This window comes from Lacerta agilis, chromosome 11, assembly GCF_009819535.1.
Source record: "Lacerta agilis isolate rLacAgi1 chromosome 11, rLacAgi1.pri, whole genome shotgun sequence".
Taxonomy (NCBI): domain Eukaryota; kingdom Metazoa; phylum Chordata; class Lepidosauria; order Squamata; family Lacertidae; genus Lacerta; species Lacerta agilis.
In genome coordinates, this window is record NC_046322.1 from 33,688,669 (window position 1) to 33,977,026 (window position 288,358).

Consider the following 288,358-nt stretch of genomic DNA (forward strand, 5'->3'; position numbering starts at 1 on the left):
GGCTCTAATTCAGCCATCTGCTATAGATTTGGCAGACAGAAGCAATCTGAAGTATCGGTCAGAGCTTTCTCACATGTTTGAAAGTTGAGGGAAGGGACTACCTTTCTGAATAGATTCTGAATCCTTCTCAGCAAGACAATGGTGCAGAGAAGTGGGGGAGAGGGAAATGCATGTAATTCCCATGAAGCCAGAGCAGCACTGTCTGCCCTTAGCGGTCCTGAAAGGCAATTAGCATTTCAACCAGCCAATTTGGTTACATGCAATGAAGTACTTGGGGTTTGTAATTTGCTTTCCTCAGCTTGGTGCTGTTGAGAACTAACCCTTGTGTAATCCTCTCAAAGTACTTTTTTCTTTCCAGCATGGTTATTGTTGCCGGTTTTAAATAACTCTAATCAACAAAGAGGGTTCCCTTGTCTTGAACTCTAGGGGTGCCATGGGGCTGGGAAAGCAAAATACTTAACTAATAAGTGAATGATTATAATGATTAAATAGTGGTTATTAAATGGTGGCTCAATAAAGCTTTTTAAAAAATCAGTACTCAGGGCAAGATAATAATGGGGATGTCTTGCAGTCACATTTTTTCAAGGCTGTTTTTCCTTTAGTCAGTATCTGGTCAGGATGCTATGCTCTTGAGACTTCAAATCAGAACTGGACAAATGTGGAAGTGTCCTTTGTACAGGAGATAAGAGAAGAGGCAAATGTCTACTTTCATCAAAAGGATGGAAACGTAGAATAGATTTCTGTGAGTGCATTCTATGAAAATCGGGAAGGTATATTTTTTGTGCAATGAAAGCATGATTGAAACAATGAATAAAAATGGATACACTACTGTAATGTTGAGTAACCCCAGAACTCTCAAATACAATTTGTATGGTATTTAAAATATAATTGTATGCTGCCAGACTAGGCTGAGTAATGGTGTGATGTTTGGTAAGCACATGAATATACAGGGTGGTTTTTATATGTTTGTTCCTTTGGAAGGAGCTCCCATGCTGAGTGATATTAATGCTTGTGAAAGTTAATCCTGTGCTGTGTTCTTTTGGTGCATAAATTCCTATGTTGTGCAGGATCACTGGACAAAGTGGGTTTTTGGGGTGGAGTGGTGTGGTACTGCAGTCTCCTTTTACCCATCCTAAGGTGAAGTCTTACAACCGCTGGAAAGTGTAGCAATCCCACGGGTATCCCCACCTCCCATTTTAGCAGCAGAGGAGAGCCAGAATGATCTGCCTTATTTATCTCACAAGGGATGCCACAGCAGTCTATGCAGGTACAGCCTCAGAGGAGCTGGAATGGCCAAGAAGCAGGGTATAAATATGCTGACTAAGTACATTGACAGTACAATGCTGCCTGTTCTTAAACTTTCCTTATAGAATCTAGAATGGCACATGCCTCTGCATGAGACAGAGTTATTGTATTCTGTTATAAGCAAATCTGTTGAAATTGTGACTGAACTGAAGTAGCCATCAAAAATTGTTTTCATTTCTGGACTTTCAATTCTGCTGTAATCCATAAAATAAGTTTTGATTTCAGGCACATTTTATCAACTACTAATTGGACAGTCGTGGATGCCTAATGGGAACGGTGTGTTATTTTTCTCATTCAAAAACACAGTAACCTCCACCTTCATTAAAAAGCTGCACCACAGACACAGTCAGTTGTCATCTAAGGTTAACATGAGTACATGATTTCAAGAAGCTCATCTCAGCTTTTATATATCTCCATCCAGCTGCTATTTGAGACTCCTGATTTTTACCTGAGCATTTGAAACCTGCATTTGGGGGGGGGGACATTTGGATTTTGTTTTTTGCTTCATTTCCCTTGCAGTTATAATGGAAGGAGTCATCCTTTGCACCTAGTTCAGTATTGTTCATTTTTGTTTTGTTCAAGTGAAAGAGCTGAAAGTGTTCTAGGAAAAAGACATAGGGTTTTCCATGGACAATCCTGCGGGTGAATGAGAAAGTCTGCAGCCTGTGTTGGTCTTGCAATTGCTCCTGTCAGCCATGTGGATGGATATTTTGTTTATTTATGTTTGGCCCTTCTATTCAACCCAAAGGTTCCTAGGGTGGCTAGGGGATCACTACAGTTACTTAAATCATGGAAGGGGAATGGATCTGGCTGGTGGCCTGGATCCTGACATCTCCCAACTCCAGTGGACTACTTTGACAGGTGGGTGGTGAACCCCCTGTCAATCACCTGGCATCACCATGATTTCATCTTGCATAGGGGAAAGGAAGCATTTTCCTATACACTTCTGACCAGCAGTGGCTGCAAACCCCTCTTCTGTTGCCAGGCTGTTTGACTTCATGTGCTCGTATTTTTTAAAAAAACTGTTTTAATGTACTGTATTTCAAATTGTTATGATCTGCCTTGGGACTTGGGAATGAAAGGCAGGCAATAAATCACCTCAGTATTATTATTATTATTATTATTATTATTATTATTATTTCAATCCAGTCTGCAAATGAAGTATTTCCCGTTACACTTTGCTGCAACAGCCACTGCTGCACTCCCCCCACTTCTTTCACAGTTTCAAATCTGGAGGGCCACAGGCTCTTCATTCTAAGGTGGTTGATTATCCTAAGGAAAAGTCTTCATTCTAAGGTGGTTGATTATCCTAAGGGGGAAAGCCTTTTTCTTGCTTTGTCCATTCCAAAAATTGGTGTGTGTGTGTGTGTGTGTGTGTGTGTGGAGATGCATTCTCTTCAAAAGGGGAATGGGGAGCATAGTTCTACTCTGTTGGGTCTCTGTGTGCAATGGGTTGGTTTTTATTTCCACTGTGTGAGACCCTACTTTGCATCATAGCCATTCACTTACATAAGCAAAAGTAAAAGGGTGCCATCAGAGTCAGTGCAGTGTCAAACCTTAGAGCAGAGGCTGGTGCCTTTAGTCCGTCATATGGTGTTTGACCCAATTCTGATCAACCCCTGCTAGCATGGCCAGTTAACTGGGATGTTGGGAGTTTTAGGCCAGTAACAGCTGGAGAGCCACTCTTTCTCCAGTCCTGCTCTAGATCATGATGGAATGTTGAGTGATAGACATGGGACTTGCACAATGTACATTATTTCTGAAGAGCATTGCACTAGCTCCAGTCCACAATTGCAGAAACAATTTTCATCATTCACCACAGTAATTTTCTGCTGGGGTGAGTTAATCATGATATTACTGGGTGCAACAGAGAGTTCTAAATCTTACGAATCTATCCTTCTTCCTCCACAAGCAACTCTTTCGCAGTTTGTCCTTTACAGAATGCTGAATGAGTCGATACGTTCTCTTTCATAAATGACATACACAAATTGTGAATTGTTTGGGAAATCATCTAAATCTATTATTTGGGTTGAATAGTGCAACCTAATTGTTAACAACAGTGACAGTATTGAACATTCTTTTTCCAGGGGATGGCTACTATTAAAATCAAATTGAAGTTCTGTGTATTTAATATGCAATTAATGACCAAATCAAAGCTTAATCTATTCTGAACCAGTGTTAACTCTCAGAACCTTTTAATCAGAGAGTTTCTCTTTGGAATATGTGACATTCTGGGTGTAGGGGGAAGGTAATAATGAAACACTATGCCTGTTTTCTGCCAAAAGAGACATTAAAAATTCCAAGAAATGTATTTCATGCTCAGACTGAAATAAGTCCCACTGAGGGACTCAGCTACAAAATTAGAAGCATTCTTTTACATCCTCCATGATAAAAGTTTTTGCAAGATAATTTATATCTTAATATCTGTTCTCAATTCATTTGAAGGTAAGCAGTGCATGTAAAAATGGAGAGAGTTATTATTTTCATTTCAAAGAACAGAATTGTGTATACGAACTAATTTATATATGCTTAACTATTTTATGATATTGGACGGCATTTGCAAGACATTTTGCTGTTTGTCCAAATGTTATTTTTTTAAAAATCCCTGGCTGAAATGATTTTGTGAGGCAATTGTTTGAAAGGTTGTTTTAATATACTTTTTTGTAAAAGCAATTTATTGTACAAATAGATGTAATAAGAATTCTTGCTAGGTGAATAATTGATGATATGATTATGAGACTTCTCTTGTTCCACGGGAGTAACTTTATAGTTTCAGAATGCCCCTTAGCAGAGGTAATAGAATTCAAGTAACTCTAAACGCTGTCACCTTGCTCCGTAAGGATCATATTTTCGGGATTATTTACTTGAGGCACACACCGTGGGAAGATGCTTGCTAAGTCTACTCTATGGCAAGGTAACTGCCATAGTTAAAAGGTCAACAGCCCCCTTACTTCATTATGGATCACACCTGTATTTGTAAAGCGAGAGGTTGGTTCAGAGTTTACAAAAAGTACGCAAAGATGTTCATGTTGAAGTTGTACGCTTGGTGAAACATTTGTGCTCTGGGGGCAGAACCAATATGGAAATCACTTGGCAAGTTATAAATAAGCTACATTTATTAACACTCATTAATACGATGTACTGAGGATTTTAGTTCCAGCAAAACTATCAGGAGTGTTTTGATTTTCCCTCCCCTCTTTTTAATCCTGTTATTTGCTTTCTAAATTGTTCTGATTCATCTCCTCAAAATAATGCATTCTAAAATTGTTGGGTACTAATGAGCATCGATTCTAAAGCACGGCGCCCTCTTGAGGAGTCATAGAAACAACTAGGTTGATGTGACCAGTTGGTCTAGCATTGCATCTCAGACCATGTTGCTTAACAGTGTTGCACAAATAGAGATTAGAAGTATACTCCCATATATTTATTTACTCCTCCCACCACTATTGTGAGTCCCCCCCTCCCGCCACTGGGATCACCAAGCAAGCACTCTCCATTATAGTTTTTTTTTGGTGAAATATGAAGGAGTGTCTCCACCTACATCGCTCAGCCCGGACACTGAGGTTCAGCTCCGAGGGCCTTCTGGCAATTTCCCCACTGTGAGAAGTGAAGTTGCAGGGAATCAGGCAGAGGGCCTTCTCAGTAGAGGCACCCACATTGTGAAACACCCTCCCATCACATGTCAAACTGATACAGTAACAACTATATGATTTTTAGAAGTCATCTGAAGGCAGCCCTGTTCAGAGACATTTTAAATGGTTGATGTTTTATTGTGTTTTTAATATTTTGCTGGGAGTCGCCCTGAGTGGCTGGGGCAAACCAGCCAGATGGGCAGCATATACATACATACATACATACATACATACATACATACATACCCTGCTGTCCCTTTTACATGTTAGGGGCATCACAGGGGGATACTACCTATCTAACACAGGGTAAGGTAAAAGGGACTCTGTTATGGACAGGCTGCCTAAATGCATGGGTGTTGGGGAAGTGTGGTGTGTGTGTTGTGGGGATCAGGTCAGTAGATGCAGCCCTTCTCTCCCCCTCATGCAGTTGTTTGAAGGACAGTGCCCAAGTAGGGCTTAGGTCTACCACTGATCAGTTTTATTTTCTTGCTTATTTAGAGCATTTCGAGACACCTTAGCTCCTTGCTATGTGTGCATTGGATTCCAGGTTTAGGCTGCATACTATGCTCACTTACTTGGAAGTAAACTTCAGTGAAATCAGTAGGACTTCTTTTTGTGTAGATATACATAGGACTGTGCTGTTGGTGGCTTAACTGTAACCTGTGTGTATATAGAAAAACTGCAACAATTGGTTTAGATTCTTGCTGTTGTGGATTTGTAGTGTTTTACACTGCGGAATTTCTAGTAAGCTAGTGGAACATGCAGTCAAGAGTACGGACTTCCCATTGTCATCCCAGAGAGGCTTTGGCTGTGTACACATTACCAGCTTAAAGTGGAGCTAGGTGGTTCTTTTTCTCACTTCAAATTGAAGGTGGTTTAAGGGGAAATGCATCAAACAGCAATATTTTATAATAAATAGCAAGAAAGATATGGATTGTGGCTAATTGCTGTCTATACACTGCTTCCCCAAACAGCAGTTAGGGGCACAGTAATGGGAGTGTGTAAACAGCCTTTGTTGCTGTGAGTGGACACCCACAGAGGGCAAGCTGTTTTCAAGGAACTAAGCCCATAAATTGACATTGGCTTTTCTTTTGCCTTTTTTGGTGTTGGGTAGAACCCTAACATTTCTCAGTCAGAACTGCAAGCTTTTGCAAAGCTCCTTTGTAATGCTCTATTTTTAAAAGAACTGCACCAGAAGTGCTCAAATGTCCAGCACACCTCAGGATATGTTTTAGTCAGGAAATCTCAGTGGTTGCTGTCAAGACCAGAGATGTCCGGGGAAGCACAAATATGAGTTCAGGAGGCCCGTCAGTTTTGCCTTGTCGAAGCATGATGTGAAAACACTTATAATATCCACATTTGTGTTTCTGTCCTTTCTTTTCAGGGATGCCCTCTGCCTGTTCAATAGTTACACTCCTTTTAGCAATTTCCACCAGTTTCATCTCTGGAGAAACAGAAGTAAAGTTCACCGGACAAACAGAATTTATTGTTAATGAAACATCTACCACAGTTATACGTCTAGTTATTGAACGAACAGGGGAACCAGTGAATGTCACAGCAATTGTAGCGGTAAGAAATGTTGCTAATCTGCTTTTTCGTTATATCAAAGTTATACACTGAGCATTAGCGACAATGAAAACCAACCAACCAGAAGAGTGTTTTTGGATGGAGCAGACACATCCATTTGTTCTTGGAAAACTGGGGAGAAAATCGGTTCTTTACTAGATTGAGGACCAGCACAAACACCACAGCTGGAGGCAGTATACCTCTGAATGCGAATTGTAGGTGGGGAGAATTCTGTTGCAGTCAGGTTCTGCTGGCAGGCTTCCCATAGGCATCTGGTTGGCTACAGACTAGATGGGCCATTGGCTTGATCCACCAGACTCTTCTTGCAATCTTATATAGGAAATGTACCATTCTTGAAGGAAATGTACTATTGCAGCAATAAAGTGGCTTGTTTTAATAATGGCACAGGGTATGCATTGGAGCAGAAGTATTTAATTGTTTCTGTTGTGTGCAAATTGCAGATTCATGGTGAAAATACAGGTGACTTTTTTGACACCTACGCAGCAGCATACATGTCTGAGGCAGAAACAAACCGAACTGTGTATATTTCTGTGTGCGACGATGACCTTCCGGAGGCTGATGAGACATTCATATTTTATTTGACATTACAGGTAGGCACTAATTTTTCTGACCAAGCTGAGGTACCTATGTAGCCTTAGTGGAAGAAGAACTGCTCTTTCCCATGTTGTTGGTCTAGGCCTGCCATCACCACCCTGAGGCCCTCCAGGTCTTTTGAACTACAACTCTTAGTGCCAGGCAGAATCCATTAAAATGTAAATAAATAATCTAAAACTTATACATAATGACTCCTGGAATTATTTTTGAACATTGTTGTGATTTTCATGAAATTTATTAGCAAGTAGAGCTGTTTAAAAGTTAGTTTTCAGATACTTGCCATCTGTGATCTTATCAACCATTACTAACTAGGCACAGTTCTCCTTCCCTTGTAGTCTGGTCCTCCTTTTAAAAGAAGAGTTCATTATTTTGTTAAGTGAAATGGTTATTTGATATTTCTGTGTTTGAACTTGTAATAATGTCTTTCATTTATTATTGATGATTGGCATTTTATGGGTGAGCCTCTGAACATTCACAATATTTCCAGCCACGTTCTCTAGGAGATGTTCCTGGGCTCTTCTAAGTAAATAATTTCAGTATTGACGCACATCTTGTATAGCAGCTTAAAAACGCAGAAATTAAAACATGAACTATAACTCTGAGAGCAAGATAGGGGCCTTCTGCTATAGTTGCATAGTTGCAATCAAAATATTGTATGCTGAGTCTGCTAAATTCATTGAGTTATATTGTTGTTTTTTTAAATAATATTTATTAAACAAATTTTTAAACATAAGAAATAAACATCACAACAACAACATAAAATAACAACTACAAAAATAACAACTACAAAAAACCTACAAAAATCTTTCTATCTTTAACATATTACATCTTCCTCACATCTTAAATGGACTTCCTCCTATCTCCTCCTTCTGTGTCCCTTGTAAATATTTTTCTGTAACTTCCAAAATCTATCCATATTCTAACATCAACTTATCATTTAACACCTCTTAACTCTTAACCTATATTATATCAATATCATAATAATTACCTCTTACTCTCTAAATTCATTGAGTTATATTGTGCTTGTGGTGGTGAAAACTCAAACTGGCTGAGATGGTGTGATGTCACGGACTGTTCACAAATGGCTTAGGGAAATTTTCAGTAGTGGAATGTACTTGTTGAGAAGCAAATACAAATTTGTCTTCCTGGGTGGGTTTAAAACTTCAGGCAGATCCTGGGGGAGCAGGTAGGAGCTATGTGGGGCAGGCTGAGGACCTAAGTGGGAAGAGGTCTTGGGAAGTATGAAATGGATAAACAAGAAACCCACAGGCAAGGTGACTGAAGAAAGCTGACAAAGTATTATGCTGCAAAATAAGAGCTTGAGAGAAAGACTAACTGTAAGAAACCATTAAGTAGGTGAATTTTTTTTCTACCATTCAACTCATTGCCAGAGGCGAGTTTAGGGCAGTGCTACCAGTTCCGCCACACTGGGTGCCGAGCCTAGGGGGCACTGCAGGGCATTGTAGTTATGACATAGTGAATTGAGCAGAATGGAAGGCAAGAGGCAGAGGCGCACCAAATTTTGGCCTTGCACAGGGCGCCTGTCCTTGCCCAGAAGCATTTCACTTTGCCAGTCTGCTGTTATAGGAGGCAACTCTATCACCCTGAGGCAGCGGTGGCGGGATCTGATTTTATTTCCTTGCTATAGTCTAACTTCCTGGCTAGTGTGTCTAATCCATTGTTTTAAAAGTTTAGTGAGCTTTATACTATAATAAATTTGTTAGTCTTCCATAATAATGTTCTACAATAATGTAGCCATTGCAAAATCTACCTTTCTGTGTGCTCCTCTCGTTTGAGGTAGATGACATTGCTAAGAGGATCATCTTGGTTAGTTTTAGAATCCTTCTTCCTTCTTGTCCCCCCCCACCCCCGCCTTTTCCCTGTTGTTGTTCAGATTTGCATTTTCAATGAAGACAGGTCACTGAGACAGCTTCCGCTATATTTCAAACATGGAAGCAATCCTCATTGTTTTCTCATTTGTCTTCTCTCCCCTGTCCGCTGTGCATTACAAATAGCAAGTCCCTGTGATTTATGAATACTGTACAGCGAACATGTTATACAAAGTTTTTTCATAGTGTCAAGTGTTCCTTTGTTTTATTCTGGTTCAAGATCATCACCAATAAGTGTGATGGACCTAAAAAGATCCCGAAACTCCAGATTCTCGGGTGAGGGTGGGAAACAGATGCTTCTCATGTAGCTCCTTATTGCTATGGTATCATTAATATTGTCAAGCTATGATTAATGATCTCCAAAGTTTGTGTCAAACACTTTGTTGTTTAACCAGACTGAGTCTATAGAATTTGTGTCCCATGAAAAGTTAGTGCTTTTGGAGCATTCAGTTGACTTGAATACCTTTCCTTGGAATGTGTCATTAAAGAGAAATTCCTTTACCCTGAAAATAAACACGTTATTGAATATAGGGCCTTACTGAAACCTCCTTCCACCATGTATAGATTGACTGTTCCGTTTACAGTGCACCGTTTTAATTTTTCATATTGTGTGCCTTGTTTGTTCTAGAATCCGCCTCCAGGAGTAAAGCTTGGGTTGCCCAGAGCTGTATCTGTAACAATTTTATCAAATGACAATGCCTTTGGAATCATTTCTTTTGATATGGTATGTTTTTCATCTTTTGTACCTTTGTTATTTGAAATTGAATGATGGGGATATTTATCAGACGAACAATATAGACGTCAGTGGGAAACTGGACATCTTCCTGGGCACCTGTGACATAGTGGTTAATGAGTGAGAGTTCAGCTCTCTCCACAGGCATAAATGCCATAGGTTCCTTTAGATAAACTACTTTCTTTCATTTGCGGTACCTTTACCTTAACCCCATTCTGCCTCATCATAATCAGTTCAAGAAATCTATCCAGTGAAAGGCTTTGAGATTGCTCAAGTGATTAGCACATTTGAAAGCCCTTGGTGTGAAGACTTTACTTTTGCTACTTAACTGAGCAGGTTTTCCAGTTGTGTCAAAGCAGCCTGTGTGTGGACTCTGGCTTGTTGGCCTCATTATGACCTCATAGATTGTGACATTAGAGATGAGCCAGTGGCAACCATGGAGTTTGACACTTGGGTAGGAGATCAGGGAGCCTAATGCATTTCTAAATAAGCTGAAGAAAGTGATCAAGTATTTACTTCAGAGGAAATGGTAATAGGACAAAAAAAGTTGTACAGTCCTTTCAGGGGCCATTCATCACTTAAGGTTCAGACAAATGAAGAATAGCATGTTGTACTGCTACTTGGAAGAAAGCACTAAGATTATTGTTAAAATGTTTTTGGTGAGCGTCGTAATCAGTGAAATAATTGTGGGTGAGTTGTTTTTTAAAAAAGTTATTTTATCAAGGCAAGTAAGATAGCAAAGACAGAATACAGAGGCAACAGAGAAGGGAGGCCGATAACTTGAAGACACAGTCTGCCATGCTGACACATCCTCAGCTAGTCTATAGGGATGATGATGATGATGATGATAAAATAATAATAATAATAATAATAATAATAATAATAATAATAATAATAATAATAAAAACAACCGACCTTACAGGGCAAATTTAGCTGCTGTGCTCATTGTTTGGAGGTGAAGAGCAATAAAGACTGAGTTAAAAATTGAGAGTGTGAGTTTGGCTGATTATCTGTATAATAATCTTTAAAAGACAAGATTTTGGAAATCTGCTTGCCATTATCTCTTGAAATCTGGATATCAAAATTACTGCTGCTTTGAGTAAAATTCTTTAGCAAGGCTTTCAGCTGTTGTTTTAATGTAACTAGATTAGATGAACATCTATTTTAATAAGTTCAAAAAGGAATATAAATATTGTAACACAAAAGCCTTTTACAGTAATTGGCTTGTAGTGGCCAAAATGTTTAAATTGAGGATACACATTTCCATATTCATTCAAAAGAAAATATTTATCTCTGTTGTCTTCCATGCCTTTGGTTGCTGGGAAATGAAATGCTATCAGTGGACCACTTCACAAATTGGATTAACTTGTCTCTGGGAGTTTGCATTTCTATGGTAACAGCCCTTCGTACATTCTGCTGTTGGGATATTTTATTGGTACCTGATTGTCTGTTTCTTCTCTGTCCCCTTTCTCCCTCCCTTCCCTTTTAGCCTGCCTTAATCACACTTAGTGAGCCCAAAGGTAGGAATGAATCTGTGCCTCTCACTCTAGTTCGGGAGAAAGGTACCTATGGAACTGTGACTGTGATTTATGTGGTAAGTATGTTGAAATAACTACCCTTAAAAATTTTTTAAATGAAACTGGAGAGTCTTGGAATTGTCAATAAATATAGCATCTCTGAAATGATTTTTCTAATTGTTTATAAGTTTGTAGTTAGATAATTGAGAGCTAAGTGTGATCTGGCCCCATGATCTACCTAGTGGTGGCTTGTGATAAGGACCTTAAGCCAGGAATGCATGACACCTAAAATCTGAGAGAGAGGAATTCTTCTCTGTGGAGGATGAAGAATTCCTGTTATATCTGGGAGCTGTGAGCTCAGAGCTCTGAATCAATTCATTGAATACCTAAATCTATTCACTCACCTTGGATCCCTGCTGGAGAAGACATGATGCAGTTTAAAGCCATCTGTGGTGTCACTTTACATAACCCTGAGCCAGAACACCACTCTTTAGAATTCCCTGCAGCTTTGCTTGAGAGACCAAGCTCTGACAGTCATCAAGCCATGCTTTGGAATTCAAGGGGTCAAATTGCACTGCAGACCTTTTAAGCTCAACATGTTAACTTCTGCCAGGGTATTCCCTGCCCTTGCAAAGCCTATCTCTTTACGCTGGTATCTGAAGCTTGTTACCCATTGGTCAACAGCTGCTTCAAGATCAATACTCTCCATGCTTTTCTTAGTGTCCCAAAGGTTCAACAACCTGGCTTGAACAGGGCAGTTATGTAAAATTTTAAATGAGCCCGATTTATTGCCACCTTCCTCCCCATGAGATAAATGGGAAGTATAATTACAGGCTTCTCAATCCTGAGAACAAGACTGGTCCTATAAAATAGGCATACTTTGGGAAGTATAAGATTTATTAAAGTTCAAACAAACAATACAAACAAACACATTCCTCTGTTTAGATTTAATTGCTAAATGCAGCTGGCATAGCTTGTGTGGTTTGGTGGGATGGGTGGGAGTTACCATTATTTAAATAATTGCCTTCCAAATTCTTATTGGTACTATGGGGAATGTTCTTTCATCTTGAATATCAAAAGATTATCCAACTCTACCAAGGAGGCTTGCTTGCTTTTTAGAACTTACTACAAATGGTTGGAGGCATCATCTGTGTTTGCTGAACAGGCACAATGTTTCTTCACAGGTAGAAGGTGGTCCAAATCCTGCTGAAGAAGACTTGAGCTCAGCAAGAGGAAATATCACCTTTCCTCCTGGAACAGCTGTATTGATTTTTAACTTACTTGTTCTTGATGACCAGGTGAGAGAGCATATCAACAATTTTTGAAGGTTTTGATCTGTGTATCATGAGGTTGAAATAAATAAGGCAAGACTGGCTGTCAGGAGTCCAGGTTCCCAGCTTGATAACACAGGTAAGCGTAGGTAATTAAAAAGGAGGATTTATTGCAAAAACAAACATATAGCTCCAGAGGGCTCTAACATAGCCAATGGCATTATCATTCAAGATGACCCTTCTGAAGACTCCTTCCGGTTCTTACAGAATATATTGAACTGTCGCCCCTTTTGTCTCTTGTTTTGCTTCCTATCTAGCAGCCCTCTCATTTGCCGACTCTTTGGACTTATTGGATTAGCTCCAGCCTCTTCTTGTTCTGACAGACTGTCCCTGTGTCTGTTCGTGTCTGTTTGAGCTTCCTGAGAGCTTTAGCTGTGTTCCAGCCTGCTCTCAGTTGTTCCCTTGGCAACTGGCATTCCATTGTGCAGAGAGGTCACCACTGTCTGCTGTGTTCTTTGCTCAGTCTGTGTCAAATCTAAACCTCTCTGTTCTGCAGCAGGCTGTAAAGTTCCACTAGGAGCTGGCTCATTCCTGACATTGGCTCACCCTAGACTGGTGAACTTGAGTGTCTCTTACTCAGAATTACTATCACTGACAACAGTAGAAATAATAAAGAGATTTATACCTCCTTTCTATGATGGCTTGCCATTAGCTGCTGGAAACTTTTTTTTTTAAATTGATCAGACAGCCTTTTTGGTCTACAGAGGTGATTTGATTTCTTGTTGTTGGGTGTTTCTTTTAGCTGATTGGTGTTTTTATCCACTTTTTAAGCTAGCCTTTTATGTCCTTTGAGAGCATCAGGAAAGATATAGATAGAAGTGATCAATTTGGCATTGTATACTTAGACTTTCAAAATGTTTTCGACAGAGTACCTTATCAAAGACTCCTGAGTAAGCTCAGTAGTCCTGGGACTCAGTAGTGCTGATTAAGGAATGGGAAACGGAGAGTTCAAATAAATGGACAGTTTTCCCAATGGAGAGATGTAGGAAGTGGAGTTTCCCAAGAATCTGTATTGGGACATTTGCTTCCTTACTTGCTCATGAATGATCTGGAGAAGTGTGAGCAGTGAGGTAGCAAAGTTTGCTGATGATACCAAATTGCTCAGGGTGGCATTGGTGACCTCACAGTTGCATAATTATATATACTTCTATCATGCTAGCTCTTCCTTGCCTTTTCTCTGAACTGAAAAGTCCCCAATGGTTTAACTTTTCCTCATGACATGAACAAAATGGATTGGGCTGAGAAGTGGTGAGAGTTAGATATTTCGTGGGCTAAACTGAATTGGGAGTGCAAGTCAATGTCTATTATGAAAGCATAAGCCGTACAAACAAGGAATGAAGTTGGCTGTGACTGCAAAGACAAGTTGAATGGCCACTCTTGAATGCAATCTCTGAGAGTGACCAATTAGCAGATGACTATGAAAGGAAATAGAAAGGTAAGGAGTTGGGCCTTGGAGCCTCCTTTGGAAGTTCAAGGCAACAGCTTTGCCTCAAAAGGATTTGCACGCTAACAAATTTGAGTATTTGCCATCAGACTGTCTCTCAGGAGCAATTAACTGCTTTTGAGTCTCAAAATCCAGGAATAGGTGCTTGAGTTTATCAAGCCAATAGGTACTTGAGTTTATCAAGCCAATTTGCTCTGTGACAAAAATGCCTAAGGAATTAATTCTTCTGTCAAGATTATAAGGACAGAAGGTTTTTCTGTGGATTGACATTTGTTCTGATTCAGCAGCAAACAGCATGTTTTCCCAAGGAAAGCAGTGGAGCAAATGAAAAACCATTTGGACCTGTGCCTTGTAAGTATGTGACAAAGCAGAAAACCTCTCAGACCTCTGCTTTCCAGGCACAAGACAAGTGACAATGTAGACAAGCCCCAACTGTAGGAAATTTATAATACTGTTTATGCTAGCGAGCATTTGTGGGTATAGGAATCAGTTCTGATTAACATAGTATGGAGTTGACAAATTGATAAAGTCTTTTGGTCCCTGCTTATAGGTATTTTTATGCTGTTTCATAACTGGAAGGAATTTTACCTGTCTATGTATGATTTTGGGCATGAGTTTTTGTTTTGTTGCCTTCCATATAGAGAAAACTTGGGTTGTTTTCCTGTATGCACATCATCAAAACTAGTTGGGAGTTAGAACCCTGCATGCCCTCATGGATGGGGGGCTTAAGGGTGAAGTCTCATGGTCCAGGTGGCTTCAGAGGCTGGCACAATCCCTGCACCCCAAGTTTGGTGGTGAAAGGCAACCAAAAGTTGGTTCAAACCATCTGCTGGCTTAAGCTGTTCTTCTTTCTCTAGCTTCCTCTTTTAGCAGATGGGCTGCTAGACCTGCATTTTTCATCCCTTTTAAAAAGCAAAGTCATGGTAAAGGTAAAGGTAAAGGGCCCCTGACAGTTAAGTCCAGTCGCGAACAACTCTGGGGTTGTGATGCTCATCTCGCTTTGCTGGCTGAGAGAGCCGATGTTTGTCCACAGACAGTTTTTCCGGGTCATATGGCCAGCATGACTAAGCCACTTCTGGTGAAACCAGAGCAGTGCACGGAAACACCATTTACCTTCCCACCGGAGCGGTACCCTATTTATCTACTTGCACTTTGACGTACTTTCGAACTGCTAGGTTGGCATGAGCTGGGACCGAGCAACGGGAGCTCACCCCGCCCCATCGCAGGGATTTGAACCACCGACCTTCCAATCAGCAAGCCCTAGGCTCAGTGGTTTAGACCACAGCACCACCACCCGCGTCCTTGAAATAGAAATCCTGCATGGAGGCTGCAGCTAATATTGTAGTTGCTTTTAAACCCAGTTCTCTGTTGGTTCTCATTCTCTCTACCACCCCATGTTCTCCCTACTACAGGCATTGAATAAAAAAAAAGCTTTAAATCAGTATAACCTGAAAATATGTGTAGAGACAGTTGATGAGCATCAGAACAGGATCAGAAGGTGGAATTCTGTGCAAATGAATACAAGGGGAAGAATCTTAAAAAGAAGCATTATATTTTCAAAATTAGATGGCAGGCTGAAACTGTAAAGTGTTCCTATTGTTTAAAAAAGATGAATAATCTGAGTGAGGTGTGTGTTTTCCTCTTAGCGCATCTATGCTTCAATGATCATTTACACCAATATTTTATAGGGTAAGGAAATGCAGGATTTTTATTTCAGTAACAAGAAATTTGTTGATTTGCACATATTTACCTTTGATTTGAGTTATTCTTAATCATTATAATTGTGTGTTTTTTTCAAGATACCAGAAGATGATGAAAGATTTGTTATCAATCTGAAAAGTGTAGAAGGAGGAGCTGAAATCAACACATCAAGAAATTCTGTTGAGATTATTATTAAGAAAAACGATAGCCCAGTGCGATTCACTCAAAGTGTTTATATGGTGCATGAAGAGGACGATATACTAACAATCCCAATAGCTCGGGGTAAAGATGATGATGGAAACATAATTGGACCGGATGAACATGAAGTCTCCATTCGCTATGCTGTTGTAACGGGGAATTCAACAGCACATGCACAGCTTAACTTAGACTTTCTAGATCTACAGCCAAACACAACTATCATTTTCCCACCTTCAGCGCGTGAATCTTACATAAAATTCAAAATCATTGATGATGCCATACCAGAAATTGCTGAGACATTTCATATCATGTTACTTAAGGACACTTTGCAAGGAGATGCTGTTTTAATAAGCCCATCTGTTGTCCAAGTTACCATCCAGCCCAATGATAAACCTTATGGAGTACTATCTATCAACAACGTCCTGTTTACTCGGCCAGTTGTTATTGACGAAGATCGAATGTTAAGGTACTGTTTCCTTTTATTACATTGGAAGTTCTAAGGTAGATTTAGGAGAAAACTAGCTAGAATTTATTTGAGAAAACAAATTTGGGCTGGGAAAATGCTCCTATTTCCTTGTTGGTAACTTTTATCAGGGCTGTTTAGCACTGAATTATGCTTTGCCTTGCTCTTAATGAATGCCTTAAATACTTTGAATTAGGACTAGTGCTTTGGTTAGAATTCACAGGGAACCTACATAAATCCACAGATTCCTGCTGCAGTTGTTCGCCCTCCAGTGTGTGGAGGGCTGTAGGGGTGGATGTAGAGACACATCAGAGTGGTTGGAGCTACCACACATGTCCTTGCTCCACGTGTCATTATGTGCTGGGCACGGTGCCTGAAGAGTGCTAACATCTGTCCATCTGCACCCTTGGTGTTCTGAATAAAGTAATGGATTGTCATGAACCCTGCAGTGCTGTCATGATTGAGCCTGGGTTGGTAGGCTTTGACTGAAGAGGAGGAGGAGGAAATGGGATGGATGAACTGTTGGGAACCTTGGTTGGAAGAGAGATCTCCCCTTTCCACCCTGACTTTAGAAGGGGGATGCCATCTATCCACTCTGACCTTCCTGCAGAGCACAGAAGAAGAGTTTGGATTTGATATCCCGCTTTTCACTACCCGAAGGAGTCTCAAAGCGGCTAACATTCTCCTTTCCCTTCCTCCCCCACAACAAACACTCTGTGGGGTGAGTGGGGCTGAGAGACTTCAGAGAAGTGTGACTAGCCCAAGGTCACCCAGCAGCTGCATGTGGAGGAGTGGAGACACGAACCCGGTTCCCCAGATAACGAGTCTACCGCTCTTAACCACTTTAGTGGAGGCTGGGGAGGACTTTGCTCAGCTGAGTGGGGAAAGTGAGCTGGAGGCAGTGTCAACTGAACAGGGGCTGGAACAGGAGGGTGCACTCTTGACACCTAGAACCAGGTGTCAGCTGTGCAGATGGGAGCAGATCCACCCACCCCAGTGGAGTGCACACTTGTAGTCTTGGCTTTCCCACAAGGCGAGAAAGTCTAACCAGTTAGTCTGATATGCTTTGTCTTTAAATGCTAGTGAATGAGGCTGGGAAAATTTCTGGGGCATCTTTGTCACTTCTGTCCAGTTTTGTACTTCTTTCCCTGATCCTGAGCCATGACTCCTGAAGATTGTGTCTGCTGCTGAGCCAGAACTGTTACCTGCCTGACTAAAAGTCTCTTCCTTAAATTACAAGTTGGTGCTTCTGTCTGCATGTGTTGGGTAGGAGAATTTGGATCAGAAGAATAAACACAGCCCAGGACAACAGCCCAGGACCAGTGCAATAGCACTGAGTGGGGAATTATGATGAAGAACAGACACAGACACCATTCAACTTATTTCTACCTTTAGTTAAATATTCTGAGTCAGTTTGCATACTTAACAATAGTTTACTCAGGGAGGGCATTTAACTCCTGCAGTGTTTAAATATTGGAGTAACTTGTAGGTTCATTTGAGTGCTTAGTTATAACTCTAGTGTTTCACTAGAGTTAAAGTTAGAAAATTGTTTGTTAATTTCTGTTTGCAACCTCTAGGTACGAAGGCATCACAGTTGTACGAAATGGTGGAACACATGGAAATGTTTCGGTTTCCTGGGTTATAACCCGCAACAGCAGTGATCCTTCACCTGTGACTGCAGACATCACTCCAGACTCGGGGGTATTGCATTTTGCTCAAGGGCAGCTGATAACAGCGCTGCCTCTGAACATTGTTAATGACAATTTCCCTGAAGAGGCACAGCCATATCTGCTTAGGATTCTGGCTCATACAATACAGGGGGGTGCAGAAGTGAGCGAACCAGCTGAGGTAGGTCTGCATTTATTCGCCTAAAGAAATGCAAGCGTTCCAGCAAGATGCCAATTTTATCCAATTAGTACAATTATTTAAACCAATTATTTGTATAATTGGCATATTCTTTATTTTACAACTAGGACTATGTCACAATGCTAGGTAGCTAATTGTATTTGACTACATGATGACACCAGGGCAAACAAAATAAATCCAGGAGGGTAAAGCCTTATTGTTCAATTACACAGGGGATCCCAAGCAATCAGTGTTTATGCAATGAATGTGGTGGCATTGCTCCACTGCATTGCTGGCTGGATTTTGTTAAGTTACAGTCTCAGTGAGATCAAACAAAATCAACTGAGAGAGATGAGGAGAGAAGGCAGTGTAAATAAATAGGCAAAACAATTTCCCAGGCACTGCTGAAAAATCCTCAGAGAGAAGTTTTTCAACACTACTGAAAACATTTTATTTATTTTTTTGCTTTACACTACTAGAAAAGTAGTTTTGGTCAGAGCTAGCTTCCTCCCACTCATAGAGATACTATGGAATAATATTCCTGCCTAAGTTAACATATTAGGATGCTATGCTAAATTGGACAAGGGTCTGATGCCCCTGTTACCTGAAAGGGTTCACTTCTATCCTGAAGAACTTCTGCAGTTGAACTTAAGTGGCTCAGCAGCCTTTTGTGGGATCCATTTGACTGTTCCTTTCAGGACCTTCTGGTGATGACGCAGTTTTTCTGATACAATTGCATGTTAGAAGGATTTCCACATTATGATCCCTTTGGTTAGCTAACAGACTGTTCAAGGGTAGAATGAGTGGAGTAGCAGAATGTTCTGCTTAAGACCCTCTATACTTGACCTTCCTGGTCATGTTAGCCAGTTGCTCCTTCTTAAGATGAGTTGCTACAATAAACAGCTTACCTCCAGCTGCTGACATGAGAGTGGGAAAATTCTGGGAGCACACCAAAGTTTGCCACACATCCTCTACACGGCAGTGCTTGTTCACTGTTAGCACGAGCACTGTTAGCTACCACAAGTGGTGGGGTCATGTAAAGCCAGTAGTTCTGTGGTTGCATTGCCTGTCTTGGGAGTGATAAAAATCTCATAATCCAATCATTACCTACAAACAGTGATCTGATAATTAATTTATTATGATTTCTAATGGTAATTTGCTCTTAACATGAATACTTTGTTGTCGTTCTTGTAGCTTTTGTTCTACATTCAAGACAGTGATGATGTTTATGGTGTAATAAAGTTCTACCCTGCAGAGGATCAGAGGATAGAAAGCAGCCCCGATGGACGTTTTTTGTCTCTTAGCTTTGCAAGGCAAAAGGGAACAGTGGGAGATGTGAGACTGTCTTATACAGTCCTGTATATTCCTGCTGGGCCTGTGGATCCTGAGCGAGCTAAAGAAGGTGTTCTAAACATTTCGGGAAGAAGCTCTCTCTACTTTCCAGAAGGAAGAACTGGAGAAATTGTAAAAGTACCAATAAGAAATGATGCGTTTCTTCAAAATGGGGCCCATTTCTTAGTACAGGTATATGATATGGTATAAAATTGTCAAAACTTTTATGTGACACATCAGTTTAATTTATTATTATAGCATCAATAACATGAAACATCCTCTCATGTTGCCTTGAACATCGTTATGCCTTATTAGGGAAGTCTAATGTTTTTCTTGGATAAACCTTATTTCTACATGCACAGTTTAGAATGAGGCTTGTGGAAAGAGGAAGTGACATGAGAACACAATTGAAATTAACGAACACATTGGTGAGAAAGAAAAGATTAATAATTAACTGGGCATTTTTCAGTGCCATAGCCAGTTCAATCACCTGGTATAGCCTGAAATATAACTTGGTAAAAAATATTTCTGTACATTCCAAATTCAGAGGAATACAGAATTCTTTAAGGAACTCAGCTGAGTCAAGAAAATATGTAAAGCATCAGTGGATAAAATGCCCTCATCCACCAAACTTTGTGTTACTCTTGCATTTCCCCTTGGGACTTTGTTCTGTTGGGCTCTTTTAAAAGTATCAGCAATTGTAATAGTAACAACTCAAACCAGTTCTGCCGTGTGCTTTTTGGGGAGTTTGGATGCCCGTCCAATCCCAATCCCAGCAAACCACACTGTTATAAAATTGATAATAAAAATAAAAGTTTGGATGCTTTGTTTTTGCTTCATTCTGTGAATGGAAGGAGCTCTTTCTGTGCTGTTACATGATCCTTCTATTTTATTAGACTCCATCTTGATTTTTTAAAAATAAGTTGTTGGTTTCCAAATATTTTTTAATAAATAAATAAATGTTCATGATGTGAAAAGTTAGGACCCATGATAATGACTCCAAAACAGAGAAGGCACAATATATTGTAGAAAATTTTGTATGAATATCATGGAAATGGATTTTGTTCATTTCCTTCTCCATCTCCTGCAACTGTTTCCCTTCTATATGTACATTCCTTGGGAGTTCAGTGTAGGTTCTTCAGCAGGTTCTAACATCTCCTGGGCATTAATTTACTGGATCCTGGAGTCTTCCTCTCCAAAATGGTTCAGTTTGGTGGAAGAACGCCTGTTCACAACCTGCTTCAGCAATTTACAGTTACTTATTCTGATGCAGAACTGCACATGTGATTGCATGTTTTCCTTATATGTTCAAATGTGACAGGCATAAAGATCTGTAGATGTAAATTAGTGTTTTCCCAGAATAACTGAGTAGTGGAAATAATCTCTTCCTATCATGGGAATTATGTATTATCATTTTTTTGCAGCAGGATTCTGCAAAATCCTGGTCGGATATTTGTAGCTTACATTAAAAATATGCAATAACTAGTTGTTCTGTCCTATAAATCATTGTACCATATGTGTGAAAGGCAGAGAATCTTAAAATCTTTATTCCTCTTATTGCAGCTTGAAAAAGTTGAACTAGTGAATATCACTCCTCTAGTTCCACCTGTAAGTCCTAGACTAGGTGAAATTCAAAACATCTCTTTAAGAATTACACCTGACATTGCAAATGGAGAAATTGGCTTTATCAGCAATCTTCCAGTAATTTTACATGAGCCAGAAGATGCTGTTTTTACAGTAGTAAGTAAATCTTTCTTTAAACATTGTTCTTGCATACTGCACATTTTCTTCAGAGAAAGTACAGGGTCTGCCTTCACTTAACACAAACCTCTGCAAGCTAGTGGAAAATAATTTATTTTGCAACACTTACTTATTCAAAATATTTCTCATGCCTTGTCATCATGGTTCTATAATGAAGAAAAAATAATCTTAGCAACTCTGAATCACAGTTAAATTGAAATGTCACCATTTGGACTTCCGGCGGCTGGCGCCATCGCGGATGGTCCTGGGTTGCTTCGGTGGCGAGGCACCCAGTTCATCCCGGGGGTTAGGAGCCCTGCAGCCGCATGCAGGGCTCTGGTTGGGGCGCGGGAAGAGCGTCCCGCGCCCTGGGCTCCCCGGCTATGCCCGCTGTGCTCCGAACCCTTCCCCCGCGCCCCCTGTAAGGGGGGAGTGGGGGTGAAGGGACCACGGAGTCGGGCTTCAGGGGACATGCCCCAACCGGGATGTTTACATGCGGCGGCAAAGTCCGTGAGGAGCGTCTCTGTTCTACCTGTCATTAAGAAGTTGCTAAGAAACCAGAAGCTGTGAGTAATTGACTGTCTCTTTGTACTTCGGGAAAAGCTCTGGGATCAAAAGAAAAGGCAGCCCGCCTCTCTCCCTTCGGGGGTTGGAAGGAATTAACTCTTTAAGTGACTGCTGCTACACTAATCATTTGAAAGTGCTTGGAATTTGTAAACTGACTCTGTAGAGATTCCCTCTCAGGGGTTAATTGAGGAAAAATATCTCCATTTGAAGTTTTGGTCTTTATACTCTGGCTTCGGAAGAAATGGCGGCGATTTGGAATTGCGCAGGAAAAAATTGAGACAAAGGAGGAAAAAGACAGGAAATGTAATTTGATACCCACCTCCCTTCCCCGAAGATGTTGGACTTTGCGCTTATGCTGGCACAGAAGGACTGGGAGGTAGAGGAAAAGCTCACTGTCTTTCAATTGGAGCTGGCTAATCGAAAATTAAGAGTCTTGTGTGGGATTATAAATGGAAATAATCTGTATTCCACAGAGGAGGCTTTCCAAAAAATCTACTCAATGGAAACAGACTTTTGCAAAGAGCTGGAAGATGTGCTGGAAGGATGGTCTGAGATGGCAGAGCAAATCCGATTGGAACAGGGACTGTTTTCAGGGGGTGGCAGAAACCCTGAAACGGAAAGTTTTTTAATATCTAGATTCCGAGGTGGCAGCTCGGGGTCGAGGGACAGAGAATTAAGATTTCTACAAGAAGAAGAATTTTGGTACAAAGCTACGGAGAAGCTCAGAATGCAGAGGATGAACATCTTGGAGCTCGATGCAGGGTTTGTTGTGGTTGTAACCTGGATCTGTGGACATTTAGAAGCATACAATAGGGGATTCGGTTCTGGTGAAAGACAGGAGAAGACAATGGACAAAAGGGGAGTGGGTTGAATTAATCATTGTATAACATAGATGGTCTGCCATGGTATCCGAAATCGGAGTGTGAAGTCTGTTAAATAAGTTTATTTTAAATAAGTAAGGAGATATTGAATTTAAGTTAAAAGCAGCATGCTAAATGATAGAAGAAATAAGTTTAGCTCTAAGAATATTTGGTTAAGTTTTAGGTTATAATGCAAAAGATAAGACAAAGGTGTTTTTTCTTTCTATATCAAGCTAAGTTAAACTTCTATAGAGAAAAGATGTTAAGGAGAAAGTGTATTGTATTAAAACCGAAGGTGTATAGGCGGGGGAAGTCAAGTGTCAAGATTCGGAACTAGAATTTTTTTTTTTTTTTTTCTATAGCAAGATATACAGATAAGAAGAAGAATCCTGACATTATGTGTGTGTGTATTTGTATTTGTATTTGTTTTGATATTTGTAGGTGTGGGGGTTGGGTTTATGTTGTTTTGTGAAAATGCCAATAAATTCTGTTAAAAAAAAAAAAAAAATGAAATGTCACCATTTGTTCCCTGCAACCTATGAAGATGCTACTGGGAGGTAAGGGTCATATAGTTGTAATAAATGTTGTATTTTCCTAACTCCAAGTAAAATCAAGTACGAGATAGCACTGTTCCCTCCAACTTCTCAAAAGGTTTTGTTCCCCCCCCCCTCCATGTGGAAGCTTCATTTTTTCTGCCTCAACCTCTGGGTACTTCAGAATTTTGCTCTGTGTGGGGTTTTAGGTTTACTTCCTTGTTATGAGGTGGCAAAGGGGCAGTGTTTTTGGTCACATTCACACCATACATTTGAAGTACTCTTATTCAACTTTTAAAAGTCATGGCTTTCTGCAAAAAGAATCCTGGGAACTGTACTTTGTTAAGGTTTTCCTAACAACTCTCAGCTCCCTTAACGAACTACACTGACCACTTACAGGTGGGTAGCCGTGTTGGTCTGCCATAGTCGTAACAAAATAGAAAATTCTTTCCAGTAGCACCTTAGAGACCAACTGAGTTTGTTCTTGGTATGAGCTTTCGTGTGCACATGTATCTGAAGAAGTGTGCATGCACACGAAAGCTCATACCAAGAACAAACTCAGTTGATCTCTAAGGTGCTACTGGAAAGAATTTTCTACACTGACCACTGTTTTCCTTCCATGTAAACATTTCTCCAGCACTCTGCAGCCTCCCCTGCTGCCCACCTTTCCTTATTTTTTATTTTTTTTAAATAAACCCATGAGAGGGGCTGGTTACCTTATGATGTCTTCATCCTGGCCTAAAATTGAAATGTGAGCTCCTAGGTAGGCTACAGAGTGAAGATTGCGGGCAAGATGATTTGCAGAAAGGAAGCAATGTTACTCGCAAACTTCTCTCAAAAGGAAGATGAGCATGACAAAAACTCTGCATCCCAACCATGAGAACCTCACTGATTATTTTTAGATATTTAGATTTTCTCCCCCCTGTTTTCATGTTTCATTAATTTGTGACACACCTTACCAGTATTTAAAAGATGCCATACAATTCTTTCATTGCATTTCATAGGTGCAGAATGCTGTAGAAGTTAAAAGTAAATCAATCTATGTGCTATTTCAGAAATGTGTTTTCAGATATTTGATATTGACTGTAGCTTGCCAGCTAGAGTTGCATGTACATTCAATTAGGTTTTTTTTATAAAAAAAACTTTACTGAACTTGGTATGCATTCTAGACCTCCATTCCATTGCATCGAGATGGGACTGATGGACAAGCTACTGTCTTCTGGAGCCTGATACCCTCTGGCCTCCATCCAAAAGCTGTAACTACTGATGATATAAGTCCTTTCTCTGGATCTGTTGTATTTTTATCTGGACAAAGTGACACAGCAATCAACCTTACTGTCAAAGCTGATGATATCCCAGAAATGAATGAGACTCTAATATTGTCATTAGACAGGTATTATTCTGCAATAATTTGTCACAACATGCCCTTTTTATATCCTGATTGTATTATTTTATGCACTGGCTAATGTTTGTACACTTACTTGTGGGGTGGGGTGTGTTGAGTAAGCCCCTTTAAGCACAGTAGGATTTATTTCTTAGTAAACATGCATAGATTATTCTGTAAATGTTCATAGACACCTTATGCATCCATGACATTTTATATGTTGAATCAGAGCCATAAATTGTTTTTATATATATATATATATACCGGTATATATATATATATATTCCTTTGCCTCATAGGTAATATGCAAATGGATGGCTCTATCATATTGGTTGTCCGCTGAAATTGTTTCTGCATTTCCTTTGGCAGATAACATTGCTCTGAAGGCACAATTATGCTAAATTTCCATTTCAGTTTCATGTAAAGTTATACTTCTGTCAAAATGTGCCTGTAATGATCTGGTTCTTATAATGCCATACCATTCAAAAGTAATAGGTTTGATTTTCATAGTAAGGTGTCTCAGTTGACTTAACACAAGAAAAGGAGTTGAATTTCATTTATGATATTTCAACTTCTTTGCTGCTGCCTTAACAGGCATTATGTAACTTAATTCCATACAGAGTAATGCTCATGTTTCCATACATAAGTTATACTCTTCCTTTTCCAGTTAGTTCTTATACTTGGTGAGCTTCTGCACTGGGTATAAATATTAAAGTGACAACAGAGCTGATTTTGTTTTTTTTAAAACCAAATTTATCAACCTTAATGCTATGTCTGATATTATTTATCTGGTTCTGTATCACATTTAATGTACACATTGCTATAAAATTATTGTACTTTATCACATCAATTGTTCAGAATTTGATGTTAGATCAGCAAATGTGTGGATCCTCAGGATAACAGGAAATTGGAGGAGGGGGCAGTTACAGGGAAGGATCCTCAGGTGCTACATTCTAGAGTGATTCACGCATGATAGGCTGATTCAAACTCCCCTCCTGGAGCCGGATTAGGTGGTTCCCACAGGCCAATCAGGTTGCTGCCTTCTAGAATCCTACCTGCCTATTGTTGAAGGATCCAAGCTTAAGACATAACACCAGGTTGCTGGGATGCCATCTATAATTCCAGCATGTCCGACTCATCCTGGAATTGGGGTGGTTGAGGGGCATGCCTTAGCCAGTGGTCAGAGATGGTGGGAGTTGTAATCCAACAAGATCTGGCAATCCAAGGTAGAAGAACTCTAGGTTACACAACATACATTATGTATATTGCTTATCAATAATATGAAAATGCTTGTTTTGTAATCTTGGCCTAAATCCAGCACAGGTTAGCTCACTATGGTGTCAGTGGGCTTAGGTATGCTTAACTGTTTGGGATTTAGGCCCTGGTGTCTATAGTACTGTAACCAGTTTTCTGTCCCTGAGCCTCTTTTCCTGTCATCTTTCCCCCTTCAGTCAGTTTGTGGTTCATAATGCCTTTGTGAAAATGACATTCCTTATTAGTGCTGTGCTGAAACCTTTCCTCCAGTTTTTATGCGTTGACTTGCTAGTTTGCTCTTGGCAACTTCATTTATACTCAGAGGTATACCTAGGCTCTCTTGTGCCCTTGGCAAGGAGCTGTGCCTCCCATTCCTTGTGCCCTTGGCGAGGATCCTCCACTGAGGTACCCAGAGGAGCCTGCACACCTCACCCAGCTGCCCAGAGCAGAGAAGGAGTGACCCAGGAAGTGTGAGGACGGGCAGGTGGGCTCATAGCCACTTGGAGCCAGACAGGGGAGGCATGATTTGAGTGCTTCTCTGGTTCTGTGCTCTTGGCGGGGGCCAACGTAGCCAACCCCTAGGTACGTCCCTGTTTATGCTACGCTATTAGAGTAGCATTTACCTTTGTTCTACCTGCTGAACCCTTTGGGAAGGGATTATGTCATCTTTGCATACAACACTTAGCACAGGTTTTCTAGGCAGAGAGGTTTTTCTGCAGAACTGTGAATTTCAGCGGCAGCTTATGGAGCAGACATTACCAAGGACAAATGCCATTCACACATGCTTGCACCACTAAGATATACACAGTGGACTATATACATGCAGAAAGCAATTTATAATTAATCAAAGTAACTGGGGTATTAAAAATGCTAGGTTAGGATCAGAGGCACTATTCCATTTCCAGCCATATCTTCTGACAAGTGGTTGGTACTGTTAAGCATTTGTTTTGAGCCGATAAAATGTTGGGCTTGGAAAATGCTTTCGCCTCTCACATCATTCTTACAGTTTGATTTACCGAAAATGCAGCCACAAATAACACTTCATGCTGTTTTAACTCCTGCCTAAATGAGGCCTTTCAAATATGTCCCCATTACAAAAAAATCTGAACAATGGCAACCCCTGCCTTTCTTTATCTGCTCAGACAATTATTTGGGCAGCGTAGTGGGATGGCAGGTCCTGGAGGGTTGTGCATCAATGAATAAAATGGGTTTCTTTTGTCTAATTAAAAGCACTGAGTAATTACAAACGGTGCTGAATAAAATTTACTCAGCTGCTGTGTAGCCTGTATGCCTGCACAGTGCTTGGCAGTTGGCGGCTGGCTCTGGGAGCAGTGCTGGCAGCAAAGGCCTTGAATGGTCCTTGACATCCCAATTGGTCATGGGGTCATCTCCCATGAGTGGGAATTGCTGAACCTCTTGCTAGCATTAGTCAAACAAGTGAGTGCCAAGCAAGTAGAATTCCCATAAAGTGAACATTAGCTGCTGGAAAGGTGCTGAGGGTTTTTTGTTTTTGTTTTAATCCCACCCTGCTTTTTATTTCCTCCTCTAAAGAACTCTCCTACAAAGAATCTGGCAAACAGTGGTTTTATTCCTACCCCCCACTCATTTCTCTCTGTATTGACAGGGTAGAGACAGAAAGGTTTGTCGTGTACTTTGGGTAAGTGCAGCAAGCTGTGTCTTTGTATTCAGTGAATCAGCACTTTGTTTTGGAAGTGGTTGGTCTGGACAAGACTGTGTCTCCTTTAATATTCCTTTCCTTCTGAAGCACCATGCCTATCGGACCTCCTTGGGCAATGCATGCTTCCTGTTGCTGTTTTATTTGGGAGCATGGGGTGGAGGACTGAAAACGTTCCTTTATGTAGGGCCTATGAATAATAATAAAAAGTTATGAATGCATGGCTTGGTGTTTGATGTTTGAAGATAATGCAGAACAGTAGATTGGTTGTTCTGATTTCACCACTGGGAAATCAGGCCTCCCAAATATGGTATAATGGAGCTGAATAATTAGAGTTAAGCAGAAATTGTTTTCATCCTCAAATAGATTGTGTGTTTTCACTGCAATGTTTAGGGAACATACATTACAACCCTATGCACATTGACTTGGAAGTAAATGCTGCCATGGTCAGGGAGAATTACTTTCATGTGAGCAGGTTTAGGACTGGGGTTTTATTGAAATAAATTGCACATATTAGTGCTGCAGCCACTTTAAATACATCATTGATCATTTAAAAACAGTTAATACAAATTATCTAGGAATATAATATCTGCATCTTTATGTGCTCCAGCAACTAATGAATAGCTTAAGCATTAGTTAACATTAGTTAACAACTTCAGTTCCTTCAGGAACACTGAATTTGGTTAAGAAGATTCAGATTTAGTGTGTGTATGCACACAAACCTTTGCATTGAAGCTATTTTAAAGGATTCTCACTGGCAGTGTGAGCTCTTGAAATCATCTCTGGTTGTTGGGTAAAATCTGCAGCACAGGAAATAATCAAGGGGCAAATGTATCTCAGATGAAGTTGGAAACAAAATATTTACTTTCAACAACTTTTCATAGCAAATGTTGCTACATGTTAGCAGGACACTAAAACCTGTTCTTTATAGCTTTCACACCCAGCAGTGCTTTTAAAAGCTTACCATCCAGTACTCTTGTATGCCACTGTGTTTTATTGTCTTTCTCTGTGTGAAGTGTGCATGTTTAATCTTTTTTTTCTTTGAAAAAAAAAGCTTCTAGGGAAATATAAATAAAATATAGTCTGTGCAGAAAGACTTTGTTCATTCTTTGTTTAAGTACAGCTTTTGAATACCACTTTTCGACATTCATTCATAAAGCGGTATTACAATACAAAATATGAATGCAAGAAATAATAATCAGTCAAAGCCAAACAATAAAAGAATAACAAATATATTCAATCCATTAGCAAATAAAATGTATGTTTGCTCCATAAAGGGAGCCAGTGATGGGGCCAAATGTACCTTCAGTGGGAGGGTATTTCAGAATAACACGGTTGTAGGTGGTGGAGGGGAAGCCCCAATATTTTACCAAAGGCATCTGCTGCATTTAATGCTAAACTAACTTCCTGGTTAAAAGCATCTTTGCAATTATTTCTTCAGGGTGAATGTGGAAAATCAGATCCTGAAATCTGGATATATTAGCCGTGAAGTGGTTATTCTGGAAAATGATGATCCTGGAGGAGTGTTTGAATTTTCTTTATCTTCAAGAGGGCCCTACAGGATAAAAGTAAGTGCTCAGAAACTAAACCCCTTCCATGGTGGAACCACACCAAAAAAAGAATACTGAGCCTTTTGGATTTTTGATTTGTTTTAAAGGAAGGAGAATCTGTTGAACTTCAGATTGTCCGGTGCAAGGGAGCCCTCATCAAGCAATTTCTACGTTATACTGTAGAACCAAGAGACAGCGAGTTCTATGGAAGTACTGGAATCCTGGAGTTTAAGCCTGGAGAAAGAGAAATTAAAATTACATTGCTAACAAAGATGGATGGGATTCCAGAGGTAAAGAGAGGCAGAAAGAATTCCTCATGCCTAACTTGGAATAATAAAGGATGCACTTCTGGCATTTAGTATCTAAAACATCCCCCTGAATTGATGGGTTTTTTGGTGGGTTATGCAGTCTTGAAAATGCTACCATTGCCGTAAAAATGAAATAATCATGGCCACTTTGTGTTGAGATGGAGGAAATGTTATGTTTCTCTTTTCTGATTCTTTCCTGTGTTTTCACATGTCTGTAAGTTTAAATGAGTAAGCTATATTCCATGCTCTCAAACACTAGTCATCTACAGAGGGCAGGTTTATCATTTTCCATTTGTGTCTAATAGGCAGTTGTGCTACTGTTAAAATATGAGTTACACTTTCCACATCCTGAGGTAACATTTGCTAAATTTTATTTTACGCTGGCTGATCGATAAATTTGGATTGGTCTCTTGATTGCTATGAGTGTTGCCAGACCATATTGTTCTGATTTGGTTTCCCTGTTCTAGTTGGATGAATTTTACTCAGTGGTTCTCAGTAGCCACGGTGAGCTGCCGAGTAAGCTGGGAAATGCCACAGTTGTCAACATAACAATCTTGAAGAATGATGATCCACATGGAATAATTCAGTTTGCTGAGGATGGATTAACAGTAACAATAAATGAAAGCAAAGGCAGAGACTTCTATGCTGGTAATTCCTTACTGCTCTGTTGTAGGCTAGCTCATATTAACTCTTGCCATTTTATCATGAATTGGTAACTTACTGTCTCTCAAGACTCCTTCACCTGATACCCCTCATAGTACAGATGCTGCTGCTACAGAGTTCCTTCCTATACTGTAAAATCTGGAGCCCAGGTAACACAGGAGGACTCCACTCTGTGGCTCTTCCCCATGGCAATATTTGTCTACCTGAGGTGTGAGGAAGGTGACACAGGTATGATGAACCATAGTGTGCTACTGTTCCTACATAGCTCAAGATTTCTCATCTGGGACCTTCATGGCATGAGAAGTGATGCTGCAGCAGATGCCATAGCACAGTTTTCTGCAGCAGCAGCAGCAGCAGCAGCAGCAGCAGCAGCAGCAGCAGTAGCAGCAGCAGCAACAACAACAACAACAACATAATGGTGGCTTGCTATTTATTGAGCTTGCAATTAGCAGCATTCATCCTTGGGATGAATATATGTAAATGAGTATATGCCACTTTCATAGTTACAGATACTTGTCTTTTAAAACTGTTTTTTCTTTGAGTTTTTCTACTCTGTCTTTGAATCTCTTAATATTGTACATTTACCAATTAATGCATTTGTGTTTCAAAGCGGTGTTCAGAATCTTGCGAAGTCAAGGAACTTTTGGCAATGTAACTGTGTCTTGGGCAACTTACCCAGCTTCTACAAAAGACATATTCCCGGAGCAAGGGATAGTATTCTTTGGAAATGAAGAATTTTCAAAAAATATCACCATATATTCGGTGCCTGATGAGGTAAACACTTTTATGCAAGTAACTTTTAAAAAATAAAAATAAAATTAGTTTTACAGTTTAATATTCAACATTTTCAACACATATAGAAAAAAGAATTATTCAAAGAATCCCACTCCCCATGACTTCCCCCAACTTTGGTCCATTCAACAATCACTGCTTCTGCTTCATTTATTTTCCTTATTTTGTAGTCTTTTATCTAATTGCTCTTATACTTTCACATTTTTGTAGCATATCTTCTTACATATTATATTTTACCTTAATTCATTTTCAAATTGCTCTTATATTTTACATGTTATCCTTGTTGTAAGCGTTACTCAGACCCATTTCTTCACAGTTTTTTTGCAAATACAACATAAATGGTTCCCAGTCCTTTTTAAAGTCTCTATTGTCATAGTTTCTGAGTGTTCCCGTGAGTTTGCCAGTTCTGCGTATTCCATCAGTTTAGTTTGCCATTCTCCTTTTGTTGGTATTTTGTCATCTTTCCATTTTTGGGCTAGGAGAATCCTGTCCGCCGTTGTGCCCTACATAAATAGCTTCTTCCACTCTTTTGGCAACTCCAGTCCTGTAATGCCTAGCAGGAAAGCTTTCTGGCTTCTTAACAAAATTTGCTTTAAACATCTTCTTCAATTCATTATATATCATTTCCCCATAATTTTTGATTACTTTACAACTCCACCACATATGATAAAATGTGCCATCTGATTCTTTACATTTCCAACATTTGTTAGAGCTTGTTCTATACATCTTAGCAAGTTTAACAGGGGTCATATGCCATAGGTATATCATTTTCATGCAATTCTCTTTCAGAGTTATACAGAGTCGGTAAATTTTAGATCCACATTCCATAATTTCCCCCAATCTTCCATTTGTATATTATGTCTTATGTGTTGTGCCCATTCAATCATTATGGATTTAACCTCTTAGTTTCCCATTCTAGCAACAGACTATACATCTTCCTTCAGTTTGAGAGCCTCAACTTTCTTTCTTTTTTGTAAATATATGAAATGATCATCCTCCAAGCTACTGGGAAATTATCATAGTAGGGAAATACCACTGAAAGTGGCAAACATCAGCAGTTTTAAGCTCCACTGATTTAAATGGGGAAAGTATTAAGTTCAAACATACCCATTGTGATGCTGACTATAGTATATCAAACCAGCTAATACATCTAGGATATATATGAGTAACTTACGGTAGATCTCATTATTCTAAATGCTCGTATGTTTGTTTTAATATTCCCATTATTCTACAGTTGTGTTCCATGATTTGCAAGAGTTAATGTTGGGTAACTTTGTTTTAATTATATAGCATTTAGAGGTAACATACATTAACTTTTTATATATTTTTTCAGATACCTGAAGAAATCGAGGTATTCATCATTAGTCTTTTCAATGCCACAGGGGGTGCTAGAATGGGAAATACAACCACTGCAACCTTGCAGATTACAAAAAACGACGACCCAATTTATTTTGCTGGTGAGAGATCTTCAGTGTAGCTTATATGGAGTGATGGATCTAAAACAAGATAAATAGGAGTGGCACAATCTGCTTGGCTTTCTCTTAATTTGTGATCTCCTATGTGCTCATTTTATTTTATTTCTTTATTCCATTTATAGCCTACCTTTTGGCAGCATGGTATGTCAGATCATGATTTGTAAAGGAGCTACCAATCCAGGATATCAAACCACAGTGTGTATTAGATGTGGTTTGAAATTATGTCTTAGTTTGAAAACCATTGACAAACGAAAATTAGGACCATTGCTCCCATCTCAAGAGGTTCTGAGCCATGGGAGGAGGAATGACCTTATGAAGCTGAGTACTGAACAGAGGGGAAATGAAAGCAATAATGGTGTTACTGTTGTACATTTCAGAATTCATACCACATTGTGGGGTCCTTAACTATGCTTAGCATAAACCATGGTTTGGTGTAATGTCTGAATTGTGCCACTGTAGTCTCAGTTGGTTAGAGCATGGTGCTGATAATGCCAAGGTTGCAGGTTTGATCCCTGAATGGGACAGCTGCATATTCCTGCATTTCAGGGGGGTTGGACTAGATGATAACAGTGGTAACAGGTAACAGTGGAGTGGAGACATTCAGTACTATGAAATGTGGAATTTGCTGCCAAGGAGTGTGGTGGAGTCTCCTTCTTTGGAGGTCTTTAAGTGGAGGCTTGACAGCCATCTGTCAGGAATGCTTTGATGGTGTTTCCTGCTTGGCAGGGGGTTGGACTGGATGGCCCTTGTGGTCTCTTCCAACTCTATGATTCTATGATTCTATGTGTATTTCATTATAAAGTAGATTTTTCTTCTCTTTACTGGAAACAATATTTGCAAAGGAAGGTTACAGTTCTGTTATATTGATTTCTCTTTCTTTTACACACTGTATATGTATTTCAGATCCTGTTGTTGTGAAGGCTCATGAAGGTGGCATTGCTAATTTTGTAGTCATAAGGAACGGCTCAGATGTTGATGCTGTTGTGGTTTCGTACACCACTGTTAATGGAGGAGCCACTGCTGAAGAGGGAGACTTTATGCCTAGTGAAAAGAGTGGTGTGCTTTTCTTTGATGTTGGAATACGAGAACAGAACATAACTGTGTTTATCAATGATGACGATACCCCTGAGTCAGATGAGACTTTTTATATCATTCTCTTCAACTCAACAGGTTCAAATGATTATTTGATCTCTATGTAAACTAAGCAACTGCTGCATTTCTGATACTGCTTTTCTCAATTCGTGAATTATATGTTGGGGGAGCTGATTAGGGTATTCCCATGCTAATTTGGTTTTCATTATTTGTGTTGGATATTAAAACAACCAATATATATGTAAATAATCCCCAGCCTTACATATATAGAACAAAAGAGAAAAAGGTAGGCATAAGTGGCTAAGGTATAAATTTACAGGGGGTTAAGTACAATCTTTGGTGTGCAAATGTGTCATTGTGCTGTGCAAATATATTTGATGTTTTTATTGTTGTGTATAAACTTCATGGCAGCCATAAAGTGGTGCTCTATAATAGTCGGTTCTCTCATCTTGTTATCTTAAACATACAAGCTCAGGCTGTGATCTAGAAGACTTCAGTCATACTGCGTTCACTTCCTTGGCTCTAAAGTAAAGATAAATAAATAAATAAATAAATAAATAAATAAATAAATAAATACAAGCCCCACTTACCACTTAGGCTCCCAGTGTCAGGTATGCTAATAGCCATCATCCTATTCAGACTTGGGTACAGTGGTGCCTCGCAAGACGGAAATAATTCGTTCTGTGAGTGTCTTTGTATAGCGAATTTTTCGTCTTGCGAAGCACCAAGGCAGAATAGCGGTTTTCGCAGGGAAAAAATAATAATTTTCATATTGCAAGGCAAGCCCATTGACTTTTTCATCTTGCGGGGCAGCCTTCCACTAGCGAATGCCTTTCGTCTAGTGAGTTTTTCGTCTAGCGAGGCATTCGTCTAGCGGGGCACCACTGTAGTTACTCACAAACAGAGCCCTTTACTCCAGTGTACATGATGGCATGCTGTTTTCAAAGGCTACCTTAGCTTTTTTCTTTTGGACCCTGCTTGGGCAACCTCTGTGTGAGCAGTGGAGGAACAAGACTATGTCTTCTTGCCATGGCTACCAGATGTAACTGCTTACCTTGGGATACCCTATAAAAGCAATGTATGGGCATAACATTTGCATAAAATGGGAGGGGAGCTGGCTTCAGCCTGAGGTCCCCATTCCCTTACTGGCAACCTTCCAAGGTCCATATGCCAGCTATGGGCAAAGTCAGAAGCAAAAGTTGGTGGGGCAAAAGATAGAGCAAGCTACATTCCTGTCTCACAAAAGTCAGAAGTTTCTGCACTCCCACCCCATCTGCACATCCTCCAGGCAGACAAGAGGCATTATCACAGTTCACATCCAGCCAGGCAAAATCATTTGAGGAGAGTACAGAGCTCGGCTGTTGATGGGCATGGTCTGGGGAGAGATGGTGTGGCCCAGGGAGAGTTATGAGGGCCAGATAGACCTGATTGGCTTGAAGTTCTCCATCCCAGGCATACAGCCTTCTACACACATATAATCCAACACATATCAACCAGAACTTCACATCCCACATACGCAAAAATCTATGAAGCAAACCTCTTACCGTAATTCAGACCTGCGTGAGTTGGATTTTATGCACACAGACCGTATGCAAATATAATTCCCACATATATGTCTGGCAGGACCAAGCTTGTGTGTGTGTGTTGGGGGAAAGGCATGCTGTCCCTTTTACAACATACAAAGGAAGAAGGTTGTCTGAATTAAATAGCAGATACTCAGAATCTTGGATCTGGAAAAAAACATTAGGCTAGGGTATGGAATTTTTTGTTCCAGATATTATGCTGTTTGCTTTTAGCCTTATTTTTAAACAAAAAAATTGTTGCTTAGGAGACACAGTGGTCTACGGATCTGGAATGGCAACAGTAATAATTGAAGCAAATGATGACCCAAATGGCATCTTTTCATTGGAGCGTACAGACAAAGCAGTAGAAGAAGGCAAGACCAATGATTTTTTGTAAGTAACACTCAACTAAATGCAGCTTGTCACTTCAGTAAATATCTTGGATCACACTTTCTTGGAATCAATTCAGTCTTACTCATCCTTGCGACTGTAAGGTTTTAAGCAATCAGAAGTGTTTCAAAAGATGCTTCTATGTCAAAAATTGCACAAGGGGGAAGTTTTTAATATTTGCATAGTTTTAGAAGGAGTTTAACATGTGACTCTTTGTATATATGGACCTTTCTTGGAAACAATTCCCTTCTACTTTTTTTTTTTTTTTGGGAGACAATATGATCTGTCAGGGCTGTACCCCTGGAAAAGAATTGGAGTCTCCCTTCTGGCATGTGTAAAGGAAAATCCAAGTGTGATAACATGCACACTTTGTAGAAGGGAATTTATAAGAAGCTATAAGGTAATTTATGAAAGTAAATATGCTGAACAGAGTAGATCTTTCCAAGATGGCCAGCTGAATTGGCAGATGAAGATAATAATGCTAGTTCTAAAAATGTTCAAATGGCAACTTTGAATTCTGAATGAACATGTAAATAAAAGTTAAGAATTATAAAGAAAAGTGGGAATCATGCTGCTGACCCTCCAGTTATTGTTGTAGTTGTTTTTTTTGGGGGGGGGGGAGTTAGCATGTTGACAAAAACTGTGTTAGGGCATCTAGCAAGTGTTTGGTGGAAATACTTGCTTTGAAAATTTACCTCAAACAATTCTTTTAGTTATATAAAGCGTCTGATGTTTGTTTTCTTTTCTGAATATTTGTGTTAATCCTGAAAGGATTTGGGGAAAGAAAATCAAAACCTGCTTGGCTTGAAAGGACTTTCTGCAGGCTATTATTGGTGCTCATTCATGAATGTACCCAGGGCCAGCAGGGTTTAAAAAGTTATTTTTGTTTGACTGATGACCCTTGTTATGCTGCCAATTAACTCGGCAGGAGGTGTACAATCCGTTGACACTCTTACAAGTGCATTGGGAGGCCATAGAGATAAGCTAGTGAACCTCTAGTAATGATTCTGGTCTAAATACCCAGGAAGAGGATTTTCCCTTTGGTGTTTATTTCTCCCCAAAAGTTGCTGCTGATTTCTCTCCTCCTCCCCCCCCCCCCAAAAAAGAGAGAAAGCTTTTTCTTTATTTAGAATATGACTAAAGCTTTTTGAATGGCCTGGCTGTGAGTTGAGAGCTTTTTCTTAAATTGGTGAATTATTATCTCAGAATTCTCAAAACAGCACTCTTTTTCCAGTCTTAAATTCTGTTCTCTGTAATTATGTTGTCACATGATTAACAGGCAGCTTGCCCCGCCCACCTGTCAAAATACCTCCTAGGGGGCTTGCAAAAGTGATAAGAAGGGGAGAAAAGGAGGAGTACAGGTAGCAGGTCCCATGCTCTGCCTTTGCTTACAAATCACACCCTTCTTTCCCCCTTGCTATATCAAGTGAATGGGAAGGAAGGAAGGTGCATTTTTCCAGCAAAGGCAATGGAGGGGACTTCTCCTGCATTCCACTAATGCTTACAAATTCCTGCCTTGGCCGAGCATGCCTGATTGATCCTAATAGGACACAAAGCCAAACTGGGCTCATCTGCTGACAAGTGGAAGCCTAAACCCTGTTTTGGCTTCAAGACCTGTTTGTGCATCCAAGGCAGAATTGAAACCCTGCACCCCTGACCATCAGTAGGTGTGGTTTGTGTAAAATGACATTGTGGGCTAAATTGGAGCTTCTGGCAGGCCAGGATTGGCCCCACCCCTACCACAGAGAGTCCATTTACTGCTTGTTTTGCACATTCAATGAAGGTGTTCTGTGGCTGCTTGCCAATTCCCTGTGCAACACTTAAGATTTTCTTTGAGAGTCCTATATTTTGATTATGGCTCCTGATAATGGTCAGAGTCCACTTAGCTAGTTCTGTGCACCCAGGAGTGCAATGGGTTGCAAATTTTATCATATGGCATGGTGTGTGTGTCTGTGCGCTGTGCTCAAGGAAACAAATTCAAAAATCCCTCACTGGAAGAGCCCAAATTGCCTCTTGAGCATGCATAAAGTAGGTATTTGGATCTCAGCCAGGATTTTTATGATAATGCTTTATCCAATTAAGTATGAACATGAGGCTCAATAGGAACTAAAAGGAGTGAAATGACACCCTCCTTGTTTGCATTTGCATTGAAGATGTCTTTTAGGACTGGGCTGCAAATGCAGATAAAAAAAAAACCTGGGTGTTCTTTGCTTCCTTCCTGAGAAGGTATTGTAGATGGATTATGTGGAGAAACATGAAATGCATTCATATTACATCTGTATTTTTGATGCTATGTGTCTGAGAAATGACTCTTGTTTGTGTCCATCTACTGCACAGGGTTCTGAGACACAGAGGCCACTTTGGCAATGTTTCCTTGGCATGGCAGCTGTTTGAAAACGATTCTGCTTTGGACCCAGGAGAAGAGTTTTATCAAGTCTGTGGGGTTGTCTGGTTCTTAGATGGCCAGCAATCACGGCCTATAACTCTCCATGCCATTCCAGACAAAATCCCTGAATTCAATGAATTTTACACACTAAAGCTGGTGAATGCTTCAGGTACATTGGGGGGGGGGGTCCCCTCGTCCAAATCTGAAGAAACAGCACAGAAGTGTTGGCTTACATAGTTACTATGGGGAAAGGCCATAGCTCAATGATAGAGCATCTGCTTCTCACGCAGAAGACCCTGACATTTACAGGTGGAGAGGACCCTGCCTGAAACCCTGGAGGTCCACTGAAAGTCATTGAAAGTACTGAGCTAGGTAGAAAACAAGACCAATTGTTTATTATTGTCAAAATGCTCCACATTCCAGGGAACACTACTAGAGAAAATGATAATCACATGATAAAACCAGCAGTGATTAGTGGGGGGTGGGGGTGGGCATGGCATCCTCCTGGTGGAAGCACTGAGCTTATCCAAGAAGCTTATGCCAGGAGGTTGCCACTGCTACACAGGCCCCTCATGAACTACTGCCAGCTTTATCGTTCGATTCTGCTGATTGTATAAACTGCCACTATTAGTTGCTACAATTCTTTCAGTTGTCATCTTTAAAAATAAAAAAAGAGAAAGAGAACCTGCCCAAGTGACGCTGACACAAAAAACTCACACATAAACCAATTTTGGGGGGAAAGGAAAATTAATAAGCAAATTTACCATCTGCCCTCTCCCCACCACTCTCCTCTCCAGCCTCTATTCCCTTTCAACCCTATGCCAGATACAACACTGTCTTACATTGAATGCAGCTAAGAGACTCTATGATCTGAAAAATAATAATGTAGGACTAACTGCACTTTTGGCTGGGAAAGGTGTAGTTTTGTAGCCAAATGAAGAGCCTTGGGTTCAAATCCCCAGTCATCTGTGAATTTCATTGGGTGATAAAATATGTGAGGGATGAAGATTATGGGTGCTGTTCTGAGCTCCTTCGTAGAAGGATAAGATTTAGAAAGAAATGTAGATAATTATTAAGTTAATAAAGAATTTTGTTGAACTTTTTATTTTAATATTTCAGGTGGTTTCCCAGGTCCTGGTGGTCAGTTAGCTGAAACCAACCTTTCTGTCACTGTGATGATCCCATTCAATGACGATCCCTTTGGAGTCTTTATCCTAGATCCAAAAAGCCAGGAGAGGGAGATAGCAGAAGATGTACTGTCTGAAGATGATATGTCCCACATTACCAACTTTACAGTTTTGAGGCAGCAGGGAACATTTGGAGATGTCCAGATTGGCTGGGAAATAGTATCCAGTACATTTAAAGAAGGCTTACCGCCGATGATTGATTGCTTGTTGCTGGGAAGGTTTTCAAATGTGGTGCAGTCACAGCCTCACATGCGACGTCATCACACTGGAACAGATGCTTTGTTTTTTAGTGGCGAAGAGGATGCGTATGGGGTCATCGAACCCGAGTTCCACGTCAGTAAGAACAGAACGCTTGCCAAATTCACATTTTCAGCATGGGTAATTCCTAGTGCCAATAGTGATGGATTTCTCCTGGCGAAGGACGATGGCAGTGGGACAATGTATTACGGAGTGAAAATCCACACAAATGAATCTCATGTTTCTGTAAGGCTTCATTACATGCCGCAGCCATCAAACGTGACATATGTGGCTAATATCACGGTCATGAAATACTTAGAGGAAAACATTTGGCTCCACCTTCTGATTACACTGGATGATGGCATAATTGAGTTTTTCATTGATGGAAGTCCTGTGCCTGGAGGCATCAAGAGCCTCAAAGGAGAAGCAATTGCTGATGGTAAGCAATATGTCATGTATCAACCTTTCTCCTTTATATCTGGAATTTGACAGGTCCAAACTCCATTCGGGGGGGGGGGGGACGGGACATATTCCAGTTACTGGAATCATTTTCAGTTGTTAATTTTTTTTCTTGTGTCAGAAATCTAGCAACATACTTGCAAATAATAATATTAAATCTCTCTTTTGTGTCTTTTGTAGTTATACAAGCCAGCGACAGGATATAGCATACAGTGATTGTTAACATTCTTAAAAATATAAATATATAAAATTAATGTCGACTTCAGTTTCCCAGGACCATTCAGCAACTATTCCTGCATGCCTGTCTCTATTCTCAATCTCAAACTGCATAGACATATCTAGTTTGCTAGAAGTAGGTTTGCTAATCTGCCTTGGAAGTGGCATGAACCTTTGTTTATATAATATTGCATTGTCCCTTTGCCACTGGTCTGATTCAGAAATAATGGGAAACCATGGCTTATCCACCTTCTCTTTTCTTCCTTCTCACATGCACAAGCAGACTGAAAGCTCCCCCTGCCCCTTTTGAACAAACAGTTCATCATCATGTCCGAATTCCATAACTTTGTCCTGTTATAACTGTGGTTAGACAAACCCAGCTAGAATCAAACCATTGTTTCCTGTAGCATCTGCAGGTTCCCCCCCCCCCCCCCAGTCATCAATATATTAACTCTTTTATATTGAAGCACAACAGCAAAGCAGCACTCTTTTGAGCTGCTTTGGACTGTGGTTTGAATGTAATGTATATACAATGAAAGCATAACATACATCAAAGGCAAACATCCTATTTTATGTGGTGAAATACAACATGAATGATTATCATTCAACAAATCTAGAGGAGCACAGTATGGAATTCATCCATCCCAATAAAGGGGCTTTTTAAAAGGTTGGCATTTGATCTGGTGCATGTATGGGAGAAGGAGGGCATTTTTAATCACCTTTCAGGTGTGAAAATCAATTTACATTTGTGTTTCTTTTTCTAGGTCCAGGAATAATGAGAGTTGGTGCCGGCATGAATGGTAGCAGCAGGTACACAGGGCTGATGCAAGATGTAAGACTTTATGAACGTAAACTCAGAAAGGAAGAAATTTATGAACTTCATGCCACTCCAGCAAGGGCTGACTTGCACCCCATCTCTGGATACCTAGAATACCGACAGGGAGAAACCAATAAAACATTCATTGTTTCAGCCAGAGATGACAAAGAAGAAGAAGGAGAGGAACTGTTTATTCTTAAGCTTATTTCTGTTCATGGGGGAGCACGGATTTCAAAAGAAAACTCAACTGGAACGTTGAGAATCCAGAAGAGCGATAATGCCAATGGTCTATTTGGTTTTACAGGAGCATGCATTCCAGAGGTAGGAAATGGTAGTTAGAATGCTAGACTAAGACATGGGAGATCCAGGTTCAAATCCTAATTCAACTGTGGAACTCATTGTATGACCTTGGAGCAGTCATTCCCTCTCAGCCTGAGCTACTTCAGAATGGGTGGGAAATGGGTAGAACCATGTTTGCCACATTGAGCTTGAAGGAATTGTAGTATTATAACAACAACAAAGATAAATGAAGCTTAAGAATGCCTCAGACCTGATGTGTAACAGTGTGAGCTATGTTTTACTCAGATACATTAAATTTAATGGCGATGACTAAATTGGGTCCATTAATTTCAGTGGGTTTATCCTGAGTAAAACATAGTCGCACAACACCCCTAAATTCAAATCTCACCTCAACCACCAACTCACTAGGTGGCCTTATTTTTCTCCCAGTCTCAGCCTGTTATCTGCAATACAGGAATAATGACATTGACCTACCTTAAGAGAGCTGTTGTAAGAATGATTGAAAAATTGTGAAAATTTTTGAAGACTCTGAAGATGTTATAAAATATTAAGGACTGTAATTATTATAATCATCTAGGGACAGCAATAAAGAGGAGAAGAAGTGATAAAGTATCTAACTAAAGAACTTGTAATGTACGGTAATACCCACTTGTAAATTACGCATAATGTATATTGGTCTTGTTGCCTGAAAATCCTTCATACCAGCAATACATCTTCTTGGGGAAAATGATGCTTCAGTTATTCAGATACTTGCAGGGATGAAATATGTAATCAGCTACTGCCATATGTTCCAGCAGTCACATGGAGCATCAGACAGAAAGACTTGAGTGGTTGTGTGTGTGTGTGTGTGTGTGTGTGTCAACCCAAATGCCCTCTCACTGTATGAAGCTGAGCTTTAATAAGCTGCAGAGGATTTTATAAGGAGCAGCAGTGACTGGAGGAACCAGTGTGATGTAATGCTACCCAATCACCATCTCTCAGCCTAACTTACCTCACGGGGTTATTGTGAGAATACAATGTGGGTGTGATCTCACATATTGCCTTGACATCCCTGGAGGAAAGGCAGGATATAAATCAAATAAATAACTACATTGTTAACTGGTAACAGGCTGCACAAGAAACTGAAGGTGTTGTGATTCTGCAAAGGATTTGGGAATATGACACAGACAATAGCATGATGAGGAATGAAGGCAGGAGTAGCAGAAGCTCTTCCACTAACTAATGACTCAAAATAGCTATTTAAGTTATATTTTGGGGCTCCTCCCCTTTATGTGAATGAACTTAGATTGTTCCAGAAATAAATTTTATTGTTTTGAATATCACAAGTGTAAAATGATGTTACGTTTTTATGCAAACCTCGAAACAAATAGCTTTCTGTTTTCTAAATATTTTACTTAATTGTAAGTCTTCTTATTTCCTTATAGGTGGCTGATGAAGGTTCTACTATATCTTGTGTAGTGGAGCGCACCAGGGGAGCTCTGGACTATGTTTTTGTACATTATAGTATCTCCCAGATCAATTCTGATGGCATTAATTACTCGGTTGCTGATTTTGCTAACACTAGTGGAATGATCACATTCCTCCCTTTGCAGAGATCAGAGGTAAATCCATTTTCTTGTTGAAGTTAATGATCTGTTGAGTCTTTGAACATTTACTTTTCCTGTATATATTATTCAGTCTTGTGTCTTGTATGTGAGGATTAGCCAACATGGTGCCCTTCAAAAGTTGTTGGACTCCCAACTTGCATCGCCTCCAGCAAGCATTGGTCAATGCCAAGGAATGAGGGGAGTTGCAGCCCAACAATATTGGGATGGGACTGCATTGGCTTTCTCTGCAGTACAGTATATGGAATAATCTGTTTGGAGGACTATAAATGTGTTTTTTAAGGAAAAGGCCAGTTATTATTAACCATTGCAGCAACATATTTGTATTTCTCAATGCAATCATTTTCATTTAATTTGTCTTCTCTGTATCCAGGTTTTGAATTTGTTTGTGCTTGATGATGATATTCCTGAGCTGAATGAATATTTCCAGGTGACTTTAGTGTCTGCTGTTGCAGGGGATGGAAAAATAGGCTCAACCCCAACTAGTGGAGCAAGCATAGATCCAGAGAAAGAAACTACCTATGTTACCATCAAAGCCAGTGACCACCCTTATGGTAATGGTGATAGATATTATTTTATTCATGTTTAGATTAAGCATAAGATCTCCACATTCCTTTATTGGTTTTCCCATTTGCTGGGTACAATTACTATCTAAGTTATTGTTTTTACTAGGTATTTAAAAACTCTCACCAAAATCCTTTTCTGTATTTGTACAGAGATGCATAAGAAATTCGAGCAGTGTATACCAGCACACTGCTTGTTCATGTCAACTCATAGTTTGTTTTCCACTTTGGTTTAATGCGGCAATGCATGCAAACAAGGCCAGAGACAACACTAACTAGAAACTATTTTCAGTGGGCACATTGGTTTAATTCAAAATCATGTGCAACCATTTAGAGGGGAAAGGAAGGGAAAGAATGACCAAATGCCGTGCTCTTGAAAATGTAGCCATGTCCAAATGCCAAATGTTTATGAATTAAACTTAGGTATTATAGACTGGCTTTAACTTAAAGCTGTTGTTATGCCTTTTTTACAACAAATGACAGACTAAGTGCTGTTGTTGTTGCTTATTGTATTTTAAAGATTGTTTACTGCATGTGTTTACTACAGCAATAAAATATTTAAAAATCCAAAACAGCATTATAGTTGAGCAACTTTTTTTTTTAAAGATTTTATTATTTTCCATAAAACAAAACAAAAACAACATTAAACATACATAAACACAATAAAAACAAAATACACAATCAACAATATAGAACACAACAATACCCTACAAAAAGAGAAAAAGAACTTATATAAACCTTACTAACTATTTATCTTTGTTTCTCTACTTTTTTTATCTTCTTAAAGGGGACTTCCCCTGGTCCCTCCTCTGTCTTCAAATACATATATACTTTTTAGGTAGCTTCATTTCTTTTCCCATTAACTCATACTCAATATCTTAATGTTCTTCCAATTTATCTAAACCAATATGTTGTAAACTTATATTCTATATCTTATCACATTCTTATACAAATAAATCTATCACATCAAAATTTCTCCTCAAACCATTATAACTAACCTTAAACTTCTAAAGCCGACTCTTTTATATATTTCTGCACAAATATTCAAACATTCAGTTTAACATGCTTAACTAAATAGTCCTTAAATTTCTTCCAATCTTGCGACACCTTCTCCTCCCTCTGGTCTCGGATCCTGGCGGTCAGGTCTGCCAATTCCATGTACTCCATCAACTTCATCTGCCATTCCTCAATTGTTGGTATGTCTTCACCCTTCCAAGTTCTTGCCAATAAAATTCTAGCCGCTGTCGTGGCATACATAAAAAAATACTCTATCCTGACTGGGTATCTCTTCGTTGGTCATGCTCAAAAGAAAGGCCTCTGGTTTCTTACAAAAGGTAATTTTCATTACCTTCTTAAGCTCATTATAAATCTTGTCCCAGAAGGCCTTTACCCCTGGACACGACCACCACATATGATAAAAGGTACCTTTCGACATTTTACATTTCCAACACACATCCGACATTTTAGAATTCCTTCTAGCTAACTTAACTGGTGTCAGATACCATCTGTATATCATTTTCATAACATTTTCTCTTAAACTATTACATAGTTGAGCAACTTTGTTTCACTGCAGATAGAATGATGAGAGTTGTATCTTGTCTCCACCAGGTTTGTTGCAGTTCTCAGTGGGGGAGCCTCCAGCAGACATTGGTGACATCATTCTTCCAGCTACCACAGCTCCCCACATTACTGTCAAGGAAGAAATTGGACATGTCAGGTTGCTGGTGGTTCGAGCACAAGGCCTGCTAGGAATGGTTCTTGTACAATACAAAACGGTTTCACTGACAGCATTCAGTCCTCAAGATTATCAGGTATGAGCAGCAGACTAAAAGAGGTGACAGATACGAATAAGCTCTCGCTGTTTCCTGTTGCTGTTGTGCATCCAATGTATAATCTTCAATCAGGAGCTTTAAAAAGTAATAATTGTATGTAACTTTTGATCAGGACATGAACACAAGGTAGTATTTACAGTCCAGCGTCCAAGCAGACATGACTGTCAATTTGGAGATTCCATGGAACCTCCACTCCTGTTACAGGGAGTCATTCATGCAACACTCAAACTTGTTCTGTGCCCTGGATACTATGAATGATGATATCCATGAGTTGGTTTGATTGACTGCATTGCACATGTGCCTGGGAATCTGAAGCAATTTCAGAAGCTTCTTATTGTCCATGCAATTTGCTTGCTGTTTTGAAGGAGGGAGGGAGGGAGGGAGGATGCCTAACCTTTATGTAGTGCAGCCAGCATATTGCGTGGCAATATCCTGTCCTCCCCGAGGAAAATAAATGACACGTGACACCAAATATAAGGTTAATGGGCAGAAAAAGGCCACAACTTTATTGGTTACAGATGTTGAGCGGTATTGGCTTAGGCATTGGATCTAACCGACCCAGATTGGTTGGTCTGGCAAGTGAGCAGGGCCGTGACTGCCCACAATTCCACTTCCTTGTGAGAGCGGAAGCGGTTTTGTGGAATCACAGTTCATTCACCATTACAGCTGAATTCTGAGAACTGGTTTCTGTCCCGGGAGGAGAGCCTGTTGGAGAAGGGAAGTGTGTGCCTCCTGGGTGAGGTAGTGGGGCGATGGTTTTTTGGGGGGATTTATTTATTTATTTATTTTTGGCTGCAAGGTTGATTGACGTTTCTGGCATATATATTGTATGAGCTTTTTTTTTGTTAACGTATATCTAGGATCCTTGAGTCATATTTCAATGTTTAGATTGTTTTTGTACCTTTATTGTTTTATTTATTATATCCTTATTGTATATATTTTTCTGTATTAGGAAATGCTGCTTTTATTTTTTAATGCTTTACTGTTGTGAGCTGCTTTGAGCTCAGCTTGGTTTCTAGAAAAGGGACATACAAATGTTCAATCAAATCAAAGTGTGATTTGGCAGGCAAGGGGTGGGGACTGTCAGAACCCACCAATTGTCCTGTGGATTCTAGTAAGCCTCCTAATAATCTCTCAAATGTGTTGGGGATGCAGGAGCAGCCAGTGGGGAGGGATGCTGTGGACCTGGCTTCCTGGTGTTATCGTGTACCAGAATGCAGGGGACAGACTAAGGTGGTGAGGTCAGGGATGGTTTAGGCATGTGCCCAACCCATTCAAACCTCTGTGCTGTCCTTCCCGCCTCACTGAGTTGGTATGTAGCGATGCTGCTGCCCGGAGGCCATGTCTACATCACTGCCTTCTCCTGCTTGGCATCTCTTGCCAACATGGCATATCTACCCTGATAAAAGCAAGCTTGTATAAATAATACAGTCTGTGTAAAGTTTATTTCTGATTATTTCTCTTTTATCAGTAAACTCATACTGATACAATGGCAAGTTTTAAGCAAAAGTATAAATAGCCTTTTTACTGCAGGGTATTACAGGCACCTTGGAATTTCTGCCAGGAGAAAGATACAAGTACATTATCGTTAACATTACAGATAATTCTATCCCTGAGCTGGAAAAGGCTTTTAAAGTGGAACTGCTGAATCCGGATGGAGCAGGTACAGGTTCATAGATCTGCTTTTCTCCACATGTACATGTTAGGTTTTTGGGTTTTTTTTTTGGAAAGTTTATTATACCCAGACCATTCGTTGAAACTTGATATTTCAAAGGTTTCCAAAGATTCACACCCCCCCAATGCATATCAACATTATTGCTGAACACAGAGGATTGTTCCATAGAAAGTTGGAATGGCTGACCACTCCAGGTAGCATGAGATCATTGCCACCTAATGGTCCACCTTAGTGCAATTCTTTTAAATGGTGGGAGATATGAAATTATATGAAGTCATAGGAGGAGGAACAGAACGTTATACTGAGTCCAAACATTGGGCCATCTAATTCAGTTTTGTTTACACTGACTGGCAGCAGCCCTCCAGGGTTTCAGGCATGGCATTTCTCCCAGTCCTTCCTGGAGATGCCAAGGTCTTCTGTATACAAACCAGGTGCTCTACCAGTGAGCTTCTACTCTAGTTGCCATGTTCATTTTAGCATCACCCAGAGCTGAAGCTACCGTTTATTAGTCACTGTTAAGCTCTGCTGTTGTGCTTGTATAAGAGCTTGGAGCACCATGAACTTCTTTTGCAGGAATGCTCATGTTGCTTCTCTTCAAGAACAGTTTCTTTTCTGTAGGTGCCACTTTGAATAAACTTAACATTCAATACCTAAAAGCATTAGGGGAGGGATTTCTTAAAGAAGCAGAAAAAGCAACGCGCTAAAAGCCAGCTAATTAATCTTTTATTTTGTGCATTTGTGTTATTGGCTTTTACAGCACCCATTATCATAGCTGTCAACTTTTCCCTTTTCTTGCGAGGAATCCTGTTCGGAATAAGGGAATTTCCCTTTAAAAAAGGGGGGAAGTTGACAGCTATGCCCATTATCCTACTAAGTTTGCAGCTGTCTCTTTTGTTTATGGGCTCTGTCATTTCAAACTTATATGCTCTTCCACTTCTAAAATATCAAGTATCTGTCACTTATGCCTCAGTACCCACAGTTGGGTGAAACAAATCAATAGTATGTGTCTCCTGTCTTCTTGGCTTTTATCAGTATCCTATAAGCTTGCAAAGCCTTTGAAAGTTTTTCAGGAATATCTTCTTCATTTGTTTTTTTTCTCCAGAGTTATGTTAAAGTGCTTTCTCTCTCCTGTGTTTTTATGTATATGTATATGTATGTGTATTTGTGTATTTCTGTGTGTGTCCTTGAAGTTGCTGAGCTCTTTAATGAAGCCAGTGGTAGTGGTGATGGGGACTTGGACTTCTTCCTTCCTGCTGTCCATCAACGTGGTAAGCTGCTTATTCTGAATTTTCGTCTGAAGTGACTACTGAAATGTTTTTGCCATAACTGGCATACCTTGCCATTGTGTTTTCCATGAGCTAGTTGGGGTTTATTTGGCTTCAGTGATTCAGCTCACTGACAATTTCTTTGTAAATAATAATTATTTTGTGTTATTCCTTTCTACCAAATATCACCTTATAAGTCTGTTCATGTTTTTCTTGGAATTGTCCCACTGTCGCCATCAGTTTACAGGTTGGGTTGCATTTGACCTTTTATAACTTCTTCTTAGACTTACTTTGAATAATTGTCACATTTCAAAGTAAAATATAATTTGAAACTAGTATTTTGATACAGTAGCTGAAAATCTGTGCTGATACACAGTACCTGATTTTGACTGATTTGTTTTTTTTTCAGGTATTCTAGTCTAAAACTAATCACACATATTCAGAAGTTCTTTGATCATGTTGTCTTGCTGTTTTAAAAATTCATGCTTTCCTAGTTATGTCAGGAGGCAGATGTAAAGCAACAGTAGGAGAAGGGAGCCTATTATTTCCTCGCAAGTTAACTTGGAGGAACATGTTCCCATGAAATCCATTTTCAGGGCAACATTGTCACTTCCTTTTAGGAATATAATTCCTTCAAGGATTTTTAAGATAAAACGCCAACTAAAATCCCTTCCTTATTTAACTCTAATTAAAACACTTAATCTGGAGTATTGTTTTCCCCTCCCTGCTGTCTTCTCTCCAGTGATCCTTTCCTCCATTTTCATGATAGCTTATCTTCTGTATTTTCCCAAACCTTTTTTTTAAAAAAACTCAAAAATACAAGTTTTTACCACTTCTGTGTGGGTTTTTTTTCTTAGATTGACAGTACCTTCCTTGATTGTGCTATTTTTGTTTTGTTTCATACTGTTAATTCATTTTTGCAGTATAATTCTTTAAAAGCACTCCCCCCCCAAGCTGTTAAAACCAAAATGCTGTTCAATAGTGCTATGGCCAACAGCTTTGTGAATGTATGATTGGATAAATGTAAAAAAAGCCCTCTTCAGGGACAAGGGAAGGCAAACGTGTGTAAATGGAAGGGGGTCCCTCATGTTGACATCATCTAAACATTGCTGGGTCTGCTTCCTCCACTCCTGACCTTCACATATTTAGCATGAAAAGGTCTGAAGGTGGCTTGTTTTCATTTAGACTGGCAATTATAAGCCTAAAAGAAAAAACCTATACATTTTTTTTAGTTGCAAGTCTGGATAAAGTCCTATAACCCAAGCAAGTATAAGCAGGTTTACAGCCTAAATCTCTGTTAAATCGTGTTTTTAATACAGACGTACCTTCCAAGTTGAACAGAATCCGTTCCAGAAGTCTGTTCAACTTCAAAAACATTCGACTTTCAAGGCACGGCTTCCAATTGGCTGCAGGAGCATCCTGCAGCCAATTGGAAGCTGCAGAACCTGCACTGGACATTCAGCTTCCAAAAATTATCCGAAAACCGGAACAATCGCTTCTGGTTTTCGATCGTTTATGAACCGAAATGTTCGAGTTTATGAACCGAAATGTTCGAAAACTGGAACAATCACTTCTGGTTTTCGATCATTTATGAACTGAAATGTCCACTGTAATGACATTGGGAAACGGGGGGAGGGAGAGCAGCTACTCTAAGTAAATTGGGTGTCATATTCAAATGCTACCTTTGATGCTGTTGGGAAGAACAAAGAAATATTTTATTAGAATTTATAAAGTACAGGATTCCCATTGACCATTCCACACATTGATTGAAATAATTGATTCATTCAAGAGTTTGCCATTTCAGATTTTCATCTGTGCTTTTTCAGATAGTGTGTAAATCATCCCCCCCCTTTGTATCAACAGCCAGCCTGGGAATAGCATCTCACATCATAGTCACTATTGAAGCCTCTGATGATGCTCATGGTGTATTTGAATTCAGTGCCGAATCGCTTTCTGTCAATGGATCTGAACCTGAGGATGGAGGTGGAACAGTCACGCTTGAGGTCAAGAAGTTTGAGTTTACAAGATACAGCATCCCATTTAACCATGCTATCTCTAGAGCAGGGCTGGGAGGCTTTGTGTAATTTTGCAAAAAAATAAAATTTATTTAGTTGGCAGGAACACCTGATTCTGGGGGTGGGATCTGAGTGGTAGGGACTGGCTGGGGCAAAACTGCACACCTGATTTCTGACTCACTCACAGCAAGCTCTCTGATTTGACTGATACTCTGGTTCACTCGGTTTGCAAGATCCATTGGCCTCCAGGTTATTATAGCATGCCCAAGAGCTCAGTCCTTACACTAGCATGGCAGGGACTTTGATTATCTAGAGAAAAGGATTGTATAATTTGAGATGCCCATCTGGATGCTGTGCCTATGATGGTTTTCAATTTCTCAGACCTTTGTAAGCATGACACTACTCTGTGGAGGTCTGCCATGTCTAATATGTCAACAGACCTTCTATGACAACACAGATAAAGAAGACAAAGGAAGAGTTTGGGGCTGTGTGATGAATCTATACTGGTGAATCAGGTTTTCTGTTCTTTAGGGTGGAAGTAATCCTAGATGGAAGAGGGACAGGATGTATTAATGTGATTCCATGAAAGAGCATACTCAGCAAAAAAGAAAAGAAAATAGGCTCCATTTTTAAAATCATGTTTCCTTTTACAGCTTAAGTATAATGCAGGAAGTATAGCTACAAAAAAGAGTCGCACTGATGCAGCTTCAGCATTAAGAAGGAAAATCTGCATGAATGACATACTCAAAGATCAGGAAACTTCCTATTTTGCATTGAGCTAAATATTTATACCATTGCATAGAAGTCAGGGGTCAAAACAAGGGGAGGAAGAGGCAATGTGTTAGATCCGCAAGGCTGATTTGGCCTGTAAATTCAATGTACGTGGTAAGATTGTGCATGTCTGAGGGTATATCTGAGCTGCATTAAGCACCATGTCCCTGTGCTTGTGGTGGCTGCTGTTTGCTCATTCTAAATGTGTTACCTTGGTCCATATGCAGAATCTGCAATTTTACACACCACTACTCATCAACATTGAGGAGGTTTCTGCTAAGTTTAAAAAGAGCAGGTTCTGGTTGCAGCAAACAACACAGACAGCCCTGACTCAGCTACCCTGCATAAGCAAGGCAGTTGTGTTCAGTGATTTGGAGTTTGTGACATGGTTGTCTCAAATTCCTTGTGCTGCCCCTAAGTGGCCAACATGGATCTAGTTTACTGTGCTGTAAAGTGGCATGGAGCATCTCAGAATAAACAACTCTGAGGTTCTTTGACCTTCACAATGCAACAATAACAATTTACCCTTTTGCTCTTCAGGTTGTCAGAAACCATGGCGCCTTGTCCCAGGTAACTTTGCATTGGTTCATAGTGCCCGATGATACTGATGATCTAGCAGCTACCACTGGCAACATAACTTTCAATATAGAGCAAAGAAAAGCACATTTAACAGTGAAGATCTTGCCTGATGAAATTCCAGAACTAGACAAGACATTTTCAGTTTGGATAATCAACACTTCCTGTGGACGTCTTGGAAACCACACCAATGCTACATTAACAATTCTTGCAAATGATGACCCCTATGGAGTTTTAATTTTCTCTGAGAAAAACAGGCCAATCAAAGTTGAGGAAGAAGCCAAGACCATCACTCTTACAATAGTGCGGTTAAAAGGTCTCCTGGGAGTAGTAATGGTTACATATAGAACCATGGGGGATGAGGAAGAATCTCCCTATCTGCCATCAAATGTTGCCAGGGCAAGACAGGAGCAAGACTATTTGCCCATTTCAGGATTTGTAATCTTTGCCGCCAATGAAAGTGAGGCTACCATAGAGCTCCCTATTCTGGATGACAGTGAACCAGAGAAGTCAGAATCTGTCTTTGTGGAGCTGCTTCGTGTAACTTTGGTGGAAGGAGACCAACATCGGTCAAGTAAGACTATATATTTCCAGACTTGCTAGATTTCCAGCAGTAGAATATAAATGAATGTTGAAATGTCACTAACCTAGATTATGCTTTCTTGTATGAAATTATACTAAGCAATAGTATTTGCTTGTGGGGCTGCTTTTTTCATCTGCCCCCCCCCCGCAAACAAAATTTGCAGAATCTGCTTCTGATTAATGCCAGAAGCTCCATTTACTATGAACATAGATAATGCCAACAGGAATAGCAAAAAAAAAAAAAAAGTAGCTGCAAGCCAGGTAAGTTTGTCCACCTAGTAAATGACAAATAATATACACAAGTATCAATTGTGGTGAAAAGTGAAAATACTAGTACAACAAAACAAAACAACAACACCACAAACTGGCTATAAATATAAAACCAAATTTACTAGAATAATAGATAGAATATAAATGGGCTAGTAACCATTCAAATCACAAACATACAGTACTAAGGTGCCAAGTGCAAATACTGAAAAAAAGGAATGGATAAAAATACAGCTATATCTAAACAAATTGGATAAATGAATCATGCAACAAGTAGCGTGAGTCCAAACACGGAATGATAACCCCGTGCCGCCACAACGGTGAGGGTAGCACATAGGAGAATGGAGAAAAGTTCAAAAGCCATTGCCGAGGCCGAACTAGTTGGAGTGTTCTTCAATGGGTCTCGAGTTGGAAACACCAAGCCGTGTACATGGATGAATCATGAGAAAGACGAATCAAAGCCACCACCCTGATGGGAATAACGTAGGTGGGCGGGAGAAGACCTGTTTCCGGATGTATTACAGGTTTCGCTACATGCTTGATCAGTCCAAAGAGCTGCATGGTGCAAATAACACTCCAATTACAATATGTGGTAAAGCAAAGAAATTAATTATAAAACAACTGTCTCATACTATATCTTACCCAATTGTACAAAACAGGTTACTCAACATAGAGAAGATATTCACAGACACAGCTGTTTTTAAGCTGTTTTAAAACTCGTTTTTAATCAATGTTTTTATGTTTGCTGTTAGCCGCCCTGAGCCCAGTTTTGATCGGGAAGGGCGGGGTATAAATAAAAAGTTATTATTATTTATTTTTATTATATTCAAACTCATATCAAGCAGTTAAATACAATGCAGGTGTGAAGAATCAGTCATCACATGGTTACATGGTTAAAGGTGCAGGATCACTTTTATGTTACCACTAAACAATAGTGCACATACTAATTAAACTCATACATAACATGTATATTATGTATAACTGCTTGATATGAGTTTGAACACTAGCTGCAATTGGAGTGTTATTTGTACCATGCAGCTCTTTGGACTGATGAAGCATGTAGCGATATTGGTGCAATATTGTGGTATATTGATTAAAAAGCCAGTTCTATGAGACATAATGGATAGAGAAGGTTTCTTTCTAGCATTGCCAAATGGCTGATTAGATTCCTTTGCATTCTGGGACCTTACATAACTTTTATCTTGTGGTCTTTATGTGTTCGCTTTTCATATAGTTTGCAGTCTGTAACCTAGGGACATGTATCTGTCTCCATGTCTAGAAGTATGGATGCTAATTAGCCAGCTTTATTTAGAAGATTATATACAGATTTGCACTTCAAAGTTCCCCAGGTTGTCTAATTACATTTCGTTTCATTCTTGATAAGCAGAGAAGCTTCAGATATGAAGCTCTGTGGGATAATTGAACTGTCATGTATATTTCATCATATGAATCCCAGAAATAATACCATAATTGAGAATGAAATCCAGTTTCTGTTGAGCTTTGGATATGGTAGTATACACAAGAGAGGATGGATCAGACCAAAGATCCATCTAAGCAAGTGTCATGTTTCTAAAACCAGATCCATCTTGGAAGCCCACAAACAGGGCATGAATGTCATGGCCTTCCCCAGTTGCATGTCCCCAGCGTAAGGTATTCAGGGTTACACTGTCTATGAACATGGAAGTTTTGTTTTATTATGGTTCATATTTGGCACTGCCCTGTGTTATGCATTGGACTAGATATGGAAAACCTATAGTCCTCTTGTTGTTGTTGGACTACAACTCCCATGCTGGCCATGCCTGATAGAAGTTGTAGTCCACAGTCTCCAGGGGACAATCCTTGCAATAGAGGCCTTGATTGGAGATGATAATAGCATGATATCAAGCTTCTTGTTTTGCCATAACCTTACGTAACGTACAGCTATGATTATACAAGCTAAATTAAACCTTTTCAAAACCTTTTCAAAACTATACTTGTTAAGGTAGTAATAAACAGGGATCTCAGATGGCTCAAATTATTTGGTATTTCAGTTTCAGATTCTCCTCGCCTTGGATCTAAAGGGGATACCATTGCTCACATAATTATCAATGCCAATGATGATGCTTTTGGAACGTTACAGCTGTCGGCATCAGCTGTACGAGTTGCTGAAAATTACATCGGACCAATCATCAATGTCACAAGAACTGGGGGGATTTTTGCGGATGTTTCAGTGAAATTTAAAGCAGTGCCAATAACAGCAATTGCAGGTGGGTGTGAGAGAAAAAAATCAGTGATAAGGCAATAGATGTACTTATCTATATAGTTTTCTAACAAACAGCAGGAATACGGATCACACTCAGCTTTTCGTTTAACTTCTCAGCAATGCGAAGAAATAGTAACTTTGAATCATGAGTCACGTACAGCTAGTAGACATTTGCTTCCAATATTGCTTAAGCATCTTTGTCATCTCTATGTAGGGGAAGATTACAGCATAGCCTCATCGGATGTTGTCCTTCTAGAAGGGGAGACCAGCAAAGCTGTGCCAATTTATATAATCAATGATATCAACCCTGAAGTTGAAGAGTCCTTCCTTGTGCAGCTGCTCAATGAAACAACAGGAGGAGCATTGCTTGGGAGCCTAACTCAGGCAATCATAACCATTGAGGCCTCCGATGATCCGTTTGGATCTTTTGGTAAGATGAAGCTCTTAAACCTATTCTTCTAACCTTTGAGTGGCAAATGTCACAGTGGCCATTTGCTGATTTAACAAGCAGTTTCTGTTGCAAGACACTCTTCAATGAAAAGTTAAATACTACACCAGTCTTAAAACCACAAGGTTCCTTTGAACCCCCATGAGGTGCTGCTATAGATTAGTGGGTTTCATTTTACATAGGACTCCCAGGGACTTTCAAATTCCAAGGCTTAAACTGATCCCCTGTGTATTCAGTGAAGTTGGGTGACATCAGAGAAGACCAGTCAGTGACATAAACTTTCTGCCACAAAGATATGGAAAGAAAGCAAAAAGGAAGTAGCAAGACCCACCAGTGCAGGGATTAGTTGATATTAAATGTGCCAATGACTGTTCTCAAATGAAGTCAAAATGATTGCCTTTTCATGGAAATTCATCCAGGTGTGATCCTATGTGGTAGCTTGCTACATCCACTACTTATTGGCATTCTATTTCATAAATATCTCTTACAATAAAATATATATTAAAAAGCAACCTTATCCTACAAGACATTTGAAGGAAGGAAGGAAGGAAGGAAGGAAGGAAGGAAGGAATAAAAACTCTCAACTTTGCTAGTCTTCCAGATCACAGAAATCACAGTTGAAGAGCCTGAGTCTGACACAGTGAGGATAGATCTTCCAGTCATTCGTAATGCTGGAGCACTGGGCAATGTGACTGTTCAATGGATAGCCAGCATTAATGGGCAACCTGCTGCCAGTGATTTGCTGGTCTTCTCGGGTAATATTCCATTTTCACCTGGAGAAACCATGAAGAACTTGACACTGGAGATCATGGCTGATGATGATCCAGAAATTGAAGAGGTGAGTACAGCAGCCATACAACACATGACCAGAACATTCATGATTTCTGTTGTCTTGTAAGTGGTGTGTTATGTCTCTTGATTGCCTGGGAAAACCCTGGACAGGAGGCAACTTAGGCAGCTGTGGGGAGGGGGGACCTTCAGTCTCAGCAACTGCTTCATGGGGGCAAGGCTTACCAGAGATGATTGGCTGTGTCCATTAGGTCTGGCACTCCTGTGCAAAATGTGTTTTTGCTAATAAAGAGTTAATTCCAACTTGCACAGTGTGATTTATTGCTGGCTCGCTCCTGACACTGAGGAAAACTCATGGTGGTAGTACCTAGCAATCTCCCTCTAGTGGCCTGCCAAAGGATGTGGCAAGAGCCAAAGCAAAATTTGGTATGGGAAGTTGCACTGAAAACAAACTTTAGATAAATCATACTGCTCTGTTCTCATACTGCTGTACGTGGTATTTCTAATGATTTTGAATGATATCTGTTTCTAGTACCAGTAGGAATATGGAGTAAACATGGTTTCTTAATTTTGCTACACTAAACAATAAAAGGATTGGTAATTTGGTAACTGCTGTAGCATGTGTTACTCATCATGAACATTGAAAGCTGAATTGAGTTGCTTTCTTTTGTTTATACTGCATTTCTAATAAGCCGCAAATAGCCTAAAATTAGGATACTTTTGAAAAAAAAGTTTTCCAGTACTTGTTTATCATCTGGCTCAAACTGGACATTTCCCCCCACCATCAAGTTATTTCAGTGACAATCTAACATGCCTTGTAGGTTATCAGAGTGGAATTAACTCAGGCTTCCAATGGAGGTACTATTGGACCAGATGGAGTGGCAAATGTGATAATTCCAGCCAATGATAAGCCATACGGAACAGTTGCCTTTCACCAAAACTTGTACCGAATTCAAGAGCCACTGGAGAGGAGTTCAGTTGCAAACATAACAGTGAAGAGAAGGTCTGTTTAATACCTTGGTCTTTTAAATGTACTGACTGTGAATTACTCTATGTTCTCCTGCTACTGTATTGTTAGGTTTGCTTGTAAAAAAAACCTGTTTACTACTACTACTACTACTACTACAAGTGGCATACTATATTTTTTCCCGTGGTTACGCAGGGGTATGCATACCCCTAAACATTTTATGAATCTACGTTTGGCCTCATTGAAGGGCATTATTCCAATAGGAGTAGGAAAATGAGAGTACTCCTAAACATTTTTAAAGGGGAAAAAGCACTGCTTATAAGACAAGTGAGCACATGGGGAAAAGTGGATTTAAGACTGAGACCAGTCTTATGATCTTACATCTGTTTAAACTGAAATGTGTGAGATGCAGTTGATAAGAATTGGGAAGACTAAGGGAAGCTCTTGAAGGAGGTCACAGAAGAAAGACTTGCAGCCCAAGCAGGCATCAGGAACAGGTTTGCTTGTTCCAATATTTGTTTACTCACCAGGAGAAGTCAACATAAATGACTTAGGATTTAGACGTGAAAATGATACACTCTATAAGCTTGTTCTTCACACTTTCATTCTCTCATCCCATTGCCACTTCTTGCTTTCCCACTTTTCTGTGTTGAAGTTGCATTTTTAAATAAATGAGAGTCGTGATAGTTTTAAAAGTTGTATTTAAATGATGAATATTTTTGCAAAAAAAATTCTTATTTATAAATATTGTAACTAGAGAAACTGTCACAATTAACACAACCTCCTTATCACAATTTGTAGTGGTGGAAGATTTGGTCGGTTGCAGATTTTCTACAGCACTTCTGAAATTGATGTTGTAGCTCTGGCAGTAGCCCAAGGCCTGGATGTGCTGTCCTACTATGAAGCTGCTGTGCAAGGAATTCCAGATACAATTGAGATGACCAAAGTCAATGTTTCAACTAATGACTCATTGTACACTTGTGCAACTTTATGCCTGAAAGAGCCAGCATGTTCAGCCTTCACCTCTTCCAATGCCTTTGGAATTCCTTCATGCATTTGGGTGGCAGCTTGGGATGGCCCAGTAACCAACAAGTCAGGATTCTGGACATACAAGAAAAACCTTACCACCGTATCCTCTCTTTTTAGTACACAAGCAATTGCAGGTAGTGACTATGAGTCTGTTACAAGGCAGTGGGTGATTATGGCCGAAGGAGTGGAGTTTGCAAATCTCACAGTTACCATACTTCCTGATGATTTTCCAGAAGTGGATGAGAAGTTTGTCATTTCTCTGTTAAGGGTTGAGCTACTGAACATCTCTGCCAGCATTGAAGATCATCCAACCATAGGACAACCAAACACCTCTACAGTGGTCATACTAATGAACGGAGATGCCTTTGGTGTGTTTGTGATCTACAGCATCAGCCCCAATACAACAGAGGATGGTCTTTATGTAGAAGTTCATGAATGGCCTCAGAACACCGTGCAGCTAATGATACACAGAACGGAAGGTAGTCTGGGACAGGTGATACTGGAGTGGAGCATAGCTGGTGGCACAGCTACCCCAAATGTGGATTTCATAGGTGAAGGGGAAGTCCTGATTTTTGCAGAAGGTAAGAAGTTTGGGATGCGCTACATAATAATAGCACAATACATAAGAACACAAGAAGAGCCAGCAGTATCAGGCCAATGACACATCTAGTCCAGCTTCCTGTTCTCACAGCCAGATAGATGCCTGTGAGAAACCAGAAAGCAGGATTTGAGCAAAAGAACACTCTACTCTCCTGCGGTTTCCAGCAACTGGTATTCAGAAGCACTGCTGCCTCCAGCTGTGGAGCCAGAGCATAGCCATTGTGGTTCTAACAATCAATAGCTCCGTCTGTTGTACAATCACTGTCCTTCATGGCTAGCTTCAGATCAACACTGAGTGAAGGCAGGCCAGGGCCTACCATTAGGTAGAATGAGGCAACTGCCGCAGACAACAAATACTGTAGAGCATGGAGTGGCAAGGAGGTGCCAAAGGACAGAGTTGTGTGTGCCATGTGGCCTGCCCTGCACCCCACAAAGTAGCCTGCTGCTTTCTTGGGTACAGCAGAGGACACCCATCACAATTATATGGAATATAGTAGGCATCTTTGTCTTTTGCTTAAGCCAGCCAAAAGTCTTGGGCCAGCCCTGGCCGAAGCCTGTGTGCTACACAGAGCAGGGAGCAGACACATTCTTTCTTCTTAAACCATAGTTTAAATACAATGAGTGTATAAAACATTGTGCAAACTCATCAAATAAAGAGGTGTCATCTGAGGTGTGTAATCTCAAAATGAATCCATATCTCTCACACCCCCACCCCAAACAGGCAATAATATTTCCGTTTCCTCATGGAATATATTCATGGGTGAACTGGTCTTGTGAACAAGGCAATTCAGCCTTGCAAAATTTGAGCTGGCTCATATGTCACGGTTGATCATTCTCCACAAGGTAGTAAATTTTTGATCAGAAAATAGTTTTGTTTGATTGTATATATTAGCAGATATGGCCAATATGAAGATATTTATTTGGTTGAAATATATATACCTCGTCTTTTACTGAAGATCCTGAGGAAGCTTGCAGTGTGTTTAAAATGCAATAAAATAGATTAGTCTGGATGACTGAAGCTCTCACTGGGTTGGGACTCTGTGACAAGGAGAGTAAAAGGAAACAACTCAGATCACTAATCAGCAAAGGTAAAATAAATAAATATGTTAAATAGTACCATGAACTGAATTTGCTCTGCTGTTCAGTTTTTGTTTTAAGCACTGGGATGATCACTGCTGAAACAGTGGTAGCACTGCTTGCGTAAAAGCCTTTCATTTCTTTTGTCAGGTGAAACAAAAAAGACAATCACATTGACAATTCTAGATGACTCTGAACCCGAGGATGACGAAAGCATTATCATCAGTTTGATTCACACTGATGGTGGCAGTCGTATTCAACCCAGCTCAGACACGGTCACTGTGGTTATTCTGGCCAATGACAATGTGGCAGGAATTATTAGCTTTCAGACATCTTCAAGATCTGTTATCGGTCATGAAGGTGGGTTCCTCTCCATTTTCACTACTCTTACTCTGTGTGCTATCAATCCATTTGCTTATGCTTTCTCTCAGTAATGGCTTGCTTTGATTTACCACGTAGGCTGAAAATAGGAAAGGAAAATTCTGAGAGGGTCTTTAGCCACATATATCATTTATTTCTATAGTGCATCAGAAATCAAACAAGCAATAAACTTTTTAAAAAATCCCTAATGAGGAAAGAGGAGAAACAATTTCATTGTCCACTATTTTGTAGAGATTCAAGGTCAAACTAGACATGATGCAAAACATATCTCTGCATTTAATTTGCACACTTTGCTAAATGCAAATAGCAGCCTTGCCAGGCCACGTGTGTTAATTATTGGGATTACAACAGGTGGGAAGGGGAAGTTTTACCCTTTCCTCATCTGCTCTGGTCCTGATGAAAACCACTTTTCTGGAAAAAATAATAATCTATATTTGGAAGAAATCCATCATGGGTGCCAATGGGATGAATTCTTTGTAGAAAGCATTTTCCTCAGAACTTGCAACTGGAGAGAAAATGGCTAAATCCACCTTCCTTACCTGCTGCAGTCCTGATAATCATCAATCCCACTAGGGACTTCTATTTGCAATAAAATTAAATGCAGGGATTCATTTGACATCTACTTTGGTCCCAGTTCATGTGCAAGCCTCTGTTTAAAAACCCCATTCAATTTCTTTATCTCTTTCACAACAAATTCTGGAAATATTATATATATATAAATAAGCTAGGCCACTTAAGTGTTAGTAAGGACAGATTCATGGCTCTTCAATGGCACGTGAGCCAATCTACTACAATCCAAGTGTTTCCTAGCAAGAATAGAGCTTGTGCAGTTTCCTTACTTCCAGCAATATTCAGCCATTTACCTGGGCCATGTGAGACTTTCCCACTTTCCTGAACACTTTTGCTTCTAGGTGACTCCCATTGATGTTAAGAAGGCATTCTCCCATGGTGTTGCTATGCTATGCCTATGACTGGAATCTCTTTCCTTTGCTGAAGGCACTGAGTAGCCAGGTCTTTATATTTGATTTGCTGTAAGAGGATTTTGTTTGCAGCTGTCTGTGACCCTTAGGTATATTAATTGTTTAATTTCATTATGGATAATCAGTACAGTTAATGCACTCTTGGCTGTTTTCTAACAATAATGACAGCAGTAGCTATAGACTATTATACTTAAAAGGAGTATTTCTAATCCATAAGGAAGAGCATTCTTAATTAGTGGCAAGGTAACAGCATCCTATGTTAGCTGTTTGTACAGTCTCTTGAATTCACAGTGCTACCCTAGACCACTTTAGCCAATGGATTAAGTCAATGGGATTTGTTTCCAATTTACTATGCTTTTGGCTTCATGCCAACTCCTTGGAGCAAATCTACAGCCAGTGCCTCTGATCATCATCAGTGGTATACAAACAGAGGTGGTGGCGTACCAATCCTATACATGCATACATTGTACTCAAACTTACTTCCAAGCAGACATGTATAGAATTCCTTGTCAAGCATATGAATGAAAAATAGCAATATTATGTTGCCACTGGTGGAAATTAGTCATGTGTATTAAATGGTGAACAAACTAATGTGAGATTGACATTCCTAAGTGCACACCCTCTCCCCCTGCAATGGTTGGAATTGACCAAATATTGTTTTGTTAGTATTTAAAATGTGGATGGGGGGACCTGCATGCCTCTTTCATGTTTTTGATGCATTTTCTGGTACAGTGCTGCCTTCTCTTGGAAAGAGCGACAGTAGCTGTTAAGCAAAAATCTGCATGCATTAGATGCACTTTTACTAAAGGTTCTGCAGGCCCTGTTATATCAACTGCCTAATCTATGTATATATCTCTTGTATGTGAAAGGTCATCGTTACCGTTTTTGGGAAGTTTTCACATAGGTCACCATTGTTGATTCTGTGCTGCTGTATGCTTGAGCTTTCTTACTTTTCTTTCCCGCATTAATGGCTCTCATGAACATGTCAAAGCAGCTGTAATCTGACATGCTAAGAAGAGCCATCAATGAGCACAAGGAATTAACACAAACTGTATGGTGACCTTCATGGAGTCTGTTTGCCACCAACTACGTTTTCTTCACACACACACAGACACACACACACACACACACACACACACACACAATGTACTGTGGAGCTGAATAACTTTTTGTTACAGAATTTAGAGACCGTAGTGAACATTTAGCTTCCAGGTTCTAAAGTTTTAAGAGTACTTTAGCTTTATCCAGACACGTTCATTTAAAAAGAATAATCAGCAGATATTCAAAAAGTTCTGAAATGGCTAAACATTTCCTTTGGTGTCAAGCTTTCATTTATATTAATTAGTGCTGGGGGTCATCAACATGTTTCCATATTAGGAAAATCCAGCCCATTTAAGGTGCTCCCTCCCTGAAACAGGCAGAACCTAACCTTATTACTCATCCAATCTGCCATCTTGGTTGCACTTACAGTTTCCTCAGTTCTTTACACCTATCTCAGAGACCCACCTTTCTACTGCTTCCAGCACTAACCTGTTGTGATGAGCATCAACCCATGTTGATGAAGGAATGAAGGTCACCATTCTGTCATCAAGTGATGACTTTATCCTCAGATTGTGTATCCTAAAGGAATTCAGCTGAAGCAGGGGGAGCTATTCTCGAGAAATGGTTTTGAGGACTGCAGGCCATGATTTCGGAATTATGTAGATGACAGTTTTTTAAATAATAATAATAATAATAATCCCTTCCTTCACACTATCTTTCAAAAACACACTCCCTTTATCCATTAGAATGAGGGAATTCTTAACATGTGCCCTTGTAATTCTACATTGCACAATACTGTTTCCAGTGGTATCAATCTTAGGTGTAATAAAAGCAGATAAAATGTCATCTCCTCAAATGATTGCACTACACACCAAACTTGGCCATGTGCCCCAAGATTTCCACTCATTCAGTGGGGACTTCCCTATCTCCCATTTTATTCTGTTATGCCATGTATGATCAAGTTGAGATTCCTGCATTACAGGGGGGTTGCACTAGATAACTCTTGGGATCCCTTCCAACTCTGCAATTCTATGATTCTCTCCTCCCCTTGTTCTAGGGGTTTCCCCAACCCTCTGAAGCAGATTTGGGGGTGGTTAGGATATGTGGGGTGGGGGGGGTGAACAGTGGAAAGCCCCATTGCACATGTGGAAATCTTTGCATGGACAGGATGCATTAATTGGATAGTGCTAGTTACCATGGTCCAATACTGCCATCATTAAAGGACTGGAAGTAGCCTGTAGAGGCTTTGATTTTTATTATATCTCATGTATATGAAAATCCATGGACATGCTCATTGTCATGCAAACACCATCAGACACATTGAGGACTGTTCCTGACATCACATGTTTTAATTTCAGTCTTAAAAACACCTGTGACTGGACAGTGCCCAACGTTGTTCATATTTGTAATGTCAGAAGGGCCGAATGTAAACATGAAATCTGATCTCAACCACCATCTGATGTGGTCTTCTTTTAAACAATTAGCCAGCTACACTCTGTATCATAATGTGTTTTATTACGAATAATATAAAATAGTGCTGTAAAATGGTGTGTTGAACTATATTGAATCTTATTTGTGCATTTTGCTATTGTAGGCTTTTTTTACACACATATTCAATAATATAAAAACAGTTCATAACAATTACACTTGCACAATAGGATGCTCTATGTTTCTAACGTGTAAAATAAATGTTCTCTACTATATTTACATCTTCCTTCCTTTGACCCATGCAATACTGTATGTACTGGCAAACTGAAACTTTGCTCACCTGAAAAAATGCAGTAGTAATACATAGGCAGCATAATTGTGACAGGACCATAGGTTTTCTGCAAGTCAAAACCATTATTTATTTATTTAAATTAAAAGGTAAATTTTGCATGTTAACTTTTTGTGCATGCCACTGTGTATACAGTTCTTGGTTTATTTATTCACATCAGTTATACCTCTTTGCTTATTTCAACATAGATGCTAATTCTTTACAATATCAGAAGGGGGTGGGGAACAATTTTACTATCTGGGCAACATTAACCCATGTTGTCCTATTAGCAAAACTGTACTCCATCAAAACCATTGTCATGTCCATGCAGAAAACTTGTGTTCCTGGCATATACTTCAAGTCTTATATATATTACATGTACATTAGATGTGTATGCATTACACCTATACTTATATTCACATACTGAAGTATGAATGAGCAATATCTGTGCACGTGATATGTCAAACACAGGTAACGATTAACTTTTTGTGAACTCTTCCCTCTGAATTCAAAGAAAATTGTAACACTGATGTTATCATGTAAGTTTTAACTGAAATAAATGGAATTTACAGGTAATTACAAGCATTTTTCTGCATGCATTGTGTAACATTCCACTACAGTGCAATGTTACATTATATGTATCTTTCTTGTAAAAACTACTTTAAGTAATCACATGAGACAGCTAGTACATACAGCATTTATTTTTTCTTTTAGTTGACAGGAGTTTATTTTTCTCCCTCTTGCTGTTTTTTTTTTTTTTTTTGCATGTTCTGGTGGTAATTTGCTTTCAGTTGTGTTTATACTTAAATTCTTTGCATGAATTTATATATTTCCCCGCTGCTTTCTAAAGACAGATTTTCATGATTTAGCATTCCGACAAATCTGGGTCTTTTTTCACTAAACTAATTCATTAATAGGGTGTCTAAAGCAAGGCTTTCTATATATATATACCTGAGATTTTGGTTTTTTTTTTTTTTTTAAGGATGCTACTGTGATTATTTCCTTTACAGTTTGCATGCTTCAGGGTCTTTTAAGAGCAATTCCAGCAGTGGAAACAACTCACCAAAAACTTCTCATGCACATTTGCCATTATAATGACTTGGAGCTGCTTAAGAGCACTTGGGTATACTTGAAAAACTTCTGTTTGCTGCACTGTACAGGAGAAGTTCCCGGTGGGTTATACACAAAATTTGCATCTCTTTCCTTGTGGTTACTATTGTGTTCTGCTTTCTTTAATTCCTAGGAGAGTTGCTGTCGTTTCATGTCCTAAGGACTGCCCCAGGAGCAGGGAATGTCACTGTTGATTGGGAAATTGTTGGGCCCCACTTGGAACATAATTTTGAAAATGTTTCTGGCATGCTCCTTTTTTTGGAGGTAACTACAAAATGACTACATAAAGAGGAAGGGTGAATGGCTGCAATTAGGCACAGCAGATTGCTTTCCTTATCAAATTGCTTACTTTACTGTCTTAGAAATCCAGTGCAAAGCTCTTTATCAGGGTAGGGATCGAGTGGTTTGGATGCCAACCTGTTTCATCCCATCCAGCAGAATATCATGGAACTTCTATTGCCACATTGGCCTTGTTCTGAGAATAAATTGTAAGAAAGGAATTTCTGCCTTTGTCCAGAGTCAAGTTCTATTTCCATTGAATGCTGTTCACCAGGGTTGGAGAGCCTATGGTTGCATGTGGATGGGAGCCCAGAGAAAGCAGAAGGGGGGAGGGGGGCAGGTAACTGAAATGGATGGAGTAAAGAAAGGAGGAGAGGGAGAAAGCCTTCTGTAAGCAGTCAGTTTAGAGCCCTTGTAACAGTGATCTCTCCCTCTCCAAGCAGGAAGTCTGCTGGCAGAAAGAGAGAAAGATAAAATGGAGTTGCTCCACCCTGCTGTTAACTCTGGCTGCTTCCAGCAGCAGTATGTGTGCCTGACATATTATCCCCAAGGGTTTGTGGCGCTTGAAAGTAAAAAAAAAAAAAAGTTCCCACTTGTGCTGTGCAAGATGCTACAGTACCAGTCCTGCCTTGTGGTAAAACAGCTACAGGAGATATGGGGCTGTTGTCATCTGTAATGGAACTGAAGATGTCTTAACTGTTTATAGTACTCAGTTGTCCATTGCATAGTGGTTCACTGTTTTCTCCCTTAAATAACAGGGATCACTGAATGCAACATTTTATGTTCACTTGTTGGATGACCATATTCCTGAAGAAAAAGAAGAATATCAAGTGATTCTGTACAACGTTAGAACTCAAGGTAACATCAGGTCACAATGGAGAAACAGCAAATTAGGGCTCATCTGCACATGAGTGCTTATTACTTGAGCACTCAGCATTTTGTGGTTTACATGTATTAACAGATTCAGCAGAATGTATTAAGCACTGTGTCTGAAGTGATGTGATGTGCTAGTGATGTTTTGTCTGTTAGTGCTTGATTTGTGATGTCACAAAGGCAAGTGATCACATCATAGTACAGTGATCAGGTGAGGGATATGTCTTTGTGGATGTTGATGGCAGTTGCCCGGGAACTGCAGAGCAGCAGGGAAGGACACTGGCCTCTGCCCTAAGGACCACTAGGAGGCTGCAAACTCTGCCTCCCAGGTGGAACAGCCTGCTTTGACCTTCCCTGCCAGCCCTAGAAGGAACACTTATAAGAACTTTGACTTTAAGAGATAGTGCTTGACTTAAATTATAGAGTTTGCAGCATCTTCAAGAAACAACTAAACTGATATTTGGGCTATTTAAACAACAACAAAATATCGTGGGCAACTGTTCTGATTAACATGGTCTATTGATTTTGTTTTCCAGGGGTTGCTGCTTCTGGAGCGGCTATGTTGGATAGCCAAGGCTATGAAGCAGTTTTGACAGTAGAGGCGAGTGATGAACCACATGGAGTTCTGAGTTTTGCTTCTTCATCTAGAGTTGTTTTGGTACAAGAGGGAAATAAAACCATTCAGCTTTTCGTTAACAGAGAATTTGGATCTCTAGGTTGGTATGTGGAGTGGGTTGGGTTCTAAATTAATTTTATGTATTTAATAATGTTTGCATGTCTGTGTGTGTACCCACACATACACACACACACACCTTTTTACTAGCTCAGATGGGGAACCTCCAGCCCATGGGAAGAGCGGGTGGGGTGAAGAGATTGTGTGAGGGCGTGACTGACTATTTTTGCTCTGGCTATATTGCTGTCTGCTTTAGCCCCATCCATAGTTGGCAGATTATCTCTAAGGGCACCACCACCAATGAATTGCGATGGAATATTGTATCAGGGTGGAGATGGAATTGGAATATCTGGAAAGAAAATGTGTCTGAAATACTGAACAGGAGCAGATTTTAGTTGTTGAGTGTAAATTACTGTTTTTTTCATAAATTTGTCACATACGTAAGTCATTTTACCTACCTCTCTCTTCCACAAGAATATATGGAATTGACAAGAGTTATTTATGTCTCTTCATGTTTCATCTCCCTTGATTAGAATTATAGCTGAACTCTTTTCTTTCACTAGGTGTTATCAATCTCACCTATGCCACAGTTCCAGGATTTCTTGGCATAAGGAATCAAACCGACGTGATTTTGGCTGAACCAGGAGTTGATTACATACCTGTATCGGGGTCACTGCTTTTAGGAGAAGGTGAAACATTGGCTACCATAAATGTTACTATTCTAGAGGTAAATAGTAATTCCGTTCAACACCAGAAAAAAAAATGATTCTGATGGATGCAGGATTTAGGCCATAATATTTTAAATATAACAGAGTCATATTTATGCTATGTATATTTTATTGCTGTATGGAGGTAATTGTAGATGCAACCACCCACCCATGGTTGATAAGTCATGAGGAACAGTTACAAACAGAGATATGAGATGCATACAAGTGAGATCAACTGGTTTATTTGGCTGCAGTCACAACCAGTGTGATGTGATAATGGATCACTACACATTTTTCATTTTCAATCTCTTGGCTACACTATGCAGCAAATCTTCATTGACAGAACCAGCTCTTGTCACTGTTACATCATTTTAAATTACATCATATATTATTTTACATATGTTATGTGAAGACCCACCTGAGGGCAGGTAATTAATTATCTTTTGGGAGAGAAAACTCGAACCACCTTGTGTAATAAGTGTTCTAAGGCAGGGGTGGGAGCATAAGGAATGAATGTCTGATACCTTGCTCCTCTCAGTTTTGGCTCTTGCCCCACCTACCACTGGCATTTGACCCCCTGAAGGTTCCCTACCCCTGTTTTAGCATGTTAAAGAGGGCCTTCTTTGATTATTCTTGAAATGCATGTTAAAATACAATAGCATGAGTGTTTATTGTATTTCTGTTTTTCAGGATGATGTACCAGAGTTACAAGAATTCTTTCTGGTTAATCTTACATCTGTGGAACTTATCATGCGTCCTTTGACATCTTTCCCTCCCAGACTTGGTATACATTTCACATCTTTTCATTAGTGCCACATATATCCAGTAATATAAGCAGTGTGTGACTTGGATATATTTTCTTGCACTAACTTTTATAAATATGAAAGCTTTCAAAATACTTTTCGGTGTGCATCAAACAGCACCTTACATTAAATGCATTGCATTCAAACTGTATTTGCATTTAAATACATTTAAATACAGGTAGCCTTGGTAGGAAGGGATGCGGGTGGCGCTGTGGGTTAAACCACAGAGCCTAGGGCTTGCTGATCAGAAGGTCAGCAGTTCAAATCCCCGCGACGGGGTGAGCTCCCGTTGCTCAGTCCCTGCTCCTGCCCACCTAGCAGTTCAAAAGCACGTCAAAGTGCGAGTAGATAAATAGGTACCACTCTGGTGGGAAGGTAAACGGTGTTTCCGTGCGCTGCTCTGGTTTGCCAGAAGCGGCTTAGTCATGCTGGCCACATGACCCGGAAGCTGTACGCCAGCTCCCTCGGCCATTAACACGAGATGAGCACCGTAACCCCAGAGTCGGACACGACTGGACCTAATGGTCAGGGGTCCCTTTACCTTTTTAAATGCCTTGGTAGGGTTCTTGGTAGAGAAGTGCAGCAGTGGCTCGTCGGTTGGGGTGCAATACCTACGTTAGGTTCTTGGCAGGCAGGTCACTGTTGCTTACTGAAATGGCATGCGGCAAAGGCTGGGCTGTCAGTATAGTGCAAATGCACCAGCAGGAGCCCCGGAGCGTGTGTCCACTGCACCAACCTCCCTACCACTTTACCCTTCCCCCTTCCACCTGACCAGCCTCTTCTGGGAAAGTGTTAGCAATGTACTCAATTCCCCATCTATGTTGTGATAGTGAGGCCAAACTGTTTTGTGAAAAAATGCAAACTGCCCATTCTCCATAATTTCCTCTCACCAAAGCGCCTTCTTTGGAGCTCTTAAGTGTATATGCCACAAGGCCCGAGAACTACAGACCTATGCCACACACTCTTTCATTTGAGTTGTGTTATCCCTTTGTGGTTGGGTGTTGGGTTGCATGATACCATATGCTCTGACATGATATGGAGTGACTGTCATTGAGTTTTCTGCACCAGATCCAGGACTAGGAGTGTTCTGTTGGCATATAAGTAGGGTGGGGTTTTCAAAGATGTAGCTGATACGCGGTGGCATATCTACCGTTCCATTGGTGCAGTTGGGCTTCCTTTAAATCCTCAATCCCTCTGTATAGCATTGCATCCTTAGTCCCTTTCAGCAAGTTACTGACTTGGGCATGGACTGAGTCTGTACTTTCAGTACTCCTAATGCTTCTGGCTGTTTCCAGTATACCTCTAATATTTTATGTTTGACTTCCTTTATTTGCATGTCTATAGACTTGACTGGGTTAATTCATTACAAACTTAAAGGTAAATAGAAAAATATATTGTAGTTCACTTGAGATGTGTATTCTAGAGGTAGCATAGAAAATATTTAGACTTGTGGTATAATTAGATGTCTCTGTCCTATTGCCTTCATTCAGTAAGGACAATGCATCTGCATTCAGAATTAATCAACCCCCATACTTTGTAGATAGATGTTGTTTATTGACTTTGGTTACTCATAAATATACAAATATAGTAATAAATATCCACTGTTCTCGAAACATTTGTGCATCATCCAGAAATCTGAACAGTGCTTAAAATATTATGTGATACTAAAACCTATTTTATCTGTAGATGTAGATGGTTTAGCAGCACAGGTTATTATTGATGCAAATGATGGAGCAAGAGGAGTAGTTGGCTGGCAAAACACAAAGTAAGTCTCATCTTCAGCTTATGTTTGTTTTCAGTTGTTTGAGCACTGAACTGTTTCCTCTGGTGTTACACAGTTGATAGTTTTGAGCAGTCAAGGTCCAGATGAATTCTAGATAAAAGCTATGATCCAGTGGATCAGATACTCCAGAGTATCCTGATTAATCTAAGAGTTTTCCCTTGGAATTTGCTTCCCTCAACTCCTCAAATGCTACTTATAGTCTCCTAAGTTCAAATAGCAGGTTAGGCCCTTTGGAGTTCCTATAGCTATATGTGGGAGCCACTGTGTTATACCTGGGAGATCTTGGTTGAAATCCTCACTCAGGCACTAAATTTTCTGACTGATGTTGAGGTGTGGGTGTGGGAACTATGCATGCTAAATGGAATAGATAGATAGATAGATAGATAGATAGATAGACAGACAGACACACACAGACACACACACGTGTGTGTGTGTGTGTCTGTCTGTCTATCTGTCTGTCTGTCTATCTATCTATCTATCTATCTATCTATCTATCTATCTACCTATCTGGGGATTGGACCTGGGACATTCTGCTTGCAAAGTGAACACTGTACCCCTGAGCTATTGCCCTTTCCCAAGTACAGTGGTACCTCAGGTTACATACGCTTCAGGTTACATTTGCTTCAGGTTACATACTCCGCTAACCCAGAAATAACGCTTCAGATTAAGAACTTTGCTTCAGGATAAGAACAGAAATTGTGCTCTGGCGGTGCAGCGGCAGTGGGAGGCCCCATTAGCTAAAGTGGTGCTTTAGGTTAAGAACAGTTTCAGGTTAAGAATGGACTTCCAGAACGAATTAAGTTCTTAACCTGAGGTACCACTGTATATTAGTGTCCATAACTAAAGTATTTTTGCAACAAGCTCCTCAGCTAATCCCCATTTTACCAGCATATCAGTTGTTGTCTATAAAGTTAGGGTTGCCATATTCCCAAAAGTGAAAATCCTGACAGAGTTGCTGAGCTGCCTGATTCCTAGATGTGTCTGGGGAAACCCGGACGTATGGCAGACCTAATAAAGTATCTGAATATTGCCAATGAAATCATAAACTTGTTGTCAGTACATATAATTGGGAAGGGCTGTACTTCTTTTCCCCCAACAGTTTTGAAATAAGTGAACTAAATGGAAGTTTGACATTAGTGGCATTCCGGGACCGAGGATCTTATGGTAAAGTGTCCTTGTTCTTGTATGCTCAGAATCTGGAAGCACATCAAGGGCTGGATTTTAATTTTTCCTCACAGGTAAGAACTAACCTTAATAAAAAAAAAGTACCAGCCAGCTAATTTGTACCAGCCAGCTAATTTGTTTGAGCAGTGAAATATAATCAGACAACATGCCTAGTTAGAATTCTTAAATTTTAGGGCTGGAAGGAGAAGAAAGGAGAACCGAGACTGCTTTCTAGAAGGGAAAGGAAGCACAAACATATTGACAGGTTAATAATAATAATAATAATAATAATAATAAAAAATCACATATGGAACCTTTTCATATGGTGAGCATATATAGTATGAACATGCATGGACATAAGAGAGGAGGGGGATCGAGCCCACTAACAACCTCTGGGCATTCACCCAAAGGTCAGAACAGACCTATTCATGTATGCTCAATCCACCATATAATCAGGAACCATGAGAAAGGCAGGTTTCACAGCTGCATGGAGAGAGCTTGTAAGTGTATATATTATATATAGACATGTAGGTTCAGTTCTGACCTTCATATAAGTACTTGGAAGTGAGGATGAGAGCCAGATAGGATCACATTCCTGAACTCCACATGTGCCTTGAATACTCATTCGCCATCTGAAAAGGATTTATAATACCTTCAATACTTACCACCACTGGTTTGGAAAAGTCACCTAAGATTTGCATCTTTCTTCCTGTCTTTATTTGTTGAATTTTTATGAAGCATTGAATTTTGAAATGTTCTAAAATACCGTGTCATTGTGTTTTGTTGCTAGACACTTTATTTTGCTGATGGAGAAAGGTATAAATATGTTGATGTTATGATTTTTGATGATGAGATTCCTGAAGGGGATGAGAGATTCCAGCTTATTTTGACAAACCCATCCCTTGGATTAGAGTTAGGCGAAAACACAACAGGTAACATTAACTAATCTTAAAACTAGTTCTGTATGTTGTGGTTACAGAATTACCGGTACATTGTGCAAACCATAGTTAGCCCCAGTGGATAATTATGTGTTTTTCCTCAAGTCTGTTAAATTCCAACAAGAGAATTAGCCAGCTACCAACACTGTTTAATATTTGTGGGACAAGAAAATCAGCAGCAAACAATCTGTGGTATTGTTTTGCAATTAGTTGAAGAAATAGTAACATAGGAGCCTACACTTAAAAAACCATTTGTAATAAAATCACATGTTAAATGTTGAACAAAGGAAAACACATACTTAATAGTTGATTCTAAGATCCAGCATTATTTTGGGGTTTTATAGCAACACATTTGCATTTTTGCTCCTGTATATATGGATAAGATTATCCTAGATGAATTTTAATAATTGCATTCATTTTCTGTTCAAAGCCACTGTTACCATCCTTGCCAATGATGATGGCCATGGAGTTTTGTCCTTCAACAACAGTGAACATTTCTTTCTAAGGGAACCATCAGCACTATATTTAATGGAAAGTGTTGCAGTACTAACCATTATCAGGGAACCTCCTCAGGGAATCTTTGGAACTGTGACTGTCCAGTATCTTGTGAGAGAGATAAATTCTTCTGAAGCATCTATAGATTTGACTCCATCACAAGGCTATATTGTTCTAGAAGAGGGAGTCAGATTCAAGGTAATAAGCAGGTAGTTATTACAAAATGGAAGAAATGTTACTTGGTTTCATATAGGGATGAGGAAGAAATTCCTATTTTAATGAGAACCTATACTTATTGTTTTCTGAACCAATATGCAAAACAAAACTTTGCTTTCCTTCAAAATTGACACATCTCCAAATTTTACAATGCAATTTTCTAACCCAAAGATGTGTTACAATAAACCGTATATTAGGGGAAAGTACAGAGTAAAATGCTTAGATTAGCAAAAAGTAATTCAAAAACAGGTTTTTCTATTTTTATATGAAAATAAGATTTCATTGTCTGAAATGTTACAGTCCAGAATTCCGCCATTTTAGTATGTGTAATGTGTAGTACAGTTCCAATATAATATAGTGAAGTTGGCATCTAGCTACTTTCTGTTTTGAAAATTCATTTTCATTGTCTATGCAATAATTTCACTCTATACATTTGTTTTCTCTTACAGACTTTGCATATAACTGCCATACTAGATACTGAACCAGAAATGGATGAACATTTTGTTGTTACCCTGTGCAGTCCAACAGGTGGAGCCAGACTGGGCACAAGAGTAGAAACCTTTATCACAGTGTTGCAGAATCAAGCCCCATTGGGACTTTTCAGTATCTTCCCAGTTTCAAATAGGTATACCAGCAATGCCTTCACAGTAAATGCCACTTTTTGTTTGTGAATAGGATATTGTCCTTCATTTTATGTTGGTTCAGTTATTCATTTTTAAAAATTTATGTTAAAATACTGATAAATGTAGATGCTTATAAACCCGTAAGTCAAATATATCTGAGATATATCATTAAATACACAACTATAAACACTGATATCATTACATATATTTTCATTTTCATAACTCAATTAACTCTTATCAGCTCTTAACAAAACCAACTGTGTTTTGTTTATTACCTCCTAATCCATAAATTTCACTCACTTTAGACAATTGTGCTAGCTACCATACCTTGATAATCTATTCTTTAATAGTAGATGTCTTTGGATTCTACCAGTGTTTTGCATCTAACTTTTCTTGTAGATGTCCATGAATCTGTTTACTAAAGAACAATTCTGTTTTCATAAAAATACCTTAGAAGACCCAAAGTAAGATGATGGGAGTTATGACACTTCATAGTTCGTCATTTTATTAATTGCATTTACAGGGTGGGATCCAGAATATCCCTTGCATGAACAGACATGCTCCTTCCATTTGAGGAAAATAATGAAATCCAGAGGAAGCTCCCACAGGAGGAAGGGGGAAAGGGAATTTTTTTAATTTTTATTTTTGCTGATTCCCAGCCTGTACCACCTCACACAGCTTTCCTTGTGGCATAGGGGACAACAAGGGAAAGATGAATCAGGAAAAAATGGTCCCCTCCTTCTCAATCACAAACATTATATGAGCGGAGCTGCTCATGGGACCTTCAAATCTGAGTCACAATTCCCACCCCACCCAGGACAGTTTGCACAGCAGGGTATATCTACTGCATATGTAATAATGTGTGTTAATTATCTTATTTGGGGTGAAATAAATAATATAAAACCTTATAGTGATTTTCTTTGATGTTAGTGCAAATGAATTTTGTCATCCCTATTGTAAGTACAGTGGAACCTCGGTTGTCAAATTTAATCCGTTCCAGAAGACCGTTTGACTTCCGAAACGTTTAACAACCGAGGCGCAAAGGACTGTCAGCAATGAGAAAATGGAAAAACACGCAGTGGAAGCTGTTCAACTTCCAAGGTGCATTTGAAAATGGAAGCAATTACTTCTGGGTTTTCGGTGTTTGGGTTCTGAAACGTTTGGCTTCTGAGACGCTCGAAATCCGAGGTTCCACTGTATTATTTTGCAGTCAGATTCCATAACTGGTGGACCTAGTGGGTCTTTTCACACTTAATGTACCCAATCCCATGGTTTGGAGGATTGAATATGGAGGATGGAACAGGCCTCAGATCCTAGTTTTGTAAAGGCGTTCCACACCCTAGTCTTATGAAGGACATTAATTTCTTTACTTTAGTAATGGTCTCCATAACTTTTAGGACAAATTCTCTCATAATTGAAGAAGCCAACACTACAGTCTACTTGAAAATATCCCGGAGCAATGGGATGAACACATCAGTGAGTGTGGAATGGGAAACACAGTCTGATACTGCATTTGGGATAAGTAAGTCAATTCATGAGGAGGTTTTTTTTAAAATTAAATATTACAAATTGGCCTAATAAAACAAGGAGAACTAAGTTGTACCCAGGAAATGACTTGACCAATGTCACTGGCTGTAAATCTATCACTGTTTTCTCTGCTGCACACTTTTTCTTCTTTTGCATTTGAGATGAGGCAATCACTTCTATAATATGGGTTTCTCTTTCTTTCCCCCCTGCCAATCCACACGGTAACTGGTGCATGTTTTCTTCTTGTTGCAGAAGGTGGATTAAGCGTGTTGTCCATTTTACAAAGTTTTGCAGAAGAACCAATATCCAGCTGGTGCTTCTTTGCAGCAGGGGACTCTCTATATGGCATATTGTTGCGGATGTACCCAGCTGTAAATTCTTCAATATTCCAGTGGCGGGGAGTTTTCGTTCCTGTTGAGGTATATATACACTGTTAGAAAACAAAGTGTTCCCATGTGAAAATAAAATGGAAAGAACATCACTCAGGAATAATCCAGATTAATGTTAGCACTGTTTCAGGACATACAACAGTAACAGGGAGCCAGTGTCCAACAACATCTGGTGGGCCTCAGGCTTCTTGAACCTGGATCTCTGCAGGCTTCACATGTTGCCAGTTGGGGCAGGGCAGGCAGGGCAGAGCTGCTCACCTGCTTTCTCAACATCAAGCTAAGGCACAAGGCACGGAGAGCTCAGCGTGGTGCCAGCACAGTGGCAGGAATGTTGGATTGGCTCCGCCAGTGCGCCTGCACTGTGCTTAGCTCTCCGCACCTTGTACCCCACCCTCTCAGCAACTGGCAGTGATGCTCAGTGTTGGAAAAGTAGGTGAGCAACTCTGCCCTGCCTGCCCTGTCCCACCAACCATTACTGCATGCTGCACCCAGGCCCTGCTTGTGGGTTTCCCATAGGCATCTGGATGATTATCTAGATGGACCTTTGACCTGATCCAACACTCTCTTCTTACATACAGAGAATCTCCTTTGGAACCTGCCTTCATCTCACTTTAATATAACATTAAATAAATGTTTTTGTTTTAAAACAATTGTTCGTGCATGGTACTAAAAGTGCTTAAGTCATCGACTCCATGATTCCCCCCCCTTAGGATTTTAGTATTGTGAATCCTCATCAATGCATGGCATTTCAAATCAATGGTGCTTCCTACCTAATAATTACTCATGGTGGAACAAAACAAGATAGACCTTCTAACAACACTGTGTACTCCTTCACCCCTGGATTCCAGATGCTACAGGTAACATTTTTAGCTCATCCAAAAGTCTTTTAAACGCAATATACTTACATAGATTTGGTGGAGTGCATTCACTTTCAGCATGCTTTCCTGTGATAGTTGTCATAGAGCTGGAAGTGGGTCCAAACTGGGCTGGAGTAAGGGGCATTCACCCCTTGTTTCCCCAATTTAAATCAAGCTCTAAGCAGCTGTCAGGAAAACCCCCTCCCCGCGGCGTGCGGCGTCACGGGAGCATTTAGAGTACAGGGATCCATGTCCGCTGTTTACGAGCTCCGCCTCCCCTTCTTCCAGTGGGAGCTCGCATTCCTTGCATTCCTCAGGTGGGGAAGGAGAGGTGGAGACAGGAAGGCGATGCAGGGGCTCAGAAGGGGTCAGAGAGCCTCAACACCACAGGGAAGGCGGGGATAGGGGTCAGGTTCCCACGCTCCGTGGTAGGTTACAGGAAGGAAGGGGGGAAACAAGGAGGGGGTTTAGAATCCTGAGGCTTTTGTGCTGGAAGAGAAACCGAAAGACTTCATTCCTGGACACTGTTGAGTACTGAGATGGACGCTTGAGACTTTGCTTCACTGTACATAGCTTTCACAATAAAGAACTTAGTTTTTAGAAGTTCTTTGCCTTGGCATGTTACTCATGAGCAACCACTGAGCGTCCTTACAGCAGCAATTAGGCATAATGGAGGAAATGACAGCTACCTGTTTTGTATCTGCTTCCCATCCCCTCTTCAGTCACAGACCTGGGTCTTTAAAATTTCATTGGGCCCCTGCACACCCGTCTCTTGCCTTCTGTTCTTCTCCATTCGCTACATTATAATACAATATTAAATAAATTAATGTGTGTCTATGCCCTGAATTTGATAAATCTTTTTCCCCTTTGCAGATCCAGACCATCTTTGTGCCAGATAGCAGTGATATAAAGTTTTTCAGTTTGGACCAAAACCACTACTTGGTTATTGCAAGTTGTATGCCTGAATCCAATTCTCTCCAGGTTGAAAGATCTTCCTTATTCTTCCTGTATAATGTGTGCTTGTTCTTTAGACTGTTGAGATTAACATATTCAGAACTTTTGCAGCATTCTGAATTGTTTAAACCAGGGGTCCCCAAACTAAGGCCCAGGGGCCGGATGTGGCCCAATCGCCTTCTAAATGCGGCCCACAGACGGTCTGGGAATCAGCGTGTTTTTACATGAGTAGAATGTGTCCTTTTATTTGAAATGCATCTCTGGGTTATTTGTGGGGCATAGGAATTTGTTCGTACTTTTTTTTCAAAATATAGTCTGGCGCCCGACAAGGTCCGAGGGACAGTGGACCGGCCCATGGCCGAAAAGGTTTGCTGACCCCTGGTTTAAACATCTGAGTAGAAATAATGTACCAAATTAAATTTGATGTAATTGAAGTAAGAACATGGGGGTAATTTCTGTCGTTGTTCAATAGTTTGTAAATTGACTGCAGATGCTTATATATTTTCATAAACAAGATTTCTAAAGCATACCAATAAATATAGCTAGAATAAATATAGCTAGAATAAGCTATATTATTTTGGAGTTGTCAGAGGTGCTTCTTTGCTTACTGACTAAGCTGCTTGTTCTGGTATAGACAAATAATAAGTTACAAATTTGGGTTGTCTTGGACTTACATGTACCATATTTTAGCTTTCTGTTTGTAAGTACTGCATTTGTTTCTGATACTTTCATGAATGCCTCAGTTGATCAGTCAACCTCAAGCTCATTTTGAGAGTGTGACTTACAGGAGGCATATCCCGATTCTTCATATCCTAAATAAACACCATGCCAGTATTTCATATGTTTATTACATTTATATCTCATTGTGGCATACATACTTCACCTCATCCCCATTTTATCCTCACAACAATGATCCTGTGAGGAATGTTAAGTTGAGAGTGAGTGAGTAACTGGACCAAGTTCACCCAGTGAACTTGATGGCTAAGTGAAGATTATGAACCCTGATCTCCCAGGTCCTAGTCCAACACTCTAACCACTACACCACACTGGCTCTTAATGACTTGATGCTGGGCTTAATGACATTTTAACATGACTTCTGATTTCTCTGTGTATAGTCTTAGCTGTAACAAGAGGTGTTTTCTTCTCCCCTCATTTTCCACAGATTTTCCTCTGGGATAATGGCATCTTTAGATTCCATCATCAGCTCTCTGTGAATGGAGTTCTAAGCATGGATCTTTTCTCAAGGGGAGGCACTACATATCTAGTTGTAGCTCCATCAGACACCTCGCATGCTCCTCTTTTATACCAGTGGTCAGATAACAAATTTAGAAAGCTTCATGAACTGCCAATCAATGGCGTAACAAGAGTCAAAGCCTTCATTTCTGGATCTGACATCTACCTAATTTTTGCAAAAGGTATTCATACAAACAAGAGCTGTTTGACAGAAATACATTAAGATTCAGCTGTTACTATGGAAATGGAAACATGAAATGGGAACGGAAATTACTTCTTTATGACTCTTATCAAGAAAATGTTTCTATGGCCTCTTTATTATATAAAAATCTTGTCCTTGCCAATGTAAGGTACACTTATGACATTGAATAATAAAAAATGGTAATAGTAATATTATTTTTTCGTCTATCTTGCCCTTCCTTCAAAAGGAGCTCAGGATGGCTAGCAATGCTCAAATGTGCAGCATATACTTTTTCAAGAAGCACATCAGAAGCCAGTAATTTATAATTATTTTGATTTCTACGTTTTATTTGATTTTTAATTTTAAAAAAATCTTTCTTGAATACTTTCACTTAGGAATAAATTAATAAATAAAATCCCAGATGTTGGTCCTATCTGTGGTTCTAGTTATATCATACTTTTGCTTTTCCTGAGATACATAAAATAAATATTTTCAGGTACTACAGTGCTAGTCACTATGCAAATAATTACTTGATAATCTGGCTAAAATATTTGCATGCAAGCTTATGCTCTTCCTCTTCTTATTCTCCACAGGGCCCAGCAATACATGTGAAGTTTTTGTGTGGGAGACAGGACAACCTTCATTCAGGCATTTTCAGTCCCTTTTTATAAAAGCTGTAAATGAAATCCATACTTTTGTCCCACCCTCCGGTGTAGGTATGTGTTTTTTTTGGAGGTCCTCTTACAGCTGGCTTCCACAAAATGCTTTCCCAACACCAGAGGCATAGCGAGCCGCTTTGCCGCCCGGGACAGCAAACTTGAAGGCACCCCTCCCCGGGGGGCAGTGCACCGCTCCCTAGTGTGCGCACCCTGACGTTACAACGCATGCGTTGTGACGTCACAACGCATGCGCAGCCTCCTGGGTGGACTGTGCATGTGTGGACATGCGCAGTCCACCCAAAATGGCAGGTGCAATCGGCCGGCGCCCCTTCCGACCGGCGATGCACTGCACCACGCTGCATTTTAAGGCTGCATTGGGCGAACAAGATGGCGGGCGCAATCGGCCAGCACCCCTTCCATGCGGTGCGGCAACCTTTAAGGCTGCAGCGTGAGAACAGCAGCACAGACGCTATGCTGCTGTTCGCACGTTGCAGCCTTTTAAAAGTTGCCACGCCGACGGTGTCAATCGCGGGGGTGGGGTCCTCCCCCAGAGTGTCAACCCCCCAGGGTGGTACCCAGGGTAGACCCCCCCGCCCCCTTGCTCCGCCCCTGCCCAACACTTTGTATCATCTCCTTGTTGGAAAAAGCATGTACCATATTTTCCAGAGTATAAGACAACTGGGCGTATAAGACGACCCCCAACTTTTCCAGTTAAAATATAGAGTTTGAGATATACTCGACTGCAGATTCTCCACCCAGCATATAAGACGACCCCCGACTTTTGAGAAGATTTTCCTGGATTAAAAAGTAGTCTTATACACCAGAATATACAGTACATGGCAACATCATGTATAAATTGCACAGATATTCCTTTTTGCTGTGCATGCATGCTGAGAGATGTTGCAGTTGGCCATGGTTTCTCAGTGTACAAATGCAGGACAATGATTGGGATACAGTTATTCTGGTGTCAAAAGGTGTTTGAAGGTCTGAACCTAGAAGGATACTTAATGGGCATGATACTTAATGGGAATGTTTTTGTTGTTTTGTTGCTGATATTACCGTATTTTCTCTGCATGGCATACTAGCTCTTTGTAGTATCATGGAGTTGCATGAACATGAAAATAGAACTAATATACTGAAGGATAATGATGCCAGGTTTAGAAGAACCAAATAATTTAATGCAGGAAACAATATTCCTATGAAATCAAAATAAAATAATATTAGACAGAAAAATAAAGAGTTGATGAGACAGAAGTAATGTTAATTGCTAAAGCAATCTTATTAAGGCACAGCAAGCATTTCATTATAGTTGAAAACCATTCTTTTCTAAACTTTATTTTTCATATTCTAAAAAATAAGTTGAAAACTTTACTTGAAGTAAAAATATAAAGAGGAATTAAATGTTAAGCAAATGCTTAGATGTAACAAGCATTGAAAGCAAACTAACCAACTAGCTCTTCTTTTCTTTCAACATAAACATTTTAAATTTGTCCCTCTAAAGTTCTTCCCTTTTTCTGTTTCTTGATGCAGGCCATTTGCTCTTTGCTAGCAAGGATAAATCAGCTCTGTATTCTTGGAACTCAGAAAAAAACCAGTTCTCTCTATTGCTGGAAGCCCCTTCTGCCAATCATTTCACCACTGTCAGTGTAGTGTCTCTTAATTCCAACAAAAGTCTAATTGTCTTGTCTGCAGAATCCTACTCCTATGTTTATGAGCTGACTTCAGTCTCCAACCAATCAGATTTTATACCGAGGTAGGTTCCTGATTTTATCCATTGACTTACAAGAAGACGGAGTGAGTTTTTCTTGTCTAGTTTTAGTTGTAATGTCTAAAACAACTTTCATATCCACAATCTTCCTTCTCTTCCCTTTGCTTTAACTTTATGGGACCCTTATATGATCCTATAATCTACACATCAGTTCTGCCCTTTGGAATATCTAGTGAATATGCTATAGTCAGAAAGCTATGTACAAATCAGTCATTGAGAATACTATCTGTGGAGCTATGTAGAAACCCAGGATAGAGTAGGCAGGGGAAGGGGAGTAAACAGACATGCTGTAGTAGGAGCCAAAATAGTCAGGATAGAAGCCTGATCTGCATTATACATTTAAAACAGTCTAATACCATTTTATACAGAAATGGTTTCTCCCAATGAATCCTGGGGATTGCCATTTAATAAGGGGTTCTGAGAGCTGTTTGGGAGACCTCTGTCGCCTTCACCCTGGTGGTAAAAGTCTCTACTAATCTGATGTATTGCTCAATCCAGTCAAAAACACTTCCTCCGTCTTCTTCAGTTCAAAGGAGTTTAAAGTTAAGGTGTGTTCTACTCATAACCATCCCTACTACATGCTGGCTCAAAAGAGGAAGAAAATACAATATAAATTCTTTGCTTAAAGTATGTATGAGTAATATGTTTCTTGTAATGCTACATACAATACAACAAATGGTAACTGAAAACTTAGGAGTCAAATTTATACCTTTTAATTATTATAGTCTATATAGTTGTCTTGGATAACTAGTCTTTAATTATAATTATGCTGTCTATATGTGTTTTTATGCTAGTTCAGGTGAACTGATATTTGAACCTGGAGATCAAGAAGCTGTGATAGCAATCAATATCTTTGATGACACAATCCCAGAGGAAGAAGAATTTTTTAGAGTATGGCTGAAAAATCCAAAAGGTGGTGCAGAAATTGGTCCTAATGGTTATGTTACCATAATTATACCACCAAATGATGATGCCCATGGAGTTGTTGCTTTTGCCCAGGTTATTGAGCTATATTAGAATATATTTGCAATAGACCAATATCAGAGCATGTGAATACTTAGATATATTATTCTGATGCATGATTATTTACACCTTCTTTATATGAATGAAAATAATTATGTTAGGTGTAAGGCTACATAAAATCATGTCTAAATAGTTCCTCCTTGCAAAATAGCCCACCATGTTATTCACTGGAACTTGGAGCTTTTTATCATGTAATTCACTTAGCTTATAATGGAACAAATTATAATAATACATGAAATTAAACTTACTGCATTTGCACCTCTTAGTTTAGGGTATATATATGGATTCCACCTCCCTTTATTTTGTCTACAGAACAAACCTGAGAGGTTAGTTGGTCTGAGAGAAAATAGCTTGCCCAATGTCATCCACTGAGCTTCACAACTAAGAGGAGCTCAGACCCAGGTCTCTAGTCCAAGTCCACCATTCTAGTTGCTGCTCTATGCTAGTTTCCTGAAAACATATGAGAACTTGGACTATTTTAAAACATGAAGTTAATGTCTATGTAAAACTCCTTATATATTGATTTGGAAATTAAACATGAAGAATCAAGTTTTTCTCCCCATGCTACTTAGCTGTAACCTTTTTTATGCATTCCTGTTGAAGTTGCTCATATGCTTTTCTACTTCATTTGTATGTTTTTTAGAATTCTTTATTTAAACAAGTAGAAGAAATGGAAAAGGACACTTTGATCACCTTGAATGTTGAACGCCTAATAAGTACCTATGGGCGTGTTACAGTACAGTGGGAGGCCCATGGGAGCATTAATGATATATTTCCAACTTCAGGGGTGGTACGTATTTTGTCAAGCTGAACATTAGTTGCAGAAAATGTGTAAATCTCTAATTACTAGTATACAAGCAATCTAATTAATCACTATGTTGCATATGTAAGCACTAAAAATCATGTTTGCTGACAGGTTAACAGGATAAAAGTTTTCTTATGTTGACTTGTGATGTCATGGATAATGACTTGGTCATGTGAAATTACAAAAGCAGTTTGGTTTCCATTGTGAGCAAATGCAGCCATTGTGAGCTCATGAGGGGCATGAGACCATGTGGGATATGAACAAATCAGCCTCAATCATGAACTACTTCTTGCATGAGCAAAAGTACAATCTGCAACATGCCTAATTTAAGCCTATTCATTTCAATGGATCTACTCTGAGTAGATCTTAGTTGAATTCAATCTACTGTTTCTGAATCAATGTTTTATCCTAGGTTGCTTTAAGAACATTCTGTTAAATATTTCCTCCTTAAAATCTTTAGATTACATTTTCGGAAGGTCAAGCCTTGTCCACGATCACCTTAACAGTCCTTGCAGATGTCATTCCTGAAGTTGCAGAGACCGTGATTATAACTCTTACTCGTGTAAGCACTATGGGAGTTCTGGATCCCAAAAGAGGAGCCACCATCGATCCAAACAGAGCAAAAGCTGTACTTTCCATTTTGCCTAATGACACTCCTTACGGCACAGTAGGATGGCATACAGACTCTCTCTTTGTTAAAGTAGCAGAACCTGAAGGTGAGTCAATTATGTGATCCTCCTGTGAAAAGCACATTCTCCCATGGTGGTAATTTGTTTTAACCAGCTTTAATATCACCATTTAAATTGCTGTAACCAGTCCTGGGACCTGGTGGTGATGGGCAGATTTCTTTATGAGGGCACTTCAGCTTTACAGAGCAGTCCTGATTGGGGGCAGGGAAGAAAAAAGAAGGACATCCACCTATTGGCTTGTGCCAGCTGTTGTTTCCCTTGTCCTCACGACATCAACCCTGAGGAGCCTGAGGGTCCAAAGCTGCCAGCAGCCTGCCCCTTCCTTGTCTTAGAAAGTTTGGGGACTTTCATCTGTGGGGAAAATGCTGGCCACAGCTTTCAGCCCACCTTGGTGCAGCCCAGGCTTCCACAGCGGTGGAGCCCACTATCCACTGGTGCTGTTGCTCACTGGCAGACAGGAGAAGTTAAGATAGTCCTCTTAGTATTTTTTTCTACCTAACGAGTTTAAAAAAGACACCTTTGAGATGCAGTGATATAGCAGTGAGATCCATATATTTTGACGAGAGAATGTTACAGTATATCTCTGCATCCTCCACGCATGCATTTTGTACTTGCGCCTGAGTACAAAACACCTTATGAGGCTTGCCTCGCAAAATATTTCCGCCTTCTGCTGTAGCACAGGGCTTGGACTCGCATGTTTTAGCCATCTAAATTTGCTTTCAGTCATGTCCAGATTGGGCAGATTTTCTTGGCCCTGTTGATGCAATTTTCTGAATGTAATGTATTGAGTGAGTCATTGCTGTTCAGTTAGCCCTGCTGGATGCTTTTCAAGTTCTGACATAATGAAAGGTAGCAAAGCAAGGCAGATCTGTCCCAACATCCATTGCTGATTCATTGCATCGCAGTGTGTTTCTTCTATTATTTCAACTGTTATTTTGTTTTAAGTAAATACATTGTTTTATTCATTTTAATGCCACTCTTCAGCTGAAAAAAAAAAACACTCCAGAACAGCCTGGGATAAGGCAGTCCCTGTCTTAGGCTTACGGTCTGAAGCGTATGACACAAACAGAAAAGGGGCTGGAGCGTGGTGGAATCAAACACTGGCACCACTTCTTAGTCACATGGTTCTTGTAAGGACCAACCAGAATAAAACTGAGTTGAGTCAAATGTACCGATAAAAAGGTAAAGGTAAAGGACCCCTGACAGTTAAGTCCAGTCGTGAACGACTCTGGGGTTCTGGCACTCAACTCGCTTTACTGGCTGAGGGAGCCGACTTTTGTCCGCAGACAGTTTTTCCGGGTCATGTGGCTAGCATGACTAAGCCACTTCTGGCGAAACCAGAGCAGTGTACGGAAATGCTTTTTACCTTCCCGCCAAAGCAGTACCTATTTATCTACTTGCACTTTGATGTGTTTTCGAACTGCTAGGTTGGCAGGAGCTGGGACTGAGCAACAGGAGCTCACCCCGTTGCGGGGATTTGAACTGCCCACCTTCCTATCAGCAAGCCCTAGGCTCAGTGGTTTAGACCACAGCACTACCTGCATCCCTTCAGTGACAGGATATGGCAAAGACATGGGGAGTAATGAAAAAGTGCCAACAAGTAAAAGCAAAAAAAATGTCTCCCCTGCCTTTGCTTAAAATTATGTAGCACATACTCTTCTACTCTGCCAGGGGTAGCCAGCTCTCAAGAGACTGCGATCTAGTGTCAGGTGGCAGTGTCAGGTCAAAGTTGTCGAGCTTTATTAGGGAGGAGGAAGGGTCGTTTTTGGGGGGAGCAGGGCAAAAATGTTGAGTTTCTTTGGGGGTAGCCAGTGATCTACCAGTGATCTACCACAGACGTTCAGTGATCTACCGGTAGATCACGATCTACGTGTTGGATGTGCCTGTGCTAAATAATTTTCTAGCTCTCTTTGAACTCTTCAGGGGCCAATATAGCTTTGAAGTATTGTAAAGTGCTACTAGCCCCAGATTTCGATCATTTGCCCCCACCCCTAAGAAATGCTTCCACTGCAGCTAAATCTCACTGAACTAGAAGAAAATAAATTTATTCTGTTTCAGAAATAATATCCAATGTGACAAGAGATCCAATGTGGAGTAATGGTTAGAGTGCTGGAATAGGGCTTGGGGGACCATGGTTTTAATCACCACTCTGTCATGAAGCCCACTGAGTGACATTGGGCCAGCTAATGTCTCTCATCATAACCTATTTCACAGGTGTGTTGTGTGTATGCTGCCTTTAGCTCTTTGTAGAAAAGGTGGAATATAAATGTAACAATAAATACCTGTAAATAAATATTTTAAAACTTTATTACAAGTTTTTTTCTCCAATCTTTTCAGAGAAACCCACCATTGTTACTTTACATGTTCTCAGAGAACAAGGATTTGCTGGCGATATCAGTGTGCAGTTGATCCCCCAGCCCATTTTTTCACTCCCGCTTGCCAATCAAGCCATTGAAAATAAGGATTATAGGTTGGAAAACAAGACCATTATTATGCCAGAGAACATGACAATGGCTTCAGTAAATGTAGTCATTTTGCCAGTGAGTATTTTAATATATCTTTTTTCTTCACTCATACAGCTCTCCATGGCTGATGTGACTAAGCAGCCAAACTCTACCCAAATCCCTGGGCCTAGTAAATGACAGTTATGATGACTGGCAAAAGATGCAGCATGCCAGATCATCTAGTAAATAGGCAAATTCACGCCTGCTGCTTGTTACTCCACAGCTACCGCCTCTGACTGTGCTCTGTTTATCTACTTCGTTTGTACATGAAGCACATGTGATAAGGGTGTGGGAGGATGCATTGTGATGCATGAGGCCATGATGGGAATCAAAGTTCACAATCAGTGCCCTGCGGATTCCATCTAAACAAGTTCTGCTCAGAGCAGGCCCATTGAAATTAATGGAACACAATTTGCCATACCCTTAATTTTATAACTAATATGGGATACAATCCTATGTTCTCAAGATTCACTTCGATAACACACGTGCTAAAATTCAGCCAGGTTTACAAAGCTCAGAATAGAAGAGAATGTTTATTCTAATTTATTAAACTGGACTCCTAAACCAGCTGCCCAATTCTTGTTTGCAATTGGGTCAGGGCACCCATTACTGTTCAGAGTCCTAGACTGTGTAAACACCATATATTTTAAACATGACTTTCCTCAGAGAATCCTGGGAATTATAGCTCTGTGAGGGGTAAACTGTGGTTCTCAGGATTCTTTGGGAGAAACAATGTGCTTTGAATGTATGATTTGTAACTGCTGAGATTTTCAGGCTGCAATGATTACTCAGAAATAGGTTCCGCTCTGTTTGATAGAGCTTACTCCCATGCATAGGATTACAGCCTTGGTGTCTGGACTGAGGTGATGTATGAACTAGGCCAGTGGTTCCGAACTGGTGGTCTGTGGACCCGAAGGAGTTTGCATAACCCACTCAGGGGGTTCTGTGGCACCATTCACAACAAAAACTACCACAGAGATATCAAAATTGTCAAAAGTAGGGGGTCCATGGCTTGGCTTTTGAAAACAGGGGGTCCGCAGTACTTAGCTAATTGGGAACCACTGAACTAGGCCTAGAATCAAGTACTATGGCCAAAATGTGATGTACTCCAAGCTAGCTCTATATAAGTGTGATAGGGTGTTTATACTTTTGCAAGGGCAATTTATATATACAATAATAAGATGCAATTGCAATGCAGTATTTTCAGAGGCAAAAGAATGGGGGATGTCCATTTTGTTATACCCCCAGTATTTGAGAGATTCACATTCCGCCTTTCCGTTTGTCATTCCCACCCCAACAGGATAACATTCCAGAATTACAGGAGATATTTTTAATCAATATTAGCAGTGTGCAGCTGCTGGACTCGTCCCTTACTGGAGGAGAGCCAAGTGTGAAAAGACTTGGCTTAGAAATAGCTGAGATAACAATTGAAGAGAATGATGATCCTAAAGGAATATTTTATTTCAGTGCTGCCAAGGTGAGTACAAACTGAAAAAAGTCTATGCCCCCATGCTGTTACTATTCTTGGTCTCAGTAATCTGAAACTGACTTTGTTTGTAGATGGTTGGGCTGATTGGGGCATTTTATATCTCAGTTTAAGAAGCTGAGATATCACTTGCCCTGGGGATGCCAGTGTGGTGTCCCACAGATGTTTCTTTCATCATCCCTGATCATTGGTCATGTTGGCTGGGGCTGATAGGAGCTGGAGTCCAACAACATCTGGAGGTCACCACATTGGTCACCCTTGCACTAGCCTTTCAACCACACATGCAACCTCTTTGTTCTACCTTTTGCCCAAGTCATGAGTACATTGGAGTTCACAGTCTGTGTCCCCAAACAGCTGAGCTGTGCGTTCATACAGTTATTCACATGCAACATTCAGCAAGTGTATAGTCTGCACCTATGCACTCAGCAGGTGACATGTAAAAATCAACAAGTGTATGCTTTTTCACACAAACACTCATACATGTGCAGAGACAGCTTGTACAGTGTAACATGAGAGCAGGCCTACAATTAAACAAGCAAGTCTATAAATAACCATTGTTTCCTGTTTCCTCTGAACCAGAAAAGCTACGGCTGCTAGGCTTGGAGCATGCCAGATTTTAAAATCAACTTCAAACCATGGTTTGATATCCTGGCTTTTCTATGTCAGAAATGCAATCATTATAGTGCTCTGAATAACTGTCCCAAGCTGAATTTAAAATACTTCTTTCTGAGGACTTCCGGTTAGGTGCCGAGTCAATGGCGGACGGGAGTCCGACGGCTCCGTCCTCCGCTAGGCGATAGGGATTTCCGTGCCTGCGCCACGGGTCCCTTAAAGCCACGGGAAGAGCGTCCCGTGGACCGACGGCTTCGTGGGTCCCAGACGTGCTGTCTCCGCTCCTGATTGACCCTCGTAAGGGGGAAAACCAGGCGAGCGGAGCCCCAGCACGGGACTGAAGAAGCGACTGCCTGCGGAGGATCAAAGCAGCGATCCCGCCAGACCTGAGCACCCGGCACTTCCTACACAGAAACTTCCAAAGAAACTCTGTAAGTTAAAGAATTGGATTATTTTACAAGTTTAAAGAGCACTGCTTGCAGAGGAAATTGCAAAAGGAAGCCTGTTCCCTTTGAACTGTTTGCGCGAGCTTGGTAGCGCTAAAAGATCAAAGCCGCGACTAACGGGAAAGTTTTGCGAACTCTGCCAAACTTTTAAAAGTTGATTAAAAGTTGCTTAAAGGATGTTTAAAGACTTAAAAACAGTTGATATGGCAAAAGAAGATGCCCCTCACCCTCTGGATTAGGATTCCGGGTCAGTAGCGGGCTGTGATACATTGTTGCCATTTTTTCTTTGTTGGTGTTTCAGTGACTGTTTACCAGTGGAGACATTTTGACTTTTTTGTAACCAGATGCAAGTTACTTTATGGACTTTGGTGGTAACACTGCAAGTTAGGAACTGTTACTGACTTGGGCTATATGAAAATAAACCCTTCTTGGCTTTAAGGAATTTATATTCTGAAAAATTTAAACTCTTTGCCTAAAAGTTGGATTTTTGGGACTGGTGTGGGCTCCTGGCTCAGCAGTCTCTTTGTTCTCAGAACTGAGCTGCTGGCCACCTGGTGTTTACTTTTGGGACTGTTGGCCTTCTGCTGTGAATGTCTGAGATTGTTACCACAGCAACTGGAGTGACCTTGAGATTACAATTGCAGAGCCCACAGGAGATGGACACTAGATCAAAAACAACTGGTGCTAGCTCTGCACAAAAAAGAGGCTCTGTTTCCCTAACTCTACAGGAACAAATGGAGAAATTGGTTGTTAGTGTGGCAGAAATTGCAGCAGGATTGAAAAGCGTTACTGAAGGGTTGAAGCAAACACAAGATCAAGTTTCATCAGGAAATACAGCAGTGAACTCAGCAATAGAAAAATTACAAGCTGACATAAAAGCTGATATTAAAAATTCTACGCAGACCCTGGAAAAATCAATTGGGCAAATTGAGGAGAATGTAAGGAAGAACAGAGAAGAAATTAATAGGATTGGGCAGGAGGTGACCACCCTGAAAAAGGACTCAGAGGAAATTAAAGTGGTCAAGGAAAAAATAAAAAAGGTGGAGGAAAAATTGGACAATTTAGATTTGGAACAGATAGAGAATATTGGAACACGACAGAGAACTGTTGAAGAGTCTCTCGCTTTTCTGCAACTACATCAGAGAGAGGGCAACATCCGTCTAAGGGGTCTTCCAGAATTAGAAGGGGAAGACCTAAAAGCTTATATTGTGAAGCTATTTTCAGGATTTTGGGAGGTAGAAGAAGTTAACGTCTCAGCGCGCATAGTGAAGGCCTTCAGATTTGGTCCAAGAGGTTCCAGAGGAAAGAAAAGTAACAAAACAGTTAGTGACTGTTTGATTGTGTTACACGATCGACACGATAGGGACTTTTTTCTGGACCTGCACTATAGAAACAACCTGGTGGTAGAGCAGAATAAAGTAATTTTTTATAAGGACATCCCCAGATTTTTCCTGGACAAAAGAGTTCCTTACAATGACTTGGCAACTGAGCTTAGAAAAAGAAAAATTCCCTTCAGTTGGGAATTTCCAGAAGGCCTGGCATTTACGTTTGAAGGAAAAAAGATAAGAATAAGATCCTTGGCGGAGAAGCAAAAGTTTTTGGACAAGCATCTGGAACAATTTAAAGGCACACCACTCGACCCAGCACAATTCTACAGGTTCCCAGCGGAATTTCCATCACCGCCGGGACTACCAAGTTTACCAGGTCCAAGCCAGGATCCAGAGAAAGACAAGAAAGGAGAAGCAACTGGAGGAGAAGATTAAAGAAAGGAAAATGGCGCTCAAGTTAATGACATGGAATGTCCGGGGATTGAATCAGAGACCAAAGAGACGCAGAGTGTTTTACAGCATAGAAAAGAAGAATTTGGATATAATATGTTTACAGGAAACCCACATAGCCCGACGTCATAGAAGATTACTACAGAACAAAAAATTAGGCCAAGAGTTTATATCATCGGACAAGGTCAAGAAGAGAGGAGTAGTGATATATGCAAAGGAGAAATATAGCCCAAGACAGCTTTTTAAAGATGAAGAAGGGAGATACATCGCAATTGAAATTAATATAGAAGGCGAAAAACTTTTGATTCTGGGACTTTATGCACCAAATGATGGAAAGTCAATTTTTTATAAGAAAATACATGATCTGCTGTTGGACTATTTGGATTACAAATTAGTTTGCCTTGGAGACTTTAATGGTGCAGTTTCCACATTAATGGACAGATCTCAAAGAACCAAATTAACGAATGATGGGAAACTCCCAAAGACTTTTTTCGAAATGGCGGATAATTTGAATTTGGTGGACTCTTGGAGATTAAAAAACCCTACAGATACAGAGGCAACTTATTTTAGTGAATCTCAGCAGTCATGGTCGAGGATAGATTATATTTGGATTTCGAATGAATTGGCTCCAAAAATACAAAAGGCAGAAATTGGTCCTAAAACTCTTTCAGATCACAATCCGGTACAGTTAAATTTAAAAATGATTTCCAAGGATTCTTTTAGATGGAGAATGGATGACGCTTTGATGAGAGACACCAAGCTAGTAGAAAGAGCGGCGAAAAAGATGAAAGAATACTTTCAGATAAATTGGAGTTCCGAAGTGGAGAAAAGAATTGCCTGGGATGCAAGTAAAGCTGTAATGAGGGGATTTCTCATTAGTGAAAAAGCAAAAAAGAAGAGACAACAAAATGCAGAAATGGAGAGATTGTTGAAATCAATCAAAGAAAAGGAAAAAGAATTAAGAGGACATCCCAGATGTGTTAAAATCCAAAAAGAAATCAAATACTTGCAATCCCAATATGCTAATATAATGAATCAGGACATTGAATGGAAAGTGAAAATGATGAAACAAAGAACATTTGAATCGGCTAACAAGTGTGGAAAACTACTAGCTTGGCAATTGAAGAAAAGACAAAAGGCAAATGTCATCAATACTTTGGTAGTAAATGGAAAAAATGTGGAGAAGCCGGAGGAAATCAGATGGTGTTTTCAAAGATTCTACAAGCAACTGTACAAGGAGGAGAAGATAGATGAAGCAGAAATAGACCGATTTCTGGAAAAGAACGGATTGCAAAAAGTCCCAGAGGAAAAATTAGCCACTCTCAACCACCCAATATCGACACAGGAGATAGAAGATGCAATAAACAACATGCAATTAGGGAAGGCTCCAGGACCGGATGGATTAACAGCAAAATATTATAAGGCATTGAAAGACTGGCTATCGCAGCCGCTAAGAGAAATTTGCAACAAAATACTAGAAGGAGATAGGGCACCAGAGACGTGGAAAGAAGCCTTTATCACACTGATTCCAAAACCAGATACTGATAAGACTCAAATGAAAAATTACCGTCCAATATCCCTTTTGAATGTGGATTATAAAATTTTTGCAAATGTATTGGCTACAAGGCTGAAAAGAGTGTTGAAAGATTATATACACAGAGATCAAGCAGGTTTCTTACCAGGAAGACAAATTAGTAACAACACGAGAATTATTGTGGACATTTTAGAAAAACTGGAGAGAAACATAAACACAGATGCGGCACTACTGTTTGTTGATGCAGAGAAAGCATTTGATAAAGTTTCTTGGACATTTATGAAAAAGAATTTGGAAAGGATGGGAGTTGGAGAAAAATTCTTGAATGGCATTAAGGCCATCTACACAGAACAAAGAGCTAAAGTAATAGTAAACAGTGTGATATCGGAGGAGTTTGAAGTTGAAAAGGGAACAAGACAAGGGTGCCCTATCTCCCCTTTACTTTTTATTACGGTCCTGGAAGTCCTCCTAAATATGATACGAAAGGACAAACAGATAAAAGGAATTCGTGTGGGAGAGAAAGAATACAAACTACGCGCCTTCGCAGATGATCTGATGTTATCCCTGCAGGAACCGGAAAGCAGTGTCCCCAGAGCCTTGGAAATAATTGAACAATTTTGACTTGTAGCTGGTTTCAAATTAAACAAGCAGAAAACCAAAGTCTTAGGAAAAAATTTGAGTGCAGAACAAATTCAAAGAATACAGGAAGGCACTGGCCTCAATTTTGTCAAAACAGTAAAATATCTAGGTATCAATCTCACAACCAAGAATTTGAACCTGTACAAGGACAATTACGAAAAACTGTGGATGGAAATAAAGAAAGACATGGAGATATGGACAAGATTGAAATTGTCGTTAATGGGAAGAATTGCCGTGATAAAAATGAATGTCCTACCAAGGATGCTGTTTTTATTCCAAGCCATACCAATTTTGGACAAACTGGATTGTTTTAAGAAATGGCAAAAGGACTTATCAAAGTTTATATGGCAGGGCAAAAAGCCAAGAATCAAGTTTAAGATTCTAACAGACTCTAAAGAGAGAGGAGGCTTTGCCCTGCCGGACTTAAGACTTTACTTTGAAGCAGCGGCCTTTTGCTGGCTAAAGGATTGGTTTAAACTAGAGAACGTTGATGTATTGGACTTGGAAGGATATGATAATATGTTTGGCTGGCATGCATACCTTTGGTATGACAAGGTTAAGATCCACAGAACTTTTAAGTCGCATATAGTTAGAAAATCCTTGTATCAGGTTTGGATTAGATATAAAGACTTGTTAGAGAGAAAGACCCCTAGATGGATTTCTCCAGTGGAGGCCAAAGCCTATAAGAGACCGAACATGTCTGCAAATTGGTTGAGATATATGGACATATTGCAGCAGGAAGGGGACTCTTTTAAGCTAAAAAGCTACGATCAAGTGAAAAGCCAGGTCCCCGACTGGCTGCATTATCATCAGGTATATGAAACATTTAAAATGGACAAAAAAGTTGGTTTTCAAGTAGAAAAATCAAAACTGGAAACAGAACTGATAGAATCGAACTTTAAAAACCTTTCCAAAATGTATAATCTTTTGCTAGAGTGGCATACGAAAGATGAACTGGTTAAATCGTCAATGATAGATTGGGCGAAAGATGTAGGACATAATATTATGATGGATGACTGGGAGAGATTGTGGCAAAAAGGTATTAAATTTACTGCTTGTCATAGTTTAAGAGAAAATATAATGAAAATGGTTTACAGATGGTATTTGACACCAGTTAAGATAGCTAGGATGAATACCAAAATGTCAGATGTATGTTGGAAATGTAAACATGCGAAAGGTACCTTTTTTCATATGTGGTGGTTGTGCCCAGTGGTAAATGCTTTCTGGGACAAGATTTATAACGAACTCAAGAAGGTAATGAAGGTTACCTTTTGTAAGAAACCAGAGGCATTTCTTCTGAGCATAACTAATGAAGAGATACCCAGTCAGGATAGAGTGTTTTTTATGTATGCCACAACAGCAGCTAGAATCTTATTGGCAAGAACATGGAAAGGCGAAGAGATACCAACGGTGGAAGAATGGCAGATGAAGATGATGGAGTATATGGAACTCACAGAACTGACCGCCAGAATCCGGGACCAGAGGGAGGAGAAGGTGTCACGGGATTGGAAGAAATTTAAAGACTATCTAGTTAAATCAGTAAAATTGAATATTTGAGCAGAATTATAGAACAGCGGCTTTAGCAGGTTTATGTTAGATAAAATTGTTAGCAAGATATTTTTGTGTGAAAGATTTATTTGTTAGAAAATATGTTAAGATTTGGTGTTTAAGTTAAGATATGAGTAAGTAAAGTAAAGCACATTAAAAACTGAGCAAATGTGAATAGAATAAGACACAAAGCTACCTAGAAGATATATACGATTTTGAAGACAGTGGAGGGAATGGGGGAAGTCCCCTAAAACAGAGAAGATAGTAACAAGAAAAGTAAGAGGATAAGTGTTAGTTTAAAGGTTTGTATATGTTTCTTTTTATTGTAATTGTTTGATTGTGTTTTTTTGCTGTGTTTATGTATTGTATTTCTGTATTGTTAATGTTGGTGTTTTTGCTATGTTTTCCTTTTGTCTTAATAGAAAATAAAAAAATCTTATAAAAAAATAAAAATAAAATACTTCTTTCTTTCCAGGATATGAGTGGAATGGTAGCTGGCTTTGAGGTTCCTCCACCAGATAATGTTCTGAAGCTACCAGTTTCTCGAGGGGCAGGAAAATTTGGATCAGTAAATCTGTATTGGGAAGCCACACCTGCCACTGCTAGCCTGGAAGACTTCACGCCATCGTCCGGGAACCTATCATTTGCTGATGGAGAAGTATGGAGTATGCTGATGCAAAAAATTCACAACATTTTAGAGCACCTTTTACTCCTTAGTTTCTATGTTTTCATGACTATGTTCTTCACATGATGAATGCAGTTAATCATGTGACAGCCCCATCACATGCCCATCATTTTTCCTCTCTTTAAAAAACAAAACAGAACACAGGCACAGCATCATCCTTCACATATTCACAGCTTTTCATTCTTTGTGTAAACAATTACAGTGCAATTTGTATGGAAGATTTGAAAGGGATTTGAAAGGCCCCCTGCATAATTCCCTATGTCTATGGCTAGCATGGTAAAAATGTACCCCAAAAGCAAACACAGTTTTATATAGGTATCAAAGGTCAGCGCAGAATGTTTAATCTTCCTTTAGGATTTTTTAAAGCACCTGGTACATACACTTGTTGGTTTCAACAAGGACTGTACAGTACGCTCTCAAATGAAATTTGAGAAAGTTGCTGCTGGAAACCACTTGATTGTATAGAGTTTAGATCTACTTTTTCCAAAAATGCTATCCATTCACTGATTGTATTGTCTAAGTTTCAGCATGCTCATCATATAATAATGATAAATGTCACCTATTTCACAGAGTTTTGTTTTGTTTTTCCAGGTGACAGGAGTGATAGAGATCACCATCATAGATGATGACCTTGTTGAGTTTTTAGAGATGTTTACTGTCACTTTAGTCAGAGTGACAGGTGGTGCCCGATTAGGGGAGGATGTGCAAGTGACTGTCACTATTCCACCAAATGACTCTCCTGTTGGTGTATTTGGGTTTGAAGAAAAGCATGTAAGTGATACATTTGGGAATGTTTGTGTGGTGTTGGTTGTGTAGCTATGGAATCACCAATTACTTACAAATGTCAGAGAAAGATTGAATGAAGCACCCATCCAAACAAAACTACTTACATTTTATAAAACTTTTATAATGCATACATATGGTAAGCGCTGTTGTTGTATAACAAAACCAAAATGTAAAGCTGTGGATCTTGAAATGGCAGCTAATTCATCACAGGAAAGCATGTGGCTGAGAAAGGGAAGAGCTTCTTCTTTTGCATGTGTTTCAAGTAAACTGGAAGTTTTTCTGTCAGTCAACACAGTATTTCAACTGTGGGGCTGCCTCCATTCCTTGTCTCCATATCTCATGAGCCCAGAGGCAATATAGCCTTCCTTTATTCTTCAATCATTTTAAAATTATTGTTTTTGTACTTCTATTAGGAATATTTCTTTAGGAACTACAAACCTACCCCTGGGGCTGAGAGCAAAACTAGCTGCTACAGAAAACATGGCAGCCTGTTGCTGAGTTCCAACATAGAGCCTCATTAATCTTTGGTTTGCTTCCTTACTTAGTAGTTTTGTGAAGATAGCTTTATTGTTAGGAATGCACATAGTAGCTAGGTTCAGTACCAGAGAAAGGATGTTATTTGTAAGCAGGATTTTAAGATAGGCATGTTTCAGATCATCCTCATGTTAGCAGGAGCATCCTACTTTCGTGTAGGACCCTGGCAGAGACACATGCCCAGCTGGCATGTTCTCTCCCTCCTGGTTGGTCATTTGGGAGCTTCATAAGCTTTCTTCTGCCTGAACATCACAGCGACTAATGCCAAAAGGCATCAGCACACTTAGGGACCCGCAGAGTCTTCTCAGCATGCGCAACAGACCTCAGCAACTCAGCATTGTGGCTAATCTACTTTATTTACATATAAACACACACAGAGCACTGCAACATGGCTCCCTCTCTCTCTAGCATCAGACAGCAAAGAGAAAGAACAAAGGACAATAGTCCCACTTCACGGAACACAATAACACAAACATCCTGTCTCCGTCACATCCCACTTTGTGGAATGAAAGCATACACTGTCATGTGACAATCCCATGACTGCAGACACAGGGAATGAATCTCCAACACCTCAAGCCTGTGGTTGCTAGGAGACAGTTGCGCAGGAAGGACACTAGGTTATGTCCATATGACACTGTAAGTGGTACATACTGAGCAGGTTTATAATTAAATGTAATAAACAAATTCATTTGTTTCACAACTGTCATCATTGTTTCAGATGTCAAAAGGAGAAAACTGAACATTTCCCACAAAGTTTGTAACATTTCTGTTGATGGGTTTTGCTGAATGATTTTTCTGTTGAATCAAATAGTAGTATTTTATATGTTTCCCACCCACTTGGAAAAAAAATAAAAGTAGGAAGTATGAGTCACGAATCAGAATGTTGAGTGTAGAGAGCATATAGATGTTTTCATTTCAACCTAGAGAGGCTGGTATGTGCACAGAAGTTGGCTGCTGCTTCTATACAGTTCCCTCCTGGCACTGGATCTGTGCATCTGACACTTGGTTCTGTATTGGGGGTTCCAGTACTGGATCAGGTACTCCATGTGTGGTAATGAAAGGATGTTAGTGCTGTCTTTCTTTGGAGTGACACCAGGTACTTGGTGTTGTGTGTGTGTGTGTGTGTGTGTGTGTGACTTCCACTTATTTTCCCACATTAGCATCCATATGTGCAAAGTGTGACATATCTGGTCTAACCTTTTCTTGGCTTTGTTGTTTTAGATAACCGTGAAGGAGCCCCAGTCAATTGATGATCCTGCCGCGAATGTGTTTCTTACTGTAAGTCGGAGTGAAGGAGGCAAGGGGGAAGTTCGGCTCATTTGGATACTAGAGGAGGCAGCTAAATATGATCTCACTCCTCTCAATGGGACTCTTCTCTTTGCTGAGGTAAACCTATTGCTTTCTACTATTTCCCTTTTTTCTTTGATGGTTGTGTATCCTTCTACCAGTCTATCTGAGGGTCCTGGAAGTGAAGAAAACAATCTTCTATATGAAGTCCTGAACATGCCTAAATACCCCTGAATACTATCAGCCGTACTCATAGAGACAAATTGTTGTGTTGTTTGGCCCCAATGTGGTGCACTATTTGCACAGGTAACTTGACTCTGAAAGCAAGCAGGAAGATTTATTCAAGATCACCTGTGGTGAGATTGGTGTTGCTTTTACTGCTGCTAGAGAAGGGTCGACAACTTCTTTTCCAGATGAGTCATTGGCACATTCTTTCTGAGGAGTCTATTTTCTACATTCATAATTAGACACCTTGTGCTTCACCAAAGAGCCACACGAGAGGCTAAATCTGTCTTGACAGAATGTGTTTTTTAAAAATTAATTAGATATGGTAAATTTTGCTTAGAACTAAAGGTACATTCTCTTCTGTTGATATACCAAGTGACAGCTGTAAGTGGAACTATTGTCTGCTCCATTCTAATATAGATGGAATCCCAAAAAACCATTGTTTTGCAAGCAATTCAAGATGGTCTGTTGGAAGGTGATGAAAGTTACACAATTCAACTGGTCTCTACTGATGGCACAGAGATCTCACCAATAAATGGTAAGCATAAGGGGGAAAAGCCATTTCCACTGAAGTTCCAAAGACTATATGTGCTTGAATTCCAGGGGGGCCATGGGGCCTGCTTTCATGACTTTCCCCTTACCTGCTGTTTGTAAGAGGTTACAGAGTGGCATAATTTGGGTAGAATTAAGGAGTGGATTTGATTAGGTGGCTCTCCGCCCCCAACATTAAGATAGAAGTCTTTTACTGACCAAGTAATTCAATGTTTATGAGGCCATTAAAAAATGTGTTTTGGTCAAGCTGTGTTTTGAACTTGAAACTCAAAAATGTTGTCCTCAACATTCACATTAGCTGTTATACCTGAGTTCTCAAGGGAGAAATTGTGTTGTGTTTTAACATATTTTGTCCCTCCTAAAATAAAGACGGAAAGGCTGTGGCTCACTGGTAGAACATCTGCTTTGCATACAGAAGGTCCCAGGCTGAAAGCCTGAAATCTCCAGGTGGGGCTAAGAGAGACCCCAATCTAAAAGCCTGGAAAGTTGCTTCTAGTTATTGTAGACAATACAGAACTAGATGGACCAATGGTATGTCTCAGTATAAGGCGACTTCCTCTACTCCTGTGAAAATAAGGTTTAATTTGAACTGGTGTTCGGAGTAGAAATGTGGAACTGCGTTCTGAACACCTGCAATAAATTTCCTTCTGACCTCTCAGCACTCAGTGGAGTTCTTGCCTTGCAAACAAACTTATTAACTGCTGAGCACTAAAGCTCTTGCTTGTCTCAGCCAATTAACATGTAAAATAAATTAAACTGAAAAATAAACTAAGGGTAATTTATAGAACAAGTGGTGATAACAAGGATTGCCTTACAATTTAATTGCAGAGTCTAACATTAGTGTTCCACAGTGGAAAATTTACACCCCACCCCCCACACCCCCGGCAGTTTGACTGTGGCAATAGTGAGCACTAAATGAGAACTCAGCTGTAGGGTCTGTTCAGCAATGTCACTCAGCTGACCAAATGCCTCTGTCAGTGGAACTGAGAGGATAGCTATTTTTTGTTACTTCCCTTCTTCCATGCAGCCCCCTAAGCCACCCTAATTCTGCTCCAGAGGGTACCCTGAATCTCTGCAGATTTCCCCCCTGGGTGTGTGTGTGTGTGTGGCTGCATGCTGTGTGTGGCTTCCCTCCCTTTTCTACAGACAGAACAACAACACCATTGGATACAACCCAATGTCATGAGGGCCCTGCAAAAATGTGTTTTTTTATGTATAAGCCCCTCTGGTTTTCATCCAAAGAGAAAACAGAGTAAAGATTAATCAGTTATGTCAGCGATTTTTGTTTTTTAATTAGGAAACTTTTTTGTATTCACAGGTGTGGCAACCATCACTGTACTGGGAGACCTGGGAGCTTCTGGAATTGTTGGGATAGCTTCATCATCCACCCATATCCTAATTGGAGAGCCCATAGGAAAGTACAATGGGACTGCTTTCATTGGGTAGCTACATCTCTGAGATCTCTACATTCATTGTAAAACACTGTTGTAATCTATAAATTTGTGTCAACATGGATTTGCCAAGAAGTACTGGTAGATCCCACTGCTGTGTATATGGAGCTTTATTTTATTTTAGGTTTAAAAATTTTGATGAGCAGAATTTTAACAGGACAAAACAGTTACCGGTAATCTCATTTCACAGAGAAGACAAGGGGAGCCAAAAATAAAACAACCCCCCCAAAAAACTTTAATCTGTCAGTATAGCCCACCCAGAAGTATCAAACTTCAAGTCTAAAATATTTTGCACACTCCTAGTAGATGCCTTTGTACCCCGTTTGCTTGCATAAACAATAAAACAGGGCCAATCTGCCACAAAATAACTTTTTTAGCCAGATGCAGATTATTAGTTAATTTTTCCAACATATCAACTTGCGAAACTGTCTTATGCCAATTAGCTAATGTGTCACCCTTTAGGTACTTCCAATGTTGAGCAACAAGAAGAATGAGAAGCTTTATAGCAATCTGCAGCTTTATGGGTTTTTTTTTTAAATGCCCTAACCTTGTCAAAATGTCACAACCCTGTCCTCTCATTTGTAGAAATCCCAAGTAATACTAGTAGTTTCCATTCACATCATTAGATGACAGGATCTGTGGCTCTTAAAGTTAGGTCACGCATACACAACTATATCCAAATCCAAATAAAATATTTTGATTACTTTATGGAATATATTTCCAAAAAGAGCTAAACTATTTGCAGTGCCTGTCATACAGTTTGCTTCCATTGGCACCCCTGTTCCCATACCACAGTCCTGATCTGCCGTGTGCCCCCTCCCTAGCCAAGTATTTGTTAAAGAAAAATGAACTATGCGAAGGTAAACTGTGTAATAAATGCACGTTTACTTTGGCCCTGAGACTCCCACCATCTGGTGAAAGCTTTAATTAATTTTAATTATCCATGGGATGAGTCATCACTTAATGTTTTCAATTAGACTGGGAAATCTCAGAGCTCTTCCCAATACTTCTCTAGTTATCATAATATTTTGGTGGGTGACCAGCATGCCAGCATGTGAAGCACACACCACACACAAGATGTCAAGTGCTCCTAGACCAAACCCACTACTTATCTCAACATGCAAGGAGTAACAGTTTTGACCGCCACCACTTCCACAGCCTAGCTGCAAAAGCTTATAACAGGTGCTTCTTATCTGAGGCACCCTTTCTTTGCTTCCAGCTTTGTGCTTATGATTGTTAGAGAAGCTGGCATCCGGAAGCACTCTCAGAATACCCAGGAGTTCACATACCATGCAGCTGCAGGTCAGATTTTGGTACGTCATGCCACAGCGTGAATAAAAACGTTAAGATAGAAACAAAGTACCTATATATATTGTAAACCTCCCTGTGATCTTAAGATGAAGGGTGTTATAGAAATTAAATAAACAATAAACAACAATATATTTTGTGACAATTCACATGAGTTCAGAGATCTAAGAGAGGGCTGTTTCAGTACACACTTTCCCCATTAAAATAAAATAAAATTGCTGCAGCTTTATTTGAAGGCAAGGGAAAGATCTGATTAGGATTGACTGCAGTGTTTGTAATTGAAGGGAGAGCCAAAACTATGAAATCAAACTTGAAACCTGACCATGCTCCTGTCATTGCCTGCAGCCTAGTACGTGGGCCAGGGATTTTTGGAGAGGTCACCATCTCCTGGAATATAACACCACCTGATCAGAAGAAATTTGCTGAGGTATCAGGAACGTTGACCATGAAAGACAGGCAGTCTGCTGCCATTGTACTGATACAGGTATGAACTACATTTCCCCCCCCCCCCAGCTGAGCAATCCTATACTCTCATTATATGGAGTGGGAGGGGAAAATATGCTGCTGCTATGCCAGGGTAATGCCCTCTGTGTCCTCTATAGACTAAGCCAAAGAAGGGAGGGGGAAACACAACACTATGAAAAATTTCCAAATGACACAAAAAAGCAGTTATGTCTGCATCAGTCATGTAAACATCCAGTGTCCACCAGCGGGAACTGTGCCAATGATGTCCACATGGCACTCACAACCACAGAAGGAACTAATGAAGTATGTCAATTGGGGGAAAGGCCCTAGAACTCTTGCCTGCACCACAGCACACATAGTGACCCCATAGTGCCCCTTCACCCCATGAGTTCCAGTGGCACAGACAGCAGTAACCCCACTATTGGGATAAAAAAAAATTCCTTCCAGTAGCACCTTAGAGAGCAACTAAGTTTGTTATTGGTATGAGCTTTCGTGTGCATGCACACTCCTTCGGATACCACTATTGGGAGTCCCTGGTTTGAATCCAATTGTGCTGCTCACAGACACAACTTTGGAGCACAACATGCACAGGGGACTAACAACAATGACACCCACAACAAAAAATGTATCTATTTGGACTCTAGGAAGAGAAGTGACCGCAATGTGCTCAAGTCCTCACATGTTGTGCTCACTTTTTACGCCGTGCTCTTTTCCACAGTTCCTCTCACATTCTATTGAATTTGCCCTTCTGAGCTCTAAGTAGGCAGGACTGGAGGCCAGAGAGAGATAGATCCATACTGTGTGCCCTGTCATCTAGGTTATGGTATTCATTTGTGGGGTTTATATAATGTAGTGGTTGTGCTATGATTGGGTGCTGACTTGCATCATATCCTATACTATGTCATTCCGATGTGTGTATGATGGTGTTGGGTTTTTTGCAGGCAGATATTATCTTAGAGTTATTTCTCCCCTCATCAAACCCAATGGGAGGAAATTGCTTTTGTCAGGTCTTTGTGACTGGTCTGGAGGAGTGTAGGATACAGCACAAGTGGGATGCTCCTTTGTGCTTCCCCAGTTCCACCCACAACTCCAACCCATTTTAACTATTCCGCAGGTGCCTCTTTGGCACTGTGGCTGCACTGGCAGGCTCATCTGTCAGTGTATTCCAGATGTTGTTCCAGCATAGCTACCTTGACAGTGGCCTATCTTATGTTGTGCCACCGTCACAAGGCTTCTGCCATATTTGATAACCCCCTCACTGGTATGCATCAAGTATAGGCTTGTGACCTCAGTGTTCCATGTTGGTTAGATTTTGCATCTTGGTTCACATGTAAATGGGCTTTCCATCAAGGTGAACATTGCAAAATTCTTCCAGGTTTGTCTTCTTGCATTTCTTTAGGCTCTAGATGATGATATTCCAGAGGAAAAACACCACTATCAGTTTCATCTAAGTGATATCAGTGATGGAGGAATCATAAATGAGTCTGCCAGCACAGCAAACATCACCATGGCTGCTAGTGACTTCCCCTATGGGAAGTTTGCATTCTCCCAGGAACTGCTGCAGACGTCTGAAGAAGAAAAATGGGCAAGTGGGAAGTTCAGTTATTGTATTTATTTATTTATTTATTTAACAAAACCTATATACCACTTGGTTTGTAACAAAACCTCTAAGCAGCTTGCAAGAAGTAGTAAAATTATTTCAACAGTTGAAAACAAAAGTAAAAATATTTTTAGAAACAGTTAAATTCAGCAAAAAAACTAAAACAAGATTCAAGCACGTCTGGGTAGGCTTCCTTAAACAAAAATGTTTTAAGCACAACGCAGAGTACTAACCACTATACGATCACGGTCATAGTGTGCCTCCACCCTAAAATAATGGTTTCTTACAAGTGTGTAATGAGTATTGTGCAGCACCTGCAACAGTTATAACGTGCAGCTGTAATCAACGTTACAATGCAACATGATGTAGCGTCATTGGAGCCTTAAGGAATGCTTGTCCTCAACAGGCTAATATCACAGTTGTCCGTTCACATGGATATTACGGGCAAATTCGCCTCTGGTATCAGGCGATGAATGGAACTGCAGTTGAAGGCATGGATTTTACTCTCATGTTCAGAGAGCTTACTTTTGAACCCAAGGAGACCATGAAAACTATTTATGCAGAAATCCATGATGATGACCTCCCTGAAGGTCCTGAGGAGTTTTCAATAGAAATGACGAAAGTTGAACTACTGGGAAGGTAAAAATAAATTTCATTGCATGGGAGAAGATTAACCATGGCAACAGAATTTGCTATATATGGTACATATATATAACAAATTTAGTAACTCTGGATATCTTACCTGATGTTATGTTTTGGATTCAACAGTAGATTGCAAGATAGAGATTAACGACTGGGCATTCTCATTCTAATTCTTATTCTTATTCTTATTCTTAGAGCCAGTGTGGTGTAGTGGTTAAGAGCAGTAGACTCGTAATCTGGTGAACTGGGTTCGCGTCTCCGCTCCTCCACATGCAGCTGCTGGGTGACCTTGGGCTAGTCACACTTCTTTGAAGTCTCTCAGCCCCACTCAGTCTCACAAAGTGTTTGTTGTGGGGGAGGAAGGGAAAGGAGAATGTTAGCAGCTTTGAGACTCCTTCGGATAGTGATAAAGCGGGATATCAAATCCAAACTCCTCCTCCTCCTCCTCCTCCTCTTCTTCTTCTTCTTCTTCTTCTTCTTCTTCTTCTTCTTCTTCTTCTTGTTATTATTATACTACAATTTGCAGTTGCCCAACCAGGACCAAATCCAGGCTCATTCTCTTGGCATGAAACTATGGTTAGCAGTGCAGCTATGTCTGAACTAAGCCAGTTTGCCGCAGGACAAAAAACTGGGACACCCAGGAATCTGAGCTTATTGCCTAATTTCTTTTTATTTCCCTTCACATACTTTTGCAAGTGGATTTGATTTTACGATAAAAGAAAATGGACTGCAAGTTGACCAACCCCCTGAGATAGGAAATGCCTCAGTAATGAAAATCATTATATCGAAAAGTGACAATGCAGAGGGCATAATTGAATTTGAACCGCTCTATACAAGTCTGCAAGGTAGGTTAAGGATATAGCATCATACTGCATTTTAAAGAGCAACTGAATGACTTTATCGTTGTTAATGATGGTCTCTGAGCTTGGTGTGGAAACAGATGGTTGAGCACTTGCTGGACACCTGCAGGTCTGGGTCTAGTCAGTGCCTGGGTGAGAGTCCTTTTCAGAATCCCATGCTCATGATATGCATGTCAGGGAGAAGCAGAATATTAATATAATAAAAATATAATAAAACAGTACTATCCATTCAAAATCTTGTACCTGTTTTAGGTTTTGATTTCCTTATTTATTTTCTTTGGTGGCATCAATAGCTGCAGAAGATTGCAAAGGTGCACTTAAACATCTCCCCCAAACAGAGTTTAAAGTTATTTTTTGCGTCATAAAACAAAAACATAACTGCTGTGACAGGTACTCTTACAGATGTCCAGTTGATACTATCACCCCCAAAGCAGAAAGTTTTGCTGCTGTTCCTCACAAGATGCCCTTGGCTCTTTGGGTGGTGGGAGTTCAGCCCAGTCCAGCAGCTGAGAACGACAGTAAGTAGCGACAACAGCACCTCACTGTGTGCTGCACCGGAAAATGCAAGGCTTTTCCATGAATCTCTATGGGTTAAATAACTTGTGAGAAACGTAACAAGAAATGTAACAACAGGGACCTTCTGAATGATTCTCTTCCTCTGTGGTTAAAACAAGTAGAAATAATCAGTTTTCAAGGATATGCAACAAATGTCTTTGTGAAATAATCACTTTGCAATTCTAATTTTTGTCCTACCAATGGTGGCATTTTGGGGCAGTTTCCTAATATTGCCTGAGTACCCCCCCCCCCAAAAAAAATGTGAACTCAAGTAAAAAAAATAAATCATATGGCCATATACAAGCGTGCAATTTAGAAAATGTCACTCATTCATTTTAATTTTTTTTTTTTTTTGTAGTGGAAGAAGATGTTGGGTTGATAATGATTCCAGTAGTACGAAGACGTGGGAATTACGGCTTTGTGACTGCAGATTTCATATCTAGAAGTATTTCAGCTCTTCCTGACGGTGTTGACTACAGTATTAGAAATAATTCGGTCATTTTTCATCATGGCCAAAACCAGAGTTTCATCAGTGTCTTAATCATAGATGACGATGAAAGGTAATGATGTTGAAGACTTCTTTGCATATAATAGGGAAATAGATAAGAAGGTCTAAAAATATATGAGAATATCTTTTGAATCATAGAATTGTAGAATTAGAAGGGACCCCAAGAGTCATGTGATCCAACCCCTTACAATTCAGGAATTTCAACTAAAGCATCAAAGACAGACGACCATCCAACCTCTGCTTAAAAACTTCCTTTAAAAAAGTTGCTGATAAACTTTTTGTTGTTGTTGCTGTAAACAAAATTTTCAGCTGTGAAGCAAACATTGATCAAGAGTAAAAAAGAGTAAAATCAGTCTCTCTTCTGGTTTCCTGTAAATTTCTCTTATGAAGAAATTAAAAATAGAGTTTCTATGTGTCTGTTAAATAAGCTGCAATTACATATATAAATGCAGATCATGCACTGGCAGTTATTTCCCCTTTCTTATGTCTACAGTGTAAACCACCCATAATTAATATTGAATATATGCAAATGTTCTGGTGAATTGCCGGGCATTCAGATTTTAATGATTCCTATATGTAGAGGTCATGTTTGGTAGCAAAATGTGATCTTTTCTGTTGTTTCTGGAATAGAGAATATGCTGAGCAGTTTGAAATCCAGCTAATAAGTGCTAGTGGGGGAGCAGTCCTTGGGCTCCACCTAGTGACCCAGATAACTATTGCTAAGAGCGACTCTCCGCATGGGACTGTCCGGTTCCTCAACCAAAGCCGAATAATTATCCCCAATCCTGATATGTCATTGACGCTGTCCTTGGTCCTGGAAAGAACTGGAGGCTTGGTGGGAGAATCTCAGGTATGCCTCCCTGCCTTAAATTAGAGTTTGGTGAATTCCTTTTGTAAGGATGCATTTTCTTATGAAACGAATGAGATGAAATTTTACACTCCCTCATCTTTCTATAAGATTGTGTCGTATAAGATTGTAAACCAGATTATACAGGAGTTGTTTCTGGTCTATGCATCTACTGAATGTGATAAGATTATTTTAACCTGCATTTAGGCTAGGTGGTAATTTGGCTATCCATTCCCCACCCCTCTTACTGTGGTTGTTCTTTTTTGTGTGCTTTCCAATTTTGCAGATTAGTGTATTGTTTGCTATCTGTTATATATTTTTTAAAAATAACTGATTCATCATTAACTGCTTTGAGGGTTTTCATGGACAGAAAGGTGGGATATAAAAAACACATGAGTAAAATGGGACTCACTGCTTATGGGCTAAGGGTTGTTAGATCAGTTAAGCCACCTGAGGTTAGAAGGACTGTGCTTCTCTTGCCGATACTCACATGGGAAATAGAGTAACTCTCCAGCCATCCTCCAGTTAATGTCTTTCGTAAAAGGTACTAGCTACCATAATTGTTCTATTGCAACTTGCTTATAATACTAACAAATGCTACCTTTGGAATTTATATATTTCATAGATTAACTGGGATATTTTGGGACCTAACTCAGAGGCAGTTTTACCTGCTCTGAACAGTGACATTGGTGACCCGGTGAACGGATCCTTTTATTTTGAAGAAGCAGAAGGTGGTCTGAGAAGCATCACCTTGGAAATTTATCCTCATGAAGAAGTTGAAGTTCAGGAGACCTACATTGTTCGACTGAGCATTGCAAAGGGTGAAACAGAACTGGATCCAAAGGCTGCCAGCATTACACTAATAGTAAATCTTTTTTTTTTTTTTGGACTCTTTCTGTAGTAAAGCAGGTTGGGTTGCTCAGTGTTTTTCCTGCCCAGGAAGTGTTGAAAGCTTTGCAACATGTGGAAGGCTCAGCCATTCCTCCTCCCTGCATTTAAAGAAAGTGTGAGAAAGCTGCAGGGATACTTGACTAGCCCCACTCCCACTACTGGCACACATAAGAGCCATGCCCATCTGTGCTTTGACCAATATGTGAAGCTATTCTATGCACATACTGATGAAAAAGGCTCCTCCTTAGGAAGGCAAATCTTGGCCGAAATAAGAGTTCCTCTTGTGTTGAGGCGTTCTGGGAACATGCATGCATAAAGCCTCTTCTCATGCTTGCTGAATGCATTGGCAGTGGTGACATGGTGTTGCCAATGTGCATATTGACCATGGGAGTGGGGCTAATCTCATGGCCCCACAGTCTCCCCACCAATACCTCCTTTCAACACATGGAGGCATTTGCAGTTGAGTGAAAATAAGTAGGCATCTTGCCCTACCAAGCTGTTGAGAAGCAGGCACTGATACAGTCAGCTGTCCGGTTTTCCTGGCCATTGTTCTTCTCAGCTAACATTTCTTCTACTGTTTCTCCTTCCTGAACATGAGTGGATCAATAATTTTCTAAATTTCAGATATATTAAACTTTTCTTCCCCCGTAGAACCGAGTCATTCTAACCTTCCCAACATTTAATTTTCTCTTTTTTAAACATTTATGTTTATCAGCATCCAAAATTATTATTGACCATCATCGAGTGTGAAGTCAATACACTTGATTTCATTTGCAGAATATGCACACAAAATCCTATTATCATAGTTCAGGTCCTTTTGCAATTCATATGCTGCTCTCATTGTAACCTTAACAAAACAATTAGCTGCCATGCTTCGGTTTGTTTATTTGTTCAAAAACAAGCTCAAAGTCATGGCATACAAGATTAGTTGCATTGTTGTTTGGATCTTATGCCATTTTTTAAAAGGGGGAAAGTAAACATGGAATTAATATCTCATGAATTGTTGCTTAAACTGTTTAATTTTTATTTGTCCCATAAGCAAGGAAAATCAATTATATGCTGTTGTAAACATTTTTAGATTCTGAAGTTTGGTGATCCCAATGGAATTGTGCAGTTTGCCCCTGAATCATTATCCCCAAAGTACTACGAGGAGCCATCAGCATCCGAAGGGCCGCTACGTATCGTGCTTTTCATAATGCGAATTCAAGGCACCATGGGGAACATTACGGTACTTTCAACCTTGGGTACTTATTTGGTAGTTTCGACTTTTGGTACAAATTGCAACAGTGTAATCTGAAGTCTTTAGCAGCACATTCAATCTCACCCCTTGATGTTGAAGGTGAAATTAGATCTTATGGAGACATTGTTCAATGTATACTTGATTCATAAAGTTCTTAACTAAAGTTTCTGAATGTTTTAGGTTTTTAAATTTACAGTATGGCCACATCTTACACAAGGGTTCCATGTATCTGCAAAAATACATATACTCAAACTCTTGGAACTGTCCCCACATGAGAATCCTGGTGCTTCTGGAGACAATGCGTGGAGAGGACCTTGCTTCCCGAGCAAAGCAGAGATCTTAAAAGCTCATTTGGCACTAGGTTTTCCCAGCACTTTTAAGCTCACTGCCTTGCTTGGGGAACAAAGCTGCCTCCACATGCCAGTTTTGGAGCCCCCAAGATGCTCTTGCAAGATCTCACAGGGCTGTCTGAGTTCCCGCAAGATCTCACGGGATCATCCCAGATTTGGCATGCAGACTGGAGCTTACTTCCCAAGCAAGGCAGAGACCTTAAAAAACTCTTTTTGCAGCAGGAAAACCCTGCGTGAAAGGACTTTTTAAGAGCACCCCCTTGCTTGCATTTAACTTATGTGGCCTTCAGCCACATATGGTTGAAATTGTGCAAGTTAAATGTGCATAATAGGCAATCATACCGTATTTCTTTGTTGGAATGATTTGGAAGACTGTGTCAAGCATGAACAATAAACCAGTTTAAATGTTTCTTAGAGAAATGTGCTTATTACTTTTAGAGGGACATATTTAGGGGGACTGTTATTATGATTATTTTGCTACTATGCTGTGCATTGTGGTTTATTATTATGGTATGAAAATTATGTTCTTAATGTCTTACACTACCCTGGAATTGTTGATTCAAGGGTATATACAAATCAAATAAATAATAATAATAATTTAATATTAAAACTAATTGTCTAATATGTAAAAAGATACGAAGGTCTCGCCACTTTTTGAACTTACTGATCAAAGATTTTTATTTCAGGTTCACTGGGAACTAAGTAGTGATTCAGATACTACAGATGATTTCCTTTTCACCAGCGGCTCTGCTCTAATTCCTGATGAGCAAAGGACATCAGAGATTGTTATATTCTTATTGCCTGATGATGTCCCTGAAATAGATGAGCATTATGTGGTACAGCTTACTTCAGTGGAAGGAGGAGCTGATGTGGATCAGGAGAAAAGCACTTCTGGATTCACTGTTTTGGCAAATGATGATCCCCATGGAGTATTTGCCTTGTATTCTGAAAAGCAGTCAGTGCTGGTGAAGAATGATCTGAGCCGGCACATCCAGATTAATGTAACTCGTCATGAGGGGACTTTTGGAGATGTGATTGTGGAGTATCATGTTTCATCTCCCAGTGAAGAAAATTTAGTCACGCCAGCCAATGCAGTGGGACATCTGCTAGTTAAAGCAGGTTCCAGTTTTGGAGTGAAGACCGTGCCAATACATACCCAGGTCTGTAATTTCTCTTTACCTTGTGAGGTCTTTGGAACAGAGTTGAGTAAGCAACATAGCAATACTTTGTGACCATTGTTAATAATAATAATAATAATAATAATAATAATAATAATAATAATTTATACCCCACCCACTCTGGGCAGCTTCCAACCGAATATTAAAAACAACACAGCATCAAACATTAAAAAATTCCCTTCAGTTGTCTTTTAAAAGTAAAATAGTTGCTTATTGCTTATTGGCTGCAACCCAAAGCTTTCTAGAAAAATAAGAGTCCCATTTTGGGAGGCACCTCAGAGGTCATCTAGTCCAAACCCCTGCCTAGGCAGGAAATCTGCTGTTGTAGCATCCCTGGTCAGTAGCCGTCTGGCCTCTGCTAAAAAACAAAAACAAAAACCCCCCCTCTAACTAAGGAATCCACCATCTTCTGATGCTGTCTGTTCCATTACTGGATAGTAATGGATGGTAAAACCTAGTAATAAATTTTACCATCACAAAGTTCTTCCTGATGTTAAGTCTTAACCCACTTTAATATGCACTTGTTGTTTGGTTCCTGCCTGCTGGAGCAACAAATTTGTTCCACCATTGATGTGTCAGCCCTTCAAAAATCTGAAAATGGCTATTACATCACCTCTTAATAATCTCTTCTCCTTGCTAAATGCACACAACTCCTTCAATCTTTCCTCCTCTGGGACACATTCCAGTCTGTCAATATCCTTTAAGAGATTGTGGCTGGGACCTTTCAAAGGAAGGGAGGTTTGACATGTGCAGTAGGGAGGGATTGACTGTGTATTTCCTCTTATCATATGAAAACATTGTTTAGTGAAGTTTTTAATATTTAATGCTGTATTGTTTTTAACACTCGATTGGGAGCTGCCCAGAGTGGCTGGGGAAACTCAGCCAGATGGGCGGGGTACAAATAATAAGTTGTTGTTGTTGTTGTTGTCTCCCAAGAAAGCCCTTTCAATAGCCGTCCCTGAATTGTAGTCATTGAAATATGTTTTTTCTGTACTTAGTACTGATGGACAAAGAAAACTTGCAATTCAAAATCTTTTCTTAGTGACAGCCTGTTTCCCATGGTAGAGTCTTTCATGTTCCAGAATATTGCTTGGGTACAGTTTCTGTCCATGAGGAAACATCTGCCTTGGGGCCTGATTATGCTTTCAGCTTTTTCACAAACTATATTGGGTGAGGGTTTGCATGGCTGAACACCATGTTACTACTACAACAACAACCCTCCTTGCACACTGTAAATGATTAATTATAATTGTATTCTACTTATAGTCAATAAAGAATAAATACTGAAGATGAACTTAAACAGTTGTGGCTTGAATATCCCACCATCTGCCATTATTCATAATTTAACATCATATTCTATTATTCTTTTGTGAAAGATTTTGGAAAACAACATGTTTAAAACAGTTCTCAGTATGAGGATTTCTTGTTTGAATGTCTCACACGTAGTTCTTATTTCCTAGTTGATGACAAAACAGATAAGTGATTGTCTCCTTCCAGGTGTTTCTCTTCCTGGGCTTGAATTTTACTCTGAAATTGAACAGCGTAACCCTGTTTAATATTAGTGCCAATATTGTGCCTAAAATATTAAATACAACGATGTCAGTCTCTGTCCCAATTCCCAAAGAAGCTGCCAATTCTCAGGTAAGTACAGCCATGTAACATTGTACCACCAGAGGGCAGATCAAAATTAATGCAGACACAATGTTGTTAGAATTAACTGGCTGCCATATGTTGAAGCATTTGAACAAATTATTTGTAAATGTATCAGTGTAAAAACTGGTGCGGTTTTTAGGTTCAATATGTGCTTGCATTTACTTGCCATCCATTTAGGAAGCAGCATGTGCAAAGAGCAGAATGTAGATTTTTATGGATCAAATACTAATACCTTTGGTTTTGATAAACATGAATAGTTTTTGTTATATGGTTCCAAATTCTATCAACTGCTTCAGGAGATTTTCATTTAGATATCATTAGACTTCAGAGGAGAGAAGAAGTGGCTCACTGTATCTTGTTGCCATTTGTATGTGCAAAAAATACATTGTGCTGGTAGTGTGAGAATAACAACATATTTCTCCATTTGGGTAGGTTGCCTTTGAGTCTGCTATATTACGACTTACAAATATTACAGCAGGGACAACCCAAGCAATGATAACTCGGGAAGGAGTGTATGGCTCCATCACAGTAATGTGGAGTTCTGGATATCCACCTGGCTTGATTCCAGAGTTCCTTCAACCAGGCAATATTACACCAGCTTCTGGTGAGTGCTTCCATTTTGCCCCTTACAAGAAGAACCTGAGATCTTCTACATGCAAATCATATGCTCTACTGTTGGCACCATCTTTTGCTTCATAGAATCTTTAAACCACAAAGCTTAGGCTATTAATGATTATGCCCCTTCCAGGCCAGAAGTATGTTAATCGCATCATGACCCTGACTGTTGCAGTTTTATTGCATTGGAAGAAGAAAGTTCTTGAAAACACTGGGTTAAAGATGGTGTTTTCCTGTTCTATTCCTGGCCCAGACGTCTGGGAAAAAAACCATATATAACTTTTATTATCTTTAATCATATAGAATTGTAAAGACTGCTCATTTCCTGCCTGCAGTATCTGATGAGAGAATAAAATTCTTGACAGAGAATGCTGTGTCTTGCCAGGGATATTCAAAATTCAAGTTTTGTGTTATGCTTTTATTCATTAAGGTTTTATTCAGATTTGCATATGTTCATTTTATTTTAATATTTGTTAAAAGAAGAGCAACCAAGTCTTTGTAAAGAGGCATACCACCACCTACCAGCAAAATACAGCTTTGTAAGTTAACTTACACCCAAATAAGCACAACATAAATTAAATTCTATTGATATTACCAAACCTTGGTTTTGTGATTGACTGATGAATAGAGACAAATCTGAAACTACGATCTAATGTGTAACGGTTGTTTCTGTTTAAAAATTCAATTGTTCTTTTAGCAACTTCCTTCCTTCCTTTCTTTTTCCAGGCATTGTTATTGTTCCTCATGGTGAACCAAACAGGACAATTTCTTTCCATGTTATACCAAATCTAAGTATCCCTGAAGCATTTGCTATACACTTATCAGCTGTGCATAGCAATGTATCTGGTGGAGCTCATCTGAGGTAAGAAAGGCTATTGGTCAGTTGCTATTCATGAGCTGGACATTGGCAGTAAAAACTTTGGTCTCATTTCATTATTCAATTACTCTTATATCCCCCACTCATCCAGGGAATCTTGAGCTGCTCACATAGTAGTCTTCCCTTCGGGAAGCTTACAGAGCCAAACCTTCTAGCTTTGCAAAAACCATTATAACTTGCCTTCCAACTATTCATTACACAGAGATGTATACATGTGCAAAAATAGATATGAGAAAGAACACACACTGAGAAAATCTCTTTATGAACTAATGTTTCCAGTACATTTAAGCTAAATCCAATACACACACTCTTTTTTGTGGAAGAATTACATCCAAGTTCTTAGTTGGTTCCTGCTGTTAAAAATGTTGATGCTCTAACCTAAGGCTGGAGAATTTTTTTTTTTCAGAGAACCAGAATTGGTAAGATGAGCTGCTTTTGCTTGTAGTTGCACTTACTTGTCTAGGTCTTCGCAAATACAATTTTCATTTTGTTTTTGTTCCAGATCAGGGTTCACCGTTGCTGAAATTGAACCAATGGGAATCTTCCAGTTTGCACCTAACTCAACGAATATTTTAGTAAGGGAAGAAGCACAAATGGTCAAATTGTATGTACAAAGACTTTTTGGTTACCGAAGCAACCTCACAAAACTGTTCTATCAGACCATTGCAGGAAGTGCCAAACCACTAGAAGACTTTCAACCTGTTCATAATGGAGAGCTTGTTTTTGGACTCCTTCAGACTGAGGTTGTGTTTGAAATCTTGATAATTGATGACAGCGTTTCAGAAGGAGATGAAATGTTTTTTGTGAACTTAACATCTGTGGAAGTTATAGCTACACACCCGTTTGACCCAACATGGAATCCACGTTTGAACCTAGAGTTTAGTGTTGCATCAGTTACCTTACTGGCAAGTGATATCATTATCCATAATGGAATTTTAAGTCTTGGACCAGCTATTATTTACACTGAAGAAGACACCAACAGCAGCACACCCAATGCAGTTCTGATTCATATTAGGAGGACTCTGGGTTTTGTGGGAAATGTTTCTGTTACTGTTAAAACATTTGGTGGAATAAGTGCTCAGAGTGGGACAGATACATTCCCTTTTGAGATTGCATCTGGGATTTCTAATCTAACCTGGGCAATTGAAGGAGTCGATTTTGAGGAGCTGACTCTGTCTGTTACATTGCTGGAAGGGGAACGAGAAAGTCAGGTGTCTGTCAGCATTCTTGATGATGATGAGCCTGAAGGACAGGAGATGTTTTATGTTGTGCTCTCTGACCCTCAAGGTGGAGCTCAGATTACAGAAGCTGTGGATGAACATGGTTTTCAAGGTTTTGCCACAATTATTATCAAAGGTAGGAGCTTTTTAGTGGAATCAATAAATAAATTAAACACTGTTAAGGTGGTTATTACCTTATGCTTATCTAGATTTTAAGAAGTTTTGCTGAATGTTGGTTTTATTCAAAGTGCTTAGAGGAAAAACTGTAGTATTTAAAAAAATAATAATTAGGTGCATACTGATGAGATATACAATAAGGATAAGCAGCCCTTCTGTGCTGGGACCAAAATTACAAGGCAAATCAGGGCCATTGTACTAATCCCAAATTTCAAAGGTGATATCAACAAAGCAGCCTGTGTTAGATCAGGGCTCTCAAAACCTTGTGTTGCTCTGGCACTCAGTTTTTTCTGTACTCTCTATTTTTCTCTACGCTATATCTCTGTGTTTTTCTATATTTTAATGTCACTCTAGGCCCATGAACCTTACAATAAGTGAGGCTGTCCAAAATGCCTGTAGAACACTGAAGAACTGTGGATGATTTTATTTTTTAATGTCCAAAGTTTCAGTTAACTTTTTTTTTAAAAAAAGTTCTGCACTTCGATGATAGTATTGTGTACAGCCAAATGGCAAATGACAAATACCTTTTCACAAGCATAGTCAGTGGGATCACAGTATCAAAAATATCTGATTCTAATGTAGCTTAAACCCCAAAGTGTGTGACTGTGTGTACACACCACATTAGCTGCCCAGTGTGAATGGGGCAACCCTGTGAGATGGGCAGGGTATAAGTGTTGTTGTTGTTGTTGTTGTTGTTGTTGTTAATTCCTGTGGCAGGATTTCCTTTAAAACAGGAATATTTCAATTTCTCAATTCATGTTATAATACTTCTAATTCAGATTCACAGAGATATTTCAGGTTCTGCATGAATTCTTGAATAATGGAACATTGATTGGCAAGTATCATGTGCTTCTCAATAATTCTGGATGACCCATTTCTTACCCAGGAAATGATCTTCAGAATGGAATTCTGGGATTCAGTGAAGAGGCGCAGAGCGGCCTTGTGCTTGATGAAGATTCCGAAAAGAGGGAGGTGCAACTCATTGTTACCCGGCAACCAAACAGGTGCAGGCCGCAGCTGGTAAAAAGGGCTGTCTCCACATGCTGTAATGTGTGTTGTTTTGAAATCAAGGAAGCTGCCCTGAGCAGAAGAGGTTCTCATGGAACTTTTATCATAAATCTTTGGCTTTCAGATGCTCTAATAGTTTACTGCAATTTGGCAAACTTGCCTCATAAATTTAGAATATGATTTAAGTCAGTCAGTCGGTCTACCAGAACTGAACAGAAATGAGAGAATTAAACACTCTACCAACCTAACTCATATACATAATAGCTGAGATGTGAAATTAATTTCCTTGCTTTTTGCACACAATTGTGATTTATGGCTTACTTCACTAAGTAAGGTGCAATGGTCAGCTGATTAGGGTTGGAGGTTGTGGGTTCTGGCTTTGCTTCATCTCAGGCTCAAAAGTAGCCTTGCTGCCATCCATTTTAAAGTGGGAATCAAATCAATTGTGCTGGTGGTATTATTGCTATCATTCATTCATTCATTCATTCATTACCCACTCTTCACCCTAAAGTCCCAGGATGAGTTACAGCATCAAGTTCAAAAGCAGCTAGATTTTATGCTATACTCCATCCTGGGATCTTAAGGAAGAAGGGCAGGCAACATATACAAATTAAATCCAATTGGCTCCTGTAAGATGTATCAGAGCAGCTTTAGGAAGTAATGCCATGAAAAGAATGTCCTTCACTTTCTTTGAAACAATTTGCTGTGCAGTGTTACATTTGGAATGCAGGAGAAAATGCGGGTGGGTGGGCTGGATTTGGTTTTCCTAATGTCTGCCTCTGTCGTTGCGTTTATTTTGGTTTGCTTTGTTGATAGGGCTTTCGAAGATGTGAAAATCTCCTGGCGCGTGACCTTTAACAGAACATCTGTTGTCCTGCAGAAGGATGGCATGAATCTGGCAAATGAACTGGTGGCTGTCCTAGGGGTCGCCACTTGCAATGCTGGTCAAACAAAATGCACATTTTTTATTGAGATAAAGCCTGATAATGTGAGTACTGGTTATTTCAGATTAGCTGCTTAGAAAGACAGCATGTCACTACCCCCCTCGGGGCATAAAAAGAAATAGGGTATAGCAAGGGGAGGTGCAGGGGAGCAGGTGCTTCCTTGCTGCACCATCAGACTATCACTGAGCTACTGGCCCTGAAACACCATCAGATCACACTTAGAAAATGGTCCTATATACTGGGTCTTCTTTGTCATGCTTTTTGTGCAGTGACATCCATGAAATTCCACACGTGTACAGAAGTAACTTTGGAAAATTCTAGCCCTTTAGCCACTGGACTGTTGCTCACCTCAAAGGGAAGCTCTTGGCTAGCTACCCTGCATAGCCTGTAGAATGAGATGAATACCTTTCTGGTCAGTTTTGTTCCACCATTCTTATAGCAGCTTCCAGGATTGCTATCTAATCTTGTAAAGTTACCTCACTTTTTGAAATTGGTACCCATACTGTGGCCAAACAGAAATGTTTATGGGAAATCTGCAAGCAAGATTCAAGTTCACCTCTTGTCATCCCCAGCAACTGGTATTCAGAAGTATTATTGCCTCCAACCATGGAGGCAGAACACAGCCATCATGGGTAGTAGCCATTGAAAGCCTTATCTTTCATTCTCTATTGAAGTCTTAGAACTTAACGCTCAAAGACATCCAAGCTACGCTCCAAAAAGTAAGATCTTTGCAAGTCCTTCTTCCTTGATTTCTCTCTGAGTACTGCTGCCTTACTGCTCACAGTCTGCCTATTTGTGCTGGGAGTAATAAAGGCTACTTATTTAGCTCATGATTTAAAGTGGAATTGTGGACTTGAAACATTTTTTGCTGAAAAATCAGAGATCATTTGACTGCAATTTGGGGGAGAGATAAAGATTGCATATCAAATGTGTCCTCCAAAGCCGTGCTTTCATAGATTTCTAGGGAGCTGAAATGCTTTCAAATATCAATATGTAGTAGAGAATATTTGTCATCAGAATTTTTTTTTTACATGCACTTTCATGTACAAGTGCCTTAAAATCCATTTCATATTGAAAATTGCAACATTTGGGGGATGTTTCATGCCATTTTCTTTTAAGTGCATATTTAAACCTTGGAGAGAATCATACTTTGAAGCCAAGGATGAAAGGACATAAAAGTAGTGCTTGTTACGATTGTTTCAAAGGAGGGGCTCGTTTACTTTCCCAGGCTTGGGATGCTAACTGCAATGACTCTCATGCCAATGTGTGATATGAATGGCTTAGATGAGAGAGGCACAGGAGATCCTGGAAACAGTGGCCTCAGATTCCAAAGAGCTGCTGTATAAAAGATGACAGACATATTCACGCAAACTGTTTTCAGGACCAGCCTGTCTCAGAAATCTTTGCGGAGCTGATCCCTTGATTTGAAATGCATGATATACAAATGTATTCTCTAATAGAGCAAGACACAGTTCAAAAGCACATTTAATGATGTTCCTTTTGGCATCAGTATTTACAGAGTTCTGAGTATCCTTTTGATTTTCAGGAACCTGAATTTGAAACCTATTTTTTCGTGGAGCTCTACGAAGTGGGTGCAGGAGCAGAACTGAACAACAGTGCCAGATTTGCCTACATAATAGTCCCAGAAAGTGACTCTCCTCGGGGTCTGATCTACTTTGCTGTGGGGTCCCGTCTGGCTGTGGCCCATAAGAAGACCACTTTAATTAGTCTTCAGGTGATTAGAGATTCTAGCACAGCACTTCCCATCTCAGTTGGCTACAGTACTCAGGTAGGACTAATGCATGAATGCATATACTATCTTCATTTCTTCTCTAATGCAAAGAAAAAAGTTAGCAGGTGTTTGGTTTTTTCAAGAGTTCTGCAATACAAATTACAGCAATAGCATGCTGCAGCATGGATTTCTTCAGGGCTATTTTCCTAGAAAAAGAGGTGCCAGAACTCACCATGAACACAACCCTCGTTCTCTTATAAATGGCAATGGCGTCCACCTGAGAGGTGCCGGAACTGAGTTCCACTAGTTCCAACTGGAAAAAGCCCTGGGTTTCTTCCTCTTATTATTGGATGGTGAGATAGCGACTATTGCACATCATCCAGGACCTTCGTTGCTAAGCTGGGGCTTGAGCTGAGGTCTCCCTAGTCTAAATCCCATACTTCATCAGCTATGCTATGCTGACTCTTGCAAGAGTAAATTGTGACCTGTGTCTCACTGAGCTAAGTTGTAGCAACTCTCTTGATTTTGAATGGGAGCATTTTGGCTACCATCAGGTTTACCATTCAGAGAATGAGTTTGATACCAACCTATAGAATGGTGGTCTGATTCAGTGCAACATAGTTTCAAATGTTCTGCTTTGTTTATTAAGTGTCCTTGAGTTACTTTTGCACACTTGCTTTGTCGCTGTGTGTGTTTTCTGGAGATACTATATTACTGTATACAACTGTGTGCATGCTAGGAGAAACGGCATTTTCACAATGTTATGACACTAATGCATAAGAATCAAGCTATGAAAATTACAGGTAGATGATCATTTGCCTCATTTAGATCACACTCTGCAACCTCCATGGTCTTAACAAGCATGCATGGCAAATTGCCAAAGCATGAAGGAGATTAGGGAAAGGAAGTCAAGTAGGAGGCAGGAAGAACAAGGAATTTGCCTTGAGATCCTTATCCCGTTCTCAGCGTTTGCATATTTCCTTTTCTTGCAAATAGTTTTAGGTGGTTATTATTATTATTATTATTATTATTATTATTAAAAAAAATCACTCCCTACTTCCTTCATTCTTGCTGGTCTCACTGAGCCATCTGGAAGGGGCAAATAAACAGTTGTTTCTGCCAGTAACTGACAGAGGCAACGACTGTTCTCTAACATGTCAGTTCTCGTAAGTAACTGCACTGGTTTACTTAAGGAAGAATAGGCAGTTCTGTTTGGAACTGGTTTAAACTGACTTTTATCCAGCATGGCTGAACTATTACAATTTTTAGTTGACCGGGAAATGTACTTTGTTAATCGTCATTAAGAGCAGTGGCAACAGTTGCCCCCATACGCTGGTGGAGTATTGATGCTTCATTTCTGTGCCAAGCTCATCAATCAAATCTTGCTTGTGTTCTGGTCCTTTCTTCTCCTGATGCAGACCACACAGTTCAGAAAGATGTATTTTACAACATAGCGGAACATGATACATCATTGACTAGCCAGCCTCAAACCTAGCACTTTGTTATAAATACTTTGCCAAACACATTTTCCAGCTTCGTCCTGATTAATTTTATTTGAAGTCAAGATAAAAAAAACCCACGAAAAATGCATTTTAAAATGTTCATAATTTGAAGCAAACCTGGCTTTGCACAGTATTGCTTAATCCTTACCTAGAGCTTTTTTTTTTTTTCAAGGAGCTGATGAGACCTGAAGCTCTTGGCCGCATAATGATATCACCAGCCATTTCCGGTCAAGATTTTGCCAGATCTGAAGGAACATTGTCCTTTGCATCTGGGCAGAGAGATGCTGTTCTGGATATAACACTCACTCCAGATACTGGATCCTTAAATCCGTTTCCTAAACGTTTCCAGGCTGTGCTTTTCAATCCTACTGGTGGTGCCAGAGTTGATGACATCTATGGTATTGCCAACATCACCATTGTGTCTGATACAAACTCTCAAGCAGTCTGGGGTCTGGCTGATCAGTTGTCCCAACCACTTGATGACATAATTTTGAACAGAGTCCTCCAGTATTTAAACATCAAAGTGGTCACAGAAAGTACAGAAGAGCAGCTTGCTGCAGTGATGCACATCATTGATAAGGTACATATGCAAATGTTCCTTTGGCCATGATGAATGGGCCCTAGATTTTGGCATGGATGCAACAACTCCTTGGGGGATGTAAGCTGAGCAAAATGATGAACAGCAGCCATGGCTCTGTGGGGGGAAATGTTGCTTTGATTCTGAAAAACAGAACTGATATGAGTCTTTTGTAACAAGAACATTACTAGGAAAGTATTTGACAGCCTGCTTCTTATATGAAAGCTGTTGGTTCAAATGCCGAACTTAGATAGTAAGTTGGGATGGGCAATACTGTATTCTGTGATAGAGTCAGTATTCGAGCCTGTAAGGGAATTTGCATTGGCCACTTGAGGGAACTTAAGGTCATGACCCTTATATAGGGGGAAAACTCAATTGTAATCAGTGGGGTTCACCTCCAAATAATGTCTTTAGGATAAGAGCATTAGTTGGCTTTTTCTTGGAAAATTTTAATTCTAATAAACTAGTTTGGGTATGGAAGGAAAGTGTGATTGCTACCTGTACACATGGAATAATTTTTATTCTTTGACCAATTTTTTGTTCCCAAGATAATATCTGAAGGGGAAAAGCAGGCACTCACTGATAAAAACCGAAGTCTCTTGTATGAGATCCTCTGTGCACTTATTAACCCAAAACGCAAGGATACTCGAGGCTACAGCTTCCTTGCTGATGTTACTGAGAAATTTGCCTTTTCTCTTCCTATTGGAGTATTGTGTGGATCACAGGGTGAACGGTAAGTCTTTCCACATGAGCCAGGAATATTTCTGAAATTGAATTGGATGTTGATGTCCACTTGGAATTCTGTCTATGCATAATAGCCCTGTGGAACTAGAGATCTTAATATGTGAAGTGAGCAGAGTAAGCACTTTAAAAAATCTGGCATTCTATGTAATAAACAACACATGATTGTTTTATTCAAATGGATTGATATGATGGATTGATCATATGCCAAAATGCAGCTCTTTTTCTGTCATATTATCAAAACATCTGCATTAATGCTTGGAGACATATTAGTAATTAATAATATATGAAACAGATCCAGTTAATAGGCCAATAATAGGCTAATAAAAGCATTAAGACAAGCATTATCCAGCACATGTTTCTTTCACAGGTAGCAAATGGCTTTTCCATTTCTTGAGCGTGTTGCTCCTTTTCTGTTTTAACAGAGGCAAAACCATCCTTGACCATTGCCCTTACATTGTCATAATGGCCCATCACTGGTATCCACAGCAAATCAATGGGCACAGATTTGATGGAAAAGATGGCGACTTCATCAGAGTTCCTGAACATTTGTTGGAAGTTTCTCATTCTGAAAATGAAAATTGTAGGTTCATTCAAGTCACTGAGTATAGTAGCCAGCAATGGTTTATAATGGGTGATAAAGGAACTGCCCTAAAAAATAAGGTATGGTGTGTTTTTTTTAATTGTCTCTAAAAAGTTCAAAGTTCAAATATGGTGCTGCCAGGAATCTCCCACCCAAGCATTGATCAGGTCCACATGCTCTTAGTTGTACTGCTGCTATAACATTAGTTGCTCCTTGCTTTTAAATTTAGACATGTGTTTGTTTGGTTTTAAAAAGTGCTTAATATAGTTACTATCTGGAAGAGCAACCATATTAACGGTTATCTGGAGCAGAATAAACACAGAGACTATGGTTGTTCCTTTTTGTCTTTAGCGATATGTTTGTATAGCCTAACAGCCTTATTTTAGAGCAGGGGCTTTTTGAACATAAATGTACCGGATATATAAACAATAATTGGCCTGTATGTTTGGCCTTCACATGACACGTGGCTAGATAGAGTTTGGCAGGTAGCCCTATCAGAAAAACTATCTCACCATACCAAGTTTGCAAGGGGCAACACACACAAAAAGACTGGTTCTGTGTTTCATGGCGCCCATTCTTTGACTTTATCTACAAACAGTAAGACTTATACCCCCTCCCACAGCTCACACAACTTTCTGGAGAGGTCTTAATGTAGCCAACCCTGTGTAAAGTGACAAACCCATTGCAAATGTTATGTAAATATTTTTTTTATGCTAAAAAAATAATTAAAATATTTGGGGGAGGGAATTGAACTGTTTGTTTGATTTATATATGCTTTATTTATGTACACGTGGTTTGAAGATTAACTTAGCTGGCGGTGTTATGGACACTGGCTCCGCGGTTTAAGCCTAGTAACCTTGGAGTCCATATTCATATTCTCCTGTCATACGACTGAGGTGGAGTTTGGGCTTCTCTCCCTTAGAAAGTAGAGGAAGTACCAAGTATGTCAGTAGCTGAGCATATACTTACGCATTATGAGGTCCCAGGTATGGTGCCCAGCAGCTTCAGGTAAAGTGTCTGAGGTGGTTTAGATGGGAAAGACCTTACCCTAAGTCTAAGACCTTGACAAAACTGCTGCCTTGGACTAGAGGTCTAGCTTTGCATATTTAGTGTACAAATGAGGGTTCTGTGAGTGAGAAATAAATCTCCACTTTGCCCATTTCAGATTTTTTCGATGAGTTTGAAGAGTCAGAGTCCTCTTCTACTGAAAGATAACAATGAGGTCACCTATCGGATTTATTCTACAGACAGCAGAATTGTTCCACACAAGTCTTTATGTCTCCTCTGGAATCAGGCTGCTGAAAGGTATATTTTATCATTCTTGACTGCACTGAGAAGACTTCTGCCGGGAAAGGCAACCTAAAAATGATATATACTCATTTATATCTCAGGGAAGCATAAAAATGTAATAGTCTATTTAAAAGCAAAATTCTTCATAAAAAAAATTTCCCACTTGCTTTGTGTTGGGGCTAATACTTTTAAATAGTCAAAATTACTATTCAGATTTAGATTATTTGGGACCAGAATATCTTCAATGCTCTAGGAACAAACGTGGTCTGCAAACGTTTGTAGAAAGCATCACTGATCTGTGTTGGTGTGCCAAGTAAGGGCTAATTTGGCACTGCTGCAGTGAGAGAGAAGCACAATAATAATTGTCATTAAATTTACAATGAACCCTACCCTATTCTATGGGGTAAGAGAGTACCCCTGGGAGGACTTTTCTAGACTTGGAGAAAGACCAAGTATGCCATCCTGGATCATTATGCCAGGCCTCAGCCTGGACCTGCTTAGGCTTGGCATGGTATCAGTGATAGCACACCAGAGCTTGCAGTCTCTTTGGCATATCAACACATATTTACTTCATCTGCTTGAGTTAATTTGCCAGGCCTCATATCAGCTACATTTTGTAGACTTTTTCTTGTCTGACAAGTTCTCCAAAATCATCAAATCCAAGAATTTGCCACCAGAATCTAACCCGCTGCCCCCTGCCCTGTGAGGTTAGACATTAACCTGTTCAAATTCTATCCTTTCTTTTAAGAATAAATAAAGACCTTACCGGATCAGGCCATCTAGTATAGCATTCTGTTCTCACTGTGCCTGCAACAGGAAGCTGGAAAGCAGGACCTGATTGCTTGTGATTCCCAGCAACTGGCATTCAAAGGGAGCCAGTGTGGTGTAATGGTTAAGAGCGGTAGACTCGTAATCTGGGGAACCGGGTTCGTGTCTCCACTCCTCCACATGCAGCTGCTGGGTGACCTTGGGCTAGTCACACTTCTCTGAAGTCTCTCAGCCCCACTCACCTCACAGAGTGTTTGTTGTGGGGGAGGAAGGGAAAGGAGAATGTTAGCCGCTTTGAGACTCCTTCGGGTAGTGAAAAGCGGGATATCAAATCCAAACTCTTCTTCTTCTTCCAACAAATTTTGCATTGATATCCTGCATTCTCAGTCACTCATTACCACAGAAAGTATTTCCCCTTGGCACATGTAATAGGTGCATTAACTCTTACTTGGGACGAGTTGGAAAAGTATGTTATCCATGTGATGGAGCCATTCCTGTGCACACAACTCAAAATATTCCACGTTTTGCTCATGTTTGTATTATGATTATTGATTTCCAGACTAAAGACTAGTGAATTAACATCATTGACCTTTGTTTCCTCCGTAGCTGGTTGTCTGACAGTCAGTTCTGCAAAGTGATAGATGATTCTTCAGATTACGTGGAATGCTCCTGTTCGCACATGTCTATTTACGCAGCCTATGCACAAACAGACAGCTTGTCTTCTTACAACGAAGCTTTCTTTTCATCTGGTTTCATCTGCATTTCTGGTCAGTTGACAACATTATTATTTTTATGTTTATGAATTGTGTGCTGATTGTTTTAAAGCAAATAATGTGTATGTAAAAAATATTGTTTCTGGAATGGACTGAATAGCAGAAAGCACATAGGCCATGATCCAAAGAGCTGCTTCAGCACACACAGTGGAATTTTTGATTCTCCCCGCCCCGCTGCCCCTGGAATCCCAGACCTCAATGCCTTATCACAAATGGCTTTTGGAACTCCCCTCAGTTTTGAAAAAGAGATTTGTTGGTGCAGCATGAAGGACTAAGTCATACAAGTCCAAACCTCCCTTGGGCACATGAAACTAGCTATGTGATTCTTTTGGATCCAAGACAAAATAAGCTATAACCTATAATCAAACTCTAAAGGAGGACATACCCAAATATAAGAACCCCAGAGTTCCTGCTCTCTTGAACTTTGAACCAAAGGGTAAAAATAAATCTTGGATTCTTCTAGTTAACAGGAACTAGCAACCTTTAGGCTGCAATCCTATATACACTTTACAAAGGGAGTAGGCTTACTTTTGAGTAGACATGCGTAGAATCATACTGTTTGAGTGAAATCAAAGGGAATCACACTTTGGTAAAATGATTCTACAGTTGTGCCAAGTAGGCCAAAGCTTCATCTTTTGACTTCTAGGCATAGAGGGCTTCTTCAGACAATAGGTTGGATTCTGTCCTGCTGTTCAGTGGGCAGTAGGGATGCTTTTCTTTGCAGAAAGAGCCAGGTCCAGCAGAGACGTTTGCAATTTTCATTTATCCCCCCTCCCCCAGCAGCTCTTCTCTCCAGTTCTGATTACCCGGAGCAGATTTTGGGAGCACAGGAGGCTGCAGGGTGGAAGAGGAATGGGCAGAAATGGCTTTTCCCTCCCCCTCCTGACTTCTGCCTATGGGAGCATCCAGTTCACAACTCTGGATCCAAGACCTTATATTTTAGTGACCAGCCTAATATTTCTAAGTGTAACCCTACAGATGTAGCAGGCCCAAAATGAAAATGCAGAGTAAAATCCATTGGCTGAAATTCATATACTCCTAGACACCAAATCTTATCCAGCCCAGCAGTTTGTCCTGTTTAAATAGGGTTGCCATATTTTGAAGAGCAAAAAAGAGGACATGGAGCCCCCTCGCCTTCCATCACCACCAACGCACATACCATATACCCTCCAACATTTCTCGGATGAAGATAGGAGCATAACAGCAGCAGCAGCAAAAATAATAATTATATTATTTGTACCCCACCCATCTGAATCGGTTCTCCCAGCCACTCTGGGCAGTTTCCGACATACATAAAAACATAATAAAACATTAAGCATTTAAAAACTTTTCTATATAGGGTTGCCTTCATGTGTCTTTTAAAGGTTGTATGATTACAAAAACAAAATACAATATGAAGATCCAAGCAGTATGGTGATCAAAGGAAAGGAGCAAAGCTTTTAGGGGGGAAATGGGGTGCCAGGTGCTTCAGCCATTTCCCCCACCCCAACTCCCAGCACTTCCTTTGCTAGGTTCTTCAGTCTGCTAAGATTTCAAGATGTATAAATCAGAACACACACACACACACACACGGGGAAGGTGGCCTTTCCCTGACCTTACATGAGAGCTGCGTATTTTAACTTACATTCAAGAATTGTGTTTAGAAGTACCCAATGTGATTTGGTTAGTCTCCGCACTAGCTATCCAATAGCCCATTGGTCTTAGACAAAGAACTTTTAATTAGAACTGAGAGAGCTTGGGGGGATCCTCTTTGAAGTGTAGGTAGGTTCCCATGAGGCAAGATGCAGTGATAACAGCAGGAACCTTTCTTGAACTACATAACTAGGAAACGGGCAAAGCAACTGCTTATATACATTCCTGGAAGGCTGGGCCACTCCCATTCCCAACGTGATTGTCTGTCTACTCTTCTAAGCTGCAAATCATGACTCGGAGTTCAAGGGCCAATGGCAGAGGCCCAAATCCTGAAATGTTCTGTGATTGGACATCATGTATTGAATCAGAACACAGGAGCTCATAATCCTTAGTCCATACTCAGGCAAACACAGACCACTGAATACATAACACTCTTTACCAGCAAGCTCTCTTTCTTTTCTTAGGTCTTTCTAATATTGCAAAATAGAGTCAACCAATCAATGCACTAGTTTGGAGTGGGGATCCTGGCATTAAGAGAGGGAGGGAGGGAGAGAGAGAGAGAGAGAGAGAGAGAGAGAGACCTGCTAAGGGAGATGCCAGCAGAGACCCCCTCAGGGAGTCTTTCCTGCCTGCTCATGGGCAGCTTACTGGGCATCAGTATGGCAAACAGCTCGGAGAGGTCTAGGTAGCAGCTGTTCAATCTGCCTTTACATGATGAGCCCAATCCCAACATCCACCATGTGGGTGCACCATAGGGATAGGAAAAGGTTAAGAGTGATCCTTGCATGCATGGTTCCTGGCTTTGCTTGCAAAGCAAGTCTTTGTACAGAGAGCAGCAGGTGCGTCCATAGAGATAGGAAAAAGTGAAGAGTGATACTCATATGCACACTTCCTGGCTCTGTTTGCAAAATTCAAAAATTTGAAAAATTCAAAAAAAATCCACCCAGACTGAAAATTTATCCCTGAAAAAGAGGATCTGTTTGGGGAAAAGAGGCTGTATGACAACCCTATCCTATTGCATTTGTGTGCTGCATAAAGGTGCTTTATTGAAATAGTCATTGTTTGTGCATGAATACATTCTAGCACTGAGAATTCCCATAAGGTATCTGTGACTCTCCAGGAAAAGGTAAAGACTGTGAAAATATCTCAGAAGCAGGAGAGATGAAAGGCTGGCCTGGAGTTGTAAGCAGTGATGCAGTAACTTTGAAATGGGTCTTATGAAATGGTCTAAATTAAATATACGGTAGATTGAGGTTCTTGCATATTTCATAGTTCTGTGACTACTTTATAATTTGGCCTATTGCGAAATAACAATCTTAGTATAACCCATGCTTTTCTTTTGTTCAAACAGGTTTGATCTTGGCTATTTGTTCACACCTGTTTTGTACCAGGTCTTCAATGTTTGCAGCTAAACTCCTTACTCATATGATGGTTGCCTGCCTGGGTACTCAGGTAGGAACATGCTGAATATAAGACAATCAAGAGCTCGCATTTATCCTGAGTCCCTGCTTCCTGTTTCCACATATGTTGAATCTGACTGTTTCTTGTGTGAGGGGAAAGGCACCCTATGTATGGTCAAAGGCACCCCTACTAGGTGGTTTTGCCAGGGTGCAAGCAGATTCTAGAGTACTGTTTATTTGTTGCAATTGTGTAGAATCATGAATCTCTTTATTGCACACAACAGTTATTTTGCTTTTTAGAATGCTATAAAAATGTGGGGTTCATGGGAATAGCTAAGATTCAGATTCCTTTTGAAGGGAATTTTTTTTGGAACATTCTCCCTCACAACAATGTTGTGACTATTTTTGCTTTACTGTATATCCGTTTCTGCAATCCCCAGAACAGCTTACAACACCTAAAACATGGGGGATAACTGTCTTTCTAAAAGGGGTTATCTGGTGCCTTAAATATGGCACTCCATTCTGAGCACAAGGATTTTGATATGGGCAAAGAACAAAGAGCATCACGAAAAATGATCTGAGGACACAGCAGAAGGGATGAAGGATCGAAGCCAGCTGAGCTTCTCAGTTATTTGAGCAGCTGGAAAACTCATGCCCACCCCCTTAGTTGTATTCCTGTAGGCAGGCATATGAGAGTTGGCTTATTGGAATGGACATAGAAGCTAATTATGTACAACTCAGATAAGTAAAGTGGTCTGTATACTTAGCTCTGGATGAATGGTATAAAACAGGGGTGGCCAACTTCTAAGAGACTGCGATCTACTCACAGTTAAAAACCGGCAGTGATCTACCCCCTTTTGGGAGGTTCAGGTCAAGGTTCTTGAGCTATTTTTAGGAAGGAAAGCCCTGTTTTGGGGGCTTCAGGGCAAAGATGTAGAGCTTTTTTTAGGGGAGCCAAAGTTGCTGAGTTTCTTTGGGGGGAGCCAGTGATCTACCACAGACGTCCAGTGATCTATGAACACCACGGCTACATCACTAGAGATATGAAGCCCCAATCAACTGACAGCAGCTATTGGTATAGAAAACTGTATCTTATGTTTGAGCAGCTATGCCATTGAATTTGAAAAGGGAAATTAAGTACAAGAATGCACATAGAATCCCTTCTAATGCTAATGCAATGTAATGTGATGGGAAAGCCAGCCTCCAATGGAAAGGTAGATAATGGAGGACTCCCCCTCCGCTTGAAAAAGTGCTGATCTTTTAGCAAAAATATACAACTTACTCCTAAAATTCGCCTCTGTACCATACTATTATGAGGTAGTTAACATAACAACCCCCCCCTCCAAAAAAAGAGAAAAGGATTTGAAGTGGGGGTGGATTTACAGGTGTATCAATTTAATTTCTCTGTTGGGTAAAGTGGGTGTCAGGGGGCTGCCCTCACTTCAAGGCAAGGAGTTGCCAGGGCTTTTTTGTTTTTGTTTTTATGAAGAATTTATTAACATTTTCATAATACAACACATACCCAGATCCACACCTACAAATACAAAACAAATACAAATACACACAATGCCAGGATTCTTCTTCTTGTTTGTATACCTTACAAAAAAAAAATTCTATTTCTGAATCTTGACGTTTGACTTCCCCCGCCTTTTCACCTTCGGTTTTAAATCCATATTTTACTTTCTTAACAACTTTTCTCTATAAATTTTTTTTAACTTCAATTAAAAATAACACAATTCTCTTAATCATCCTATTATAACATAAATCTTAGCAGAATATTCTTATAAGAACTAAACTTATTTCTTCTGTCCTTTATCATGCTGCTTTTAACTTAAAATCCAATATCTCCTTGCTTATTCCAAATAAACTTATAATTAACAAACTTCACTCTCCGATTTCAGATACCATAACAGACCATTTGGGTTTTACATTTAATACTTCATCCCACACCCCCTCTGTCCATTGTCTTTCTCTGTCTTTCGCCAGAACCAGTCCACCAGTTGTCTTCTCTTCCCAAATGTCCACAGATCCAGGCAGCATTCACAGCAGACCTTGCATCGAGCTTCAGGGTACACATCGCATCCTTCCTGGGCTCCTCCGCTTCTTTGTACCATACTTCTACTTCTTGTAGATATCTTAATTCCATGTCCCTTGCCCCCGAGCTCCCACCTCGGGGTCTGGATATTATAAATTTTTCCGTTCCGGGGCTGCCACCCCCAGAAAACGGTTCCTTTTCCCGGAGTCGCCCAGCCATTTCAGACCATCCTTCAAGCACCCCTTCCAGCTCTTTGCCAAGGTTTGCTTCCATTGTGTAAAACTTTTTAAAAGCCTCCTCTGTGGGAAATAGATTCTTTTTATTTATAATCCCACTCAAGACTTGCAATTTCCGATTAAGCAGTTCCAGCCTCAAGACAGTGAGCATTTCTTCATCCTTTAGACCAGAGTTCAAAACAAGTTCAAATACAAAGTCCAGCATTTTGGAAGGGAGGGTGAGTGTCAAATTTCAGTTCCTGTCTCTTCCTTCCTTTGTTTCAATTGTTTCCCACGTCAGTCCAAATTTTCCATCGCCATTTTTTCTGAAGCCAGAGTGTAAAGACCAAAACTTTAAATGGAGATATTTTCTCCCCACTTAATCCCCAAAGGGAAAACTCAGCAGTCTCAGTTTTCAAATTCCGAGCACTTTGTATCCATTATTGTAGCAGCAGTCACTTAAACTGGTTATTTTCTTTCTCTCCCGAAGGGAGGGAGGCAGGCTCCCTTTACTCTTCCCCCCGGATCGTTCCAAAAATAGAAAAGTCAGTCAAATACTCACAACCACCGGGTTCTTTCAGATCGTTAAAGACAGGTAGAACTTAGACGCTCATCACAGGATTTGTCGCCGCATTTACATCCCGGTTGGGGCATGTCCCCTATAGCCCGGCTCCGTCGTCCCTTCACCCCCACTCCCCCTTTACAGGGGGAGCGAGGGAAGGGTTCGGAGCCACAACGGGCACAGCCGGGGAGCCCAGGGTGCGGGACGCTCTTCCCGCACCCCACCGGAGCCCCGCTTTGCGGTAGCGGGGCTCCAAACCCCCGGGATGGACTGGGCGCTTCGCAGCCGAAGCAGCCCACGACCACCCGCAATGGCGTCGCCGCCGGAAGTGCCAGGGCTTTTTTGGTATCGTGAGCCCCCGCCCCAACTGCTTAGCAATTCATCTTACTCCAGTCAGGAAGACAGTGATCCCTCTAGTGGGGAGGGAGAGATGGGACCGGGAAGTAGGAGTCAGGGCTCGGACAGGGAAGGAGAGCCCGCGCACCAAGCAGAGGCTGGAGGGGAGGCACCTCTTCCATCTCCCCACTTGCGTAGGGGGGAAAGACGCAGAGGGGGTAGGCAGGGGTTCCGCATCCCGCGGCTTTTATGCTGGGCAAAGAACCGGAAGGGGCCATTCCCGGACTCTGCCGAAGGATGAGCTAGATGTACTTTTGTTGCTGCACTGTACATATCTGCATAATAAGGAAACCTAGTTTCAGAAACCTTGGTGTCAGGCTGGTTACTCATGAGCAATCGCTGAACAACCTTACAGTGGGTGACAAGGATTATTTAATCTAGAATTCTTGCATAGAAGAACAAGCCTACTGAGGAAGATTCAGTATGGCTTCTGCAAATGGAAATATTTCTCTTTAAACCTTCCAGGCTTTTTTTTTTTTTTTAAATGTCAGCAAATATGTAGGTACGAATTAACAGGGAGGCTGTGTACACATTAGCAGCTCAAAATGCAGCAAGTTTGTTTTCCACTGCTGCATTTCAAGTCACATTGCATGTGGGTGCTAACCTTTAAAGCCCTATACGGCCTCGGTCCTGTATACCTGAAGGAGCGTCTCCACCCCCACCGTTCAGCCCAAACACTGAGGTCCTGTTCCGAGGGCCTTCTGGCAGTTCCCTCACTGCGAGAAGCGAAGTTACAGGGAACCAAGCAGAGGGCCTTCTCGGTAGTGGTGCCTGCCCTGTGGAACGCCCTCCCACCAGATGTCAAAGTAATAAGCAACCATCCTACTTTTAAAAGACATCTGAAGGCAGCCCCTGTTCAGGGAAGTTTTTAATGTTAAATGCTGTATTGTGTTTTTAGTATTCGGTTGGGAGCCGCCCAGAGTGGCTGGAGAAACCCAGCCAGATGGGCGGGTTATAAATAATAAATTAGTATTATTATTTAGTATTATCAGAGAGATGTAATGTTCATTGCCTGTTGGGTTTTCCCTCATCCAAACTCCTGTTCACGAAACTGTCATCTGAGCATGTGCAATAGCTTTCTCAAATGTATACATCTCAGCATAACTGCAAAGCAAATGTGGCTTATGCTTTCCAAACTGGGGGGTAGCTGGTTAGCATAGTACGAAAACCATTTTAAAAAATGAAAACAAAATTTAAGTAAAAAATATAGTGGAATGCCTTGTTTGTTAAGGGGACTGAACATAAACTGGTGTTCAGCTGGTGTTCTTTAACCAAGATTTCAGTTACTGTACATTAGTTTTAATGGGTTCAGAAGCAGTTGAGCTGGTATAGCCTAAAATGACCATAGTCTATAGAGTGACAAATTCATCCAGAGTCCCAGCTCTCAGAAGCTTTTCTTGTGGTCAGCTGCATTGATTAATCAGGACACATTTCCATCTGTTTATGTGCAATTCCTGTTCTTTTTAATTAAGTCAGAACAAGGAATGTTATCTGGATTGTGCCATTGTTTTCCTTTTGCAAATGTAGTAAAGGAAGAAAAAAGAAAAAAGGGGGAAACAAAAAACAAAAATATCAGCTCACATTCGCACTACAACAAACACAAATGCATGCTTCTTAATTTGCCCATGCAGATCATTATATGCCCTCCAAATATCCAAATAGATATCAGAATGAAGCTGGCGTGTATAGAAAGTACGTTCAAATATAGCAAGGACATTAAGGTCTTCAAACTATAGCATAGTAGATGGTGCATATTTATACTTTCAAGCTTTAAATAATACATCTCTTAGCAACCACAAGAGCTTGTAGAGTGTCTGTTTGCTGTCCTTCTGTTAATCCCAGTGTTACAGGAATATAATTTAAAAGTACATGATCATTGGCAAATATCAAGGATTTTAATTTGGATGACAAATTTGGATTATGTCAGTTGTACTACAGTATGAAGCTTGGCTTTGTTATGAATTGTATGAGGCATACTAGTGAGTATGGAAAGTTGTATAGCTTTCATCGGGTTTTTAACTATTACAGGTTCTATTGCTCTATGTTTCTATGAGAATACTTGAATTTACAGGTGTGGAATGAATTAGGCGGTTATTGTGGCATGTTTTAAATTAAAGATGGATATTGACTACCAAAACCTGCAGGTGGCAGTAAAACCTTTTTTCCCCCTTAGTGCTTAAAGAAGCTTGCATTCTGAGTGGAATATGTGATACAGTGAATTGGGAAGACAAATAAAATGCTAGTTTGCGGGGTGGGGAGAAGAACTTTGTTCCACGATAATATGGTGCACACTTGATTCCCCCCCTCCTCCAAAGTTCTTTTTCCATGTGAGATAAGATGGTTGTTAATGAAAATGAATTCTTGTATGCAACAACAAAGCCTGCTTTATGCTTTTTCTCTTGCTAAATGTCCCTTGTTGTGAAATGTGAACTCTAATACAGGATCAGCCTTGTTATTCAGTAGGCATTCTTTAAAGCGCAGAGGCCTGCATACTTGGTAACAACAAGCAATACACTAAAACTTAGCACATCTTGCTGATCTTCAGGGACCAAATATGGACATACCAGCACTCTGAGCTAAGCACCTCTGTTGGTTTTAGGGCAATATTCATAAACAATAATGCTCCATTCCTTTGAAAAGGGTACTAGACCTGATATCCACATTTGAGGAAAATATGCTTGAGATTTATATTATTAAGTGGTCTTGTCTGCTTGTGTTAGATGGTAAGTTAAAAGATAAGATAAAGGACCCCTAGACAGTTAAGTCCAGGGTTGCGGTGTTCAACTCTCTTTCAGGCCAAGGGAGCTGGCATTTGTCCACAGACAGCTTTCTGGGTCATGTGGCCAGCATGACTAAACCTCTTCTGGTGCAACAGAACACCATGACGGAAACCAGAGCACATGGAAACACCATTTAGCTTCCCACCACACCAGTACCTATTTATCTACTTGCACTGGTGTGCTTTCCAACTGCTAGGTAGGCAAGCTTGTAATGGTAAACTTTAGGCAGGGGTGTTTTTAAAAATCTCTGTACATCGGTCAGCATATCTCAGGTCCTTTATAGATGATAATTAGTAGGCAGTAACAGTTGGCACATGAGCAAATGTGAAAAGACTTCTCCCCCGCCCACACACAAAATTTGGGGGTACAGAAGAGGAAAGGAGAGGAAAAGAAGTCCCATTGGGCACTTCCGGCTGGCGACGCCATAGCGGGTGGTCGGGGCTGCTTCGGCTGCGAGGCGCCCGATCCATCCCGGGGGTTAGGAGCCGCGCTACCGCAGCGCGCGGCTCCGGTTGGGGTGCGGGAAGAGCGTCCCGCACCCTGGGCTCCCCGGCTGTGCCCGCGGAGGCTCCGAACCCTTCCCCTACCCCCCTGTAAAGGGGGAGTGGGGGTGAAGGGACAACGGAGCCGGGCTTACGGGGATATGCCCCAACCGGGATGCAAATGCGGCGGCAAAGCCCGCGGTGAGCGTCCAAGTTCTACCTGTGAAGAATGGAGCTAAAGGAACCCGGTGGTCGTGAGTAAATAATCTTGGCAGAAATCGTGTTTTTGGAACGATCCGGGGGGAAGGAGAAAGGCAGCCTGCCTCCCTCCCTTCGAGCCTAAGAAATTAACCAATTTGAGGGATTGCTGCCACAGAACTGGTTATAAAGTATCTAAAATCGATACATGAGACTGGCAAACTTTTTTCTTGGGAAGCTAACTAGCGGAAAATATCTCTATTTAAAGTTGCGGTGTTTGCGCTCCAGCTTAGGAAAATGGCGACGAACAAAGAGACAGGAGAAGAAATATGATACCCACTTCCTCCTCCTCTGCCAGTATGCTGGGTTTCGTCCTTGAACTGGTATTGAACTCTGGACTAACAGATGAACAAAGGCTCACTGCCTTGAAGGTGGAACTAATTTACAGAAAAGTCAAAGTCTTGTGTGGGGGTCTGAAATGGAACCAACTGCCCACAGAGGAGGCTAACAAAACTTTTGACACTTTGGAAGGAAATCTTGTCAAAGAGCTGAGAGGATGGATGGAAAGATGGGAAGAAATGAATGAGCTACTTCGGAGAAGAAATTCGCTTGTTGGGGGTGGCAGCCCCAAGGCGATGTCAAGATTTGCTATATCCAGTCCCCGAGGTGTGAGCTCGGGGGCCAGGGACAGAGAATTAAGGTATTTACAAGAAGAAAAGGAATGCTACAAAGAACCGGAGAAGCTGAGAGAGGGAGAGTTGGATACCTCGGAGCTCGTGGCAAGGAGAGCTTTGGACTGTGCCTGGATCTGTGGACGTTGGGAGAGGGAAGTTGCATGGAAGTTCAGTGCTGATGCCATCAGGAGAAGAAGAATGGACAGAGGGGGTGTGGGGTGAAGTATTAAGTAAAATCTAAAGCAATCTGTTATGGTATTTTGAAATCGGAGGGTGAACACTGTCAACAATAGTTTGTTTTATTATTTGTTTGAACATGAAAAGAGATATTTCAAGTTTTTATGTTATTAGCAGCAGTTCAAAGGATAGAAGAGATAGATTTGATGAGGATGATTTGTGAGGATTTATGAGGATGTAGTATAAATGAAGTCATTTTAAGTGGTTTAAGTTTATAGATTAAGACGATTAAGACTAAGATGAAGATTAAGATGAATGTTTTACTTTATATATATAATTAAGTTTAATTTTTTTAAATGAAGAGGTTAAAAAGTAGATTATGGATATAAACTCGAAGGTGAAAAGGCAGGGGAAGTCAACTGTCAAGATTGGAAAAAGAAATTTTTTTTTTGTAGATGTCTAATTAAGAAGAAAAATCATGGCAATTTTTGTATAAGATGTGTAATTGTATTTGTTTTGTATGTGTATAAATGTAGGTGTGGTTAAGGTTGTATGTTGTTATAAGTAAAAATGTCAATAAATTCTTATAAAAAAAAAAAGAAGTCCCATTGGGCAAGTGGAAACCATTGCATGAGCTGGCTAAAATCACCAGATGCAATGGTGGCTGATGTGCATTGGGACTGGTAGGGTGGAAGGCAGAAAGGCCAAGAATAGATGGTGCAAAAGCCAATGACAGGCAGACAGAGCCAACTAATTGTAGTCCTGCTCTCCATCCTCCTCATATAATGACAATGAGACTAAGGCATATAATAGAATACAGTAATAGAATTGTAGAGTTGGAAGGGACCCCAAGGGTCATCTAATTCAGCACCCTGCAATGCAGGAATCTCAACTAAAGCATCCCTGATAGATGGCCATCCAACCTCTGCTTTAAAAAAACTCCAATGAAGGAGAGTCCACCACCTTCCAGTGGAGTATGTTCCACTGTTGAGCAGCTCTTACTGTCAGAAAGTTCTTCCTAATGTTTAGTCGAAACCTACTTTCTTGTCATTTGAATCTATTGGTTTCGGTCCTACCACCTGAAGCAGCAGAAAACAAGCTTGGTCCATCTTTCTTGTGACATCCCTTTAGATATTTGAAGATGGCTATCATAGCTCCTCTCAGTCTCCTTTTATTCAGGCGAAACATACCCAACTCCATCAACCATTCCTCATAAGGCTGCTTCCTCATATAATCGTCAAAACTACATTAAACACTAGTAGTTACAGGTGAAATTAGGATATTCTTCTTCCACTGTCTTCCTCAGACATAAAAATTCTGTCCATATTAACCATGTGAACCTTTGATGGGGTAAAATGAGCCAGCATGTTTGAGATACTGGAATGACTTGTTCATATTTTTCCCTTTTCATTACTATACTGAAAAGTATGCTGATTAAGGTTCCAGGAATTTTGTTTCATTTTACTAGAAGACTGTATCTTGGTATAATTCCATTGAATTAGCCTACTGTTTCATCTAAGAGATACTGATTAAAGCTGTCATTTTATATAATTTCCCTTCTTTTCAAAATAGATTTCCTTTTCAAGCAAGTAACACAACCAGGTAATACAACACACGACTGAGAATATAAGACTGTTGTGCAAGTATGCTGTACACAGAATCCAAAGGGAAAGTACCTGTTTAATATGGCAAAAGCTGAACATTTTGTTACAACAGGAGTTGGTATGGGCCTCTTTCATAACAGCAAAAGTCATTTGGAAACAACATTTCTAGTTTCTTGTACTATCCGGTTGAGCAAGGGTATGAAGTAGATAGGAAAATGCAACAATCAACATCCTGAATTCAGTCTCTGTGAAGGAAGATTTCCTGCTTTTTGTACTTCAAGCAGTTTCAAAAGGGTGTCATGAATCCCTTAGAGGTGTCATGGAGAGGCAGTCAGAGGTTGTCAGTAGGAAGTGTTTGGGGAGCTAAATCTGGAGGACTCTGGAGAGGGTCCCCCAGCAGAGTGGGAATAGTGGATTCCAAAGCCCAAGAGATGTCTGATCCTGAGGAGGGTCAGAATGGGTAAGGGGGCAAAGATTCTCTCTCCAAAAGAGGCTCAGGCAAACTCTAAGAAGTGCCTCCCATTACCTCTCTTCCAGACATGCCCCACCCATAGCTTCTCCAGCCAAGTAACCACCGCCAGCACCTTCTTCTGTTACCCAGGAGCCTCTCCTTGATGCCAAGCCAACGCTCACCCTGCCTCCATTGCTTAGAATACGGAGATGCACACAAACCTCACCTAGCCAACCCACTAGGAGTGCCCATTTGCCTGCCCAATGTAGGGACTCCAGCTATGGAAAATGCTGTGCTCGCCCTCTCCTTCAAAAGGAAGGTACAGGGAGCATGTCACTTGTTGCATAGCAGTGCCCTTGACCTCTCATGTAACTGCTGATCCTTGCAACCTGCGACTTGGCTTATGTCCCACTCTTAATCTGAAAGTGAAAGCCATTGGCAAAACCAGAGTTGTGAGTTCCAGTTCCCCACTGGACAAAGAGAGCCGGGACAAAGAGATACTTGCCCTTTAGAGATACTTACCCATAGTTTACTTCCCTGATTTTTTACAATGTGGTAATCAAAAATGGTTGCTAGAAAACTGTAGGCTGTTTCTTTCTTTCTATATCAGCAGCTATTGTTTCTGTGTCTTGATTCTTCCCACTTCCTCTTTGTACCAAGGACCTGGGTTTATAACAGACACCAATATTCACATCAAAAGTCTGTTGGTTTGATGCAAGACTGACAAAAGGTACATATAACAGCTTGAGAGAACCATAGCTGTGGATGTGGTTCTGTTGAGAGTAGAGGTAATTGGATAAAACTGTAGAATGAGTGACCTAACCTGTGGTTCCACTGGGTTACAGACCTCTCTATTCAACCATGTAGGTTAGCTTTCATCAGAGCAAAGAAAAAACGTTTGTGATGTTAATGGGAATGTTGTTTCATATGGTGATTGCAACATGTGGTACAGTTCTATGTTTCTAGCACATGGTGAGATGGCATTTCCTTGCTTCCCTGATTTGCTCTTTAAGGTTTAGATAAAGGGGAAACTGTTTAACAATTAGTTACTGACTAGAAATGACCCGAATACTGGCTGTGGCTGCATGCTGCCTGCCAGACATAGGAAGAATTGAGCCATGCAGTGAGTCAAGTCTTCCCATGACACCATTGTGGACAGAGCTATAGCTCAGTTGCAGATCATCTGCTTTCCATGCAGAAGGTCCCAGGTTCAATCCCTGGCATCACCAGGTATGACTGAGATACCCCTACTGTATCTGAAACCCTGGAGAGTTGCTGCCAGTCCATGTAGATAATACTTGACCGAGGGTCTGACTCTGAATAAGGCAGCTTTCTATGTTCCTATTCCTCTGTGGTTGTGGTTGTGTAGTAAAATCATCCCCTCGCATAAACTAGGAAGCTGCCTTAAACAAAGTCTGAACATTGGTCCATCTAGCTTAGCATTGTCCACACTGACTGTCATAAACTCTCCAGGTTTATTTCCCAGGCCTACTTGGAGAATAAACACTAGCTCTTCTGGATGCAAAGGAGATGGTGACCACTGAGCTAACCAGAATTTAGAGACGACTAATTGCTACAGCCATCATGCTGGGCTTTTTAAAGCACTAGCTAAGTAATAAGAGGTAATCTGCATTCATACAAAGGTCATTGCAAACAGATAAGCGGCAATGGAGTAGCAGCAATATGTGCCCTGGTTCAGTTAAATGAATTTGATAGGTTGCAGTGTAGAGCATACAGTTTTTAATTATTTGTTTGTTTGTTTGTTTGTTTGTTTATACATACCCTACCCACCTGGCTGGGTTTCCCCTGCCACTCTGGGCAGCTTCCAACAGAACATTAAAATGCAATAATCTATTAAACATTAAAAGCCTCCCTAAACAGGGCTACCTTCTGATGTCTTCTAAAAATCTGATAGTTCTTTTTCTCTTTGACATCTGGTGGGAGGGCGTTCCATAGGGCGGGTGCCACTACCGAGAAGGCCCTCTGCCTGGTTTTCTGTAACTTGGCTTCTCGTAGTGAGAGAACCGCCAGAAGGCCCTCGGCACTGGACCTTAGTGTCCAGGCAGAACGATGGGGGTGGAGACAACTAATACAACTAACTCTTTCAGACTAGGAGATTTGTGAAGCTTAGGTTGTAAGGATTGGTCTCTGGCAGACATTGCAGTGCAAGAAATCAAATTCCAGTGATGAAATTAGAAACTTGGGACTGTTCATTTCAGACTGTCAGCTTTGTTCCTGTTCAACAGAATATTGTCTGTGTTTTAATATCAGTTAAACAACATGCTTGTTTGTGGCCTACTGTCCTTTCATTATCTTTGTCCCATAGTAAAGGTAATTCTCATACTCCAAAATTCTCTTAGCTCTTTCACCTATTTTATTGTTGTGAAAAGCAAAGTGGTAAAGTTTTCAGTGAATTCATACTGTATTTATAACTGCCAGCTTGCAGCCAATCCACTGCAGAGACTGCCACCCATTTTCATTCTACATTGGAGTAGCTTCTACTTCTGAAGGGAAAAATAGAAGCAATTAACAACAGTAATACAGTATTATTTCAGAATTGAAATTTTGCTTAGCTTTGTCTAAGCTGTGAATATTTCATAAACAAAGCTACTTGTTCACTCTGTGGGTATAGTAATTATTTTCAAGCTTGACGTGTCCACTATTGTGTTGTGGATGCATGTCTCTCTCACATATTCTGTGACTTTACCACTGGGTCATATGTGGGTTATGTAGCCAAGCAACAGATTCAGAAAATATCACAAACGCACTGACCCAGATGAAGGCAGAGTTAATAGCCATGTTTTGGCTATTACTGCAACCTGTCAACCATGTAAGGAAGCCCACTAGAAGTTTGATGAAGTTGCCTACCTGAGACTACACAACTTATTTGGAGGAGTGGGGGGTCACCTGGAAGACTACAATATATGGCTGGTAAACTGTATTAAATGTGATGTTTGGTCATTTATTTTAAAGATTGAAGTGCTGTATTTCAATCCTAGTGATGTTTAATTTCTTTTATAAATAACTTAGATGAAGGAGTAGAGGAGATGCTTATCAAATTTGCTGATGATACCAAATGGGGCTGATATCTCTGAAGATAGGGCCTGATCCACATATCACACTAAACCAAGTCCATGCTATGAGTCCAGGAAAATGCCCCTTGCTTGACTTTTATTTCCTTAAAATTAATTGTGGTCATCTGGTTCAGTCTTTGAGAGAGAAATGACTGTCTGCTTCAGTTTTCAGCTTCACTTGAATCCTAGGCCCAACCAGAGCTTGGGAAGAAAGTAAACACACTATTGCCTGGTAGTAATATTAAACTCATTTTCAAGAATTTTTTTCCAAGGAACGTGGAATATTCTGTGTCCCAAAATGTAGGCCTGCTTTGCAAAAGAGTTGAAGATAATCAAATGCACTTTTGTTAGTAATAGAGGCAGAAATAACAGGTAATGCGCAGAGTTCACTGTAGAACCTGCCACCATTTGGTAGCTTTCCAGTTTGTCCTTATTTAACTGCAGTCACAAAAGGTCAGAGAAATAGCCCGTGGATTCTGTATGCTTTTCTAATGTCCTGATTGTGTGAAATTAGTGCAAAACATCATTGCATAATCAGCAGACTCATGCTTTATACCATAAAGCATATTCCCTAATTCAAAACAGTTTAGTGGATTAATCCATTTTAGCTTTTTACCGGATTCATTGAAATTAGCTTGCCAAGATAGACTGGTATTGCCTCCCACTTTATTTTTCTCTCTTCCCCTCTCCTGCCACCCTTAGGAGGTAAGCACGATAGTGAATATATGCATGGCATACGGCTGTTGTAGCTTGTGTTCTTGGGGTGATAATTGCTGTGAAATTGCGTGGTTCCTGCCTAAGAAGTTGGGCCAAGAAATTGCAGATGGTTCTAAGATACTGCACGCACAACCATAATTGTACATCCCCACCTGATGTAATTAAAAGTAGACACCAATATTTTAGGAGAAAATAAATTAAATGATTGGGCTGCAGTTCCCGGAAGAGTCCGGTTTGCTCATTATATCTGGCTTATTTAAGTTTTTTTGTTTTTTAAAATAATAACAAGTACAAGTCAAACAGCATTGTGCGACCTCTATTGCCGGAAATGAAGACAGTGTTAGATACATTTTCTTGTTGTAAATAGGTCCAATTACTGCATTATTAATGATATTATTTAAGCACTCATTAAATGTGACATTATTTAATGGGTTCATGTTAGTTTAAAGCCTTCATTATAGGATTGCTATGGGAGGGTTTGCAATCTTGTATTTTTCCATTCAGTTGAAGTCATAGCCCCTGTTGTCCTAAGAATTTAGAAACATCTGACCCAGGTGCTATGCATGTTGCAATGTTGGACTCCGAGCAATTTTTGCAATCTTAAATGCTTATAATTCTGTGGCAGATTCACCTGCTTCTCTAGTTTCATTTTTCATTTTAAATAGTGATGTTAATCTGGAGCCATCTCTAGGCTCACAGGGTGAATTCCATTGAATATACTTAGTTTCTTGTGATTTCTGTAACTCGCTGGATCAGGTGGGAAGCTTCATTGCAATAGAAATGTTGAAGGCTCCATCTGAAATGTGTTTTGGGCATATGCCTTTAATTCAAGTGTCCTTAACTGAACTTAACGTGTTCTTTATTTTGTATGTATACAAATAATAAAGCTTGTAAATTATTTCAGCAGCAGATGTTTGGTTTGAAGAATTTACAAGAATTAGCAGATTTAATCATCTGCAGTTGTGCAGTAGGAATGTATTTACTAGAACCTTGTTAACACATAGAATCTAAAAATAACTTATGCAAACACATAGCACACTTTTGGTACATATTTAAGAAGTTGCCAGATTCCACTGTAGCTTTTGAGTGATTTATGTTATCTTTATCAGGTTTGTAAGACTTCATGTTTAGGATCCAAAGTGAATTTTCTTCTCTGTTAATTTTTAACAACCTTGGTTTTATTTTATATTGCAGTGAATAACACAAATCCCGCACTCAAACTTGGCTTCCTTGTTAGATAAAGAAATTAAAATAAGGTGGTGGTTTTTATTGAAGTGTTATTTGTTGATGTAAGAGTATGTAAACTCTTAAGAATGTTTTATGATAGAATCATAGAGTTGTTGAATTGGATGGGACCCTGAGGGACAACTAACTCCTGGAAAGTTACAAAACCTGCTGTGGCTGTAGAGATCGATATGGGAGAGACATATTTTGTTGCAGCTGGAGCAGATGAAGATGGCTGGTTGGGCTGCTGCAGATGCTGCTGTTTGTCAAGGAAAGGATACCGATTTCTTTGAATTCTCTATTGTAGATTTTTTTTTTTGTTTAGACAGGAGCTTGGGGTGTTTTGTTTACTTTTTGTTAATCTTCTACTCGCAATCTCAGGTGCAGGAAAATTCATCCACCCAGAACCCTATGTCATTGGCTCTTTTTAAACTGGCCACTTCCTGTTTAAAACTCATGTAGCATGTTTGAGGAACTGTGGTTTGAGTGACAAGAAAACTCTCCAGTCTTCTGTAGTCCACTTTACACGCTTAGTAAAAGATGTTGGGGGCATGTGAGCACACTTTTGTTGTTGTTGTTTAGTCGTCTTAGTCATGTTCGACTCTCCATGACCCCATGAACCAGAGCATGCCTTGGAAACTCTCACTTTCTTCTCAAAGCTTCTCCTTTTTTATGTCCATGGAGTTTTCTTGGCAAAATACTGGAGTGGTTTGCCAGTTCCTTCTCCAGGTGGATCACATTTAGTCTAAACTCTCGGCTATGACCTGTCGGCCTTGCGTGGCCCTGCACGGCATAGCTCATAGCTTCTTGGAGTTATTCAAGCCCCTTTGCCACAACAATGCAGTGAACCATGAAGGGGGTGAGAACACTTAAATTGTAGCAAATTCCATTTAAATTGGGTGTGAATAACCTGTTCCCCCCCCCCCATCAAGAGTCACATTTCTTTGGCATAATCTGTTTGGGACTGTTTGGGTAAGCAGAAAGGCAATGGCAGGTGTGACCAGAGCAATAAGTGGGTTTGGTGAGATTTGTAAGTGATGCTGCCCTAGGACTGGAGGTTGTCCACCTCTCCATTAAGCTAGTGGAGCTTGCTTGCAACTATGTACGGCAGACACTGGCAGAGGAATGGGAGTGCGGAGGAAGCGGACTGCCCCCGGCTCCACTATTCCGGTAGGGTGCCATCACGGCACCCCCCCCCCGGACATGCGCCGTGCACCCCAATGTGCTGGGCGCCACACCCCCACAGGTGGCTCACCACGCCCCCAGAACACATGCCATGCCCCTGCAGGCAGCTCGCCATGCCCTCGCGGGTGGCGTACCATGCCCCCGGGATGTGCGTCACGCCCCCGGGGCACCAGCCACGCCCCCGCCTGCTCTCCGCCCTCAGTAGCAGAGCATGCAGCTTCGCCACTGACGGCAGAGTCAATATTTGTCTTCAGTCTCTCTGTTGTTATAAAACAAAAGGCACCTTTTTCCAGCTTTGTATGTGTTTGAACTAAAACCTTTTTAAACAGTGTAACCTTATGTTGAACTTATGTTTGTTGAACTTAGTCTGCCAGAGATTATAAAACCTGGTTGAAGGAATGTGCTGAGGCTAGCCAAAATACTTCTGTGTGTCATACTCTTCTTAACTTTATGCTGCTTATATTTTCAGTTAATGTGATCCTGAGTTATGCAATGCATTCTCGAGGACATCTTTGATGGGTATGATAAGCAGCAACCTTAGCAGATAGGCCTGCCTCTCTATGTATGCTCTCAGCTCCCTGCATATTAAAGCTGTAACCCTTCTCACAAGCAGTCTTGTCCAGGTTCAGAGTGCAAGCCAACCTTCCCAGCTTCAAATCCATAAAAAGCTTTATTTAGTCTGATACTGAGTAGCTTTGCTATGATGAAGATGCTGGAGACAGAGGGGGGGGTGCTATTTATTTCTTGTTAAATTTTATATCCTGTCCTTCATTATAAAACAATCACAGGGTAAGTCACAACATACATAACTATGCGGTATCTCTGAAATACCTCAATTGGTAGAGCGTGAGACTATAAATCTCAGGGTTGTGGGTTTGAGCCCCACATTGGGCAAAAGATTCCTGCATTGCAGGGGTTGGACTAGATGACCCCCGTGGTACCTTCCAACTCTAAAATCATATGAAAACAGCCTTGCAGATATTTCAGACGTCTAACAATTATACATCTCTTCTGCCTAATACAAATCAAGAGTCAAAAGGCCTAGTTTTAACTTGTCACCAAAAGCTAACCATTGTCTAACCTTTGCAGCAGAGAGGGCAGTATTTCACAACTGGGATACCATCGTGAAGAATACTTTTGTTATAGAGTCCCACCTGCCTGTGCTTACCTTGTAGATGGTGCAACCAAAAGGGGTTTAGTTAAGGCAGAACCTTTCATTTTACTGCAACAGTTTCTGTGGAATAGCTACACTTGCTTGCTCATTTTTTTTTTACAGTACATCGGCACAGTGTTTTGAACGAAGCATTCCCCTCTCAGGTTTTCCCTGTTCACCTTCCTTTTTCCTCTTCCCATAATCTGACGTTTTAAACTCTGAGAAATAGCTGCACAATTTCCCTAGGTCTATATGCCTTTTGTGCTGCAATCCTGGCTGGTTAGCTTGCACCTAGTAATTTTTTTTAGATCATTCTTTGCCAACCTGGTGCCCTTCAGATATTTTGAACTATGCCTCCCAGCTAGCAAGTTAATATTTTTAGGCCTCTTGTGCAGTTACTGAATGAGAAATGCATTTGCTTTCTGGGGATTGAGGCAGATACCTATTTCAGGCTGAAAATGAGACCTTGTATATGGACAGCAAATGCTAAATCACTGAGCTATGGAACCTCCTCAAGGAAGTACTGGGAAGAGTTTTTCTTTCTTTTTAACATTAAATTGCACATTAATTATTTTAAGGCTAGAGTCATAAACACAATTACTAGGGAGTAAGTCACATTGTATCCAGTGGGGCTTACTTCTGAGCAAACATGCTTAGCTTGCATTGCATAACCATTAGAAGCAGCTTTACAGGTTGTAAATACAGGGAGGTGCCAAGATTGGTAGACCTAAATATTGACATTCCCCCATCCGCTGAGTGCATGTACCTTAAAAAAAAAATGTTCCCACTGAGAGATCTAGTTTGTATTCATTCCTGTTCTGTTTTCAACTATGCTAAAATAGTGAATTAGTACTTGGCAGCTAGGAATATTAAAGCAGCAGAGGTCACCCAGACTTGTTTTGTTTTTGGTAAGATTTTCAATCGGTTTATCACCCACCCACCCCATGGCAGTCTGACTTTGGAACAGCTGCTTTCAGGAAACATGAGCATTGTTTATGTACCAGTTGCTGGAAACCACAAGAGGAGAGAGCGCTCCTGTGCTCAGGTCCTACAAGCCATATGTTTGGCCACTGTGAGAACATGATGCTGAACTAGATGGGCCATTGGCCTGATCCAGCAAGCTCTTCTTACGCTCTTAATTCCCTTGTTTAGATGGGAATGTAGTTGCTGATTAAAGGTAAGTACCGTGTGTTACTTCACTTGCAGGATGTGGTAAGACTGCTGTGTTTAGGGGGTTTGCTGCTCACCGTGCTTCATGGGGCTCTGGATTTCTTCTCCGAATTCCTGCCCTAATGGCACTACTGCACATAGACACAAAACCTGCCTTGTGTTTTTCACATTGCCAAATGATCTTATCTAATTTTCCAGCCTTGGAAATGTTGACTATTAAAAGGCTGTTTGGTTTCTTGTAATAAACACGCAAGGAGGACAGTTTCAGTTTGCCCATTTTTAGACTTGCATTCTTTGCCCCGTTTGTTTTGCAATGTTTTGTATGTCTGCAAATCATTTGCCCTTTCATGGATCCTGGAAGACAAAACTCAGTCAGGAAGTTCAAAGTTACCTGTGGAAAGAATGTTCAAATATGTCTTACCAAAAATAGCAGGTTCGGCTGTGTGAGTCTGGTGGTCTCAGAAAATAATCTGTAGCAAACTCTGGTGAAAGAGAATATCTAGCTAACTGCAGATAATGTGAAACGTTTTCTGTAGCAGCAACCAAAACAAAAACAGGGCTTTAACCAAAACATTAGGAAATGCCATCTGCCTGGTTATAGGTTGGGGTTTGGGGGAAAAAAACTGCAAGTAGGAGCTAACTGTCTTGCTCTGAATTCGAGGCAAATTATACTGTTTTCTCCAGGCTTTCAGCGAGGTGAAATAATATTTTTCCAGGCTTTGAATGAGGTGAAAAGCTCAATGATAAACAGATTGGATGTAGTCCAGTGTGGTGTTAACACATCAAGGACAATTCTCAAATAATGTGATCTTCAAGGTGACTAGGGGGTCAGTTCTAATTCTGTGTACCTTTGAAGCCAGTTATATTTAATCTGGAGTATGTCTGAATACTAGGAAAAGTATTGTATATTTTGGCTGTGGAATCTGGATTGCTGTTTAACCTTCCCTGTAAATGGCATTATTTATTAATCTTGTCTGACCTTTGATCAGGAGATCTCTGAGAAAAAGCCACATGGCTTTTGCCGAAACACTACAGCATTTCTCTTTAGCCTTGAGTGCCACATCCAAGCTTTTCTTTTAATGTCCTCACTGGATCTTCTTTCTCTGCTATGATTGGTATTATTCAGTGCCTTTTTTCTTAAAACATGTTTAGGTGTACTCTTATTTTGACTCAAGAAAATCACCATTTTATAGTTCAAGTCGGGGAAAATAAATACAGTAAATGTCACTATGTAACTTATCTTGGACTTTGGACCCTCAATGAACCGTGTACTATTGTTGCTGTTTATTAATTATAGAAGCATCAAGGCAGTTACAAATATTATCATAAAAACTACAATTGTATTTTTTTTTAAAAGTAACAGAAATAACTGGCTACATTTAAAAACAATACAGAATTAACATCTAAGGCAGAGACCTTTTTATCCAGCTAGAAAAGCTTGTTGAATAAAAAACATGGGCATCTCATATCTCTACAGGAATGCTGTTCAGCAGAACAGGGTAATGGTCACACTGAAAGCCCTGCTGCAAAATACTGTGCTGTGGGCTTGTGATATTTTGGGGAATTGAAGAATACATCCCCCCCCCCTGCAGAATGCTGTTTCCATCTTATGTGCAAGCCAGCCTTGGCTGTCCCTTGCCTTCCCATAGGCTGGTAGAAACTTGCTTCAGGTCTGAGCTTCAATCCCTACCAAGGAGCTGTTTATAACCCTGTAATAAACCCAATATGTTATCACCACCTGTGTGGGACCTCAATCAGTTGTCAAATGTTCAGCAGACACCATATAAGTGAACACTGGCAGAGTCTTCCTGAATACCTTGAGTTTACTTTCACAAATGACAAAATAAGTTCAGGAGACATTTGTGTTCTTAACTTTACTTCCTCGCTCCAAACTTAGGAATGTACTTGAAGTTCTGCATATGGCTAACCAGAGTGGAGAGTGATTGTTTTAAATTCAAATGAAAATAACAGTCAGGCTGCTCTGACATCTTCTGAGTCGCTGTTCTCTTTTGAGTGTGGTTAATGGTGCTGGATGTATCCTATAAAACCCAATGTACCATCAAGACTGCTTCTTCCCATTATAATTTTTCAGATTCCTTAGAAGCTTTTAGGAAATCTGCTTGGAAATTTCCATGTGTTACCCACAGCCTTTGATGTTGAGTGGCTTGTCCTTTCAAACAAAGACGGTATCAGCTGGAATGTTGTTTGGTGTCTGGTCTCCTCCTTTGGGGAATGTAATCTTTTGAGACTTATGCATTGCAAGGGGTTGGACTAGATGATCCTGAAGGTACCTTCCAACTCTACAATTATATTATTCTGAGGCAAACCATTGGGCTAAAGGGATACTTAAAGGGATACTTACTCAAGTAAAAAATGCTCTGCTAGTCTACCTATGTTCATAATGTATTATTCAACATATTAGAAAGATCCTCCATGTGTGAACTAATAAAGAGATGCCTCAATAGTTTCCACAACCCATTCTATCACCTTTTAAAAAGAGATTGATAGATAAAGTCTATTGGGATCTCCTCTCTCTCCCTGATTTTTTTTTATGAGCTTGTGAAATTGTTGTATAAGTTCAATTCTGCCCACTTTGAAGACTTCGGTGCACTAGCTTTGTTTGTTTGTTTGTTTTCATTTGGTTAATAATAGCTGTACACAACTCTCCCAGAGATACTGCAAGCTCATCTCTAATTTGTTTTTGCGGAATTTGTGAGAGGACCTCGAGTTTGTGAGAGGACCTCAGCAGCTACAGGGGAGTTGCATTTAAAGAGATGCTGATAATGTTCTTTCCAGGGCAGTGCAATCGCTTTTTTATGTTTTGGAAGTGTGGTACCATCTGTTGAGCGAAGGGGGCATACGCCATGATTTATTGGCTCATAGATGGTCTTTGTTGCTTTAAAGAAACTCTGTGCATCATGAGTGTCGGCTAAGTGCTGGATATCTTGAGCTTTTTTTAATCCACCAGGTGTTCTTTAGTTCTCTGGTTCTTCTTTGAACCTCAGACTTAGTGTTGGCATAGGTTGTTTTTTCTCTTAGTAACGCAGTTTCTATCTCTTTTCCGGTTCTGAAAGGCCTTCCTTTTCTTGTCAATAATGTGTTCAATCTCACTGTCATTCACATTAAACCTGTCCTGGTGTTTCTTGGTTTGGTATCCAATAGTTTATTCACAGGCTGCAATAATGGATGTTTTTATCTTGGTCTAGTGTTCCTCGGTGTTATCAGGGAACTCCGAAAGCAGATGGTACTTAAGAGTTGTTTGGAAGCAATCCCACCTAATAGGATCTTGAAGGGCTTGAGTGTTCATTTTGTGCCTTGGTTTCCTTCCTTGAAGCCTGTGTTGAGGTACAATCTTGATAGCCATTGTTGAACATATTAATCAGCAGTTGTTGGCACTTGTCATAGCTCTGGTAAGGAGCACATCACAGTGATCTTCAGCTTGGACAGTTGCATAGTCTAAGAGGTACTAGTGGTTCAACTGAGGGTGCCTCCATGATGTTTTAATTCTTTTATTGTCAAAAGAATCTGTTGGTAATAACAAGGTTGTGCGCTTCACATATCATAAAAAATAAGATTTTGTTCTGATTGCTGTTGCCAATTCCTTCTTTCCCAATAGTCCCAAGCCACAAATCAAAATCTCACCCAACTCTTGCATTAAAATAAGACAGGAGGATATTTTTTATCCTCCTTAGGCATCTTTGATAGGATGGCATCCAGCTGAGGATTAAAAACATTCCTTAATGCCTTCATCGGCATCCAGTGTTGTTGCATAAGTGCTTAGAATAGTAGTCTGTTGGTTTTTGGTGAATTTTATTTGAAGGGTTGAACGTCACTATTAAAGTTAGTTGGGACTTCTGACAAGAAATTCACAAGATCGTTTTTGATAGCAAAGCCTACTCCATGTATTCAGTGTTCTTGTTCAGGTAGACTTTTCCAGAAGAATGTGTAGCCTCCTTTTTCTTCAGTTATCCCTCGCTTGCTCTTCGAGTTTGTTGAAGCACTGCAATATCAAACATGGCAACTCTCTTGCAATGATGGGAGTCCTGCGTTCGGGATGCTCATTATCTGTGTTATCCAACAAAGTCCATATATTTCATGTTCCAAAGTTCAATTGTCTTTTACAACCGCTGGGTCATGACTCCACTGGGTGCTGTAATCCAGTCAGGGGGAAAGGGAGGCAGACTATGTTTAGGCAAGAAGAAGAAGAAGAAGAAGAAGAAGAAGAAGAAGAAGAAGAAGAATTTGGATTTGATATCCTGCTTTATTACTACCCGAAAGAGTCTCAAAGTGGCTAACATTCTCCTTTCCCTTCCTCCCCCACAACAAACACTCTGTGAGGTGAGTGGGGCTGAGAGACTTCAAAGAAGTGTGACTAGCCCAAGGTCACCTAGCAGCTGCTATTCAGGGTGAGCAGAGTGGATCCTAAATAGGATTGTTCAGTCATGGATACAACTGCCAAGCTACTCAACTGCCTCATTCCTTGAGTCAGAACAACTGGATCTGTATCCACTGCCCATGTGCCGGTTAATCACTAGGAGCTTCCAGATTTCACGGTCCTGACCATGTTACCATTTGCCGATCGCCACGGGACTTTTTTGAGTTTGGGTTTGGGATGGGCTTTTGGAAGAGGCCTGTGCATGAATTTGTTTTATGTGTGTAGATCAGTGCACGCTGACCAACACACAGTTTTCATAGTAAGGGTCTATTCCGATGGCATGCATATCATGACAACCAGTAGATTCTTATCTGCTGCAGCCTTCATCCACCTTCACAGCCATTGTAACATACCCATTTGTTGTCTTCCTCCTGTACTGCCATTGAAGACTTATTGGATCATTCTTTGTCTAGCTCCTCCCCTTTGACCTTACTGCCTTGGGTGACCCTGCTGGGAGTATGAGACTCCCGACGGCTTCACTTACAAGAGTCATAGGAACATGCAAGCCCACTCACCACGACAAGGTGATGATCCAGCGTGTGAGTGAGTGTTGGAGTATACCGTCAAAATCCCTGAACATTGTTCATGCTGGCTGGGGCTGATGGGAATTGGAGTCAGATAACAACTAGAGGGCCACAAGTTACACACCCCTGTTTTTAGGTAAAAATAAACAGATTTTGAACAATTTCCCAGTACCCCCCACAACTCTCTTTGCTTCATCCCACGTTGTCCAAGAGGGCCTCCCAGACTATATGGGAAGGGTTTTTTTGGGGGGGGGGATGTAGGGGACAGAAGCAGACAGGCAATCTGAACTACACCTTCCTATCCCAAGCCATAGTACACAAACTGTTGTTTTTTCTGCCTGTCTGTCTCTGCCAATCGAGGTTGACACTTCATGAATCCTATGAAGTGAGACCTAGTGCACAAAAAATGTGTCACTATTAAGGACAGAGGAGAAATTCAGTTCGGTTAGCATTTAAAGGGAAAGCTACCTAATTTGCATTTCCCAAAACTGTACACTACCTCAAACACAGCCACTCTCCATAAATCACACTTCTCTGGACTTTACAATTCACTTCTCTAGCAAGCAATCGGTAGGAAGTTTCATATACTAGGGTAAAGCTGTTTTTATAAATGTATATATTAGTGGCATGCAGAAATGCATTAAATTATGGAAAATTGCAAAAAAATGTGAATATCAGAGAAATTGCATACAGGGATGTGCATATTCAGGGAAATCTGCATGAAAATGCTGTTGAATTTTCATGAGGACTTTAAAAAACAATAATAATCACAAACTGATATGTAATTGTGGAGTTTAGAAAATGAGAAACCAAGAGAAACTGAAGTTGAAAGGTTTGGCCATCCCTAATCACGATAAATCTGTTGGTCATTTGTGTGCCACCAGTTTTTGTGATACTTTTTCTGATAGCTTCTGATACTTTTTGGGAAAATTTAGAAGGCAATAATCCTGGCCATTGTTTTAAGGTATTCACTGTCTAGTCCAGTTTCCTTTCTTGACAGCTGAATTAGCTATCACTTTCATATTGGCACTGAGTATAACAGCCCACTATGAGGCACTCTTTATCCACTTTCCGTAAAGGTATGCTAAGGCAGCTCTGAAACATTCTGCTCCTTCATTCATGTTTCCACCCCCTCTCAGTAGCTCTGCAAAGGCTATTCTTTACAATGAATGCATGTAAGGAACAGAATGATGTGAAACAGTGTTTTCATAACTCCTGAATGGGCCATTCTATTCCTGACGTCATACGAAATGCACTGAAACATGCTACTTTTGACTAAACAAAGAATAACTATGGTTGAAGCTGTCCGATTATTTTTTAAAATAATAAATCATTGTGGTGGTGTTGAGAAATCACTCTTTTAGAACCTTAGAGCTATGAATCTGCACTTGTAATATGAAGAATTTGTCATAAGAGTGTGGGAAAAAATGTATGTCTGTTACTGTGTGAGCCAGCGTTTCCCAAATGTCAGGTTGAGATGGAGTTCACCAGTAGAACATGAAAATAGTGAACCAGGTTGGGGGAACACCAAAACAATGGACAACTGGGGCCTGAACTTACGGATTTCAAAATTCCACTACTGGGCCTCCATATTAACATTTCAAAACAAGTGCAATGAAGTCTGCACACAGGTGTAAGACAAGTCATGGCTTAAAGTGTAAAGAATAGGGTTGAATTATACTGTGAAGCAGGGATGGGCCTTGTTGCACTCCCATCTTGACTAGGACTAGGGGAGAAATTCTGTGGACATGGATGATGGGTGTTATAGTCCAATAGCTTCTATAGGGCTATTGATTTCCCATCCCTGCTGTAAACACTATAACTGAGGATATTAACCACTGACAATGAATAAAAACTTACAGAATGTAAAATACATAAGATTGTTAAAAGAGGGTGAAAAATCAGAAAGCAGTATTAGATTATCTAATAAAAATTGCAGCATTTTGTTAAGGCTGTTGTAGGCTGTGTCTTGTGGCACATCAATACTTTAAATTAATCTATTCAAGCTTCAAAATCTATAAACTTCATCAAAAATGGCATGAGGTTGGCCAAGTACAGTTCTGTTTTCAATGCCAGTTAAGCACAGGCTTAAATCTTTCACACTGAAATCAATGGGTTTTTTTTTAAAGTGTTTAACTTTGGCAGGATCATTCCCATGGCTATTTAATATCACAATTACATATATATTGGCTTCTTCTGTACTATAGGAAGCGCAAATTAAAGGAAAAATCAAATGTATGTACAATGAAAATATAATATGAAGAATTTTAAATATGAGTATTTCTTCAGAGTTACTTGATACATCTTGTTGTGGTTGCATGAACAATTGTATGAGTTGAAATAGTCCAGATTGGTGTTACAGTATAATACCTCTGATGCGTCTGAGCTATGTTACCATGAAAACTTGTGGGTGTTAGCTTGGCATCAGGTTCCGTAAGGGTTGTTCCCAGCTATATGGTAGATAACGCTGATGGTATGTCAAGCTTTACAATCTTGTCTTTGCAAAGCTAACATTACACCCTATTCTGTGCCTCTGCATTCAGGCACAATAAGTTTTTAGATTTGGCTACTTGGCCCTGTTATATGAAACTCCTGGGGAAATTTCTCTTGAGCACTGTGCCCCAGTTTGATCAGGAGAGTATGTCTTTGAACAGTTGCCACCTAATGTCACATACAGCAGAAATACAAACTTAGATCTGAGGCTGTCCTTGCCCTACGTAAATTGCATTAAAGGCATTAAGTACCTGCTTGTTTTTTTTTTATTACAAAAAGCAGCTAGCAAGTGTAACTTTCCATACATCTTGGTGTGTTTTGGTGTGGTAGGGATTTTGTTGGAGCTGGGATGTGTTCAGCTTCCTGAAACCACATAGCGACCCACTGTTGCATGTGCTTCTCCAAACCAGAGGCTGGAGAATTTAAGATGTTTTTAAGAGTGAATTTGTAGCTGATTATCTGCACCTGGAGAAGATCGGTCTACATCCCAATCCCAAAGAAGGGCAGTGCCAAAGAATGCTCCAACTACCGCACAATTGCACTCATTTCAGCAAGGTTATACTTAAAATTCTACAAGGCAGGCTTAAGCAGTATGTGGACCGAGAACTCCCAGAAGTGCAAGCTGGATTTCGAAGGGGCAGAGGAACCAGAGACCAAATTGCAAACATGCGCTGGATTATAGAGAAAGCTAGAGTTCCAGAAAAACATCTACTTCTGCTTCATTGACTACGCAAAAGCATTTGACTGTGTCGACCACAGCAAACTATGGCAAGTTCTTAAAGAAATGGGAGTGCCGGATCACCTCATTTGTCTCCTGAGAAATCTCTATGTGGGACAAGAAGCTACAGTTAGAACTGGATATGGAACAACTAATTGGTTCAAAATTGGGAAAGGAGTACGACAAGGCTGTATATTGTCCCCCTCCTTATTTAACTTATATGCAGAATTCATCATGCGAAAGGCTGGACTGGATGAATCCCAAACCGGAATTAAGATTGCCGGAAAAAATATCAACAACCTCAGATATGCTGATGATACTACCTTGATGGCAGAAAGTGAGGAGGAATTAAAGAACCTTTTAATGAGGGTGAAAGAGGAGAGCGCAAAATATGGTCTGAAGCTCAACATCAAAAAAACTAAGATCATGGCCACTGGTCCCATCACCTCCTGGCAAATAGAAGGGGAAGAAATTGAGGCAGTGAGAGATTTCACTTTCTTGGGTTCCATGATCACTGCAGATGGTGACAGCAGTCACGAAATTAGAAGACGCCTGCTTCTTGGGAGAAAAGCAATGACAAACCTAGACAGCATCTTAAAAAGCAGAGACATCACCTTGCCGACAAAGGTCCGTATAGTTAAAGCTATGGTTTTCCCAGTAGTAATGTACGGAAGTGAGAGCTGGACCATAAAGAAGGCTGATCGCCGAAGAATTGATGCTTTTGAATTATGGTGCTGGAGGAGACTCTTGAGAGTCCCATGGACTGCAAGAAGATCAAACCTATCCATTCTCAAAGAAATCAGCCCTGAGTGCTCACTAGAAGGACAGATCCTGAAGTTGAGGCTCCAGTACTTTGGCCACCTCATGAGAAGAGAAGACTCCCTAGAAAAGACCCTGATGTTGGGAAAGATGGAGGGCACAAGGAGAAGGGGACGACAGAGGATGAGATGGTTGGACAGTGTTCTCGAAGCTACTAACATGAGTTTGGCCAAACTGCGAGAGGCAGTGAAGGATAGGCGTGCCTGGCGTGCTCTGGTCCATGGGGTCACGAAGAGTCGGACACGACTGAACGACTGAACAACAACAATCTGCACCTTTGCTCATATGTCACTATTATTAGAGTGAAATCCACATAATTATAGAATACTAGCTGAAGGATGCCAACATATGGCCACTTACCAAAAAAACTGGAAAAAACACTTCCCCTGTCAATGGTAACAGCCAAACAGCTCAGACGTTCTAATCTGCTTATTATAAGTTGATAGTGTGCTTTTCTTTTCTTTTTTTACTGCCACAAGAATATTAGCATTTTGTGCAGTTTCCTTTATCCCATTATAAGCACACAAGAGCACCTTATCAGGTTTTGGGTCTGTCGTGTGCTGCTGTTGTTCATTACTAAAATTGCTTTTCATATGTACCTCAAGGTCTTGTGTTTCCCTGATCACCACCCTTACAGGCTTACTCCAAATCCAACAAAAAAACACCCTTTATCTCTGAGGACCTGTTATATTGTACAGTAGACAGCTTCCAGAGGGTTTCAGAGTACAGAACTGCAACAGGAACTGCAAGCACCTCAGGGAAAGAATGTAAATAAAGCTCAACACCTATCGCTGCACAAGGAGCTGTTTTGAACAAGCTCTGACTGTGGTTTTGCCCACCCTATCCCTATCTAAAGCAAAATGGCTTGTGCAACTGTGCTACGAGTGGTGTGTTTGTTTCAACAGCAAATGTAAAAGTAGGTGAGGCATTGGTTATTTTTTTTTTATAATAGAACCTCTGTCTGGAAGTGACAGGCATGTTAGAACTGAAAGCATTTGGGGGCAGAGAGGGGATTATTGCGTAGATATTTACTATCACTCTCTGAACATCTCACCAAGCCTAAAGTTCTCATTTGGTCACAGCTTTCCATTAGAACACCATATGTGAAACATCAGTAGTCTACCAGGTAGTCGCTTGGGGTGGCAGCCTTTTTGGAATCAGTCTGTAACCCAAGAGGTTGGCCCCAATATACCTTGCAGTGTCTCGGCTCAAAGGATGCCAGGGCTTAATGTTTGGTATGTGTGCGGCTTCTGTGCTCAGTCCAAAAGTTGAGTCTCAGCATCCTCTCAGAAATCCAAGGCATCTTGAGACCCCCACCCCCTTTCAGGTCACATGCTGCAGTTGCTTTGGTTAGCCATGACAACATATTTTCCCCTGACCTAGATTATAATCCAAAATGTGACAGTGATAGTCGGTGAGATTAAATAGCCGCATTTCATTGCTCATTCTGTGTCGAGGGATACTGCACCTGACAGGTTTTTTTTCCTAGAAAACATTAAAAGAGGCGTTCCTAAGATTCTAGCTGTTTCATATCATTCAAGGAAGAATAATTCCTCCTCGGTTTAGAAATTACTCTCTCACATAAGCATGGTCCTTGAACTTCAGGCGCATTTTGAAATGCATTTTACATTGTTCGTCGCTAAACTAGTGAACTATAAAAATAACTCTCAGGCAGCTTTAACTCTCGTGGAAATAAGCTTTCATTTCATTCAAATCAGACTCAGTGGATCACAGGGTAATAATAAGAACAGTAAACATGATTTGAGAGCATAGCTGTGGGGTTCAATCACATCTTATGCTAGCCTGGATTTACACAGCAACTAATGCTGCAGTTGAAATCATGAATGTGTTTTGTCCTAAAAGTGTTACATTTTTCTCTTCCAAAAAAGCGACCGGCTGCTGCTAAATGATAGTTTGCCAGCACTGATCGTTAGCAGATTCCTCACGCTTAGAACGGAGAAGAGAGTGGCGTATTCTGAAAGGGGGAACAAAAGCTGGGAGGGAGAGAAAGGAAGATGCTGCTGAGGCTGGAGCGAGCCAGTTTGAGCCGGCACTATTTAGCAATGACGGAGAGAGTAGAGGTGGGAATGGGGGAAGGGGAAGGGGAAGGCACTCGCCGGGGAAAGGCGGGGGGGGGGCGCATCTCAGTTCAGCAGGCACTAGCTCCCGAAAGGTTCGTTGCTAAAGCTGCTTTAGCAAAACATTATCTCCTTTAAATGTGTGTGCTTGTTCCCATGATTGTCTGTGGGAGAGAGACTAGGTAGGAGCATCAGAATGCAGCACTGCACAGCCTGAAGATTTGAATTCAAACTTCTCTGTTTGATTTCCGACTTGCCGTTTGCTTTCTGCTTTTGTGAGTGATGTAATGCTGCTGGCATACCTTCATTAGGTGTGCGATTTTGCGCGCACAAGTCTTTTTTAGCATGAAGAAAGCAAGACAAAAGTTTAAATGTGTGTGGTTACTCTGACCTCTATGGTTAATAGCTGTGGTCATCCTAACGCTCTCATTGGGGGAGGGATGGGGGTTTACAAACACACACACAACATCGCTTCGTTTTACATACATACAATAGAGGGTAGCACGTGTGTGTTCTATATGGAGATTTAAGTCCTATTCAGGCATCCGAGTGGACACACATGTGGGCTTAAACAGGTGAGGGGAGGTCCACATGTGTGCTGAATCCATTTCAGATACTTGTGTGTTCAGTGGGAAGTTCTGAATGAGACCTCTTTTGGTGGCTGGGACAACGATCTGAAGCAAAACCAGAATGCGCTGGGGTATTGGGGCACGGCTGCCATGCACCCCATTCCCCTGGGAAAGGCCCCTTGCATTTGCTCAAATGCTTGAATGGGGCTGGAGAATTAACATTTCATCCCGTTTGCTGGGCTGGGTCTGACGCGCTCATGTTATGGTGCCATTCTTCATTCCCTATCAGTTTAAGAAGTGATCTGATAGTTGCCACTGTCACTTTTACCATGTGCAGCTGATAAACAGTATGCACTACTGAACACTTTGCGACTACTGTTCACAAGATTACCACCTCTAAAAATCAGCCTGAGAATTTAATTACATGCAGCTTTCAGTGCACAGTTGTTATCAAGCCCTCTTCTGCCTTTTGCAGAGTTGGAAGTAGGCTAATTTGTAATTGTTGTAACATGCTTTTTTTGTCAGTGGCAGAGAAATTCAGTCTTCTTGTCCTCCCTTCCCCAAGTACCAGGTAATAAACAATTTCTTAATTTTAGCATGAAGCTAATATGCTAAATATTTTGCACCTTTGTTTGATAGCTTAATTTTCCTTATCTACTGACACTCTTTAGCAAGGTCATCAACATCCAATATGGCCTCTAGCAGAGTACGGTACCTCTAGTTTCTTTTTGATCATGCTCCTCTATTGTAAGAGCTAGGGTCTTCTCTTGCCAGTTTCTTTGCCTCAGGCCAAATTCAGAGTTCAAAAATGGGGGAACACAGAACAGTGTGCACTCATTTATGCCATGTTGAACTGTATTCGTTGCTCACTGTGAGCCAGGGATCTGGGAGACACAGCTGCTTCACATAAGCCACATTATCTACTTGGTACACACATTGCTTCCACATGGGGGGAAAGCGTGCATATTGCCTGGATACCATCACATCTGATGAATTGGATGGCATGTGTATCCATTTTGCTGGCCAGCTGAGGCTTCGTATTGTGTGATACATAAACCTTTAACAACGTATTCATGGACCAGAAAGGCAACATAGGAGGGTCTGTGCGTTTATGCAGGGAAATTCCTGGCATGCCCTGGTTTTGGGGTGTCAAAATGGCATTAGGGGGGAATTTTGCCGAATCGGAAAAAATGTCAGGGGAAACCCAGATATATGGCAATGTGATGGAAATAGCGGTGGAAACACCTCAAAAAGCTTAAAATCACTATTTGGGGGTGGAGAAGGTGTCCCCCACAAAGTTTAACAATTTGGGTTTGTTCCCCCAAAATGCTCAACAGTTTTGATGGGTTTCTTTAAAAAAGGTTGGGGTCTTCCTTAAAACTGCTCAGGAATTTTACTTTTTTATATATGGCAACCCTATGGGGTGGTTGCTTGCCTACTGCAGTTCCCATTCCAGCCAACAATCTGAAAATTGGGGTCAGGGCATGGAATAGCATCAGGAAACCCCCACTTCATACCTCGTCTCTGCCGTGAACTCACTAGGTGCCTTAGGTGGGGTGGCGGGAATCTGACTATTTTGCTTTTTCATGTTTCATTTTTCTTTTCTTCGGTTAAGTTCTTCACATTTCCACATTAGTTTGCAACTTTAATTTTTTCAATGGCCTTTTTATTTAATCAGGCTTTTTGTGTGAATTATGCACATTTTTTTGCAATGCGATTTCCCCTAATTTAACACACATTTGCATGTTAGTTTTGCTCACACACACATTTTATGCACACATTACCTTTGAGTGCATTTTTGCACACATTATTTGGCATTGCAATATACAGAGAAGTGCAGATTTCTAAGGATAGCTTCATTGGGGGGGTTGCATATTGTTTTAAGAAAGTGCAGATCAGTTAGATTCACATTTGAATGTGAATTGAATCCAATTTCTCCCCCATCCCTAATGTCAGGCGAGCTACTCTATCACAAAATCTTAGGAAATAGGGAAGAGTCGATGCTAATGTAGAAGGCTTTGTAAGAAACAGGCATGGGATGGCACAAGCAGGATCTGGAGGCATCACACAGGCCTTTGCTGCTTCATACATCATGAGAAACCATAGTTGTGCATAACAGAAGTGAGCCATGGTGAGCTGTGAGCTCACAGGTTTCCCCTTCTAATTCCTCTTTCATGCACCAGCTCTCAGACATTCCACAGGAAGCTTCCCTGACTGGCTGCCAGTCTTCCCATATAGGCACATGCATGGGCAGACCCATAGCCAGTTGGGAAGCTGCCCATTTAACTTTGAGGGCTCTCAGATTTCCCATACACAGCTTCCCCTAGGCAGCATGGTTCTTGTAATGTCATAAGAGGATATTACCAGGAAGCTTATCCCAGCAGTTAATGCAGAATAGTTGGGTTTAATTACAGGTAGGTAGCTGTGCTGGTCTGCCATAGTCAAAACAAAACAAAAAACAAAAAAAATTCAGTAGCACCTTAGAGACCAACTACGGTAAGTTTGTTCTTGGTATGAGCTTTTGTGTGCATGCACACTTCTTACTGTATATTGGGAGCGCTGTGAGTTAAACCACAGAGCCTAGGGCTTGCTGATCGTAAGGTCAGCAGTTCGAATCCCCATGACAGGGTGAGCTCCCGTTGCTCGGCCCCTGCTCATGCCAACCTAGCAGTTTGAAAGCACGCCGTGCAAGTAGATAAATAGGTACCGCTCTGGCAGGAAGGTAAACGCCATTTCCGTGCGCTGCCCTGGTTTGCCAGAAGCGGCTTAGTCGTGCTGGCCACATGACCCAGAAGCTCTACGCCGCCTCCCTCGGCCAGTAAAGCGAGATGAGTGCCGCAACCCCAGAGTCATCCGCGACTGGAACTAACGGTCAGGGGTCCCTTTACCTTTTTATGCATGTGGTAGAAAGTAAAAGTTTCAGTATTTAGTATTTCCTGTTTCAGACCACTGATAGGTACATTAAATCAATTGCAGGAAGACTTAGCTTTAAAGCAGGGGTGGCCAACTTCCAAGAGACTCCGGTCTACTCACAGAGTTAAAAACTGGCAGTGATCTACCCCCTTTTGGGGGGGGGTTCAGATTGAGATGTTGAGCTTTTTTTAGGAAGGAAAGCCATCCATGTTTTGGGAGGGTTCGGGTCAAAGTTGAGCTTTTTTAGGAAGGAAATCCCTGTTTGGGGGGCTTCAGGGCAAAGATATAGAGCTTTTTTTAGGGGAGCCGAAGTTGCTGAGCTTCTTTGGGGGGAGCCAGTGATCTACCAGTGATCTACCACATATATCCAGTGATCTACCAGTAGATCACAATCTACCTGTTGGACATGCCTGCTTTAAAGAAACTTCTTGATGTTAGATGAGCTCATTTCAGCATGCTGGGAGGATATCCTGGGTTGTGATACTGAATTTGCATTTCTTGTACTGACTTTAAACATGGGATTTAAAGAATCTGAAGAAGTGTGCATGCACATGAAAGCATCTGAAGAAGTGTGCATGCACACGAAAGCTCATACCAAGAACAAACTTAGTTGGTCTCTAAGGTGCTACTGGAAGGATTTTTATTTATTTTTTTGACTATGGCAGACCAACAAGGCTACCTACCTGTACATGGGATATTGTGTTTGTTTCCAGTAATTGCAGAATGGCCACACACACACACACACACACACACACACTGCTTCTGAACCAAGACAGTGTGAAAAGGCTTAGCTGGATTTTTGCCACTGATAGCAGGTTGCAGAATCTTTGTTAACAATGTTGTTGTTCAGTCGTTCAGTCATGTCCGACTCTTCGTGACCCCATGGACCAGAGCACGCCAGGCACGCCTATCCTTCACTGCCTCTCGCAGTTTGGCCAAACTCATGTTAGTAGCTTCGAGAACACTGTCCAACCATCTCATCCTCTGTCGTCCCCTTCTCCTTGTGCCCTCCATCTTTCCCAACATCAGGGTCTTTTCTAGGGAGTCTTCTCTTCTCATGAGGTTGTGTATTAACAATACACAAGCATAATCCACTTTTTCAAAGGGTCACAGAGAGTGCCCCTGAGCTAAATGCAAGCATTAACAGTAGAAATAGCCCTGATTTCCTGCAATTATTTTGTAGTTGCTTGCACCATTCGGAAACAAATTATTGTGCTCTACATCCACACTACCCCCTTGCCATGCTCTCCTTTTGCATTGTCCTTGTCAGTATTATTCAGGACCTACAGATTAATTGCCTGTTAGCCCTGAACTGTTTCTGTTCACACTTTAGCTGAATGAATGGTGATGCACTGCTCTGACACAAATCATGTGTAAATGAGACCTTTTCTCTGGTACTGTAGCAAGGTACCTGGTAGTTCATAGTATTAAGTATAAGATTAGAGTCCTGCAGTCAGTCGGGGTTTTTTCCAATCAGTTTGCATAATAATAATAATATTAATAATAATAATAATAATAATAATAATAATAATAATAATAATAATAATTTATACCCTACTCATCTGGCTGTGTTTCCCCAGCCATTCTGGGCGGCTTCCAACAAAATATTAAAATACAATAGTCTGCTAAACAGGGCTACCTTCAGATGTCTTCTAAAAGTCTGGTAGTTCTTTTTCTCTTTGACATCTGGTGGGAGGGCATTCCACAGAGCGGGTGCCACTACTGAGAAGGCCCTCTGCCTGGTTCCCGTAACTTGGCTTCTCGCAGTGAGGGAACCGCCAGAAGGCCCTTGGTGCTGGACCTCAGTGTCCGGGCAGAACGATGGGGGTGGAGACGCTCCTTCAGGTATACTGGACCGAGGCCATTTAGGGCTTTAAAGGTCAGCACCAACACTTTGAATTGTGCTCAGAAACATACTGGGAGCCAATGTAGGTCTTTCAAGACTGGTGTTATGTGGTCCGGTGGCCGCTCCCAGTCACCAGTTTAGCTGCCACATTCTGGATTAGTTGTAGTTTCTGGGTCACCTTCAAAGGTAGCCCCACATAGAGCACATTGCAGTACTCTAAGCAAGAGATAACTAGAGCATGCACCACTCTGGCGAGACAGTCTGCGGGCAGATAGGGTCTCAGCATACCAGCCTGTGTACCAGATGGAGCTGGTAAACAGCTGCCCTGGACACAGAATTGACCTGCACCTCCATGGACAGCTGTGAGTCCAAAATGACTCCCAGGCTGTGCCCCTGGTCCTTCAGGGGCACAGTTACCCCATTCAGGACCAGGGAGTCCTCTACACTTGCCCGCCTCCTGTCCCCCAAAAAAGTACTTCTGTCTTGCCAGGATTCAACCTCAATCTGTTAGCCACCATCCATCCTCCAACCACATGCTTGTTGCCCCTCGATTCTTGACCATGTGCAACTTTTTTCTACCCATTCTCTTTCCCATCAGATTCTTTCACATTTCTTCACTTCCTGTCACTGCTATTTGACCACCCCTTCCATCACATTTCCTAAGCCTCCTGTTGCCTGGTTTCCTTGGCACACTGTCTTGTCAGCCTCCCTGGTTCCTACCTTCCTAGGTTCATGTGTCCTCTCCTCCTCCTTTTCTACTGTTTTCTGCCTGTCCTGCCTTTATCTGGGAGCTGAGCAGCTCAGTCAGTGGAAGCCAGACATTTTTATTCCTGCCTCGCCCATCTGTGACATTAGGGTTAGCAGTTGCTTTGCCACTTCCTCCCCCAAACATTTTTCCTGCAGTATTTGGATTCATGTGTTAAAGCATCTAGTCTTTTAACTAAAGAATGACCTCAGTCATAATATACTTACAAGTCCTGTTGTCCTCATTGGAACATTTCTAAGCACAGGTGTTGAGGATCAGTCTAAAAGATAGGCTAGGAAAAAATGAAAAAGACAAAGAGTAAAATGTGAATTGTGGTAAAGGTGTGTAGCTTTTGACTCTTCATTGAGGCAAGCTCTGCCTAGGATTGTCAAGTGTGCCTTTTATGATCTAAAGAGAAACCAGAGTATAAGTGCCCCTTCTACAATCTCTTTAAAGAACAAGAGGAGAAAGCAGGAGATAGTAAGAGAAATTATTTGGGGCACAAAGTCCTTAAGGTGAAAGCTAGTTTGTTTATTTGTTTGTTTGTTTTGTTTTGTTTTTACAGCTTTTATATTTATAGCACTGTGATGTTCTCAGGTTTTATATAGCAATGCGAATGATTCCATTGCAATATATAAGCTTTCCTGTATTCTGCACAGGTTTTCAGTGTGACACTTTTGGTGTCTTTTAGTACCATCTGTGAAGTATGGTTATTCTTCACTATAGCTCCTTGAATATAGGCATGCTCTTGGTTGATGAGGTATCTGAATCTCTTAAGCTCCAATACAGCATGGTGCTGTAGTTTATGTTATATCGACTATTCTGTTCAATACTGCTTAGAGATTACAGTGATTGAGCGGCATGCAAATTGTGAAACGAAATAAATAGTGAATCAAAATAGGATAACAGTCCTGTGACTCATTCTGAGATGGGGAACCAGTGGCCACCCCCTTTTGTTGCACAACCTGCATCTCCCCTGATCATTCGCCATGCTAGCTGCAGCTGATGGGAGTTAGGGTCCTACAACATCTGGAGGGCCACGGGTTCTCCGTCACTCCTATAGGTATACTACATAGCAGGCCCATACAGAGGCCCCAGCAGTGCTGTGGAACCTAATCCTTCCCTAGAGCTCAGGAACCAGCACCTATGATTTTATAACGGAAAACATCAGTTACTGCAGTGTGCACTGCTATTCATCTGTCATTAGAAATGCTTTGGACACATGGCTAAATGAGACATCCTATTCATGGGGTAAAGGTAACAAAAACAAAACAAAACAAAAAAGGTAAAGTACCTATTTATCTACTCACACTGGTATGCTTCCAAACTGCTAGATTGGCAGGAACTGGGACAGAGCAATGGGAGCTCACCTCATTGCATGGATTTGAACTGCCGACCTTCAGATCGGCAAATCCAAGAGGCTCAGTGGTTTTAGACCACAGCGCCACCCGCTCCCTTCACCCCATTGGGTAGAAAGGTACTAACACAGGTACAATGGTACTAGAAAGTTGCTCCCAACAGCTGGGCCAGCTGCTTTTTGTTTTCCAAGCTCAATTCACAGGACAAAGCTATGAAAGCCATAAATTGTCTGAGCCCAACAGAACTTTGGGCACGGGTTAGCAGCCTTTGGAGACCTCTGCACACATTCACAGACCGGAGAAACTGTCACACGCAGCTGGCAAACCAAGCACATAGTGCAGCCTAGTGTATTGGCAACAAACAAATGCTTCTTTGAAGCCTAATTTCAGTGGCAGGGAGAGAGATTCTGTGGGTAACAAGAAAGGCTGCTGCAGGGACATTGACTTACAGCACAACCTGAAACATATTTATTTAGAAGTAAATCCTTCTGACTTCTGTGGGACATACACTCTAGTCATAGCTTTTTTTAAGGGAAATTGTCTTATTCCAAATAGGAGTCCTCGCAAGAAAAGGGAAAAGTTGACAGCTATGACTCTAGTAAATGTATTTACGGCCACAGCTTTTTTCTGCAACTCTAACCCCACATACATAGGAGTCAGTCCCGTTGAACTTGGTGGGATATACTTCTGAGCGGACATGTCTAAGGCTTAGTTGTTAATCACCAACCCTATTTCCTAGTCATGTTATTGCATGATACCTTAGCTTCAGCAGAGGGATGCCAGGTCATCCCCCTGTTTTGTAGCATTGGGCAGAAAACAAACAGGCTGAGTTCTTGGTGGGCCATTGTATGTGTCTGGTGGGCTGTGTTGGGCTACATGTACAGGCCTGCAGCAAATCATGGGAAAACAGTGTTAGATGCAGTGGGCTTCAGAAGTCTTTGGTGAAACTGCCAACTTTGAACCAAGCACTTTAATGTAAAAAAAAAAGCTCACATAGCATAGGAGCACTTGACAAACTAGCTAGCTAATATTTGTCAGCATTTTTTAACAGAGAACAGCAGATTTTGAGTCTTGGGTTTGCATCAGGTTATTCATCTTAATTGCTGTTTATAGAAGAGTGTCTGGAATGTATGGATAAGTACGACAATGCCCTTAACCCTCTTCACACCTAAATATAAAAACATATTCATTGCCAAAGAACAGGGTGGGACACACCCTTCCAGTGCACTGTGTAAACAACTGCTCTTTCAAGTAGCTTGAAAATGTCAACAGTTATATAAGTCATTGCTTCATTATCTAATTTTTTTTTAGCTATGCAGGCACTACATATTCCCGAGCACATAGGAGACATTGTCAGGGAAAAGGACTGTATAATAGTTTAACTGAATCAGATTATGATTTTTCACAAATAAAAACCAAATGGTGGAAGTGATCATCAATTGCATTTTTTGCGCAGCTACATGAACTTAAGTCCTGGCTTGTGAAGTTATGTTGGCACAGAAGCAAATCTCCCTGTTTTCTGGTGCCTATCTCTGAAAGAAAAAAATCACTGTTCCTGTTTCGTCTTTTCTTTCTTTCTTTCTTTCTTTCTTTCTTTCTTTCTTTCTTTCTTTCTTTCTTTCTCTTTTTCTGGGATGCCTTTTTTAAATTGTCCTGGTGTGAGTAGCTAGCATTTGGTGTTCTGTAAGTTTTAGCTTCGTCCCCTCAAGTATCTGGAGGTTCAGTATCTGGGTAGGTGGGTCTTAGTTTAGTGCACCCGTAAGTAAATGCATGTATGAAGATATCAAAGCACGCTGCAGTGTGCAGCCTGACATTTCAACCCATTCCAGAGTGAGCTATATTTCAAACTGTGTAATATATTGTTACGGTCATTTATATTCTAGCGTATCTGAAACCCATAGAATAAAAAACCCTTTTAGCTTTTAAATCTGTAGAGGTTGATTCAGAGGGCAAGGGAAGAACCTATGGGTGGAAACTGTAGGGAAGCAGATTTGAGCTAAACATCAGGGAAAACTTCCTTATGGTAAGAGCTGCTTGACACTGGAAAGGATTTCCTCAGTGGGAGGTGAACACTCATTTGCTGGAGGTATTTAAGCAGAATCTGGATGGTCATCTGCCAAGGGTGCTGTAATTGCACAGGTGGCACCGTGGTCTAAACCACTGAGCCTCTTCGGCTTGCCGATCAGAAGGTCGGCGGTTCAAACCCTCGCGACAGGGTGAGCTCCTGTTGCTTTGTCTCAGTTCCTGCCAACCTAGCAGTTCCAAAGCTTGCCAGTGCAAGTAGATAAATAGGTATCGCGGCAGCGGGAAGGTAAACGGTGTTTCTGTGCGCTCTGGTTTCTGTCACGGTGTTCCATTGCACCAGAAGCAGTTTATTCATGCTGGCCACATGACCTGGAAAGCTGTCTGTGGACAAACACTGGCTCCCTCGGCCTGGAAGTGAGATGAGCACTTTAACCCCATAGTCACCTTTGACTGGACTTTACCATCCAGGGGTCCTTTACTTTTACCTTTTTAAATGCAGCCTGCATTGAGGCTGCACTGAGCAGCTGGTTGGATTAGATGACCTCTGGGGTTCCTCCCAAACCTGTAAAATTGTATGATTCAATGACTCTGACAGGGTGTAGAAATGCAGCACACCATCGTGTCATGTCATGGGGGTGTATAGGCTGGAGCTTGTGAAGTGGAATATTGGCAAAAGAAAGAGGCATTACAAGGACATCCCTATTTTCATATAGCAGTCATCCTGTCCAAACCTAAGCACTTACTTAGTATTGTACCAAATTTTGGGTTATTGCCAATCTGCAGCAAATCAATATCTCTGAATAACATGCAAGTATTTGTTGCTCATTACTGTGAGGTGATGAGTACAGGTTCACATGCTAATTCTTTAGTGCTTAATATATTTAGATTCCTTTATTTCATCAGGATTTCATTTCAGGTACATATGTGTAAACCAGTGCTCTATGAGCATGTGAAGCCAATGCAGAGACCTACAGATCACTTCCTTTGAAAGAATCCCATTTATTTAGGACTTTAGGATTATGGCCATTGCTGCAAAACAATTCCCAATTTATCTCACCAGCCTGTACAACTATAACTGCTAGTGTAAAAAAAAATGTAAATTGAAACTTGGACCCTGCTTTTACCTCAGAAAATGAAGTAATGTCTGTTATTATTTAATTCATTCATTTCTTACAAGTATTATTGTTCTTTACTTATTTTCCATGTCTACACTGTGCCTTCCTTGGCTGAAAGTGGTTATTTATAATAGGAAACTGGCTTGGATTTCCTGTTAATATCCATTCAGCTACACATTCCTATGTGTGTCTATTTCTATGTACACTTTTGTTATATCACGTCAAGAATTTCATCCAATCCAACAGTATCCTCGAAAGTAGAATAGAATGTATTTTAAAGTGTTGGCTTCTTAAACAAAAGTTATTGTGAAAAGTTCCACCATAGAACACTTCTCATATTTCTTTTAGTGTAACAAAATATAATATAAACTCACTCTAAAGGCTCATCCAGGAAAATGTTAACCATCCCAAACCTTCCAAATCTTCAAGTCACCTCCCCAAACCTTCAAATTTATATCTTTCCTCCCCTTGCCAATTTCCCATGATGCTCACTGCTTGAAAATGTGTCATGTAGCTCCTCGGAACAGAGAACACTGAAGGCATGAGAGTTTGGCTCTCTCCTCAGTCCTCCCTAGATTGATGGTTCATTTCTTGAAACACCAAGGGCCAGAAGTTTACTGGATGCATACCATGAGACATAGATATATGTAGCATGAGTTAGAGAGCCCAGAGCATCTATGTGCTTTTGTGTGTGCATGCTCTTTAGGCAGGTGTGCAGTGAATCCTGGAAGGACACATTTAATCACGAAAAACACTATATCCAAAATGTGAATACTAAATTCTTATAACAAGAAGCCAGAATGTTTTGCTATTTAAAAAATAGGAAATATATTTCTTTTGTTAGGAATATAGGAAGCTGCCTTATACTGAGACCACTGGTGCATCTAGCTGAGTATTTGAATTGACTGGCAGCGACTTTCTAGGGTTTTAGCTGGGGGTTCTCCCAGCCGTGCCTGAAGATGCCAGGAATTGAACCGGGCACCTTTTGCATATAAAGAATTTGCTGTACCAGTGAGCCTCAGCACTTCACCTTGTTCGTCACCGAAATAAGTAATACACACATTCATACACATGCATAAGCAGGAAGCACTTCTGCCTGCACACTGTGTGAAGGACAAAATTGCATATTTCAAGGCATGTCAATCTGAAGAACCACTTGACATTGGAAGGGGTCTTTTCTGGGACGGAGGAACCAGGTGTGAGCAGAACACCACGCACAACATCTCACATCAGTTCCTAGCCATGTTCTTATATAAAACCAACTAAATAAATACATTTTTTTTAAAATGCCTTTTGGTTTTTCCCGCTGCTTTTGGTTGTTTTGTGTGCTTAAGTTGAATAGATCTAGCGTTGCGTCGTACTTTAACAAAAGGGAGCATTATCTGGGTTCTCAAATGATCTCGGTGGTTTGTTTTAAGCCTTTCTGCAAGAAATAGCTAAGGATTAACACCAGCTGTTTTGAAAGATTATATTTTCTATTATTAGTGTTAGTGAAGAACACTAATGATCTCGCAGCTATATTTGAAGCTGTAGTTAACCGAAACAGAAGCATTACCAGGGCATTTTCTTTAAAGCAAATTCACGAAGCTCAATAGGAAATAATATGATCTTGAGAAGAAATGTTCCAAAACCAACATTTTTCACAGTAGACACATGCTGATATTTTCTCCTTCCTGGTAAGAATTTATTTTTACTCTAAATGATCACAGTGAGAGGAAAACTTTGAAGAAAGATCTGTATATTTTATCAGGTGCCTGGAAATGTCAAACTGACCAGTGTTGGAGTCTGAGTGAGTCAGTTGTATTTATTTATAAAATTTTTGTACTTATCCACAGAAAAGCTCTCTGAGCAGTTTTACAAGAAGGGGCTGCAGATCACTGGCAGAGCATCTGCTTTGCACACAAAAGGCCCCAGCAGTGCCAGATTTACATATGGACTGAGCAAGCTGCAGTCCAGGACCACATAATCTTGGAGGGCTTCAGTCTCTTGCTAATTTTTCCCCCCCAAAAGGAAAGTTTTACTATCTAGGCCCAAACAAAATAAAAAATATAAAAATTCCTTCCAGTAGCACCTTAGAGACCAACTAAGTTTGTTCTTGGTATGACCTTTCGTGTGCATGCACACTTCTTCAGATACACTGAATCAGAAGTCACCAGACCCTTTAAATATAGTGAGAGAGTGGGGAGGGGTATTATCCAGAAGGGTGGTGGGAATGGGTGATTGGCTGATAGGTGTGTGGAAAACCTGTTGACGACTGTTAACGACTGCAATTGGTCTTACAGGAAAAGGCAAGGGGTGAGATGGCTACCTGTATCTAGGCCCAGTTGCTCATGTATGTCATGCATACTAGTCATACCGGTGAAAGTATGGCTGAGCTGATGCTGAACTACTTCAGTGAACTTGAATTAGATTTCAGTAAATGTAGAGGACAATCATATGACAATGCAGCCAATATGTCTGGAAAGTATAAAGGCATTCAGCAAAAAGTTCTGGAAAGGAATCAGTTTGCAAAGTTTATTCCATGTGTTGGACATTCTCCTAAATCTAGTTGGATGAAACGCAGTTGACTCACCCCTGGATGCAATGAATTTATTTATTGCCAGAATTAACCATCTTTATTGTTTTTTCCTCAGCTTCTACAAAAAGATGAGCAGTGCTAAAACAAAAATATTCTTGTCTCTTGAGTCAAAGGTTCCTAAACATTTATCAGACACAAAATTATGAAATCAATATCACAATTCGGACTTCAAACCGGTTTGGAACAATATATTAATATATCACCCAGCCCTAATCTAAACTAGCACTTTTAATTACAGATGTCACCAGAACTTGTATATCCATGCTTAGGATATGAGTTTCAGGGTCTTAGAATGCTTTTCTCAAGAAAAGCAGCATTAAAAACCCCAAATTCTTATCCAGCTTGGATTTTAAATCCAAGCTGAAGAGGAATTCACTTTTTCTAAAATGGCCCCATATTTCTAGCATACCATGTTAGTTATTTCTTCTTGTTATCTTTCCTGAAGGAGAAGGATGTGTAGGTTCATATTTATGTATGTGTGTGTGTGTGTGTGTGTGCGCGCATGTGTCATACTTTTTGAAACTAGGCTCTCTTAGATATTTTGCTACTATGTTATTTTAATTTATTTTTTAATATTGGAATTAATTAACTAATTAGGTTTATATACCACCCTTCATCTGAGGATCACAGGCCTGTTTACAATATAAAAATAGAATAATACATACCATAGTAATACCACCACGAGAACAATACCACCACCACCACCACCACCCCCAATTTAAAAGGCCATGGAGTGTTTTAATTAGCCAAAGGTCAGGGAGAAGACAAATTCAATTGTTTTTGTTATATTGTTGTTTTGGTTTTTACACTGTAAACTACACTAGAAATTGTATGTTGAAAGACAGTACAGAAATCTCATGAACAGGTAAACAATCTCTGCCTTATTTGGATAGCATTTTTGGCCTTCATCCAGCCCATTACTTATTCCAAACAGCAAGTCAGAGATTTCTCTTGCCTTGTGGGAGTGGGACTTGAGGAGAAGGAGAGGTAATTGAGTGTCATCAGCACACTGATGATTCTGTACTCCTAATTCTTTGATGACCTCCCCAAGCGCTTTCATGTACCCATAGGGGACGGTTACAGAACCCTGCAGCACCCCACAGGAAAACTCCTGCAAGAAAGAACATCTTTTGAAACATACCCAAGTAGGATCAAACTTCCTGCAAGGGAGTGCCATTAACCTTGGAGTGTTTACATTCAGCAGTAATCAAGCATGCTCATTTTATTTTATTTTATTTTATTTTGCTTTTTACAAGCTGAGATGTTTCAAGTGCAAAATAATTTTCAGTGATGTGTTCATTTCACAATGCAGATGTCATTGCCTACGTGTCACAGTATTGTCACTTACAAGAAAATACGGTTGTCAGGATGCACTTTGAGCTCTATGTTAAGTTTAACTAGGCTTGCCATATAGACACGTCCTAAAAATGGTGTGTGGGGGGGGGGCAGATTTAGCCGGGGAATGGCAGGGGAAACCCAGATGTAGTCTTATTTTTAAAAGCTCAGCAACTTTGTGGGTGTCAGAAAGGAGACACACATACTGCACCCATTGCCAGAAAAGGGGAGCCACCTCCCAATATTGCAGCACATTTGGGACTGCTGTGGCCTAGTTGCGCCCTTCTGAATCTATGCCCAGGATGATGGCATAGGGGCTCCATAAAGCAAAAATTGCCGATTGAACAGTCTCAAATGTAAACCTCCCTTGTAGCACAGAATACAGAAATGGCTGGATAACTTTGGCTGCAGCAACTTGTATCAGTAAAATCTGTGGAAATCTTGTTACCTATCCATGTAGAAGCAGAAATGATTGTAATGTATGTTTGCAATCAACCTGAAGCTCCTTCATCTTGTCTCTCTTTGCTTGCCCTCTTCATACCTCTTCTGGTCCTGGGAGACCAGTGGGGAGGGGAGCTGGTCACAGCAGGATGGGGAGACTCCCTGGCTTCTTCAACAGCCTGCCTGATCTCTGCCTCTTGGCCCCCCTCCTCTCCAGACTTGCTTCTGTCTCCGATTCTGGAATGCTGTCTGCCAGCCGTTTCCTGCTCACTAACCCTGTTACCTCTTCAGCTTCCAACACCACCTCCTCCCAGTCTGCTCCCTCTTCTCCCCCTGACCACTCATCATTGTCCCACCACCACTCCCTGGCCCTGGCCTTCCTCCTTTGGGGATTCCCCAGCTGGCTCCTCCCACCATTCCTCTGCATCCAGCCAGTCATGACAAATACTCCTTGTTGTACTCTGCAACTGTACTCAGTGTTTAGTTCTTGAGAATGGGCCTTCTCCGCTTTATGAAATTCTCTCCTTGGGGAGGCATGCCTAGCACCATCCCAATCTGTTTTTAGCAGCAGGTGGAACATTCATATTCACCAAGGCTTGGATCATGACTTTCTGCTTATCTTTTAGTAGGGAAGGGTGCAGTTGAATCACACACACCACACCTCTCTATATATATGAGATTCAACTGCACCCCTCCCTACTAAAAGATAAGCAGAAAGTTTGTGTGTGTGTGTGTGTACACACACCACACACACACACACCAATATCTTATTTAAGATTGTTTTAACCTTGTTTTTATCCTTGTTTTAATGTTCATTTTTGAAAGCTGCTTTTAGTTTCATTGCTTTTTTTTAAAAAGATGAATAATATAAAAATTGTAACAGTTTTTGTAAAATTGTAACTAGCCTGATTGTAATGCTAGATTTCCATCAAATTTATTTCTCAGTCCTTGTATTTAAGAAAATGGTCCCAGAACATTAACATGTACAGAGGTGGATCCTTTTGGTTTTCTTCCCTAAACACATTTTTTTAATTGTTATTTACCCTTTTAATGATGATATGATTTTCCTTCCAGATTTCATTTTTGGCCTCTGCATACACAAGCCAACAACTCTCAGAGGAAAGCTGCTCCGCTTTGGGCTCCGTCACTCACTATCTCTATCTTTGCCAGTTCAGCTGGATGCTTATTCAGGTTAGTAAGTATATTACTTTTCTCTTACACTCATCCAGCAGTTGCTTGGAGTGAGTTGCTTTGGTAGACACTCCACCCCAAATCTGCACTATACCTTTAAAGCAGTATTTTACTGCCCTAAAGAGTTGTGGCTTCTCCCAGGAATCCTGGAACTGTAGTTTCTTGAGGATGCTGAGGAGACCCCCATTACCTTAACAGAGGTAACACTTGTCAGAGTTCCCTGGGATGGGAGATTGATTGTTAAAAACACAGTTAAATTGATTGTTAAACTACAGTTCCCAGGATTCCTTGGGAAAAGCCATAACAGTTTAAAGCGTTGTGGGCACTTTCCATTGTAGACTTAAATGAAATACACTGAAAAATTATATATAGGGCGTGGTGCTGATAGTGCCAAGGTTGCAGGTTCGATCCCTGTATGGGACAGCTGCGTATTCCTGCATTGCAGGGTTTGGGCTTGATGATCCTCAGGGTCCCTTCCAACTCTACAATTCTATGATTCTATGATTCTATATAGCTACAAAATCTCTGAACACTGGGAGAAGTTACTTTCTAATCATACTTTTGGTACATTTTTTAAATAATACAAATCTTTCCAAGGTGTACTACAAGCAACATCAAGCTACATTAATAAAATCACAATAAACAATATTAAAACATAACAAGCTCATCGCTATACTTCCTGAAATAGGGCTGGATGGCACTAGGGGAAAGAGGGAGAATACATGGGTTATGTGTCTCTTGTTTGCTGTATGAGGGCTGCATAGCCTATAGATTTGTTCTAGGTAGGAGAAAATGTTAAGGCCCACCAAGAAAAGTCCCCTTTTAGGTCACATTTCTAGGACCATGTAGCTATGCACATTCTTTCCAAATCCACATCTTGAAGGAAATGTCATCATTTGACTCATTCATAATCTTGGGTGGGTAGCATGGATTGATTTTATTTTTCAGACCAGCAGCATTGCTCACAAAGAAAAAGTGAAATCCTTGCTAACTGGTGCATACTCACCCATAATGAATGGAACTAAATGCATTACAGCCTGCCATTCATTATAATTATACAGTTCCAGTGAGTCATAGAATTACTGCAAGAAATCCAAAAGGAGGAAATTAACTATCACCATAGAATAATTATGTTTAAATAACTAAATTGATTAGTTCACATCATATACCATTGAAACAATAAATCTAAATAAACAGCTACACGATTTAGTGCCTTTGCCACTGGCTCTCAATCCAGCTTTCTTGTTGCTGTCCTTGTAGCTTTATTGAATGGCCTTGGGCATTCTTTGGCACTTTCTGTATCTGCCCTAGTTTGCTTTAAACTCTCTTCTTGGGTAACTAGGCTAAGTGGGTATTCAACTGTTTCTCTTTGCCCCTTCATCTTGCTGCAGGTTTTCCCGCAGGAATATATTAATTGCCTAATAGATAAAGTTTATGTTCATTCTGAGCGTAACCCATTAATATGTGAATCACTTATCCTTGGGTGCCACAGAGATTCATAGAATCATAGAGTTGGAAGAGACCACAAGGGCCATCCAGTCCAACCCCCTGCCAAGCAGGAAACACCATCAAGCATTCCTGACAGATGGCTGTCAAGCCTCTGCTTAAAGACCTCCAAAGAAGGAGACTCCACCACACTCCTTGGTAGCAAATTCCACTGCCAAACAGCTCTAGTCCTTCCTTATAGATTCCTTCTAGTCGTACTGTTTGTAGCTCTCTAGCTGCTGTTTGTTCCGATATATTTTGGAGCAAAATTGCAGTGGGCCATCCAAACAGTCAGTTGCATGTTCTTTGTAGACTGACTGTACCTTACCCATCTAAAACAACATCAGGATATGTCCAGATTGAAAAAAAGTTATGTGTCTGCAGTCATAACCCTTCCATCCCCTTGTTTCACCAACCAATTGTCAGAGTTATAAGCATACACCTAGGTTACTGATTCCACCTGTTGTGAGGGTTTAGGGTGGTTTTTTTTGGGGGGGGGGCGGATATATAAACCTGGTATTCTAGAACTCTGACTGTATGGAAGATTAAGAGAATATACAAAGGAACTACTCGTGTCATTCCTAGCCAGGGGTGCTATCCATCATTTTAGAGGCTGCAATTACCGCTTCCTGTCAAAAAAGCAAAATGGAAGTTGCTCATACCCCCACCTTCATCGCCACACATAACAGCAGGAAATTGCACAAAATACCTACCACACAATGAAAATGTTGCAGAACCGCTCTGGACCTTTCAGAGATATCAGAAAAAGTGGTTTGATGATTCCATTATTCTGGAGTAGTGATGGAATGAAAACAACACCATGTGGGCGGATGCAGAAAAATATGGAGTGCTAGAGTCCTGTCTAGTCCAGTTGCGTGGAATCAATTCCAATCTGTTACCTCCGAGGATGTGGACAGGCTGCTTGGACGAGTGAAACCAACCACCTGTCTCCTTGATCCTTGCCCATCCTGGTTTATAAAAGCTAGCCAGGAAGGGCTGGGCGATGGGCTTCACGGGGTGGTGAATGCTTCCCTCTGTGAGGGAGCCTTCCCAGCCCCACTGAAAGAGGAGGTTATTAAACCACTTCTTAAAAAACCATCTTTAGATGCAGCCAATATGGCCAACTATCGCCCAGTCTCAAATCTTCCATTCTTGGGCAAGGTGATTGAGCGAGTGGTTGCTGAACAACTCCAGACACACCTGGAAGAAGCGGACCATTTGGATCTCTTCCAGTCGGGATTCAGGCCTCATCATGGGACTGAAACTGCCTTGGTTGCTCTGGTCGATGATCTCTGGTGGGCTGGGGACAAAGGTGAGAGCTGTTTCCTAGTTCTGCTGGATCTCTCAGCGGCTTTTGACACCATCAACCATAACTTTGGACCGGCTAGAGGGGTTGGGAGCTGGGGGCACTGTTATACAGTGGTTCCGCTCCTTCCTCCTGGGCCATTTTCAGAAAGTGGTGGTGGGGGATGAGTGTTCAGACCCCTGGGCTCTCACTTGTGGGGTGCCTCAGGGTTCTGTCCTTTCCCCCATGCTTTTCAACATCTATATGCAGCTGCTGGGAGAGATCATCAGGGGGTTTGGGCTGGGTGTTCATCAGTATGCGGATGATACCCAGCTCTACCTCTCTTTTAAATCAGAACCAGTGAAGGCGGTTGAATCCTGACAAAACAGAAGTACTGTTCTTGGGGGACAGGAGGCAGGCAGGTGTGGAGGACTCCCTGGTCCTGAATGGGGTAACTGTGCCCCTAAAGGACTAGGTCCACAGCCTGGGAGTCATTCTGGACTCACAGCTGTCCATGGAGGCACAGGTTAATTCTGTGTCCAGGGCAGCTGTCTACCAGCTCCATCTGGTACGCAGGCTGAGACCCTACCTGCCTGCGGATTGTCTCGCCAGAGTGGTGCACGATCTAATTATCTCTTGCTTGGATTACTGCAATGTGCTCTATGTGGGGCTACCTTTGAAAGTGGCCCGGAAACTACAACTAATCCAGAATGCGGCAGCTAGACTGGTGACTGGGAGCAGCCGCCGAAACCACAAAACACTGGTCTTAAAAGACCTACCCCTGTTTCTCCTAAATAATACATAGCCATAAAATAAGCCATAGCAGGATTTCTATGCATTTGCGAAATATAAGCCGTTCCCAAAAATAAGCCATACCCCGAAAATAAGCCATAGTGACGTGGTACCTCCCATTAAAACAGCCTGGAGAGGCGTGGCTATGCAGCCTACCGATGCAACACGGTTAAAATAAGACATCCCCTGAAAATAAGCCATACTGTGTTTTGTTGAGTGAAAAAAAATATAAGACGGTGTCCTATTTTAGGAGAAACATGGTATTGGCTCCCAGTACGTTTCCGAGCACAATTCAAGTGTTGGTGCTGACATTAAAGCCCTAAACGGCCTCAGTCTAGTATACCTGAAGGAGCGTCTCCGCCCCCATCGTTCTACCCAGACACTGAGGTCCAGTGCCGAGGGCCTTCTGGCGGTTCCCTCGCTGCGAGAAGCGAAGTTACAGGGAACCAGGCAGAGGGCCTTCATGGTAGTGGCACCCGCCCTGTGGAACACCCTCCCACCAGATATCAAAGAGAAAACCAACTACCAAACTTTTAGGAGACATCTGAAAGCAGCCCTGTTTAGGGAAGCTTTTAATGTTTGATTGATTATTGTATTTTTTTTTTTTAAACAGAATTTATTGACATTTTCACAAAATAACACAAACCCAACCCCCACACCTACAAATATCAAAACAAATACAAATACACATAAGTCAGGATTCTTCTTCTTATCTGTATACCTTACTAAAAAAAAAATTTCTAGTTCCAAATCTTGACGTTTGACTCCCCCGCCTATACACCTTCGGTTTTAAACAGTACACTATTTCCTTAACAACTTTTCTCTATAAAGATTAACTTTACTTAAAAAAGAAAAAACACCTTTGTCTTAATCTTGCATTATAACCTAAAACTTAACCAAATATTCTTACAGCTAAACTTGTTTCTTCTATCATTTATCATGCTGCTTTTCACTTAAATTCAATATCTCCTTACTTATTTAAAATAGACTTGTAATTAACAGACTTCACACTCCGATTTCGGATACCATGGCAGACCATCTATATTATACATTAATTGGTTCAACCCACTCCCCTTCTGTCCATTATCTTCTCCTGTCTTTCACCAGAACCGGATCTCCTATTATATTCTTCTGAATGTCCACAGATCCAGGTTGCACCCACAACAAACCCTGCATCGAGCTCCAAGATGTTCATCCTCTCCATTCTGAGTTTCTCCGTGCCTTTGTACCATACTTCTTCTTCTTGTAGAAATCTTAATTCTGTGTCCCTCGACCCCGAACTGCCACCTCGGAGTCTGGATATTAAAAATCTTTCCGTTCCAGGGCTACTGCCACCCCCTGAAATCGGCCCCTGTTCCACTCGGATTTGCTCAGCCATCTCAAACCATCCTTCCAACACATCTTCCAGCTCTTTGCAAAAGTCTGTTTCCATTGAATAAAACTTTCGAAAAGCCTCCTCTGTGGAAAACAAATTCTTTCCATTTATAATCCCACTCAAGGCTCTTAATTTTCGATCAAGCAGTTCCAATTGAAAGACAGTAAGCTTTTCCTCATCCTCCCAGTCCTTCAGTGCCAACATAAGCGCAAAGTCCAACATCTTCGGGGGGAGGTGGGTATCAAGTTACGTTTCCTGTCTTTTCCTTCCTTTGTCTCAATTTTTTCCTACGCAAGTCCAAATCGCCGCCATTTCTTCCGATGTCGGAGTATAAAGACCAAAACTTCAAACGGAGATATTTTTTCCTCAGTTAACCCCCAAAAGGAGATCTCAACAGACTCAGCTTTCAAATTCAAAATGCTTTCAATTGATTGTTGTAGCAGCAGTCACTTAAAGGGTTAATTTCTTTCACCACCCGAAGGGAGAGAGGCGGGCTGCCTTTCTTCTTAATCCCAGAGCTTTCCCGGAATACAAAGAGTCAGTCAATTACTCACAGCTTCTGGTTTCTTAGCAACTCCTTAATGACAGGTAGAACAGAGACGCTCATCACGGACTTTGCCGCCGCATGTAAACATCCCAGTTGGGGCATGTCCCCTAAAGCCCGGCTCCGTGGTCCCTTCACCCCCACTCCCCCTTTACAGGGGGCGCGGGGGAAGGGTTCGGAGCACAACGGGCACAGCCGGGGAGCCCAGGGCACGGGACGCTCTTCCCGCGCCCCAACCGAAGCCCCGCTATGCGGCTGCAGGGCTCCTAACCCCCGGGATGAACTGGGTGCTTCGCAGCCGAAGCAGCCCACGACCATCCATAATGGCGCCAGCCATCTGATTATTGTATTTTAATGTTTTGTTGGAAGCCGCCCAAAGTGGCTGGGGAAACCCAGCCAGATGGGCGGGGGTATTAATATTATTATTATTATTATTATTATTATTATTATTATTATTATTATTATTATTATTATTATTATTATTATTATCATCATTATCATTATTTATACCCCCGCCCATTATTATTATTATTTAAAAATTGTTTTGGTGTTCACATAAGCAGCAAACTTTGAAGTAAATGTTAAATCACATGAAACAGATATTAAAATTTGAGGTATTTAGATTTTTTTAAAAGGCAATTGATTGAAAGGTGTCTTAGAAGAAGCTTCACTTTAAAGCAGAACTCTTAAGTGTAGTATTGTTTCATTAAGCTTTACACAAAGAGCCAATCATTTCTCATTTACTCCCTGGGCACAATAGAAACTTCTGCCTGAGTTCTTTCATCCAGCAGCCAGGAAACTGACTGTACCTTTTTGTCTCCATATGACTGGTTATTGTTACACCATAGCAACAGGAAAGGATTTGCTAAATTTAGACCTGCTGTTTGTATTTGATCTATTTAATTTTGGAGTACCAAACGATGAGAGACCTATAGCTATCGAGATAGACATGACACTCAGCAGGAAATGGCAAACAAGCCAAGTTCACACCAAACTTTGCAGTTCCCAGTTGAGTCTGCGTATCATTCATGCGATAAGAGATAGGAAAGTAGGTAACTATGGTTAAACAAATACAGAAAACAAGAGTTAGGACACATAGTACCAGTTCTTAGAAAACAATCTGTGTTGCATGACTAACAAGACTTTTTCCAAGAGATAGAATTGATGGGATCATGGCTTATTGACTAAACAAATTGGCATAAATAAATTCCAGGGTTCATCTGTCTAGAGCTGGAGCTTGGCCTAGTTTTGTATACAAGGCCATGGAGTGAGCTGCTTTCTGCCAAATGTTTTGTTGGCTCTTTTAATGTCACAAGAAGAAAATAGCACTGCATAGCAGAGAATCAGAGCAGAGAATAGAAAGCAGAGGATGAGGGAGCTATTAAAATAACAGATAAGGCAAATAAGGAAAATGTGTGTGCCTGTGTGTAATATATCACTATATCCATTGTCTGCATACAACATTCCCCCGCCCCGCCCCCCAATCTCCCATTTCTCAATATGTGCAGACTTCTGAAGATACATGTGCTGTGCAGGTTCTTAAATCTCATGTTACTTAAATACTTTAATAGATGCCACATTTGCAGGCACGAATCCTCCCTTTTAAACTGGTGTGTGTGTGTGTGTGTGTGTGTGTGTGTGTGTGGGTGTGTGTGTGTGATATGAAAATTCCTCTCACCAACTGCCAAATGCTAGTTATCATTTTTACCCAGAAAGGATTGCACAAGCAAGGCTGACACTTGCAGGCATTGACCTAGTTAGGCCCTACCTTACATTCCAGGTTATATGTGTGATTGGAGAAACGGCTGCCATACTCCAGTTTCTCAAAGGCAGGCATAATGGCTTGCACGCCATGGAAATAGTTGGCTGCAAATCAAATGATGAGGTGGGCAAAAGCACCCCCCCACACACACACTATTGCTACGATTTAAACTTGTGCTGAGCTTTTCTTACACACTTTTGCATGTAACAGTTATAGATTCATAGAGTTGGAAGGGCCCTTGTAGGCTATCCCATCAAGCTGCTTGCTCAGTGCTAGTATATCCAAAGCAAGAGCATCTCCAAACAAATGGCTGTCTAGCTTTTGCTCAAAAACCTTCAGCAAAGCAGACCCCACCTCCCCACCAGGTAATTGGTTCTATAGTTGAACTGTTAAGTTTCTCTTCATAGAATCGTAGAATGGTGAAGTTGGAATGGACCCTAAGGGCCATCCATGCCAATGCAGGAAACCCTGATAAAGTAGGTATATATGACAGGTGGCCATCCAACCTCTGCTTAAAAACCTCCTTGGAAGGAGAGTCTACAACCTCCAGAGGCAGACTTTCCCACTGTCAAACAGCTTTTACTGTCAGAAAGTTATTCCTGATGTTTAGTAGGAATCTCCTTTCTTGACACTTGAAGCCATTGGTTTGAGTTCTACCCTCTGGAGCAGGATAAAACAAGCTTGCTCCTTCTTCCATGTGACAGCCCTTGAGATATTTGAAAATGGCTGTCATATCTCCTCTCAGTCTCCTCTTTTCCAGGCTAAACATACCCACCTCCCTTAACCATTCTTCCTCAGAAGGCTTGGTTTCCAGACCCTTGATCATCTTGATTAGCATCTACCAACAGATCTAGGTAATTTCATGTTTAACTTAAAACTGTTCCCCTGCAATTTAAACCCATTTAGCCTAAACCTGCATCAGCAGAGAACAAGCTTTTGCCCTCACCTGTACTTCAGGTGTTATGAAGAGTGCTATCACCTCCTTGCTCAATGTTCTCTCCCTGCTACCTTTCGCCATCGGACTTGTTTTCTCTACCACCCCAACCTTCTTTGTTCCCTCCTGCGAACCCATTCCAGTTTGTCTACATCCTTCTTGAAGCGTGTCTTCCAGAACTGCACGCTTTACTCCCGCTGAGTATTGCAGAAGTACAACTGTTGCTTCAGCGAACACATTCGGCTCAGTTCCACCCCCCTGCTGGGTGCCCCACCCTTAATAGCTTACAGGGAAACAGCAGAAGGACGTTTCCAGCTTGATTGGCAGATAAGACAAACCACACACAGAGTCTACTCAGTTTCCCTACTGCAAAATGAAATGTTGCTTCTCATGACCTGGAGACAATGCTTTTATTAAGGCATGTAAAATGACATGCCTGTTGTCTTTGTCCATGAAATCAGCCCTGAGTGCTCACTGGAAGGGCAGATCCTGAAGTTGAGACTCCAGTACTTTGACCTCACGAGAAGAGAAGACTCCCTGGAAAAGACCCTGATGTTGGGAAAAATGGAGGGCACAAGGAGAAGGGGACGACAGAGGATGAGATGGTTGTACAGTGTTCTCGAAGCGACTGGCATGAGTTTAGCCAAACTGCGGGAGGCAGTGAAGGATAGGCGTGCCTGGCGTGCTCTGGTCCATGGGGTCACGAAGAGTTGAACACGACTGAACGACGATGAAAATGACATGAGTGCTGCTTCTTTTTACAGGCATATAGCACTACTGATGGAGTTTTTTTGTGTGTGTGTGATAATGATGCTTAATTTTTTGAATAGCCTTCTTCCGCATACAGTATTCCAAGGCTATTTACAAACATAGCCTTGAAAACAGCTAAAATAATTTTAAAACAGTACAAAAGCCACCTAGTATAGGTTTAAAAACAAAACAGAGTGATCATCTGGATACCTTTTCATCTTTTTAAAATAATAATAATAGTAGTAGTAATAATAATAATAATAATAATAATAATAATAATAATAAATCACTTCATTAGTAGATTTGCCCCTCCAGTACAGAGTAATTTGTTTTCTGGTCTTTCATGCCAGATAGTTTAAATATATCTGCATTAGAATTCTTATGTAAACCACTTGTCTACAGTCACTATAGGTTATATGTGAAGGGGTAGCATTTCTTACCAAAGGTATTTCTACAGGAAATATTCAAATATTCAAAACAGAGTGAACATCTGGATACCTTTTCATCTAGCTGGAAAAGTTTGTTGAAACAAAAATGTCTTCAGTTCTTGATTGACCTCCAGCGTTTTGATTAGGGACAAAGCCTGGTTGCTGCTGCTTGTAGGAAAACTACTTCTGCCATGAACCCCCATTTTCAATTTCTTAGTACCTCTGCAAGGTGGATTTTACGAGACGGGAAGGTAGGGAAGATTTGCTCTCCCTGCTGCCCCTGCTTGCACCATTGTGCCTATTAACTATTTTTAAAGAAAATAAGGAGAGGGCAGAATATGTTTGGGGTGTTTGGAGATGGAAGAGTGGCCTTTTGTTGGATTGGATTGGGGGGAATCATCTTTTTCAGTTGGATAATTAATGTTTCTGAGGTGAGTTTTGGAGAGTTTGCCCTTAGTACATGTTTCTTTACGGTGAAATTGTATAACCTCTTTATATTAAAGCTATTGAAATGGGATTTAACTAGGATGCTATTCATTTATTAATGAGAAGAGTATGAGCTGTTTGTGGCTGGACACTATAATATTATAATATTTAATGTCAACATTTGAAACTTGTACAAAATACTGGTAGATCCTTTGTCTGCAGATGAATTTGTTGCCATTTGTCTCTGTTTCTTTACCTCTTGTGTGCTGATTGAAAACTTCAATTGCCATCCTGAAAACCCTTAAATATATATTATTTGTTTCAGCATATTCAAAAATGTGGTTGAGTTTTTGCAGTAAACCAATGCATATTTATGAGTATTTTATTTTGCACTATAATTAGTGGTTCATATCAAGCCTATTGATTCAGGACTCTCCATTATTCCCTAGGCTGTTAATTTCTGGTATGTCCTGGTGATGAATGATGAGCACACAGAAAGGCGCTATCTAATGTTTTTCCTTCTGGGTTGGGGTCTTCCGGCTTTTGTGGTGATTCTACTTTTAATCATCCTTCGTGGAATCTATCATCACAGCTTGTCACAGATCTATGGCCTGGTCTACAGTGATCTGTAAGTATATATGAAAAAAAACTGTCTTATAGACTATACACACTTAATGGGTTGTTTGTGTGCTGCTTATTTTTAAACTGTCCATTCCGTTTAGCCAACTTTATTGAAGGTACTTTTCATGAAAGAGTAAGATTCAGCCAGGACATGGGCTAAAATCCACAACTTTTAACAACATATTATGCCCCTCTCTACCAGACTACCACAATGTAAAGTTATTATGTAAAACCCAGGAAAAGGTGAGTGAGATTAGTGATGCATAAACTTGCCTCAGTCTATTCCAACCTTCATTCTCACTTTCTGCTCTTCTGCAAGTGGTCTATTTTGCACAAGTCTTCCATCCAATTTGTCCTCTGCTGAAATACCATATTGGCCCGAATACAAGACGTACCTGCAAATAAGCTGCATCTTTAAAATACAAGGCTTATTTGCGGTTGCGGCCTGCCTCCTGGCTCTGCTGCCCTGAACAGGGGTGGCCAGTGCTGGTGCTCAGTGCCCTGCTCCCCAAGCCGGTGCCAGCACTCGGTTCCGAGTGCGCTGCATGCCCACCTCCTAGCACTACTGCCTCCCGGCACTACCTTCCCAAGCCGGTGCTGGGGGAGGCTTGGGAGCGACTGCTTCCAGGGGAGGGAGCTGCACCACTTTGCCAGCGGCCTTTCCCCCTTTGTTTTGACCGCTCCGAGGAGGCTTGGGAGTCGCAGGTGGGCAGCATGCCATTGTGTCACGGTCCGGGCTGTTAGCGAACAAGTCCCAGCAAGGCACGTCAGTACCAGGGGAAAGATGGCAGGAATGAGAGTCCGAAGAGCAGGGATCCGAGGGTCGAGCAGCAAGCGGTATGAAGTCACAGTCCGAGGGTCGAAGAGCAAGAAGCATGAAGTCACAGTCCGAGGGTCAAGAAACAAGAACACGAAGTCACAGTCCGAGGGTCAAGACACAAGAAGCATGAAGTCACAGTGCGAGGGTTGAGGCACCAGAAGCACGAAGTCATGGTCAAGAAGCAAGGCGGCATGCAGCTAAGCAGGGAATGCGTTGCTGTGGCAAAGAGCCGAGGGAAAAAGCTGGCCTTATATCCCCTGCCGGCTCTTGTCCCCAGGTGCAGTGAGTTACCAAGCAGCCTCACCTGTGCGGCCGCGCCCTGCCTCTCCAGAACAAGCTGAAGAGGGCCCCAGTCCTGCAAAGCCCTGCTGGTCCCAGGGCCTGGCTCCTGCATGCACTCCTGACACATTGTCCCGCAATCCCGATGGCCCTCCTGGGCAGCTATTTCAGCAGTGATACCGTAAGGTGGCGGATATAAGCCACACTTAGACTTTTCACAATAAGAATTTGGGGGGAAAGTGTGGCTTATATTCGGGCCAATACGGTACATATATATTTTTCCCACATAGTGCACAATAGGTCCACATATCTCAGTCGTCAACAGATGCTTACAAATAATTTTCCTTCTCTGTGTGTTCCCTTTCAAAGTTAATTAATTTCCACAGGGGTGGCCCTGTTTAATACAGTGGTACTGTATCTTGGTTCTCAAACTTAAACCGTTCCTGAAGTCCGTTCCAAAACCAAAGCATTCCAAAACCAAGGCATGCTCTCCCATAGAAAGTAATGCAAAATGGATTCATCCGTTACAGACTTTTAAAAACAACCCCTAAAACAGCAATTTAACATGAATTTTACTATCTAACGAGACCATTGATCCATGAAATGAAAGCAATAAACAATGTACTGCAGGCACACAATCAAGCAATCAAGCAAGCAAGCAAGCAAGCAATCAAGCAATCAGTAGCTGAACTGGGTTCCACAAAACCCAATCACAAAAACAAAACAAAAAAGAGCCACAAAAACGCAAAATAAATAGCAAAAACAGACAGACTTCAGTGTAACACTCGAATTGGAAGTGTAACACTCAAAACGGAGCATGTCTGGCTTCCAAAAAAGTTCGCTTACTTCCAGGTTTGCAGTGTTTGGGTTCCAAGTTGTTTGAGTACCAAGGCGTTTGAGAACCAAGGTACCACTGTATATTGCAGCAAAACCAACAAAAATGTTTTGCAAAGTTAATGAAGTGGCTAATAGTGCATCACTATTCATCTGTGGCCGAAGTTTTAATCATCTTTACTCATAAGTAAGTCCCACCAAATTTACTCTCAGACAAGTGGGTCTAAGAAAGCAGCCTGTATCGTTAACTTGATTTCACAATTCAGTATATACTTGTCATGCTGTCTCCAATCTGTCATTCGGGCGTCAGGGATAGACAGTTTTAATATTTTACTCTTTGTGACATAGGTCACCCTTTCCTAACCTTGATTCTCCAAATGAATGCCAGCAGGTTCTTATATAACATAACAGGAATTACAAGTGTTTACTCTGCAGCAGCGTGTCTTCCGGGCTTGTTTAGCAAAAGGAACACAAGTGAGCAGGCTGAATTTTCATAACCTCATCTCAGAATAGTAAGATATTTTAGGTTGGGGTGGGGGGGGAGGGAGGGAGCCCTACCTGCAAAGAAAGTTAGGAGCTCATTTAAGGCTCCTGATTGTTCATTTGTTGCCATATCTACACCTGCCCTGCACCTGATGACAGATGTGGGGCAGGAAAGCATGGTTTGTGGGGAATGGCCTGGAAGGCCAAATTTGGACCTGGGCCAGGCCTAATTAGGCTTGTGAGCTAGACATTTCCCATCACTGTTTTAGAATAATACCAATAGCTTTGCAAAAAACATTTAATGCCATACTTAAACTGCATTGGATACTTAGAAATGCATATCCCCTGATTCTTGCTATTTGCAAAACTATATGCCCCTGTTGTTGCACTGATACAAACTGCATTAATTAAGTCTATTTTTAATGCATTTTCCATTTTTCTATTTACACATCATACATTTTCCATCATACAAAATTTCTCTACAGACTTCCCAATCCAACACTTGGTGGCATTCTAGATATACCTGACTTTCCTGCATATCTGTTAATTTCCCCACACTCCTTTTCTCCTTTCATTTACTTCATTGTTGTTACCTGTTGCTCATGAAATTACCCCTACTTGTAGGTTAGTATCAGTATCATAACTTTTTAAATATTCTCCAAGGCTTTCCCACTCGCCCATTTATCTGTTTCTCATCCTGGTTCCTTATTTTGGCCATCATGTTTGCAAATTCTATCAGTTTGTATAGCCATTGTTCTTTTCTTGGGATTTCTCTTTCTTTGCAGTTTCTAGAATACACTATTGCCCAATGTGTCACCATCGCCTTTTACCATTTCATCTTTGGTCATATATATATATGATATTATTATTATTTGTTATTTCCCAATATCGCCAATAATGCAATATTGGGGTATTGCATTAATTAGATCTATCTTTACACTTCACCTACGGAAGTTAGTAGAGCTCTTATGAAGCAAAAGGGAATGATTTGGCTTTTTGTGACTTCCGCAATTAGTTGTGGATGGGTTTTGTTTTTTAAAAAATTAAGATAACACGCACATTTATTTTTAGACAGGTTGCAAGCTGCCGACTGCTCTTATTTTCAAAACCAGATAAACTTAATAAAACCGCAAACCGTCTGTTAAGCTGGGACTGGAAACTAAGCAAATGGGTCATTTAAAGGCGAGGCCCTTTTTTACTCAACAAGGAATCCCCCTGGGAAAACTTGAAAACAGTCTGCCACTGACATTTCATGTTAGATGTTTTAAGCTTGCAGTCATCTCTGTTTACTGTAAGCAAGTAAAGGTTTACTGTAAGCCAGTAAACATTGTTCATGTTCAACCAACAAATAACATGCAAGATAGCTACCATATATACTTGAGTATAAGCCTAGTTTTTCAGCACATTTTTTGTGCTTAAAAAGCTGCCCTCGGCTTATACTCGAGTGAGGCGGGTGGTGGGGGTGGTGAGAAAGAAGCCCTTTCTCTCCACTCGTGCCGCCACCCGCTCTCCCCAGTCAACCATTCCTTAAGAAGTGTACAAGAACGGCGGTTCTTTACTCTCCCCAGGCAGTTTGTTCCATTCCTGAACTGCTCGCATAAATGCAAACTTGGCAAAGGAAGAAGAGGAAGGAGCAGCCCAAAGGGTTGCTTTCGGGCTGCTCGTTCCTCCTCCTCCTCCACAGCGGCAAAGGTGAACCGGCTTATACTTGAGTCAATAAACTTTCCCAGGTTTTTGTAGGAAAATTAGGTGCCTCGGTTTATATTCGGGTCGGCTTATACTCGGGTATATACGGTAATCTCATATGCTGTCTAAAAAGTATTATTATGTTGCAGATTAGTTATTTATCTCCGGATGTAGTCATATTAGACTACTCCCTTTTCATGGAAAACAGTCTTAAAACCAAAAGAAGAGCTCTGCTGGATCAGGCCAAAGGCTGATCTGGTGCCGCATCCTGTTCTCACAGTAGTCAATGACATGTCTATGGGAAGCCCACAATCAGGACTTAAATGCACCTTTCAAATTTTAAGAAAGCTTTAAAAACCCATCTGATCCAGCTTCTTTTTATTGATGGTTTTTTGATTCTGATGTTGACATTTTTTAAACCTTCCAGCTGAGCTATAATAATAAGACTTTATTTGCTGCCAGTGTGTTGCGTTTTTAAATAGCTGTTTTGATTTTATTCTTTCTGTTTTTTATTATTGTTCTGTAATGTAGATTTTGTAAGTCCCTTGTGAGGGCATTTCCCCAGAAAAGTAACGTAAAAATACTTACATAAGTAAATAAAATGATCTGTTGAATATCTTCCCACCTTGCTGCCTGACACATGCAGGCGGTGTTCAGCCTGGTGTTGGAAATCTCTAGATTTTCTGTTCTGAGGGACTTCAGCATCCAAGGTAAAGCCTCACTTTGGCTGGAGTGACTCAAAACATCATGGGCACCATGAAAGCTGTGCATAGTTGTTTTAAATGTATGTTTGATGTATAAACATTGTTATGGCCCAATATATTTAACTGGGGTGGTATTCAACTAGTTAGAGTGGACCTACTGAAATTAATGGTTACTGGTATGTTCTTTAATTCCAATGGATCCACTCTGCATAAAACTTACCTGAATACTACCCCTGGGAATACTGCAAGGGAAGAGAGGGAACAATTCTGCACTGGACATAGTGAGAGGGTTTGTGGATGAGGGAAATGTCTAAAACTGGTACCTTGTAATAAAGAGACATGTGGGACCTCCTCACTTTAGGAGTGCTTGCACTTTTGCATGCAGAAGATCTCCATGTCAATCTGGCATTTTCAGGTATATGACTATGAAAGACTCCTCTGTGGGATGCTGCCAGCCAGTGCAGGAAATACTGAGCAGGATGAACCAACGGTGTCTCAAAATGCAACATGCTCCCCCATACAGTCCCCTCATTCTTGAAGATTAAGCAGTTGGGAATATGTTGGAGTGCAGATGGCAGAAGACTTGGGTCAAATCCAACCAAACATGGCTTAGAGCCTGTTTGAGAACATACTCTGTAGCGGTATTGGCAGCAAAGAAATCTTATTTCACTGCCAACATTGCATCTGCAGAACACTATCTGGCAATGTTGTTCCAGTTTGTTAGGAGAACTGCACAGCCTCCTATTAATAACCTGCAAAACTATCAAAGGCGTGCTGGGACTTATTTGTGAAGCATTTTAAGGCTTTTCAGTTGCTTCCGTCTGCTGAGATGCCATATTGCAGGGCTTGCCAGCATTTTGGAACTGGTGGGCACACTTTGAAATCTGGGCAGCAGTCACACTTTGTCCTGCCCCTTACCTTGTGTTGAATACAACTTGCGTGGATACGACCCAGAAAACTTCCATCTTTACATCTATCGTAATGTGCCACCATTGATGGAGTGCAGCCTCAATCTGTTTTGCACTGGCTGCAAAAAATGAGCACAGAGTGTGTGACAGGTGTAAGGCGCAAAAAACAGAAATGCTTTCAGGGTATTTGCAAGGATGCAATGAAACTTTACTGCCCAAAGATGGAGGTGAAGAAAAGGAGGGTCTGGAAGCTGAAGTACAGAAACGGAGCAAATTCTACCCTAATGTAATTTGTGGGCATACTGTCCCTGACATTCACTGTCATTTAAGTGCTTTTTAAACACATGCACCTAATGAATGGGATTAAGTGTCACACAATTGCAACTTGCCAGAAGAAACCATTCTCTCTCTCCTTTTCCTGCACACTGCTGGAGTTCTCTCAATTCCATGAATCCCAATTTTGGGGGCAAGTGGAGAAGTTGGGAGGGGAAAGGCCTGTTTCAGAAGCCCTCGTATACAGGGCTTGTGCTAACTTGATTAGTTAGAGTTACAGGTAGGTAGCCATGCTGGTCTGCCATAGTTAAAACAAAATAAAAAATCCTTCCAGTAGCACCTTAGAAACCAACTAAGTTTATCCTGGAAGGATTTTTTGTTTTGTTTTGATTAGTTAGGTGAATCCAGTCCCCCACCCCATTTTTCAAACTGCATGTTATCAGCTTTCTGACTGTGTTATTTTTTCCCCAACTACACACTAAAAAAAGCACAACCTGATGGGGTTTTTTGTATCTTGGTACCAAGAAGAACATTAAAGTGGGTAATAATGGCTCAGTCACGACTCAAATTGTTAAGACTTTAATTAGATAAAGGCAACAGCTTGAACTTCAAAAAGCAGCTTTCAATCATTTTGAAAGGCCCCACTTGTGTAACATTTTAAGTGATGGGCACTTACTTGATTAACCTGTGTGTTCATCAGTTGTCAATCACAGGGTCACACCCTTGTATGTTCTTTTGGGCATTATCCCAAAATAGAAATCCCTTAACATAAAAGCCATCCTGTAACCTATATATATATATAGAGAGAGAGAGAGAGAGAGAGCCAATCTTTTATTCAATCTCCAATTACAGAAGTTTTAGAAATATCAATGAAATTAGCAAGCAATATCCCACCCCCACCCCACCCTGATGCATTAAGGGGATTCATTGTGAAGGCCTAAGGTATAATCCATAGAACATTGTTTATCCGATTTAAAAGTGAAATATGTAAGATCTGTTGCTGCCACATTTTTTCCCTTTAAATTGCTGTTGGAGCAACTGGTACTCACCCTGCTCAAGGGACTACTAGCTGAAAATGAATATCTGCTCCCCTGGGGCTCCAGCATAGGGAGGCAGAGGTTGCCAGTGGTGCAACCTCAGCTGGCAAGGGAGAATCACCAACTTCTTGCATGGTCAGGGGAGGGGATGACTGCTTGGAGCTGCCCTCCACCTGTTCATGCTGGACCCTCTATATGGGTGGGCCTTGCCCACAATCCAATTGGGGCATGGGCACGGTGTGTGTGTGTGTGTGCCCTGCTCACCCCTGGTGTATTTAGGAGAGTGACCTGGAACAGGCTGCCCTCTTGGTTGACCGATGGCAGATTTACCACGCACCCCAAACTGTTAGAGGCCTGCTCAGTGGGGAAGTCGGCAAGTTGGTGTAAGGACCTTGTTATGGTTAATTGGTTGCCATATTCATGGCGAATGAGGAATCTTCTCGTGCATATACTAAGGTGAAATGTGCATAGAACTGCGTATATTTTTGAAACATAACATACAAAAAGGCATTTTATCTTTGGGTTTGTGGGCTGTCCATGCAATCAAGAATAACAATTGCTCAGGACTTCTAGTCAGGTAAGAGGCTACGTGTGTATGCCTACATGTGTAGGCTTTGTTTTTCAGATATTATACTGAATGCACAATGACAAGGTTGATCTATACGACATGAGGAGCAGAACCTGTGCTTCTGCTCCCCTCTCCACATGCTTAATTTATGCATGGGGATGGTCGTTTGTTTGTAAAGGGCTCTCATTTCATATCAATCAGTGAGCACTTCATGAAGAGCACTGCTTAAGTCTTTTGTGTATGTGATTGTAAAGCTGCTGGCTTCTAGTGCGCAGTCTTAATATGCACATGTAGAATCCCATTTAATATTCCAACCCAGAGAAGGACTTCTGGGGGAAATGGTGCCCAGTAGTATAGCTGAGGGACCCAGGTGGCGCTGTGGGTTAAACCACAGAGTCTAGGGCTTGCTGATCAGAAGGTCGGCGGTTCAAATCCCTGCCATGGGGTGAGCTCCCGTTGCTCGGTCCCAGCTCCTGCCCACCTAGCAGTTCGAAAGCACATCAAAGTGCAAGTAGATAAATAGGGACCGCTCCAGCGGGAAGGTAAACAGCGTTTCCGTGCGCTGCTCTGGTTCGCCAGAAGCGGCTTAGTCATGCTGGCCACATGACCCGGAAGCTGTCTGCGGACAAACGCCGGCTCCCTTGGCCTATAGAGCGAGATGAGCGCCACAACCCCAGAGTCGGACACAACTGGACCTGATGGTCAGGGTTCCCTTTACCTTTACCTTTTTAGTATAGCTGAGCATTACCAGCTGCACAAATTTGTACAATGAAGCAGTTACTTGCAAATAATAGTGACATCAGAAGGGCTACTGTGGCAATGCTGTGACACTGCTAATGGCACTTTAAAATGTCTTCTGCTTTCCCCCTTCAATGAAGACCCTCAAGGTAACTAACAAAATGTAAACGCCAACATAAAGACATATAACGCCATCACTGAAACAACTATATCTATATCAAGAATTGGCCATGATGTGCCAGCACAACAAATTGTTCATCACTATGACCAGGTGTGGCAAAACAGCGGAGCACAACTGTGTTAGGCAGCACAGAAACTGAAGAAGTAGAGGAAACAGAGAGCATCTACAAGTGATTTACATGCCTTTCTAAAGGTCTTTTAGCTACTACAGTTATGCTGGCAGACATCTACTTTTCTGCAGTAAGCAGGATCAATGGAAATGCAGCCGACAGGCAGCAGAGCAGAGTTCCTCTACCCATTTGTCTTGTTTGTATAAGATAGTGCTGGAGATACATTGATGCTATTCTGTAGACAGTGTTGCTAAGTACTACTTTCATTGTGGGCACAAGTCCTTCCTTCATTGCGAACATGGGGCTACAGTGGGAGAAAAATCCTGTAGTATTTTACCTGAGAGCTTTTTATAACTTTGCAAATATTTACCACCATCAAGGCAAGGGGGAAACAGAGGAACCTCCCTTCCTTTAAAAAAAAAAAAAAACCCCAGGCAATAATCAGTGAGTTGTACCTCAAAAATGTTTAAAATAGAAATGCTACCTTGTTACAGAAATACTATGTTGAAGTCTACATGAGGAAAGAAGTGTGCTTTTGCTGATTGAAACTGTGGCCGTTTTTAGATTGTGAAGAACAATTTAGCATTTAATTTTAGAACGGTTGCAGCATACAGTATTTCGGGATGAGTGGAACACCCATGCATGATGCAATGTTTCCATATCTGGCACAAGCTTCCTGCAAGCAAATCCTAGGTACTTGAGTGGATGGACATCTACACCTGCATTCATCTTAACTGACCACAGTGGGGCTCTGACTTGGATGCAACTCTCAGTGCGTAAAGTGTTAGATGTGGAGCTGGAAAAGATGTGCATTTAGCTGTGTGATCGCTGCGCACACAAAGATGTTCAAATGTTAGATGATATGTGGTGATTTTAACTTCCATGGGGAGTTATTAGTCTGTTGCACCAAAAACAAGTCTTGTGACACCTTAAACACTGCCAAAGACTAGGTGTGGTAGCAATATTGTACTCCTGGGACAGAAGACTATATACTTTTTTTCTTTCTGCAAATGATTGTGTACCTTCCCCGCCCCCTTTGTATGCATGTTAAATCAGACAGATACTCAGAAATATTTTATGAGAGAGAGAGAGAGAGAGAGAGAGAGAGAGAGATGTTTGCCCAGCATTCCTCTTCTTAGAATGATATCAAAACCTGAACATTTTATAGCTGACAAAAATAGAAAGCATTGAGTTGCTGTGAATATAGGCTGATCGCACATTCGTTTAATAACTATGGGTGATACCCAGGTCATAATCAAAGTAGATTTCATTGAACTTAAGAGACTTATGCTACTTATGACCATTGATATCAGTGGGTCTACTCTGAGCAGGGTTAATGTTGATTATCGCTCAGCTGTTGTAATTTAGAGACTAACAGTGCCAACCACAAACATACTCAGAATCTCAATCAGGAGTGATTTTTCAGTTTTGCCCACTTGCAAAATTAAACTCTGTGGGTGGTACTCAGCTAAGTTTTACTCCAAGTAATCCCATTGATATTAACAAAGGTGACAATGCTAGGTCTATTAATTTCAGTAGATTTACTCTAAGTAAAATTTAGCTGAGTTTTGCATTACAAATGTATTTGATTTTTTAAAATAAAAAAAATAATCCTACTTTTCTGTATAAAAGACAAATAAAACAAGTCTAAACTGCTTTAATCAATAAAGTTAGATGGAACAGATTTACATTATCATTCTTAAAGGTCACTTTTGTAACCTGTCACCCGTCCTACAAGACTCACTTGATATTTGTCCTCATTTACTGGAGCTCAGGCTTATTTGTTGTTTTCTTACCCTTCCTTTGCATATCCTGAACATGAAAACTCACATATTCTTGACTCATGCAACATAGTCAAGATAACATTTGGCATCACATTTTCTTGTGGTGGGAAAGGAATAGTTCTGATATACCCTTAACACCGATTCTTCACATTTGATTTAATAGCTTTTGGGACAACACAGATACTTCCCAATCATTCTCAACATTACAGCACACAGCGATTTGACTTATTCAACTATTCAACTTTACATCTATCATCGCTGAACTTGTTCCTTTTATGTTGAAACTTCTGAAATGTGACTTCAGCCTACAGTGTTCAGTAGAGTTTGATAAATCAAACTGGTAAAGATCTTGAAATGTATAGAGACATAAATAATTTGAGTGGTGACCTGCTAGCTGTAGAAGTCTTTTCTCATTGAAACAGAAAACAGCTGTATATAGCGCACAATGCCTGAAACTAGGGGTGTCACCAACCCAGCTCCCTGTCCTTCATGAAGCAGTTTTTCTAGAGTTCCAAAATGAATTCTGCTTAAAAGGGAGATAAAGGGTGAGTGAATGTACTTTTAATTGAATTAATGCAGTGTTAGTAGTTTCTAAGCACATTAACGAAAACCAGGCCACTTCACCTGATATATGGAGTGAAAAGTGCAAGGTATCAGTGCACTGCAAACAACAAAGGAGGAAGCCAACTCCAGAAATAAATGCAATGAATCCTGAACTGCATTTGCAGCTTTACAACTCTTTCAAAAAGCATCAAAATACCGGTAGGTGCAGTTCCAAAAAGAAGACAACTCCCAGCTTTGATCAGTTCCTCTTAAACATAATTCTACAATCTGGTAGAATCAAACCAAAATTTGTAATACAACCTACAGAGATCTTAAAGGATGAGCTGAAACACACAAACAACAAAAGTGAAAGTGCAAAAACCACTGTTAATGGGAGGGAAGTTGAGTTGTTTGTTGTTTGTTGTTGTTGTTCTCCACTGTGATATGAATCCAGAATATTATTTGTTTCAAGAAAATGCCAATTAAAAATAAACTGTGTTGCAGGCAGTGGCATCAAGTCTAAAAGTGAGTAAACCCCACCACTGTTTTTAAACTTGGGACACGTGAACAGTTGATACAGCTCATCTGTTTACTTTTAAAGTTGCTTGCACTCAGAGCAGAATGCATTGTAGAGAAAATCCCCTGTTGATGTTGCATTGGCAGTTAAGGGGATTTCTGGTGAAGTCAGGTACACTGCATGAAAGAGAATCCAAAACAAGAGTTCTGTAAATAGTAATAAAGGGAAAGTCCAGCATATGTGCAAAAGGAAGGGTGTGACTTTAGTTTTTGTTTCAGTTTTCTTCTGTTCCACAACTAAATAACTTTGGTTGACTTATCAGACTTACTAGAAAAGTTATCACATGCTGTTGAATTTTACATTCCAACTATGAAGTTGTTGTACCTTTATGATCAAAAGTGCCTGCCAAATGGGCCTGTATTCAATCCCTAAAGCTTCCAAGCTGTACTCAATCGGAAGCCGCAGAAGCCACATCGGACGTTCGGGTTCCAAAGAAAGTTTGCAAACCGGAACACTCACTTCCTGGTTTGCGGCATTCGAGAACCAAAATGTTTGAGTTGCAAGGTGTTTGAGAATGAAGGTACAGCTGTATTTAATAGTTAAATGTGTTTTTTTTTAATTTAGTGATTGTTTATAAGTTGTGCACATGTGGTATTTTTGAATTTTTGTTATATTTAAAATAATAAAAAGGATGAGGGTGCGGCTAGCCTTGCTTTCCTTGGAAACCTGGGGTGATATGCAATGTAATCTATGTTAAAATCACTTGGCAGTATGCTTGTTCCAGTGGTGAAATGTTTTGTTTTGTACTGCAAGAAAATGCATAAACAGGTTGTTGGTAACTTTGGGATCATTGACTCTTCTGTTTGTCCTGTGATTCCTAGGCATGGGTTCAGGAGGTTTTCATTCTGTCCTGCCACTTTCCTTGGGAAAGCCTATGGTTTACTGCTGAATCAGACAAAACATCAGTTGGGTTTTCTGTGAATTGACATTTGTTCAGTAAACAGTGGGCTTTCCCCAGGGAAAGCAGCAGAACAAAAGAGAAACCTATTGGACCCATGCTAGAAATCATGGGGCAAACAGAAGATATAAAGGCGCAAAGGAAAGTGTGGATGAGCCCTTTGTTGTGTGGTCCGTTGCACAATGAGTTTCTGCTAGTGCATCTATTGCATTGGAGTTCCCTGTTGTGCAGCATTAAAACTCACTCATGTACTGATGCAAGAGCCCTTGCACTAGCAGACAGAGAATGTTGGATGCAGCCTTTGGGGTTTTCATAACTAGCAGTATGTGCTTTGATAGAGACTAGGGCAAGCACACACAGTCTGCTCATACGAAGCTGCATTGACTGAGCATAGGGAATGGCATCGTGCCTGCTCACTTTGTCCCAATCTTCAAACCTTCTGAGTATGCAGGAGTTGGGTTGAGGCCTCAAGCACAATGCCACTCTATCCCTTCCATATTTTCAGTCAACATAGTTTTATTATGGGGTTGCAAGCACCATGAAAATGTTTAGAAAGAAATGTGTGTACTGGAAAACAGGAGCTATTGGCTGGCTTGGAAGTTAGCCTACATCACAAAATACAATCCAATAGGTGCCTGTGACACTACTTCATAATCTTTCCCACAGAAAACTGTGCTTGTTGTGGGTGGGTGGGGGGAGAGAAAACCCTCAAGTAACCATAGTAAACTGACCGATCCCTGGGAAATTGTGATTTATTTGGAACTGAGGCAGTATCATCTGGGCAGATGTATGATGTCTGTGCTGCCCTCCTGAAAGAAAGTTAGTGTCTGGGAAGACTCTGACTATGAATGCAGCAGAATAGCTAAGGGGCAATTAATCTACATTAGGTGATCTTTAGCACCCATAAAAGTTGGTAGACTAAAAGATAGCTCCCCGTTTTATTCTGTAACAACAAATGCCTATAGCAATCTCATTAGTGTTTTCTTTGTAGCACAGAGAGTTGAGACTCACAGTCTGCCATGCTTTAGATGTAAGCAGCCACAAATGTCTGTCCCCTCCCCCCCCCTTCATTCCAGAGAACAAACAAGCTAACATCTGAGCCAGTGGTAACCTCAAGCATTTGTCTTAATGTTTGCTCAGCAACAGCATGCAGCAGCACCGGCAGCCAATAGGAAGGTTTTGTACTGCTGCCTTTACATATATAGTTCAGCATGTGTCTGCTGTTTCCTGTTCATCAGCTGGGAACTCCAGATGCAGTTCTTTTGATAAGAGGTACTTGGGTTCAGAATCTCTGCTCAGGTCTTTCAAATGTAGATTTAGGGCTATTTGCAGACTAAATCCACTCAGAGATACTTGCCTTTGTGCTTTCTCCTAAAAAAGTAAATAACTGCCACAATATGCACACACTCTCAAATTGTAATACCATTGTTTACAAACTGAACTGGCCAAAACCAGATTACTCTTCTGATGCGCTCATCGCACTCTGTGCGTCTCTCCACATCATCCTGTGGGCAGCAAAGGAAGCTACAGGGACAAAAAGAGTATACATGCAAAGAGCACACAGTCATTTTAAAAGTCGTCACCATGCATAAAGAGGCAGCAGAATCCAGTGATAATAATAATAATAAATTTTTATTTCTACCCCGCCCTTTCCAATCCAAAAACCGGGCTCGGGGCAGCTAACAGCAAATATAAGACAATGATTAAAACAACTTTTAAAACAGCTAAAAAACAGCATAAAAAACAAAGATCAGTGGGATCACCAGGGCTAACTGGCCAGGTAAGTCATGCTAGGCCAGTAGGGAGACCAGGGAGGAATTTTAATGTAGGGACCCAGAAGAGTTTCTTCAGAAAGAAGGGAAAGGGAAAAGGAATAGGGGATCAGGCTAGATTAAAGGCCAGGCAGAATAACTCTGTCTTACAGGCCCTGTGGAAGGAGGTCAGGTCCCACAGGGCCCTAGTCTCGTGAGACAGAGTATTCCACCAGGTCAGAGCCAACACTGAAAAAGCCCTGGCCCTTGTGGAGGATAATCTGGCTTCTTTTGGGCCGGGGACCCTTAAACTATTGTTATTTGTGGACCTTAAGGTCCTTTGTGGGGCATACCAGGAGAGGCGGTCCCGTAAGTACGAGAGGTCTGTTGTGCAGTGTAAGAGACAATATGCAATTCACACTGCAGAAAGGAAAGAATGAGCCCACACATGAATTGGTTTGTACTGGCTAAAGACATTGACACACAGAGAGACCATTCTTGGGACAAGAGAGCATCAGCCAAAGGAGAATTATTATAGGAGGGCCCTTTGGCTGATTGACATCTGATGTCCCTTTAAATGTCCTGTGGAAGAATGGATTCTTGGCTTGTTTTTGTTCTTATTTTTGTTATGCATTTTGTGTTTTTTTTAATTGTAATTTTATGTTGTGAACCACCCTCAGTTCTATGGGTATAGGGCAGTATACAAATTTTAATAGTAATAATAGTAATAGTAATAATGTCTGAGGCATCTCCAATTTTTGACAATAACTGCAACGGCGCATGTCAACATGGTTCTTAAAAATTGCACTAAAAATTGCTATATTAATATTTAACACGTTTTAAGCTAGGGGACCCAGCAAATCACAGAGCTCAGTTCCCTGAATCAATGTGCTGGGGAAAGAGTAAGGTGCCAGATAAGGAAGACACTCATTGACCGCTGCAGGAGGCTTGGGTCATATCCACACCGTGCATTTAATGGTCTCATGTTCCACTTCTACAGTTATAGCTCCAGGCCCAAGAATCCTGAGAACTGTGGTTTGTTAAGATTCTCCTAACACAGCTCAGCACCTGTAACAAACTGCAATTCCAAAGATACTTTGGGGGAAGCCCTGGTTTTTAAATTGGTGCTTTAGATGTAAAGGTAAAGGACCACTGGAGCGTTAAGTCCAGGCAAAGGTGACTACGGGGTGTGTGGCGCTCATCTTGCTTTCAGGCTGAGGGAGCTGACATTTGTCCACAGGCAGCTTTCTGGGCTTGGTAGAGAGTGTTGCAGTGTCATTTGCACTGGAAAGTACAATTTTTAATGTAAGCAAGTTACATGTGTGCCATCTGTCTTGCGCAGGGCATGATGAGGCAATAATATGCACTTTTTGAACAGTCATGGCTTCCCCCAAAGTATCCTGGAAACTGTAGTTTGTTATGGGTGCTGAGAGTTGTTTGGAGACCCCCATTCCCTTTTCAGAACTTCAATTCCCAGAGTTCCCTGGGAAGAGGGATGGAGTGTTTAACCACTGTAAGAGGGGAGTAAGGGTTTCTTAACAACTCTCAGCCCCCTTAACAAAGTACAGTTCCCAGGATTCTTTGGCGGAAGCGATAGCTGTTTAAAGTGGTATGATATGGCTTTAAATGTATAGAGTTAGCACAAAGTATGTATGTTCCTTGTACATGATGTCCTCTTAGAATGGCCATTGAGCCCTGTTCAGGCTAGAATTAGGAGCATAGGAAGGTGCTTTCAATCTGTTAAAGGGACCCCTGACCATTAGGTCCAGTCGTGTCTGACTCTGGGGTTGCGGTGCTCATCTCGTGTTACTGGCCGAGGGAACCGGCGTACAGCTTCCAGGTCATGTGGCCAGCATGTCTAAGCCGCTTCTGGTGAACCAGAGCAGCGCATGGAAACGCCGTTTACCTTCCTGCCGGAGTGGTACCTATTTACCTACTTGCACTTTGACGTGCAACGGGAGCTCACCCTGTCTCTCTCTCTCTCTCTTTCTTTCCATCTTACTGTAGGTTTTTGTATACTTCCACTTTATTCCATGATACGAACAATTTCAATACTATCTTACAGCTGAATCCTGTGCTTTTGTTCTTTAATTTAGACAGATTTTGTCACAGAATTTGTAAATTGAAAAGTGGAGTTGCTGGTCCATGGTAAATCCGGCAATGGAAAATTTCTGTGGTGCCCCCCCCTTCCCTTGATGACCTAAGCAAGTGCTTATTTTGCTTAATGGTTAATCCAGCCCTGGGTTTTGTGATTTGTCAGTCTTGACAGTGAGATTGTAGTTTGTTTAAAGTTAGTTTTGCAGTTGAACCATGGCTACGGTTTAGTTTTTGTAGGCCCTTCTCTCTCTCTCTCTCTCTCTCTCTCTCTCTCTCTCTCTCTCTCTTTCTTTCTTTCTTTCTTGCATTACATTTTTTTAGAGAGGAAATACTACGTAAAAGATCCAGGTTTGCGTAGGTACAGCTGCCCACACCTTGGCGGAATCGGCATAAGGCTCAATGCAGACACACAGTAATACAGGTGCACAGCTAGGAATTTAAGACCTGTGAGTCTCCAATACAATCAGTGACCATTTTAGGTGCGTCCAATTGATGTGCGACCGCTGGCGTGTGTGTCCTTTTGGACCCGGAAGGGGGTGGGGCACGCTTATGCGCACTCTGCAACACACGTAGGGACTAGGAATTGAACCCCCGTGTGAAATGGGTGCCACCCGTACCTCAATAATGGCCCAGCATACTGGAGTGTATGCCCACCTGTGCATGTCCAGAACATCTGTTGTGAACCCTTTGTAAAGCCACCTGCACATGGGTGGTTGCATCATATTTATGCCTAAATCACAATGACTGTACTAATAAACATTGCACATTCATATTTTGGAGAACTAATAAGTAGCTTTGGTTTTTTTGTATCTCTCTCCCGCCCCTGCCTGTTTATTTTTGCTATGTAAAAAGCAAAGAAAGCCAGTGTGTGGTGTAGTGGTTAAGAGTGGTAGACTCGTAATCTGGGGAACCGGGTTCGCGTCCCCGCTCCTCCACCTGCAGCTGCTGGGTGACCTTGGGCTAGTCACACTTCTCTGAAGTCTCTCAGCCCCACTCACCTCACAGAGTGTTTCTTGTGGGGCAGGAAGGGAAAGGAGAATGTTAGCCACTTTGAGACTCCTTCGGGTAGTGATAAAGTGGGATATCAAATCCAAACTCTTCTTCAAATCCAAAGTAGTCATGGGTGCACCATATCTTCCGAAAAAAATTGAAATTTTTACTATAAATCTTTTCTCCTTGAAATAACAGAGTTCAGAAATTAAAGCCCAAAGGAATGGAATCTACTCGGAGCTTTGTGCCTAGCAATGGAGAAAAATAAATCTATTTGTATTCATTGGAAACTAAATTGACAATGATGTTTTCTCTTCTTAAGCCAGACGTATATTTTTATCCTTCATGCTTCATGAAGTTTCTAATATCAGATGATTGTGTGCTTCCTTGAAGATGTTAAGAGTGGATTAACGGCAGGAACATCCTGTTGATAGGAATTCTTGAGCTGAAAATGTTTGTTCCCGTACAGCCAAAAACCTGTTTATTTTCTGAATAAAACAACATATGTGTCATTGTCTGTGCAATCTTATATGTGTTTAGCCTGAATTAAGCCATATTCAGTTCAATTGGATATTTCCCCAGATAAGCATGCTTAGAGTTTCAGTCTTTAATGATGTAGATGAAAGTCCTAAGCACTTTACTGAGAGAAATCCAGAAATTCAGTATTATACTAAGGGGAGTACAAAATGGCAGCAGCTGTAATGCTAGCACATACTAAAGGCATACTGTACTTTTCAACAGTGCTGCATTTTTAAAAAAGGATGCAAGCAAGTGCAAAGGGAACTGTAAGTAAGTAAGTCAAGGGAACTGAATATGTATGAGTTTAGGGAAGGCTTGTAGCTAATGGGTGGCACATTTGAGGCAGGACTGAGGATGTCTCCAATCTGAAACTCTGGAGAAATGATGCCAGCCAGTGTAGGCAGTACTAAAAGCTAGATGGATCCATGTCCTGACTCAGTATAAGCGTCCTGAATTCTTAAAGCCTGTTGAGTCTTGATACCCAACTTAGAGCCACTGCTTCTGTGCTAGAAGCTAAAGTTCATTGTACAAAATATTCCAGTGAAGTTGTCCTTGGAAGACAACAACAACAACAACAACAACAATTTATGTGTACCCCGTCCATCTGGCTGGGGTTCCCCAGCCACTCTGGGAGGCTTCCAACAAAGATTAAAAATACATTAAAATGTCATACATTAAAAAGCTTCCTTAAAGATGCGACATTACCTTCTTCTCCACTGATGGAATTTCAGTGTTTTCATCCATCCTTGACTAATGCGATGCTCATCCATCTCCCCCTCCTAATTCGCCCACCCACGGTTGGGTTTGCAGAAGGAAAGTACTTGTTTCCACCTGTTCCTTGATTGCCAAATTGGAATATAGAGGTCTAGCCTCACCCATTTCCCCACCACAGTGTAAAAATACTGAGTGTAAGTTATAATTTAAATGGATGAAAAAAGCAAAGAGCCACAAAGAAGGAGGAAATGGCAGGGGGAGGTAGTTCGGTGAAGAAAAATGGCTTCAGCCTCCAAGTGGCATGTAGTTTGGTTTAACTACAATGGAAATTATTGCCTTTCATTACACACCAAACTCCTTGAATTTTTGTTGTTGTTTTTTTATTAAAAAAATAGATGTTTGTGGTTACAAATGCTCAAAATGGAAAATTACACAGCGCACTTTAAAGAAATGGTGTAATTAAGTGTCCATATTAAATAAACATATTTAGAACTGTAAAAAATAATTTTCTGTGTACTTAGCTCTTTTTGTTTATATTGGAATAAGAAGAAAATGAATCACATTTTAATAATTATGATTTCTCATTATTTCAAGATCTACAAGGCAATTAAGACCACTTGAAAATAAATAGTCATGTTATTTGAGTAGGTAATTAAACAATTTGTAGCTTGTAAAGAAACGTTGGATTCCTTCCCCCCCCCCCTTTGCACCATGCAAACTGCCTATAATGTCTGGAAATTACCTGGTTTTTCCTCTTTCTTTCCAGGTGCTTTATCCCAAATATTTATGCAGCCCTTTTCACTGCTGTGCTGGTTCCACTAGTATGCTTGGTGGTGGTATTTGTGGTGTTTATCCATGCCTACCAGGTGACTCCCCAGTGGAAAGCATATGATGATGTATTCAGAGGAAGAACGAATGCTGCAGGTATGGAAAATGGAATGGTCCTAATCAAACTAACAAGGCAGGTTCCTGCAATAACCATTCTCTCCAAATAGGTAGCCACTTTCTTACTGGAAGGCTTCCTGTGCCTGTAACAGCTATTGTGTTATGCTGAAATTAAACAGGTGAAGAAGTCCTTCTTCCTATTTCTCCCACTGAAGCAGCCTGGTGAAATGGCTGCCGCCAGATGACAGTTGTGGGAGAGGAGGCCTGATGGAGCTGGCATGTCGCAGCAGAGTCGATGGAGTGAATGCAGCTCTCCAAGTGCTGGAATGGCTTGCCCTTTTTGCACCCATGTCTTTCACCGTTTTAGGGCATAATCTGTGAGAAAGTTCTCTGTGTAGGCCCCACTGAAATAAACAGCACCTCTCATCCATTTTGAGCAGTGCTGAGACAGTCTTTGTTGATTTTGCCCACAGATTTTGCCCCCATAGATTTTTTCTTCTAAATCTCAGGTCAGATAAGTTTAAGTGTAGCACTTATAGTGATCTAAAGTCAGTGAGCAACTCTCCAAATGTACTGTACCTAACATACTGGGGATCCCTTTTGCCATTATTTTTATTCATTCTGTTTTGATCTTCTGCGAGTTTATTTCTACGTATAGGAAGAAGTCATGTTAGTGAACTTCCTGTTGGCATAGGTCCTGGAGACCCAACTCCTTTGTCTCATGAGAAAGAAAAAAAGAAGTACAATCTGATCACACGATGTACTCATTTCCCCTTTCCCCCCTCCCCCCACTTCCTGGCTTATTTAATTCAAACTTCTGAGACAATTAGAGCGGAAAGGAAAGTTTAGATTGCCATTTGTTTCTTTCAAATTCTTTTAAACTAAAGAGCGCTGAGAAAAGTGGCGGGTTTTAAGACAGGGAGCTGCATTTCTGAGGCTGTCATCCTACCTAAGGGGAATATGTCCTATTGAACTCAGAGGGTTCAATGAGTTAGTGTGCTTAGGGTCTTGCTGCTCAAGTCAGTTTTATGTACCTGCTGTTTCATATAACTTTTGTTATCACCTTAGATATCATGAAGAGGCCAGGTGGATTATTGCCTTTATTACTTCTTCTTTTGCCGTAGTTTGTTATCCATCTGCAGTAGCAAACATGGGGGCTGGTAAGCCCATCAGAGCTAGACCATCTTTAAAATGAACACATAAATTCAATGAATTAATGAGATAAAGTTCTAGATCACGGAGGCTGCCTCTGGTAGCTTTTTCACAAAGCAAGATTATGGCATGGTACTAATAAAAATGGTGATGTGGATGGCATCAATAGACTGCGTCATCTGGTGTATGTGTGTGTGTTTATTGTAGGTGGCATGCAACATGCTTGAGCCATCTGTAATTATTTTTGCTTCAAGCATCTTCTCCCATGCATCTGCTTCTTAATTTTTGTATGCTGTTACAGACTGCATCAGTTGATCTGTGACTTAATAGTCACTAGTGGGTAGTCCTATTTTGCAGCAAGGACTTGAACTAGATATCCTTGTGCAATTAAAAATGGTATTGTCTACCTACTAACCTGAAAAACCTGATAGGAAAGGAATTCCGAGAAGCAAAATTACATGATTTTGCTTAGAGGTAATGTGTTTCGAGATGTGTCAACAGGAACATTTTCTTCAAACAGAAATAGGTGAGTCTTTTGAGGGTGAAATGTATAAAGGAATTGTGCTCTCCCTAGAGAAAGTATAAACCGTAGAGAAAGAGCAACTCTGGCAACACTCTAACTCAGAGTTAAGTGCACTTAAGCCCATTTAAATGAATGCACTCTGGCACACTTTGCTTATTGGATTGTGGCCTGTTGTGTTTATAAGAAAGTATGAACGACCTTTTAAGGTAGAAGGTACTAAGGTAGAAGGTACTATTGGGTCATACAAAGGTTGGTGTAGTTAAAAAAAATTCCTTTGGCTTCAGATTAGACGTTAGGAGTTCATTGCAGAGCTTTCCCAGTGGTTAAGAATCTCCAGCAAACTACTCTATCTGTGGATGCAGAGCAACACTTGGATGCATACTGTGACACTTTAAGGCTAGTCACTTCAAGGTTAAAGATGCTCAGATCCATTGGGACTTAAATGCCACTGTCAGTCTGTGGAGGTGTCTAGGGAACCACCTGGTCCAGCCCTGGTGAATGAGTTCCAGTTGTTGAAGCCTGGTTACATAGGCAAGATGCCTGGTTGAGAAGACCTCATTGCACTGAGTAGGGAGGGAATGTCCCCCTAGGTCCTTGAGACAGGGAGTAGTTCTGGTCACTTTAGAATAGTGCCCAAGACTTCTGAAGAAACCTGCTTTGGATCTGGAAGAGCTCAATAATCAGCTGGATTCTATTCCCCCCCACCACCTCCACAAAGCCTATGGAAGAAAGCTTGGGTTATTCTAAACCAAATTGGACTCAGCTGTGTTCCCAGTGATATCACTTATCTGGATCTGGCAGCAGAACAAGGCATCTCTGCCTCCCACTTCTGTACCTGGTGCACTGTGAAAATAGACATGGGAAATTGCATTTCCCAGATTGTTGTTTGACTCACGTACTGCACAGCAGCATTCCAGGCACCTGAGGGAGGTTGAGGGACCTCCCGCTAATGTTAGCGTTATCCATTGGCCATGTAAGAAGATGGGAGGAGAAAGGGTGGAGGGAGAAATGTGCGTGAGGCTTCGGGGGTGAGTGAGGAAGGGACCAGTTTCAGTATAGTTTCAGTATATTGCTATCCTTGCATTTGTGCATTACAAGCCCCCAAGGTAGTGACACCAGCTTTGGTGATTCTAACAGTTACCATAATTTCTTTACAAATAAAGAGCTAGGATCTCCAGCATTCCATCAGACAGCAAGGTGGTTCATACACAGTATATAGCAGCAAGAGAGACTCCTCCTTGCAGTGTTTAGAGTGGGGCTCGTGGACTTCACCAACAGTGAGATATTGTGAGCTATCAGTAAGTTGTGAGTGCACATTTCAACATGTTGGGCAAATGGCACAATCTCTGCACGTTTACCCAAAACTAAGCCCCACCATGATCAATGGGGCTTCTGGATAGAATGCAGACTTCCTTAACTTTTTGAAGCATTTATTCAGTTCTGTTGGGTCCATAAATAGATCTTCTTTACAGATGAAAACTGAACTCCCACAATTCTGTATGGTGTGTGAGATTCTGTGCTAGAAATCAAATGTTCAGTGTTGCTGTGTTACTGCAGCCAAGCAAAATTGTTGCCATTGGCCATTCTTTCAGCATTAAAAATCTCCAAAAAGGGAAAGATTGTTTTCTGTTTTCTGAAATACGAACATATTTAGCTTATAAAACCATATTGCTTTATTTATTTGGAAGGTTTCAGTTGGTTCAGATTGTTTTCTAAGCCAGTTTGTATAACTTTGCTGCAAAGTGTTTTGTTCTTTGCCAAGAGTTTTAAAAATATTTGTACAGGAACCAAATGGAACAGTAGTTAAAATAAAATAAAAATCAAACTAACTAACAGCTTGAGCCTATGGATCAGAAGCCCAAGTATTTACATCTACCACTGCAGAAACTCCTTTCCCCAACCCACCACTTCCCCCTCCTTCCATCCCACCTGCTCCTTTCCATGGTGTACCAACATGTGTTTTCCTAAAGGGGAGAAAGCAGTGGTTAGGGAAATGATTATGCACCCCCTCCCCTGCATTTTTGCCATTTCCTTATGCAGCTTTGCATGGAAAACAGCAGGCTCTTGCACTTTTATTACACACCCAAAGTGTGTAATCTTTGTTCAAGGCTGATCACTTGCAGTACATAAACCGTTTCTGCATAGCCCTTTCAGGAGAATCTGCAAGTTGGATCCAGTTTGCTCTGGACATTAAGTAGGATCATCTAGTTTGATGTTCCAAGTCTGAAATCCCTAGGGCATTTATTTATTTATTTAATTATTTAATTATTTGCAAAAATATAGCCAAACAAAAGAACAGAATGTGACTCCAGTAAGTCACTCCCAGATAGAAAAAAAGAAATCATTGCATGGGGATGATTCATATAGTGTTTGCTCTCATGTTAGAAATGAGCATGCTGAGTCATAGAATATAGCAGCAAAGCAAGGTAATTGACTAACAGATGACAAGTTTTGATGAAGGGGAATGATGTATGGAACTTCTTTTGAATTGCCAACAAGTCATTAACTGTTTTTAATATATCTCTTTCCAAATGTTCACACCCAGTTCTCCACTTAAACCAATAATTTTTTTAAAATAAATAAATAAATCTTGTTTGGTTTGTTCCTGAACATCTGGGATGGCAGAGCTTTGATGCCTGAGGCATCGACACAAAGTGTAATTACGATTCAGATACCACCTTCGCTGATGAAGCCTGACATGTAAAACAGTCTAAACTACCCTTTCTGAGGTATCTATCTGCAGTATTTTTCTACTGACCATTTTTTCAGATGGTGCCACATATTGGCACTACCCGGTTTAGGGGCCCAGTGATACCATTAATTCAGGGGACTGTTGCTTTGGGTTTCTGCCTTCTGCTAATCCTGTGCCCAGAGAGGTTTCCTACTAGTGTTTACTTCCCCACTCCCATTCCAAACCCATTCATTGTTACATTTTCTCTCCACAATTCCCACACAGATGTTTTGGGGTTTTGTTTTGTTTTTGCTCATTAGGCTAGTTCCTACACACTGCTTGTCTGGATGGAGGATAAGCATAAACATTCAAGGACACATTCTAGCTAGGCAAAACCACGAGAGGAGGCTTTGCAGCAGGACCAATGAGGGACATGGCCAGAGAGCGTCCCAGGGGCCAGATAGCATGCCCTGGAGGGCCACATTCAGGCATGTATGTGTGAGAAATACAATAAGGTTAATACTAGGACAGTCGGGGGCAAAATCTAAATAAGGGCTGGTCTGGAAGGATATGTCTTCAACTACTTTGTGTGTCCAAAACCCCTTGATTGGCTCATGATATGGCAAGCAAGGAATCACATACAGTGATCATAATTCAGAGCTCACTGGAGGCTTCACAATTCACCATAAGTATAAGGGGTTTCCCTCCTCTCTTTCTTTTTAACCCAAAGCAGGGAACTTGTATGGTTCCTTGCTGGATCATTGCCTGGGGAGCGATATGGAGCTCATAGACATTCTGATAAGTTGCCGAGTTTAGCATACCTGAATTTTTCTTCCATCCAGACCAGCTTGTGCAATGTCCGCTGCTGGTTTTCCTTTACTAAAAGTGGCTTTACTTTGGGATTGACATTTTTCCTGTGCTGAGACTCTGTTTCCTTCCTTAACATAACTCTGGGGCAGCCCATGCATAAACTTTTGAGAAAAGATTAAACTGCAGTAAGAAGCTCATTATGTAATTGTTTGAGAGAGTTCAGTTAAGTGTTTTCTCAAATTGTTCCCATTGAATTCAGGAGGCCTTAAAATGCTTTTTTCCTTTGGCAGAATCCTGCCCCCCTTTTTTGCTGTCAGATCAATTTCTGTCCTTCTAACCCTGCTATGAAGAGAATGAAAGTGTGGTGTAGTGGTTAATAGTGGTAGACTCATAATCTGGTGAACCGGTTTCGCGTCTCTGCTCCTCCGCATGCAGCTGCTTTGTGACCTTGGGCTTGTCACACTTCTTTAAAGTCTCTCAGACCCACTCACCTCACAGAGTGTTTGTTGTGGGGGAGGAAGGGAAAGGAAAGGAGAATGTTAGCTGCTTTGAGACTCCTTTGGGTAGTGATAAAGCAGGATATCAAATCCAAACTCTTCTTCTCTTCTTCTACTTTACAGAATAGCCCCCCCCCCAACTAATTAAAAATATATACAAATTTAAAACACCTCATGTCACCTTTTCAACTCAAGAGGGAGAAGCAAAGCAAATATTTGTAAAGAAACTCAGGGCACTATTAACACAATGTTCCAATTACTCTTTTTATTGGCTTTTGGGGGGTGGGGTAATGTAAACACTATAGCCAGGGGGGAAATGAACACAATATGCTGACATTACAAAGAAGATTCAGACATTTAGAAGTGCTTGAGGATGTGCATTGTGTCTGGTCTTTATTGAGCATTCATTTTTATTTGTTTGCGGGGAGGTTCTACAACAATGAGCATTCATCCTGATCTGCTCATGGAGTGTTTATAAGTCTTCCCATTAAGCATTTCTTCATCCCACGCTTTTCAATACATTTCACCATCACTTTTTAAATCACAAAAGGTCTGGGGTAGGGGTTTTTTTTTAGTGGTTTTGGTGCACTAGGGCAACAGAGTACTTTAATCCACTTAACTGTGTAAAACCTGTTACAGGTAGGTAGCCGTGTTTGTCTGCCATAGTCAAAACAAAATAAAAAAATTCCTTTCAGTAGCACCTTAAAGACCAACAAATTTGTTCTTGGTATGAGCTTTCGTGTGCATGCACACACGAAAGCTCATACCAAGAACAAACTTACACCATAGGAGCTTATTTGTTTTTTATCTTATATTTTGGAAATGTACATCCAGGTTTTCTCTTACTTTAATTTTTTTTGGGGGGGGGCAAGAGAGTGGGACCCTAAACTATAGCTTCTTTAGCTTATACATAAATCCGGCATTGCCCATGACCCTGAGATTAAGAGTCTCCTGCTCTACCAATTGAGCTATCGCAGGCAACCTTTATACACATTAACAAGTGACATGTAGTTTTAGTGGAATGCTTAAAAGGCTCAGATGCTTCTATCTCAGGTAGAGACAGTTGGGTTTCATTTGTTTGATCAGATAACTTAGGATGTGGTTGTATGCACTTTCATTTAGAAATAATGCCTTTTGAACACAGTGGGACTAGGCACTGAATAAATAGGATTGGGTTGTTAAGTACCGGTATGTTTATGGTGCTGAAGCAAGAAACACCCAAGCAAGGCACAATTCATTAACACATAAGCTGAGCTGTCAGTGACATGCTCCACGAAAGGGCATGTCTGCTGCTTGTAAAAGCAAGTTTGAACTTTTCGTTCTTCCCTTCTGTTCCTTAATGTAGTGGGCTATTTGTAGCATGGCCTTTGCGGATTATTTAGTTTTTATTACTCAGCTGAAGGCACTGATACCATAAAAACATTACAGGTGAAACTCGAAAAATTAGAATATCATGGAAAAGTCCATTTATGTAAGCAATTGTTTTCATTAGCTACTGGAGTTTAATATATGAGATAGACTCATGACATGCAAGGTGAGATATGTCAAGCCTTTGTTTGTTATAATTGTGATGATTATGGCGTACAGCTGATGAAAACCCCAAAGTTGAAATTGTTAATTCTGTACATAATTTTGATAAGGCTCCTAGATGCAGATCCTGATAAGTCTCCCTTAAAAGGAAAATTATGTTAGCTACAGTTTTTCCTCTGTCCCTCTTCATCCACAAAACAAAACTTTTGTTTAAGCCTCGGTGATTTAAATGGGAGAAACTCAACGTGTGCTGACTTCTCCCATTAAATCGATGCTTAAGTTGTGCTGGATTGTGCTCAGTATTTCCCCCCAGCAAATGCAATTTGATCTAGCACCTGGCTGCAATTCTTGTAAGATACAGAAGATTAAAATGAAACTTTACTTTCTATAGGCTGTCCACCCAACCATGTGCATAAGCACCTACAACTCAGGATAACACTTTGTCCTGCAGTTTCTTTCTAAGTAGTGAAGAACTTCTGTAGCAGATTTCATAGGACTGCACATGCAAAAGTCAATCGGTGCATATATTTCCAAAACATAGATAGTACTGATGGAAAGTTAATCAGAATCTCCTATCCCTCTCGTCTGATAAATTGTTTGACAGTATTTGTAAAGCAGAAACCAAAAACAAGCACCACCACGGCCAATACAAGTAGTATATATTTTTCTATCAAATAGCTACATATTCTTATGAACACTGCTCCGTAGAAAATTGCTTTAAATGTACATTGAGGCATGCTATTATGTTACATTATTATTGTTAAGTTGTATTGTATCATTTATAGTGGATATATTGATTTCATGGATGACTGTGATACATTTCCATGCAGGTTTTTGTTTATTTATTTGTCTATTTATTTTGCAGTTATTTGCTGAAGAAGACGTACACGAAACAGTGTTAATACCGGATCACTGTCCGTTGTCTTACTGTTATTATACATGATAGAAAAATATATACTACCGGTACTTAAATTGGCCGTCGTGGTGCTTGTTTTTGGTTTCTGCTTGAAGATTGCATCACAGAGGTTCTTTGGTTTTACTAAGTATTTGCAAAGCAGCCAGGCAAGGTCCTAACAATGGCATTTAATGTTCACTTAAGCTTCCATTTTACATTCCTCACCTACACTATTCTGTTAAAGGCTTGACCGTTCCACCATTCTGTTGATATATTGTGTCTTCTGAGTTTTATTCCTGGCAATTGTAGGTGGTTACTGTTCCTATTGTTATTCTGATTGTTGTTCTGATATTTAGACCTCAGTCACCCTATGCAATATGTGTGTGTATGAGGCTGGGATCTAGTCAACAAAGCCAGTTAGACCCCTTCATTTCCTAGCTAATGTTTCCTTTAAAACACATGTTATTGACAACTTCTTCTTTTTCTGCAATACCTTGTTGTTGTTGTTCAGTCATTCAGTCGTGTCCGACTCTTCGTGACCCCATGGACCAGAGCACGCCAGGCACACCTATCCTTCACTGCCTCTCGCAGTTTGGCCAAACTCATGTTAGTAGCTTCGAGAACACTGTCCAACCATCTCATCCTCTGTCGTCCCCTTCTCCTTGTGCCCTCCATCTTTCCCAACATCAGGGTCTTTTCCAGGGAGTCTTCTCTTCTCATGAGGTGGCCAAAGTACTGGAGCCTCAACTTCAGGACCTGTCCTTCTAGTGAGCACTCAGGGCCGATTTCCTTGAGAATGGATAGGTTTGATCTTCTTGCAGTCCATGGGACTCTCAAGAGTCTCCTCCAGCACCATAATTCAAAAGCATCAATTCTTCGGCGATCAGCCTTCTTGATAGTCCAGCTCTCACTTCCGTACATTACTACTGGGAAAACCATAGCTTTAACTATACGGACCTTTGTCGGCAAGGTGATGTCTTTGCAATACCTTACTTTTGGTCAAAGCATGTATTTTAAGGCTTCCCAGGAGCTGCTTAGCAAGTCTTATTTGTTCTTGTTTTGAAGGCTTAGTTTGATCAAAATAGGCTGGGTTGCCAGGACAAAATGTCACTTCAGAGTGCTCAGCCAGCTATTGACTTTTGAAAAACTGGCTGGATTTCAGCATTGTATTAATAGGTTAAACACTCATAGTGAAGCAATTGTTACTGACAAAACTGCAACATAATAGAACAGGAGCTGAATTTCCAAATGATTTGAGAAAAACAGGAAGCTCTGCACACTTTCAGCATCTTTTAATTATGCCACTTGCTGCACAAGGCCTGAACTTAACATTTTAATATAACAAAGCATTTTTTTTTTAAAAAAAGTACCTCACCAAGTCTATTGGACTGTGGCCGATCCACTCAAATGTGTGTGGGGTGGGATGGATGTGAGAAGAGCAATGAGACATCATGTACACACCTGTTGGAGAATTTATGATCTCACACAAAGGCTGGCCAGGAAAGGAGTCCATGTTTGGAAAAGCAGACAGTGGTTTACTGGTATCTGCCACCCATGCAGTGGTTTGCAGCCTCCAAAACACACACAGCTCCCATGGAATGATGGTGCAAGTTCTCCCCCAACTCTTTCCAATACTTAACTTCAGCTCAAACCTATGCCAAATGTTAGCTTATTCATCCTTTTTTCTCATTGTGCCTAAGCATGATAGTTTTAGTAGTTTATGCGTTCTCCCTCCCACCGCCCCCGGTCCAACTTTCAAAGCTATATACGGTAAACAGAAGTCTGAAAGAGATGGCCAAACTTGCACAAATTTTCTATATTGTTTTGCTTTTTAGGCTCAACCATTCAGACAAAACAAAACACTCCAGTACTTTGTGCATTGCTGCTTCTTAATTGTTTTCAATATGTTGTGTTAATTTCTCATTTCATAACACAGTGGCTTAGTATGATGTTCACATTTAAAGTGAAAAATGGAAGCAAAGAGCATGAATGCAAATTAACACCAAACAGCAGATAACTACTTTAATGATATAAGACATAATTTCCTGGGAAGAAAACACCTTCCACTTGCCTGGCTGGCAGGATTTGGGATGGGTCTAACCATGGTGCGAATAAAGTTGCTTGTATCCTGTTTCTGTATGGGCCTTTTAAAGATACATCCATTTAAATCTTTGACTAAGATGATCCATTTTTCCATACTCGGTATCAATATTGGGTAGGCAGCTGTTTGAAAAAGTCTGAGGCACATAATACTGCAATTACTGTGAAAAGGATGTAGTCCTGTGATCACTTAGATGATTTCTGAGAGGCCCTAGATACTGCAGAACTTCCTGGCCACAGGTGGGGGTGAGCTCTGGAGTTCTTCCTTAACCAGTGAAAGAACTGCCCTGCCAGGAATACCAGTATTTCTTGTCATAGGCACCAACTCTATGGACTGCAAAGTATGTGGGGATGGGGCTGAGTCGCCCCCTCCCCCAATCTAGAGGGGCCGGGCCTTGCCAGGCCTCACCGTGGCAGCAGCATGCCTTGTGGGCTCCTCCTGACATGTGTGGCATTACATGTGTGTCACACGTGTTATGTCATGCACACGTGACGAGCCCCTCAATGTCAGATGGAACTTGGTACCTGTTTCTTGCATAATGAGGACAAAAATGGCAGTTCCAGTGTATGCCTGTGGGGGGGGGAGTGGGTTGAACGAGACCTGTGCAAGGGCTTTCATTTGTGCTGCAGGTATTTCCTACCTCTCCTTCCCCCATTTGCCCCTCAGCCCCCCCCCCCCCCCCAAAAAAAAACTTGACTGGGGTGGGTCCAGGAAACAACCAGAACAGTGTTCAGGGAGAAGGGAGAAAGCATTGTTCATCTGGCAAGCTGAGATAGCACATCATTGAATTCGACCCCATAAGTTTATTAAAACCAAACTTACGGCGTAATCCTGTACATGCTTTTTTTCTAAAGTGCTGTTGAGTTCAGTGGTGCTTCCTGTCAGGTAAGTAGGTACTGTATAGGATTACAGCCTTAAAAGTGCCTAGATAGAGAACCCTACATAGTATTTACCACCTGCCTTCATTTGTCCTGTTGCTTCAAGCAGCCCCTGCTTTGTGAACAGAAACAGACATTGATGATGGTGATGAAGGCGATTGTACTGAAATCCTTTAAGCAGCTATTCCTTGCCTGGCTGGAAGTTGTCCATGCTGTCAGCTACCTGCCTCAATATATGATTTATCTTTTGCATCAAGCAAAGGCACATGAGCTTGGGAGACCAGATAAGCTACTGTGGTCCTGTGTGTTGCTCTCGTCACTCGTTTGTCAGTTTTGCTGAAGGGGCGTTAATTAATAATGTGGAGAAAGGGCAATGCTTTGCAGAACAACTGTACAGTTTGAAAGGTACAAAACTGAGCAAATATGGACTTTGCCATCCATTGTGAGTGCAATGTCAATACCAAAGATCAATCTGGTATCACCTGATCAGTCTTTTCGCGGAATTTAAGGAATTTGTTTGCTCATCTAAATGCTAAATTCTTTTTTTTCCCCTTCCTCCGAATTCTCCCATGCCCTCATCAGCACTTCGATTATTTGGAAAGCCAATGTTTGCTGACTCAGCAAGCCTTTCACTTGGTTCCCAACCTGCTTTTATAGAGGCCAAACATGCTTTGATGCTTTGTCCTCCCCGAAATGCAGTAATCCCCCCCATGTGTTTCATGAGAGAGCTGCACCCACTGACCCCCCACTGTTTGCTGCCAGAGACATCATTTCAGATCTTGCTCAGCAGCCTTTGGGATGAATTCTCTGATGGTTCTCTCGTTCTTATGCCTCTCCTCAAAAGCTGACTGAAAGCAGGAAAGGGCAGATTCAGAAATTGCCCAGTCACCACTATATTGATTGCCCTTGCTATGTAATTCTGATGTTCAAAGCAGACGTTGAGAACTTAGAAACATCTCTACCCACAGCTCAAGACTGAAACTTAAAAAAATTTTTTTTAACAAAGCTGATAAATTCTCCTGTTCTAATTGTTTCTAGAAATCCCACTGGTTTTATACCTGTTTGGCCTCATTTCAATTACATGGCTATGGGGAGGACTGCACATGGCTTATAGACATCTATGGATGCTGGTCTTCTTTGTCATTTTCAACTGCCTTCAGGTAAGTTAGATTTCTTCCTTACTCACTGAAAACCAAACACTTTTTTTACTGTAGTGTGCCTAATCCAAACTTTGAATACAGAGGAGAGTTATGACAACTTGGGATATCTACAAACTTAAAACACTGACAATACTCAGAGCTGGTTATAGTGGCATTTTAATAAAATGCAGTTCGAGTTCCTTTCTTAACTCACCATCCAGCATGCGAGAGATGTCGATATACATGTATGATAATGTGGTATATGATGGTTTGATGACATAGGTTGGTGCAAACAGCATAAGAAAAAGAAGAGATTTACAGCTACATCCTATATTTCTTTTAGTGTAGATGAAGTTTGCTGTCACACTAGATGATGAACTAAGACAGGAACTATAGCCTGGGAATGGCAGAGCATTATTATTTTTATTAGAATAACCATGGAAAAATATATGAAGCAGAATAAAATAATATGCACCGGAAATCTCATTGATTTCTGTAGGGTTAGTGTTTGAATATTAAAAGTTGGTTTTTAAAGATACAAATCTGAGGGCAGAATTAAGGGAGTTTACATGTGGAGCCTGATTGTCAAAGTACTTGCAAGTACCCATTGTAATGTCTAGATCTCCTCCTGGCATATGTGGCTTAAGGACAAATTCTTAAAATAACACTGAGGGATCAGCTGCTTTTTAGAAACCACAGCTTGGAAAATACTAGACCTACAACCATTCAGGGGTTATCAACACAGTACCTGCAGGTGCCAGTATGCCCACCAATGCTCATGTTGGTGGCCTGGCGAAATCTTGGTGAATATCCCTTTTAAAATCCGCAGTGCACAAAAGACCATTTGCTCTTCTTACTCAGTTCCTGTTTGCACTGGCTCAGTCTCACATACACTGAACATCGCCCCACCTTAAACATGACCACATTTTATTGAATGCCAGGACACCCACCTTTCCATCTATTCTGAACAGAAGAAAAGTACAGCCATCTTCTATTTCTGTGAGTGAGTGTGGCAGTGGCTCCATTTATGAGCACCTGATGTCATGGACTAGTTGGACCCAGAAGAATGTTGGGAGGAGCCAGCTGGGGGAGCCACCAAGGGAAGAAGGTTCAGGGCCAAGGGGATGGGGAGGCAGGGACCTTCAGTCTCAGCAATTGCTTCATGGGGACAAGACCTAGTGGAGATGTGTTGCTGTGCTGATTAGGCCTGACACTCCTTTGTCAATCATGTTTAATGTAACAGCCATTTTTTGTTACACCATGTCCCTCTGGTGCCCACAGCACTTTCTCAAAATTAAAAGTACCCACATCTTTGAAGCTCCAAACATCTTTTTCATCAGTTTGGGGGAAGGGAGGGAGACGGAGCAGAGGTATCTTTCTAACTGGCCCTGCCAACGTCTAGTAGCTTCCCTACAGTGGCTGTCCGTGAAATGATGCCTGTGTCATTCAGGTGATGTGGACCTCACCCTTCCATCCACCAAGTTGCAGGTGGACAGGAGTACCACTGATGAGATCCTCAAGGTGTCTGGTAGTAGTCTCCCAACTCTCTGGGCCCCTCCCTAGGATCCCATTGCTCCCATTCTACATCCTTATCCCATTCCTCCTGGCCCTCTGACCAATCCCAATCTCCGTGGGACTCCTGACTAATGGTCTAGTTTGGACGTAATGTTAAACCATAGTTCAGTGTTCTGAGAACAAACCATAGTGAGCATTGAGCTTGCATTCTTTTCTTGCATTTCCATTTTAGTTTAACTGCAGCTTGCTGTTTCTTCCAGCTAGAGCTAACTGTGGTTAATGATAAGACAAGCCAATGAAATTGGTTTGTTTCAGCTAACCATAGCTAAGATTAATCACAAACTGTGGTTCATTGAATATGAAAATGGAAGCTTCTAGTCTCTCCCTCTTGGCTCACCAGAAGAGGAGGAAGGCAAGCAAGCAAGCAAGCCTAAGGCGTCTTCCTGTAACACAATGGTTCATGACCAGAAGCAGCCAGTGCATATTTATAAACAGAAAAGGGGAAGCAGAATGAGTAGCCCAGGTTATTAACCACAATTTAAATTTAGTAAAAGGACTATTTTTTTCAAAGCACTGATGTATTTTACATCTCACTGATTAGTGACAGGTAGAGTGAACTCCAGGGACAAGCTTATTCCAAGCTGCAAATAGTACATTGCAAAATAGATGTGACACAAATATCCAGTCTCCAGAGTGTCTTTTAAAGCTTTTATCTTTCCCTTAACTGTTTCTGGAGAGGGAGCCAGATGAATAAAGCAACATTTAGCAATATGTAATAGCAACAAGTTACAATAATGTTCAAAATCCTTTGAGACTTACGCTGTTTTATGCTGTCCATGCATTGCCACTAGACTCCCATCTGCAGCTTCCAGCCCTTCCTGTCATGCCAATCATGATCCAGTTTTCTAGGTTTTACTGTTTATATCTCCCATCTCCCACTCCTTTCTCTTCCAAATGCTTCCATTTGCCCAGTGCCAGCTGCCAATCAATAACGCCCAGTTCAGTTACTAGTTTCATGTCTCTAGGTACATGGACGTACGCAGGGGGGGCAGCTGCCTCCCCTAGAAGCAAAAAATAAATAAAAATGGTTGCTTCAGCGTGTCCCAGGTTCCTTTTGTGGGGCAGGTTCCAGCCTCCATTGGGGGTGGAATTGTTTTGCAGCAAGGTTTGATTTCTAGGTGGTTTGCCTGTGTAGTTGCAGGGGAATACAGATTTTGTTTTAAGTTCAGTTCTGAGGTTTGCTACTGCATTTGCTTTTAGCTTTTTTGTTTACTTTGGAGGTAGTGTGGTGTGGGTACAGTTGTTTGGGTGCCATATGTGAAATCGAAGGCCTAGCACGCATCAACTGTCTACTCAGATCTGTGTAAACTAGTTAGCTGAGCTGGTTTTCCTTGTCTGGGTGTTTTGTACCTCAAAGGTTGTCACACTTTACAAAGCAGGCAGTCTTCTGTCTTGCTGAGTTAGTTTTTAAATCAATTATTTCAGAAGGTCTAGTCCCTAAAAAAAGCTCAACAACTAAAAACGAACCAAACCCCTAAAAAACGGGGCATTCCTCATCCCCAAAAAAGGTCAACAACTTTGAGCGGAATCCCAAAAAACGGGGGTAGATCATTGCCAGAATTTAATTCTGAAAGTAGATCACAGTCTCTTGGGAGTTGGCTACCCCTGGTATAAGACATGTAACTAGAATAAAAATTTAAAAACAAAATTCAAGCAAATAATTGTAATAACTTCCATAATAAAGCACTGCTATAATTATATATAATTTTCCTAAAATTTTGGTTTCATTTGCTTTTCCGTGATGAAATGTCACAACCTGAACAACCATGGCTTGCCCGCCCCCCTAGTTTTGATCCTGGGTATGCCCCTGTCTTTGCAACAGGTGCTACTTAATGCCATTAAGAGGACCTGAAGAAAGTAAGCGCCAAAAAACAACACACACACACACACACACACACACAGAGAGAGAGAGAGAGAGAGAGAGAGAGAGATTGATTAAAAAGCATGGGGGAGAGGACGGAACCCTGAGGCACCCCACAAGTGAGAGCCCAGGGGTCTGAACACTCATCCCCCACCACCACTTTCTGAACATGGCCCAGGAGGAAGGAGCAGAACCACTGTATAACAGTGCCCCCAGCTCCTAGCCCCTCTAAACAGCCCAGAAGGATGTTATGCTCAATGGTGTCAAAGGCCACTGAGAGATCCAGCAGAACTAGGAAACAGCTCTCACCTTTGTCCCCAGCTCGCCGGAGATCATTGACCAGCGCAACCAAGGCAGTTTCAGTCCCATGATGAAGCCTGAATCCCAATTGGAAGGGATCCAAATGGTCCGCATCCTCCAGGAGTGCTTGGAGTTGTTCAGCAACCACCCGCTCAATCACCTTGCCCAAGAATGGTAGATTTGAGACTGGGCGATAGTTGGCCATATTGGCCCGTGTCTAAATATGTTTTTTTAAGAAGCGGTTAATGACCGCCTCTTTCAGCGAGTCTGGGAAGACTCCCTTGTAGAGGGAAGCATTTACCACCCCGTGGATCCCATCGCCCAGCCCTTCCTGGCTTGCTTTTATTAGCCAGGATGGGCAAGGATCAAGGAGACAGGTGGTCGGTTTCACACGTCCAAGCAGCCTGTCCACATCCTCGGAAGTAACAGATTGGAATCGATCCCATATAACATGACTAGACAGGGCTCTAGCACTCTCCTGCCCCAGCCCTGCTCCCACAGTGGAGTCTACCTCCTTCTGAATCTGAGTGACTTTATCTGCAAGAAACTTTGCAAAAGCATTGCAGGAGATCTTGGGGTCCCTACCAGGCCCTGGTGACAAAGGTGGTTCTGATAGATTGCGAACCACCTAGACCTAGACAGACCTTTGCTCTGATCAAGCAAGGCTATTTTTATAGTAACGTGGAACTGGGACGGAACAGACTTAATGCGCCAACATATGCAAAACTGCAAATAAACTGATTTGCCTATGGCGCTGTAGGTGTGTTCCTTTCTCCTTATCAACCTGTATTCAAGTTTGTGTTGGTATATAAATGGAGTTTAGTAATGGCATACGATGTAGCTCAGTAGGTTAGTGCATGGTGCTGATAATGCCAAGATTCAGGTTCAGTCCCCATAAGGGGCAGCTGCATATTCCTGCTTTGCAGGGGTTTGGCCTAGATTATCCTCAGGGTCTTTTCCAGCTCTATGATTCTGTGATTCATGGAACTGAAAACTAAACTAAGGCCAGTGCCCGCAGTGGGTATCGTTGAACAAGCTCATGTGCGTCACTGCCTATGACTAGATATTGAAATGAGATGTGGTTGGAAAGCCTAAATGGTTGTTTCCCAAGGCCCTGATGTGGAATAAAATAGATGGAGCTACAGTGTCATAAAGTTTGAGGTGATGTAGAAAGGCAGAACTTGGAAGAAGACAGAAGGAGGAAGGCAATAAATAGACGATTGTGAAAGAAACTTGACCACCCAGGAAGTGGTTATTGAACCTGCATTTGAGTGTGTGTGTGTGTGCGCGTGCGCGTGTGTTAGCTACCACATTGTAGTGACAACAATTACTGAATTTCAGCGTCATAGGATAGCATCAGACAATGCCTCCTGAGTCAACTCACTTGGATACAGTTCTAGAAAGGAGGGGAGATGTCTTTGCCCTCTTTCTTTTCTACATTTCACTGTTGACCTCAGTAATGAATATTGAATATTGGTCTTTTATGCAATTCTTAATAGTAGCTTAGTGATGCTGAAGTTTCCTGTAACGTCTTTTGATTTGCATTGAATGGGCCACAGCATAACAGCAGTTTCCTTTTTCTGTACATTACACACAGGCTGAAAAAGGTACTTCTCATGTGCTACCCTTTTTATGTGCCATTTAACCCACAAGTGAGAATGATGTTCTCTGCTATCTAAGGGTAGTAAAACAATGCTGTCTGCAGTCTTCTTTTTTATTCTGTTTGATAGCGTTCCAAAAATCTTCCCTAATTAAGAGGCAAATCTAATATTTACTTCTAAATTTGACATTGGCCAGCTCTCAGCAGCAGTTGTGTGTTGGGGGGGCACCTAATCGCATTACAACTCTCCCACTCCTATATCTCTTCAGCTTTTCTGGCACTTAACATTTCAGTGATGAAAACGTTCGTCAGTGGCCATAATACCACCACTGGCCATAAAACAACTCAGCAAAGAGGAAAATATTGATTCACAAATTAATTTTTCCGAAAGGTTAAAGTGAACCTTTCTGCACTTTTGTTTCACTGTGCTTTAGAACTAAGATGATTTATTCTTAAAAGCTGCAGCTGGAAGCATTTTTACTAGGACGGCATTGTAGACCCTCATCTGCATCTGAAGACCATAACAGTTGCCTTGTGTGATCACATTAAGTCCGCCATTCTATTTCCAGCTTTGATGGTTGGCAATGCACCTTTTGGAGCTCAGAGCCAAGGCTTGATGGTGGCAACCATCTGCCAATTAGTTGTGGTAGTTTGAGCAGCCTTCCTCAACTGGGTGGTCTCCTGATGTTGTTGGACACTAACCCACATCTGCCCAGCCAGCAATGTACTATGGCCAGCGCCAATGGGAGGCAGAGTCCTACAATATCTGGCGGGCCATATTTTCCTCATTCCTATGAACAAGGTTTATAAAGTTATGACCTATATGGACTGGAGACAATAAATAGAATATTATCTCTCCCTCTCCTAATACCAGAACTCGCAGTCGGTCATTGAAACAAATTGGCAGAAATATCCACTTTTTTCCACCCAATTCATTATCTTGTACCCCTCTAGTTAGTAGACTAAATACAAAAATTCCCAACACCATAGCTGTTTCCCCTGATAACTTTTGTTTCCCAATATGGTTGGGGTTTTTGCCTGCTCTGCTCTAATATCTGTTGAGAACAAAAGTGTGAGCTACAGAAAGAATATGCTAAATACTTTTGGGTATGCCATTTCATTTTTCTTTCCTGAAGAGTTATATCAAATTAGTAAACTACGAATAGTCTACATTGTTTCTTTGCAGATGCAAAGCTTTTACAGAAAAAGGAAATCATCACTGCACAACAGAAACAGTATGTGGTTTAGATTGGAACATGGTCAAATTTCAGAATTTCAAGTACTGTTCTGAGTACCATTCACCCACATTGTTTGAAAAAGAAATAATGGAAGAAGTGAAATAAAATCTGGTAATAAAACAGAATAAATCTAAGAATGGGGCAATTATAATCAGAGCACATGAATGGAATTCCAGAAAGTGCCACTACAACTGAGGGAAATTGTCCTTGTTGGGACACAGCTTTTGGTTAGGATAGATATATGCCATCTGAGTTATTTAAGCAGACTTGATCACGGTGCAATTGTTGGCAACAACCAATCTATTGTAATTTTTTAAATATAAATTATAATGCTACAGTTTCTTTTTACTAGAGCAGATGGGTAAAAGCTAAGGGGGTGGGTATGTCTTTTTAATTGTTCACTTGATTCAAACTTGATTGATACAGAACCTTCATAAAAATAGATTCCCCCCCCACCCTAGAAATTGTCATTAGTCAGAAAAAGGCTCCAAAGAAAATGACTTATAAGTGCTTTGCTAGGAAACTATTTTCTGGATTCTTCATGTGTGAGTATGGGTTTGCAACAAAGATAATTTTTGTCTGGAAAGAGTTGTGCAACATTGGAGCTTACCACAACTAAAAGATCATTATGTGTTATTTATTTTTACTAAAATGTCAAGTGTTCCTTGTTTGCCTTGACAAAGGTCAGCTGGATTAAAAAAAGAAAAGAAAAAAGAGCTTCAAACCAGCTTGTACCATCAGTTTATTAGTGGTTTAAATCTTCACATTTGTTGTTTTGCTGTTGCCGAAGTGACATGGAAAATTTCCGTTACTGAGGCATAAATGGCATACTTAGAAGCACCTTGATTTTCTTCCCCTTTTGTTCTTCCTCTGCCTTTTGAAACTAGGAGCCAACTGATACTTACCCTATTGTGGTACACACACACACACACACACACACACACTATATTTTATAAAATCACTTAAGTCCCTGTGGCTCATAGGAGGTCTCAAATGGTTAAGGTATTTCCAGAAAAGACAGAAAATTGAAATGCCACCACCACTTTTATTAGTAAGCCCCCCCCCCCCATGCAAAATGTTGCATATCTTCCTTGCTCCCAGTAACAGCTTCATTTCCTCCTCCCTTTTGGCACCCCCTGCAGCACACTCCAAATTCACTGGAAAAGTTTCCAGCACTGTTGTTTATAACAGGGGTGGAGAACCCAGCCCACTCCTGGTCTAGAATTTGAGACCCTTTTGATTAGACTGCTGGACTTCGACTGGAAATCTGGATTCAAATCCTCATGGAACTTACTGAATGGCGTGGATCAGTTTTGTTCCCTCCAAGTGCGTGCCTCTCAGTGGTAGGACTGCAGGAAGACTCTTAGAAGGTGAACAAAGGTCTTGAACAGAGTCATACACAAAGAAATGTAGTAGGCCACTGGAACGGCTTCCACTTGGTGGTGTGATGACTTTATACAGGTGATGTAACACTAAATACTACCTTGATGGCAGAAAGTGAGGAGGAATTAAAGAACCTTTTAATGAGGGTGAAAGAGGAGAGCGCAAAATATGGTCTGAAGCTCAACATCAAAAAAACTAAGATCATGGCCACTGGTCCCATCACCTCCTGGCAAATAGAAGGGGAAGAAATGGAGGCAGTGAGAGATTTCACTTTCTTGGGTTCCATGATCACTGCAGATGGTGACAGCAGTCACGAAATTAGAAGACGCCTGCTTCTTGGGAGAAAAGCAATGACAAACCTAGACAGCATCTAAAAAAGCAAAGACATCACCTTGCCGACAAAGGTCCGTATAGTTAAAGCTATGGTTTTCCCAGGAAGTGAGAGCTGGACCATAAAGAAGGCTGATCGCCGAAGAATTGATGCTTTTGAATTATGGTGCTGGAGGAGACTCTTGAGAGTCCCATGGACTGCAAGAAGATCAAACCTATCCATTCTCAAAGAAATCAGCCCTGAGTGCTCACTAGAAGGACAGATCCTGAAGTTGAGGCTCCAGTACTTTGGCCACCTCATGAGAAGAGAAGACTCCCTGAAAAGACCCTGATGTTGGGAAAGATGGAGGGCACAAGGAGAAGGGGATGACAGAGGATGAGATGGTTGGACAGTGTTCTCGAAGCTACTAACATGAGTTTGGCCAGACTGCGAGAGGCAGTGAAGGATAGGCATGCCTGGCGTGCTCTGGTCCATGGGGTCACAAAGAGTCGGACACGACTGAACGACTGAACAACAACAACACTAAAAAGATGTGCGCCTCATGGAAAATATCAATGCCAGTGATCCATGGCAATGTGCAGCATTGTTGTAGAGATTCTCCACATGGCCAAGCCCGTTTTTGATAAGTGTCGTTCAAACATGACGACTCTACCATTATGTAATCATAAAGAAGCATTTTTAGCAGCCTTGCAGTTAGGGGTCTTTGAGGAAAGAATAAGCCCTGAGGGAAAACCTGTCTATGAAAGAACTGTAGAATTTCTTCCTTAAATTATCCTTTTCCTTTTACTGTTGGTCTTTTTTTTTTTTAGTTTCACTTTCAGCACTCTGCCAGTCAGCCAGAGAATGTGACAGAACCCAAAATTGCTGTGGTTGTTCCACCTCCTCACATTCACATACACCTCAGATATGAAGGGTTTGTCTCATGCTGCTGTTCATAGTTCCTACAGCTTTCAGAAAGGGCTGGTAATAACAGTAATATTTGCTACTGTAGGTTGCTCCTAAATGTACCATAGGAACACTGATGGTTGGTTGTGTGCGGTCAAAACAGCTCACTGAGTTCTAATTCTTGATGGCAGAATTAATAACTCAATCATTAGTAATATTAAGAGTGCTTAAATTGAAATGTGCTGTAAATAACCAACTTGTGAGGTTCCTTTAAAAAAAGAAAAGCAAATTGGAGTGGGGGGATTATTTATCAAATGGCCAAGATTGGGCAGAAGTTTAATCCTAGGTGTTTTTAGTTTAGATACAGTGCAGCTATTCTTTTGTGGACATTTTCTCTTTAGGCATGCTAGTGCTTTGGACAAACAGGGTGATATAAAGCTATATTTTGCTCAGAATAGACCCATTAAAATTAACCAGGTAAGTTAGGTGCATTAATTTCAATAGGTAGCAAAAGAAACCATGATATGGAGGAAGGGGCATCTAAGTGGTATACTGAGGAATGCAGATACTTTAATGATGCTGAAGAAACAAATATTGTTATAAGCTTGCTATCAAAGTAACCTGGCAGCGTAAAACAGGAAACTAAATAATAACAAGAAGAAGACCAAGAATGAAATAGAAAGACTGAAAACTAATGTAAGCCAATACACCTTGCTAATATCACTTTCCAGAAGAGATCCTGAAACTTAGGCCTTGTCTGACTCTCTGACTCCCTGTCCCTTTGCTGACGGAACAACTTGAGATAAATTACACCATTGCTCCCAGATAGCCATAAAAATATGTTGTTCCACTAGTCACACTACATCAAAGAGAAGTCCAAGGTGAAGACATTTGCCTTCAGGCACAGAACTAGCTGGAAAGGAGAAAGGAAGAAGAACTGGCCCAAGATTTAAGCCTGGAATGTAGCCTTTCATTTGCACATTCTCAGTATATCTTTAGCAGTTAGTTACACAGTAATTAAGTTCTTTTGCCCTGTCAAGGCCTGAAGTAAACCCAGAAATTTGCTTTAATCCCAGCGAATTTTGACCTACATTTCAAGCACTGGCATGGTTAGATTAAGAGAGAAACCGTTGCTTTTGTATTCAGCAATTGATTGCCCCAGATCTTCTAAAAAGTGCTCTCATTATTCTTTATTATGTGTCCTTTTGAATCATACTTGCTTAAGCAGCTTAGGAACCTTTGGGTTCTTGTGCATCTTTCCCTAATCAAAGGAGGGACACTATTCTTTTTTATTCTTTTTGCATTGAAAACTTGCCTTTCTATTGTGACTGCACTTAAAAGTCCTTTCATTTAAAGCTTTCAAGCTTCTTAAACCCAAGAATCTGTACAAATCAAGTTTTGTGATCATAGCCATCTGCTTCACTCTCCAAAATATGCTCCTCTTCCTCGCATCATCTTGATCTTTGAGATGTGCCCTCTTTGTTTGTATATATTGTTTACTGAGAGTTTCTTAGCTCACTGATTGCCATATGCTTGGCCAATAACATCATACTGGCTGGTAAGACCTGTTGGTAAAAACTGCAGCATCCTCAGTGTAGGTAGTTCCAGGTCAAGATGTGGAGCCAACAGAGAGCCTTTTTCTGCAGCACAAAAGTCAAATGAGCTGAGTGTGTGGTGTGAGGAATGGGGAGGAGTGTATGCAAATATGTATTAGAACAGGGGTGTGTGTGTGTGTAAGAGAAAGAGAAATACAGTGGTATGCATGCATGTATATGTTTTGGTCCTTCCTGCTTCACTTTTGGTGCACCCACCACCATTACTATGCTTTATTTTTGCTTAAGAAACTTCTATATTGCTTTTTAGGACAATCACCTCCCAAATTGGAAATATGTGCAACCCTTGCAATGGGAGGGGGAGGTCAAAACACAGGCTTTGACAGCATGCCCAATACTAGTATAAGAATACACAATACTCACTTGAAAATCCCATTTCTGGGAGCCTAATCAAAGGCTTTAGCACAGTGGCAAATAAGGCCTAGGACTTTGTCTCTTGTTTGTTTAGTCGTTTCTGACTCTTCGTGACCCCACGGACCAGAGCACACCAGGCACTCCTGTCTTCCACTGCTTCCTGCAGTTTGGTCAGACCAGTGGCGGAGTAAGGCTCCGCGGTACCCGGGGCGGCAAAGGAAACGCCCCAGGGGCAGGGCGTCGTGACATCACATTGTGACGTCATGACGCTCCGCCCTCAGGGCATTTCCGGGAGTGCCGGCGCTGCTTCTGCAGCCCTCTTTTAAGCCGAAGACAGGTGGGTAGCCGTGTTGGTCTGCCATAGTCAAAACAAAATCGAAAATTCTTTCTAGTAGCACCTTAGAGACCAACTGAGTTAGTTGCTGGTATGAGCTTTCGTGTGCATGCACACTTCTTCAGATACGAGGTATCTGAAGAAGTGTGCATGCACACGAAAGCTCATACCAGCAACTAACTCAGTTGGTCTCTAAGGTGCTACTAGAAAGAATTTTCGATTTTGTTTTAAGCCGAAGAGCTCGCTTTTAAGCTCTCCGGCTCAAAAGGAGGCTGTGGAAGCGGTGATCCGATGACAGAGTGCGCCTGCGCGTGCAGGCGCACTCCATCGTCGGGCCGTGCGCTGCCGCTCCCAGGGTGACGGAGGGAGCGGCAGCGCGTGGGAATGGTGGGAGGGGCTGCCTCTTGTCACCCCCACGTGCCGCCGTTCGCTCCGTTGCCCCAGGAGCAGCAGCACCGCACACACCGTGCGCTGCTTCTCCCGGGGGGACGGAGCGAGTGGCGGCGTGTGGGGGTGACAAGCGACGGCCCCTCCTGCCGCTCCCCACGCTGCCGGTCACCTCGGGAGCAGCAGCGCTGCATGGACGGGGTGCTCGCTCGGCCGTGCGCTGTTGCTCCTTGGGTGACGGAGGGAGCGGCAGTGCTTGGGAATGGCGGGAGGGGCTGCCGCTTGTCACCCCCACGCGCCGCCGCTCGCTCCGTCGCCCCGGGAGCAACAGCGCACGGCCGAGGGAGCACCCCGTCCGTGCAGCGCTGCTGCTCCCAGGGTGACCGGCGTTGCCTGGGGAGTGGCGGGAGGGGCGCCGCTTGTCACCCCCACCCGCCACTTGTCGCCCCCACCCGCCGCTTGTCGCCCCTGTCGCCCGGGGGCGTACCGCCCCCACCGCACCCCCCTAGCGACACCCCTGGGTCAGACTCATGTTGGTAGCTTCGAGAACGCTGTCCAACCATCTCGTCCTCTGTCATCCCCTTCTCCTTGTGCCCTCCATCTTTCCCAACATCAGGGTCTTTTCCAGGGAGTCTTCTCTTCTCATGAGGTGGCCAAAGTATTGGAGCCTCAGCTTCAGGATCTGTCCTTCCAGTAAGTACTCAGGGCTGATTTCCTTAAGAATGGATAGGTTTGATCTTCTTGCAGTCCATGGGACTCTCAAGAGTCTCCTCCAGCACCATAATTCAAAAGCATCAATTCTTCAGTGATCAGCCTTCTTTATGGTCCAGCTCTATTTGTCCGAGTTTCTTAGATTCCCTTCCCAGTAAAGTTAGTTCAGGTGCAAGGATCTGTCCCACAACTTCTGCTGTGTAGACAGATGCAAATAATGTATTCATCTTCTTTGCAATCTCCTTTTACTCCCTTGTCATCCAAAGATCTAGCTGTATGCTGGTATGCTCCTTCTAACTTACTTTGTTGTCCCTCTTTATATCTTTTTAGTGATGTGCACCTCACATTCTTTCTTTGCATTCCTTTTTGCTGCTTGCAATACTTTTGCCAAAGTTTCTGCTCCTTTTCATTCTCCTTATTTGGAGCTTCTGTTTTCAGAAGGAAACATTTGCTGTTAGCCCTCCTTGACCATACTGGAATCTTCTTGGCTGTGGTGGTACCTTTCCTGATTTTGCATACACTTTCTAGCTGAGTCTGCTATTGTGTTTTTTAAGAACATCCCAAAAGTCTGGAAATATTTGACTGCCTTCCCTTTCAATTTTTTTTTACAAATCCCCTCTGTTTATTTTGGGGTGACTGCGGCAACTTAAATGGCTTTAAAAGACAATGAGAAATTCATAGGAAAACAGGCTTTCAATGGTTACTAGGCATGATGACTATATGTTCCCTCCAGCAGTATGCCTCTGAATGCCAGTTTTTAAGAAACAGTAGTAGGAATGAGTCTTACTTGTGAGGCTTTGCATAGATATCTGTTGGGCCACTGTGGGAAACAGAATGCTGGACTAGATGGGCCTTTTGTCTCATCCAACAAACCTCACTCTACATCCTTATGTGCCATTGCTTTTAACATTGTGTGTGTGCATGCAGCTTTGTTGTATTGCTGTCTTGAGGGCATCTGTTGGAGAATGCTCATAGCCTCATTGGTGACAAGATGCACAATTTTCTGCCGACTACATTCACATACATTTTGGCATTGTTTTGCAATGCACTTTTTATCTCCCCACTCCCCTGGTTGAATGTCTCCATGTTGTTCCATGTTAGCTGTCATGTAGCCCTGTTTAACAAACAAACAAACAAACAAACAAACAAACAAACAGAAAGTGCCAGATTTGAGCCTGGTTACCACCTGTTGTTCCATGATGCGCATAAAACAAATAAATGAGCAATCTTTGTTCCCACAAGAGTACCGATCCTGGAGCAGGACTGCATCCCCATCTCCTCCATTGCCCAATTGCCACCATGTATCTATTGATCTCACAGCAACAATGCTGGATCAGAGCAAGGAGGAGTGAGAAACAAAGCTGTTCTTGTTGCTCCGAAAATATTGCCATCTGTACAAGCCCAAAGCTTGCCTGTTTTGAAAAACAAGCCCCAAACCTGATCATGAATCAGACATGATTCTGGAGGAGTATTTAGAAAGCAGCTTTCTCTGCTTGACTTGAGAGAGCCTTGCAGAGAGTGAGAGCTGCTGCTGCTGCTTGGAGGGAGGGGGTCTGTTTGAATAGTCCCACCTCCTCCTAGTAGACTGTTAGGAAATAATGATAAGAGGAGATCTAGAGCAGGGGTGGACAGAAGGCACATCAAAATCTGGTCTATCCAAGGCCTCTTTGCTCACTGTTGTGATAATTCAAATCTTTGTTGCCCCACTCTTGGCTTACCTTCAAAGATGAGTGGGTTTAAACAAGAAACACATAGTGCTTATTTTTCTCTCTAGAGAGTCCCTGGGGGCATCACCTTGCTATTTCCTTTCATGGCAGTTATTTGTTTTGACACCTTCTCTTGTTTTTGTTTTTAATGTACAGTATAATCATTTGAACTGTTGTCACTTGAGATTCTAGGGAAAATCTGCCGCCCTGTATAGAATCTACTCAAGACACAAACCTTGTTCACATATGTTACACTGAACACATCTGCAAGTGTTTCTGTGAAAGAGTGTATACGTGTTGATTTTTACAGCTCAGCTCTTGAGTACACAAGTGCATACTGGTACACTCATTGAACATCACGTGTGAATAACTGTACAGGTGTACAGCTCAACAATTGGGTACATAAATTGTACATCATTGAACGCAACATATGAACACCATAAGGTGTTCCTTAACATATTTAAAGCAGTCTGATGTCATACTTGGAAGCTTACTTTATATCTCTCCCCCTCACTCCCTTCTTTTCAGGGTCTTTATGTCTTCGTGGTGTATTTTATTCTGCACAACCAGCTCTGTTGCCCTGTGAAAGCAAGTTACACAGTTGAAATGAATGGGCATACAAGTCCTGGTTCTGCGTTCTTCACTCATGGTAGCGGCATGCCTCCAGCAGGAGCAGAGATCAGCAAATCTACTCAGAACCTAATTGCTGCTATGGAAGAGGTACTTGCATTACTTTACCTAAGCATACTAAGAAAAAAGGTACTGGGTGGAATGGAATCCAATGTAGTGCTATGCAAACCATCCAATTAATGCACAAATTTCTGCTTGCCCAACAGAATGTTCCCACTCGGCCACCCAAATCTGTTCAAGTGGTTCTAACAACCCTCTGGAGCAGATTTGTGGAGGGCATACAGAGCATGTAGCACATGTGGGTGGAGGAGGAGGAAGAAAAGGGAATCATAATTTTTTATTCTATCTATTTATAAAAAAAAATATTTGTACGCCACTGTGTCATAAAGATAGATCAAAGCAGTTTGAAGCAATGGAAACACAGAACCTTACAATAAAAACCATGTGAAAGTTAAAAGCAGACATCAAGTAACCATTGTGGAAAGACATATTCTTATTTCCCTGCATAGGCCTTGCAGAACAGAAGAGCTTCCAGAGGCGTTTAAAAGTTGGCACAGAAGGTGTCTGATGATGCAACTCATTAGCAGAACACCACCCACTAAGTAAATGTATCAAGAAACCCTGAAATGCAAATATGAGCTTGTATGCCCCAGTAGATACAGTTTAGTGGCTCTCAGAAATCTGTGTTCAGTTCTCAACTGTGCCTCAGATTCATTGCGTAGGCTTGAGAGGTTCAGAACCTCTCTGTCTCAGTTCCCTACTTGAAGTTGTTGCGAGGGTACATGTGTTGAAAATTGCAAAGCACTTTATTTGCAGTGTGATTCTTTACATGTTCAGAAGCAAGGCCTGCTGAGTTTGATGGGGCATACAACCAGGTAAGTGAATATAGGATCGCAGCCTTGTTTAAGCCCCAATTGGGCACTTGAGCAACACATGCCAGAGATGCGTGTGTGACAGTGTGTAGGGGTTCATGTGCTGGCCCCACTCCCAATGTCTTCTCCCGACTTGCACTTTTCCGAACTTCCCAACCTGAGGAAGAAGTTGTCTGAAGGGGGCTGCTGAGCACATCTGAACAAACACAGAAGCTCTTCACACCTTTATGTTCAACATGTGGAGGTTTCTTGTGGAAACATGGGTTGATGGGAGCAGGGGGTTGGATGTGCAACTGTGCTGCCTATTTATTTATTAGTTATCTAAAAGGTCTCCAAGCAACTGACATTTAAAAACATACTCATAAATACGTTATACCATGGGGAGGGGGAAAATCTAGTGAAGCATTAACATTTCATGCAACATGCAAAAAAACAAACCCACTCACCCTGCTGGCACAATAGCAGTGATAGAAAGCTTTGGCAGTGCACTATTAAACATTTTTCATTATCAAAGCTATCATACGTCCACAAATACAGCACACTCGCTTAATTTAGTAGTGGAGAAATTAATATACAGCACTGCACATCAAATACAGATTATAAGATGTACATATAACATGACAGTAACCATGTCCAAAGTGGGCTTTATTTAAAGTTACATGTTTATGGAATGTTTTCATCAAAGAAAGGTTCTCAAAGAAAAAGAAAAAAAGCGGACTGGAACAATTTGATTGATTGATTGCCCATCCTTCATGCTAAGGTCTCAGGACAGGTTACAGCATCAAAACACAATGTTAGAAACAATTTTAAGCAACTTACAACCATAAAACAGAATATAAATGAACACAGTACAAAAGGAGACTGATAGTACTACCCTTGACAACAGTAGTACAATAACTGGGCACACAGATTAGTGAAAGCCTGATGAAGCAGCAAGGCTTTTTCTACTAGTCAGCTAAAAACTCCCGTGGAGTAGGCCTGTTGGATTTCTCCAGGGGCGGTGGGAATTCCGTAATACTGGCGCCACCATTATCTTAGTAGAGGATAAGGTCATGCTGACAGTGGTATCACCTGGAGCAATGACTCTGCTTGATCTTAACTCACAAGACGTGAGAGAAGAAGAAACAGAAGACACTCCCTAAGATATCCTGAATGCAGGCCGTTTAGAGCTCTGACATTCTACAGCAGCACATTGAATTTGCCTTGGAAAAGACACTGGCAAATGGTACAGGTTAAAAAAAATGATTATATTGCCATGCACATCACTTCTAGCTCCACTTCTGCATTTCAAAGTTGTTGTTATTTCTGGAGAATTTTCAGAGCCAGTGCCACATTACAGGAGCCAATCAGAACTATGCCAATTTTTATCAAAGACATTTTTTCCGATATTTCTCAGATTTTTTTTTTCATTCTAGGAAATAAAGACCTCTTTGCTGGGGAAAATATTATTATTTTGTATTTAGTGGCTGCTACCCTCCATAATGCCCCAGAATGACACTGGGTTCAGGGAATTTCGGAATATGCAAAATGACGGCCAGGTTTCTTGCAGCACCAAAAGAGAATCAGAGAGAAAGAAACCTTAGGGGGAAAAGAAAGAAGTCAGCTCCACTACTGATTGAGAGTTCCACCTTCAAGATACTATTGGAGAATTTCACTTACCCCCACAAGAAATGTGGTGAAAAGGTCCCTCCAATTTATCTGCTCACAGATTGGGTGGAGGATTTTGAAAGGTCACCTACCTGCAGCAAAGTGAAGGAGTTAACTGCAGCATTATAACCAATGCAGCAATCCTCAGTCTTAAGAAGCCAGCAGAATTTAGGCTAGCAGAATTTGTACTGGCATAACTTACCCTTATTTCAAACTCCTTTCAGGAGCCTCTGGCAGGTGTGCTCACATTTTCCGGTTTGGGCCCTAGATCACATAAGCAAGCTATACAGGATTTGGAATAGGTATATGTCTATCCTTGTTCTGTTCCTCTATGCTCCTGGAATACCCCCTTTGGGGGACATATTCTGGGTTAAGTTAAACTGTGTTAAATTCTACCAGCTGAGCCGGTGGAGCCACAGCTAAGCTGGCTGAGCCCTGGCTCATCTGGGAAAGCCCAAGATCCACGAAATCCAAACTCACCTTGGCACATCTTGGGTTTGGACTGCACTGTAATAAGTCCTTAGTCTCTACAAACGGTCCCAGCTAATGAATTAGCCAAAGGTAAGGTAATGTGTTGCTGACATCATCCGTCAGCTGGGCGCCTAAAAGCAATGTTGGAATTCAGGAGCACTTCTTAATTGAAATTGCCATATAAAATGATGAATGTTCATTCTGCTTGCATCCTGACCTTCCTCAGCATGGTGTTTTATTGTCACAACCAATCTTGAGGGATAGTGACTTGCTTAAACTGCTCAGCATCAAACTACAAGTTACACAGCTGGCCTCCTGCCTATTTATAAAAAAATTAAAAGCAGGGATAAATAGGGGCAGAGGGTTAATCCTTTTCCTATGTTGTAAGCCCCATTGGAGGGTGTGTGTGTGTGGACAGGTACGAACCTGCATTTTTTTCTCCAACTGGAAGTTCAATCAAAGATAATGTTTTGGTTGGCTCTGAGTTAGCTTCACAGTTCAGCAGGGATTTGAACTTCGGATAACCAAGTCCAAATACTAACTGCTGTGCAACGCTGTCTGTCTAGTAGTATTAGTAGTAATAGTAGCTTGGACAAAAGTTGGGTTTCTTTTTCACTAAAACATTTATTCATACCTGGGCTTAGTGTGCTCAAGGCAGCTGGTAATAGCGCGCATGCACACGCACACATTTTTGTAAAGGGTGGAATTGAACATTTGCTGTTTCATATCAGCTTACCAGATGGAACAGTCTCTCCTTCCCCTGTGAGCTGTGGATGGGGGTGGGCCTTCTCCTGACCCTCTCAAAGCCAACTTGGGGGGGGGGGGTCAGCAGGGAGGAAGGGAAGAAATGCCCATTGCAGAAGCCCCTGCACAGGACTTCTGCTGATAAGGTTTGTTAGTGATCCTGTCCAAAGCATTTAAAATGACTATAGTCCATTAAAGGCAGCCAAAACCCACTAAAATATCAAAGAGGAAATAAAAATTACAATCGTATCAAAAATCATTTAGCCAGTTTCATTTAAAAAAAAAAAAACTTCAGTAAGGCCACAACCATTAATGGCCTAAAAATCATCCTAAAAAGGAATGTTTTAACTATCCAATGTAAGTTCCCTATCCCTGCTCTAGTCATATCATTAGAAGATTGAGGGGCGCCTGCAAATTATAATGCAGAGAGTAATCCTCTGCCTCTTTCTCAATGTTTTCCCAAAGATGCCTGCAGACTGGGAGAGGGCATCCCTAAGGCCAGGCAGCCAGGCCAGTGCTACCTTTAAGCAGAGCCCACAGAATGGCAGTGCCTACGCAACTCCGGGAGGGTTCAGCAGCAGCTCCTTAGTGGCTGATGAAGAATCGCAAGAGTTTGATGACCTTATATTTGCTTTAAAAACGGGTAAGTGCAATCTCTCTTCTTTTCAGAAGCCCACATGTTATGCTTTGGAATGCAGTTGGTTTTTTCTAAAGATCAAGTGTGCTCTTTGCTAATGCATTATGTCTGGCAAATCAAATTAGAGTGCGGGGGGGGGGAGGAATGTTTTAGCACAAATGCTTATTTTCTCTGCTAAAGTTAATATGCAGATTATTTTAAAGACCTGCAGAAACAAATTGAATGAAAAAGCATTAATCTTTTTGTTTTCATTCTACACGAGTCAGGACACTAAGCTAGTCTGGAATGTTTAATTGATTTTCTCAAGTGCTCAATGTAAACTTTAGCACGTATGAAAGAACTTATGTTCTTAAGGCAAAGGTTCTTGTAGCAGTGCCCCCAGATTTCCTGAACTAATGCCCCCAAGTTCATTGTTGTTTGCATTTGTGTGGAAGAAGTTTTACAGGAACCAAAGCACCATCAAGGGGAATAAATATTTGAAGCAGAAGATCAACCATGTGGGACAATTCCAGACAGACAGTTCAAAGGTTACAGGGTCCAGGCAGCTCTTACAAAAAGTGAGAGGAGCAGTTAAGAAGCATGAGGTCGCAGCTGAAGGAGGCCATGAAACAGTCCAAAAGTGATGCGGGGGGGGGGGTGGCTACAGGCAGGAAGAGAAAGTTAGAGTTAGGGCTGTTGTGAATGTGATTGTGGCAATTTTGTTTAGCACAGTACTTCCAGTTTGCACATTACCTTCTCTACCTGAAAAATCATTGTTGGTCCCAAAGTGTTCACATCTGAGGAGGAGGAGTCCTGCTCAACACTTTGTCAGGGTTACCTACAAGGAGGTCCTAGTAGACCCTAAAAAATGAATAGAAAAGCAGTTTCTGTGCTGCCTGTTGCATAAAATGGGATTAAGACATGTGTACAAAAGTTTTATTCCTGTGTGACTCACGTAGAGTGGACCCTCAGGTTACTTTACCTTCGGGTAACGTAACTTTCGGGTTGCGAATGTGGCAAACCTGGAAATGTATACTTCCGGGTTTCGCCACATGCGCAGAAGCAGCACCTCATGTTGTGGACTTTTCGGGGTACGTATGGACCCCCGGAACAAATTAAGTTCATATCTGGAGGGTCCACTGTATAGGGCGGGGGTCAGCAACCTGCGGCTCCGGAGCCGTATGCGGCTCTCTGACAGGTCTCCCGCGGCTCTGGCACGCCCCCTTTCAATGCCCTTTCAATAATAATTAAATGGTTATCGGCAAAAAAGGGCCAAAAAAACCATGAATAATCCGCATCAACGTTGAACAGCTGGGCGGTCTTTCTCAGCCCTCTCGGGGTTCCCGAGGACAGACCCAAGATTGATGTCCACCTTGACCACTCCCAGAGAGAGGAAGCGACTTCTTCACACCAATAAGTGTGTGGGGAGGGCTGAGCTTTTACCACCTCGGCGTGCTGATTGGCAGGACAGATCGCCCGCCTTGGCGCATAGGCTCGGAGCCGGGGCCTTACCGCCAAGGTAGCCACTGAGGATGAAGGCGGGAGGCGGGCACGGGAGAGCGATGCTTTGTCCGGCCAATGAGCCACCGGGATGCCTGTTCCTGTTTGAGGGGAACATGCCAATGAGGGTGGCGTTAGGGCAGGGAGAAGAAGGAGCTGGGCTTTGCGAGTTATCGAGAGAGAGAGAGAGAAAAGAGTCGGGATAATAAAGGCGGCGGGAGGTGGTGGCGGCGATTGGAGCGGCCCCTGTTCTGAGCGGCCCCTGTCGGGTGGAATCCTTTTCAAAGTGGCCGCACGGAGGGCGGAGCAGGCGGGCCAGGTGTCGCCGTGACGGGAGGGCGGTGATGGTCGCCGACAGGATGAAGTAGAGCTGCTTTGGGGCGGCGGCGAAAACGTCCGGGCTGCTTCTGAAACCTCCGCCAACCGGTGCTTCGCCAGCGCTCGCTGCGGGCGGTGTACATGCTCAAGACGGCCCCAAGGGCGGCTTGGGGGCCCGGAGCCCCGAGGTCGGCGCGCTGCAGTGCCTGGCGTGATTTCCCCCCCAAACCTGTTTTTTGCTTTTTTGCTTTTTGCCTTGCTCTCCCACCCCCCTCTCTTTTTCTTCCTCCCCTCCTTTTTTAACCCAAGGGGAGAAATCCCATTTTTAAAACAAACAAACAAACAAACAAACGAAAAACAAACAAACACCCCCCACAGCTGCTGCAGCCACTCTATTTGAATTTTTATTATTACCCTTTTCTCCCTCTATCCCCCCTTTTTCTTTTCTCTTCCCCTTTTGTTTTTGTTTTCAAAAAAAGGAAAAAGAAGAAAAAGATTTTCCCCCTTTATTTTTATTTTTTAAACTACTACATATTTTTAATAGATATTCTCCCCACCCCACCCCACCCCCAATTTATATTTTTGCACCCCACTTTTCCATTCCCACCCCCCTTTTTCTTTCTTTATTAGTTCGCTTGCCAACCTATCTTAGAGGGGGAAGCCCTCTCTCCCACCCACCACACCCCCCAAAAAACAACTTTGAGCTGAACCCCAAAAAACGGGGGTAGATCACTGCTGAAAGTAGATCACAGTTTCTTGGGAGTTGGCCACCCCTGGTATAAGACATGTAACTAGAATAAAAATTTAAAAAAACCAAGCAAATAATTGTAATAACTACTGTAATAAAGCACTGCTATAATTATATATAATTTCCCTAAAATTTTGGTTTCATTCGCCTTTCCGTGCTGAAATGTCACAACCTGAACAACCATGACTTGCCCCCCCCCTCGTTTTGATCCAGGGTACGCCCCTGAGTCAATGCAAAAAAGTAATAACTTATTCTTGTTGTTTTTACTAATTATACTTTGCATTGGCTCCTATACGTTATTTATTATTATTGCATTAAGGTAACAAACAATATATGCAGCATTATATTTGTTTTAAATGTCGCAATGGTTTTGCGGCTCCCAGTTGTTGTTTTTTCCCTTTGGAAATGGGTCCAAGTGGCTCTTTGTGTCTTAAAGGTTGCAGACCCCTGGTATAGGGCAATGCTGCATTGAACCGGGAGCAGGGCTGGACTTTTAGGCCTGCCTGCAACTTCTTCCCACAACTGAATGTGGTGTGTGGTTGTTAGCAAAGAAATCCCAATGTGCAAGCTCCTGCTCATGTGTAGGGACTCCACAGGATTGGGATGTCAGAGTCAACTAAAAGTACAACCCAACTCTTGATTCCATGGTACACCCCCCCCCCAACACACAAGTGATATATGAATAAGGCTAGAGAATGCATGTGATGCTAGTAACTTATAAATGATGTTGGGTACAACATGAAAGACTTGGAAAGAGCAAGGTGAGATCTAATACTGAATAGCCAAAGTATATTGAATATTGGAATTAGCTTATTGATCCATTCAGGCAGCAGTTGCCACTGCAGGCACCTTGCTGGGTCTGCTAATGAACTGCTCTCTATTTATATTTATATTTATATTTATATTTAATATGTGTGTTATTGGTTATTACAAAAAACATGAAACAATACAAATAGCAAATAATGGATATTGGTCACCAGGTACAATGCAAAATACAGTCGCGATATGTATAAGACAGAAAATAATAGCAGCCAAAAAGATGTATGAGTTCCATCTAGGTCCTTCCGTGTTACAGTTAATAAAAGAAATAAATATAAAGCAATTATTATTTCTCCAATCTTCACTCTACAGCTTTATGTAAGTTTATCAGTCAAAGTCAAGTACTATGCCCTTTCATACCACTTGCGGATGACAGTACATCAGCCTGCGTCTTTCCAATGTAAGCCCAGCTCCATGCGTGCTGCCACAAGGAGGTGTTTTGCCAGATTCTTACAAGGGAGACCCTTGTTGCACCTTCTAAATAAGTATTTATTTCAGTGTCTCTGTGAAGGAGATCACTGAGGATTACAATAACTACATTCCAAAATGTCTGTGCTTCTGGAATCTCCCACCAGAGAGGGATCCATGCACCAAAATTTTGACATCATCTTCAACAAATGGGTGATAAGGAATTATTAATATAATGAAGTCTTACAGATGTCCGGTGCCATTGATGCATGGATTTTAACATGGATTCCTTCATTTTAATGGATATAGGGAGATGCACATCACAAAGCTGTCAATTCTCCATCAGAAATAAAACGGTTATCACACAGAAAAGGGGTGAAAAATAGTCCCCTGAATATCAGCTTCTCACAATTGTTTGAGCCCTAACTAAATTGATAACCTAAAACATTGTGTAGATCTCTGCAACCACCTCTTTCATACTCCTTGAGTTGGTCTCACAAACTTTTTCAAACAAAGTGAGGGACCATGATAGACTCGGTGCATTTTTTATTAGCACTCAAGTTCAAAGCAGGAAGCAAAGAGTAAGCTTCAGATCCCAGAGTTTCCGTTTTTGGGACTGCAAGATGGGCAGAGCTGATAAAGAAACTGGGCTAACAAAATTAGCAAGGGAATATGAAGCACAAACCTCATAACTATTGTTGGAAACACGCAGGCCAAGGAATCTACTTTCCCAGTATTAAATCATGAAATAGCCCTATGAGGACTAATGTGCTTTAATCTGATAACAAATTGGTTGCATTGAACTCTTAGCCTTCTGTAATAGCTTTCTTAGAAGCTGTGCATTGAAATATTTTAGGTTGTTGCTTTGCTGTTTGATGACCTGTCTGTTTTCAGACACAATGTTGTTACTATTATTTTTAAGAACCAGTTTTTAAATATTGGGATTTTAAAAAATAAATAAAATAAAGGGACACCCTAAACATGTTAAAAGTTCAGATCCTGCAGATGTAGCAATTGCAATTTGATATTTAAGCACATCATAAGCATGCTTAGCACTTTGGTATAAAATGAGCCATGCCAGGCAATTCCATTTGGCCTTGGGCTGTGCTTTTTGATGGTGGCTAGCAGCAGTTCTGGAAATTTCATAGTAGGACACTTCTGAAACATCCTGTATATAAAGGAAGTTACTTTCCTGATCAGGAGTTCAATTATGGTTCTACATAAAGCTCCTATACTTTTCTTTAACATGTTATCTGGCAGCTCTGGGTCCCTCAAACTGTGTAAGCCTTCTTATCAAAACAGCCTTTTACTGCAGTAGATGTTCTTTGTCATCTTACTGAAATGCCTTTTCCTACTTGACTCCAAAAGCAGCTAGCTATAGCATATTAGTCCCCCTGTGACCTTTTCTGTAGCCTTATTTTAGATACCAATTTCATTTCATTTCTCTGAACTGAGCTCTTCCATTTAAAAAGAAAGTGAAAAGGCAGCATCTGAGAGTCAAAAATGCCATGGAATCTGAGGCCAACAGGCTTCTGGAGCACCCCAAAATGTAACCTTACAAAAATGATGGTTATTTACAAGAACGGCCACATCTAGACTAGGCTTGATTTAAGAGTTGCCTTTCTCCAAGATGTCTGAGCACTCCACTGTTTTCTACCCCAGAGAGCACAATCCCCTCTTCTTAAGCTCCTGCATGTAAGTCTGGGTGTTTCTTGCCTATATAAAACTTTTTCATCTATCCTTTTTCAAGGCTCATTGTTTTCCTCTAAATGATTCCAAGTAGTGGCCTAGTCATAGAATCATAGAATTGTAGAGTTGGAAGGGAGCCCAAAAGGTCATCTAGTGCAACCCCCTGCAATGCAGGAATCACAGCCAAAGCATCCATGACAGATGGCCCCCCAACCTCTGTTTTAAAACCTGCAGCGAAGAAGAGTCTGCCACCTTCTGATGGAGTCCATTCCACTGTTGAACGGTTCTTGCCCTCAGAAAGTTCTTCCTAAGGTTTAGTCTGAATCTCCTTTCTTGTCATTTGAAGGTTGGTTCAAGTTATCTCCTCTGGAGCAGCACAGTTGTATCTGCTTTTGGAAACCAGCCATTCACTCTCTCAGAGCCTCTTCACCACCTCCCATGTCTCCTCTGCTCCTAAAATATTTTTCTCTGAAGAGTATAGCAAATAGTATCACTAGGAGAAAAAGGGAGAGATGAGTATTGCTGGGCATCAGAAAGACCTGTCTGGAATGAAATCCCTGCCAGTTTCCTATCTGATTTGCATTTCACAAATTATTTTCTAAATGAAAACCTGGTAACACTTGGTATCCTGAAAGCATCGCATTGGCAGGACTCAGCGAGCCAGATTTATTGCAAGGACAACACCTTTGAAGACAGTGAATTTGAAGCAGGAATGATTCTGCCTAGTCCATTGTACCTCTGTAGCCCTTGGTCATTTGTAACTGGTTTTGCTGGAAAGTAATGCCTGGCATTAATCCCTTTTAGCATTACCATGTTTAATTATGCTTGCACGCACTTCTGAATAAATATGGATTGCAAGTCTTGAAGTGCCCAAATAGGGGTTGGGCAATTTTTTCAAAGCTGTATTTGCTTTTCCTCACACCAGAGTACAGAGTGTTCACCTAGGCAGCAGTAATCTGTCTGTGCCACTTGCAGAAGAAACAGTGAAGAGAGGAAGCCGAGTTGTTCCACCTGCTTTTGGTTGTTGTCATTCATCAAGAATTCAAGCGCTGTTGAAGCTGCGTCCACCATCATCCTAATGGGTCTTGCCCTCACAAATCTCTCCCTGTAGAGAAACTTCCTAGAGGCATTAACCTAGCAAACCAATCCTCATCTTGATGTAATGCTGGTGGAAAGAATCCTTCAGCTGCTGCTGGCCTGGGCCCCGCTTTGTCAAGAAATGTTACTGCCATCTGGGAAATCCCTATTGGCATTGTTCACATGCTGAGGTCCTGTTCTTCATTCAGGTGTTTTCCTTGCAGGAACAAAAGTCCATTAGGGCAGAGAGGGTGAGGAGTTTTGGATGAAGCAGTAGGAGCAACTGGAGGAACTTACCGGTAAACCCCTTTCACATTGTGGAGGGTTGCCTGAACATTACGTGCGGCCTGCTCTTTAAAGGCTAGAGGGCTCCAAGAAGATTCAACAAGAGGGAGGAACAAAGATCCCAGGCTGCACAAGGAAATAAACTGAAGAGTGCTGTTTTTCCACCTCAAAATCAAACCCTTAAACAAAAATAATATTTGCCAAGCTAGGAGAAGCAGTGGAATTGCCCCTGTAGGATTTTCTGGACTGCTAACACCCTGCAACAAGAGAAACTAGTTAGAGGATTTTCCACCACAAACATGTATTATTTTCATCTTTGCTTATCTGTTAAGGAACCCTGGGAATTGGAGTCTTGCGAAGGGGTTATGGCCCTAACAAACAGTTTTGAAATATCTTCACAAAGCTGCAGTCCACAGGGCTCTTAGCGGCAAGCCATGCTAGTTAATCCAGTTACAAACTAGTTTAAATTTGTACTTCAATCAAGCACCGTTTTAGGATCCTGTCACTTCACCTCTGTTTTGTGTTTTCAAGGACACGGGTAATTTTGTTTGTGTACATTCACATACACCATCAGCAAAAGTCCTAAAAACATCACAGAGGCAATGCCGCAGCTCTACAGAGTTATATATGCAAGGCCAAATAACTTTCTGTTATCCATAATTGCAGTTTATAGAAACAAAATTCCAATGGGGGGGGGGAATGGGGAAGAAGGGAACAAAAGACTGCAAGGGTACACAAGAAGCATTTAATTTATTAATGGCCCACGGTGTTTTGAGTTGACGGGACCTTCAGAAACCACTGAATTCATCTCATCAGTGGTCAGCAAAATATTCTTGCCTGCCACAGCAGCAAACCATATATATTGCTTTACCCAGTGGTGGGGTGGATTTAGGTATTATGATGCCCTGTGCAAGGGCAAAATTTGGTGCCCCCCCCCTGTCCTCACACTGCCTTCCCAAAGGCAAGCAAGGATGCACCCAGCTTTGGGAAAGAGGTGCAAGGGCTCTGTCAGGGACCAAGAGCCCTGTCACCTCCTTCCCACAGCTGGGAAAGTGCTAAAAAGGCTTGGGAAGGAGATGGGAGGACTCTGGGACCCTGCCAGAGCCTGATCTTCCTTCCCAAAGCCCAGAGCTTCGCTTTGATCAGCCACCCCTTCAGCTCAGCGCCCAGAGCATGCACATTGCTTGCACAGCCCTAAATCTGCCCTGCTTTAGCTGACCCTTGAAGAGCTGGGATGCACAGGTTGAAATACACTGGACAGAAATACGCTGGGCTTTAAATTGTTTCTAGCACAGCTTCGAGGTCTCTTCTTTCTTTTGCACAAAAATCCAGACCAAGACAAGCTATATTTGTAGCAGAATAATAAAAGAACAGAGCAGGTTTGCTCTCTGCGGGATATACTGCCCTTTTTAATGTCCGAGCCTCCCAAATCTTATCATCCTTTCTCTTCCTTTCAGGTGCAGGCCTCAACATCAGTGACACCGAGTCCTGCCCTGGCAGCCAGGATGGAGGCACGATGGTTAGTTCCCAGATTGTAGAGCTTAGAAGAATACCCATAGCGGACACTCATCTCTAGTTCCTACATCATTTTTATTACTCCAATCTCCATGTTTTTGTAACTATATATATTTTTTTCTAAACCAACAGACCAACAGACCCAACAGCTACACACAGCTGTGTACTAGAATGCTGTGAATTATAAATCGACAATTAACAGAAATGATTTTCGTGGTTGTTTGTAAAAGGGAGGGCTGTAAATTTTTACAGGGGCGAAGCTCCTGGCTCGGGTTTGAACCCATTAATTTAGATGCACATATTCCATCAAGTGTAGCCTAATTTTTTAAAAAACAACAACAACACTAACCTGTATGTGCATGGGTGTTCTAATAAAAATTGATAGAGTCCATTTGATAGAGACATGTGTGTGTGGCTGATCAGTCAACCAAAGTTATTGCATTTGTAGAGCTGCTGATTATTTTAATGTCATAGATTCTTTTCTTTTTTTGGTATGTTCTGCTTTACTTTTTCCTGCCCTATAAGAGTATCGTTCCTCCTCCCAAAGAAGGTAAAACATAAATTGCCCTGGAGAATCTGCCTGCAGATTATTAGAAAACATCTTTCTGTTGCCAGCCTGGCACTCACCAGTAATATCCCCTGTAGTGTCTGCAAAAAGTCTGAGTAATTATCCCTTAAAAATCCACCATGCATTTGTATTTTCACTCAGTTGGCATTCTGTACACTTAAACATGCCCACATTTCTTTGGATGCCTGGATTGGACCCCCTCTCTTCCATTCCAGAGAACTTCTCCCTGTGAGCAATTACTATAGTGGCAGATGCAGGTGCCTTTTTCCATTGGTGCCTGGACATGCCTGCACCATTGTATGTTCCTGGCTCTTTTTCTGTTCCTTTTTAGATGTGGCATCCACTTTGTGTTACACCACATCCTCTACAGCCACCATTCTGTTATTCTATGCCCTCACAGCCACTATTTTCTGATTGGCACCCACAGCACTTTCTGCAAATTCCACATTGTCCACTGGCCTCAAAAAGTTGGTGACCCCCTGAATTATTGTTTAACATCAGAGTCTTCAGGTATGACTCAGTTCAGCTTTGAATAGCTTGCAACTGAGAAGAATACAAAGCCCATTTCAGGCAATTCTAGAGATAACACACACACCTGGAGGGTGGGCAACATACCTGACCCCCTCGACCAATGCATATTCATTACGGCTGAGGAGAGCCTCTTGCAAGTACTCTTTTCAGATTCTCTAATGAACATAAATAGATCAGGGTTGGAGCTTGCCACACCATCTCCCAACATGCACTCATTATTTCCAAAAGCAATTGTCTGAAGAAAATTACTATAAAGAGCATTTATCAGCTATAACTTAGCGCACACTGATCAGGTATGGAAGTGTACAGTAATACCTTGGTTGTCAAACGGCTTGGCTCCCGTACAAATTGGCTCCTGAAAGCCGCAAACCCGGAAGTACGTGTTTCGGTTTGTGAACGTTTTTTGGAAGCCAAACATCTGACGCAGCTTCCGATTGAGTGCATGAAACTTCTGTAGCCAAATGGAAGCTATGCCTTGGTTTCGGAATGGTTCCAGGAGTCAAACAGACTCCTGGAATGGGTTAAGTTTGACAACCAAGGTACCACTGTAATACGATTCTCCTCCACCACTTGGGAGCAAATGATACAGATAATTCATTTAGCAAGTTTATTAGATGTACACTAAGGTTACCAGATTTTTTTCCAATAATACATACATACATACATACATACATACATACATACATACATACATACTACACGTTTGGGACGTTGATGCTGCAGCGATGGCGGTGGCAGAGGGAAGGGAGGTTTCACACTGCCTTTTGGAGCAGCCCCATCCCAACTCCTACTTGTGTGCGCGCAGGAGAGGGCGGGGATCCTTCAGCAGGGAAGGGAGGCTTCCCGTTGCCTATCTGAGAGATCCCTGCCCCCTCCTGTTGCACACAAGCTCTGATACAGCGTGAAGACTCCCTTCACAGCTGAGAGATCCCCGCGCCGCTCCTGCTTGCATGCAAGTAGGAGTTAGGAGGCTGCTCTGATAGACAGCATGAAGCCTCCCTTCACAGCTTAGTTGCTGGGGTCAGGGAAGGTGGAGGCAGCCCGGAAGCTGCATCTTAGAGCCCCTGCACCACCATCGTATGGGGACTTCCGAGCAGCTCCTGAAGCCAGCCAGAGCCAACTGCTCCGGACTGCTGAGACTGCCACTGCTCCGTTTCCCAGTGCCATTATATGAAATGCAGGGACATTCTGGGGATGGAATTCGTCTGGGGACTTATTCACAAATCTGGGGACTGTCCCCAGGAAACAGGGATGTCTGGTAGCCCTAATGTACACTGCAGCTGGTTACCATCTGATGAGTGGGCATCTCTATTAATCTCATTTCTCTCTTAATGCCGTGAGAAGAGCGCAAGGAAAGCCATGAGCTGAGCACTGATGTGGCTTAGATGGTTACGTAAAGAATCTGTGGGTCAGAGAAAGAAGAAAGAAGAACTTTCAAAGTTCTTGGTACAGCAGGATGAAGATGAACCAAGATGACGAAGGAGCAGTCAAGGGCACTAAGTCCTGGGTTAGTGCTTTGTTTAGAATCTCCAAGCGCTCGGTATCTAAATATTATGTGACATTGCAAGTTATTTGTCCTTTAAACACTTTCTGACAGTACACCTACTCTCTGCTTCTGGCGCATTGTAGTTTCTGTTACGTACATTGATCTGTGTAGTGAGGACAGGTGCACTGTTGGATGAATGTCATGTTTGTGTGTTTTGGACCATTCCAACTCCACAATGCTATGAATAGGAGTTGCTATATACAATTGTTATGAAAACAACGTTTCAGAATTCTGCGGTATCACTGTAACAAGAAAATTTGCCACAAGTTGAAAGTTTCAACTTAACCAACACAACCATTTGCTGTGGTTATAGCTCCTGCTAATTAGTAATTACTCTGTCTAAAGATTATATACTTTCCATGGTAAACACAAAATTTGATACATGAACAATATTTAAATAAGAAACTATAGAATTTCTCTAATAATCAATATTGAGTCAGTCCACAAATCTGGAAAGCAGAAAAGCTACCACAGAGCTTTTCTTTGTAAAAAAAAAAAAAAAAAAAAAATGGAATATTGTCCTAGTGGTCTGGTGTTTTTAAGAAGTAAAAACACAATGAAGACACTCTCCAAAAGCTGTCTGGAAGCATTTATCATGATCTCTTCTGTCATTTAGGACAGGACAGTCCACACAACAATTCTGACTGCAGCTGCAAATTGCAGGCTGGAATGCTAATAATATTGCTTTTAGCACTTTGAGAAATAATACGTTTCTTATTTGCATTGTGATTAAGGAGGAGAGACTGCTTAACCAAGATCCCATTTTTGGATCATACACTAAGCCAAACTTTAGCTGCTGTGTTGAACCAAAACGACTCAGGAGGAGCAAAATGGGGTGGGCTCCTCTCCAGGAGTCACCATGGCCTCAATAAGCCATTGTTTGGCTTATGATCATGCGCAAATCAACCTAGTAAGTTCCATTGAGCTCCAGGAAGCTTACTTTTGAGAAATTGTGCGTTTGTGACCTTTTTATTTGACGCTAATCCTGTCCCTGAAAGCTTCAAGCTGACAACAATTAGAAACAGCTACTTACATTCCCTCCAACATCCCACTGATCAAAATTGGGACACTCATTTTTTGGTCCCAAGTTCTTGTGGGAGCCAAGTGACTCACAGAAGACCAAAAACAAGTGTGTTTTGGTGTGGCATTCTGCCGTAAGCCAGCTGACTCAAAATAGGACATTTTGGGATCCAATCAGAAGCTGGGGTGGCTTCTGTAATTCTGGGGTGTCCTGCTCAAATCGGGATGGTTGAGGGGTATGTACTTATAATACTTAAGTATCATTCACACATGCCAGCAGCAACAACAAAAGTCAGACACTGAAGAACTCCTTCACTCATCCTCAGACACAAACAATAAGGTCTATGCTTCTAGAATAGTCCAGCACAGCTTGTGATCTGCTGAGCTGAATGCAGCCCTTCAGCCTGTCCCCCTGTCAGCAAAACAACTTTCTGTATTTCCTGCCTGTGCAAGGTTGTTGTGTGAACACCTGAGAGCCCAAATGCTGTGTTTAGCTTGGTGTGCAATAAGCTGTGTTGGCCTGCTCCCAGAAAAAGAAAGTCAAGCTCCCACTTTTTAAAACTTTTGGAGGGAAGACGACAAAAGATTCAAAGCTAGGAATCTTCAACCTACATGCTCCACATGGCAGTGATGTTTGGACATCACTACAAAGCAAACTATTGAAACGCAGCAGCCTCAAAGCAATGAAACACAGAAGAACCACTCGATAGGGCAAAGCCAGCATGTTCTTCAGCTTTGCCCGGAATGCTACAGGAAGGGAATGCAAATGCAACATAGCTGGGGTATTCATGTTCTCCATGCCTGTTGTGATGAGGCAGGTGGAAATGAAGGACTTGCTTATTATCACCCTTTGACTTGAGACTTTTCAGAACTCCCACCTGATATGGCTGCATAAAGATGTAGCAAACACTTCCATGGCGGCTTTAAGCACTGCTGCTGGAAGGAAAGGAAAGAAGGGGGTGTAATTCCAGGTGCTTGAAGGAGGGTTTTATTTCAGGCCAGAACAGTTTTTTTTTTAAAAGCCTTTTTTAAAAAAGGGTTTTTTAAAAGAAAAAATGGTTCCAGTACTCACCATGAAGTTGTTACAGCAAGTGCCACACCTTTAACATTTAGAGAGGGAAAGGTGCCGGTACAACGAACCCTTGAGTACCCCCCCACCCCCACCCCCAAAAAACACTGGTCCTGGTGCATTTCATAACAATCCTTTCTGGGGAGCATGTTATGAACAGCAATTCTCATTGCGCACACACTAGAGTTACCACTATAGCAATGCCTGTTGTGCCAAACCAGAATATTCCATTTAATTAATTTCATTCATTAATATAGCCACTCTGTATTCAGATTATACCAGAGTAATGAAACAGAATTGTATAGAAATAAGATACATAGATCATAAACGGTATTTAAAAACCACCAAGAATTAACATTAAAATGTGTGATGGAGGACAAGGATACTCTCTGAAGGGGGTGGGGGTGAGCAACTGTAACAGGGACTTTGTGCTACAGTCAGTTTGGAGGGCACAAGGAGAAGGGGACGACAGAGGATGAGATGGTTGGACAGTGTTCTCGAAGCTACTAACATGAGTTTGGCCAAACTGCGGGAGGCAGTGAAGGATAGGCGTGCCTGGCGTGCTCTGGTCCATGGGGTCACGAAGAGTCGGACACGACTGAATGACTGAACAACAACAACAGTTTGGTACTGCAAGTCCCTGGCCTGCCATGTGAACTGGTAGTGATCAGCATTTCGGGGGGTTAATAGAGTCAGTTTGTTACTTGCAGGGATGACACTTCGAAATTTCTCATTTGTATGGAAAAGCTCTCAGTGGCACAGGCCAAAGGGCTTAGTTGCTCTATGAAACCAGATTGGGCTGCTTCGTATTGGCCAATGCTCCTATTGCTCACCTGTCCACTAAAAGACCTTTGCACAAGCTCTTGTTCCAGTGGAAGATTTCAACATGATTCTATTAGCTGAGGCTTGCCCAACTGCTCGGCGGACATAGCACCCTCTCAGATGTTGGCGTGTCATGAAGTACACACTACAGTTTGTACTCAGAGACCTTTTTTAAAAAATGCCCCGCAGCTTGCTTCATTCTCACTTCTCCGAATGCTGGCTGCTTCTGTCACTGTCATGTTATACAACTGGGCTGGTTACTGGATCCCTGAAGATCTGTCCTTGGAGCAAGTCTGAATGCTGCTGCCAGCAGCCAGCCCTGGCAACTTTTCCTGCGGTTAACCTGACATTGCTTGCTGTCTACTTTTAATTTCTCTTGCCTTCTCAAATGAGTACGCTCACCAAGGAGAAGTTGGTTTCCTGTTAGCATGAAATGTTGTCAGCTGCCGAAAGGCGCAAGGGACAAGTGGAGGATTGCACCAGAGCCTTGCAGCCAGGTCACAACACTGAAGAAGAGCAGTATTTTTTGGCGATTCCTTCCATTGCTGATTTAAAAATAAATCACTTCTCCCCAGAATCCCAAGAGGATTTTTTTTAATAAAAATAATAATATTGTGATTAGCTAATAAACACAGTAGTCACATTTCAACCATACGCAAAGGGGATAAATTAGAGGACATTATTCAGGCCAGTCCCATTGAGAGCAACGGCAATACTAGCTAGCATTTACATCAAGGGTAGGGAACCGTGGGGGGGGGGGGAGCAAAGGAAGTCCTCTCTCTTGCCCTCAGGATTCTTAACCATGCCACACATCCTGGCCCCATGCCACACCAGACTAGCCCAGCTCTGTGCTTTTCTCAGGCGCTTTCAGCTGACTGGAATGTGTCCTTGCAACAGGGGCGTAGCAAGGTAAATTGGTACCCGGGGGCAAAAAAAAATTGTCCCCTCCCCCCCGCCCCCCGAGGCATGGGAAGGTCAGGTGGTACCCGGTGCGGAAAATTTCTTGTCAACCCCCCCCCCATTGATCCCCCCCCCGGCAAAAATGGTTTTACGTTATTTCATATTTTCTTACAAAAGAATAATAACAAGTAATAATAGAAAAACTTTTATTTATATCCCACCCTCCCCGGCCAAAGTCGGGCTCAGGGTAGCTAACATCAGATACATAACATTGGTATAAAATCAAACAATAATTAAATTACCTGCTAAAAACATCTCAAAATCAAATTAAAGTCTAATTAGACGGCTTTCCACAGGGTTAGGGTTGGGAACAGTAAGTGTTCTCTGAACTGAAATTTCAGCCTTCACGACATCGGAAAACAGCCAAGTGAACAGCTATTTTGGTGGAGGAGGGTCAAGATATTAACCGATATGCATGAAATTTCATATATAGCTTTATAATCCCTAGTATAGTAAGATAAGACCTTCAGAGCAGGCATTTTAAAAAAATTCGGGGGGAAAATGAAAAAAAATTGTTTCTTGATAATTTGTCACCCCCTCCGTTATGGAACCCAGGGCGGCCCGCCCCCTCACCCCCCCTTGCTATACCCCTGCTTGCAAGCGGTAATGCCTCTCGCATACCTGGATGGAGTTTGGGGAAGTGGGTGGGTGGGTGGGTTAAAAAATTCCTGGGCACGCCTGCCTCTGCCCTGTGTCCTCCAGGAGGTTGCACAAGGGAGTATATGGTCCTCAGAAAGGTCCCCGATCCCTCTGGTTTACAACATGGTAATAACACATTGATTACATGTCAGCATCTGCAATATTCCCTCAAGTGGCAATGAGAACTCCCTGGCTTATATGTACTTTTGTAGTAAAATTATCCTCATTACTTGACAGGATCCCCACCCCCACCCCCGTTTATATCCTACTTTATTACCACGGAGCTCAAGTTAGAATACACATTTCTCCCCCTCTTCATTTTATCCTCACAACAACCCTGTGAGGTAGGTTAGGCTGAGAGAGAGAGGCTGGCCCAGGGACACCCAGTGAATTTCAGGGAGATTTGAACTCTGCTCTCCCAGGTCCTAGTCTAGCACTCTTAACTATGACACCACACTGGCTCTCTGACACCCTGGCCCGTTAAGGTTGTTGACATGAGTTTGGTTCACCAAGTGATACCGCACACTATGCTACGTTACACCTTGATTAGGTTATCATTTGTACTCGCCCCTTGATATTTAGACTGTGCCAATAGGGCTCAACCCAGTGACATCAGATGTTCCTGTGCACATGTAGAGCTTTCTTGCCCACAAATCTTTCCCAATTCACTTCAATAAAAGAATGGATTGCATGATTACAAGTGGAGAGCTGCCCCTCCGCTGAAGTGAAGGACAGCCCTGTAGCTGTGGATCACATAACAGTAGTTCATCACGTGGGTATCAGCAAAAAAAAAAAAAAAAAATCTTCACTTGACACCCCCACCCCCCCATGAATGTTACAAGACAAGACTGATTGTAGGGTAATCAGTGTGAATCATAGAGTTGGAGTAAGGGCCCTTTCGGGAAGTCTAGTCCAAGCCTTTGCACAGTCCCTGAAATTCAGAGCTAGAGCACACACACCCCAATAGACAGCTGTACAGTAAGGGGTGTGCAGGTGGGGGAGGGATGCTTCAGGGCCCAGTTCTGTGCTTTGGATAGGAGGCTGATCTGCCTCAGACTGCTTTGAGCAGCACCCACTCCAACTTGGATGTGAAAACCTCACACTCTGGTAAGTAATTTCAGATAAGCTGTGACACTTTGGGTGCATAGTTAAGTGACTCTCCAGCCGCAATAATGTTTTTATTTCTTTGCAGAAATTGATTTTTTTTTAAAAAAATAAAAATAAAAATCAGGCATAGAAGCCCCTTCCGAGAAGCCGAAGACTGCCAAATTTCAAACAGCTAGCTGCAGAGTGGGGTGTTCTGGGAACCTTTGAAGTTGATCTTGAAGGAAGCCGTAACTCATATTGCTGTTTCTGCTTCCCAGAAACCCCAGCACCACCACCATTGTCAAGTTCCTCCTCCCTCCTTCATGGACTGAGTGACATTCCATTCAAACATGAAACTGAACACTAAGGCACAAATGCAGACACAGAGTCAGGCAGGTGACTGAAATAGAGAGAGACCTTGAAAGCACTCTGAATGTAAAATCAAATGCAACTACAATAGCGTCGGAATTGAAGGGGTAGAGGGAACGAAAGCCTAATGATACTCATCGCTTAAGGCTCAATAGACACAAAAAAGAAGATCAAATAATAAGAACAATTAGGATGTAACGGATCCTAAGTAGAGGCTTGGCCTAGATGGGAAAGGATTTTAGGGAAAGATTAGAATTAGGCAAGGTTCAGAGAAGATAAGCCAAGGAACAACAAATTATTTCAGTGTCCCGGCTCCTAAGAGCACGAACTAGCAAAGAACAGTTGCAAATAGTGGCACCATTCTCATGTTAACTGCTTCCCAGCGAGACCTTTTCTCCAGAATAGCCATTGATTATATCTAATCCTGCCATCTGAGGCAGCGGAGAACAAGTATTTGCCCTCTTTCCAGCCCTTCAGGTGCTGTCATGAAGGGTACTGTCAGGTCCCTCCTCAGTCTCCTCCACTCCAGGGTTAACATGACAAGTCTCCTCAACCCTGCCTACAGTAATGATGTGCCTTTAACAGATTGCCTCCAATGTAAATTCACTCATAGTCCCTAAAAGTGTCCTGAATATAGATGCTTGAAAATCCCACCTTAGAAGACAACTGAGCTTTTGAAGCCTCTAAATCTTTCCTGGGTCAGATCATAATTTGAACTGAAGCAATTCCATCTCCCAAACCCTGTAGTCCTCAACCATCCCCATAAGTCTTCCCCATCAGCTCCCAACCCTTGTTTCCTTGCACAAGAGGATAGGCTTGGTGGCCTAAGGGTGAACAATGGAGAGCTTTCCCTCTGATTAGTAGTGTACCAGAAAGATGGATTCCGTGAAAAATCAAGAACACCAAAGCAAGAAAACTGACCTAGGCTATCCCTATTTCTGAGGCAGTTTTAAGCTTAGAAGGAGGTTCCAATGAATATACTGTACAACATAAAGTTTGGCAATCTTTTAACGTTTTAGGACCAATATGATTATTCTGTTTTAAAGTGGAGAAGCAAAAGGAGTGAATACATTACTGTATAAAGATCTTTTTGATGGTTAAAACACAAGTTTTTAAATGTTAGTGCCAAACATAGTCCACACAGGATAAGCAGCTTGTTCATCCTCAGTGTATGCATCCTCAGTGTATTCCTGTCATTGCAAGGTTCCCCACTTACACAACAGGACTTCTCCTCCTCTCCCAAATCTTCCGCAGAGGGTTGAGGAAACACCTAGAACAGATTTAAGGGGTGCACAGAGGAAGGAGAGGGGGAGAAAATTCCATTGCACAAGCAGAGATCCTTGCACTGCCAGGATGCTGCTCACTTAGTACTATGCTGGATTCCAATAATATATGTGAAGCTTACATTCAAATGGAATATTATTGGGAATGTGCATGTTCTTTTCATGAATGCCGTCCCATAGCTAATTCTTTGGTGCATTTTCATTCCAGAAGAACTTGTGCACTGAATGGCTGGCTTTCATTTCTCCATGTGGTTCTGGGTGAACTGTTACTTGTTTCCTCCTTTTTAAAGACACTAGCATCTGACTGCGATGAGAAGTGAAAAACTTTGAATTGTCCTTGTGAGGCCAACAAGTGCCCACAGAGACCACAAAAGGACCATGGGGGGAATCACATGCTGCTCACGTCCATGTCAGATGTTTCCTCTGTCCTTCCTTGAACAGAACCTTTTCAGGCTTTGCTAGCAGACAGGCAGTAGTTTGCCACAACACCACCCAAGCAGTCTGTTCTCTAGTTGGTCCTGCCTGTGCAAAGAACCTGGTGTGGAGATAAAATGCACTCCTGGGACTACAGCCATGACCCACTATGAGCCACTTAATCCATCAAAGGCTTTTCAGTCCCATGCCACTTCACAGGCAGAATTTCCCCATGAAATGACCTCATGGCACAGGTGCGGAGTTAGCTCAAATAGCGGGCTGGCATACTGTCACTTCTCTTGCATGCCACCTCCTTGTGATGGCTGCTAATGGCACTCAGAACCTAATGCATTTGCAAAGCCACAAAAAGGGTTCTGCAGGCAGGCTTGGGGTGTGTGGCCTGTAGGGTATCTATCTAAAAAAAATCCCAGGTTCAAATGGGTAAGTATGAAACATACACATGTGATTTCACTTCTATGACATGATTCTCTCACCACCCCACAACTTTAGAGTAATTTTAATATGGATTTTGAGTTTGAAATTCTTAAAGTGGTTTACAAATTAAAACAGGCGATATTTAAACTAGCAATGAACACACACTAAGCATAAACGGCAAAACAGAAGCATCTTGACACTTCAGCTAACAAAGGCCGAGTGACCTGTCTTCTGATAGTATAAAAGTCAGGTGTTTTGACGTCTGCCACCAGAATCTGACCCTGTGTTGCTGCTTTGCTTATACATCTACTATACATGTGATGTTGGTCAAATCTCGGTGCATTCCCCCCATGATTTGGTTTCAGAGGAAGGGATTTACAGCTTATATATTTGTTGTTTCATTGTTCATGTTCACTTATCATCCATGTACTACATAGCACTTAAGAAGTGGTCTGCACTGAACCATCTTTACCATGACCATTCATCATTTCAGATACTAGAGAATTAAATGAAACTAATTATTGCCTGTGGTGATGAAGTAACCAAGCAATTTAGTCTAAGACTACTTACCTTTAAACTTCCTTATTAAAAGTTATTGGGTATGCACAAGCATTCATTATAAACAAACATCTGCCTCCTTATTGAAAAACACTGGTTGTTTAGTACCAAGGGGAAGAAAGAGGATAATTTCTTCTTTTAATCACAGTTCCCAAACTCCTTTAGTAGCATCCCTGCAAAAAATGGGACAAACTTGGAATCAGGGTCTAGCCTGCATTTCCATAACAATTAATTTCTGTTTTGCTATGTTACAATTACTCGGCAGTTCCGAAGGAAGAAAATTATTCCCTACTTAGAGGGAAAAAGGAAAGTGTTGCTTAAAATGGTTTTAGCTAATGCTGTGCTCAAAGTTTTCTTCTTCTGCAAAAAACAAAAAACGTTTCTATTTTTCTCCTTAATTCTCAGGGCACATTAGAATTTATTTAGAACTAGCAGCCTCATTCTCAGCATTGCTTCGAAATTTTAAGGAGCAAAAAAAGTCAGTGCTGTCTTGAAATGTTTCATCTGCCATCCTGTTTCTTTATGGCATCCAATTGTATCCCAACATAGACAAAAATCTGCTCCTTGATCTCAGGAGCTTCCTTTGATTGCTTGTGGACTGTCTGTGTCTGGTGTGGAATGTGGTTTCCTTGCCTGCCTTGCTGAGGGATGGCTCCATGTTCACTACATGGTGGTGCTGTGGTCTAAACCACTGAGCCTCTGGGGCTTTCAAATCCACATGACAGGGTGAGCTCCCGTTGCTCTGTCTCAGCTTCTGCCAGCCTAGCAGTTTGAAAGCATACCAGTGCAGGTAGATAAATAGGTACCACTGTGGTGGGAAGGTAAATGGTGTTTCCATGCGCTCTGGTTTCCGTCACGGTGTTCCGTTGTGCCAGAAGCAGTTTAGTCATGCTGGCCACATGACTCAGAAAGCTGCCTGCAGACAAACACCGGCTCCCTCGGCCTCAAAAGTGAGATGAGCGCACAACCCCATAGTCGCCTTTGACTGGACTTTACCTTTACCTTTTTTACACACACCACTAAGAGTCAAGGTGTCTGCTGGCTCATCTGCCGGGAAACTGGGAACCCATTTTAAACATATGTGCTTGTGAGTGTCCTTTCTTTTTTTCTATAAACCATCTCACCTATGATCTGGGAGACCATACTTCAATTAAAGCTCGGAAGAAGGCATCGAGAGAGCAAACCAGCAGGAAGACTATGCAAGGAGCTGGGGGTCATGGTGGCACCATTCTGGTCTGTTCTTTCTGCTGGTAAGACTGTGCATGACTGCATCAGTTTGACTGTCTGTGTATGTTCCTCTTGCGACATTTCTACCTGGTGAGAGTGCTGTTGCTGTCTTGCTAATTGCAGATGGTCGCCTCTTTACTTTCCGGTTTAGTTTCTGGTTACAGCTGGGTGTGGACTAGAGCCTTGGTCTGGTTAAAAAGAGCAAACCTGACTGCAAGTGATGGAGTTGTCCCACAGGCACTTCACTTTTAGGTTCCTCTCTCCCACTGTCCTGAAAATGTTCCCCTAGGCAGACTGGAACTCTGTACATGTTCAGATTCACTCAAACTAAGGTACCAGGTTTTTTGTTTTGTTTTTAGTGAAAAACTGGAAACCCCAATTCCAGGCTCTCTGCCTTTTTCTGGTGCTGCTTGTAAATACAAGTGTCCCACTGTGTGCACAGATTGCTTTCTCTTATGTTACCGAGGCCTGTATAGATAGTTGACACATGCTCAGAGTTCTGGAATGCAGGAGGATTTCTTGCGCTACTCCTGCTTCAAAAGAAACTATACTGACAGCTCACCATATGTCATCACATGCTTACAAATGAATTATAGGACTATTGCCTATAAATAGACTTTGGGGATGCCAAGCTTCCAAAAAGAACAGGAAATCCTTTATTACAGATGCTGTTTATATAGGTTAGATGCTATGCAAAGTTAGGCAAGTCTTCAGAGATCAGCCCCACAGACCTACAGTCAGAGCCTCAGTAGAGCTGCCTGACCTCCTAGCACAACAAATACCGGTATTTGCTGGGATCAACTTGATCCCAGCAGTAGCAGTGCCTATATTTCCTATGCTCACTTTCTCTGCAATACATTTCCCTTGTCTGGTCAGCCTTATCTGAATCTCCTTTGTGCCTTATTTCAAGGGCTTGCCCAAGGTGACGTCCCCAAAATGCTCCATGTTATTTGTGAGTGGCAAATTTGGGCTGATGGGAATTTTGCCAAATGTTCTTGGATGAAATTCCCCATCCACTTCAAGAGGAGCAGCTCACTTGATGTCAAATGAAAATCCATTGTAAGTTCATATTATTGAACGTTAATCCACTCCCAACTCATACAGCTGCTCCAGAATAATATCATGGTCAGTGGTATCAAAAGCTGCTGGAAGATCAAGGAGAATTTATGGGGACACCCCCCTTCTGTCTCTCTCCAGAGGTCATCACATGGGGGGGGGAAGTGCATGAAAATGGCTATATTAGTGAGAAAAGCATATGAACACACATTTTAATAGGGGAAATTGCTTGCTCGAAATGAGTTCATTAATCAAAACCACACACAAAAATGTGTTCATTAAGAGAAATTCACACTAAAATGCAAGAAATTGTCTTTTTTTAAAAAAAAATCACAAATTGCTGCAGAAATGTAGAGAAATTGATTTAAGACTTGAAAAATGAGAAAACAGTGAGAACCAAAATTAACAGAACCTTCCATCCATACTTAATGGTAAGGCAGAGACACTTTGCTCTGGCTGCTGGCAGCAGTAACTGAGTGTTTTTTTAAAGCAAAAAACAAACTTGTCAATTCTACTAATTCCCAGCCCCATTGTGGTGCTAGACGAAGTTTCCACCTATGAAGTCAAAACCAGCCACATATTAAGAGGCTTGACAATCCTTCCCACCAACCCACAGAAGAAAAAAAATTGCAGCCCGTATTAGCATCAAAACAGGAAGTCTATCAAGTGCCCCCCCCATGGACCACTTTAAAGGGCTGGTGGATTCTGCTGTGCCAAAACCTCTAGAAGGAACTATTTTTACACAATCAAGGCAATGCACTTCTTTTTTCATGCTACTTTAGTATACAGAGCTAATGTGCCAGGCAGATTCACCTATAGGTGGCGCTGTCAGCTGAGGTTTGGGGCAGAGGGGCTTAAACAGTTCCTGCCTCAATGCATGCTGTAAGGGCAGCAGGAATGTTTCTGCATTTTATAAGATCGTGGTTCAAGTAAGGCTTGCCTTCTAGGGAAAAAAAAGAAAGAAAGAAAGAAAGAAAGAAAGAAAGAAAGAAAGAAAGAAAGAAAGAAAGAAAGAAAGAAAGAAAGAAAGAAAGAAAGAAAGAAAAAGCCTGGTGGAGCCATCTAATACAAATCTCATCAAAATTCCTGTCTCCCATCCAGAAAAAACACATCGACACCTACACACATACCTGAATTCTGAAACCAGGCTTCAACAAAAGCAGAGGTTATCTGAGGACTTCGGGCAAGGCTTTGGACAATTTCTCCACAATGGCACTCAAATGCCTCTGAGTAATCCCCCCAATGACAACGGCTAGGGGATTGTGTAATTGTATGTTCAACAGTATATTTTGACCTCCAGGAAGGAGCAGCTTGCTTGAACAAACTTACCCCGTGCAGCTGAAACACACACCCGAGAACAAAACTAAAAGAAACCAGGGGAGTTTTAAAAACTGACTTTGTGTAAATACGTGGTAGGCAAATGATTTCAAGCCGTAGTTATCTTGACGGACTGTCCTCGCTTGTGAAGGAAGAATGCCTTAGCTTGGCTTCAGTCCTGGGCTGTTAAAATCTCCCCTGTTTGACAGCTGTACCATCTGTAATGCGCTTGACCTGGGACTGCCCTTAAAAATGATTTTGAAGCTGCAGCTAGCGGAAAACGCAGCAGCCAAAGTTGTTTCTGGTATTTGATTTCCGGATGACGTCATGGTCACTCCTGTTCTATTTAACCTGTGCTGACTTTGGGTTCATTTACAGGCTCGATTCACTGAGCTGCTTATGACTTACAAAGCCCTAACTGGTTTGAGACCAAGATATTTGAAGGACACCCCCCCCCACACACACACACACTCTCTCTGCATGTGCCATCACCAGTGCCAGATTTACATATCAGCTAAACAAGCTATAGCTTAGGGCCCCACTCTCTTAGGGGCGCCAAAAAAAATCAGAGGGGGGGAACCTGGATTACTTTGATAAAATACATATTTTGTCATGTGCAAATAGCTTTAGATACCTATTAGGTCCATAAATTGCCATATAGCATATATTCAACACAAAAAACAGTGACAATTTGTTGTTGACAGCTGGACATATAAAGGGCCCCATTACCTTCTGTAGTTTAGGTTCTCATCAAACCTAAATCTGGCCCTGGGTATCACCAGAGCTCTTCCTCCATGTGTCACCCCCTGGCAGAGGTACAGTTGGATGGCTGAGAGATGGGACTGGACCTCTCAGTTGCAACAGGCAGAAGCTTTCTCCCAATAAAAGTCCCATTGACTCCTTCACTGATCGCTTTTAGGCAGGTGGTTAAAATATTTAAATTTGACCAGGCCTTTGACCCGTTTTATTTTTTGCATTTCTGTGATACAAGGTCTATTAACAAACATATACAGGCTGAGCATAAGATGGAAGTTCCACATATTGACACACCAACATATCTTGCTCAACATCATATTTCTAGGGGAGACTCCAAAGCCTAACAGCCTTGGATTTTCACGGCCCTGGGAGCCTTTGTAAGGCAGCTGTTTCCAGAGGAAGAACTGTGAGGGGGGAAAGACTCTGTTTTAAATTCTTGCCTGCTAAATGGATCTGTGGCTTGTGTGCTTTCCTGCTCAGTGTTCCTTGTTTTTAATTTGGCATGATTTTGTACAATTTTGTATCATGTCAATGTTCTAAACCACCTTTGAGGGCACTGAATCGGCTAGTTTAGGTATACAAAGAAACCAATTTAAGAGCGTCTTTATCTTTTCAAACCAAAGTCCTAACCCGTTTTCTCCTGAGGCCATGAACCGATCGTACATAGGAGTTGTTTAAAAGTATAAAATATTAACAGACTCACTTCCCTGTTAACTAAGGATTGCACACCTTCTTTTGTGGTGCAGACTCCTATGAGTTGGCTATATTTGCAATGCTTCAAAAGTTTGTTGGCTGGTCAGTTGTTGGTACTGTAGCGGTAAAAACTACGAACAAAACTCTAAACTGCACCCACCACCTCTTAATAGCAGTGACTTTACGTAGGGGCCTACAGGCAACAGCTACCTTATGTCAGTTACATCTAGCACTCTTTGTTTTGTTGCCCCAGGTAACTGAGTCACGCAAGTGAAGTTTCAGCAAGGTTTAGTTACAAAATGAAAGATTGTACAACAGCAGCTGCATCGTCTGGGATTCTGCCTAAGCCCAGGCACTTCTTCTTCCTTCACTGTTTCCTGTTTTGTTTAGTTTTTTGGTTTTTGCTGACTGCCCTCTAATACCACACTTCTCAGCAAGCAGTGCTACCTATAACTCATATTGTATCTTATAACACCCCATCCCACCCTTGGGGTTATACACACACACACACACACACACACCCCTAAACTCTTTCTCCAGCATAGAAGGACAGGGCACCTCGGCCCACTTATCATGCTAACTAGCCTGTCTGTTCAAAGGATCTGATGACATATTATTACTACATAGTATGGTATGGGTAATCGGGATAGTGATTTGCTTAGATTTCTTCACTTCTAATTACTTAGAGGTATTTCTTTTATTTATTTATGGCTTTTATGGCCCACCTTTTTCTCCAAGGAGCCTAAAGTAGTGTATAATGGTCTCCCTCTCCTCATTTAATCCTCAACAACAACCCTGTGAGGTAGGTTAGGCTGAGAGACAGTGAGTGGCCCAAGGTCAACCCAGTGAACTTCATGGCCAAGTGGGGGATTTGAACCCTGGTCTCCCAGGTCTCAGTCAAACACACTAACCACTTTACTACACTGGTAGCGTTAGTTTCAATGACATTTACTTCCAAGGAAAGGATGGTGATATTTCCATCAGATATACTGTGGAAGTATATTTGGATCTAAGGACCTAGCTCCATGTTACAGGAAGGAGGTGTGGTCTCCACTGATGCCCCTCCCCTTAAAGTACAGTGGTACCTCTAGTTACGAACTTAATTCATTCCAGAGGTCTGTTCTTAACCTGAAACTTTTCTTAACTAGAGGTCTGCTTTTGCTAATGGGGCCTCTTGCTGCCGCTGCGCCACCGGCACATGATTTCCGTTCTCATCCTGGGACAAAGTTCTCAACTCAAGGTAACTCTTCCAGGCTAGCGGGGTTTGTAACCTGAAGTGTTTGTAACTCGAGGTACCACTGTAATAGAATCACAGAATTATGCAGTTGGAAGGGTCCATGAGGGTCATTTAGTCCAACCCCTTGCAATGCAGAAATGTTTCACCCAACGTGGGGCTCATACCCACAACTCTGGGATTAAGAGTCTCATGCTCCACTGATGTGAAATCACTGCATTCGTGTTGGGAACGTGTGTCTCTCCAGATGTTGCTTGATTACAATTTCCATATCCCTGATAACTGACCATGCTGGCTGGAGGTGAGAGAAGCTGGAGTTGAACATCTGGATGGTCACAAGTCTCCACAACCTTCTTTGTGTTTCCTTGCCCCCTACTGTATTTCTTTGATAGCAGGAAATGCTAAAGGGATGGTATCACATCATTTCTCCAGCCCCGCCACCCAGTGCACATTATGAAGGAACTGTGGAAGGAGATTCAACATGGTGATGCCCAATTGTTTCTCTGCAGCATGCATTTCAGGCCTAAGAGTTTTCTCATATTATTTATAGATGTTGATGGCTGCTGGTGTCTTATATAATTGAAGCCCAATACTTATGGCTACTTTCCCCATGACATAATGGTTTCTGCAGTCACCCAGTGATAAAATCTTCACATTTCATGTACTCTGTGAAGGTCAATGCTGTAAGGCTTTCTGCTCTTATGTTTAACCTCAGATAAATTAATGGCCGACCATCCCTTCCATAAGCCGTAGCATCCATAATTCATACCCGACACTCTTGTTCTGTGGTCCAGAGAAGGCAATGTCTTTGTCTACCAATTCCATTAGCCCACATTGGCCACATTATCCCTTCCTCCTCACGTTTAATAGATTCCTCTCTTAATCATTGTTTCATTTACACATCACCCACAGATTAGATTTTCTTTTATCTCTTGCGACCATCCCCACTCCTATTCCTCATAAGTGCCAGCGACATTTTGACTGCCTTCCCAGTGAATTGGGAGCACTTCTTTTCAAAGAAACCTTCCATTCTTGGACCAGAGAGTTTAATTATTTGTCTTCATGGTCTAAGGTGATCAATACAAAATCCCTGCAGCTGTGCTTGAATTAGTGAAGGGGGAGTTATTAAATCCAGAAACCCTATCATCTGTGTCTTGCCGATTTTTAGCCAAACCATGTCCCCTATAGCTACTTTTTAACCACACGTAAGTGGTCCAACTTTTACACAATAGGTAAGTGTAGTTACAGGGGGGTAAAGGGGAGTTGGACCACTTACCTGATTGTAACCCACAGGTTACAATCCACATCTTACTGAAGACAATGTCAAAGCACCGATTCGTCTGGATTGAACCCACAGTATGTCATCACACTCCTAGTTATTGGCCTGAGCTGCCATTCCTAGTATGGCACAGGAGTTTCTCCGGTCAGACCCCCTTTTGCACAGGGAATGGTAGGAAACACAATCTTAGCACTGAGGACTGATGCAGGTTACACTTACCCCAGACAGGCTGTTGAAGACTGCACTACCATGGCAAGTGTAAAGCTATAATGGTTTACTAACAGCCACCATTACTTGGTTTATGTCAGGAACTGACAGGATGACGGAGAAGAGGAAGAGGATCCTGGAGAGCGGTGCAGCCAGGACTTGGATACACAGGGGCAAGCAGAGGATTGGGGGGGGGGAGTACTCACAGAGTGACGGAGGATGGTGAGGGGATGAAGGTCAGTGCACAGCACAGGAACCAGAGCAAACAGGACCCGTACAGCATCAGAGCCAGGGGGGGGCCCTGTCTCTACAAACATGGCAGGCTCTGAGGCGTAGAGAGTAGCAGGAGATACACTCTAGGAGGCTGAGACAGGCAAGGGCCCACACAGCCCAGCTCCTTAGCTGGCCAGGTGGAGCTCACTAGCTCTGGGAGGAGGTGTGTGATTCCTTAGCTGGAGTAGGCTCAGAACAGGTGAGGGTCACATGCCTCATCAAACCCAGATGCTGCAATCAGCATGCGAGGTATAAAAGGGCAGCAGAGCTGAGGTGCTGTGTCTGCTCAACTGCCTATGTTGAAGGACCTTGGCTTGGATGCTTCTGAATTTCCACAGTACTGTGCTTTGGGTTTGACTCTGGACTGTGTTCTGACTGCTGGACTTCAGACTTGGCTACTTGAATTGACCCAGGGCTGTGTTTCCTGACTTTTGCTGGTGAGAAGAAGAAGAAGAAGAAGAGTTTGGATTTGATATCCCGCTTTTTACTACCCGAAGGAGTCTCAAAGCGGCTCACATTCTCCTTTCCCTTCCTCCCCCACAACAAACACTCTGTGAGGTGAGTGGGGCTGAGAGACTTCAAAGAAGTGTGACTAGCCCAAGGTCACCCAGCAGCTGCATGTGGAGGAGTGGAGACTCGAACCCGGTTCCCCAGATTACGAGTCTGCTGCTCTTAACCACTACACCAAACTGGCTCGGACTTGCTGCCAGGTAGGCCAGGGATTCAGAACAATTTATACAGTGGTACCTTACAATTACTTCGGGTTACAAACACTTTGGGTTGCAGACTCTGATAACCCAAAAGTAGTACCTCAGGGTAGGAACTTTGCCTCAGGATGAGAACAGAAATCGTGTGCTGGCAGCATGGCAGCAGCGGGAGGCCCCATTAGCTAAAGTGGTACCTCAGGTTAAGAACAGACCCTCGGGATGAATTAAGTTCGTAACCAAAAGTACCACTGTATCTCCATGTTCATGCCAGAGTGTCTCTGGGAGAGTCTGGGAACTCTCCACATCATGACACCAACACATACTTGTTTAGGAATGTATATTTAGTCTTTCATGTTTTTATTTCTTGACAAGGTTTCTGAACTGCTTGTTCAGCCACTACTCGCCAAAACAAGAAGACCCTTTAAATCACGAACTAAAACAAACCTAAAAGAATAAAGAGGCAGACACCTAAAAGGCCTAACTTCTCTTAAGCAGAACAGAATAGCATCATCTTCTGAAACACCACAAGAGAAGGAACTAAATTCACAACTCAGAGAAGAGGGGTTCATTGGTAGGTCTTAAACTTTCTAGAGGTTTGTAGGGTGCAGGGCACTCCATATCAGAAATGGGGAACTGGCTTCCATCCAGCTGTTGTTGGGCTCCAACTTCCACCATCCCAGCCCATTGGGTATTGGAGTCCAACAATTTCTAGAGCCACCGGTTCCCCATCCCTGCTCTGGATGTTGTTGTTGAAACATGGAGCATTTCAGTGTGGAGGCTCTTTCTGGGGGTTTCTGGAGCAAAGGTACTCGGTGCGTAGCCCTTATTGACCGTATATGATTGTGGCATTATTCCTCAATTCCTCTTTGGTTTCTCTGTCGGTGTCCTGCTCCGGATTTCTGTTTGGTCAGTTTATGAATCTCTTGCTCTGTGTTGTGGGATTTATGAAGATGCAAAATTGACCAACACCCCTTCATTTCATTTTGTTCATTACAATGATAGTTTAAAAAAAAAAAAACTTGACGCAAGCACCCACCCTTTTCTTCTGCACCACTTTTTATTGCAACTAATTTGCAGAGACCCCTTTTAAAAGAAGACGAAGAAAATTAGTTTGCCATAATTTTTCACAAAATAAGCAAATTAGCATGGAAATGTCAGCCATAAGTACCCATTCTACCTTATCTAGCAAATCATTAATGAGCCATTCAACTGTGGAAGCAATAGCTATTTAAATCCTCGTTTCCATTTGATCCTCCACTGCACTGGGCCTTGCATATTCATTTGTGCAAAATGAATGTAATGTGCTGTCCTTGTGCCACTTGCCAACATCAGAAAAAGAATTGTAGAGAACGGGGCTCTTCTGTAATGTGAAAACGTAGATTAAATGTAGTGTGATCCCGACTATAATTTCATCCCGCTGATGGTGGTGGGGTGTGTATGTTAGATTTTCACGTACTCTCCGCTCATGGAGAGGAGTGTGGCGCTGGTTGGGGATTGCCCCAGCTTCACCCAGGTGGCCAGTAAGCTACTAAGGGCATTAGCAGGTGTTGAATTTTTAAATGAGGCATTTTAGGGCAGGGTAGGGGGCTGGTGGTGGCTTTGAATCTGCTGCATCCCCTGAGGGGCTTGACCTGTCAGCTGTTCTAGCATGGAGCTGGTATCATGGAAACTGCTCCACCTGCCACTGTGACTTGTGCTAGCCAGTAAGGCTTTCGTTGGTGGTGTTGGAACCATCACTTTGCTCCATCCTGACCCACTGTTTGGATTTCTTGAGAAATTGGCTCAAATGGCATTCTGGGATTGATGAATGCCTAGGCTTGTCCTCTTTTTCTTTACTGGCCTTCAACAGTATTATGCAGAAATGTCATTTTTCCATGCCTGGAAAAATCTCCAGCTGCTTAATTTGAGTCATCTAATTACCAGCCTTGCTACTGTGTCTTTAAACATGCTTCCGGTTCTATGAACATACTCTGTTGTTGCCCTGTGCACCCTCTTTTTCATTGGTAAATACTTTCTCCGTATTGGCGCCAATTGGGATATAAATGGCATTTGAAGCATTACAGATAGGAAGCAGCAGTGCTTTATGCTGGACAAAAAGGTACTGGAACGCACCTCACTCAGGAGACCCAGAGCCCAAAGAGGATCTCTTCTTTCTCCTCAGGAGCCAGAGGCTTGTTGAGGCTGCTCAGCTGAGGTGCAGGGAGCCTTCTGCACCTCAGCTAAGCACCTTAACATGCTCCTCTCTGGCTCACATGAACCAGAGCAGCTGTGGGCTTGCTCAGCTGAGGCATGGCTTTCCTGCATGTCAGCTGCATGTCACCTGGGAGGCTGAAGGGCCTCAGCAAAGCCTTGCTGGACCTTTGGCTCATGAGACCTTCGAAGCCCATAGAAAATGTCCTCTTTGGGCTCTGAGGAGGGTCTCCTCGTGAGCTGGAGATGCAGTTGGGCTTTGCTTTGAGGCTGGTCAGGTTTCTCCTCCCACTTCCAGGGCCCAGCTGAGAGTTGCCAGAATGCCATTCCGCCGCGTTCCGGCTGAAAAAAAAAAATCCCTGGTAGTTCTTAACAGCAGCTCTGATATCAGTGATGGAATTGAGATTGACCAGAAGAAAGGCACGATCAGGGCCAGTCAAGAAATGGGAAAAGGAATTCACTGGCTTTCTTTTCCCAAGAAATAAAGTTCCAGGAGCAGGCAGGGGAAACGTTAATTCATCATAACAGAGCTTATGATGAGTCATAGGCTTGTTGCTTTGAGTACAACTGTTGACAATCTTTCCAAAAGCCACTTCCTGTTTCCGCTCATAGGGACTGCTGGGAGCCTAGAGACTGCGAAGCTATAAAAATCAGATTGGTTCCAGCTGTGCCACTTCTCTGGACTGAAATTCATTGACTCTATAGACACTGTGTCTGTGCATCCTTGGAAATGAGTGGGCCAACTGAGCTATTGATACAAGCTGGTAATAATGGTCTCAAGATGCCTTGTGGAATGATGGTTCTGTTATAACCTCTTATAAAACAGAGCCTAATTCTTTCAAAGTGATGATGAAGGAATATATAGGTAGTGAACAATAGCCATTATTTTCATTTTTTTTTTAATTATTCCAAACTTGAATAGCTAAATAACATTTGCTATAAGATCACCTTTTCGCTGTGTTTGATGGTTTTGTGAAAATATGCACTTTGACAGAATGTTACTTATACATTCAAGTTTGGCCTATTTTTTAAAAAAGGCGGGGTGGTTCTTGTTGAAATGTTTGTAAAGAATAGGCTGGACTATACATGAGAAATGAATAGGTTTTTATGTCTTATTTATGCACACAAGATAATAAGGATTTTCTTGTTTTACAAAGGTATATGCAATGTCTCTCTGGGATTTTTTCATGCGCCATTTTTACACATCAGTTTCGTTTGTTGAGACATTAGGGAGGAAGGGGGGAGAGAGGTGGGGTGGGGTGGGGATGTTTTACTTTACTTAATATCTTTTTTTTCAAATAATATTTATTGTATTTTCCAAAGTAAAATCAACAACAAATACAAACACAAACAAAAAATAAAATAACACAACAACAAAAGAAAAACATCCAAAAATAACCACAAAAAATTCATCATACTAAAAATCTCCATTTTCTTATCATCTTTTACGGACTTCCTCCTATTTCCCCTTATTTGCGTCCCTTTAGAGTATTTCACGTAACTTCCAATTTTAACTTTCTCACATATTTTATACCTACTATTCAATCTTAAAAACAAAACACTTTAAATCTATAGCTATTTATATCTAAAACATTTTCAAAATCTATTTCTATAATCTATATTTTTCTAAAATTTTCATTATTTACTTCGAATTGTGCATTTGACAGCCTATCCTGTTTTTTGCAAACATAAATTTACTTTTAAATATTACAATACTTTTTAAAATACAATTTGAATTTTCCCCATTCTTTCTCCACCGCGTCGTCTCTCGTACTTTACTTAATATCTGTAGGGTTTGGTGTCAGCATTGTTTGTGCAGGTTCTCTATTGTTAGCTTGTGCTCTTTTGACAGTGAGAGAGTTCGGGGTCGGCGTAGGGTGTGATTGTTCATTAGTGGTTGGCTGCAGTAGTCTTTGGTTTCCTGTGTGAGTGGGGTGGGTGAGTGTTTTTGATCAGGCCAGCCATATTGTTTTGTATGCTGTTGGTAGATTTTTATCATTGTCTTTTTGGGCTACGTGTGTGATGAAGGGGAACCATACCAGGGTGAAGTCGTCTTCTTCTGTTTGTCCCCTTGTCTGTTTCAGCTTACTGGTTAGTTTTTCTACTAGGGCTGTTTCCTATACTACTTGGTACCATTGGTCCATGCTTACTCCTGCCAGGTTTTTCCAGTGTCTGTTTATGATGTTTCTGGCTGCCGAGAGTAGGTGGGTTATTAGTTCTTTGTGGCGTAAGTGGGCCTTGTTATCTTGGAAGATGTTTAGTAGGACCAATTCTGGGGTGATTTCTAGCATTTCATTTTATTTTTGACAGCGCACGTCCTCTGTGTTTGCTCTGTAATCAAACGCATCAGTCTGCATTTACACAAGTGTAACAGACAAGTCTGTTTTCAGGGAAATACATGTTCCACATTTGAAGATGCTGTTGAAATGCATTTCTTTAGCAATAGTTCAGAATTGACAGGAGGAAATGCAAACTATGAATGAAATTGTATGTGAAAAATGGGCAAAGGGTGTTAAATATGTAATTAATACATTTTTTCAAGGCAAGTATTTAGCATGAGGTGGTACAATTATTATCCAGAGTGTCTCATTGCCACCAAATGCTTACAGATATGGAACAAAAGACTCTTGTCATTCCAAAGTAGGGAGTATTTCATAGTTGCCATCTTTATTTTCTGGAAGTCCCCCCAGACAGCCGCATTCCAGGCAGGTCTTAAGAAAATAAGAGCCTGCTAAATCAGACCTATGGCCCATCTAGTCCATTATGCAGTTCTCCGTGTCCAACCAGAGGCACTCTCCCCCTCCTGCAGTTTCCAGAAACTGGTATTCAGAAGCATACAGCCTTCAACAGCTGGTAAAACCTCCCTCTCTGAACATACAATTTGGTCAGCTGCACATATTGGTGTTTTTTGTCTGAAATTCCACCATGAAAGACACAAGAGCCCTTCCCAGAGAAAGGTGACAACCATGACAACCTTCTGGGAAAGTGAGGTCAGCATGGTGCAATTGCGCTGGTGGAGCCAATCTGGTGCTCCTGCCAGTGTGTTTGCACCATGTTGACCACCCTGTTGCTTTACCCTTTCCCACTCCTTCCTAGTAAACAGCAGTGACTCAACTCTCAGGAGGTCAGGTGAGCCCCACTGCCACACCATGCCAACCACTGCTGCACTTTAGATTACATTGATCTCATCTATCATCAACTTGAGTCCTGCAGTTCTCAATGTTACAGCACAGTTCCCAATGTTCTCAAAATATATCAAAACACACCTTTAAATATGTATTTTAAGAAACTGTACATATTTAAATATCTGTGAAAATAATATTTGAATAATATTTTTATGATGCTTTTTAAAATTGAAGATTAAAGCAGGAATAAAATTATGGAATTAACAAGGATGCAGAAATGAACCCATTCCTAATTTGCATTTGTGTTTTCTCCTTTTTTTAACACTAATGTCAGTGAGATTAACCAGCGCATAATTTTTCTGTTGATCCAGTAGCTAACCAACTAGCACTTCTTTAAGGCAACATATTTAAGACCTGAGTTTTAAAACCAGCATAAGACCATTTCCCTCCATGGGGAGTCCTCTGAGATAATTTCCTTTAATAATACTCATTTTCTCTAACCTTTGCCTAACAAAAAGAAATCACTGCGATATAAAAAGAAATGTATTTTAGCCTGTTGGGTTCCTTGCTTACTTCTCCCGTAATCGCTTGCAGGAACAATCCAGTAGCAGGAATTCATGCTCCAGCAGTTACCAGTTTTAACCTGAAATTCTTCATGAGACACTTATTGCCTAGTAACTGGCAGCCTGATACTGAAGGCAGACTTAAGCATGCCTAAGCCCATAGACTGAGCTGCGAAGGAGTTACGAGTAAAGCACAAAAATACGAAAAGCATACAGGCCATCTGTCACATTAATAAGGAAGAGTTTTGTGGTGTTCCTGTTCCATTCCGATGCCTTCTCTGTGAGAGTCTGGAAGTCATTCTGTAGAAGAGTCTCTTTTAAAAAAAAAAAAAAAAAGTCTTTAAAGAGGTTAATGGCAACTGCTGGCTCTCTGGGGAGGTGGCTGCTTAATACGTTAAAATAACACTCGGCTAAATTCTAAGAGAAAAATCAATATATTAAAGGCTATGCCTACACCTCTTCAGCAATTGTGTAGCATTAAGTCTGGGCAGCCAAACATGGGAGATGCTCCTCTCACTTCCTAATGGATTCATTAGCAAATGGAGAACCATGGCACGGTGACTGTTTCTTGGGCAAGGGAGATTCAGCTGAAGAAATTGCCATGGGATTTTCTTGGGTGGACCATAAGAGCTAATTATGTAGCCACTTAATTGGAAGGCTATTAAAGTGAATGGGCCTGAAGGTAATGAAGTGCTTCTAGACTTGCAAGCTAATCCATATTTATATAACCCAAATGCTACAACCAGGAAATGGCATCTGCCTGAGTCATGGTAGAGACCGTGATGGTTGTGCTAGGCATCATGGGAGGCACCAGTCATGCAGCAGGTTGGCAAGCATTGGCCAACAAGGATCTCCCACCCCAACTTTCCCCTCTGCATTGCTTGACTCCTGTCATCAACACATACTGTTATTTTCTTTTCAGAGATCTTAATATGTGGGACATAACTCCCCAACCTAGAAATATACTTTGTCCCTTTGGTGCCTACCTCCCCCCCTTTTTTGGGGTGCTGCTACTGCTCGACATAGAGATTAAACCCATGAGATCATCTCAGTAGATTGTGAATTTCACACTAGTTTCTGATGGACTGTACCACGTTACTAAGATATCCATCTTTGACTGTATTCCGACCACCTTTCTATATACGTTTTCCAAACATATGCAGGGAAATGTAACAGCAGAAGCCATTTATCCCTGCATTAGAAGCTGATGGACTGTGTTTTATTGCACAAGCAAACTTGGACAGCCTAATTTCATAAAGTGCAAGAGGTCTTTGGGATTTGAACCAAAAATTCAAGGTCTGAGGCTTGGACCTAACCTTGTGAGCCAGCATGGCTTTTGTAGGGCAAGGCTTCATGTGCAGAAGAGGACAGGGATGTACAACATTAGCCCCTGAAACTACTGGCAGTATGAAGCCTCTAGATTTGGCCAGACCTGGAACCTGGCTTTCAGCCCTTTGCCTGTCAACAGACCAGTACTTTCTGGTCCCTGCATTTTAAGCTCTTGCTTCTCCAGTTTCAGTTTTCCATCTCCAGCTGCTGACCTCAGAAGCTCTGAGCTGGAGGACACACCCAAGTTGTGTCCTGGGCATGTGACCGCAGCCCTGGCCTGACCCTGATAGAAAGTCTCTCCTTTTATTCTGGTTGGATGGTTTAGGTCCAGTAAGCAACCTGCAGCCATCAAGAAATCCAGAGTGGAATTGAGTGCAGAATAATAATAAAATACATTTAAGTGGGCAAAAAGATTTACAGTCTTGGCACCATTCACAGCAGACCAACATAATAGGCCATTGCATCTACAGTACTTAACAGGGTTAGGAAATGAGGTTCAGAATGGATGGCTTGCCTAAAGACATTCAGTGAGTTCCTGGTTAAAACAGACGAGATTCCTGCTCTCCACTGAACAAGTCATTTGGATTTGATGAACTAAAAGCAAACAAGTTCCTGATATATAAATTTATACTGTCATCCTAGGACCCAGACCCAGCCCTAGACAAAAAACAAACAAAACAAAAAACACAGTGCAGGTGTGGGTTGTCTTGTTCACTTTTTAATACATAGTTTTGACTGCATTTGCAGCCCATTTTAAGCTTGTATGCTGACCCCTTTCATTTGCTTGAGTGCCTGGACATGACCACAATCACTCGCATCCAGAGTTTGTTGAATGGACAGTGGGCACTAACTTGGTAAAATTTCCCATGGGGGGGGGGGGGTGCGGAACCAAACAGTAAGGTGGAAGCCCTACACACTCTTACCTGGGATGTAAGTCCTATTGAATTCAATAGGATTTACTTCTGAATAGGCATGCATAGGATGCAATGTTGGCCACACAGCTGGTTTCACAAGTGAAGGTGAAGCATTTGTGTTACTGTTTTCAGCTCTGAGAAGTTAGTTGAAAAATTTGACTGGGGCACACACCTGCTATCTTGCAACCAAAGAGATCACCTGCCTCTAAATTTGCCCTTGTTTGGACTTTAAGAAATTCTAAATGAGAAAACTAGCCAATCAAAGCCAATTGCCTTCTATTCCAATTTTGCAAATAGGTGGGAACGAATGAAGACTCCCCACCCTGTGAAATGCTATATTTTAGAGATTTCTGAAATCTGTCCCCATCAGTCTCGTGAACTGTGTGAGTTACTGTTCAATTCTATACATGCTTGCTCAAAAGACTAATTGATTTGTTTTTTTTTTAAAAAAGAATTTATTGGCATTTTCATAACAAAACATAAACCCACACCCACACCTACAAATATAAAACAAATACAAACAGCCAGGATTCTTCTTCTTGTTTACATACATAAATAAAAATTTCTAGTTCCAAATCTTGATGGTTGACTTCCCCTGCCTTTTCACCTTCGGTTTTAAATCCAGAATCTACTTTAATAACATCATCTCACTAAAAATTAAATTCATTTAAAGAAAATTCAAATCTAAACAATTATCTTAATCCATAATAGTTAATAACAAATCTTTAGATCTTAACACATTATTCTTATATCAAATCTATACGAACTTCTTCTATCCCTTAAACTGCTGCTAATAACATAAAATTCAAAATATCCCTTTTCTTGTTAAAAATAAAATAAAACTTAAAAATAAAACCTCCGATTTCAGATTACCATAACAAACCATTTAAATTTTACACTTAATACTTCACCCTATTCCCCCTCTGTCCATTGTCCATTTCCATCTATCACCGGAACCAATCCTCCAATTGTCCTCTTTTCTTATACGTCCACAGATCCAGACACAGTTCCCAATAGACCTTGCATCGAGCATCAGGGTACACAGTTCATCTTCTTTCAGCTTCTCCGATTCAATGCTACCTTCTTCTTGTATTTGTAGATATCTTAGTTCTTTGTCCCTCACTCCCGAGCTCTCACCTCGGGGGCTGGATATAACAGTTCTTGCCGTCCCGGGGCTGCCACCCCCAAAGGACGTTCCTTTTTCCCCGGAGTCGCCAAACCATCTCTCTCCAATCTTCAATCATCCCCTTCAGCTCTTTGCCAAGGTTCTCTTCCATGGTGTAAAAAACTTGGAAGGCCTCCTCTGTGGGAAGTAAAAAAAATTTCATGTCCCCACTCAAAACCTTCAATTTCTGATCAAGCAGTTCCAGCTTCAAGAAAACAAATCTTTGTTCATCCGTTAATCCAGAGTTCAAAACGAGTTCAAAAACAAAATCCAACATGTTGGGAAGGGGGATAGGTATCAGATTTCAGTTTCTATTTCTATGTTCTCCCTTTTGTGCCAGTGATTTTCCACTTCAGCTCCAACTTTTCGTAGCCATTTTCCCTGAAACCAGGGCGCAAAGACCAAAACTTTAAAAGGGGATATTTTCCACAGACTTACTCCCCAAAGGGAGATCAAAAGAGTCTCACTTATCAAAATTCAAATACTTTGTAACCATCTCTGTAACAGCAGCCTCTTAAACTGGTTATTTTCTTTCCCCCGAAGGGAGGGAGGCAGGCTTCCTTTCCGAATGTCCCCCGGATCGTTAAAAAAGCACAGAAACTAGTCGAATCAGATACTCACGACCACCGGGTTTCTTTAGCTCCAAACATAACAGGTAGAACTTTAACGCTCGTCGCGGGGGTAACCGCCGCTCCGCGTCCCGGTTGGGGCATGTCCCCTATAGCCCGGCTCCGTTGTCCCTTCACCCCCACTCCCCCTTTACAGGGGGAGCGAGGGAAGGGTTCAGAGCCATAGTGGGCACAGCCGGGGAGCCCGGGGTGCGGGACGCTCTTCCCGCACCCCACCGGAGCCCCGCTTTGCGGTAGCGGGGCTCCAACCCCCGGGACGGACTGGGTCGCCTCGCAGCCGAGGCAACCCACGACCGCTCCGCGATGGCGTCGCCGCCGGAAGTCAAAAAGACCAATTGATTTGAATAGGGCCTTCTGCCATTCAGAGGACTGCTGCCTTAGTATCTCAGTTCATACCATACGTATAAAGCACTCTTAGACCACTGTGGCTTCCCCAAAGAATCCTGAGAACTCTCATTTGTTCTTGTTTCTGGCAGTTGTCAGAGCTACAATTCCCAGCACTTTTAACAAACTACAGTTCTCAGGATTCTTTAGGGGAGGACATGATTGTCAGAGTGTTATAACTGGATGTATAGTATAGATACATAATGTAGATGAGTTACGTTTTTATGGGGCTATCTATACTGATGACTATGCAGTTATTTAAAGACAACCCATTAACTAGCTCTGGGACTCTCCCTTGATTTTCACTTAGTTAATTCAGAGTAACATTTTGTTGGAGCACAAACCCTGCTTCTTGCTTGAGGGAGCTGACATTTCCAAGCCAGACAGTGCTTTGACTTCCTTGATTTCCTTACCAATCACATGCATTCTATTTCTGCCATTCATAGCTGAGATATTTCTTGGAAGAGTTCAGCTGGCAGTCAACTCAATGAAAGGGTGAATGACGTTTATTAGCTCTTATAGATTGCTTTTTATGGAGCCCATTAAGTGGCACAGAGGGGATGGGCGAATAAGCTTCAGTTTCTCGTACATAAAGTGAGAACTTTGAAGGCAGGGTGTAATGACAGAGTCTGCTCATGATAAAATCATAAAACCTATCAGTTGTTTTGTGACGGCGGTGGCGGGGGGGGGGGGAGAGTAGGTGTGCACTTGATGGACCCCCGTCATGTTCCCCACATTCCTGCAGCCCTTCATGCATTGGAGGGTGAAGGTCTGAAGTGAGCACACATGGGATTTAGAACCCTGATTGTTTGGGGTCTAAGTCATGCAGGGAGCCTATTTGACTTGGACAGGTTTCCCACTGTGGAAGTTCAACTTGGATGCGTTGAGGGCTGCAGGGATGGGCCATCAAGAAAGTCACAAAGCAGGTAAGGCCAATGAGTTGCCTAGCCTTTCTGGAGATTGACTCTCAACCCTCATTAGATTGCCCCTCATGCATTTACAAACACCTTCATGAACAGGGTTGTAGCCGCAGTGGCTCCATGCTCTGCATGCCTGTTGCTGAGATTTGCTTGCAGGTTTCCCACAGGCATCTGGTTGGCTGGACTAAATGAGCCATTGGTCTGATCCAGCAGGGTCTTCTCATGTTCTTCTATTATGTAATGTGTATGCATGGGTCTGTTGGCTATTTCGCTTGAGTTTCAGTTAATGTACATCTCACTTGGGCCAGGTGAACTTGGTACTTTAACAAGCAGGTAGTGCTTGTAAATCTTATCTAAGAATGTGCATTTCTTTGCTCAGTGACAGGATTGATATTTGAATGTACTGTAGTCAGTTCTCTTAAAAAGGGTGTCTAACGTCTGTTCACTCAGGTTGCACTTTCCGTTGCTGTTTGCTAATGGAATGCACCTGGTACATAACTTCTATTTCCCTGGACAACTTGCATAAAAACACTGCTGCACAGTGCATTGAGCCATCTTGGTGGAAGTGCATTGGGTATGGCCCTGCAATCTGCATCACAAATCCCAGTGGTCTATGTGTTCCATTTGGGTGCCTGTGTCCCTGGAATTGCTGCCTTGACTGACAGTATTTTATAGAAAGAGATTAATGTCCGCAATCAATGTGGTAAGCAGACTTTAATAGGGTGAGGGTAGTTGTCCAGCTGGCCTCAGCTGGGTCTAAGGGACTTGCTATTTGGATTTCCATGCAGAATTGGTTGCACTGCTTGCCTATTACATCTATTTTGAGGAAGAACAATCAATACAATAATTACTTTGAATGCATTTGTAACTGATACAAAGCACCAGAGCTCAAATTCAGCTAATTAGCAGCTGATAGGAATGAAGTCTGGATGCTGGTTGAGCAATTGAAAGTTACATTTTACAATAACATGAATGGGAAAGGTTCAAAATTCATCTAGCTCAAGTCCGGCTGGCGACGCCATAGCGGGTGGTCGGGGCTGCTTCGGCTGCGAGGCGCCCGATCCATCCCGGGGGTTAGGAGCCCCGCAACCGCAAAGCGGGGCTCCGGTTGGGGTGCGGGAAGAGCGTCCCGCACCCTGGGCTCCCCGGCTGCGCCCACGGAGGCTCCGAACCCTTCCCTTGCCCCCCCTGTAAAGGGGGAGTGGGGGTGAAGGGACAACGGAGCCGGGCTTACGGGGATATGCCCCAACCGGGATGCAAATGCGGCGACAAAGCCCGCGGTGAGCGTCTTAGTTCTACCTTTGAAGAATGGAGCCAAAGGAACCCGGTGGTCGTGAGTAACTAATTTGACCAGAAATCGAGCTTTTGGAACGATCCGGGGGGAAGGAGAAAGGCAGCCTGCCTTCTTCCCTTCGAGTTAAAGAAGCTAACCAATTTGAGCAACTGCTGCTACAGGACTGCTACAATGTGCTTAAAATTGATACATGAGACTGGCAAACTTTTTTCTTGGGAAGTAAATTAGTGGAAAATATCTCCATTTAAAGTTGCGGTATCTGCGCTCCAGTTTAGGAAAATGGCGATGAACAGAGAGGCAGGAGTAGAAATTTGACACCCACTTCCTCCCCCTCTACCAGTATGCTGGGCTTCGTCCTTGAACTGGTACTGAACTCTGGACTAACGGACGAACAGAGGCTCACTGCTTTGAAGGTGGAACTGCTGTACAGGAAAGTCAAAGTCTTGTGTGGGGGTCTGAAAGAGAACCAATTGCCCACAGAGGAGGCTTTTAAAACTTTTAACACTTTGGAAGAAAGTCTTGCCAAAGAGCTGAGAGGATGTCTGGGAAGATGGAGAGAAATGAGTGAGCTACTTCGGAGAAGAAACTCGCCTTTTGGGGGTGGCAGTCCCAAGGCGACGGTAAGATTTGCTATATCCAGTCCCCGAGGTGTGAGCTCGGGGGCCAGGGACAGAGAATTATGGTTTTTACAAGAAGAAAAGGAATGCTACAAAGAACCGGAGAAGCTGAGAGACGACGAGATGGTCATCCTGGAGCTCGTGGCAAGGAGAGTTTTGGACTGTGCCTGGATCTGTGGACGCTTGGAGAGGGAAGCCACAGGGAAATTCAGTGTTGAGGCCACCAGGAGAAGAATAATGGACAGAGGGGGTGTGGGGTGAAACACTAAGTAAAATTTGAAGTAGCCTGTCATGGAATTTTGAAATCGGAGGGTGAATACTGTCAACAATCTTACTGTTTTATTTTTTTGTTTGAATATGAAAGGAGATATTTTGAGTTATTATGTTATTAGCAGCAGTTTAAAGGATAGAAGAGATAGATATGATATAAATGATTGGTGAAGATTTTAATGGAAGAAGAATTATGATGAGATATTACTACGATGATGCATTGTTAGTTAAATGTTGAATATATAATTGTGTGTAATTATATAATTGAATTTGAATTTCAGGAGAAATGGTTATAAAATAGATTAAGGATACGAACTCGAAGGAGAAAGGGCAGGGGAAGTCAATGGTCAAGATATGGAAATAGAAATTTTCTTTTTAAAGAAAAGATGCAACAAGAAAACTTGACACTGTTTGTATTTGTTTTATCAATGTATTTGTTTTGTATTTGTTTAATTGTAGGTGTGGGTGTGGGTATATGTTGTTATAAGAAAAAGGTCAATAAATTCTTATAAAAAAAAAAACAAAATTCATCTAGCTCAAAATCCAAAAAATCTTCTAGTCCTAAAGCAGGATAATGTATTTCCCACCTAAGAACATAGAAAAGCCCTGCTACATCAGACCAAAGTCCCATCTAGACCTGCATCCTGTTTTCACAATAACTAGGCAGCTGCTATGCTCCATGAAGGATAAGAGAATCTTTTCCATGTGTGGTAAGCTTACTCGGGAGTTTTTTTATGAGGGACTTTATTGAAAACTTTCCATATGCTTGTTAACGCTTTCAATGTACCGTCCCTTAAAGGTTTGGTTAGTTAGGGCCTCCTTTTGTGGAAATCATGCTGGTTCTTTTGGGTTGGGATGGCATCCAGCAGAGAGTTCTTAAAGAACTCAAAATGTGAAACTGCAGATCTTCTAACAAAAATATTTCACTTGTCTGTAAATATGTAGCTTCTACAAATGAGGACTGAAAAGTGGTCAATATAACACTATTTTTTATAATTACAGCCCAGTTAGCTGAACATCTGTTCTATCAAATAAGTTTAAAGAATTGTTAAAGATGGAAGCATATAGAAGAACAAGTCTTGCTGAAGCAGAACTAGCATGGCTTCTATAAGGTTAAGTCCTGTCTCACGAACCTCGGAAATCCTGAGCTGGAGGGGACACCTCCATGTCTAGTTTTTGAGTATATCAACAAGCACAGACAGAGGTGATACAATCGACATGGTGTACTTTGGTTTCAAAAGCTTTTTGAAAATCTTACACTCCTGAATAAGCTTAGCAGTCATGCTATAAAAGCACAAGGGCCCAGTATTGACTATTGAGGCACCAGGTGGAAATGCTGTTGATAACAGTTCATTTGTTTTGTTTCGAGTGAAGAGCTCCAGTAAGATGCCAAATTTCTTGATGTGACAAAACCCAGCGTATATTCTACAAGCTCGGTACCAAAATAAGAACATGAATGTTAAATGACAGGAACAAAGTTAGTTGGGTAGATGCCAAGCATAAGAAGCTGGGCTTGGACTCCATGCCAAGGTCAGATCACAAATGACCATATTCTATTATTGTAGGCAGGCTTGGCCTGGCCACTCAGGTCTGGTGAAATAACTTATAGTGGTATCTGTAATAGGAGGAAGCCCTCTGTGTGACTTATTTCAAGAGTTTGGATCACTTCTGAAAACAAATGCTGCTGTTGTTCTTACACTGTACTGATACAAAATAATGGCATATGAAAAATCACAGGAAGAGAGCCCAGAGGGAGATGAAGATAGTGATTAAAGCATGGAATGGTGGGAATAAAACAAATGTGTTCCTCTCATCCAGGAACACTAGGAAATTGCTTATTTGAGATTATTGGCTTGGGGAGTGATTTGATGAATTTAATCAATCAACGGAGCCGCTCCATGTCGGGTAATAATAACAAAGAGTCCAGTCCCATGAGCTGCTGTGCAATGATGGAGCAGCTCACAGGATCCAAATGCCAGTGTGAGAGTACAACTGATGGCTTTTCATTTGTATCAGAAACTCTAATGCCATTAGCAACGGAGCAGTCATTCATACCTCTGAACAGCTGGTACCAAGCTGAAGGAGCAAAACTGAATGGCATCAACAGAACCGGGGTGGGGATGAGGAGAGAGGGAGCAAGAAGTGTTGTCCAAAGGAATGTGAATTTTCATACAAAACTTGTAGGCAGGGAGAAAGCATAGTCAAGTGGAAATCCTAAAGTCCCTAGGATGTGCATACACTTTAAAGATGGGGTTTTTCTGCTCCCCATCCCTCATGAGCAGCATTCAAATGCCCCTGTCACACAATATATAACCATGGACATGCGGGTCAGCACCATGGAGAAGCCATTCCCACATGGCTGTGCAAATGTGTCTGCAGGGAACCACACATGGCTCTAAAGCAGGGTTTCCCAAACTTGGGTCTCCTGTTTTTGGACTACAACTCCCACCATCCATAGTTAGCAGGACCAGTGGTCAGGAATGATGGGAATTGTAGTCCAAAATCATCTGGAGATCCAAGTTTGGGAAGCCCTACTTGAAAGGCTCATCCACACTTCCATTTCTCCCATGATTCCTAGACACTGGTCCAAGAGGTGGTTCTTTTGCCCTGCTGCTTTTCCTGGGAATACCCAAGGTTTACTGCTTAATTGGAACAAATGTCAGTTGAGTTTCCTTCAGATTGATGTTGGATCCAATTCAGATATACACATGTTTTCCAGGGGAAAGTGGCGGGACAAAAGAAAAACCTCTCAGACCCATGGCTAGAAATCATAGGACAAAGGAAAGTGTGTATGAGCCCTAAGCCTCTTTCCCCAAAATGCCCACAATGAATCCTCTTATCCAGTGTTTCATAGTTATAGTTTGTTTTGTTTGGGTGGGGAATGATGATGATGATAATAATAATAATGATAATAATTATTATTATTCACTCAGTAAACATTTAAGGGATAATCCAGAAAATTGTTAGTATTTTTTTTAAAAACAAACAAACACGTTGCTGTCAATGAGGAGCACTTAATCACATATTTAACCTGCACTGCAACTAAGGAGATCTAAAAGCACTTATTGTTAGTGGGATTGCACACTTAAAAGAAGATGGGGCTTTTTTCTTGGTTGCTCTTAAAAATATATTTAAAAAAGCATTAGTATTCTCATGGACACACACTAACCTCTTGCTGGTTAGGCTAATCATGCTGTGCTCTACTGCAAACAATCAGGATGCCCATCAGCTTTCCCTGACCTGCCGTCCTCCAGACATTTTGGGCCACAACTTCCATGACTGTTCTCCAAGCCAGATGGGGCTGATAGGTTTTAGTCTAAACCAGGCATAGGCAAACTTGGCCCTCCAGATGTTTTGGGACTACAATTCCCATCATCCCTAGCTAACAGGACCATTGGTCAGGGATGATGGGAGTTGTAGTCCCAAAACATCTGGAGGGCCGAGTTTGCCTGTGCTTGGTCTAAAACATCTAGTGGTCACCAGGTTGGGGGAGACTGCTATATACAATTCCCTAGCATGAGTTCTCATCAATGCAACTGGCTTGCTATGGATGCATATGATTGTGCTACACATTGACCTATTCCACTGTTGCACCTACCACCAGCAGCAGCAAGACTGTGGTGTTTAAAGGTCTAACAAGATGATACGTTAGCTCTTTATCTGTGACCAAAGATCCAGAGCAGAACCCTAAAGTGGGGGAGATAAAGTATCCACTTTATGATCCTGTTATGATCCTGACCTGAACTGGTTGTGTTGGGGGGGGGGGACTTTCAGTTGAAACAAATTGTTTTCCTACCCACTCCAATTCAAACTGCAGACATGGGGCCCTAATCCAAACTGGGACCATAGCAGGAGCAAAACGTGTTTTGTTTAAACCACCCCACTTTACACCCTTGACTAGGTTCCTGATCCAGCTTGGGGGCCCTACACTAGCATTTTGAATTTTTAAAATTTGGGACTTAGTGGCAGAGATACAGAGAGCTAATGTATGAATTAAGTGTTAAACAATCCCTTTCCTCACGGCAAAAAGGCCTACCAACATTCCTCATAATTTTACTTCCATTATTTTGCAAATATAATGGCTGTTTTTGCTTCCTCTGGTGCTTTATTTAGAAAAGATTAATTCAAAACTGAAATTTAATCTTGTTGAGTGACAGTCCCCAGAAAAATAGCTGCCCACATTAGATTTTCCTGATTGCATGGCCAATGAGATCTGCTTCAGGTCAGTTTTTTCCATTGGCAGGCTGCCTTAAGGAGAATATGGTTCACCTCTCAGCAGTTTACAAATATACCTACTAGATTCATGAGTTAAGAAAATTAATGGCATCCAAATGAAGCAGCTTACCTCATGCCATTTCAGAGATTGTTTTGAACTGAAATTGGGTTCCAAGTCATATCAGCAGAGATCCATGGGTTGAGGTAATGCGAGCGATGGATTGCAAGACAGCAACTGCCCCATCTACAGACTATGAGGTGGTCTTTGTAATAATCTTTCACTTGGGGACAGCCAACAAATACACTGACTGGGAATCCAGGCTGCTGCAAAGTTATTATTAGACATTTGTTTTGCAACCGTCAGTGGAATGGATCAAACTTTCCTACAGGAGGCTGGCTGCTTACTGTGCATCCTTTTCCACAGAGAGAACCCGCAGCTTGCCAATTACATGTTAGACAGATGGTCGTGTCGTGCAACTTGGGTTGTAACCATGAAACCACTTGGTCCCCCAGAAGTCCTTGTGCTGTTCTGCAAGCATATAAACATGCAGAGGCCAAGAGAAGATCATGGAGATGCAGAAGTTGTTGGTTAATAGGAAACAGGGAGGTTGAAAGATGTATTAAAACAGTTAATCTGCAGCACCGAGTTGATCAGTGGAAAGGTTATGAGCTTTTGATCATTTTATGAACATTCTGTGTGGTATCTTATGTTGCACACCACCCCAAGCTCTGAACAATGTGAGATTTCAGGGGTACCAGGTGCTCGCTCAGGGTTCATGCAGGGGTGGACTTGGGTACCATGGTGCCCTGAGCCAGGCTGAAATTTGGCATTCACACCCCAGCCCTTGTGCCCTGCCGGGTTTTGGGAAGGTGTGTGGGCTCTAGCAGGGACCTAGAGCCCTCCCACCTCTTTCCCAAAGCCTAGTGCTAACTAGTGCAGCTTCTTTGAATGGGAGTCCAGGGGAGTTGCGGGCATGGGGAAATAAATCAGGTAATGTCCATCAGGTAAAGAAACCCCTGCCCCCTCTCTGGTGTGCAAAAGTGACTTGAAACGCAACGGAGGGAAAACAACCGTGCCACATTTAAACCACTAGTGTCAGGCCTGGGCTGTCCATGAGGTGGGCTGAGGCAGCCACCACAGGTAGCAGAACTACAAGGGGTGGCACCCCCAAAGGTGCCCCACCTGCCCCATCTCTGTTGCTGATGGAGAAGCGGCGGCAAAAGCAGCGGCTTCTGGTGAGATTTCACGAGATCTCGCTGAAATATCAAGAGATTTCTCCGACCTGCCATCGTCACTGCTACTTTATGGGTACTACCACACAACCTAGGTAAGGGAGGCTTCATAGGGGCGGGGTGGCAAAAAGGGATGCAACACCCCAGGCTAATGTGCACATAGACGTACTTTGAATTGGAGCTATCGGCCAACTTCTTATGGGGTAGAGGGGTAGTTTTGACATTCCATTCAGATTGTGTCAGTGAAGTTCAGGACTATGTCCTTCAAGGTGTAAGGGAACCTTAAGATTTCAGCCTCACACCTTTTTAACAAACTTTTTTGCTTTATAGGGGGGAAAAAACCAGTGGTGTTTTGCTGTAAGGGGCTTTTCAGTACAACATGTAATGACAATAAAGCACACCCTGCTTCCCAGTTCCGAAGCCTTTAGGCAGTTTGAGTTTCAAATGTCTAATGCAGAGCAAAGATAGTCTGTGCAAACAGGGTGACTCACTGTCTGATACAGAGCTCCGAGCCAAGCTGCTGGTAAACAGTACTCAACTGGTCCGATCTGGATTTTCAAAGCCTGTCGAATGATTACATAGAGAGAGAGAGCACTTTTTAAATACAGGCTCTTGCAACTCACTTTCCCCAACTAAGTCTTTCGCAAATTAGGCACTGTACGGTATTGGTGAGAGGAGACAGTACATGCATTTGTTTATTGAACCACCCCATAAATCCTAAGTGTTGTATAATGGCACTGTGCAGTTTCAAGGAAAAGTATACAAAGGGGGCTTTTTCGAATATCTGCCAGCAATTCTCAGAAACATCTGGCTGCTAAATTCAAAACTGCCTTGTTCTTTCTGCTTTTTGACTTTTCCTCTAAGATTTTTAAACTCGGTATAAACTTTCTAGACGTAAGATTATCTGCCCTTGTATAGTCCGTAGTCGTTCATGGGGAAACTGTGGAGTCTGATAACAAAGGTGGGAAGCAGTTGCCGTTTTTTAAAAAACTGAAGGGTCATTTGACCTTTGATAGTGGAAGTTACTGTCCTACAAACTTTGAAATAAGCTTTCTTTTTCAGGTATAAGTTCTAGCTACAGGAAGTGTTCCCACTGAGACCTAGTGCTAAGAGATCCCCTACTGAAGGGGTAGGGAACTTGTGGCCTCTGAATATTGCAGGACTCCAACTCCCATCTCCTTGGCTGTTAGCCATGCTGGCTGGGGCTGATGGGAATTGGAGTTTAACATCTGGAGGGCCCCAGGTTCCCCACCCCTACCATACAGTGCTCCCCCATGGATGAGCACCAACTCTGTAAGGCTGACCACTGGCAATTGCCCCCTGCTCTTCCTCCAGCTGTATTCTACTCAGGAGTTAGTGGAAACTGCTAGCCAAAGCTCCATCTCAGCTCTTGGCCCAAATGAGCTGGAAACCTTCTAGCCCATGGTATAATGAAGAGTGGGGACAGAGCACCCCCACTTATTTTACAGCAGAGACAATGATGACAACTCCTGAAGTATGATTAGCCAATCCTCTGCATGTCAAATAAGCAAGCTTTTATCAAAGAGAAACCCACTAGATAAACTAGGAAGAGGAAGGTGATATTACCATGCATGGCTAAGGGTTCAAGTGTCACTTTCTGCTTGCATATTACCAGGGGCATGTGGTCACTCAGGGGGAGGTGACAAGATGGCCCGCTGCCCCCCCCAGCTGTAGAGTGGCCGAGGGTGCATGTGTAGTTAGTATTGCCACTGCTTGTGTGCTGTCCATACGGGCTGCCTCTCACACGGTGACAGTGACCGTATGGGGTGCCATGTGTGCGTTGCCGGGCGGTTCACCCTGCCCCACCCCTCGGCATTCTGCCCCGGGTGCCGGAGAGGGTTCCTCCGCCACTGCATATTACATCTGTTGAGGAAGAAAGAACCTTATCACTTAAGCTACTGCAAGTGATCTACAGAGTTCTTTGCTTGTACCAATGCATGGAATTTGGGCTTCACAAGCGTGATTTATAAAAATTGTTCTCTATTAATCCTGTACATCTGCAAAAGTAATTATGTTTTGTCATATATCCCCTTGTTTCAATTGTATTATGTCTTTTTTTTTTGTTCTTGTTGTATAATTCAATTAAAAAAACCTGCCCACTTTTATTTCAAAAAAAAATTCTGGTCCCAAAGCTCCAGTGTCACAAAATGTGAGCAAACCTTTGAGTGTATCAAAACTCTTAATCAGGCTGGATATTAATCAAATTTGGTTGTACATTGTACCTTTAAAGCACATTTACCCCCTCAGAGAATTCTGGGGACTATAGTTTAGCTCTCATAGAATTAACCAACTACAGCTCCTATAATTCTTTTTGAGGGGGGCAATGCTCTTTGAATGTGGTTTAAAAGTGTTGTCTGTGTGCAGCATTAGGCAAAAGCTGGCTTGGTACTGAAGCCATTTTGCTTGTATTGCTCAAAAATTCATTTGTGATGCATAGTCGTAGCACGGGCATGTGTATGGAGACACGACTATATGAGGCATGTGATAAAGAGTGCCTGCATTTCAGAACTGATCACTTCTCCACCACCTGTAGCCCTCAAGATGTTATTGGACTCCAAATCCCACCAGCCCCAACCAGAATGGGAAATGGTCCGGGACTGTTGGACTTGGCATCCAGCAGTATCGGGGATGCCATAGGTTTCCCTTTCCTGCTCTAAGTGGTGGGGGTGGAAATTCAATGCTTTCCAAGAGGAAGAGAGAGATACCTGGAGGGCTGCATTTGGCCCCAGGGCCCAAGCTGCTTCTTCCCTGGTACATACAACTACACACTTTCTCTCTATTCACAAGATGACCTTCTGCCTGCCTTTTGCTGCAGAGTAACTGTAAATTACCTTGCAAAGGAGAGAAAGTGATTTTCACTGTGTTTACTGTGGGTGGAAATTCTGTTAGTTATCTGTTGTCCTCCTCCCTATATCACCTGTAACATACCACTTCATCTGTTCCTAATTCTGCAGCCCATGTTTACTATGGTGTCAACCCCAAACAAAAGAATTGGAAAAGGCAAACAATTGAGGATTTATACTATCATTCTGCATAGCCATTAGCATTGAAATATGTACTTGAATAGCCTGTTTTTAATGCCGTTGTCAGTACATAAAACAGTGATATAATGAAGGGTTGTGAAATCAGAGGAAGTTGCAGCTGAAAGGGGGATCGTTTCTGACTGAGACAAAGGCATATTAGTGTACATTTCAACTTGAGTAAACACAAGCAATGTCCATCAGTTAGGACTGGTGCAGACTACTATTTGTGTGATTGCAAGGCCAGTTGTGTTCCAAATCTACAGATATACTATGGACGGGCTTGTTTCATAGGAAATGCCTGTTTCCTTTTGAGACACACACACACACACACACACACAGAGAGAGAGAGAGAGAGAGAGAGAGAGAGAGAGGACCGCAGGAGATGTGAGCTCCAGGTTCTGAGAGGCATTTCAGGGCTGGGTGATGGGACGCAGTCTGAGATTAACCAGGAGCCAGGAATATGGGATGGTGCCAGTAGTCAGGGCTAAAGAGAAATTCAGAATTTAAGGGCAAGTCGGGAACAAGCTAAAAGTCAGAGCCAAAGGACATGGGGAACACACTGTTTCTCAGGAAGATTTTGTTGCTCAAGCAAGGCTTAACTGCAAATGGAAACTTCTTCATGTTCAGAAGATCCAATAGCCAGCATGGGTTCAGGATAGGGCCTGTGGATGCTATTTTTTTCCACAGCTGTCAAGAGTTTGATACAGCAGGTACTAAAGTATTGGGTTCAGAACCAGTAGGGCCTCCCTAGTGTCCCTAGAACTACAGTTATGAAGCAAAATGTGCAGGTAACCCTCCTAAGTGATTTCTGTGAGTGTTTTGAACCAGTGGGTGAAGTCAAAGCTGTGATTGATGAGTGAGTTGTTCGGATACCAGGTAGTTCCTGAGGCCCCAAAAAGCTGCTGTTTTCCCCTCCAGTGCAATTTTCCTGCTTCTGTCTCATTTTTACTCTTTGAAATGTTCATAGTTTGCCATTCCTTTTTTCCTAGCGAGCAGGAGGCATTTTTCCTGTGGTGGGTTCATCTAAAATCAGGTACTCCCTGGAAGTTACTTTCTACAAATGCACAATAGGTGTGGGTGTATATGAAAGAATGCCCCCCCCCCCACGGCAAACAAAACTTTTCTAAGAGGCTTAGGCACATCTTCTGCTGTGCAAGACTTAAAGTCCAGACATGCATTAACAGGTGCTGTCTGGCAGTGACAGGGAGAAACCCAGTGATAACTCACACCAGCAGGTGGCCATCTCCCCCCCCCCCCCCAAAAAAAGTGTCCATTGACTACCTGGAAAATGTGACTGGAGCTCTGATTAGCTGGAGCCTGCCAGCTGTCATTTAAACCCAAGGTGGGTCCTCCTATGTCCTTCAAAATGGGCTGTGGCAATGCAGCCTTTGTTCCCCCCCCCCCGACAACTGATGCCAGAAGCATCCAGCACCAGAGGTGACCACTGAGAGTAAATTCTGCAATGTTTCATATGCAGCATTGAGACCAATATTCTGGTAGAGTGTTTCATTTCTGTTTCAAGCTGCAAACTTGCTGTTTCTCCCCTTCACCCATCTGACCTGTACTCCATTTGAATACAGGTAGGTAGCCGTGTTGGTCTGCCATAGTCAAAACAAAATAAAAAATAAAAATAAATCCTTCCAGTAGAAGCTTAGAGACCAACTAAGTTTGTTCTATCTGAAGAAGTGTGCATGCACACAAAAGCTCATACCAAGAACAAACTTAGTTGGTTTCTAAGGTGCTACTAGAAGGATTATTATTTTTTTTGTCCATTTGTATAAACTCTGAATTGGCTTTCTGGGATGGGATGGTTCCTGAACACACACAAGTGCTCGTTAACCAACACACACACACACACACACACACACACACACACACACATGAGAGAGGGGGGGGCTTAGGGCTGCTTGAAGCTGTGCCACTAGTTGTTGATGTGCATGGGACAGTGGAGGGAGGTGGGCTGAAGTTGCCTGTTACCTTACCCTAGAGGAGACCACCATTAAGGTAGTGGGAATGCTACACCCCAGGCCCTAGGTTGGCCAGTAAGTGGGTTGGTGGTGGCAGAAAGGATTAGGATGGGTTCCCCAAGGCTACTAGCCTACCCTACAAGGCTGGTGCTGGAACTGAGGACCTCTGTACCATGACAAATGTTTGCTGGGAGTTTAAAGAACAAGAAACCTAATTATTATTTTCTGAGACACCTATGGGCAGCGTAGGGTGTATCTACTGCCTTGTAATAGTATTATGTGTCAAAAGCACTATCCAGTAGTACAAGATTACATATTTTCCAGACTAGTGATGAGAGTGCTGGTAGACTTACAGGGTGGAGAAACTGGAATTGGCCAGGATCCATGCTTTGCGGTCTGAGTGCAAGGAAGAGGCGATTCCTCACAACACAGGGACAACCTGCAGGAAAGATGCCTTCATCCTTGCCACTCACAGGAGTTCATTCCATTTGGTTCCATCCTTCCCCCTGCCCCCCCCCCGCATAAAATTAAATAAATTAAGTGTCTGTACTGTCCCTTATTGTTGGTGACAATGAAGGAGACTGTGTGCAAACATTGCTATCAAATGTTCTTCAGTTTTTAGCTGTAAGGTCAAAGCCACACCTGATTTGCGTCACTGCAAGAGGCAGATTAGTACCTGAGTTGATTATGAGACATTTATCAAAGATAGCCGTCTAGAAACAAAGGCCTATAATCAGGAGAGAGACTAGGACAGGAGGGGGAAGAAACTTCTCCTTGGCACAGGTCGACAGGTGAAAGGATTAGTGCAGCCATTTCTCAAGATAAACCAAGGTTTTTTTTAATTGAAGTGTGGCTGAGTAACTCTGTTATGGAACCAGAGCTGATTTCTCTCGGTGTGTGTGTCTATGTGTCTCTGGTTTTGAAGACTAATCCGCACGCTGTTTGGAGCACAATACTGACTGTAGCTGGGAAAGTCTCTCAGACATGCTGACTGGCAAACTGGATTGAAGTGGATTTGGGACAGATAGGCTACTGCTGCTAAGGAGTGCCTCTGGCTGCTCAAGATAGGCTGGCTGGAAACAGCTGAGGGACTGGGAATTCCATTGGCAGAGAATTCAGTGAGTCAGCACTGAGTCACCTTACCCCTACGTGACAGCGGAAAGGAAAGCACACCACATAGTCGCAGTTAATTGGCTTGTGCGCTGCTTAAGGAAGGCTTCAGAAATTCTGACCAGGCAGAGCAATCTCTCATTTCTGGAAGCTGCACGGAAAGGCATGGTGAGCCAGGAATAGTCCCCACAACGGGCTATTGGGATGTTCCAGAGGATGTTCTAATTATCCCTGCGGTTCCCCCCAAACAGGGATTATTTGTTGTCGCCGTCTTCTCCTGCTGGAGGGGATGCTCTGATCTTTCCACATCCATCTCATTTCCAAATCAAATTACAGGAAGAATGGCTGAATAAGCGAAAAGAGCAATCATAGACAGTCGCACGAGCCCTTACAGGCGTAGCACGGCATGGCTAATCTGTTGTAAAATACTGGGAGGGCAGAGCGTACTGATAAAATGGAAGCACTGTCATCCTTTCATCGGGTGGCTTCTGACAATTGGCAGCAATAGGGTTTTAAAAGGATCTTCCAAAGCAAGGCTGGGAAGCATGCATTCTCCCAGATGTTGATGAACTGCAAACCCCACGATCCCTAGCCATTGGGCATGCTGACTGGGGCAGGTGGGAGTTGAATTTCAAGCAGGACTGACTAACCTAGTGGGGTGGGGGCACAAAGCTTACTGGGGCAGGGCAGTGGCAGTGTTGCGCCTGTGCAAGGGCAGTGGCACAGCCAGACTGGTATTCCTACTGGTGTGCCTACATCTGCCTCCAACCTTGTCCGCCCCTGTCTGTTCCCACCCTGCTAAGTGAGAGCAACTCAACTATTCGGAGGGCAGCTCCAGAACCCCACTCCACTATGCCAACTGCTCCCAGTTGCACAAATGTCAGGAGGACAGCAGATCCCCCCCCCCCTTTGTTGCTCTAAGGGACTGACAGTACATTCTTATGAATGGGACTCCAAAATAAGTCCACTAAGTTCAGTGGGGCTTCCTCCCAGGGAAGTGTATATAGCAGGGGTGGCCAACTTCCAAGAGCCTGCGATCTACTCACAGAGTTAAAAACTGGCAGTGATCTACCCCCTTTTTGTTGAGCTTTTTTTTTAGGAAGGAAAGCCCTATTTTTGGTGGTTCAAGTCATTTTAGGGGTGCAGGGCAAAGATGTTGAGCTTTTTTTAGGGGAGCCAAAGTTTTTTAGCTTCTTGGGGGGAGCCACTGATCTACCGGTGATCTAACGCAGGTGGC

General features: G+C 41.5%; 1 protein-coding gene and 1 long non-coding RNA gene across 2 annotated transcripts; both read left to right on the forward strand.

Annotated features, from left to right (window-relative positions):
* The first annotated feature begins 6,302 nt into the window (after positions 1 to 6,302).
* Positions 6,303 to 242,437, forward strand: ADGRV1 (adhesion G protein-coupled receptor V1). The gene is made up of 89 exons (XM_033164758.1): positions 6,303 to 6,506; positions 6,965 to 7,114; positions 9,636 to 9,731; positions 11,230 to 11,334; positions 12,442 to 12,555; positions 15,832 to 16,397; positions 17,972 to 18,242; positions 19,434 to 19,763; positions 21,135 to 21,311; positions 24,441 to 24,664; positions 29,026 to 29,152; positions 29,242 to 29,424; positions 29,910 to 30,090; positions 30,716 to 30,879; positions 32,231 to 32,354; positions 33,276 to 33,542; positions 35,293 to 35,419; positions 37,754 to 37,971; positions 38,922 to 39,665; positions 40,666 to 41,039; positions 42,443 to 42,619; positions 42,996 to 43,176; positions 44,794 to 44,996; positions 46,551 to 46,680; positions 47,883 to 47,960; positions 49,821 to 49,960; positions 51,284 to 51,893; positions 54,199 to 54,414; positions 54,625 to 54,840; positions 55,452 to 55,696; positions 56,469 to 56,650; positions 57,416 to 58,224; positions 59,471 to 59,680; positions 64,722 to 64,852; positions 65,626 to 65,725; positions 66,277 to 66,456; positions 66,977 to 67,140; positions 67,811 to 67,904; positions 69,610 to 69,688; positions 70,806 to 70,944; positions 71,661 to 71,802; positions 72,239 to 72,501; positions 72,969 to 73,144; positions 74,540 to 74,664; positions 74,922 to 75,088; positions 75,769 to 75,915; positions 76,789 to 76,896; positions 78,032 to 78,284; positions 78,877 to 78,999; positions 80,473 to 80,695; positions 81,505 to 81,709; positions 82,377 to 82,523; positions 82,999 to 83,254; positions 85,565 to 85,767; positions 87,032 to 87,208; positions 94,250 to 94,432; positions 95,051 to 95,230; positions 97,001 to 97,165; positions 97,712 to 97,829; positions 99,162 to 99,285; positions 100,948 to 101,086; positions 102,467 to 102,652; positions 103,074 to 103,306; positions 104,006 to 104,154; positions 105,083 to 105,284; positions 105,863 to 106,082; positions 106,705 to 106,944; positions 108,049 to 108,198; positions 109,247 to 109,720; positions 111,236 to 111,379; positions 111,824 to 111,995; positions 112,733 to 112,868; positions 113,386 to 114,239; positions 115,167 to 115,284; positions 116,105 to 116,276; positions 117,779 to 118,021; positions 119,639 to 120,046; positions 120,592 to 120,776; positions 121,210 to 121,447; positions 122,533 to 122,672; positions 124,032 to 124,192; positions 127,182 to 127,282; positions 172,394 to 172,510; positions 182,741 to 182,919; positions 202,172 to 202,329; positions 214,386 to 214,507; positions 229,293 to 229,484; positions 233,594 to 233,771; positions 242,046 to 242,437. The coding sequence occupies exons 1-89, from the start codon at positions 6,324 to 6,326 to the stop codon at positions 242,162 to 242,164; spliced, it is 18,624 nt and encodes a 6,207-aa protein (XP_033020649.1). The 5' UTR covers positions 6,303 to 6,323; the 3' UTR covers positions 242,165 to 242,437.
* LOC117054815 lies at positions 166,362 to 170,663 on the forward strand. Its single transcript, XR_004427549.1, has 3 exons — positions 166,362 to 166,414; positions 167,084 to 167,085; positions 170,509 to 170,663. It is a non-coding gene; the product is annotated as an uncharacterized LOC117054815 (long non-coding RNA).
* Positions 242,438 to 288,358: the final 45,921 nt, after the last annotated feature.

Coding starts and splice junctions, on each gene's coding strand:
- ADGRV1 (XM_033164758.1), top strand. CDS start 6,324: ATGCCCTCTGCCTGTTCAATAGTTACACTCCTTTTAGCAATTTCCACC. Junction 66,457..66,976: donor CAGAGAATTTGGATCTCTAG/GTTGGTATGTGG, acceptor TTCTTTCACTAG/GTGTTATCAATCTCACCTAT. Junction 81,710..82,376: donor GAGTTGTTGCTTTTGCCCAG/GTTATTGAGCTA, acceptor TATGTTTTTTAG/AATTCTTTATTTAAACAAGT.